This window comes from Grampus griseus (assembly GCF_964374135.1).
Source record: "Grampus griseus genome assembly, chromosome: 2".
Taxonomy (NCBI): Eukaryota; Metazoa; Chordata; class Mammalia; order Artiodactyla; family Delphinidae; genus Grampus; species Grampus griseus.
The window spans coordinates 42,226,728-42,515,085 of NC_139018.1; positions in this window are offsets into that span (position 1 = coordinate 42,226,728).

Consider the following 288,358-nt stretch of genomic DNA (forward strand, 5'->3'; position numbering starts at 1 on the left):
TTTAAAATGTTGATAGACACTTTAGCAGTGGGTTTCAAGACAAGAACTTTTTCTTCAAGGGAAATTATATACTGTGGATGAAAACTGTTGCCTGCCATATCGGTAAACAAAGGATGTTGCAGCCGTCAAGCCATCAGCCATTGTAGCCACCCCCAACCGTGCATCCTGAGGGGACTCAGGATGGAGAAAAGCAGGCTACTGGCCCTAGAGAGTTAAGGTGCATATCAAAGGAACGATTTCAGTGAGCCCAGACTCTTGCATCCTCCTATGCATAGAAAAGCTCTCTAGAATCATTTACTTGAGATGTCTGGTTTTCTTTCATTAACAGTAATCTTTTGATGGTCCCACTACCTGTTTTTTGTTGTGAAACTCCTATATATACCAGCTCCTCCCTTACCTCTTCAGGGCAGTCCCTCAGAGCTGTCTGACAGGCTGTCTTCTGGGCTTAAGTCCTCAGTCTTGCCTGCCAGATAAAACGTAATTCTCAACTTTTAGGTTCTGCATTTTTTTTTCAGTCGACAATACCAAAGACTATATAAAACAGATATAAGTAGAGCTGCTTTTGAAAAAGGATAGAGATCCAGAAGCCCTGCCCATTCCTTTCTCGGCTAAGGCAATCCCTGGGCATCTCCACAGAGCTCCTCAGGCTTCAGGAGCATAGCTTGAAAACACTGGCCTGAGATGCAATTTATCCCTTTCTTGGTGGCTCAGGCTTTGTAAGGCTGGCCCTCCCTGGGAGACTCCTTGATAGCTTCTCCTCACTCTCCCTGACATCTAGGTGGTGATCAGCAGGTTGTATAAGGCCAACCAGGTAGAATCCCCATGCTGCCTTCATTATTATTATTTACTTTTTTGAAATGTTTTAAATACATGTACTGAAAAGTCCATAAAAGGTAAACACGCAGCTTAATAAAACAGCATAATGCATATACAGACATAGCCGTTACCCCAATAAAGAAATAAAAGAGCACCCCAGACACACCCACCTCACTCCTCACCAAAGCGAATCACCGTACTGACATTTATAGTTATCATTCCCTTGTTTTTCTTTGTACTTTTACTCTAGCATATACTAGAGTACAAGTATACACTATACAATACACTATAGTTTCTTTTTCGCCTGTTTGGGAACTTCATATCAAAGGAATAATATAGTTTGTATTTTCTGTTCTTTGGTGCAATACTATTTTTGTGAAATCTGTACATGCTGGTGCATATGGCTGTAGTTTTTAAAAATTTTTATTCCTATGTTGCATTTAATTCTATGAATATACCACAATTTATTGATCCATTCCATTGTTGATGAGCGTTTGGTTGTTTTTCAGTTTAAGGCTATTATAAATAATGCTGCTAAGAACTTTCTTACACATATCTTCTGATTCCCATAGTCTTACATTTCCATTTCACATATTACTGGAGATAAAATTGCTGGGACATATGATATGAACCCGAGCTTTCCATTCTAGGTTGTTTTACTTATATAAACGAACAACTCTACTGCTTGGTTTTAAAGAGTATTTGTTCTGTAGACTACCTGATAACCATGTGTAATTGCAATCATCATTGTCTCAGATATCTTCCACAATATTTTATAAAATGTAGGATTGTATGGGGTTTCTTTTGGGGGTGATGAAAATATTTTAAAATTAAATAGTGGTTATGGTTACACAACTCGAAATACACTAAACCCCTCTGAATTGTACACTTTGAAGGGATGGATTTTGTGGCATGGGGATTATATTTCAATTAGGCTGTTATAAATAAACAAGTTAAAAAAACCAAATGACAATAAAAATTCAGGACTGTCACTGGCAGAAGCAGTGTAATGGGGGACTCTCCCTCCAACCATCCTACCAGGAATTATGTGCGAAGGGAGGGGACAGGCAAGGAGCAGGAGAATGGGATGGGGACGTAACGAAGGACAGAGGACAGTATGAAAGTGGTAGGTTTAGACGGGAGCTTAGGAAATATTATGGTAGCCTGATGTACTATTTGATTATGGGAAATGAGGACAAGGAAATGGAATAGAGTTGATGGAGTACTTTAAGCAATGACCATGTTTAAATACACATGATTTTCTGATCTGCACGTATCAGCTCTCCACATGCCAAAGAGTGTTAATATGTTCATGGAATACATGAGGGAAAGTGAGTTGCAGGGATGGAACTCAGGGTCACAGGGCTAATATATAGAGATAACAATAATAGTAACGTCCTAGCTAACACTAGTATTTCATATTTACTTTGTATTTATGGTAAGGTTTCAAATCCTGGCTATACCACTTACTATCTGTGTAACATTGAGCAAGTTACTGAGCTTTCATTGACCTTACTTTCTTCATCCAATAAGCTACCATTGTGCATTTCAGTTCCAGAAACGGTGTCACGGGAATTGCCTCTGTCTCCCCACTTTAAAGGAGGATGCACAGTAGCAGGTATGCCAGTTAGAAGGAGTGCACACTTGCCCTGCTGCCCACACACACCCCTGACATAACCACATAAATGAGGTAAGTCTGTTGGCACCAGACGGGAACATCCCGTGTGTCAAGGGAACACAGAAAACTGCCTTTCTGCTTGAAACTAGAGAAAGGGGAAAAATAATGTCTCAACAAATCATCCTGTCACACAAGCATCCTACTAACTGAAGAATTTTAAGCAGTATAACTACCAAAGCCCTTTGCTCAAATTGTGTGTGGTATTCTGTGCCTCTTAAGTTATGGAATGAGAAACAATTTTTTTAAATCTACAAATGATTCTTTGAAATAACATCTTTTTATTTACACACATGTATTTTTGGATAACGTGGGGAATAGCTCATTTTGGTTAACAAATACATAACACAACTTATACATCCGTTTTGTTCACTGAGAAGGTTTGGGGATATGTAAAGAGCCCAGAAAATTCCAACAGGCTGTTGTTATCAAATGAATCAGTACGGCTTCTTCAGCAGTTGAATATCACTCTCTATAACACTTTTCTTCTATAAATGAAGGCCTTGTTTTATAACTGGCCTGGATGCTTCTGATTTTATTGGAACTATACTAAGAAGCTGGTTTGCTGTGAATTCCTTCCTTGTGGCTGAATGTGCATGAATTCAACACAGCATCTGAGCCGACACTAGGTCTCACACCACCCACGTCCCAGGTGGAATTAAACGTCCTCGAGTAGGCTGCTTTGAAATTCTAGTTTTTAAAGCACGCTTTTCAGAGCAGCAAAGCACAAATGACTGTGTGTATATTTACTGCACTTTATGCATCCTGTGTATAAAAGCTGTATTGAACATTTATGAGGGTTCTCCTCTGAAAAACTGCAGATCATAATAGAAAGTATGTTTTTGCATTTTTACCAAAACCTCAGACTCCAACAGACGGAGGACTTGATGGAGCTAAGAAACAAAAAGAGGGAGCTGCTTACCACAACATATAGTGTTCCTGGCACAAACAGATCTGTTTCACTCACTCAGGCCTTGAGGCGCGGGAACAAAAGAACCCGAGCAGTTCCAGCACCCTTTGCCCACATGCGCCCAGGCCCTGCCCTTTTTCTCCACAGAGAGCAAGGGAGGGGAAGAAGTGAGGCAGGCAGTGCCCATGAGTTCTGAAAAACAGGGAAAAAGAGAGATGCTGGGAGCCCTTTTCATCTTTTCCCATGAAATATCTAGTACATTTTCCTTGACTTTCAAATTTTTAAATGGCTGTACATCGTTCAAACAGCAGAGGTCTAACGATAATGGCCTCCAAATGGTTGCATTAAGTAAGTTGACTTATTTCCAAGGTAATCTAGAAACAAACATTGACTGTGTTCATTGTTTGAAAAGTATTTAACTATGCCTGATTTCCTCCCAACTGCCTACATGTAGCAGTCAGGGGCCAACAAGGAAACCACTTTACCATTTTTTAATCAAGAGAAATCAATGCAGGGAATTGGGTACAAGGGTGACAGAAGAGCTGGAAGCCAGACAGGAGGTAGCATGGCAACCGGAGATGAACAATGGCAGAGAGAACCAAAGGCTGTTGTGGGGTTTTCAGAGTCCAGAGCCAAGGTCACAGGACAGTAGCTGGCACCTCAATGGACCTGTCGTGGCGGGAGTGGGGGGAAATGAGCCACAGGGGATATGCAGCCGTGCTGGAGAAACACCCAAAGCAGAGAGCAGTCCTGTGTTCTCCCTTCCGCCTGCAACCCCCAACGTCTCACCAGTTCTCACGTTGCCCAAAGCCAGAAGCCAGTGGACAGAGGAGGCTGGGAATCAGCCTATAGGCAGGGGCCAGCCCCACTGCCATAGAGAGCAGAGCAAGGGAAGAGAAATGAATCTGAGAAACTGAGATCACATCTTCCTTGACCCTTTCTCTGACTCCCCAAACTAAAGAAAACAATATATCTGAAATGAAATCTCTAGCTTATTGGATAATGGGAAAGACTAGGTGCTGAAGGCTGCGGCAACCGAAGAAACTCCGCCTTACCCTGACCTATGAGCTCAATACCACTCACCTAGGGTAGCATCAGTCTCTACATTGCTTCCAGCCGAGGCTCTAGGCAATAGGACCCATTGCAGACTCATACAGGGGAACAGTTGCCTTTTTCTTGATTTTCTTGACATTGTTTCAGTATTTTCTCATACATATTCACACAGAAATGATTATGCAGCATTTTATGAGCTGTCACAAGGGAAAATGGCTGTGGCATGAGTCCACGGCTGACAGGGTGCTCTTGCCACCTGTCATCCAGAGCTTTGAGGTGCAGGGAGAAAAAAAGGAGAGAAAATAAAATGTGAATGGGTGGTGAGTGACATCTCCTGACTTTTGGGGAAGTAACTAGAGTAGAGTCACCCTTCCCTTTCTTATTCTTTTCTTCTCTTTTTTTAAGGAGAAATAAATATATCTAAGAGAAACATTCTGGCTATCTAAGGGTGGGGAACAAGAGTAGTTAGAAGAAAACAGCTGGAATGTATCTGCAAAAGGAACGGACAAAAACGCTCTTTCTGTGCCATCAGTGAATCGCTGCTGTGAGAAAGCCAAAATAGCAACTTCTTTACCGCCAAAACAATTCTCCCTGAGGCCAGTTCCCAGCTTCCCATGCATATGCAGGACACTTCCCAGCTGTTTGGCAGTGCTGAGTGCTTCCTGACTGACCAGAGCCTCAGATCACAATGGAACCTGCCATGTCTAAGGGACCTTCACATCACATGCAATGGAAGGGCACAGGGGGTCTGGGCAAGTCCCATGGAGACAGGACACTACACTGGTCGGTGTGAATAAAGAGAGGAAACTATTGTCTTTAATATAAGTGACATTACTGGCATCTATCGAGCACTTTGTATATGCCAGGCTCTCTGTTACCTTGCTGAATCTTCACAAGAACCCTCTGTGGTCACCATTCTGATTTTCCCCATTTCACAGATGAGGACCCTGAGGCTCTGAGGGTGGGTTATTTGTCCAGTGTCACACAGCTAGTAAATGGAGATTTGAGACTCAAATCTAGGTCTGTCTCTCTCCTCAGACCCAAAGCTCTTCATCACTATGCTATTCTGTATATCAACTCTAACGGAAATTCAGTGGACAGTTTGTATGTTCAGTGCAAACAGTCACTGACCTCTTCACCCATGATTTATGCAAGAGATAGTAAAACAGAATTGTTACTTGTTTGTTCTCTCTGGGTAGTTTCTGAATGCAAATAGTCAGTGAATTCTTGCTATCTATTTAGTCTAAATGACTGAGTCATATGATATCTGCTGGTGTTCTAGAAGCTTGTATGTTCTGAATCTCTCCAGCTACCCAAACCCTAGAGAAGAAATGCTCTATTTCTGCAATTTTTCTTCCCACACCTTCTCAGCTGAAATCACCAAAGACTGGAATCTTTAGGCTCAGATCCTGGCCAGTTCAGGAGTGACTCCTAATTTCATCTTTAGAGAAAGTCACACATTGTAACAGTGTGTTGCCCAGGGTCCATCATACCTGTGATGAGTACTAGTCATTCGGGTGCCCACCCAGTCCTCCTCTTTTCCAGCCCATATACGTAGGCTTTGCTTTCATCTCTGTTGCATTGCTGGAGTCCAGCTAGCTCATCTCTACTGTGTAGACCCTCCTCCCTGGAAGTTGACCCTGTCCCTTGGATTCTCGCAACACTTATAGAAGTAAAACAGCATGGGATGACACACGCATCGCACATATACTGCCCACTTCCTTTCCTGCACCCACAGAGTTAGGGTGATCATTTGTTACCTAAACCAGGACCCTTTGGGAGTGAAAAGGAGGACCAAATTACATGAAGACGACAGGTATGAGCCCAGGCAGTCCCATAGGAGCATCTCTCATTGATCCTATGCTTCTCATCTGTGATCCCGGCAACCCCTCACAGATGAAAACTAATTGGCACTTTAGGACACTTACTTCTCACATTTCTGTGCATGCTACTTGTTTCATTTTTTTCTGCATAAAGTGGAGTGTTTACTCTGCAACTTCCCAGGCAAGGAGCAATTTACTTTAAAGAAAAGGAAGCTATTATCTCTGCTCACCAACAGATTATAATCTAGTTTTGAAGAAAAGACATCATGAAATAAAGAAACAAATGTATAAAATAAATGCACTTTATGAATGCAAGTATTCTGTCCCATAAATGAACTTCCCAGGGTGAGTGAGAAGACCAGGTAGCAATTTGCAAAGCAACTTAGGCTGGAATGTAAACATTCCGTTGTTTCACTAGGAGTTGACATAGAATATAGCCCAGATTTTAGATTCAAAAAGTCCTGGATTCGGAACTTCCCTGGTGGCGCAGTGGTTAAGAATCCACCTGCCAATGTGGGGGACGGGTTCGATCCCTGCTCTGGGAAGATCCCACATGCTGTGGAGCAACTAAGCCCATGTGCCACAACTACTGAGCCTGCACTCTAGAGCCTGTGAACCACAACTACTGAAGCCCACGTGCTTAGAGTCCGTGCTCCGCAACAAAAGAAGCCACTGCAATGAGAAACCCACATGCCACAACGAAGACGAAACACAGCCAAAAATAAATAAATTAAAAACTAAAAATAGTCCTGGATTTGAGTCCTGAAACTTCATTTTCTAGCTGTGTGAAAATAGTGGAGAGGAGTTGAGGAAGATGGCGGAAGAGTAAGACGCAGAGATCACCTTCCTCCCCACAGATACATCAGAAATACATCTACACGTGGAACTGCTCCTATAGAACACCCACTGAACGCTGGCAGAAGACCTCAGACCTCCCAAAAGGCAAGAAACTCCCCACGTACCTGAGTAGGGCAAAAGAAAAAAGAAAAAACAGAGACAAAAGAATAGGGACGGGACCTGCACCTCTGGGAGGGAGCTGTGAAGGAGGAAAGGTTTCCACACACTAGGAGCCCCTTCGCGGGCGGAGACTGTGGGTGGCGGAGGGGGGAAGCTTCGGAGCCGCGGAGGAGAGCACAGCAACAGGGATGCGGAGGGCAAAGCGCAGAGATTCCCGCACAGAGGATCGGTGCCGACCGGCAGTCACCAGCCGGAGAGGCTTGTCTGCTCACCCGCCGGGGCAGGCGGGAGCTGGGAGCTGAGGCTCGGGCTTCGGAAGACGCATCCCAGGGAGAGGACTGGGGTTGGCGGCGTGAACACAGCCTGAAGGGGTTAGTGCGCCACAGCTAGCCGGAAGGGAGTCCGGGAAAATGACTGGAGCTGCTGAAGAGGCAAGAGACTTTTTCTTGCCTCTTTGTTTCCCAGTGCACGGGGAGAGGGGATTAAGATCGCCGCTTAAATAAGACAGGTGTGAGCCGCGGCTATCAGCGTGGAGCCCAGAGACGGGTATGAGACGCTAAGGCTGCGGCTGCCGCCACCAAGAAGCCTGTGTGCTAGCACAGGTCACCATCCACACTGCCCCTCCCGGGAGCCTGTGCAGCCCGCCACAGGCAGGGTCCCATGATCCAGGGACAACCTACCTGGGAGAACGCACAGTGCGCCTCAGGCTGGTGCAACGTCACGCTGGCCTCTGCCGCCGCAGGGTCGCCGCGCACTCCGTGCCCCTCCCTCCCCCTGGCCTCGGTGAGCCAAAGCCCCCAAAGCAGCGGCTCCTTTAACCCCGTCCGGTCTGAGCGAAAAACAGACGCCCTCAGGCGACCTACACGCAAAGGTGGGGCCAAAGCCAAAGCTGAACGCTGGGAGCTGTGCTAAGGAAGAAGAGAAAGGGAAATTTCTCCCAGCAGCCTCAGAAGCAGCGGATTAAATCTCCACAATCAACTTGATGTACCATGCATCGGTGGAATACCTGAATAGTCAACAAATCATCCCAAATTGAGGAGGTGGACTTTGGGAGGAAAATATATTATTTTTTTCCCCTTTTCCTCTTTTTGTGACTCAGTATGGTTCCGTGTGAGATTTTGTCTGTATAGTTTTGCTTTCACCATTTGTCCTAGGGTTCTGTCTGTCCATTTATTTGTTTTTACTTTAAAAAAATTTTTTTTCTTAATTATTTTTTATTTTAATAACTTTTATTTTATTTTATTTTATCCTCTTTCTTTCTTTCTTTCTATTTTTTCTCCCTTTAATTCTGAGCCGTGTGGATGAAAGGCTCTTGGTGCTCCAGCCAGGAGTCAGTGCTGTGCCTCTGAGGTGGGAGAGCCAAATTCAGGACACTGGTCCACAAGAGACCTCCCAGCTCCACATAATATCAAATGGTGAAAATCTCCCAGAGATCTCGATCTCAACACCAACACCCAGCTTCACTCAACGACCAGCAAGCTACAGTGCTGGACACCCTATGCCAAACAACGAGCAAGACAGGAACACAACCTCACCCTGTAGCAGAGAGGCTGCCTAAAATCATAATAAGGCCACAGACACCCCAAAACACACCACCAGACGTGGACCTGTCCACCAGAAAGAAAAGATCCAGCCTCATCCACCAGAACACAGGCACTAGTCCCCTCCACCAGGAAGCCAATACAACCCACTGAACCAACCTTAGCTACTGGGGACAGACACCAAAACAAAGGGAACTACGAACCTGCAGCCTGCAAAAAGAAGACCCCAAACACAGTAAGATAAGCAAAATGAGAGACAGAAAAACACACAGCAGATAAAGGAGCAAGGTAAAAACCCAACAGACCTAACAAATGAAGAGGAAATAGGTAGTCTACCTGAAAAAGAATTCAGAATAATGACAGTAAAGATGATCCAAAATCTTGGAAATAGAATAGAGAAAATACAAGAAACATTTAACAAGGACCTAGAAGAATTAAAGAGGAAACAAGCAACAGTGAACAACACAATAAATGAAATTAAAAATACTACAGAAGGGATCAATAGCAGAATAACTGAGGCAAAAGAACGGATAAGTGACCTGGAAGATAAAATAGTGGAAATAACTACTGCAGAGCACAATAAAGAATAAAGAAAGAAAAGAACTGAGACAGTCTCAGAGACCTCTGGGACAACATTAAACACAACAACATTCAAATTATAGGGGTCCCAGAAGAAGAAGAGAAAAAGAAAGGAACCGAGAAAATATTTGAAGAGATTATAGTTGAAAACTTCCCTAATATGGGAAAGGAAATAGTTAATCAAGTCCAGGAAGCACAGAGAGTCCCATACAGGATAAATCCAAGGAGAAACATGCCAAGACACATATTAATCAAACTATCAAAAATTAAATACAAAGAAAATATATTAAAAGCAGCAAGGGAAAAATAACAAATAACACACAAGGGAATCCCCATAAGGTTAACAGCTGATCTTTCAGCAGAAACTCTGCAAGCCATTAGGGAGTGGCAAGACATATTTAAAATGATGAAGGAGAAAAACCTACAACCAAGATACCCAGCAAGGATCTCGTTCAGAATAGATGGAGAAACTAAAACCTTTACAGAGAAGCAAAAGCTGAGAGAGTTCAGCACCACCAAACCAGCTTTACAACAAATGCTAAAGGAACTTCTCTAGGCAAGAAACACAAGAGAAGGAAAAGACCTACAATAAGAAACCCAAAACAATTAAGAAAATGGGAATAGGAACATACATATCGATAATTACCTTAAATGTAAATGGATTAACTGCTCCCACCAAAAGACACAGACTGGCTGAATGGATACAAAAACAAGACCCATATATATGCTGTCTACAAGAGACCCACTTCAGACCTAGGGACACATACAGACTGAAAGTAAGGGGATGGAAAAAGATATTTCATGCAAATGGAAACCAAAAGAAAGCTGGAAGAGCAATTCTTATATCAGACAAAATAGACTTTAAAATAGACTATTACAAGAGACAAAGAAGGACACTATATAATGATCAAGGGATCGATCCAAGAAGAAGATATAACAATTGTAAATATTTATGCACCCAACATAGGAGCACCTCAATGCATAAGGCAAATACTAACAGCCATAAAAGGGGAAATCGACAGTAACACAGTCATAGTAGGGGATTTTAACACCCCACTTTCACCAATGGACAGGTCATCCAAAATGAAAATAAATAAGGAAACACAAGCTTTAAATGATACATTAAACAAGATGGACTTAATTGATATTTATAGGACACTTCATCCAAAAACAACAGAATACACATTTTTCTCAAGTGCTCATGGAACATTCTCCAGGATAGATCATATCTTGGGTCACAAATCAAGCTTTGGTAAATTTAAGAAAATTGAAATCGTATCAAGTATCTTCTCCGACCACAACGCTATGAGAGTAGATATCAATTACAGGAAAAGATCTGTAAAAAATACAAACACATGGAGGCTAAACAATACACTACTTAATAACCAAGTGATCACTGAAGAAATCAAAGAAGAAATCAAAAAATACCTAGAAACAAATGACAATGGAGACACGACGACCCAAAAGCTATGGGGATGCAGCAAAAACAGTTCTAAGAGGGAAGTTTATAGCAATACAGTCCTACCTTAAGAAACAGGAAATATCTCAAATAAACAACCTAACCTTGCAATGAAAGCAATTAGAGAAAGAAGAACAAAAAAACCCTAAAGTTAGCAGAAGGAAAGAAATCATAAAGATCAGAGCAGAAATAAATGAAATAGAAACAAAGAAAACAATGCAAGGATCAATAAAACTAAAAGCTGGTTCTTTGAGAAGATAAGCAAAATTGATAAACCATTAGCCAGACTCATCAAGAAAAAAAGGGAGAAGACTCAAATCAATAGAATTAGAAATGAAAAAGGAGAAGTAACAACTGACACTGCAGAAATACAAAGGATCATGAGGGATTACTACCAGCAACTCTATGCCAATAAAATGGACAACCTGGAAGAAATGGACAAATTTTTAGAAATGCACAACCTGCCGAGACCAAACCAGGAAGAAATAGAAAATATGAACAGACCAATCACAAGCACTGAAATTGAAACTGTGATTAAAAATCTTCCAACAAACAAAAGCCCAGGACCAGATGGCTTCACAGGTGAATTCTATCACACATTTAGAGAAGACCTAACACCTATCCGTCTCAAACTCTTCCAAAATATAGCAGAGGGAGGAACACTCCCAAACTCATTCTACGAGGCTACCATCACCCTGATACCAAAACAAGACAAAGATGTCACAAAGAAAGAAAACTACAGGCCAATATCACTGATGAACATAGATGCAAAAATCCTCAACAAAATACTAGGAAACAGAATCCAACAGCACATTAAAAGGATCATACACCATGATAAAGTGGGCTTTATTCCGGGAATGCAAGGATTCTTCAATATACGCAAATCAGTCAACGTGATACACTATATCAACAAATTGAAGGAGAAAAACCATATGATCATCTCAATAGATGCAGTGAAAGCTTTCAACAAAATTCAACATCAATTTATGATAAAAACCCTGCAGAATGTAGGCATACAGGGAACTTTCCTCAACATAATAAAGGCCATATATGAAAAACTCACAGCCAACATCGTCCTCAGTGGTGAAAAACTGAAAGCATTTCCACTAAGATCTGGAACAAGACAAGGTTGCCCACTCTCACCATTCTTATTCAACATAGTTTTGGAAGTTTTAGCCACAGCAATCAGAGAAGAAAAAGAAATAAAAGGAATCCAAATCGGGAAAGAAGAAGTAAAGCTGTCACTGTTTGCAGATGACATGATACTATACATACAGAATCCTAAAGATGCTACCAGAAAACTACTAGAGCTAATCAATGTACTTGGTAAAGTAGCAGGATACAAAATTAATGCACAAAATCTCTTGCATTCCTATACACTAATGATGAACAATCTGAAAGTGAAATTAAGAAAACACTCCCATTTACCATTGCAACAGAAAGAATAAAATATCTAGGAATAAGCCTACCTAAGGAGACAAAAGACCTGTATGCAGAAAATTATAAGACACTGATGAAAGAAATTAAAGATGATACAAATAGATGGAGAGATATACCATGTTCCTGGATTGTAAGAATCAACATTGTGAAAATGACTCTACTACCCAAAGCAATCTACAGATTCAATGCAATCCCTATCAAACTACCAATGGCATTTTTCACAGAACTAGAACAAAAAGTTTCACAATTTGTATGGAAACACAAAAGACTCCGAATAGCCAAAGCAATCTTGAGAACGAAAGATGGAGCTGGAGGAATCAGGCTCCCTGACTTCAGACTATACTACAAAGCTACAGTAATCAAGACAGTATGGTACTGGCACAAAAACAGAAATATAGATCAATGGAACAGGATAGAAAGCCCAGAGATAAACCCACACACATATGGTCACCTTAGCTTTGATAAAGGAGGCAAGAATGTATAGTGGAGAAAAGAAAGCCTCTTCAATAAGTGGTGCTGGGAAAACTGGACAGGTGTATGTAAAAGTATGAAATTAGAACACTCCCTAACACCAGACAGAAAAATAAACTCAAAATGGATTAAAGACCTAAATGTAAGGCCAGACACTATCAAACTGTTAGAGGAAAACATAGGCAGAACACTCTATGACATAAATCACAGCAAGATCCTTTTTGACCCACCTCCTAGAGAAATGGAAATAAAAACAAAAAGAAGCAAATGGGACCAATGAAAGTTAAAAGCTTTTTCACAGCAAAGGGAACCATAAACAAGACCAAAAGACAGCCCTGAGAATGGGAGAAAATATTTGCAAATGAAGCAACTGACAAAGGATTAATCTCCAAGATTTACAAGCAGCTCATGCAGGTCAATAACAAAAAAACAAAAAACCCAATCCAAAAAAGGGCAGAAGACCTAAATAGACATTTCTCCAAAGAAGATATACAAATTGCCAACAAACACATGAAAGAATGCTCAACATCACTAATCATTAGAGAAATGCAAATCAAAACTACAATGAGATATCATCTCACACCGGTCAGAATGGCCATCATAAAAAATGTACAAACAATAAATGTGGAGAGGGTGTGGAGAAAAGGGAACACTCTTGCACTGTTGGTGGGAATGTAAATTGATACAGCCACTGTGGAGAACAGTATGGAGGTTCCTTAAAAAACTACAAATAGAACTACCATATGACCCAGCAATCCCACTACTGGGCATATACCCTGAGAAAACCATAATTCAAAAAGAGTCATGTACCACAATGTTCATTGCAGCTCTATTTACAATAGCCAGGACATGGAAGCAACCTAAGTGTCCATCGACAGACGAATGGATAAAGAAGATGTGGCACATATATACAATGGAATATTACTCAGCCATAAAAAGAAAGGAAATTGAGATATTTGTAGTGAGGTGGATGGACCTAGAGTCTGTCATAACGGAGTGAAGTAAGTCACAAAGAGAAAAACAAATACCGTATGCTAATACATATATATGGAATCTAAGGGAAAAAAAAAAAAAAAAGAAATGGTCATGAAGAACCTAGGGGAAAATACGGGAATAAAGACACAGACCTACTAGAGAATGGACTTGAGGATATGGGGAGGGGGAAAGGTAAGCTGGGAGAAAGTGAGAGAGGGGCATGGACATATATACACTACCAAACGTAAAACAGATAGCTAGTGGGAAGCAGCCGCATAGCACAGGGAGATCAGTTCGGTGCTTTGTGACTGCCTTGAGGGGTGGGATAGGGAGGGTGGGAGGGAGGGAGATGGAAGAGGGAAGAGATATGGGAACATATGTATATGTATAACTGATTCACTTTGTTATAAAGCAGAAACTAACACACCATTGTAAAGCAATTATACTCCAATAAAGATGTTTAAAAAAAATAGTGGAGAACAGAAAATAAGTGGAGAGAAGGGTAGTCTTGTAGGACTGAGCCCTTAACCTGTGGAATATGGTGCTCTCTCTCCTCCAGGCTTTCCACAGGTGGAGAGTATTAGAATTGAGCTGACTTGCAGGACACCCAGCTGTGTCAGAGGATTGCTTGATGGTGTGGGGAAACCAACTCCCAACCCGCCCAGCCCCGTACACACTGGAATTTGGGTGGACAAATCATTGGCAATTGAACCTCACCAAGTGCCCCAATCAGCAGAATGGGAATTTGACAGGACTGTTTCCTAGAAAGACATTCTAGGTGGCCCTTAAAGGGCAATGTGGATTTTAAAGGGCAGAACAAAGTCCTCAGGGGAGGACTAAATTTCTCCAGATACTTTGCAACACATAACTCTATATAAAGCAGGTATTCTGTGAAAAGTAACTAGTTTAGCAAGATTCCTCTAAGCGTCACATTAGTACCTGGAGGCCAGCTTAATGTGAATTAAATTGCAATGAATATTTTCAAGCCAGACAAACTGTCTGCAAGATTATTGAGGACCCACAGAGTGCTGTAATGACCCAGAAGCAGAGGCCCAGAGGTACTGGTAAGGAGCTTGTGTAGAGCTGGTCTCTCGGGAAGATTCAGATGCAGGGTTAAAATTTTATGAAGAATTATGATTCTCAGTGATGAATCAAGAAAGCTAAAGCAAAAGTACTCAGCCAGAAATGAAAAAGGGTCTTAAAGACTTGACAACAGTGGCAATTCTGCCTGCCAATGCTGTGGAATAATTTATGAACCACACAGCAATTGAGTGGTTTAACAACAATTACCAGATAATGAAATGCATACTTGCAAATGTTACTATTTCTGCAATAATATAATGATATCAAATTAACAAATTCTACTTTACTCCTATTTCTGAGGGTTTGAGGAGACAATTAAATATGCATAGGTATAACCCCTACTTGTTGAAGGCCCCAATGATTCATAAGGACTTTATGAGTAAGAACCTTCTATATTTGGGAAAATGTAGATTCTACATGACTCAAGGATGGATTGGTCTGGTTTTTATACTTACCTAGTGTGGTAGGAAGAATAATGGCCCCCCAAAGATGTCCAGGTCCAAATCCCCAGGACCTGTAAATATGTTACCTTACGTGGCTAAAGGAACGTTGCAGATTTAATTAAAGACCTTGTGATGGGGAGATTATCTTGGATTATCTCAGTGGGCCCAATGTAATCACAAGAGTCCTTTAGAAGAGAGTCAGAGTCAGAGAAGGAGATGTGATGGCGACAGAAGCAGAGGTTGGAGTGATTGGAATAAGGGACCAAGAGCCAAGGAATGCAGATGGTTTTAGAAGTTGGAAAAAGGCAAGGAAATGGATTTTCCCCTAGAGTCTCAAGTAGGAACTCGATTCTTGCCAACTTCTTGATTTCATCCCAGTGAAACCCATTTTGGACTTTTGACCTCTAGAATTTACTAAAATAAATGTTTTAAGACACTAAAGCTGTGGTAATTTGTTACAGCAGCAATAGAAAACTAAGACACCTAATATCTTTCATTATTGTTTTCTTCATTTCTTTGCCTCATAAATTCAGAACCCAATAAGCCAAGTCCAATACTGAAGGAAAACTCAACAAAGCCAATTTAACAACGAAGGAGAAAGGTATCACATATATCCAAATAAAAGCAAGAGAAATATGGGATAATACTGTAAGCTTTATGCCATATTAGCCTAGAACCATCTTTTGTTAGTTGGTAATTCAATTTATTTAAATATTTTCAATGTCTCTTACAGATTATATTAAATCTAACTCAGCCCCCTAGCAAGGCTCTCGTCACAGAAATCTCTTCCACATATTTCATGGAAATCTGAATATTTTAAAGGCAATAAATTTTAAATGTTAGGTTTTCAAAAACTTATATTTAGATGTTGTGATAGATCCTTTTGGGGATTCTCCTCTAATTTCCCTGATAATTTCCACCTCTTTGGGAACTGCCCCTGATCCACAGGGCCTAAATTTAATCCTCCCTTCTAGCCAATGTGAATTGGAACAAGGAAGGGCCAAGAGGAACTCCTGGCCCAACCTAGGCCAATTATTTCCCCTGGGAATCTAGAATTTGAACTATGAGATTCAGAATCTGGGAATTGGAAACAGTTCCTTTAATGTCAAAAATGTAGAGAGAATGTCTCTGAGTTCCACAGCTGAACGTTAAGCCTCCCTAGGCCTTGTTGTTAAACTCGTCCTTGGATTCTGTAAGATACACGTGGCAAAACGATTGGTGTAAATGGCAGCAATTCTCACCCCTCTCTGGACCCACCCTCTTCCCAGTGTGATTTGTAGTTCCTCCAGTGATGGAATATGTTTCCCTATCCTTTGAATCTGGGATGACCTTCTGACCTGCACTGAACAATGGGATGTGGTCAAAATGATGTACAAGTTTCCACACTTCTTCTGTCTCTCTCTCCCTCTGTCTCTTTTTCCTGTTCTCTGCTTCCTATGGGAACAAGTTCAACAAGTTCAGTGTAGTCTTTAGGATAATCAGAGACATGTTACCCACTCACTGCCTTAGTCCCAGTGAAGAACCAAGTCAATCACCAGACATGTGAGTGAGGCATTGAGGCTATTCCGATCCTGCCAGCCCCTATTTGATCTGGCAGCCGATCACAAGTTTCTGAGCAAACCTAGCCAAGATCAGCCAAGCCTGGCCCAGATCAGTAGACACGTCCATCTGACTCATAGGCGCACAAGCAATAATACTTTCATGTTTTAAGTCAGAGTTTAGAGTAATTTTTCATGAAGTAATGTCTAATAGATATATCCTAATTTGTTTTGGTTTGGTTTGGTTTTTTTGCCTGTTCTCTTATTTATTTTAAGAAATATTCACTGAGTGTCTAATAAATACCAGATAAGTTCTTATGCTAAGAATATGAGATTACTGTGCTATTACTGTAAAGCAAAGTCCCCACTCTCGTTAAGCTAGCACTCTAGTGAGCATTGCGTGGGAGGTGAGGAGATGGACAATAAACAAGTCAGAGAGTAAAAATACAGCATAGTAAATGGAAAAGAATAAAGCAGGATTAGGAAAACAGGGAGTGTGGTATAAGGAGAAGAAACTGGTATCTTACAAAGAATGCAGAGGGAAGGCATCACTCCAAGATGACATTTGAGCAGAGACCTGGGTATAGTGAGTAAGTAAGCCATGCAAATATCTGGGGGAAAAAAAGCACTCCAGGTAGAGGGAACAGCAAATGCAAAGGCCCTGAGGAGGAGAGAGAAACAGGAGATTTGTGTTTCTGGAGCAGTGAGGTGAGGGAGAGAGGAGCCAGAGGAGAGGTCGGTGTGGTGGCCAAGGGTGAGGCCTTGGGAAGCTTGAGTGTAATGATAGGGACTTCGGCTTTTACTCTGAGCAAGACAGAAAACAATAAAGAGCTCTGATCCCAGTAGTTAAGTGAAAGGAATCACATTTTAGAATGTTCACCCTGACTACAGTGTGAATAAACCTTAGAGGGCTAAGTAGGGAGCCAGCTGCCTGATAACTAGAGGGACAGGCAATGGAAATGGGGGGAAAGAGGAACATTTAGAGAAATCAGGACTTTGTTTTTGGACATGCTAAGCTCAATCGTGTTTTTAGATAGCCTTAAGGATAACATCAGTTAGATAGTTGGCTGTATGAATATGGAGCTGCAGTCAGAGACATGAATTTAGGAGTCACTTGAGTATAGTTGGACTTGAAAGACTGTGAGTCTGAGAGAAATCCTTCAGGGAGCATAGATAGAAAGGAGAAGCAGCCCTGGGGCTACCCAGTGATTATATCCAGGAAGATAGGAACAGCCAGCAAAAGCTGAGAAGGGAGGCCAGCCAGGTACAAAGAGAACCAAGTGGGGTTTCTGCCAATAAGTTCCTTTCTTTCCTCTTCAACCTATAGCTTAAGCTGGCTTCTGTTTTTGTTTTTGTTTTTGTTTTTGTTTTTGCTGTATGCGGGCCTCTCACTGTTGTGGCCTCTCCCGTTGCGGAGCACAGGCTCTGGACGCGCAGGTTCAGCGGCCATGGCTCATGGGCCCAGCCGTCCCGCGGCATGTGGGATCTTCCCAGACCGGGGCACAAACCCGTGTCCCCTGCATCGGCAGGCGGACTCTCAACTACTGAGCCACCAGGGAAGCCCCTGGCTTCTGTTTTTTATGTAATGGGGTAATATACGGAGATTTCAAATGGAGGTTTTCCTTTCTGAAAATTATCTCTGTTGCCCCTCAGCTCTCCATGCACTGGATACAGGGCATTCAGGGCTGCACGGGGAGGGCAGAAACAGAGAAAAAGGCTTCCACTGACTTGCTGATTTTTTTTTTTTAAGTCATGGCAGGCATAAAACCAAAGCATTTTTTTATTTGTGAAAGCTAAGAGTATGAGAGAGAAGTGGTTTTGTTTTGATTTCTAAAAGGGCTGAGTGGAAGAGTGAGGCAGAGCCTGGGGTAGAGCACAGAGCCGGATTAACTGCAGTTTCTTGCCCCACAGGAGGGAGATCAGATCACTTCCTGGGCAGCAGGGAAGCTGGAGAGAGAAATCAGGAGCGTCTAGATGCTTGTGAGAAGCCTTTCCAGCCTGCTGTTCGACTGCATCTCTACCCGCACCCCTCAACCAGTGTGGAAAGCCCTGCTGGGCGCAGGGCAGACCAAGACCCCAAGCAGGTTTGAAAATCCTCTGCTAAAGGGCTTCGCTCCCCGCTTCCCATCCTGAGTGCTAAGGGGACTAACTCACAATGCATCTCACACTAATTCAGGAGAGTGACAACCGAGTGGTTCTGAATATTTAGGCAGAGAGAGCCTGGGCTAGTAGACACCTCCCATGGCCCCCTCTGAATTCTGCAAAGCCAGCACAAGGCACAGATAAGATTCAAATATTTTCTCATGCCCCAAGAGGGAATGTAGAAGGCGGCGGCAAGTTGAATGCCTGCAGTCCTTCCAAGGAGCCGCCAAGGCCATGGGCAAGGTCCCAAAGGTCTGGGGTGGAAAGCTCAAAAGCCTGGGCCAGATGGAAGCCTCAGCTGAGGCTCAGAGAAGCAGCAGTGGCAGTGAGAACCACAGGAGGCCACTGTGCATCGACCCTGTGGGTTACAGAGAAATTCAGTTATAGCTGAGCTGTGGTGATAAATTTTAAAGTGGTTACACTTATAGTGGAAATATCTCTGCTTAATCTAGACATCAGACTTATAGTTGAACATGCTGCACTGCTTAGGCAACAATTCTGTAAATTCTATGGAAAATATTTTGGTGACAGTTTTGTCACTAGTAATATGGGCAGTCCCCAACTGGTGGTTTGAAATTTATTCTACCATATAAATGGTGTTATAGATAGTGGTTAGTTTCACATATTAGCTCACTAAGCGTAGGTAATCCATCATATAATTGAGTTATGACAGTCTAGTTGGTGCCAGAGTAGCACAGTGAAAAGAGTGTTTGAAATCCCTAGCACCACCTACTCACAGTGGATCCTTAGCTCATACTTAGCTTTTCTGGGTCTCAGTTTCCTTATATGTAAAATGAGGGTAAGAATATCTTTCCTTGTAGGTTTGTTGTAAGAATTGGTAACAATTTCCACAAGACACCCAAATCTTCAGTGTAACAGATCTTGGCTAGGGGGTTAGAAAAAAAATCTGATTAAACAAATCTACTCTAAGCTATGGATGGCTCATGTTCCCTTAATCCTCACAGAAATATTTGTACTTTGAAGTGAGGAAGATTTCTAATCTAATTAAATATCTAAATAAAGGGATTTTCAGTCATTCTTTTGATAACAAAATCAACTAAAATTTCCAGTACTATGAGGAAAAATAGTTTGAAATGGTATGATTATCCTTTAAGCAAGGTGGATCTGCCTGTCCAAGCCAGCTGAGTGTCCTCTCTCTTAGGATTAGTTTGGGCTGCATATACTAGAAAATCCCTAAAATGCTTAAACGAGATAGACCTTAATCTGTCTTATACATATAAAAGGAATCTGGAAGTTAGCAATCCAGGACTAGTATAGTTACTTCACAAAATCATCAAAGTCCACAATTCATCTGTCATCCTTGAGAGTGGTTCTTGTCCTCACGGCCCAATATAACTGATATAGCACCAGCCATCACATCTACATTCTGGGAAGAATGATGAAAGACAGGGCAAAAAACCCAAACAAACCAAAAACCCCCAAAACCCAAAACAAAACCAAAAACTTCCTGGAAGCACCACATAATAATTTCACTCACATTTATTAGCTAAAATATAGTCACATGACCATATCTAGCTGCAAGGAAGGCTGAGAAACATCCTTTAACTGAGTCTTGCCTCCCAAATAAATTTAGGGTTCTATTACTAAGAAAGAAAGGAAGAATAGATGTTAAAAATAAGCAGCCAGCAGTCTTTACCACAGCACTAATGAGCCAGTTACTTAGCACTTGCCTCTCAGTTGCAATTTTTCCCTTTTGTACGCTGCTTTGTGATGCTGGGGATGGGACTTTGCAAACTATGTTCTGCTTTGCCAGGGGATTCTGGAGGGAGACTAGAAAAACTGAGGAGGAAGGATGCTGTTCCTGTGCATGTTACTCAGCTTTGCTTCTTCCCCCCGGCACTGGCAGTTCTTTCCAGGAGCAGCAGTTGATACCAGTTTGCAGTTTTTTTCAGCACTCATAGACCAGCCTCACTTCTCCTCACTTCAGACGTACCAACACCAGGCCAGCTGTCATCCCTGCTGTGGACTGAATTGTGTGCCTTCAAAAATCATAGGTTGATGCCATAACCCCTAATGTGACTGTATTTGGAGTTTGGGTTTTTAGGAGATAATTCAGGTTAAATGCGGTCATAAAGGTGGGGCCTTAATTTGAATCTCTCTCTCTCTCTCCAGTAGCACCCACCCCAGAAAAGGCCATGGAGCACATGGCAAGAAGGTGGCTATCTGCAAGCCAGGAAGAGAGCTCTCATCAGAAACCGACCATGCTGTCCCCTTGATCTTGAACTCCTGCCTGCCAAACATCATGGTCAAGTCATTGGTTGTTTTTCACGACAGCCTGAGCGGACTAACAACTCCCTCCTCAGAGGTCTGAGTTTTCAATCCCACAGGGCCCCTTCTCCCACCCCTTCCTTTAGCTCCTCCAGACTCAGGAGCAGTAGCTGTTTTCACCAGTTGCAAATTTTTGATAATTTATGTTCTATTTTTACCTTTTCAGCTCTTCAATATCTAGTCAATTCTTCATACTAAGGTTTTTTTTTTTTTTTTTGCGGTATGCGGGCCTCTCACTGTTGTGGCCTCTCCCGTTGCGGAGCACAGGCTCCGGACGCGCAGGCTCAGCGGCCATGGCTCACGGGCCTAGCAGCTCCACGGCATGTGGGATCTTCCCAGACCGGGGCACGAACCCGCGTCCCCTGCATCGGCAGGCAGACTCTCAACCACTGCGCCACCAGGGAAGCCCCATACTAAGGTTTTTTGTTTGGTTGGTTGGTTTTTTTGTTCTGTTTCTGTTAAAATAAGTGGTGGTGGTTTCTGACTGTTGACTAGACCTTGACTGGTACAATACAAACAGCTCTGGGATACTCCCAGTTGTGGCTACAGACACTTTAACAGAAGTGTCCACTGGTAGCACGTTTCCTACCTTTCCTCTACCCCCAAACACTCTACCAAACTCTACCTGCCTCTTCATACTTCTGCTCATTCCTGGTCGCCATTTTCACCTCCCAATGGTCCTGTACCTAGATTCTTCCTCCTTCTTCACCCAGCTGTATGATGTACCTGGGTTTTTGTTCCCTTCTCCATAGAACACAAATTCTCACATCCTTGCCTTAGAATTGGGCTGCACTGCTTCCCTAAATCTGGGCCCAGCATTCCGCGGTTTTCTGGATGGGATCATAATCTAAGACCAACTCCCTTAATCAAGCTATTGTTTTTTCAAAGTTTTAGAACTTTCACTTTTATAGCCTACAAGTTCTCGAAACAGTTCCAGTTTGTTCTCCTGATGGCAGCCAAGGGAATTCCACAGAGTAGGTGGGGCACTTATGTGAGAAAAATAATTACTTCGTTAGTGAGGCAGGCATTTTAGGCTGGGGGCAACCTGAAAAAACTTTGTACTTAGCTGTGCATTTAAAGAATAAATAAATTTCCAAGCAGGACCTCATCTTCACACATTTTCGGGTTGCTTTTGCATACTCAAGATTTGTTCATCTTTTTAATGCTATATTTGAGTTGTTTATGTGTTTTCATTTATTAGATGCACTGGAACAATAAAAACTTTTTGGAGAGTTTCTCTTTCCTTTCACAGCAGTATTCTTCTTTCCATCATCTCTGTTTCTCTCCTTAAGCTATCTGGTTTGGTTTAATAGACTTTCCTTTACCTATCACCATAGATCCCACAATCACTAAAAAATGCTAGGGAAAAATAAGAAGCACTCTCTTAAAGTGCCCCCTTATCAAGTTATCTTGTAGAAGATAATAACATTTTTAGGCCTATTCATGTCAAGAATCTTGTTTGCCTGAAGAATACTTCTTATAAACATGTTTTTATAGCCTTAGGCATGGGTGAGGAGGGAGGCTGGAGAACCATTCACTGATATAAATTCCCTTGCTTTCTCTGTGACTAAAGAAAATGAAAATCCTCACCTATGTTCTCATATGAAAAGCTAAGTTGCAGGAAGCAGACATTTTCAAAATACCTAGGAAGCCTCAGGACAAATAATGATCACATTGATTCAACACAGTGATCATTGCAGCCTCTGCCAGTTTCTGTGTTTCCATGCTCCTCGGGAAACCTGGCATTTACACCCATGGGGGCAGTACTTTTTTAAACCAAAGAACAAAACATACTATCAAATCAGTATAAATTTCCTCATATACACATCTGAGGACAATAGGGAAATAACAATAGACAGGCTGTCCCAGGAAATTGTAGTATGGCTGCTCTATCAACACCAGATGTTCAGAACATACCAGCCAAACCAACAGAGAATTTGTGGAAGCTTTGTCCTGTTTTAAATGCACAAGTGTTGGCACACTTCTATAAGGGGCTAGAGAGCAAATATCTTAGCCTTTGTGGGCCACATGGTCTCTCTTTCAACTACTGAACTCAGTTGTTGTACCATAAAACCAGTCATAGACAGTGTGTAAATGAACCAGCCTGACTGTGGTCCATACAGCATTTTTTTTTTTTTTTTTTTTTTTACAAAAGAGGCAGAGGGCCGTTTTGGCCCATGGATCATAGTTTGCCAACCCCTGTTCCAGGGTGTCCGGCGACACTCTTTTCTATAAAAAGAAACACGTCACCAAAAAAACTCTACTCTGCTTTCCTAGTATTCCACATAATAACCTACACATTATACCTGTAAAAACATATACAAAAATGTTGTCCTTTTTCTTTCAGCTTCCGGAAGTGAGGCAATGAACTTTTACTCCCATAGAAAAAGGCATTTAGTGCCATCCTGTCATTTCCTGTTTGCTAGGGCTGTATATCAAGGCAAGACATTGTAACTATCAGAATCATTTATGAGCAAGGCCTGGGTTCTAACTTAACCTCTTCCAAAAGGATAAGTGTAAGTACATTCCAGGCCATTACAAACGAAATAAGCCAGCTAGGACAGGTGAAGGCTAATGCCTTTAATGGTACTCTGGAAAATCAATCAGCCAAGACAAACAGAGAAGCCTGTCAGTGATATGTTGATGAACTGGTGGGTGGTGTATTAGAAAGAAAGGAAGTGGGTGAGGGGAATATGGGATGACATATATATGGGGAATGTGGGTGAGAGCAATAGAGGATGAAATTCCTTCCAGACCCTTGAGGCAAAGGTTCAAGTTCAGGGTTGAGGTTAATGGAGTTCATCGAAAAAGAGGCTTCATCTACTAGAGTCTAATGATCCAGTTCTTATGGGATTCTTCTTCTTTTTTTTTTTTCATTGTTTCTGATAAATCACCAAAGTTTTAAAAACCCAACCTTAAAAGAATTGTGCTTGAAGTCCTCAGCGTGGGGGAAAAAATATTAATAGCTAATATTTGAGTGTTTAACTGTGTTCCAGGTTTATATATTACCATATGTATTTATTATTATTATACCCAATTTATAGATGAGGAAACAGGCTCAAAATGGTTCAGCAAATGCCCAAAGACACATAAATATTAAGAGGCAGGGCCAGGGTTTGTAAGTGGGTCTGACTTGGAAGCCCACATTCTCAACTTTTACATTATACTAAGCTATTTTCTCTCCTCACTTCTTGTTGATAGTTAAATCTTCAGGTCATAAAGGATTTTGAAAGTAATTTTTGAATAGATGGTAAGTCTCATGTTTCAAAGACACCCAAGATCAAATTTTCCTCTCACTGAGTGGCTTGAAGTTCTCTTACTGAGAAGATGATGTATTAAATTTGGAAATTTTTACCCTGGGTCAGAAAAAGAAAAGAGAGGAAAGAAATGGTAAGAGCAAGAGTTTAGTAAGTTTAATATTTAGTTAATTTTTATTAAAATTTTATTTAATTAATATGTTTCTGTGAAGGTTTGGACAAAATATTTTAGGGCCAGCACATTGATGAAATTAGAAAACGCCAGTTTACATAAGGTGCATGATGTTGGAGAAGAAATTTCACTCAGTCAGATGCAAATAATGAACAATCTAAAAAGTAAATATGTGTGTGTGTATATATATGTATTTACAGATTTTTAAAGAGCATCCCCATCATTATACCCAGCTAGTCTCTTGAAGGAGCATTCATCTTCTTAATCTGGCATTATTCCTTCCTTTCTGCTACCTAATGCACCTTGCAAATTCTGTCATTAATATGGCAGAAAGAAATTCTGCCATTAATATGGAGGTTATATCACCTCATTCTTTGAGGTGGTTTTCATCTCTGACGGATATGTGCTGCTTCTTCCTTTTTATCATAGAATTTGACATATTTATGTAACACTAAACCTGAAGTCCACTAGTTTTTTCCCTGATTTGGTCTTTATTACTTTATCCCGTGGGTTTGGTCAGTGGACGCTCCCCTTTTCTTTCTACCCTCCCTCCCTCTCACTACGACATTACAAAGCTTGAGAGCAGGGAGAGGAGAGCCTCAGGAAGATGGTTTCTTACATACGAGTTACAACATGTAGGCTTTGTTATTTATTTATTTATTTATTTAAATACTTTTTTTGGCTGAAGAAAGTCAAATAAAGGAAGTCTGAGGAAAAACATCTCCCTCTGGGACCTCAGCTTCAGCTGTTTCTCCTTGTTTTAATGAAATCATTTTTGATTCTGAATTTTGTGCCTCCAGAAAACCTTCCAGAACCAAGCTGATTTTGAAATGTTAGGCATATTCCAGGACCCAAGACCCCAAGGAGTTAAACCGTCTGCCGATTATTCAGACCACCCACCTGTAGTAGATGCATGGTCTCTCCAAACTCCACCAAAATGCAAAAGCCCGCCTCTGACTATCTCTCCAAATAGTGCCCAGGAGGTTTGCTCCTCCTTAGGACTGCTGAGCTACACAGGAATTTTATTCCTCTGGCCCAGCGCCCCTCGCAGGTGGAGGGAAAGGGAAATTAAGACACAAATTGCATTGCTAGTGAATAAATGTTGGACCTAGAAGACGAGTTTGTCTAAAACTGGGGAAGGAAATTTTAGGCTTCACATACTTATGCATTGTGCTTCCATTCAAATGTTTCTTCTCCTTTTTTTTCAACACATAGGTTCCCATGAAAAGCATTCCTTTTTCAGTAGCATAATCAAATATGAAATAAGAAACTTCCCATGTTGAAATTACTTTCAGATCTGCTTTATGGGTCATGCAAGCAACACACTCATATTACTTCATATTCAAATCCATTTTTTTTGGCCCATTTTTTAAATAAAAACTTGATGCCCCATCTTATTCACTAAATGACTTCTGGCTGTGTCCAAAAGAGCAAATCCACTCTTAAACTTTGGCACTACTGGTGGCATTTAAAAGAATGAAGGCTGTGAAAATGTAGTAGGCGGAGTTCTAAGAATGGTCCCTAGAGAGCCTCACCTTTGTATAATTTCCTCCCCTGTGAATATGATGCGATATCACTCCTGTGATTATGTCACATTGCATGGCAAAAGGGCTTTTGCAGATGTAATTGTGTGACCTTAAAATAGAGATCACTTGGTGGACTAGGTCTAATTACATGATGCCTTTAAAGGCAGAGAATTTTCTCTGGCTGGTGACAGAAGAGGAAGTTAGAGAGGTTCCCAGCATAAGAGCGACTGGACATACCATCGCTCATGTGGAAATGGAGGGGCCACGTGATGAAGAATGGGTGCAGCCTCTAGAATATGAGAGTGGCCCCCAGCTGGCAGCCAGCAATGAACTAGATTCTCCAACAGCCCAAATGGCTTAGAAGCAGATTCTTCCCCCACAGCCTCCAGATAAGAACCCAGCCAACCCACAGGACTTCTAACCTACAAAACAGTGAGCTAATAAAATGGTGTTGTTTTTAGGTCACTAAGTTTGTGGTAATTTATTTTGCAACAGGAGAAAACTAACATAGAAGGGGATGAAGGGGATCTTGAAGGGGATGAAGAGCCCCAAAGGCATTCAGAGTTATAATGGAATCCCTGGAACAAGCATCCTTCTTACAAGAAGAGGAGACGCCTATAGCTGGGAATAATGTTTGGGCAGATGTATAAGTTCTGAGGTCATTCTTAATACGTTATTTTATAGCCTTGTTCATCTGCTGTTTTGGAATCTGCTCCTCGGAATCCACTCCTCCACTCCAAACCCACCCCAGGAGGAGGACAAAGAGACTGGTGAGCCTCCCTGACCCGGCCAGCATCACACAGTGGCAGCACATTGGGTGCATTTGTCCCTTCCTGTCCCATGAGTGTCCCTCCACCTTTCAGGAAGTGAGGGCTATGAGACTGCACTCTCTTGGATACCTGCTCTTGCCACACCATTAGTCAGTGCTGACTGGCTCCCTCAGCCCCACTAAACATGCTGCCCAACCACCTGTCAATGGACCCATTTTTTCTCCTCTGCCCAAAGAGGAGGAAAGGAGGGTGGTACAGAGAGGTCCTTACTAGACAACTGGCAGGTACTCCCAGGGGACGCTGAGATTTACAACCAGGGTTCCAAACAGAAAAACAGCAGAAGGAGCCAAAAAGTAGGAGTTAGCAAAATAAACAACTATAGGAGATGTTGGGAGAAAAGTAAATATATAGACTGGTCCAACTTCATTTTGTTGGGAAGAATCATACTGGCTTGGGACTTCCCTGGTAGTCCAGTGGTAAAGAATCTGCCTTACAATGCAGGGGACGCTGGTTTGATCCCTGGTCAGGGAACTAAGATCCCACATGCCATGGGGCAACTAAGCCCACGTGCTACAACTACTGATCTCACGTGCCTCGACTAGAGACCCTGCGTGCTGCAAACTACAGAGTCCATGCATCACAACTAGAGAAAGAAAACCCACACGCCACAATTAGAGAGAAGCCCACGCCCCTCAATGAAAGGTTCCACATGTCGCGGCTAAGACCTGACACAGCCAAAAGTAAAAAAATAAACTAAAAATAAATAAATAAATAAAATACTGGCTTGAGTCACTCTAAGAAACTATATACATACCTACTGGATCTGGCACTTTGATCCCATTTACTACTTTGAAATCTCATCCATTTGGATGTCAGTCTTTTCAGCCTGCGTTGATTTCCTTGCAGTGCTGTCGCTCTCCTAACTTTTTTTTTTTAACATCTTTACTGGAGTATAATTGCTTTACAATGGTGTGTTAGTTTCTGCTTTATAACAAAGTGAATCAGTTATACATATACATATGTTCCCATATCTCTTCCCTCTTGCATCTCCCTCCCTCCCACCCTCCCTATCCCACCCCTCCAGGCGGTCACAAAGCACCGAGTTGATCTCCCTGTGCTATGTGGCTGCTTCCCACTAGCTATCTACCTTACGTTTGGTAGTGTATATATGTCCATTCCTCTCTCTTGCCTTGTCACAGCTTACCCTTCCCCCTCCCCATATCCTTAAGTCCATTCTCTAGTAGGTCTGTGTCTTTATTCCTGTCTTACCCCTAGGTTCTTCATGACGTTTTTTTTTCTTGAATTCCATATATATGTGTTAGCATATGGTATTTGTCTTTCTCTTTCTGACTTACTTCACTCTGTATGACAAACTCTAGGTCCATCCACCTCACTACAAATAACTCAATTTCGTTTCTTTTTATGGCTGAGTAATATTCCATTGTATATATGTGCCACATCTTCTTTATCCATTCGTCTGTCGATGGACACTTAGGTTGCTTCCATATCCTGGCTATTGTAAATAGAGCTGCAATGAACATTGTGGTACATGACTCTTTTTGAATTACTGTTTTCTCAGGGTATATGCCCAGTAGTGGGATTCCTGGATCATATGGTAGTTCTATTTTTAGATTTTTAAGGAGCCTCCGTACTGTTCTTCATAGTGGCTGTACCAATTTACATTCCCACCAACACTGCAAGAGTGTTCCCTTTTCTCCACACCCTCTCCAGCATTCACTGTTTCTAGATTTTTTGATGATGGCCATTCTGACCGGTATGAGATGATATCTCATTGTAGTTTTGAGTTGCTTTTCTCTAATGATTAATGATGTTGAGCATTCTTTCATATGTCTGTCGGCAATCTGTATATCTTCTTTGGAGAAATGTCTATTTAGGTCTTCTGCCCTTTTTTGGATTGGGTTGGTTTTTTTTTGAATGTTGAGCTGCATGAGCTGCTTGTAAATGTTGGAGATTAATCCTTTGCCAATTGCTTCATTTGCAAATATTTTCTCCCATTCTGAGGGTTGTCTTTTCGTCTTGTTTATGGTTTCCTTTGCTATGCAAAAGCTTTTAAGTTTCATTAGGTCCCATTTGTTTATTTTTGTTTTTATTTCCCTAGGAGGTGGATCAAAAGAGATCTTGCTGTGATTTATGTCATGGAGTGTTCTGCCTATGTTTTCCTCTAAGAGTTTAATAGTGTCTGGCCTTACATTTAGGTCTTTAATTCCTTTTGAGTTTATTTTTGTGTATGGTGTTAGGGAGTGTTCTAATTTCATTCATTATATGTAGCTGCCCAGTTTTCCCAGCACCACTTATTGAAGAGACTGTCTTTTCTCCACTGTATATTCTTGCCTCCTTTATCAAAGCTAAGGTGACCATATGTGTGTGGGTTTATCTCTGGGCTTTCTATCCTGTTCCATTGATCAGTATTTCTGTTTTTGTGCCAGTACCATACTGTCTTGATTACTGTCGCTTTGTAGAATAGTCTGAAGTCAGGGAGCCTGATTCCTCCAGCTCCATTTTTCTTTCTCAAGATTGCTTTGGCTATTCGGGGTCTTTTGTGTTTCCATACAAATTGTGATTTTTTTTGTTCTAATTCTGTGAAAAATGCCATTGGTAGTTTGATAGGGATTGCATTGAATCTGTAGATTGCTTTGGGTAGTAGAGTCATTTTCACAATGTTGATTCTTCCAATCCAAGAACATGGTATATCTCTCCATCTATTTGTACCATTTTAATTTCTTTCATCAGTGTCTTATAATTTTCTGCATACAGGTCTTTTGTCTCCTTAGGTAGGTTTATTCCTAGATATTTTATTCTTTCTGTTGCAATGGTAAATGGGAGTGTTTTCTTAATTTCACTTTCAGATTTTTCATCATTAGTGTATAGGAATGCAAGAGATTTTGTGCATTAATTTTGTATCCTGCTACTTTACCAAATTCATTGATTAGCTCTAGTCATTTTCTGGTAGCATCTTTAGGATTCTCTATGTATAGTATCGTGTCATCTGCAAACAGTGACAGCTTTACTTCTTCTTTCCTGATTTGGATTCCTTTTATTTCCTTTTCTTCTCTGATTGCTGTGGCTAAAACTCCCAAAACTATGTTGAATAATAGTGGTGAGAGTGAGCAACCTTGTCTTGTTCCTGATTGTAGAGGAAATGCTTTCAGTTTTTCACCATTGAGGATGATGTTGGCTGTGGGTTTGTCATATATGGCCTTTATTATGTTGAGGAAAGTTCCCTCTATGCCTACTTTCTGGAGGGCTTTTATCATAAATGGGTGTTGAATTTTGTCGAAAGCTTTCTCTGCATCTATTGAGATGATCATATGGTTTTTCTCCTTCAGTTTGTTAATATGGTGTATTACATTGATTGATTTGCATATATGGAAGAATCCTTGATTCCTGGGATAAACCCCACTTGATCATGGTGTATGATCCTTTTAATGTGCTGTTGGATTCTGTTTGCTAGTATTTTGTTGAGGATTTTTGCATCTATATTCATCAGTGATATTGGCCTGTAGTTTTCTTTCTTTGTGACATCCTTGTCTGGTTTTGGTATCAGGATGATGGTGGCCTTGTAGAATGAGTTTGGGAGTGTTCCTCCCTCTGCTATATTTTGGAAGAGTTTGAGAAGGATAGGTGTTAGCTCTTCTCTAAATGTTTGATAGAATTCACCTGTGAAGCCATCTGGTCCTGGGCTTTTGTTTGTTGGAAGATTTTTAATCACAGTTTCAATTTCAGTGCTTGTGATTGGTCTGTTCATATTTTCTATTTCTTCCTCGTTCAGTCTCAGAAGGTTGTGCATTTTTAAGAATTTGTCCATTTCTTCCAGGTTGTCCATTTTATGGCATAGAGTTGCTTATAGTAATCTCTCATGATCCTTTGTATTTCTGCAGGGTCAGTTGTTACTTCTCCTTTTTCATTTCTAATTCTATTGATTTGAGTCTTCTCCCTTTTTTTCTTGATGAGTCTGGCTAATGGTTTATCAATTTTGTTTATCTTCTCAAAGAACCAGCTTTTAGTTTTATTGATCTTTGCTATCGTTTCCTTCATTTCTTTTTCATTTATTTCTGATCTGATCTTTATGATTTCTTTCCTCCTGCTAACTTTGAGGTTTTTTTGTTCTTCTTTCTCTAATTGCTTTAGGTATAATGTTAGGTTGTTTATTTGAGATGCTTCTTGTTTCTTGAGGTAGGATTGTATTGCTGAAAACTTCTCTCTTAGAAGTGCTTTTGCTGCATCCCATAGGTATTGGGTCATCGTATTTTCATTGTCATTTGTTTCTAGGTATTTTTTGATTTCCTCTTTAATTTCTTCAGTGATCACTTGGTTATTAAGTAGTGTATTGTTTAGCCTCCATGTGTTTGTATTTTTTACAGATTTTTTCCTGTAATTGATATCTAGTCTCATAGCATTGTGGTCGGAATAGATACTTGATACAATTTCAATTTTCTTAAATCTACCAGGTCTTGTACTGTGACCCAAGATATCATCTCTCCTTCTCGTAACTTCCTGAAACTTCTCCCTTAGCTTTCCTGACACCAGCCTCTCCTGCTTTTCCTACTATATCTCTGGTTTCTTCTTCTTCTCCTTCTCTCTTTAAAATTATGTGCCTCCACTCACCCTTAAAATTGGTGTGTCCCAATGACCCATCCTTGACCAGCTTCTCAGTCTCTCCATTCATCCTAGGTTATTTCATTCTTTCCTATGGCTTGGTTTCAACACCCACATAAGCTGATGATTTCTAAATGTCTATCTCTATTCCACTCCTATGTCTTGAGCTCTAGAGACACAGGATGTACATACAAGTATCTCCTGGACACTGCAATTTGGATGTTCCATGGGTACCTCTAACTCAACATGCCTGTTCCCCAAATCATTTTCTTCCTCCTCGATCACTTATATGGTTTAATAATAACATCATGCATCAAATGTTAACCATAAATCTACCTATTGTAGATGTCAAATTCTCATTCTCATGCCCTGATACCCAAGTTACTTAGGTTAATAATAAATAGTTAACATTTAATGAGGAACAGTCAACCAATTAGTCCTTAGCTTTAAGCAAAAGAAAATAAAGATAGCGAGAAAAGGAAAGACCAGTTTCAGGACATCATTAGTTGGTAGGGATGTAAGTGAATAGTGTTTCCTTGATCAAGCCTGTATATAGAAACAGAGCTTTAATGGGAAAACCTGCATTAGATGAGGCACAGTGTGGTATTGACAGGATAATCCTCTTCTAAAAATTATCTCAACCTAGTCATAGGAGCTCATGCTTCTCCCTTAACTACAAAAGCTTAGTCCTTTGATGATTCAAAGCCAGGATCCTGGCAGTTTTCTTACTTGAATGAGTAACTCCCCAATAGCTTTAGCTTCCTAGTGAGGGGCTGGCATTTTCTGGAACAAACAGCCCGTAGAGAGTGCTTCCTCCACTGCTTCAGATCCACTTGTGCTTATTTCTATCTTTCACACAAGCCAGGAAGATAATTTACACATACCTCTCGTTACTATTCCATTTAATTACAATATAATCCTACATATGCAAACGTGAAAACAGCAATCATATTTTATTCCAAGTTCTAATTGCACGTAGCAATCATGTGCTTTCACTAAATTATTTACATCAAGCATACATAGCGCCACAATTTCCAGCATGCCAAAAGACCCACCTGCAGCCTCCCACCCCCCTCAGAAAAGCCAGTTCAGGTTTCATACACTTGCTTTGCAGTTTCATACAGTGGTCCTCCCCCATAAACACACACACACACAGACATACACATACACACACACACTTCTACATCCCAAATCTGTGTCAGTTCAGCTCCTCTGTTGTGCTTTCCTTACCCACCAGCATCACAGATTTTGAGATGCTGAGTGTGCTTCCACCTCTCCCCTTCTTTCATTTGTGCATGGGGACATTCTCAGCTGGTCATTCTCCTTAACTATTTCCTGTTCCTCTAACATGGTCAATTTCTGTTCCTCACCGGTACAGCCTTTATTCATCTCTTTTCTTCTTCAGTTAACACCTTAAACTAGTCTTATCAGCATCAACCAACAGTTAATCTTTCTTATTTTTTAAACAACAACAAAAATACAGAATAAAAACGGGAAAAAGAATGTTCATTTCCCTGTGCTCATGCTGAAATTCATTTCTCACTCTAGGAATTGTGCATTCTTTGCCTTATTCCCTCTGAGCTCCCTTTCTACATCACATCATTGGAAACAAGCCTAGAAGTTAGTTAAGTCATGTATATAAAAATGAAAACTAGAGAAAGAAAACACGGGATAGTGAGGTGGTGAATTACTAAGGGCTGGTGACAGCAAACGTTTGAATTTTTGCTTCTGCTCTTCAAAGTTTTGTGCTATTGGGGACATTCCAAGCTAGGCCTCAAGCCATTACCAGAACAGTCATTTCAATAGGTTTTTCTTTTACTTTTTTCCAAAGATGTTATCAATCAAGCTTTCCCAAAGGCTCACGGGCTATTCGCAAAGCAAAAGGGAGCCTCAGTGTCTCAGATGCAGGATTACCATCTGCTGCAGGAAGCAGGAACAAAACCAAGAGCATTCGGCCTTGCACTGAGTCTCTATGCTTGAGAAAAAGCTTGAGAGAGCTCTGAGGACTTGAAAACAACCAGCATGACTTCATTTAAAAAAGAAATCCTGGAGCGTTCGAGAAACACGAAGACAAGCTCAGTACTGTGCAGCCAGAGGAGGTCACTCCTCTGGGACTAGTTCGCGGAATTGAGAGAAATGACTTTTGAGAAGTGGCTGTCTGCGTGAGAACAGTCAGGGACTTTCTTTTTTTTTTAGAGCTGAGTTGCATGTTCACTAGTCTTGAATACAGAGGTTGAATATAAAATGAAACAGAAAAAAATAAACATGTTTTCCAACTGTCTCCATGTGAACAGCTGCCTCTGCCTAGCCTGGGTGATGATTCTTGCCCTAAAGTTAGCAGAGAGATGGACTGTGTGTTTGTTGCACTTTTATTGGTGTTGCATTTTAGCCATTTTAGTTGTAAAAGGCTTTGAAGTTTAACAGGAAGGGCAACAAATTGTGGTCAAAGTTCGGGATTATAAACTCACTTCTACTATTCAACAAATGCATAAAGGCACACAGTCTCTCTTAGCCTCAGTTTCCTGATTTATAAAGTTAAAAATAACGATTTTGCTTCGAGGCCGATTCCTTACTGTTATTGAAGCCCTGGTTTAAATGTCACCTCCTCAGAGCGATATCCCATCGCAAGTGTCTCCTCCAACCACATAACCACTTTCTGTCACATCACCTGGCTCCAATTTCTTCCCCAAACTCTGCTTTTTGTTTGTTGCCTGTCTCCTCCAAATAGAATATAAGGACTCTGAGAGCAAGGACATTTGTCTTTGTTGATTCATTCAACACGTATTGCTTAGTGGCTTCTGGGTGCCAGATACTGTTCACTGGGATGGGGATGCATCAGTCAAGTAATGAGAGAAAGAGCCCATTTTCTGATAGAGAAGTCAGGCCTTGACAAATAAGTAAGAACATGCATTGCGTTCAGTGGTAACAGAGGCTTTGAAGAAGGATAAAGTAGGGTAAAGAAATAAAATGTATCATCAGGGTGGTGCAGTTTATATAGAGTCATCAGGGAAGGCCTCTCTGAGTAGATCACATTTGAAGAGAGACCTGGAGGAACTAAATGAGCAAGACCTGCAGATATCTGGTGTATTCCAGAAAGTGGAGTTCTTAGAGCAGAGGCCCCGCTTGGTTCCAAGAACAGCAAGGGCTGTGTGCCAGGAGCAGTAAGCGAGGGGCACACAGGGAGGAGACAGAAAGGGAGCCCAGCTCATGGCCGAACACGCCATTCGTGGTAAGGACTTTTGATTTTAAGTGAGATGCAAAGATGGGCTGGTTTGGGGTGAAGGAGTGACTTTGGTTTTCTGAGGCTCCCTATGCAGCTGCTTGGAGAGCAGATTGAAGAAGGGCTTGACTGGGAGCAATGTGAATGTGGAGGTTCTAGCAATGATCCAGAGAAGAAATAAAGATGCTTTGAATGGGTGGTACCATGGTAGGTGGTACCAATGGGTGGTAAATGGTGGTAGTGAGAAGGGCTTCAATTCCAGATATATATATTTTAAGGTAGAGGCCACAGGATTTCCTGACATTAAATGTGGAGATGGCGGGGATGGAGGAGAAGAGAGAGAAATCAAGAATGTCTCCCAGGTTTCGACCTAAACAACTGGAACTGAGATGGGGAGCTTACTGGAGGAGAAGCTTAACATGAGAAGGAGGGAGGCGAGGCTGAGGAGTTTGGTTTTAGACATACTAATTAATTTTGAGATACCTATTAGTGATCCAAGAGGAAATGTTGAATAAGTTAGATATACTGACTCTGAAGTTCAAGGGAAAGTATAGAGGCTGGAGATATAAATTTGGGCAACATGAGCAAACAGATAAAATTTAAAACCATCTCTTTCACCCTTGTATCTTTGGTGCCCAACACGATATGGATACTCAATAAGTATTTGTTGACTGAATGAATGAATGAATGGTATGAGGATCAAACAAGATAATGGGTATGAAAGTGTTTTTCAAACTATAAATCCCTCTGCAAAGAAAAGGTCACATGCAATATTATAGTATGATTACCTTACAAACAGAAAACCTTTGAATGAGCAATAAAGACTTAGCAAAATTACAACTAGAAATCTTGCCTCTAACAGAAACAAACTCCAGATGGCTTCTTTCCTCCTCCCCATTTTGATATCTAAAGTTGATACTGTCTCATACTGTAATTAAGGGCAGTAAAGAACCATAAAAAACTGAATGCTAGTGAAATACAGCAATATTTTTTCCAAATAATGGCTCTTCAAATTGTCAAAAAGATTTTCACAATTTTTCAAGCTGTTTCAGAAGGAGTGTTTCAAAAGGTAACTCTAAAGCTGTGAGTTTTATATGGACTTTCCCACACCAGATCACTCCGTAACTCTAAATTCAATTGTCGTTATTTTTACACTAAATAAAAATAGTCTTGACTTCCTTACATCACAGCCTGATATTTTCATTTAAAAAAAAAAGTTGCTTGGGCTTCCCTGGTGGTGCAGTGGTTGATGCAGGGGATACGGGCTCGTGCCCCGGTCCGGGAAGATCCCACATGCCGCGGAGCAGCTGGGCCTGTGAGCCATGGCTGCTGGGCCTGCGCGTCCGGAGCCTGTGCTCCGCAATGGGAGAGGCCACAAAGGTGAGAGGCCCGCATATCGCAAAAAAAAAAAAAGTTGCTAAATGAATCTTTTTGGGCAAAATATTGCTTTGGGGCTTAAGCAACCACCCTAGCAAAATTCTCTGGACTTCTTGAAAAACACATGATAGAAGTTAAAAGTTGCAAGTTATATTTCCTCTATTGCTTATGGAATTATAACAAGGTTAAGGGTTTTCTGTCTATAAAAGCTGAGTGCTGTGATATGAAGACAAAGTTTTTCCTGGAGCAAGAGAGAGGATAGGTAGGTAGATGAATGGATGTGTGGATGGGTGAACTTATTTACAAATGAACTTCTTTACAAAACAAAAATAGAGTCACAGATGTAGAAAACAAACTTATGGTTGGGGGGGAGGGATAAATTGGGAGATTGGGGTTGACATATACATACTACTATATATAAAATAGATAACTAATAAGAACCTACTGCATAGCACAGGGAACTCTACTCAATCCTCTGTAATAACCTATATGAGATAAGAATCTAAAAAAGAGTGGATATATGTATAACTGATTCACCTTGCTGTACAGCAGAAACCAACACAACATTGTAAATCAACTCTACTCCAATACAAATTAATTTTAAAAAATAAAAAAATGAAAGTTGCAAGTTATATTTCCTCTATTGCTTATGGAAATACAACAAGGTTAAGGGTTTTCTACCTATGAAAGCTGAGTGCTGTGATATGAAGACTTAAAGTTTTTCTTGGAGCAAGAGAGAGAATAGGTAGGTAGAGAAATGGATGAATGGATGGGTGGTTGGATGGGTATTGGATGGAGAGCAGTGAGGGTTGGGAGAAACGGAGGCAGGCAAACATGAAAGAGTGAAGAGGAAAATGAGATATTCTGACTTTTGACAAGAGTCCAAAATAATTCAATAGGGTAAAGATAGCCTTTTTAACAACTGACTGGTACAACCGATATCCCTATTGGAAAAACTAAACGTTAATGCTTACCTCACATGATACACAAAAATTAACTTGAAATGGATCATAGATGTAAGTGTACTAACTAAATCTATAAACTGTCTAGAAGAAAACATAGGAAAAAACTTTGATTTAGGTAAAGAGCTTTCAGGACACAAATAGCATGAACCATAAAAAGAAAAAAATTATATATTAAATTTCATCAAATTTTAAATATGTTTCTCTTTGAAAATCACTAGTAAGAAATTGAAAAGTCACACTTGAAGACTCGGAGAAAATACTTGCAAAACATATACCTGATAAAAGGTCTTCTGTTTAGAATACATAAAGAAATCTTACAACTCAAGGATTTTCAAAATAAGCAAAAGATTTGAACACACATTTCAGCAAAGATAATATAAGAATGACCCCCCCCAAAAAAGTATATGAGATGTTCAACATCATTAATAATCAAGCAAATGCAAATTAAAACCACAATGAAATTCTACTACATGCCCAATAAAATAGCTCAACGTTTTAAAAACCTGACAGTGACCTCTACTCTCTAGCTATAAGGAAGTAATGGGGACCAAACTGGAAACCAAATATCCATCAACTAGTGAATGGATAAACTGTGGCATATTCATACACATATACCTACGTATTACTCAGCTGTAACAACTGACAGACGCCAGAATGCAGATGAATCCTGAAGGCATTATGCTAAGTGAGCGAAGCCAAACACGAAAGACTCTTTTCCGCTTAATTCCACTTATATGATATTACTTATTTTTAAGGCAAAACTGTAGTGACATAAACAGGGCAATAGTTATCAGGAGTGGAGGGTATAGGAGGGGATTGCAAAAGGGCAAGACAGAAAATTTGGGGTGATAGAAATGTTCTATATCCTCAGTGTGATGTTGTCTGTATATATTTGTCAAAACTCATACAATTATACACTTAAAATTGGCAAATTTTATTATATGTTAATTATATCTCTATAAAACTGATGGGATTAAATATATCCATTTGATGGGGTTTAAAAATATTAGGCCTCAACAAGAAAGATTTAGTAAATTAGAAGGCAAATCAATAGAATTTATCTGAAGCACAAAGAGAATAAAGTTTTAAGAAATGAATAGAACCTCAATGACTTATGTGCCGATATCAAGCTATTTGACACAGATGTACTTAAAGCCTCAGAAGGAAAGAGTGAATACAGCAGATAAAAATATTTGAACAAATATTGGTCAAAAATATTCCAAATAGAATTTAAAACATTAATCAACAGATCTAATCAGCGTAGTGAACCTCAAACAGATAAATACAAAGAAAACTAAAACAAGGCGCACATAATCAAACTGCTGAAGCCGAAAGAAAAAAGCAGCCAGAGAAAAAAGGTGTATTTTATGCAGAGGAACAATATTAAGAATCAGAGACACAACATAGGCCCCAAAAATAAGACTTTCAAGTGCTAAAAACAAACAACAAAAAACCTGTCAAGCTAGATTTATTTATCCAATGGAAATATTCTTCAGAAATGAAGGCAAAATGAAGACATTTCCAGATAAATGAAAGCTGAGCCAACCCCCACTATAAGAAATTCTAAAAAAAGTTCTTCTGAGTGAACAGAAATCATACCAGCCTTATAGGAAGGCATATAACACACCAAAGACAGTAAATATGTGACTAGGTATAAAGACCATTTTCTTTAAAAGATAACTGTGTAAAGCAAAATGACAACAATGTAACACATGTAGAAGTTAAATATACAAAATCAATAGTACAAAGATGTCAGGGAAGGTAAATAGAATAGGTGAATATTGTAATTGCTAGAGCAACCACTAAAAAACGAAGACTACAAAAGTTGTATTTAAAAATCCAATAGAGGAGATACAATGAAATACTGAGTAATATTTTATTAATCTAAAATAAGGCTGGAAAGAAAGAATAAAGAATAGAGCAGACAAAAACCAAATAGATTTATACCCAACTGTATCAATGATTATATTACATGTAAATAGACTAAACACTCCAATTAAAAACAGAGCTTATCTTACTGCATAAAAGACCCCCAGATACATGCTGTTCATAAATAATGCACTTTAAATATAAAGACACAGAAAAACCCCAGAAAACACAAATTTCGGATATCAGGATGATAAAAGCGACATCTCTACAAATCCTGCTGATATTAAAAGGACTATGTTGGGACGTTCATATTGAAACCTTACAATCTAACATCATGTCCCACCTGGCTAAATGTTCATTCAGAATAATGACCAATAGTTACCATAAACTGTGGTTTGTGCTAAACAGTACAAGTGCATGCTTTTGGTCCTCCCACAACCCTGTAGTGTAGATATATTTTTGTTCGTATTTTGTAGATGAGGAAATCAAGGCTTACAGAAAGTAATTGACTTGGCCAAGGTCACACAGCTTGTTAGTAGCAGAACCACTTACTTACTGAATTCACATCTTGGGAATACTCCTAGTTTCATAACTGTCTCATTAGAATGAATCTAAATGAATATATTATATTTTAAAGGAAGAACAGTGTTTTTTTTTTTTCTTTCCTGAAACAATTTTATAGCCTGAAGGTCACGAAGGAAGAATGGAAAACCTACTCACTGAATCGCTGCCACTGTTGCCATGGAAACCTGAGAAGAGATTACATACACATCAGTTTTACAACTCCATCTTTTAATAGGTGCAGAACGTAACCACAGGCTGATGATCCCTCATGGAAAACTCCCTGAAAAATTCATTTAATCAAAAACCTCCAGCTTTTTTTCTAATACAAAAGTCCCAATTCACACAGTAAGCTGAACTTTGCCAGATGAGGCAGATAATGATTCTCTTTTTCTGAACTGCTGCCCATCTTCTGCCTGTTGAGAAGTGAACCAAGACAAAAAATATTTAAATAATACTGAAAAGCAAGAACAAGAGGCTACAATGCATAGGATGCGTCTGTCTTAAGAGCCAGATCAAGAGGTGCTGAGAGGGAGATGTGCGCAGTGATTTAAAGGAGTGGTAAATATCACTGAAATAAACAGGCAAACACATGAGTCTCTCCCTGACAGTGGAGGCAGCATCCTTCACCGGAAGCAAAATAAAGCACTCTTTGGCAGCACAGACCTATCCCTGTTGAGTACTTCTGTGATGCTGAGGTATAGACACTGTCAACTAAAAGTCAGCTGTTGCAGTAAGATGAAATTCTGAAATTGAATAAGACGTTAAGACTGTTTTAAAGAGTGATGTCCTTGCTTATCTAAATTTAGGCCCTTTAATATGCCTCTCTGCAAACTGATTTAAAAAGTCACAAAAGAAAACCAAAGCAAGAACAGTAGGTACAGAACAGTAAGACATGATTTACCTTTTGTGTGTGTGTGTGATATTTGATTCAGGCTCAGCCAGTAGAAATGATTTAGTAAATACCTTATTTAGGATTTGGTTTGGTTGCAAATGGCAGAAACCCCAAAGTCACAATGGCTTGAAAACATAGATTTTATTTCTGTCTCATTTAAAAGTCTTCAGAGATCATCTAGGGCTGCTACAACAGCTCCACAATCATCAGAGACCCAGGCTCCCTGCAGTTTGTCCTCCCACCATACTCAGCATGTGACTTCCGACTCATGCTCCAAGATGGCTGTTCCTACTGCAGCCCACATATTCACAACAGAGCCCACAGAAAGGAGAAAAGAATGAAGAGGGGCATTCCCTTCCCTTTTAAGGACACTGGGCCCTAGTTTCATACGCTTCCTATTTACATTCCATTGACCATGTCCCACGTGACTTGGTCTACCCCTGTGTGCCACAGACAAGCAGGACCTCACAAACCACCAAAGACGAAGGGGACAGTTGTTCTCTGCATAGTTCAGGGAACCACAGGAGTCAGGTTTGATTGATTCATTCATTTGTTCATATATTCATTCAAGACACAATTGTTAGTCATATGGTCTGTGTCAGGCTTTGTGTTAGATTCTAGACATAGGAAAGACAATATGACACATAAGTAAATAAGTCATTTCAACACAATGTGTCAGAAATCTCATAGAGGTAAAAAGTAGCAAACTTCTTGCATTTCAAGGAGAGTTTTTTAAATTTTATTTTATTTCATTTTTTATAGTTATCTATTTTATACATATTAGTGTGTATATGTCAATCCCAACCTCCCAATTCATGCCACCCCCTCCTTCCCCACCCCCCGCTTCCCCCCCTTGGTGTCCATATGTTTGTTCTCTACATCTGTGTCTCTATTTCTGCCTTGCAAACCGGTTCGTCTGTACCATTTTTCTAGATTCCACATACATGCGTTAATATACGATATTTTTTTTTCTCTTTCTGACTTACTTCACTCTGTATGACAGTCTCTAGATCCACCCGCGTCTCTACAAATGGCACAATTTCGTTCCTTTTTATGGCTGAGTAATATTCCACTGTATATATGCACCACATCTTCTTTATCCATTCGTCTGTCGATGGGCATTTAGATTGCTTCCATGACATGGCTATTGGAAATAGTGCTGCAATGAACATTGGGGTGCATGTGTCTTTTTCAATTATGGTTTTCTCTGGGTATACACCCAGTAGTGGAATTGCTGGGTCATATGGTAATTCTACTTTTTGTTTTTTAAGGAACCTCCATACTGTTCTCCATAGTGGCTGTATCAATTAACATTCCCACCAACAGTGCAAGAGGGTTCCGTTTTCTCCACACCCTCTCCAGCATTTGTTGTTTGTAGATTTTCTGACGATGCCTATTCTAACTGGTGTGCAGTGATACATCATCATAGTTTTGATTTGCATTTCTTTAATAATTAGTGATGTTGAGCAGCTTCTCATGTGCCTCTTGCCCATCTGTATGTCTTCTTTGGAGAAATGTCTATTTAGCTGTTCTGCCCATTTTTTGATTACTTTGTTTTTTTAATATTGAGCTGCATGAGCTGTTTATATATTTTGGAGATTAATCTTTTGTCCGTTGATTCATTTGCAAATATTTTCTCCCATTCTGAGGGCTGTCTTTTCATCTTGTTTACAGTTTCCTTAGCTGTGCAAAAGCTTTTAAGTTTCATTAGGTCCCATTTGTTTATTTTTGTTTGTATTTCCATTACTCTAGGAGGTGGGTCAAAAAAGATCTTGCTGTGATTTATGTCAAAGAGTGTTCTTCTTATGTTTTCCTCTAAGAGTTTTATAGTGTCCGTTCTTACATTTAGATCTTTCTGCTGTTTTCCAATGGAATGTCCTATAAATATCAATTAAATCTATCTGGTCTATTATGTCATTTAAAGCTTGTGTTTCCTTATAAATTTTCTGTTGGGTGATCTGTCCATTGGCGTAAGTGAGGTGTTAAAGTCCCCCACTATTATTGTGTTACTGTCAATTTCCTGTTTTATAGCTATTAGCATTTGCTTTATGTACTCAGGTGCTCCTGTGTTGGTGCATATATATTTATAATTATATAATTGTTATATCTTCTTCTTAGATTGATCCCTTGATCATTATGTAGTGTACTTCCTTGTCTCTTGTAACATTCTTTATTTTAAAGTCTATTTTATCTGAGTATTGCTACTCCAGCTTCTTTTTGATTTTCATGGAATATCTTTTCCCATCCCCTCACTTTCAGTCTGTATGTGTCCCTAGATCTGAAGTGGGTCTCTTGTAGACAGCATATACACGGTCTTGCTTTTGTATCCATTCAGCGAGCTTGTGTCTTTTGGTTGGAGCATTTAATCCATTCACATTTAAGGTAATTATCGATATGTATGTTCCTATTATCATTTTCTTAATTGTTTTGGGTTTGTTTTTGTAGGTCCTTTTCTTCTCTTGTGTTTCCCAATTAGAGAAGTTCTTTTAGCATTTGTTGTAGAGCTGGTTTGGTGGTGCTGAATTCTCTTAGCTTTTGCTTGTCTGTAAAGCTTTTGATTTCTCCATTGAATCTGAATGAGATCCTTGCCAGGTAGAGTAATCCTGGTTGTAGGTTCTTCCCTTTCACCACTTTAAATATATCATGCCACTCCCTTCTGGCTTGCAGAGTTTCTGCTGAGAAATCAGCTATTAACCTTATAGGAGTTCCTTTGTATGTTTTTTGGCGTTTTTCCCTTGTTGCTTTTAATAATTTTTCTTTGTCTTTAATTTTTTTTTTTTTTTTTTGGGTGGTACGTAGGCCTCTCACTGTTGTGGCCTCTCCCATTGCAGAGCACAGGGCTCTGGACGCGCAGGCTCAGCGGCCATGGCTCACGGGCCCAGCCGCTCCGCGGCATGTGGGATCTTCCCAGACCGGGGCACAAACCCTTGTCCCCTGCATCGGCAGGCGGACTCTCAACCACTGTGCCACCAGGAAAGCCCTTTGTCTTTAATTTTTGTCAATTTGATTACTATGTGTCTTGGCATGTTTTTCCTTGGGTTTATCCTGCCTGGGACTCTCTGTGCTTCCTGGACTTGGGTGGCTATTTCCTTTCCCATGTTAGGGAAGTTTTCGACTATAATCTCTTCAAATATTTTCTCGGGTCCTTTCTCTCCCAAGGAGAGTTTTTAAGAAAACTTTCACAGAGCAAATATCATGTAAGGTAAGTCTTCAAAAAAATATGACTTTGCCAACTATACTGGTGGAAATGATCAGGGAGGGGGATACGAAGGCAGGAGTCGTTAGAGAGTGTTGTAAAGTAGAAGAGGCATTCCAGGCAAGAGGAGCAGATGTACATGTGACAAAATATGGCAAAGTATGGCTTGCTAGGGAGCTCTGTGCAGTTGCACAGGACTGGGAATGGGAATGGGGAGTAGGAAGGGAGCCAGGGAGGAGTGGTAGATGACACTGAAATGTAGACAGGTTGGAGAGCTTGCACGTCATTCTGCTCTCAGTAGGAAGCCATGGGAGAGGTCTAGGAATGGGAGGATCACAATGAGTTTGTGTTTTGAACGATTAGTCTGGAGGGTGTGTGGAAATGTGGAAGATGAATGAACATAACTGAAAGCAGGAAAACTGTTCATTTTTCAAGCGTTTGCTGAGCATCAAGTCTGCACCAGACCCTATGGCAAATGCTAAGGATACCACATGGAGTGCCTCCGAAACAGGAATCTTCAAGGATCCACAGCAGAGGGAGAGACATGAACCAGTGTGTTAGCAGTACTCTGCAACTTGTGTGACCATAGGAAGGCAGAGGATGCCTAACCCTACTGGGATGGACAAAAAGCTGCAGAGAAAGTGAACTTTAGGTTTGTGAAAGCTGAATAGAAGTTTGACAGATGGTCAAGGGCTGCAAAGAGCATTCTGGCAGAGCATGTGGTGCCTACAAATATAAAGAGGCAGGAAGAAAAACTACAACTATTTCAATGGAGGGGTTTCAGGATACAAGTGTGAGGCTAGTGGAAAATGAGGCCCATATTTATTAGGACAGAGACACTATGCCCATGATTAGACCTGGTAAGAGGTTACTTTACAGTAAATGTCTAGGTAGGAGGAGATGAGAGCCTTATTTAGAGTGGGTGGAAGGGGAGGCAGTCACTGATTTCCTATTCGCTCCCCAATCCACCCAGCGCCCTTCCCCAGTCTGCTCGTCGCCCAGGAGTCTGAATTGCATGGTTGACATCAACCGGCTCTCTTGTAGTTGGGTTTGGCCACTAAGGAACAACAGAAGGAGATTAATGGTGAAGAGGACTTGAGAGAGTAAGGTCAATTCCTTACTGAGTAGGAATGTATTCTCTCTACCCAGGGTTGTCTGATCTCTACAGAGGCCTCATGCTTTTCCTCTCCCTCCTAATGCTCTCACTTTCTCTTCTTTTCCTGGTTTCCAGAACCACTTCCTGCCCTTCCCCACCATCTGGGCATGAGAGTAGTAACAACAACCCACTACCTACAGGGTATTAGACTATCCCTGTTGTTTCCCTACACTATGCCTTTGTAAATAGTCCCTTTATTAAATTCTCAAATTATACAATAGGTGTGCCAACTGTTGCCTGCCAGGAATCTGACTCATGTAATCACCACCCTCATTTAAACTCCATTTCTTCCCAACTCTGGTGACTTTTCTGTGTAATCTGTAGCTCCCAATTTTCCAGGAGGAATGATCAAACCCCCAAGTGGTTCATAGCTCTCACAGCTCTTGGTTAGTAGGTCAAAGTTCACAATCTGGTGTGCCCAGGTGAATTCAGATGAATAAAACTAAAATTTCTTGCTACTAACAAGTTTACAAATTAGTGGGGGAGATAAACTTGTACATAATTAACAGTAAAACCCACCTAACTAATCTTTGGCAAATTTCCTGGGCATGGCATAGTTTAAGCCAATAGTCTAGATTGAATTAAAATCATCATTTCCATGAGGAGATATTGGTCAAATGGTACAAACTTCCAGTTATAAGATTAACAAGTTCTGGGGATCTAATGTACAGCGTGGTGATTATGGCTAATAATATTGTATTACATACTTGAACATTGCTGAAAGAATATATCTTAAATGTCCTCACTATAAAAAAGAAATGGTAATCATGTTATAGGATAGAGATGTTACCTAATGCTATGGTGGTAATCATTTTGCAATATATAAATGTATCAAATAAACACTTGTACATCTTAAATTTACACAACGTTATATGTCAATTATATCTCAATAAAACCAGGGAGAAAAGACTGCCAAAAAAAATTTGTTTAAAATAAGGAAATGAAGACTCAGGGAAGCACTAGAACTTGTGCAAGTTCACACAGTTGGTCCACGTAGGAGGCAGAATTTGAGTTCAGTTCTAGATGTGTTGCCTTCCACTACCTGTTTTTTTAGAGCTATTCAAGAACAGTAGCAAATTCCTGTTTGTTCCACCCCATCTCTCTCCCATGCTAGAATTTCGTACTGCTCAATAAACATCTGTTAAATAATTTTTAAAACATCATCATTTCCAATTCCCAATTCCAGGGACAGAGAATCTGATTGTTCATCTGAAGCGAGTATTCAGTTCTAATCCAGTCAGGGTGGCTCACAGTACAAACATCGGTGCCTGCCATTCAGCTCTCTGGAGGGAGAGGATGTTTCCAGAGAAAGTGTACTGGTATAGAATGGGCAGACATCCCTAAAAGCATCTATCAGAGCAGATAGTAGACCCTATTAGTCTTTCTTTAAATGGATAATTTCCATAAGGCAGATTGTGATATGCCAAGAGAGACTGATTTAAAGTCTATTTTATCATAAGATATTTTAGTGTTATTTTTTTTTGAAGAGAAGGGATAATAACATATTTACAACTCAATTATATTTCTATTATTCTAGTTCTAGTCAAATTAGGTATTCCTTAGTTCCACAGTGATTTTTCACAGGGAGGAGTGTTGTCACACCTGCTACACAGCTGGGTACAAGGACTGCCTGCCTGCATGCTCCCAGCATGCTCTGGGGTTAGTTTCCATGCCAACCAGCCTAGGAGTGTTTCCACCCTATCTATCCGCTCCAGGACAGACATTAATAGAACAGACATATATGAGGAAGAGTAAGAGACAGGCTGAATAAGTGTATGCAATTATTTTTAAAGCACCGAGGTCCTAAATTATTCCTTATGCTAGTCCCCTTTATAACACAAGATAATAGGAGACAGATTATGATGTCTTTCATGCTAAGTGCTCAGAGCTCTTTCAAATATGCTATCACATTATCCTCAGAGCATCCCTAAGAGATAAGAAAGGTCTTATTTTGCAGGTTGGAAAACTAAGACACAGAATGGTAAAATGTCCGTCTTACACACACAGGATGAGGCAATTCTAGCATTAGAATAAAATCTAAGAATCCTACCTGTAAAATCTGCATTTTCACTTACTTTTCTGCTCCCGTGTCTCCATCAGTTTTAAGCTCCAGAGCAAATTGATTCAATACAATTTTGATTAAATATCATATTCATATTTTGTGTTAACGGTAAAAATAGCCAAGATAGTGGGGGTGGTTACTGGGGACGAAAATTGGACAAACTATTAAAGAAAAATGCAGGTGAATACAAAGATTGGGTAACAGGAAAAAAAATATAAATGTTTAAGTTAAAATATTTCACCTAAATTTTCTTTCAAGGAAAAGAAATGACTTGGCTTTGATGAGGTATATATGTGACTCAGAGAAACAATAATATGACATCAAATATGGCCAACATTATCAAGAGATACCTCAGAGAGTGAGAGGGAAACTCAAGAAGATGTGTCCAAAAAAAAAAAAAGAAAGAAAATGTTTTCAGCCTGTTTCATCTTTCCTAGAGATTCTGTTTGGCCTCAACAGCCTTAGGGAGAGGAGACCAGGAGAGCAACTTGGGAAGAGATAAAATCATGCCTCATGCCTTCCTGAGATGGAGGTTGAGGACACATTAAACCCTATTAAAGTGCTGACTCACCTCATCTCCCTACTCCACGCAAAAAGCTACAACCAAAAAAAACACGGCGGGCTTCCCTGGTGGCGCAGTGGTTGAGAGTTCGCTTGCCGATGCAGGGGACGTGGGTTCGTGCCCCGGTCCGGGAAGATCCCACATGCCGTGGAGCGGCTACGCCCGTGAGCCATGGCTGCTGAGCCTGCGCGTCCGGAGCCTGTGCTCCTCAACTGGAGAGGCCGCAACAGTGAGACGCCCGCGTACCGCAAAAAAAAAAAAAAGACGGCATTCTAGCCAGTGAATGCGGAAATGCCAGAATGTAATATTATGCCCCTGATGTTTGTCCAAAGCAATAACCAATCACTTGAAAAGCACTCCAACTGTTAACAGCCAGTGACATGCTAGTGTCAGGTACTTTCTGCACCCAGATATTTGGGTAACCAGAATACTTATTCTGGACTCATATACACACATATACGTATATACACATCTATATTTGTTTTTTCCCTCTTATTCCCTTATCATACAACATAAGATGTATCAGCTTTATATCTTAGTAGTTCAGTGTTAATTTTACATCATAGTATTTCAGTTACAGGATATCAAGGAGAAGAGTAACCATGACTCAAGGATTTACCTCGTCTTCTAGGGGAGGGATTAGTACATTTTCAGTTTGCAGGAGAGCTGTATTATGTTAGGTGGAATTATGACCTTGTTCTTGTCTTTATTTGGAGATTAAGTATGGTTTACAGAGATGTGTATGAGTGCCAAGTTGACAAGGGATGGACTTGTGATGATTAATTTTATGTGTTAAGATAACTGGGCCACCAAATGCCCAGATATCTGGTTAAATATTTCTGGCTGTGTTGGTGAGGGTATTTCTGGAAGAGACTAGCGTTTGAATTGGTGGACTGAGTAATGCAGATTGCCCTCCTCAATGTGGGTGGGCCTCATCCAGCCCACTGAGGGCCAGTGTGGAGGAGTGTTGGTCTCCCCTGACTTCTCAGGTTCTGGAAGCGCAACCTCACTCACATGACTACACCCTATGTCCTGCATCTTCTTGGCCTAGAACTCAGGAAATCCCACAGGAAACCTCTTTGCCCCTTTCCTGTATTTCCATTGCCTATTTGCCTGCGGCAACAAGCCCAGAGGACTCCCCACCCCATTCCATCCCAAGGCAGGGGAGCAGGGCTCTGGAGTGAGGCTTAAGAAGTTCAAATCCGGGCCCACAGCGAGCATTTCACTGACCAATAACACTTATAATGAGCGAACGTAGGCAGTGTTACTTCTCTCTGACCTTCAGTGTTCCTATCCATGAGCTATGAACATTAACAATACCAACTTCATAAGGCTATTGTGAGCATTAATGAGACAATCCACACCAAGTTTTGGTTTAGTGCCTAGAACATAGCTAGCACTCAATAACTCTTAGCTATTTATTAAAACAACTCCTGAGAAGTCTCTCGCTGAGGAACTGTGCCTTTGCTCATCAGACAGGCTTTTCTGTCACATTCAAAGAGGGTAAACACAGAGGAGGGCAAGAAAAACTAAAACTGGAAATGGTGAGGCTGTGAAAGTGGCCATTCAGGAGGGGCCAATTAAATAGTTGCCCAAAGCACCTATTAACTGTCTCCCTGGACAGAATGGAGTATAGTGTGCATAAAAGAGTTGAATGGGCACAGTTTAAGCTGTTTAGGGTGAATCTAAGAAGGGATGTATTAAGCATATTCATAAATATAAACAGACTTTGGAAAATATGCTTAATTAAGTGAAAGATATTTGCACTGAAAACTAGTCTTTTCCCAAGCTCATTAGAGTGGAAAGTCAATGATCCCTTAACAAATTTAGAGTGTTGCTTTTAGGGTGGAAGATTAGGAGCCCGAAACAACTCAATACATTCAGTAAATCTATGGCATGGCCAGATCTCAAGCAGAGCTAACGCTTCTCAGGTGATGACAAAGTAGATTCTGAAGGAGAATTCAAGAGACACGAGTGACATATTCAGAGTATTCCAAATGTATTTGCCAAAAAATGATTTATTCTTTGCTGCTTTCAGTATATTGCTCGGAGCAAGAATAATCTCTCAGTCTCTGGTTCGCTCTGATTTTCCTTTTAAACATGCTGCCTTTCATTTGCCGCACAAAGATATTTCTAATGTGCCATAAACACAGACACTCCTCATGGAGTATAATGATAAACTAGCTGTTACAAAGAGCTTAGAAGCCAGACAGAGTGTTCCTACGTATCTAACCCAAGTTATTTTCTGTGGCTTAACATATTTTCAATAGCAGTTCAACCACATGCTTAACTGTAACATAGGATTCCTTTCACCAGCTATGGAAAAAAATAATCAAAGAAACTATTGCTTCTGTAGAAGTTCTTGTATATGACTCCAGGGGAATTATTCTTTCCCTCATTCCAACATGCTTTATGAGGTTGCCCCAACCTGGCTGCCCTAAACCCCTGAAATGTACAACTCTGTGTGCACACAGTCATGGAGTTTGGAAGAGTCCCAAGAGCCTCGGAAAAACAAGAAAAATGCTTTAAAGCCCCAAGACCATTAATTATCCTGCAGAACAACTAAACAAGTGAAGGAGTTCCCTTCATGGTCTGCATTATCCCAGTCTCGTTCAAAGTACCATTTCCCCAAACTAACAGTCATCATTCATGAGACCCTCAGAATATCCTCTGCCCTTCCACCTGGATCAGCAAGCTTCTGAACAAGGAGACAGTGTGGGAAAATGTCAGCAGGGCCTGGACACAGGAAATGGCGTGCGTTCGCTTGTGGCTCAGCCTACTGCTGCCTCATTATGTGATTAAGAGTGGATTTAAGGCAGAATGAACTAGGTTTGAATTCCGGCTCCACCTATTATGAACTCTGAGAACTTGGGCGAGCTATTTAACTTTTCTGAGCCTCCATTCTTCATCTATCAATTAAGGATAATAATACACTGGTCTCTGAGTTTGGAGAAAATGAAATAATTTATGTAAAGAATTCAATAAGCGGTCAATACACATTAGCTGTTGTCATAGACTGCTACTTTGGAGATATGGTCTGACCTTCTTCCTCCAGAGCATTCCTTCATTCATTAAATGATTACTGATACATCTCAGGAAAGGAAGCCATCCACAGAGCCCCATCAGCCACTTGTGTGAGAGCCCTGAAGTGCAAACCACATACAACTTTCCAAATTTGAGGAAACTAGTGCAATTAAAGACACCCATCTCCTTCTATTCCCAGATTATTTTTTCTTGACCCCTAAGAATTATTCCACCAGACCGTTGGGCTCAGTCACATGAAAAACCAGCAAGAAAGTCAATCAGTAATTTATATAAGAAGATAGATTACCAATAAACACATTAAAAAGTTTAACCTCACTATTGATTAAAAGAATTAAAATTAACTCATGGTAGCATTATACCTAACCAAAATGCAAACAGTTTTCAATGCTAATATTCAACGTCGTCAGCAGCTGTATGAGAATGTAAGCTTCTGGAGAGTATTTTATTGATATGTATCAAGACTCCCCCCAAAAGTTTATATATTTTTGACCCAGTAATTCAACTTCTGCAAATTTACCCTAAGGAAATACTCAGAATGCAAACAAAAATGTATATATATAGGAATGTTCAAGGAAGTATTATTTTAACAGAAAAAAAATTTAAAAAGCATAAGTGCTCAATAGTAAGTAATTACATAAATTATAATAACTCAATAAAATACCATGCATCCATTAAAAACCATGTTTTCAAAGAATATTCAATGACATGGGAAAGCCCTTGCAATATAATGATATGTTTAAAAATTGGGTATAAAACTTCTAAACATGTAGAGAAAATTACTAAAAGGAAATACGGTAAAAATGTTAACAGTAAATATCTGTAATGAAGGAAGGAAGGAAAGTATTTTCTTTTGTATAATTTTTGTAGTCCAAATTTTCTGTTATAAGCATGCATTCCTTTCACAATCAGATTTTTGTTTGTGTGTGTCTGTGTGTGCCCTGGTTTCTCAAAGATTTGATTTCTGTGAATTTATTTACGTGTAAAGGGAGCCTTCCAAAGAAACAAATCCTCAATCCCAAAGAATAACCTCACTCTAAAATCATAGCACTGATGCTCTCTGGCAGGTAGAAGAGACACTTGTGATAGGCAGTCTCATCCTTCTTCACTTCAACCTGCTCAAATCACAGTGGGTAGGAGGGAAGCCTCACAGGTTGCCTTAGGCTCAAACGCTGATGGGAAAGTGACGAAGTAGCAGAGACCAAGCAGGCACAGCCGTCTCCATCAGAGACCAGGCTCTGGTCAGCAGGCTGTCCCTGAGTCAGCTGCAATAACAGTGATTTATTTCTGTACAATCAATAGGCTGCAGCTATGCGATTAATCCACATCACTGTGAAGGTGAAAGAGTCCACAGTCTGAGAATATTTTCAAACTAGCTTTTCCCGGGAATGGCCTGAACTCAAAAGAGAAGCATGGCAGAATAAGTATGGTTCTTTGAAATCATCCTTTGATTCACTATCCAGTCGTGACCCAGGATGTAAAAGACAAAAAGAGATACATATTGTGCTGGACTTCATGCCTTCTGAAGGCATGTTCTACCAATTTTGTGAAATTGTACTGTTCATTGCTATTATTTAATACTCACAAAGTATTCTATTGTTCTGGGGTATCTTGAGAAAAATCATTGGTAATTTTTCACATCACTCTGACGAGGAAGGTCAGTACTATTAGCATCATTATCCTCTGAAATATATAAGAACATTATGAAAGCTGATGTCACAGCAGTCACTGGCAAAGCCAAAATTAAATTTATTTTCTGGCTCCTTGATTAATATTTAGAAGTTTCACAGAATACAGAATTTTCCTACTAGAAGGGAAAAGAGGATTATTTATTTGTAGAATAAATAAGTTAGTTGTGATTTGCTCTGAGCAGCAAGGGAAAGGAGTGAACAGGTGTTTTATTTAATTTTTAAAATTAATTTCATGTATCTGTTTGGCAGAGTCAGACATTTTGAAGCTAGACAGTTGTGAACTTTGCAGGTTGTTCCCCACCTTTCCCCTCCTCTGGGCCCCATACCCAGAAGTGAGCTGATACACGATCTGAATTGAGGTGGCAGCTCTCCTGTGTAGAGCTGGGATCTGGAGGTCCCAGGGGAGGGGAAGGGGCTGGAGTGTAACAGAGGCATCTATTTGTCAGCAACCGCACCGACCCTCTCTGCTTAAGTCTTGAACAAGGTCATTATTCTCAGCCTGCAACACCCGAGTGCACAGCAGGCTCAGCTGACTGTGCGTGTTCCATTAGTATTCTGCGTGTTCCATTAGTATTCTGCACGTTCCATCGGCTAAATTTGCTATTGCATTTAGAACGCTTCTGATTGCATATTTTTTATATTCCCGGCCTCCTCAGAGAAATTAATGCCACTGTTAGCAATCTGACAGGCAGGCGAGCACTCAGTGATGCATTTGTCATCAAACTAAGGGGGAAAGTTATTAAAACACTTGGCTGTCAACCATGAACTCAGTCAGAACCATTTAAGTTATAAAAGTACTTTTACATGCAAGAGCCAAAAATAAATAAATAAATCAAGGAAGAATTGTGGAAAGAAAAAAAAAACAATGTTAATGAGTTAGAATTTACTAAAAAGACCGTCTTTCCTCTATAATTATGTCCAAATAAAAGCAAATGAATGCAGACATATTTTTCAGGCTACAAAATCATTTCTTTGGCTGTTGAAATTGATTTCTACTGAAGGCACACTCAGCATCACATACTTTGCAAACCTCAGAAATTACATGTTTTAAAGTATGTACCTTTAAAAAGATAATTAATATTTATATTTAATTATGCTTTTCTCAATATTTCTTAGATGTGATGGGCCAGAAGACATCTGAATTGCTACCTCACAAGAGAAGTAAATGAGGAGCATTGTTTCATGGGCTGTGAAAGGGATGTACAATTTGTACCCCTATCAGCAGAGCTACTAAAAAATGGAAATTTATGATTTTTGCCCCCCAGAAAAACCTCGTTAAGCTCCTTGAAGAAATGGAAACCTCATGAGCAGTAATCAAAGCATATGAAGCCTCCTGAGTGGTTAACAGAGGCCACTTCATCAGACAATTCCACTGGGGACAGAGTTGCCCAAGGACATGCTTCTCACAGAATGTGTTATGAGTTGAAATTCAGCTGCAGAGAGTGACTGAGCTAGAAAGCCTGAACAGTAGAATGTATCCACGAGAATCTTTCCTGAGGACATATTGGCCTTTCATCATTGTCAAATCCCCAGGAACCATAAGCCAACAAGAGGCAGATTGATGTGCTCTGTTCAGGGCAAATCCGTGGATAGAACACTGCAGACAGATGCAGTGGAAGGCCCTGCTCCTGGATGCCTGAGGTGCTGTACGTTACAGCTCCTCAACACAAGTCAGTGTGACTTAGAACCACAGTCTGTGCATGTGTCAGCTTGTCCTAAGCTTGCCTGCCCTGTTTCCACTAAGAAGCTTGCTCACACAAGAGCCTAGATGTTATTAGCCAGAGGAGGGATCCAATAGAAAACATACTAAAAGTACTTGGATTCTCAGGGCGTCCTGTAGGACCATGTATTAGTTTCCTAAGGCTGCTGTTACAAAGTACCATAAACCAGGTGGCTTAAAAAAAAACTTAAGCTTTAAAAAATTGTCTCACAGTTCTGGAGGCTACATGTCTGAAATCTAGGTGTTGGCAGGGTCATGCTCCTGAAATCTCTAAGAGAGAATCCTTCCTTGCCTCTTCTACCTTCTGGTATTTGCTGGCAATCCTTGGCATTCCTTGGTTTGGAGATACATGACTCCAATCTCTGCCTTCATGGGCACATGGCTTTCTTCTCCCTGTGTGTCTTTATCTTCACACAGTGTTTGCTTTTCTTATAAGGACACCAGTCATATGGGATTAGGGGTCATCTTAGTGACTTCATCTTAGCTTGATTACATCTGCTGAGACCCAATTTCCAAATAAAGTCACATTCACAGGTACCAGCAGTTAGGACTTCGACATATCTTTTAGGAGACACTATTCAACCCAAAACAGACCACTCTGGTTGAAGAATGCTGAAGCAATGCATCTAGATGAATAGGATACAAACAATGAGAGAACTGGTTGTAGAAGACAAAGGAAGAGATTGTTAGAAGAGTGTGGCCGAGAGAAGTGGATTGATCAAATTAAGACATTAAGTAAAATAAAGACTAAATATACTTGGATTAACAGTAGGTGGGTTTGTGTCTACAGAGTGGTGAAGGCTAGGATGATATTGCAATGGGTAACAGGGTGAGCAGCAAATATGGACGTAAAAACCACGAGGGTAGGTAAGTCTCTTAAGACATTTAGCTGTGCAGAGATAAGAGACAAGGAAACTATTGGAGCGAACACTGTGATGCTAAGCAGGGCCTTTGCTGTCAAGAATTTGGAAGCTCGTAACATTTACTGCTGCTTCTCTGTATTGAATGGCCACTGGTTCATACACCCGCCATGGATGAGGACACGGAACACTAGCACCTCCAGGCTGGGGGCAAAGATTGCATTTGGGAACATGTTGCTCCCTGCTTATAATGGGATGGGCAAGGTGTGTGAAGAGGTGGTCTGAATTGGGAGACACTTGCTAAACATGCTGCACTGAGGAGGGTGCTTTCCTCTATACATTCCTCTATACATGTATATATACATCATGAAAACTTACTCTTGGCAGCCTGATTTGGCTAAGACCACGACACCTGCTTACATCAAGAGCCCAATTCAAATATCAGTTATTGGTGCAGGAATAAATACACCCATGAGAAGAATGCAAAAAAGATCCAGAAATGTATCCACATATATGGAAATTAGATATATGACAGAGATGGCACTAGCCTCACCCCACCATGACGACATACAGAAAGACTAATTCTGCACCATCCCTTAGGACCTGCGGTTACCAATAGCAACACCACTGCTAATGATTTACCACTTGCAAAGAGAGAGTCTTTCGGTAAATCAAAAGAGTGAATTTGCACATTTTTGGTTTCTGTAAATTCCATCATGGTTTAATATTATTGTAGGATTCATTACCTTAACCTGTTACTACTCAGTGAATAAGTGATTTTCTTCCTTGTAAGATTCAGAATAAAAGCAGGGTACCTTGAAAAAAAAAAAAGAGCTCAATAAACTCTCTGGTGATTTGCAAGTCACCTGTGTCTACCTTTCCTTTACTACCTGTTAATCAGGGCTCTCCACAGAAACAGAACCAGTAGGAAATCTATGTACATAGAAGAGATTTATTTTAAGAATTGGTTCACAGGGTTATGGGGACTGGATTTGTGTTTGATTAAATAACTGGGGACTATAGCCTAGCTGAGTTGACACATGACACTAACCATCACATCCTCTTCCTAAGGACCTCTGAGAGGCCACGGCTTCTGAAAAGGCATACCAGTTCTGGTGACAGAAATCAGGTGTCTACTTTACAGGTGGAGGCTTGGATTTAGGCATTCACAGAGTACTATTTGCATAGAAAAATCTATATGGTAAATGGAGTTAGTTGCCGCAAAGGAAACTATTTAAGGCAATTGGTTTGCAGAATTATAGATGCATTCTTTTGCATTCTTTCTAAAAGCAAAATTTGAACCATGATGTGCTTTGCTCACTCGTGGTATAAAGACACCAGATCCAGCCTGTGGCAATTAGCTCATTATCTTATAGTAACACTACCTATTACTATCTGGAGGTGTCATTAACCTCCTTTCTCTTTAGCGGAGAATTTAATACAAGGCAGATTTGTCCTTCTTACCATTCAATGGAGCATTTAATTATCAAAGGATCAAAAGCATCTTGTTATAATGTTGCTGTGCAGTGCGGACTCAGAGGTAATTATGAAGGACAACTTAAGTGTAATTTCCTGAGAAAAAGGTTATCAACAAAAAGTTAGAGCACAGAGATGGCAGCTTCAGAACCATAACATGTCTATTTCCATATTCCTATCACAGAGAACTCTATTAAGGTAATTTACAATAGGAAAAGCAACCAAGCAAAGTAAGAGTGTTTTTCATATACATGTACTGAGCATTTGAAAGTGTCACCAAAGGTGCTCACTCAAGAATACCAAATACTGTAATTAACCTTTAACATTTTAGTTCAGGCCATGTATCAAAAGACGGTGGTAGGTGGTGAAACACACAGACACACAGACACACAGACACACAGACACACACACACGAGTGAGCTTCTCCAAACTCCAAACTCCCTCAATTAAATGATCCTTTATTCCGTAATCATATTCCTTCCACTCAGAGATGATTTTATTACAGCTTCTCCAGAGAAGATTTTTGTTTGAAATTGAAATGACATATATGCCCCTCGAAAGATAGAAAACTCACAGTTGAATATACAAAGGTGTCATTTATAACTCATCCTTCCGAGACAAAACCAGCTTGCCTTTGTATAAAACCTTGAAGTATTTGTGTAGTGACTAAAACAGTACAGACAGCCATTTAACATGAGTAATAGGAAAGAAATCCTGAAGCTGCCTTTCCTGTTTATATTTCCCATCTCCAACCTACATATATGATTAAAAGATGTCACTCAATTACATTTCAATTTTTCTGCCAGCGGCATTCATTACAAAATTTCAGCAACGTTCCTGGAAGGATAATTTATTGAATAGATGTTGAATTTACCATTAGACATTGACAAGCATCCAGGAGGACATTTTATTCTCTGTCAGAGATCATTTATTTCAGAACATTGTGTTTTTGATAAGTGGACTGTGTTTGGGTCTTTAGTGTATAACAGAGGGTATAGTAATTCCTTTTTACAGTGATTTAAATGCTTTTATTACTAGTTCCTATCAAGAAAAAAAAATGTGGGTATATTAGTGAAGGGGATTATTTTTTATTACATAAATATTTTATGATATCTATTTTCCATTTCTTTCCCTGACACTTTATTACCACCGACTCTTATTCATTCCATGCTTGATATAAATTAAATGCGAGATTTGGATGTGAGCGGCTGCAGGGCCTTGAGGGCATAGAATCTCTTCTCTAAGATTACAATTACTTAACTTCTCCTAGAGTTAATTTGCCTAACCACAGTCCCTGAGCTATCCAAGTAAGAGATAATTTGGAAACGTAGCAGCAGGCTTCAGATGTGATAACTCATAACCTCCCATTTACGCAGTTTGTGGGAACTCAAAGAGAGTTCATCAGGGGACGTTTTTTAAGGGACTTGTGAAACGGAATACAGCCAAATTCTCTATTGTTCCGAGGATCGGTCTCTCGTCTGGGGGCTTCATTACTTGCTGGCATCTCTGTGTGAGGTTAGCTTGGGCTCGGGAAGGTGGGGAAACTCATGCACACATGGTTCCTACTTGTCAGCGACTCTATGGTCATGGCAGATGAAACAGGCTCTGCTTCCCCTGGGATTGCACAGGCTCTCCCAGTCTTGGTTATCATCACAAGACTGATAGGGCTGTGATTATTTTCCAAGTTTCTCCCATAAGAAAAAGGATAAACAAAGGAGAAATGCTTAAATGAACAGGATACGATTCAGGAACAATGATGACAGAGGAATAGGGCAAAAGGAAATGACTCTGGAAGGATAGTCTAGGTTGGATGTCAGAGACTTATGAAGCTAAAGAAAGTGGATGTCTTCTTCAGGCCTCAGTTTCTTAAGTGGTTTGCAAACCTCTTTTTAAAGGGAACAATTATCCCTGATTCCCAGCGTTAACTTAAATCATGAGATATCAATATATATACATACACACACACATATAATATATATATACACACACATGTGTTTTATGTGTGTGTGTGTGTATATGCATATATGAAAACTTCCCACTTGTATGTGTCCTTCATGGTCTACTAAAGCTCTTGGTTCTACATAATCCTCATTCTGGGATCCAGGCTGAAGGAGGAATTCCTTTTGGGGATATTTCTGGGCTCATGCCAGAAAGAAAAAAGGGAGAGGGTCAGACATACAGTGGTTCTGAAAGCTTCCACTTGAAACTGGCATATATCACTTCCACTCACATCTTATCTGGCAAATCAAGGGGTACAGGAGGGTAGGAAGTATAATTTTTCCATAAGGAGGGACCCCATAGGGAGAGACAGAAAATATTTTTTTAAAACAAGAGAATTTACATGTGAAATAGAAAACTTGGCTTAAACACTTTTTGCTTAAAGATTTTATGTGAATCTAAAGCCATGACAATTAATTCCATAGGAAATGTACAAATTAATATTTATGTGTTGTGTTAAATGTTTTACTGACACGACAACACCACTCACTATGAGAAAATCATTACAAAGAGCTAAGGCTCTTCTTTCGGTTTGGCTTCATGGTGGTGGCTGTTCACGTCTGCGAGTTAGTGTGCGATATGACATGCAGTGACTACATTCTCCCCACACTTTCCTCTACTGAGCCACTGTTCAGAAAACCTGCCTTCAATTTGCTGTCACAGCATTTGGCCTTCATGTGGATCAAACTCATCTTTGCAAATTAAGTCTGTTCATTTTTCATTAACTCATGACACTTAAAGTTATACAACTTGGCGCCAGAAAGATCATAGAGATATCTGCAACACAGATGGAAATTTTATGACAGTGATATGATAGTCATTTGGATGATCCAGAATATACTTATATTATTTTTTTTAAGATTTTTTTCATTGACATTAAAACTCGAAATTCAAGGAAACTCGTAGACAACCGAAGCATGACCTCCCTATCCCCACAAGAATGTCACTCCAGAGGTCTGGGGACACTGCTCTAGATGAATGGGAGCCACTGAAGAATTCAATGCCATGGGTTTTTAAAATCGAATTTATTTTGCTTAAAGAACCAGTGGGCACCAGTTTGGAGGCATGACAATAGGCCAAGGAAGGAAAAGTGAAGACCTGAACATAAAGGTGGTCTGAATAAAATGAAATCATGGAAACTGTTTAACCCACCAACTAGGAATCTGGAGAGGAGAACTTTGAAGAAGCAGGAGGAGCTGAAGGGAGAAAAAAGCCAGCCTGATTTCTGGTAATGAAAACTTTCATGCCGATCTCCCAAAACAAGAGAAACTCATTGCTAATAAATATCTGCGTATGTGATTAATCACAAAAATTGGAAAGAACCCTGAACAGAGTTAAAAGTTCTGAGTTCTAGTTCCAGCTTTGCCACTCTCCAGCTATGTCATTCTGTGGAAAGAACCATCTGAGTTTACAAAGAGAAGATTCATAAGCGTCCTGCCTCTTTCAGAAGTTTTTTCGATAGCAATTTAAGAGGAAATACATGAAAGCAGTTTTTAATTCAGTACAGCAAATACTTATTAGGTATCTATTATATTTAGGGAGGAACTGGGTAATTTGTAAAGTGCTATACAAATATGTTATCATTTTGCGGCTGATATAAGTTTTCTCCCCCGTTCCTTCTTTCCCTGGAGCTTGGGCAACACAATAATAAAGTAATAGGATGGAAAGTTTTGTATGGACTCAAGCCTGAGCAGGAGTCAGACACGCTTTTAGTATAATGAGGCACAGAATATACGCTAGAACTTTTATATACAAGCAATCTGATTTTCCTTTACAGGGTCTGCTTTTTCCTGTTCCATCACATCCTTAGTACCGGGGCTTCCACTTGATCCTGTCAAACCTCGCAGCGGAGAATGACCACCTACGCCAAAGGCTGTGACAGAGGAGGATAAAGACGCTTCAAAGGAAGAGAAGTGGCCACAAGACCAAAGGACTGAGCTGAGGAAGCAGAAAAGGAATGAGGGGAAAGGTCGAAGGGGGGTGCTGTCTACTACTGAGGCATCTGGAGTCCATAAGCAGAGGCCCCAGACCTGTGGACAAAAAATACAGACAAGTCAGTGTGGCAAGGGACCCTCTGCACTGGTAGGATTACGTCGCTAGAACCTGAGGTGAAGAACTGCGTGAACATTCTTTAGGGGACTGGATGTGCGTTTGCTCAGTTGACAGAAGACTTAGCTCATTCCCTTCATGCCTCCCAATCACGAGCAGATGACTGGATTCTGACAGGAGCAAAGACCAGGAAGCAAATAAGTCACGAGGGATCAATCACTGGCTGACTAGTGAGATGTTCTTTGGACCCTCCCACTTCATCCCACCAAGAGAAAGAACACAGTGTCCACCTTACACTATTATTTCAATCCCATACCTCAGTGGGAGCATGGTAAACTAACCCCCAGGAAAGTTCAGAAAACCCTAAACATTGACGTAAGAACAAAATGCTTCTTGTGGGAAAGCAGGTCTTAGAATAGCATTATGATTTATCACTGTTTAATGAGCTTTATCTTCTATGTTTTGATTCCTGGCTTTTCTAAAGTTTTCTGAGACTTTTAAAAGTAAAATCTGTGTTCTTGGCTACTAAGCCTTGTTAAAGGAAGTATGAAAAGGAACTGTGGTTAAACTACTGGTCTTCCGGCTCACAGAGGGCAATTCAGCTACATACAAGGACACACTGTAGACTTAAAGTAAATCAGATTCAGCAGCTTTTTAAAGGTGGATTTGAAATCTGCAAGGGTAGCCAGGGAACTAAAACATTGGAGAATTCTGAGGCAGACTCAGAAATCATATTTATCAAAAACCTTATGTCACCTTACCCTTTCAGTCCAAAGGTCACATGATCTTATCCTCTAGCAAGAATGTTGCTCAACATCAGAAATGAAACACCAGTATGGTTATGCTACTTTGCAGGAGTTTTCCAAATATTATTATACAACATCGTTCCCTTGGAACAATGTTAAGACAATTCTTCCATTCCTTAGATAGACTACTTAAAGAGACCATTTTATTTGTCTCAATACCTTCCAAGACCGTGAGACACTTCCCCAAATTGCCTGGGTTCGAGTATTTCCTCCAGAAACCTAAGAGAACAAAGCTTCTGATTACTATCTGTAATGGCCCATGAGCACCTTGATCTCATGAATGCCTGACACCCCTATGAGGCAAGTCACTGGCAAATAGTTATTATCCTTTCTCTAAAAGGGAAGATTGAATTCAGAGAAGTTGGGTGTGTTGTCAAAATAACTGAGCAGTCATTGAATGAGATGTGAGCAGATCTAGTTGTTATGGTTCCCAGACTGGTATTTTATCTACTGGGATAAATCATGTCTCCATCATGGAACTACATTTTAAAAGATCAGATGCTGCCACAGTAAATGGAGGTAATTCTAAGAGTTATCAATCATAAAGTTGGAGGATTTTAAACAAACGAAAAACAGTTTAGATCCTGGAAGAACTATATAAAAAATCTAAGTGAATCCAATAAATTAAACTAGTGCGGGGCTGTTGACTAAATAATACGGTTCTCACTGTGAGGTGCATGTATATTTCACTTCATAATAATGTGTCCCTGAAGAACTTTATGGATATAATTATTTATTTATTTATTTATTTATATACTTTTGCGGTACGTGGGCCTCTCACTGCTGTGGCCTCTCCCGTTGCGGAGCACAGGCTCCGGACGCGCAGGCTCAGCAGCCATGGCTCACGGGCCCAGCTGCTCCGCGGCATGTGGGATCTTCCCGGACCGGGGCACGAACCCGTGTCCCCTGCCTCGGCAGGCGGACTCTCAACCACTGCGCCACCAGGGAAGCCCTATGGATATAATTTTTTAAATTTTATAAATCAAGTTTTATTTCAAATATCCAAGGAAAACTCACTACTGAAGGATGGAAGCCTGTGTAAATCTTTTGTACATGTGTAACCTTTTTGGCAATGAAAATAATCACTCTCTCATTTGGGGGTTGTATGGTCTCAAATTCAATATATTTGTGTTTCCTGATAGCAGGGCTTGCCCAAAGTTTGAATTAAGAGGAAAATATTATTTTGTGACAGTTCACTCTTGACAGCTGTATGAAGAGTTGAATATGTTCATGAAAGGCTTTTATTTGTACTGTAGGCAGTGGATGGGAGCAGCAATGGATCCCAAGGCAACATTCTTTTTTCCTCCTAAGTAAAATCTCATAAACATATTTTTAGACTATGCCCATCTGCTCCCATGGCCTTAAATTTTTACGCATGTCTTATATGCATGGGTTGGCGCTCAGAGAGTTATCTTTTTCACAGATATCTGTCTAATTGGTAGCAGCTGTTAATCAAGCACATTGTCACAAATCCCGTAGTGTAGCATTCATCCTAAAGGTCTGTGGTTTTTTTACATTTTGAAGGGAAGCCATATGCCTCAGGCAGCACGAAGTGGAGTAGCTTTCAAGTAATTATACCGAGTCAATATAATTTGGCCTGAAGTATCTGATTTGAATGTTTATGTTGATCAAACTCCCTGGGAGTCTGTCAGATTTTATCAACGCTTTGTGCAGTTCACACATAACCTAAGAGGAAATGTCCCTTTAGCGCTCTGGTTACAGGCCCTGGGAACAGAGGATTGAAAGGTGGCATGCTGTAAGTGGAAGCTTTGGATTCAGCAGACTGGGGCTTGAATCCATGCCCCCGAATCATTAATTCTTCACATTACTCAATCATCTTTAAGTGTCTGGATACATGTAACACTGTGCTAGACACTAGGATACCAAGGTGATTAAGGCAGAGTCCTGGCCTCAAAGGTTCCCCTCGACTGGGGGACACTTCAATCCCTAGGGCATGGCAAGACCAGGCTGATGGTCCAAGACACCCAGACTTACAGACCCCTATATCCTCCAAGCCTTCTACCCTGAAATCTCTGAGACAAGGTTAAAACTACAAGTTCACGGACTTCCCTGGTGGCACAGTGGTTAAGAATCTGCCTGCCAGTGCAGGGGACATGGGTTTGAGCCCTGGTCTGGGAAGATCCCACATGCCGCGGAGCAACGAAGCCCGTGCACCACAACTACTGAGCCTGTGCTCTAGAGCCTGCGAGCCACAACTACTGAGCCCACGTGCCACAGCTACTGAAGCCCCTGCGCCTAGAGCCCGTGCTCCTCAACAAGAGACGCCACCGCAATGAGAAGCCCACACACCACAACGAAGAGTAGCCCCCGCTCGCCGCAGCTAGAGAATGCCTGCGCACAGCAAAAAAGACCCAATGCAGCCATAAATACATAAATAAATTTTAAAACAAAAACAAAAAAACCTAGAAGTTCATGGAGCCAAGACACCCATCCTTTGGGTCCAGTGCCCACCTTCCAACAGGAGACTGTCAAGACCCATTCATGCTTCTCAGCCCTGTTCTTACAGTCAACTCCCAAAGTCTAAACCTCCTGCTCCTTTGATCTATTCTCCAAGCGCTACCTTCACCATAATAGTCTGTCCTTTTTTATCCTCAGATTAATAACCTGACCCCTTCCTCCCTTGAGCTCCCTGAGTCCCCACTCTATTATCAGACTGCTTCCTACCACCTCAACTTCCCCTACAAGGGCTTCCTCTTCTTCCGTGCATTGACTGAAAGCTGGCTCTCCTCAAGGATACCGACTCCCACATAGTCCTTAAGATAAGTCTCTTTATCCTCTCAAATACCTAAGTAGGCGGTGTACTTTTGCTCCCCAAAGCCATGCTCACCCTGTGGCAGACAGCATTTTCCAAAATAGCTATAGCAATATCTCCCACTCCTATAGTGTAACCTTGCCTCATAGAAAGGAACTCCCTCATCCTCAGCAAATGTACTTATATCTGCATCATCTTCCTTCCTTTTGATGAAGGAGGCATCCCTCCTTCTAAGGACAGCCCTTCTCCTTGTATCCAACCATTCTCTTCTCATTCCTGTATTTTCGGCTTGCCCCCTCTAATAGACCCTTCCAAATACCAATAGTATTTAAACAGTCTCGTGCTTTTCTCAACTTAAAAAAAAAAGGTTACTTGAATTGCCCTACCTCAAAGATAGCCTCCCTTCATAGCCATGTTTGTCAAGAGTTGTTTATCCTTGCTTTTTCCATTTCGTCACTTCCTTCCCACTCTTCAGACTGTCCTGATTGGTTTTTGTCCTATCACTGCACCAAAATAGCACTCACTGAGGTCAACATAGACCTCTATGGTGCTCATTTTAGTGGACATTTTTTAGTCTTTGTTATAAATGATGCCATAGCTAGAGGTATAGTTTTAGGAGTGAAAAATGGGACTAAGTATCATACAGGGAGAACCCTGAATACAGAGAAAAGGAGAGAGGGAGGGAGAGAGAGCAAGAGAGAGAACACTGAGAAAAGAACCTCTGAGAATGCTAATACATAAGAGGAAATAAGAGAAAGAAGTCTAAAGAAAAGGCTGAGAAGCCACTGTTATGAGATAAGAAGAGCCAGTAGAGACCAATATTATGAAAGCCAAAGGAGGCAAAGATTCCCAGTGGACAATAAAACCATGTGTTGTTGCTCATGTATATTCATGTAGTATTCATGTATGACCAAGGCTGAAAGTATCCACTGGATTTAGGAATTCGGAGGTCGATGTTGACCTAAGCACCATAGAATAGTGGGGCAAAAGCCTGATTAAAGAAAGTAGGAATGGAGACACTCTTTTAAGAAGCTTGTATATAAAAGAAAGAGATCAGGCAGCAACTAGAATTCTCTCTGTGCCTGTTTCCAATTCTGTTAAATCGAGATAGTAATAACTAGCTTGGAGATTTGTTGTGAGGACTAAATATGATGAGGGATAGAAGGTGTGTGGCATGTGGCATATGCTCTATAAATGACAGCCATTATTGTTAAAGGATGAACATGAGAAATTGAGTATATTTCTAGGCTGGCAGGAAGAAACTAATGGGGAGGGGTTGTAGATAATGTATATAAGAGAAAAATGACAAACAAAGGCCCTGAGACCAGACTAAACAAGATCAAGCAGCTAGGGGGAATAGCTGGCCTTGACCAAAAAGAAGGAAATCTCATGGTCCCAGATGGGAAGAAGGAGGGAGGTACAAATGTGGATATAGAAGGTTGTCTCTGGAGGGACAGGAGCTGTGAAATTGATGGAGTCCATGACTGAAAACCACGGTTTATCAGGGAAGTACGAGGGGACATGACCTGGTGATAGTAAATGTGTTGGGGCAAGATGAAGGGTCTGAGTAGTTGCCAAAAGGAACGGGAGACAGTGCTGACCAAAGACAGCTTAAGTAGATGACCATTGATGAGGGCCTCCCTGAAACTGGAAACCATAGATGTGCAGTGGCCCCCACTTGTCTAGCTGTGTGCTTTGCTCTCATTGGGCTGGGTTGATCTATGCATTGTCCATCTCCCATCACGAAAACATAAGCTCCCTGAGAGTAGGATTTGTGTTGATCTTGTTCACCACTATGTCCAGTGACTGGTGCAGAGTAGGTACTCAATAAATAGCTGTTAAAAGAATAAATTAAGGGGTATAGAAATGCAAAAGGAAAATCATAGAAGTTGCAAGAGTTATGGATGTATAGAATGGAAGAACTAGGATGGGTAAGAATTGAGGGAATATATAGAAAAATTATAGGAAGCACACGAGTGAATCAGAGTGCGGATTGGGAATGAAGTGAAGCCACAAGAAAACTGCTAAACTGAAACATCATGGCAGTATGTCACAAGGCCAGAAGATTTCGTAAGTCAAAAAGAAGATTCAGTGGAATAAGAGAGTTGCAAGATATCTGATTGGCTTTTAAAACTTCAAAGGTGGAGCTATTACTGGAGATGTGTCTAGAATGTGTCCAGGGAGTTGAAAAGGAATGGAGACAGAAGTCAGTGGGGCTAAAAGAACTGTGAGATCAGAGGAAAGTTTTAATTATTGTTCTATCTTTGGGACCATGAAAGAGATTGAAAAGAACTAGATATCTCTCTTCCCAGGGTCATTTGTGCCCTTCCATCTCCCTGGAAGGTAGGGGCTATATCATAATCATTTTAGAACAATGATTTGCACATGGATGGAACCTCATAGGCGTGAATGAAAGATAAGGAAGAATTGCCTACTTCCCTTCACTCGTACACACCATTAAGGCAGCACTGTAAATCAAAAACAATTTGATGAAAATCTGTCCAATTCGTGTTCCAAGTGATGCTAGCCAAGTGTTAAAGAAAACAGGAGATTAGCAATTAATTTAGCAGTAGAAATGATGTCAATGACAGATTGCTTCACGTATCAGTTCAATAATTTCTCCCTTTAAATGATTCTTTGTTAAACATGCAATAGATTCAAAATTTAAAGTTTTACAGAAATCTAATCAAGAAATCTAATGCATTAGATTTAGAAATCTAAAGCAACTTGGAATGCATTTTCTCAACAATCAAAGTTCCCGGTCAGTTGGTCAGCATGACTCATCCTCCTCTGTGGTTCAGTTTTCTCATATGCAATAATATATGGGATAATAACAGTCTCCTCCCTCTAGGATGTTTGAGTGATTAAATGAGATGATATTTATCTGTAAAGACTTGGCACATAGTAAAAATTTTACGAAATGAGAGCTATAGCTAGTTATCCATGAGAATGCAGCAAACCTCAGGCCTCCTACCCTAACTTCCTATACCCAGCCGTCCACAGAGGCAGCAGCTCAAAAGTAACTCTGGCTTCCACCTTAAGATGGAAGACAGAAAATATGCATTTTCCCCTCCCCCAATCCTACTGAATGACAGTTTAGTAGTATAAGAAGAAATTCTTTTATAAAACCTCCAAGAATGGGAAGAGTATTAGTCTGCTAGGGCTGCCATAACAAAGTATCACAGACTGGGTAGCTCAAACAATAGAAATTTATTTCCTCACATTTCTGGATGCTAGAAGTCCAAGATTAAAGTGTCAGCAGTGTAGCAATGCTGGTTTCATCTGAGAGCCTCTCTCCTTGGCTTATAGCTAAACTTCTAATCCCTGTGTCTTCACATGGCTATCCCTCTGTGTCTGTCAGTGTCTAAATTTCCTCTTCTTATAAAGACACCAGTCATAACATACTAGGGCCACCCTAATGACATCATTTAAGATCCTATCTCCAAATATAGTCAGGTTCTGAGGTACTGGGTGTTAGGACTGCAATACATGCATGAATTCTGGGGGAGGCACAATTTAGCCCATAAAAGGACTATGGGCATGAGGAAAGAAGAAAATCTAGATGAATTTTTGGAAAACAAAATACAATGGAAAACAACCGGTGGATAATCCAGAGTGAAGATAGGCATGGGTCAGAGACAGTGACTCCAGAGGATTCAGAGATAATTCATGGGGGAGGAAAAAGACAAAATCAAAGAAAAAGAAATATGGAAATCAAGGGAAAAATTTTTTTAAAGGAACACAGGAAGAAAACCAACCAGGACAGTCAATAGTGTTCTAACAGGAGTCCCTGAAGAAGAGGGCAATAAAAGTAGAAGGAGGGAATTATCAGAGAAACAACAGAAGAAACTTTTTCCAAAACACCAGTCTTCAAACTGACAAGATCAAATAGTACTAAACAGAATGGAAGAAAAAGGCTCACAGAACTCCAAAACATCAAGAATGAAGAGAAGATTATCCAGATTTTGAGAAATAAAAACCAAGTTACTTACAAAGGAAAGAGAATTGGGTTGACATGATACTTTCTATTAGCAACCTTGCAATTTAGAGAAAGATGGACCAAGGCCTCCAAAGTTCAGAAAGATAATGATCTTAAATCTAGAATTCTACATGGAGAAAAATTCTAATTGAGTGTAAAGGGAAAATACAGACTTTCAGACCTGTACATACTTACAGTGTCCCTCCATGAGTCTTTTCTTTAAAAAATAATTTTTAAAAGGTGAGGACGTGTTTGTGTGAAACAAAATAAAGAATAAAAAGAGTAGGCAGGGGCTTCCCTGGTGGCGCAGTGGTTGAGAGTCCGCCTGCCGATGCAGGGGGACACGGGTTCGTGCCCCGGTCCAGGAAGATCCCACATGCCGCGGAGCGGCTGGGCCCGTGAGCCATGACCACTGAGCCTGCGCGTCCGGAGCCTGTGCTCCACAACGGGAGAGGCCACAACAGTGAGAGGCCTGCGTACCACAAAAAAAAAAAAAAAAGAGTAGGCAGAGAGGAGTAGAGAACAGAGAATACTGTAGGAACACTGATTTCCAGATGTCAGCTACTTTAAAAGTGCAGACTAAATGTAACAAATCAAGATACAGATACCTAACTATATCATTTGAAATTATGAAAGTTGTCAATAGAATATCTGCAAATAAGAACACAAATAAAAATAGAATTGGGGGTGGGGTAGGATTACTCTTAGTGAGTGACAGTCCTCAATCCAAAACAGGCAGATAATAAAAGTAAATGTCTATTGTGGGGCATGATTCAGTTAACTTCCAAAAGGAAAAGACACAGAAACAGTCAGAAGAGGTTACCTTTGAACTTAGAGGTAAACAGGGAATGGGAGAGGGGCCATGGGTAGGTCAGCATGGGAAGACATTATATCCTCTGCACTATTTAAAATTTGATCTCCATGTAAGTGTTTTATAATGGTTAAAAAGGAAACTCTTCCCAAAGATTCCTAAGCCTCCAACATTGTCCTCTTAAACCACAGTTAAATCCATCTCCACTGGGCTTGGGGACAGTTCTTCAAACGGCTACATGTGCTCCACTAGGAAGAGATGTCATCAGTGGCAAACTTGTATGTTCTGCAGTTTATCTAATAAAGCCTTTTGCTAGCTAAACAATATTTCGTAGAATTTTGGTTGTAGTTCTATTCTCCACCCTATCCCCACTTTTTTTATTCACATCTTTTCTTTTTTCTGGTCACGTTGGTGTGAACTCACACCTTCTATGTAATCTAATTTCTTTTCATGAAGAACAATTATAAGCACCATTAGCCTGCAAAATACATCAAATCTATATCTTTCTAATAATAAACGAGTATGATAGTGTTTTTTTAAATGCTGTATTTCACATGTATGTATGCATAAATCTGTGAAATAACATAGCCACAATTTCCATTGTGAGGAAATTTCTCCATTGTAAGGAGAACTGAAGATTGGAATAACACTTTTATTCAGGACTCCAAATTGAATTGCCACTTCACCACTGTCAATTCATTTCCCTCTACTTGAGGTGGAGGGCAAAGGTTGAGCTTTCACAGTTCCCTTTGCTCACGTTTGTGCTAGTTCCTCTCGGTCATCTTGCCTAAGAATCTTACTTACGATCAGGGGCATTTTCCCACTTACCTACTGTAACATCATCAATAAACTTCAACCTCACAGTAAATAAACTGAGGTCTCTCAGTTTCTAATAACCTGAACGATGAACAAATGAGCTTTAGACAGAACCACTACAACATTCCTTGAACTTCATCTCATTGAGAAAATACATGAGCATACTATAAGACTTTTGCAGTGTTGACTTATTACATTAAATTTCTATTACAAATTACCACAAACTTAGAGTCTTAAAGAGGGCACATTTATTATCTCTAATTTACGTAGGTCAGAAGTTGGATACAGACCCTCACTAGATTAAAATTAAGGTGTTGGCAAGGTTGCATTCCTTTCTGCAGGCTCTAGAGGAAAATCCTTGCCTCTTCCAGCTTCTAGAGACTGCCTGCCTTTGTTGGTTTATGACTCCCTTCCTCCATCTTCAAAGCTAGCAATGGGGCTTCCCTGGTGGCACAGTGGTTGAGAGTCCGCCTGCCGGTGCAGGGGACACGGGTTCGTTCCCTGGTCCGGGAAGATCCCACATGCCGCAGAGCAGCTGCGCCCGTGAGCCACGGCCACTGAGCCTGTGCGTCTGGAGGCTGTGCTCCGCAACGGGAGAGGCCACACAGTGAGAGGCCCGCGTACCACAAAAAAAAAAAAAAAAAAAGCTAGCAATGGATGAGTCCTTCTCACACTGCCATCTCTCTGGTTCTTTGTAGCTGAGAAATAGTCTCCATTTTTAAGAACACATGTCATTAGATTAGGCCCACCTGGATAACCCAGAATGATTTCCCTTTAATCACATTGGCAAAGTCCCTTTTTGCCATGTACGATAACATAAGCCAAAGTTCCGGGGATTCGGGTGTGGATATCTTTGGGAGATTATTATTCTGCTGCCACACTTATGTATTGTCATCCTTTGATTTCCCCGGACAGATGATTCCCATGAATGAGAATGAAAGCGTGATCTTGATCTAGGACCAACATTTAAGTACTTCAAACCCTCTTACCAAAATTACATGCGGATAACCAGGGCTCTCAAAGAAGAAATCTACAATTCTAAATGGCATAAAAGAGAGTCACATTCCAAATCTTTTAACTCACCAACATAACTTAACAGAGTGTATACCTGACTGACTACATGATTCTCTGTTATAGCAGAGAAGAAACTAACCAGGCTCAGGTCAGGGACTCGGTACATTAAAGAGGTGGTAGGGATCAGGGAGGGGAAAGACTGGATTTTATATTATTTATTTTATTATTAAAACAACTTTTTTTTTTTTAACTAATCATAAAATTAACACATGCTCATTTTGGAAAATTTGGGAAATATATAAAGATGTATTTTTTTAAAAGAAAGTTGTAAATAATCTTCTCCTACATTCTCATTTAGGTTGAAATTCAATAGATAACAACTGATAGCAATTGTTGCTGTAGTACCATCACCATAATAACATCCCTAGATATCAAATTTTCTCTGCTAAGAATAAAGGTTATCTTCAGTTGATCCTCTCCTCTCCCAGATCTATTCCAAACTGTGGGCCACTTGAAGATCTAGCTTAGTATAGTATCTCAACACCCCCAGAATCAACTTGCCCCCAAAGTAAGCAGTTAGTAGGAATCTTGAAATGTGACAACATTGAGGCCTTTACAACAACAATAATAAACATTTATTGAATATTTCTAATGTGCCAGGTGCTAGCCTACATTTATTAAACCATTAACTTCCCACAGCCACCTATAGGGTCAGTGCTTTGCCGCCCCCATTTTACAAATGAGCATGCTGAGACAGTGAGAAATTAAGAGCCTTGCTCAGGTCACTCAGTTAGTGGACAGCAGTGCTAGGTCTTCAGACCCCTGCTCTCAACCTGGACTTAATTCTCCAGCATCCCTGGAGCCTGGGGATGCCTTGCCCTTTGTCTCCCATCAATGCAATAGGGGTCAGAACAGATAGATATTAGAAAAATTGCATCTACACTGAATTACAGAGAGATTTTTACTGATACTGAAATACCAATAGCAGTTAACAGTTTATGAGTCCTTATTGTGGGCCATATTCTGTGGAAGGTGCTTTATCTCATTTAATCCACACAACCACTTCATGAGGAGGAGCTGTTAGTGCCATTTTACAGAGAGCAAATTGAAGCTCAGAGAGATTAAGAAACTTGGCAATGGCCACACAGGGGCAGAGCCAGAATTCCACCCCAAATCTGTCAAACTCCCGAGGCTGCCCTTCTTGCTTATGCTTTTTACTTGATTCTGTGTTTGACTCAGTCTTGTTCTGTAATTTTATGGATATGGATAAAGATATAAAAGACACAGTGATTGCTTCAAGATTCAAAATGAAACCCAAAATTAAACATGACAGCCTGGAGTGACGCACAAAAGAAGAGAAGAGGGAATATCAAGTCATACACATGGAACCTCAAAGTAGCTCACCATGAGTTTATAGGAAGAGAAGCTGGAAGGCAGGAGGGCTACTGAAATATAAAGTCAACCTGAGACAAAGATGAGGTATGGCTGTAAGGTCCGTTGGCCCGCGTGAAAGGAGGCCCGGGGGGTAAGAGAAAACATCGACCAGTATGAGGTAGGAGAGGCATTGGGACATAACGACCTCACCCGTTCTGGGAATCAACAAGAGACTCTAACTTCCTGCCCAGAAAACAATGGGGCTGACGGGAAGGGAAAAAGGGCTTACGCCCCACAACAGACCAACCAACACCTGGCCCTGCTGTATCCTCACCAAATAAGGAATTACCCTGTATAGCAAACCATCCCCTTCTGCTTTTACCCCAATAAAAATTCCCCTCATCCAGTACTGGACGCGACTTCTCTGGCCCCTTTCTCTCGGACCAGTGAACCTCGCCCAGGAGCGCTCCCTAATAAAGCTCACTTGAAGCTTTCCTTTGTTTGTCGCAGTGCCCTTTTGTTAAGATCCGACCTTACAATGGCTGTAGAGGAAGGTGTGGGGAGGGACACAGTCCTATGCTGGGGAGCAAAACCAGAGATCTGAGAGCCCAGTAAGGCAGCAGAGCACTCTCCAAAACTTTGGGCACGAAGGGGCTAGAGTATGCGCTGCATCATATGAGAGACTCCAGGGAAACAGAGTTTAGCTGAGGGGGTGGGGAGGAAGATGATCAAGTAAGTAAACAAAACCCAGAGAGCACAGGGGAGCTGGCTTTAAATATCTGGAGGACCAGCTGTTGTGTGTAAGTGGAATTAACTCTGGGGAGATAACCTACTATTAACATACATATTTTAAAGAGATTTTAAAGGGGAGGCAAATTTGGTGGAGCAGGAGGAAGCTCCTGCAAACAAAGTTGGTCAAACTGGAGATTGTAGCTGTAAGTTTCCTCCTCACCTGGAGCATTCAGCAACAGGCTTCATGACCACCTGCCAGGAATGACGGAGGAGACAGTGAACATGTGGACTGGGTAGTGGATCAAAGGAGGACCATCTGCTCTAAGTTTATTTTTAACTACACTTTCTATGATTCCATGAAATGGACACCAGCAACTTTAGCTGGGAGGTAAGGGAAAGGAGCCAGGACAACAGACATGGGCAAACATGAAAGAGATAAGAATACTAAAGGTGGGAAGCTTCATTTCTATCAATCCTAGACTGCTACCCACGACTGGATTTGCTCAGAATTTTGTGTAATGGCATTCTTCTGAGAAAAGGAAGAATTCAGTGTTGCTTTCTCTTTCTCAGGAATTGCATTTCTGCCTAACAAATTGTCAGCCTGATGATTAGGTTGTAAATATGTTTCTACTTGTATTGTGAAGTAAAGGTACATTCTGATGGATGTCAGTAATGAAAGGAATATATTGGCCCCAAAACAACTCCAGGCTGTTGGGAGGAATGGAATCTCAGAAAATGTGGGTGGCCACTGCCGATTTGGAAAGAAATAAAACACCTTCAGAATCCTTGGGATCTGGCCTTTGGATAGCTGTCAAAATTATACCTTTGAAATGCAAGGACTCTATCAGGGTTTTAGTTTTGCTCGCTTTCAACCACTGCAACAAAAAAATTAAGACAATGCATTCCTGTATTGAAAGGCTATAATTTGCATAGTATTGTCTGGCACTTTTGATACTGCAATGACAGTAAAACCACATTCATGTGTAAATGTGGTTGCACACACACACACCCAGAATGCCTTCCACAATGGGGACACGTGTAGTTGTGTTCTGCCTAGTAAGTGACTACATGTTTCTAGGGTTTGTCTGGTTGGCAGTTCAGTCTCTATGCTTTGTTGAGTACACATTTCCTTTGTTCACCATGTGCCACATATTTCTGATTACAGTATGAAACATAGGCTGCAAAACAAAACAGAAATCCCTGCAAATGTTTATACCATATGACCTGAGGCCATGCTAAAGCATAGTTTTATTAAAATTTCCTCTGCCTTATTCTTTTGTGGTTTTAGGATCACAGCTTGCCACTAAGTAATTAACTCAGAAGTCCTTTTGTAATCTGTCCTCCTTTGTCTGGATCAGGAGAAATGAATTATATCCAGTATGGTTGTAATTGCAGCTAACTTGTATGTCAGAAAGCCTTTGCTGTGATCACACCTCATGGTAATTGACAAGTAAAAAGATGCCAATAAAAGTGGTACTCAGATTTCACGGCAATATCAATGCCCCCAACTAGGTTTACTGGCCATGAAATAAATGAGTACCTAGAGCTGTAGTGAAGATTAAATATAATATATATAAAGTACTTCTGTGCTTGGCACATAATAGACACTCAATAAAAGGTTTATTGTTAAAACCAACAACTGGGTTAGGTGTCCTTGTTTTACACGTTCATGGACTTCATCTCTATCACAGAGCTCATCACACTAATATGTTTTTCTGTTTACTTATCTGTCTCCCCAGGCAACTAGACTTCATGTCTTTATCCCAAGCACATAAATCAATGTAATTTGTTGAGTTACAAAATATAACTCAAGTGTTCTAACACTTGTCTCTGGACTTTTTTTTTTTTTTTTTTTTTTTGCGGTACGCGGGCCTCTCACTGTCGTGGCCTCTCCCGCTGCGGAGCACAGGCTCCGGACGCGCAGGCTCAGCGGCCATGGCTCACAGGCCCAGCCGCTCCGCGCATGTGGGATCTTCCCGGACCGGGGCACGAACCCATGTCCCCTGCATCGGCAGGTGGACTCTCAACCACTGCGCCACCAGGGAAGCCCTGCCTTTGGACTTTTAATCAGCTATGCCACTGCCATCAAACTCTATTGTCTTCCAAAAGATTAGCATTTTTCTTGATCACATTGTCTGGTCTTCTACTGGTGCAATCTAAACATAAACCAAAGTTTTCAAAATGTATTTGGATATAACTGAACTCTTGGATCTCTCACATATATTAATGAAGTAAAGATTCAAAGATCGATTATTCTGGAACTCACAGTACAGTTCTGCAATGTATGACGTATACTGTAGTTGCCCATGTATATTGAGACAACCATTACATCAAACCCCTGAACCAGAGAACAAAGACTATGAATGAGGGACTTCTTTCATGGTCAGGTCTGGAGAGACCTTGGAGACAAAATTCATAAATCCACAGAGACTGGAAAACAGCTTATAGGGAAACTAAGACCAAAGCCAGAGACTCCTTAACCTACTTCTAGTTACTATACATAACCCAGGGGCAATAAATAAATAAGTTTCTCTGTTAAAGTACCATTCTTAGGGTGTTAGAGAGCTCAAGTGTGTCTGGAAAAGCCTTGATGGCTCTACCATTTGCAAAGCCCACAACTCTTTCAGCTCTTCCCAAAAGCAATGTGGAAAGTAAGTGTCATTCAGAGAGGATGAAGGCTGCAGAGCTTTATTAGATGAAAATGCCAACTCTAATTTCCTGAAATACAAATAGAGAAGAGTAAAATCTCATTAAATGTGACAGATTCAGCATGCAATGGTGTCGAAGCAGGTGGGGGGAGGGGTGTGATCGGGGCCACAAAAGATCCTGGTTATGCCTATGAAACCCCAATTCCACTTAGCTCACGTGCCATTAAAGAACTCTAAATGAAAAATGTAGATTTTCTCCAAGTGTAAGAACTGAACCCAAATTCTTGGGCCACAGGTTTCTTACTGATATCAGATAAGAACAATCACTCTTTTTGATAATAATACCATGGCTTCCTTACTGCCACCCACAGCCCTGCCTTAGCAGAAAGACAAACTCGATCCAACATGCCCAGTACTATTACCCAAGTCCTGATTCACAAATAGAACTAGGCAGGAAGAATTTTAGTTGTTTGTGGACTAACACAAATGTAACATGAACATCAAAAACATTTCTAAGCTGAAAGTGCCCCTAACATTTTTTTTAAAAAATCAAAACACCTATACAATTTATATTCAGTTAGTCATGTGCTATTTGCCTGTCACAAAAAGGAGATTGTGTTCTCAAAATGTAATTTCCAGAGGATTACAAAGTGTGGCAAGATGCCAGTCACTGAGTCGTTTTCTCAGTAACCAGTAGCAGGCTCGAGATTTTTAATGGAAAATTCTGCTTCCAAAGGCCAGTCACCTACCCCACAGAAAAACATGCGACAGAGGATAAACCAACTCAGTAGATTAGTGAAGGCTGTCTAAAAGGGGTTGAAATTTGCCTGTGTATCAAAATCTTGATAATAATGTTCTTCCACATTCTTCTCACAGGATTGAGGGAACCCTCTACCTTTCTCTGGCCAAGTGGGGTTAGACCATAAAACTCAAACCATTAGGTGAGGCTGGTGGAGGTGGGAGGAGGGAGTAGAAATGTACTTTTGGAGCAATGTTTAGTTATTTACCCCTAAAGCAACAAACTGGCATCAGAGTATAATGATGATCAACAATTCTCAATCAATACCCTCTAGGGCTTCCCTGGTGATGCAGTGGTTGAGAGTCCGCCTGCCGATGCAGGGTACACGGGTTCGTGCCCTGGTCTGAGAAAATCCCACATGCCGCGGAGCGGCTGGGCCCGTGAGCCATGGCGGCTGAGCCTGCGCGTCCGGAGCCTGTGCTCCGCAACGGGAGAGGCCACAACAGTGAGAGGCCCATGTACCGCAATCAATCAATCAATCAATACCCTCTAGACCTTTTCTTCTCTTTTAAGCCATAGGTAACTCTCTGAGGAACTCATTTTTCAGTAGTATGTTAAAAAAAACAAAGATAGTAGGAAAGGTATGTGACCAAAAGCAATTAGAAGAGGAAGTCACAGATTTGGAACAGTGTCAAAAAATAGTTTGCTTTCAGAATTAACCAAATTGAAAATTAAGGAAAACACCAAAGATATATACATGGAAAAATTTTTACTCAAGCAGAAAGAATGAAGAGCAATAGATCTGTTCTTGAGAGGGCAGCTGTAGGATGGTTACGGGAGAGTATTAAAAAGAGAAGTTGATGAACATCTATCTTGCTTCTCTTTTATCTTTGAGAAGGATGATCTTGAAACAGAAAAGGATAGCATGAATAAGGATAGCTAGAGAAAAGAAGACCATGGCAGATGGGGGACATTTTAAGGGAATCCTTAACTCCAGTGAATATCTCCCTATGATTAGGAATGATCGCCCAACTCCAGTTAGTGACTTTGGAAGTACAGAGCATCCTAAGGTAGGTTCCCCAGAAGCAGATGCAAAGACCAGGATTTCAGTACAAGTGGTTTATTTGGGAGGTGACGCCAGAAAGCAAGAGCCAGGTAAGGAAGTAAGAAAGAGAGACAGAAAAGAGAAAGAAGATAATACTGATGGGTACTGAGCAGGCAATCTCTATAGGCGACTGGGGTTCCATTCTGCCAGTGAAAATGCCAAGTAGTCCTATCCAAGGTACAAGGAAGTTACGACATTTTCTCCAACTCTGCAAGTTCCTTCTGGGTCATTAACTCTCCACCATTCCAACCTTTCCCAACACTGCTTAAGAGGAAACCTAGGGTAGGCGAGTCATATGTGCTGTGGTAGGACTGACTCTATAGGCATGTCAGGAATGGTGAGATTTAGGGGGGTTAGCTCTACAACTAGTGGAGAGGAGGAAATAGGCAAGAAACTGGTGATAAAGCAACGTAGAACTGATTTTCAAAATGAAAAATTCTGTAACCAACCTTGGAGATCTTGACATGATTATAGGGGCAATAAACATACATCACAGGGATAGTTTGTAGTACCTAAAAGAAGCAGCAGAAGTGATGGGAACTCACTTTAACTTCGTATCTCTTTTTAAACAGGGTCACTAGATTGGGAAATGAGGGAAATATGAAATATATATATATAGTATATATATATACAATATATATATACAGATCTAGTTTATTTGGATAGCATGAAATTGACCAAGCTCAACCACAAGTTGGCATAAGCAAATGGCCGACTCAGCATCAGGTTGCACAACTTCAGAGAATGCAATTTGGAACCCCCCATAGTATTCTGGGAGAATGTTGCCCCCTGGAACAGAATATAGAATAGAATGTGACTACTACCTTCAGCAGTGGTGCAGACCACCGACAGAGAACACAAAAGGATATTCAACATCCAGAGAAGGCTTCCACCCCACCCCCTCTGAGAGGCTGACAAGTCTAGGGCAGGAGAGCCAAACAAGCTGACCAATGTTCTTCAAGTTTATGCAGCTCCTCTTGAAAACCCTTTAAGTGTACAAGACAGGTTGGATGCTCTTCAACGTAACAAAATGTATCTGACAAATACAACCTGTTTATGCCCATGGACACCCATGGATATTAATCTACAGAAAAAATCTTTATGGAATGCCAAAAGGCTCCTATCAAAATTTTTATTAATGACCTGAGCGTCTCTCTATTTATATTTTCTCTTTCTTTCATACACACACACACACACACACACACACACACAGTATACTCACTCACCTGAAGCTATGTGATATCATAATTGTGGATCAATACATTTGGGAATTGTGATAGATACTGAGGGTTAAGCTTCTCAATCTCCATTTCACCTTCCTTCGGGTTGAAGATGATGGAGAGCTGTAACAAACAAAACACCTCTTGTAACTAGGATTCTGGATGCAAATTGCATTCCAACAATTAGAGGATCTCGTGTGGAATTTGGAAGGTGGAAATGAGGCAGATCCCATTTTTCTGCCCCTTTTTGCTATTTCTATGCCATGAGAGGCTGTGGAGATGCAAGTTTTTCTGAAGCAGTGTTACAGCATCTCTATTAAGGTGTCAGGAGTTGCAATGGCAGCAGAGATGCTAGCATCTTCATTCCCGGATCACAGCTAGGACTCTGTGCTTTGAACTCATAACTTCAGAAGTGGCATTGGAGGTAGTAGCAAATCCGTTGGGTCAGTTGTGTATCGTTCATGGAGTAATTTCTGAAGATTCAGCTTAGAATCCATTCTTTCACTCCTTCCAATGATTTTCCAAGGCCCTAATTGTACGCATTAAATTCCTTCCTGCTGAAATACCTAGAGAAATTTCTATCTCCTGCATTGGATACTGACTGCCATAGAAGGGTTGATAAATATGTTGAATGATATAATTAGGGTGAAAGGCAAATATAACATGATACATTTGAATATGGATAAATGTAGAAGTTCAATACTTAGGTCCAAAAAGCAATTGCACATCCACAGGCTAGAGGAATTATAATTTAGCAGCTCCACCTAAGATAAAGTTTAGAGAAAGGCCACCAAAGATGCTACTATGGTATCCAGAAAAAACCAAAGTTATAGACATACTCTATTGGTCTATTCTGGTTAGACCACACTTATAGAATAGTGATTAATCCTAGGCATTGTGCTTTAGAAGGGATATAGCCAAAATGAAGATCCTTCAAGGAAGAGTAAATAGAATCAAGAAAGACCTGAATCTATGTCACAGGAACAATGTTTAAAAAACATGGGAGGGGCTTCCCTGGTGGCGCAGTGGTTGAGAATCTGCCTGCTAATGCAGGGGACACGGGTTCGAGCCCTGGTCTGGGAAGATCCCACATGCCACGGAGCGACTAGGACGGTGAGCCACAACTACTGAGCCTGCGCGTCTGGAGCCTGTGCTCCGCAATAAGAGAGGCCACAACAGTGAGAGGCCCGCACACCGTGATGAAGAGTGGCCCCCACTTGCCACAACTAGAGAAAGCCCTCGCATAGAAACGAAGACCCAACACAGCCAAAAATAAAAATAAATAAATTAAAAGGAAAAAAAAAAAAACATGGGAGAAGTGTACCTTGAAGACTAGGAGAGATTCAAGGTGGTGGACCATGATAGTCATCTTTAAATACTTACATGGTTTTCTTGTAGAAGATTCATTAGATTTGTTCTGTACATTTCAATGGTTTGGAACCAGGACCAATCGAAGGGAGAAAAAGGGAGGCCAAGATGGAAGCTCTTTAGTTAGAGATGTCAGAATATGGGAGGACTACTTTGGGAGGCAATAAATGTTCCAACAATAACCTGAAGACTCGCTTGATGGGGTGACTGTAGGACATGCTCAGGCACCAGACGAGTTGTTGCTCCAAGCAGGTAACCTTTGAAGCTAATTCCAAATCCAAGAATTTTTTTATAGCAAAATTTTTACAAGGCTAGTTGGATATTCCTAGAAAATTCATATATTATCCACTATTCTCATAGATACAAATAGCACACGCACACACACTCTGAACAGCTGTAGAAGGTAGACGAAGGAGCCCAGCATTTGGAATTAGATGGGGGGCCTCAAATCTTGGCTCCATGGCATGCTAGTTGGGTGACCTTGAGCAATTTAAGTGATTTCTGGTACTCTGTTTCCTTATTGATGAAGAATGATACCTATCACTTTGTTAGGAGATTCAGAAAATATATGCTCTAAAGCAGATAGATAGAATTATTACCAAAAAAAGTCATCTTCTAATACTTTTAAACTCTTTTCCTTAATTTTTAACTCTTCCAAAGTGCTAGATTGGAATGGATGAACAAAACTTTCATATCTATGCTAAATTGAGGTTCCCCCCCTCACATTTATAACTTTTCTATAGAGTAGGCAGTTGAGCACAACAGTTAATAGTAAAGCCTCATGAGTCCAGCTGATCTGGGTTTAAATCCTAGCTCAGCCTCTTCTAACCACTTGACTATAAACATCGTCTGTAAACAACTGGGAACTTCAGTTCTCTTATCTATAAAATGGGGCCAATAAAAATAGATTATAAGGTTTGGTCAGGATAGCATCAAATAATGCAAGTACAGCCATTTGCCCAGTGTCTACCTCACAGTGGATGCTTAATAGCCATTCTCTAATAATAATAACTATGGTAAATAATAGTGATGGTAAATAATAGTGATGGCAATGATGACGGCACAAGCTATAGGGAGCATCAAGCTAAAACATTAATGCTATTGACTTCATCTTTCAGTACTTTCATCCTGGATGTATTATATCGAAAGCATTCCTTGTTATGATGAGGTTAGTTAGATATTTACACTTTTTTTTAGAGTTACATCATACTTTATTCTGACTTCTAATTGCCTTCACTGTTCATGAAGGTGTCAAAGACATAGAGTCATAACTTAACCTAGCATGTCCATTGGCTACAGACCTATCTGGGTGGCCAGAATATCAGGGAGGCTAGGAAAACACTACTTCTTACTGGCAGCATTAACACAATAAACCTCCCAGGGGAATAATAAAAATGCAGTAGACAGCAGTCTTAATGAGGATATGCTCAGAGCACACTGAAATCTTACAATGTGCTCAGTGCCCTGTGGAATCCATAGGAATTTGATTTCACAACATTAGATTTCAGTTTCTTAAAATATTAGCAATACGATTTGCAATAGCTGTTTCCTATTTTAGTCGATGGCCTTATAAATTACAAGCGTTATTATGGCATTGTTTATAAATCAGAGATGTCACCACATTTCAGTTGCTGGCAGATGCAAATGAAGTTTGCCTTTGTTAATACAGCACATATCAAATTTTTCCTTAAGGCTTTTAATCAGAGTGTTACATATATCAGGACACATGAGAAGCCTATTTCTGCAGAACAATTTAAGCGGCAATGTCTACTCTATCATTATGACATTTAAATGAATCTGCATTTCTTTCACTCAAAAAAAAAAAAAGCCAAACTTCAACTATGCCGCATAGTTTTTTTTGTTTTTTTGGGTTTTTTTTTGCTGTACGCGGTCCTCTCACTGTTGTGGCCTCTCCCGTTGCGGAGCACAGGCTCCGGACGCGCAGACTCAGCAGCCATGGCTCACGGGCCCAGCCGCTCTGCGGCATGTGGGATTTTCCTGGACCGGGGCACGAACCCGCGTCCCCTACATCGCCAAGCGGACTCTCAACCACTGCGCCACCAGGGAAGCCCTGCCCCATAGTTTTCTCTTCACCAAATCCGAAAGCCCCCAATATTGGGATGGCCCTACTGACATTTAAATTAGAACAGCCAAGAAGAAGTATGAGAAATGTGTTAGTCACTTCAAGAACTCCCAGACGGATTCAGGAGAAGATGGCGGAAGAGTAGGACGAGGAGATCACCTTCTCCCCACAGATACATCAGAAATACATGTACACGTGGAACAGCTCCTATAGAACACCCACTGTATGCTGGCAGAAGACCTCAGACCTCCCAAAAGGCAAGAAACTCCCCACGTACCTGGGTAGGGCAAAAGAAAAAAATAAACAGAGACAAAAGGATAGGGACGGGACCTGCACCAGTGGGAGGGAGCTGTGAAGGAGGAAAGACTGCGGGTGGCAGAGGGGGGAACCTTTGGAGCCGCAGAGGAGAGCGCAGCAACAGGGGTGCGGAGGGCAAAGAGGAGAGATTCCCTCACAGAGGATCGGTGCCGACCTGCACTCACAAGCCCCAGAGGATTGTCTGCTCCCCCGCCGGGGCGGGCGGGGCTGGGAGCTGAGGCTCAGGCGGAGGTCGGAGCGCAGGGAGAGGACTGGGGTTGGCGGTGTGCACCCAGCCTGAAGGGGTTAGTGCGCCATGGCTAGCCGGGAGGGAGTCCAGGGAAAAGTCTGGACCTGGCAAAGAGGCAAGAGACTTTTTCATGCCTTTTTGTTACCTGGTGGGCTAGGAGAGGGGATGAAGAGCGCCGCTTAGAGGGTGGGGGGTGGGTGGACCCAAGAGGGAAGAGAGATGGGAACGTATGTATATGTATAACAGATTCACTTTGTAATAAAGCAGAAACTAACACACCATTGTAAAGCAATTATACTCCAATAAAGATGTTAAAAAAAAAAAAAAAAGAGCACCGCTTAAAGGAGCTCCAGACACGGGCGCGAGCCGCGACTATCAGCGCGGATCCCAGAGACGGTTATGAGACGCTAAGGCTGCTGCTGCCGCCACCAAGACCCTGTGTGCGAGCACAGGTCACTATACACACCTCCCCTCCCAGGAGCCTGTGCAGCCCGCCACTGCCAGGGTCCCGTGATCCAGGGACAACTTCCCCGGGAGAACGCACGGCGCGCCTCAGGCTGGTGCAACGTCACTCTGGCCTCTGCCGCCGCAGGCTCACCCAACATCCATACCCCTCCCTCCCCCCCGACCTGAGTGAGCCAGAGCCCCCAAATCAGCGTCTCCTTTAACCCCGTCCTGTCTGAGCGAAGAACAGACGCCCCTAGGCAACCTACACGCAGAGGCGGGGCCAAATTCAAAGCTGAACCCCAGGAACTGTGTGAACAAAGAAGAGAAAGGGAAATTTCTCCCAGCAGCCTCAGGAGCAGGGGATTAAATCTCCACAATCAACTTGATGTACCCTGCAGCTGTGGAATACCTGAATAGACAACAAATCATCCCAAATTGAGGAGGTGGACTTTGGGAGCAAGATAGATTATTTTCTCCACTTTTCCTCTTTTTGTGACTGTGTATGTGTATGCTTCTGTGTGAGAATTGGTCTGTATAGCTTTCCTTTCACCATTTGTCCTAGGGTTCTGTCCGTCCATTTTTTTTGTTTGTTTGTTTTTTGCTTTTTTTTTAACTTTAAGAAATTTTTTTCTTAATAATTATTCTTTATTTTAATTATTTCATTTTTTTTCTTTCTTTCTCCCTTTCTTTCTTTCTTTCTCTTCTTTCTCCCTTTTATTCTGAGCCGTGTGGATGAAAGGCTCTTGGTGCTCCAGCCAGGCATCAGGGCTGTGCCACTGAGGTGGGAGAGCCAATTTCAGGACACTGGTCCACAAGAGACCTCCCATCTCCACATAATATCAAACAGCGAAAATCTCCCAGGGATCTCCGTCTCAACGCCGACACCCAGCTTCACTCAACGACCAGCAAGCTACAGTGCTGGACACCCTATGACAAACAACCAGCAAGACAGGAACACAGACCCATCCATTAGCAGAGAGGCTGCCTAAAATCATAATAAGGCCACAGACACCCCAAAACACACCACCAGACGTGGACCTGCCCACCAGAAAGACAAGATCCAGCCTCATCCACCAGAACACAGGCACTAGTCCCCTCCACCAGAAAACCTACACAACTCACTGAACAAACCTTAGCCTCTGGGGCAGACACCAAAAACAATGCGAACTATGAACGTGCAGCCTGCGAAAAGGAGACCCCAAACACAGTAAGATAAGCAAAATGAAAAGACAGAAAAACACAGCAGATGAAGAAGCAAGGCAAAAACCCACCAGATCTAACAAATGAAGAGGAAATAGGCAGTCTATCAGAAAAAGAATTCAGAATAATGATAGTAAAGACGATCCAAAATCTTGGAAATAGAATAGACAAAATGCAAGAAACATTTAACAAGGACCTAGAAGAACTAAAGAGGAAACAAGCAATGATGAACAACACAAGAAGTGAAATTAAAAATATTCTAGAAGGGATCAATAGCAGAAAAACTGAGGCAGAAGAACGGATAAGTGACCTGGAAGATAAAATAGTGGAAATAACTACTGCAGAGCAGAATAAAGAAAAAACAATGAAAAGAACTGAGGACAGTCTCAGAGACCTCTGGGACAACATTAAACGCACCAACATTCGAATTATAGGGGTCCCAGAAGAAGAAGAGAAAAAGAAAGGGACTGAGAAAATATTTGAAGAGATTATAGTTGAAAACTTCCCTAATATGGGAAAGGAAATAGTTAATCAAGTCCAGGAAGCACAGAGAGACCCATACAGGATAAATCCAAGGAGAAACACACCAAGACACATATTAATCAAACTATCAAAAATTAAATACAAAGAAAACATATTAAAAGCAGCAAGGGAAAAACAACAAATAACAAATAACCCATAAGGTTAACATCTGATCTTTCAGCAGAAACTCTGCAAGCCAGAAGGGAGTGGCAGGACATACTTAAATTGATGAAGGAGAAAAACCTACAACCAAGATTACTCTACCCAGCAAGGATCTCATTCAGATTTCATGTAGAAATTAAAACCTTTACAGACAAGCAAAAGCTGAGAGAGTTCAACACCACCAAACCAGCTTTACAACAAATGCTAAAGGATCTTCTCTAGGCAAGAAACACAAGAGAAGGAAAAGACCTATAATAACAAACCCAAAACAATTAAGAAAATAGGAATAGGAACATACATATCGATAATTACCTTAAATGTAAATGGATTCAATGCTCCCACCAAAAGACACAGACTGGCTGAATGGATACAAAAATAAGACCCATATATATGCTGTCTACAAGAGACCCACTTCAGACCTAGAGACACATACAGAGTCAAAGTGAGGGGATGGAAAAAGATATTCCATGCAAATGGAAACCAAAAGAAAGCTGGAGTAGCAATTCTCATATCAGACAAAATAGACTTTAAAATAAAAACTATTAGAAGAGACAGAGAAGGACACTACATAATGATCAAGGGATCGATCCAAGAAGAAGATATAACAATTGTAAATATTTATGCAACATAGGAGCACCTCAATACATAAGGCAAATACTAACAGCCATAAAAGGGGAAATCGACAGTAACACATTCATAGTAGGGGACTGTAACACCCCACTTTCACCAATGGACAGATCATCCAAAATGAAAATAAATAAGGAAACACAAGCTTCAAATGATACATTAAACAAGCTGGACTTAATTGATATTTATAGGACATTCCATCCAAAAACAACAAAATACACATTTTTCTCAAGTGCACATGGAACATTCTCCAGGATAGTTCATATCTTGGGTCACAAATCAAGCCTTGGTAAATTTAAGAAAATTGAAATTGTATCAAGTACCTTTTCCGACCACAACGCTATGAGATTAGATATCAATTACAGGAAAAGATCTGTAAAAAATACAAACACATGGAGGCTAAACAATACACTACTTAATAATGCAGTGATCAGTGAAGAAATCAAAGAGGAAATCAAAAAATACCTAGAAACAAATGACAATGGAGACACGATGACCCAAAATCTATGGGATGGAGCAAAAGCAGTTCTAAGAGGGAAGTTTATAGCAAAACAATCCTACCTTAAGAAACAGGAAACATCTCGAATAAACAACCTAACCTTGCACCTAAAGCAGTTACAGAAAGAAGAACAAAAAACCCCAAAGTTAGCAGACGGAAAGAAATCATAAAGATCAGAGCAGAAATAAATGAAAAAGAAATGAAGGAAACGATAGCAAAGATCAATAAAACTAAAAGCTGGTTCTTTGAAAAGAGAAGCAAAATTGATAAACCATTAGCCAGACTCATCAAGAAAAAAAGGGAGAAGACTCAAATCAATAGAATTAGAAATGAAAAAGGAGAAGTAACAACTGACCCTGCAGAAATACAAAAGATCATGAGAGATTACTACAAGCAACTATACGCCAATAAAATGGACAACCTGGAAGAAATGGACAAATTCTTAGAAATGCACAACCTGCCGAGACTGAACCAGGAAGAAATAGAAAATATGAACAGACCAATCATAAGCTCTGAAATGGAAACTGTGATTAAAATTCTTGCAATAAACAAAAGCCCAGGACCAGATGGCTTCACAGGTGAATTCTATCAAACATTTAGAGAAGAGCTAACACCTATCCTTCTCAAACTCTTCCAAAATATAGCAGAGGGAGGAACACTCACAAACTCATTCTATGAGGCCAACATCACCCTGATACCAAAACCAGAAAAGGATGTCACAAAGAAAGAAAACTACAGGGCAATATCACTGATGAACATACATGCAAAAATCCTCAACAAATACTAGCAAACAGAATCCAACAACACATTAAAAGGATCATACACCATGATCAAGTGGGCTTTATTCCAGGAATGAAAGGATTCTTCAATATACGCAACTCAATCAGTGTGATACACCAGATTAACAAATTGAAGGAGAAAAACCATATGGTCATCTCAATAGGTGCAGAGAAAGCTTTTGACAAAATTCAACACCCATTTATGATAAAAACCCTCCAGAAAGTAGGCATAGAGGGAACTTTCCTCAACATAATAAAGGCCATATATGACAAACCCACAGCCAACATCGTCCTCAGTGGTGAAAAACTGAAAGCATTTCCACTAAGATCAGGAACAAGACAAGGTTGCCCACTCTTACCACTCTTATTCAACATAGTTTTGGAAGTTTTAGCCACAGCGATCAGAGAAGAAAAGGAAATAAAAGGAATCCAAATCAGAAAAGAAGAATAAAGCTGTCACTGTTTGCAGATGACATGATACTATACATAGAGAATCCTAAAGATGCTACCAGAAAACTACTAGAGCTAAACAATGAATTTGGTAAAGTAGCAGGATACAAAATTTATGCACAGAAATCTCTTGCATTCCTATACACTAAAGATGAAAAATCTGAAAGTGGAATCAAGAAAACACTCCCATTTACCATTGTAACAAAAAGAATAAAATGTCTAGGAATAAACCTACCTAAGGAGACAAATGACCTGTATGCAGAAAATTATACGACACTGATGAAAGAAATTAAAGATGATACAAATAGATGGAGAGCTATACCATGTTCTTGGACTGGACGAATCAACATTGTGAAAATGACTCTACTACCCAAAGCAATCTACAGATTCAATGCAATCCCTATCAAACTACCACTGGCATTTTTCACAGAGCTAGAACAAAAATGTCACAATTTGTATGGAAACACAAAAGACCCCGAAAAGCCAAAGCAATCTTGAGAATGAAAAACGGAGCTGGAGGAATCAGGCTCCCTGACTTCAGAGTATACTACAAAGCTACAGTAATCAAGACAGTATGTACTGGCACAAAAACAGAAATATAGACCAATGGAACAGGATAGAAAGCCCAGAGATAAACCCACACACATATGGTCACCTTAGCTTTGATAAAGGAGGCAGGAATGTACAGTGGAGGAAGGACAGCCTCTTCAATAAGTGGTTCTGGGATAATTGGACAGGTACATGTAAAAGTATGAGATTAGATCACTCCCTAACACAAAAATAAGCTCAAAATGGATTAAAGACCTAAATGTAAGGCCAGACACTATACAACTCTTAGAGGAAAACATAGGCAGAACACTCTATGACATAAATCACAGCAAGATCCTTTTTGACCCACCTCCTAGAGAAATGGAAATAAAAACAAAAATAAACAAATGGGACCTAATGAAACTTCAAAGCTTTTGCACAGCAAAGGAAACCATAAACAAGACCAAAAGACAACCCTCAGAATGGGAGAAAATATTTGCAAATGAAGCAACTGACAAAGGATTAATCTCCAAAATTTACAAGCAGCTCATGCAGCTCAATAACAAAAAAAAAAAAAACCCAATCCAAAAATGGGCAGTAGACCTAAATAGACATTTCTCCAAAGAAGATATACAGATAGCCAACAAACACATGAAAGAATGCTCAACATCATTAATCATTAGAGAAATGCAAATCAAAACTACAATGAGATATCATCTCACACCAGTCAGAATGTCCATGATCAAAAAATCTACAAACAATAAATGCTGGAGAGGGTGTGGAGAAAAGGGAACACTCTTGCACTGCTGGTGGGACTGTGAATTGGTACAGCCACTATGGAGAACAGTATGGAGGTTCCTTAAACAACTACAAATAGAACTACCATGTGTCCCAGCAATCCCACTACTGGGCATATACCATGAGAAAGCCATAATTCAAAAAGAGTCAAGTACCAAAATGTTCACTGCAGCTCTATTTACAATAGCCAGGAGATGGACACAACCTAAGTGTCCATCATCAGATGAATGGATAAAGAAGATGTGGCACATATATACAATGGAATATTACTCATCCATAAAAAGAAACGAAATTGAACTAACACATGTATATGGAATTTAAGAAAAAAAATGTCATGAAGAACCTAGGGGTAACACAGGAATAAAGACACAGACCTACTAGAGAATGGACTTGAGGATATGGGGAGGGGGAAGGGTAAGCTGTGACAAAATGAGAGAGTGGCATGGACATATATACACTACCAAACGTAAAATAGATAGCTAGTGGGAAGCAGCCGCATAGCACAGGGAGATCAGCTTGGTGCTTTGTGACCACCTAGAAGGGTGGGATAGGGAGGGTGGGAAGGAGGGAGACGCAAGAGGGAAGAGATATGGGGACATATGTCTATGTATAACTGATTCACTTTGTTATAAAGCAGAAACTAACACACCATTGTAAAGCAATTATAGAAATAATATATTTTCAATAAAGAAAAAAAAAAGAAAATCTGACAGAAGACCTCATTTAGCATAGGAGCAATGTCACATTTTTCAATAGCTTGTAAAGGAAATAATTGATATTGATAATAATGATCTTGGGTTATCAATATATCACAATAAATTATCTCCCAAGGATACACATACATTTATTAAAGATTACATATATATAATAAGAATAGTACATGTGTAATATTTAGAAATATAGCTAAAATAAGAAAAGTCTTAGCACTTTATAGGATAGTAATTTTTACCTGGAAATCTAGCATTTCCTGTTAATGTCAGATAAAATGTGTAATGCTAAACATTTTTTTTTCTAGATACAAAATTAAATAAGCCACAATGTTTAAAGTCTCTTACAAGTTGTTAGAATACCTAGTAGAGGAATGCAAACATGAGAAGGACTGAGAGATGTGTTGGTCTCAGGTGGTATTTCACTCATTCTCTCAATAAACAATAGCCAATGTACAAGGCCCCACCTTGGGTACTGTGGAGCTCACAAAGCTTGTACATGGTAGAAGTCTGTGTTCTCGTGGAAGTTAGCTGAAAAATGAGATGTTCCTTCAGAAGATAATTCAAGGTAGGATACAGCAGGTATCTTGGAGGAGGAAACAGCTGAGACCTACAGGGTATCGATAGAGAACCACTTGTGGGAAAAAGAGGAAGCCTCCATCTTGCATCTAATCAATTAATGATCCAAGAGCCCATCAGGCTGAGCCAATTCCTTCAAGAGGCGAATTTGTAACATTCCAGTGGGAACCTAGAGATGGTTCATCCTGAGACGTCCTCTCGTAGCAAAATTCTGCTCTCAAAATTTCCTTTCCTTATCACTAACACATGATTTCAATCTATTACCCCCCCATTCCCTGCTTCCTTTATCCCAATTATCTTGCCCATTTATCCCCAAATGTTGGTTCACAGATAATAGCTATAAACAGCTAAGACTTACAGATTACTCACTACGTGCCAAGCACTATTCTAAGTGCTCTACATAATATTAACTCATTTAATCCCCACAACAACACTGTGTAATAGGTACTATTATTATCCCCATTTTATAGAAGAGGAAACCAAGTCACAGAATGGCTAAATAACTGTCCCAGGTTCACACTGCTAGTAAATCATAGTAAGTAGACATTTTCACTATTGTATGTCAAACTGAAAAAAACTGAGGATAATGTAGTGACTTTGTGATAAATACATATAATTTAAAAATTTTAATTATATATAAAAATAAAATTGTACATGAAAGTGCACAATTTGAAGAACTATGCTGTGTTCTGAGATTAAGCTCAAATGTCTAAGATTTTCTGAAACGATAGTCAAAGGAAATTACACATTTTTTTAATTACACATTAAAAAAATTACCATTTTTCTAAAACAGGCCCATAAAATTCTGAATCCACTGAACTCTCCCTCCTGCTTTAGCAACAAACTCTGCCACTTGGTTTGTCCTCCCACAACCCCATCCCCATCCAGGCTCTACTTAAAGTCCTTTCCCCCACTGGTCTTTTCATGTTACCCTGTGAAAGGCCTGTTCTACCAGAACCATAATCCATGTTTCCCTCCACCCCTTATCATGGCTGAAACCCAACTCCCTTCAGTCAAGCCACGTCCTTGGGTGAGCACCCTTTATGCTTCCCAATGCATCTTCTCAAATGCTTGTTCTTCTGCTATCATTGGGGAGCCTCCCCTCCTCACCCATTTATCAGTCCTCATTGCCCTTCCATGATTACTTCTGGTGCCCTTTCTCACCTTCCTCAGTAACTTTACCACTGGTAGTTGTATACCTCCCCAACCCAAAGCTCTGCTATCTATCATCAGCGTCCAGGATGATGAACTTTATAACATCCAACCATTAAACAACCTTCTTCAATCCAGGGATATTTATTACCACTTAGCTTTGCTCAGCCTTAGCCATTGCTACATGCATACCACATGCTGAAGACAGAAGAAGGAAGAAGGGAAATCCATTGGATTTGGTAGTTAGCATTATCAGTAATGACCTTCCAGGGAGCAACTACAGTAAATATGTGGAAAGAGAACGCAGGCTTCGGAGAGTGGCAAGAGAGTGAAGGCCACCATCACTCAAAAAACTTCCTTGGAATACATTTAGTCTCATGGTCCCTCTTTTAAAATCCTATTCCTTTGACTACACTGACACTCACCTGGTTTTCCTCCTACATCTCTGATAGCTCATTCTCTGCTTCTTTTTAATACACAAAGCATTTCTTGAACCCCAGTTATGAATCAGGCAGTTTGCCAGGCACTGAGGATACAAAAGACATGATCCCTTCCCTCATGTTTTTCATGGTTTTGGAGCGATGATTGTTATGGATTCAATTCATTATGCCCAAGTGAAATGAATGAAATGCGAACACAGAAGAAGGAAATATTACCTCTATCCAAAGACAGGCAAGAGTGTCAAAGAAAGCTACCTAAAAAAGGTGACACCACCCTGGGTCTTGAAGAAGAGGCATGTCAGCAGTAGTAAATGGCTAGGGAGATGGCGGTACAGTACAAAAAAGAGTACAAAAAGCATAGTCTGTTTGGGTCTGGTGAGTAGTTTTGTGTGGTTTTAAGATGCTTGTGGGAAAGTGGCAAAAAATACTATCGGGAAGGTGAACGGGGACCAAACTGTGTAGGGTCTTAAAGAGGATGCCAATAGCTTAGATTTTACCTTGTAGTCCAAGAATAATTACTGAAGGATATTAAGTGAGATAGTGACACCATGAGAGCTATGTTTTAGATCAACAGCTCTGGAGATGGTGTGGAAGATGAATAGAAAAAAGAATAAAGAATACATCCCAGCTTGTGCAATGTTCTAGGACACAGAAAACCTAGGCCTATATTTCAGATTGATTTTCCTCGTAATCTGTCTAAATAAGAACTGTGGTAGTCGCCCTAATAATGGAGAGGAAAAATAATACAAGAGTCACCTAGAGGTACAATCAATGGGACTTCATGACCAATTAAATACAGAAATTTGGAGAGAAGGAAGAGTGAAGACTGATTTAAGCTTTTAAATCTAGGAGACTAGTTGAATAATTATATCCGTAGCCAAGAGTTAGAGGTGATTTTCTGAGTCTCCTTTCATCTCCTACTCCAAAAATTTTCTCTTTAGTCTTATTTTAATTTTCTAAACTCTTTTGCATGAAATTTTTATATCCTTCAATTGCTCAACTGCCATATGGATGATGCCCAAACGTTTTTTTGCAGCCAGTGTCCTGATGGGTTCCAGACATCCTTTTTCAATTTGTCTTTAGAGATCTCTAGCTGGTTATCTTACTATGATCACAAATTACCAGTCTGATGTGATACTATTCTCTCCTTACCTCCCAATCAAACCAGCTGGTCCTCCAGGCTTCTTTTTTCTGTGATTAATACCTTTCACCCAGTCACAAAACTCTCAATGATCCAATCCCACAGGGAGTTTGCTGCTAGATCATGTTGAGTATATCCCATTAACCCTCTCACCATCTCTCACCTCTATCCCCACCTCTCCATCCCTCTAGCAAGCTCTTTACTAAATAAATCCTTAATTTCATCTCACCTTCAGGACTCCCAGCAACACATGCTTGTAACACGTGCTTATGTCATTTCTTAAAGCCCAGTTTTACTCTGCCACTTCCAAGGGCAACAGTTTTCAGTGGGGTCCTGACAATGTTCCCAACCCAGTAATAGACATTTTCACATTTCATTGTCTTAAGATGCTCCCAGAGCAGCAAGAAAGGGGCAGTTCACCAAAGCATCAGTTGCAGCTCTCTTGGGCAAGAGCTACTTTGCTCTTAATTTGTTACTGCCTACAACACATAAGGCATGCCCAAGATTGTAAGATAATGCGTTTTCTAACCTTAGAAGACAAATAAACTGTCTCACAGTAATGTGAAATGTCTGTAATGTCTACTACTGCAACAAAACTTTCTATTTGAATAGATTTTCTTCTTAACTTCTAAAATGGTTCAACAGTGATGTCTCAGTACACATTAAATTCCATTTTTGAGGTTATGTTTTCTCCATGTGAGAAGAGATGAAAACTGTAGTAACTGGCAATCATAGGAAAACATTTGTAAACTAGAGGCAGTGGCTAGGTTATTTTCTCTAACACAGTCATACCAAGCTGTCAGTCTCACTGGCAGGCTTCTGAATTCACAACTAACTCCAGGTTTGCCCACCTTCCCAAAGGCAACATAGACCTTCCCTCTGCACCGCAGGCTGCAGTTTCACAGAGCTTCATGGTGAGTGAGATGCAGGTCACGAGTAGAAAGTAACTGGACTTTAACACAGGAAGCCCAAAGTGCCACTCTGGAGCGATAACCTCTTGTTATGTCCAAGTGTGCCTCTGAGTCTAATGGCATTATTTCCCCTTAAGGAAGCTCATCTAGTTTCCACCGAAAACCACATAGACCCAGGGGAGACAGGAAAGGAGACCCCTTTCCAGCTGCCTTAACAGCTCCATTCTCACTGGCTGCAGATTCAGGGATGAGAGAGTTCCCTGGGCTCAGAGCTGGTCAATCAAAATGGTGGTGAGCAGTCAGGAAGGGCCGAGACTCAACTGCTATGGTATAGAGAGACCAGCACAAATGGATTAACTGGGGCTCTGTCCAAAGAGGAAACATTTGAGAAAGACTTCGGGATGACAAGGTAGCACCTGTGTCTCAGTCTGCCTGCGTCCTGAGCCCAAAAGCAGAAGCAGTTAACTTCAGTGTTCCCAGAAAATAAGAGGTAACGCTAATGAGGCACCAGACTAGTGCGCAAGCCCCACAGGGATTTCTGCTTCTGCTCTCCAGCCACAGGTGTGATATAATAATAGGAAAGACTGGAAGATTCTGTTTAACTCACATTTTAGGGTCAATTCCAGTTTCATTTTTAGAGTGACTATTTTTTAACTACAAAAATAGTACATTTCATTGTAGGAAAGACAATAAATAAAAGATAAAAATTTTAAAAATCACTCATGATTTTAAGACTCAGAAATATCTCATTAATATTTTTGAGAATATTCTTCGAGTATATATGTATATGTGTGCATAAATATTTGCACATATAAGTATATATATATTTGTCTCCCTGTATTTTTCTCCATTATCCTAAAATGGAACCATGCTATACATATGATCTTGTAACCCTCTTTTTTTTTACTTAACAGTATACCAGAGACATTTTCCCATGTCATTAAAAATGCTCCAACATTGTTTTTAGTGAATGCTAAGTATTCAAAAACAAATTTTACTTACAAACATACTTGCATCAATCTAAGCTCTACTCTTGTTTGCCAGCCATTCACAGGACAGAACCAAGGGGCTGGTCAGGCATTACCACAGTCTGATGGACCCTGATATTTGGGGTAGCTACTGCTAAATACATCTTCATAATTCTATACTTTAGACAGTACTATTATCAAAGCATAAGGACATTAGAGATCTTTCATGTCAAGCAAGTAGTAATGATAATGTATAACTTTTTTGCAGCTATCATATGCCAGGCACTGTGCTAAGCAATTCCCATGCGTCATCTCATGTGATTTCATCAACACCCTTTAACATAGAACTGTTGCTTTCCTGACTTTTCCCATATGGAAACAGAGACTTAGAGAGTATGCAGCAGACCTAGGGCTCAACTCTAGTTAATCTAGAGAAGGGGACATTGTGTGTAATTCATCTCATGCTTTCCCAATAATAATTTCTACTCTCTAAGAAATGAAAGAGTGACCCATGCTGCCATTAGCTCCTTATTCCATCACACAATCACAATTTACTCAACAGTAAGTCATAAAGTGGGAGAAACTTGCATAATCCCTTACTTCTGTTAGTGAATGTGGTCTTTTATCTTGTGTTTTCAAGAAAACGATGAAAAAAAGTAAAATCCTTTGTTCCAAGTGACTTCCAGGATTTAAAAATTAGTCTCATGTGTAGATTTTGTGGTAGGATGATCTCCTTCACAACCTCACACTGCCTTTTAGTGAGAGAGCTACCTCTCATACCTGGCCCCAAGCTCAGGGGAGGCAGGCAGGGTCAGCCTCTGCAGGGTAGGTAATCTACAGACAGTGACTGGGTCCCATTTAACACTAGATAGTTTTTGCTTAAAGAATGATTTCTAGGTACTACAGAGAAATCTTACTTCTCTGAAATAAAAGTCACAACCTTAAATTTCTGAAAACATAACCCTTAACATTTGCTTCAATTATTATTTTTTCTTCTCCTGAAAGATACAGCATAAATTAGGACATAGATGATCAGATCAAGTAGCAGCCCTTAATCTGTAAATAATCTCTCTGTCTTCAATGGCAATCAGGAAAACAGTGGGAAACAGCCGGTTTAAGATGAAAGTGACAACCTATTAGCATTCAGAGAGAAATGATTTCTCTCATCACCTTTACTGGAAGATGCTGTTGCTGTGGCAACTGGTCCCCGCATTCATCCGGTATCCAATTGCTGAGATGACAAGGGAGCTGGTCAGGCTGAGAGAAGATCATTCACACTTTCCCTTTTAAGTGACAACCAATAAGATCTGTAAGGGAATTCCTTATAAAAATCCAGCATTATTGTTTGACTAAGCCTCCCTAACTTGGGTCTTTGGTTAAAACTTAAGAGTTCTTCAGTTTAACTGAACTGATAAACATTTAACTTCATGAACAATGATATGCCTTAGGGACATTTTAAATGTTCTTTATTCTGGGCATTGCTATGTAAAGTCTGTAGGGGGAGGGCGTGACATGTTCCTATGGAGTACAAGATGCTCTAGGCAGAGATATTCTGCAATTGGGCTTATGGCAGGTGTAGGGCCACAGCTGTCTTCTCACACCATGGCAGTCTTCAAGTGGAGGCTGAAATGCAGACCATGGGACTGTGTTTTACATTTTACCCCTCTGTCAGAAACTTAACTGTACTCTCAAGAAACCCTGGACTCTTCACTTAAATAACAGATGAGGGTACCCACGAACTTTGTGGTAACTGGCTTGCTACAGTGTCACCCATAGACTGCATTTCTCTCTTCGTCTGAAAACACAAATGGTTCTCATGGAGAAACAAGGTAGTACAGCTGAAATCATTTAATTTTATTTCCTGAAGGAATTGGCTCCTCTTGGGTGACCACCTCAGCTGATTTTGGAGCACTTCAATGTCATAATGTCCTTCATTACACCTGTGGTAAAAACAGAGGATCTACATTTGCCATCCTGCTTAAATAATAAATGCATAGCTTTTAAAAGTTTCATGTGAGGGCTTCCCTGGTGGCGCAGTGGTTGAGAGTCCGCCTGCCGATGCAGGGAACATGGGTTCATGCCTCGGTCTGGGAAGATCCCACATGCCGTGGAGCAGCTGGGCCCATGAGCCATGGCTGCTGAGCCTGCGCGTCTGGAGCCTGTGCTCCGCAACGGGAGAGGCCACAGCAGTGAGAGCCCCACGTACCACAAAAAAAAAAAAAAAGTTTCATGTGAGCTGGAAACCAAATGTTCTTCAGGGAACATCCTCATTCATAAACAAGCAACTTCCATTTGGGACTCTTGTTGCAGTAGACTTAACAGAGAAGAATGAAAAGGAAGTACACTTTCAAAATTATACGGTCCTCAAGTGCCCACTGACAGCAATTCCATTCCCAGGTGGTCATGTCCAGTCCCTCTCGACTCAAACATGACTTTTCTGGGACCTCACAACCAACATCCCTTGTCAGTTCTGTGCCCTAAACAGAAGCACGCTCTTGCCTTTGCCCATTTGTGAGGGAAGCTCCCACTAGCTACTTTGGAACCTTGGTAGGCAGAAGAGAGAGCAAGGAGCAGCATAAATAGGTCCCTTTGGGCACATAGCTATCAGCTAGGGAGCTTCCTACCTGTGATTTGTCACTTCATTGATGCAGAGTTCTCATGGGACAAACTGTGGCCCATACATACAAATAATTATAATAAAATAATTTTAATTATAGCTAATATTTGTTGTGCACATACCAAATATTATTTAAAATACAATTTGCCTGCATTGTCTCCTTTGTCTTTCCAGACACTACACCACTTAAGTAAATGTCATTATCGTCATCATTCTGAGGTTTAGAGAAGTTCAGTAACTTTTTCAAAATCATATGACATATAGGCAGAAAAACCCTGATCTTACTAAGGCCAAATAATAGATAATGTCACTTTTATCTAATCCCAATGCTTTTGGGATTTTTGTTATTTTTCAGAAGTCCTTAAGCACAATAGTAAATCCACTAGTCCCCATCTCTGGGTTAAGGTCACAATTATAATCAATTTACTCTGTAAGACCCGGCACAGTGTTTGATACAAGACTGGTGCTTGAGAAAGTTTTGCTGATTGGAAAAAAAGCTTTTGATTCAAGATTGAGAAAGGTTTCACTTTTTAAAGATGCATTGTACCACTGACACTGGCTGTTTCCAGAGCCTTTGGAACATGCCATCCTACATATTTCTTTTGCCTGAGTTCTATGCCTCCTTTCCTGACGTGCCACATACTGGTGCTTGTTTTCCTCTACTGGATTTGCAATTTTGAGAATTCCTTTTGTAACCGATGACACTGAAGAACCAATATTCATGTTGTCCGATTCTTTAAACCAACATGCACCAGCCCTGGGCAGTTTTAGAAGAAGAATAATTTGTTTTTTAAAATTAAATAAAATTATCATATTCAAAAGGAAAAACTATCTGATGCAGAAGTGGCAAAATTCCAACCTTTTGTAACAAGGCTTTGAGTAATTTCTACAGGCTTGCCCCACCTCATTTCATACCCTAGAGAGCAGAACAAGTGCCTGTTCACCATCTCACAGAGGCCTTCCTGCCCAGGGCTGCCGAGTTCCTCTCTGCTGACAGACACTCTAATGTACCAAACAACAGCAGAGCAAGCAGTGCCAAGGCAACTGATCACTGAGTACATAGGACAGAGCCAACTGATGTCACCTTTGGGGTTTTTATAGTTTTGATATTTAAGATACTAAAACCAAAAATTGTAGTTGGTTATGTAGAAAATTTGAAAATACAGATAAATTGAAAGAAAAATTAAAACATTTGTAATTCTACTCCACAAACACTTAGTGTACGATTTTCCAGAATTTTTCTATTTTTTTAAGAACAATGAATTATACTAAACCTACTGTTGTTATAAATCTAATATATTGGCCATAATATTCACCTTTGCTGTTATTTCAGTAGTTGTATGGTCCATCTTATATGATTAAATCATAATTTATTTAACCAAGTTCTCTGTTGTTAGATTTTGAGTTGCTCATGTAAATACTTTATTGACCATTCTTTTTTTTTTTTTTTGCGGTACGCGGGCCTCTCACTGTTGTGGCCTCTCCCATTGCGGAGCACAGGCTCCGGACGCGCAGGCTCAGTGGCCATGGCTCATGGGCCCAGCCACTCCGCGGCATGTGGGATCTTCCCGGTCCGGGGCACGAACCCATGTCCCCTGCATCGGCAGGCAGAACCCCAACCACTGCGCCACCAGGGAAGCCCTATTGACCGTTCTTGAATACAAATCTTCACATACTTGTTATTTACATAAGATAAATTCCTGCAAGTGAAATTGCCAGATCTAAGGGTATATAAGTTTTTAAGGCTTTTGATACATATTTTCAAAATGTTTTCCAGAAAATTTAAATCAATTTACCCTTTTACCAACAGTGATTCAAAGTATCTTTTCTTTTTTTAATCAAAATCTTACATATCCCAGAGTCACATATAAATGCTCTTTGGTAGCCTGCATCATTGCTTTGCTCTATTAACATCAGTAACCACAATTAGACAGTAAAAATGAGTTCTTGTGATAAATTGATGAAATATTCTGCCATTTTTTAAAGTGGATGGATGTGGAGTGCAACACACACTGCCGCATCACACTTTCCCCCAGGGGCTGTCCAGTCCCAGCACAGTCACGGAAGGGGGCTCCAAGCAGGGCCAGCCTGTCTGTCATCATTCGTCTCAGGACAGTGGACTTTTGTGGGTCAAGGTGAGTTACAGTCAAAGGTACCTTTCTGTTTTCAGAGGTCCTGTGAGCCAGGTTTATAGCAAGGGCCAGCCCAGGTTCATGGGAGTACCATGGAGGTTAGTAGATTCCTTCAGAGGCTATTTCAGACTCTTAGGAGAACACACCTTCCCTCAGCCCCTCAGAGGTCCTCTGAGCCAGAGGAAATTAGCTCAGGTTGATGTCCCCAGAGCCCTAGAGGGCCAGAGCAGCCCATCCCCGTTTTGCTGTCAAGGCCTTTCCTCATCAGCAGACGTTACTGGCTTTACACTAGATGGAGCTGATTCCCCTGATGGTGTATAAAGAAGCGATAACAGTTAAGAAGAGTCCCCATGCAAGCATACCTTCCTTAATAATTAAACTTCAAACTCGATTTTTGGGTGACAAAAAACTCACCTAATATTTCCATAGTGAATTACAAATTATATAACTTATCCTTATTCATTCATTCATTCATAAAATAATTATTCCATGCAATAGAGGATGTTATTAAGAGTATGGCCCTGGAATCAAACTGCTCGGGTTCAAATCCCAGATTCAGCTCTTATTGTGTGATCTTACAGAAGTTATTTTTCCTTTTGTACCTCAGTTTTCTCATGTGTAAAATGGAGATAGTATGTTACAGGATTTCCATGATGATTAAGTGATATATTTGTTTAATTTACTTACTTAGAACTTACTTATATAAAACAATATCTGGGACCCAAAGCCTCAATGAATGCAGGCTATTATCATTCCTTCTGTGTACTCAGGCACTGGTTGGAAACTGGAGAAACAAAGACACACATCCCTTGGCTTCCAAAGGCTCCTAATCTATAGGGGAGAATGTGTAAACAGATCATAAGGCAGTGTGCTGAGTGTGATACTGTAGAAGTGAAGAAGGTACAATGGCATCACGAAGATGGACATATTTAACTCGGCCTGAGGATGCTGGAGAAAGCTTAAATATTCAGTTTTCTGGGAGTCTGAATCTTTAGGGTAAGCTAGAATTTGTCAAGCAGAAAAGGAGAGGAAGAGCATTGGAGGCAGCAGATCGTACATGTGAACTCACGGAGAGGAGCAATGCAGGAGAGAATATCACAAAACTCATATGGGCTGTAGCGCAGGTTGGTAATGGGAGTGAGCGGAGCAGAGGCAGGGAAACAACATTAGAGATCAGTTCATGAAGTCCACCATATTTCATTCTACGAGTTCTAAATTTATCCTGTAAAGCCCCCCCTTTCTCTCAACCTCAAGCCCTAGGAGGATATGCCAAACGGTACTTCCAGCCTTAGAAGCATAGTTTACTCGACAACAGGTATGACGACTCACAGCATTATTTTCCTATTAAAATAAGCTCAGATATTGCGGGGTCAACCGTAAAATGTGCATAACTCTTCAAGGGATTTCAATGAAGTTTAGAACTTATAGTGGAATGCTTAGGACAGGACCTCTAAGGCCCCCAAAAGCAGGCAATTATGCGCCTCTGCCAGTCAGGCCCACCAGAGGAAAAAGGGGAACAGACAGCGTGTCTGTGAAAAGGAGAAGAAATTTGTGCCACGTGTCGTTCAAACACAGCGTCGCACAAGTATTAGGGAACCATGGAAGGATCTGAAGGAGGGAAGAGTTACAAGTAGATTTATCTTGGGAAGCATCACTCTGGCTTCAGTGTACCTCTAGTAGTAATAGGAGCTGTAGTAGTAGCAGTAGTAGTAACAACAGAGGCAAAAAGGCCAGTAAGAAGGCTATTTTCGTAACCTGAATCTAAAATATTAAGCTCCCCTTTTTGTTATTTTCAAACACTCTGTAGTGCTCTTGTATATACTATTTGGTACTTTATTCAGCCTCCTCAATAAACTATAAACCCCTTGAAAGAATAAGCTATATATGTTATTCACTGCTACATCCAGATGCCTAGTACTATACCTGGCATATTCCAGCTACTCAATAAATGGTTGCTAAACCAATGAACAAACAAATGAAACTAAATGAAATTGCTACAGAATTATTTTAATAGGCCTAATATATTTTCTCTGGAATAGGCTAAAAAAAAATATGTCTAGCTACTCTGATGATTTGAAGTTCCTTTCTATTCCTAGAATTTAAATTCATAAAAATGATACTTGTTGAGTTCACCCCAAGTTTATTAATATTATTTGTTGGTTCTAAATGTATTATCCTTTTTAGAGATGAGGGGCTGAGAAGCTCAGAGAGAGGTTAAGTACCTTGCCAGGGTTATATATTCCATAAGGGAGAAAGAACTTGAACCTGGGCCTGGCTAGCCCAAGCCCATTCTCTTACCCACTGTGCTAGGATTTAGGCTGGATGGGCCAACGAGGGAAAGCTTTGCGGAAGTCAGGACATTTAACCTGGTTCCTAACAGGAAGGTACATTTCCACACACTCGAGATAAAGGGTAGGAAATTCCAATTCCAGAAGGAAAACATGAGCAGAATCCGTGGTCCAAAGAATTCTTAGCACCCGAGGAGAAGAGTGAATCAACCAGCACGGCTCAGATACACAGAACTTGGAGAGAAAAGCAAGAGTTAAAGTGGGAAATCCAACTAGAAAAGTGGCTTAGAGCCAGATGTTGTCAGGCTAGTGCGGTCCAGGAGAGAAGCGAGCCCCTGCAGGTTTCTAAGCAGAGAGACGGCACAGCCTGAGCTAAATGATCTGCTTGAGGCCTGGGCTTTAAAGGTAGCCGTAGGAAAGCCAACTCCTTTGCTCATCAGTTTCCATACCTTTAAAAAAGCAGCATATATAATTCAGGTTCACTCATCAGCTTGTTAGGAAAGTAGTCTGGTTAATTATCACAACTTTACTGAAAACTAAGAGTGATCCAAAACGATAGCACTCATACTTATGACAGATTTTCCTTTCTCAACTTCATCAGCGGATTTAAAAAACAAAACTGCTCTTCTCTGCTGGCTTTCTCTGCTTCTGGCTTTTATGACTCTCATATTTACTTGAGGCCACGTCTTCTGCTAGTTCATGAAATCATACCCTGGATGGATGCATCACTGGTCCCCTCAACAGAAGACTAGAAAAAGATGCATCTGGACTTTTGGTTTCTATCCGACATTAGATTCATCTTGGCTCAGGGCTCACAATTTGTTGTGGATCTTGGGGGGAAAGTTGGAAGCCTGCTTCTGGTTCTCTAGGTCTTATGGAGTCAAGTGACATTTGATGGGGAGGTGTGGGGAGATATTTGTTTCCTTCCACCTTACTCCTCTCCCCCTTCTCCTTATGTTAGACATTCATAAAGTTTGCCTGGAAGGAGACTGCAAGCCCAAAATAGCATGCATTTGAGTGAGGTCTGGAACACAGAACCGCAGTGCAGGCAAATGGCAACCACCCCCAGCCCAGCCCTGAGGATTTCAACATTCACATTCCCGTGTCTGCACATATATGATGCAGTGATGTCCTAAACATCAAATGTAAGCTGTGGAAACAATAAGGAAAACACTCCTTGTGTATTCTAAAACATGCTAATTGAAACCAGACTTTGAATCCTCATTTCTTCTAAATCCAGGTGAAAGTTCCTTTCCCTTAGAAAGAAATGCATGTGAGCAAAGTGTTTCTCTTAGACTTGGAAAATATCGCTCAGAATCAGCTACATCTTGTCTGTTTGAATCCCCACATCCACAGATTTTCTTTCCCTCTTTCACGGTTTCTACATCCCTCACTGCACTGACTGCCCTGCCCCATTCCTACTCCCAGTTGTATGACCTGCAGGAACACACGAGGGTTATTTCCTCTGTGAGCTGGGCTTTTGATAATAGTAAACTGTTTAGGTTGGAGCTGTGGCCTGACTTTGTCAAAAGCCATATGGTGCTGAGACAAAACTGGGGAGAAGAGACACAGCCAAGATCTGCAAGATCTGTGACTAACCAAAGCTGTGAGTTTAATGAGGAAAGAAGAGATTAAGGGAGTTCTGGCTTTTTGGCAAAAACCCCAGTTGAACACAGGAATGCCCAGAGGCAAAAGCAACTCAACCTACGATAAATTAATAAAACTGCCTATTGATTCCAGCTTTGTTGTCAACACAGTAGACTGAAGCCACTTCTCAACTTCCAGGACATAAGTGCTCTCAGGCCTCCCAATTTTACACTTAGGCATACACCCAGACTCCAGGGATCACATAGGATGAATTGCTCTCCGGGTGTCTCTTTCTCAGCGGTGTACTAAACTTGAAGCATTTATAGCAACGTTCCCTTTTGTGAAAGAATTTTATACATTCTTCCTAAGAGAGTGACCACTGTTTCAGTAGGTTAGTCAATATAAAATTATATTATGAATAAAAAGAGCTATATAGCTTTCACTGGAAATAAATAGGAAAGGAAAATATTCTCTATTTTCCCTTAAAATTTTCCCATAAATGAAAAAGTAAAATATTATCTTCCACAAGTTAACATCCACAAAAGTCATTCATCCTCCTTGATCCAACCATCACACAGAAGAAAATATGCTTATTCAAATGGAATTGCTATTCAAAGATTCCTGACATGGAGCTAGTCATGTACTGTAACTTCAGAATATTCTATTTCTATCTTTTAAAAAATACTTTAATGACTCTGAAAGACAGAGAAAGTGAGAAAAACTAGTTGTACTTAAAAATAAGTAAGTGGATTGCATTTATATCAAGGCAAAGCAAATAGAGCCCTAATAGTTTTGAATGCCCCTAAATAAATCACTGCACTGGAAAGAATTAGAAATGGATAACTGCATACTGGGTAAGTTTATTACATGGGTTGTTACCTGTATAATAAAGTCAGGAAGCATGAACTGGCCTCCTACTTTGGTAAGGGTAGGGAGTTTAAAATAATTTACAGCAAATATGCCAATCTAAGACTCAAAGCAGTGGTAATACCAGCTAACACAGAGGGAGAGGGAGAGGAAAAGAGTGATCGCATAAGTACTTCTGGACAAGAGATCTAAACACCTGAGTGGGAATGTAGGCACTCCAGAAATAGCAGGAGAAAGGGCGACTGTGAAAGTTTAGGTGGGCTAAGTGTTGCTTTTTCCCCCTGATTCCCTCAGCTGTCTGGAAGGTATGCACGGTCAGCAGCAGATGGGCACTCTGAAGGAGAGATACTGGATAAAGCTGACAACCGAAGGAGGATGACAAAGGGAAGGAACAGAGAAGGGTAGAGTGGCTCAGGAAGAAGCCAAGCAGAATAGGCTAGTTGGTAGATTTTGTTTCCCATTGAGGCTTCAGCAGAAGACAAGAAAAGCCAAGCCATGTCAGTAACGGGAAGACAGCAGGAAGGCCTTCTGGGGGAGATTTGTGGTGTAGATCTACTCAACATCGATGACAGCAGCTCCCCAGAAAGAGATAGTGAGGTAGGAACTCCAGTTATGAATGGAATCAGGATGAACTCAAGGGGTGTCATTTGTAATCATGTAAATTCCAGGAAATAGAAGAGCTTCAAATCATCAACATAACTAGATTATTTAAAGCCTATTTCAGAGAAAAAGACTGAGTTTACAAAAATAATTTTTGTGGCAATTCTGCTTAGCAGCCCAAGGCTAAAGATCTCGTTCTTCAAAACTGATAATGAAAATAAGCAATCGGTGCTCAGGTAAAAGGACATTGTGAAGTTTTAACAGTTGTGGGGAAAGAAACAACACATTTGAAATGTATATATGGAGAATACACATGAGAAAAAAGTATTGCAAGAGGAGTGGGATTAAATCCTCATGAGGTACTTTTCAATTAGAAATGGGAAAAGTACGATGAGACAGCTAAAGGCATGATAGAAGGATGAATGGAAGATGGCTGCATGGATGGATGGGTAAGTAGGTCAACTGATTAATGGATAAATCCAAAAGAGAAAGCAATGTGCAGAAAAATCTATTTAGGTATATTAAGAGAATAAGTCCTAGTTTTGCATCCTGTTAAAATTGAACTTTATACAATCTTTGTAAGGACAAAACTAAAACATATTTATGCAAACGGTCCAATTCACATCAAAATGAGATGAGGCCTACACAGCTGGGCCACTTAAAGTGAATGAACAACTGAGCCAGCAACATCTGCCAAGATGAATTTAGAGAAGGCTCCAGAGGCTGTAAAAGGAGAAGGCAGAGAAGAGGCTTCCAGAAGAAAATGAGAAAAATAGAGGAGGTGAATTTAGCGTTTAGGAATGAGAGTAGAGGTACCAGAGAGTGAAACAGGTGGAATAATAAGAAACAAGTAAATGCAAGGGAAAAAACTAGCAGGAATTACAGAGTTCAGGAAACAAAAACGAGATGCAAGAATACGTATTGTGGAAGTGAGGATTTTTTTTTTTAGTTTTTATTTTATATTGGAGTACAGTTGACTGAAGACATGTCAGCATGTGGACCAGAGAAGGCACCGGCTGCCAGCCTCACTGTGCAGCCTTTGCATGTACTGATGTGCTGATCCACCCAGCTGCAGGGTCTGGCCTTCAGCCTTGCAGGTTCAATAGCACAAGGACTGAGTCCAGAGCCCCAGCTCACAGAGATACGTGAACCAGAATGTCGATGTATAGACACACAGGTACACTCTTCCCCACAGGCTGACTCCGGGGGTTGAGGGGGAGCAGATAACAACTGGAGACCACTTGGTGAAGATGGCACTGGCACAGGAGAAGTTCTGGAGCATAGAGATTAAAAGCCTAGACAACACACAAGGGTTTGACACTTGCTGGCGATGTGGCCTTAGGCATGTGACTTAATCTCTCAGTGTCTCAATTTTCTCATCTACAAAATGGGACATTCCAGTTGTCTATTCATATGTAACAAATCACTCCAAAGTTTAGCAGCTTAACACAAGTCTTAAAAGTGTCCTAAAAGTTCTACTAGGTACTGCCTTAGATGTCTCTGAAGTATCTTTTTTTGATGTGGATCATTTTTTTAAAGTCTTTATTGAATTTGTTACAATATTGCTTCTGTTTTATGTTTTGTTTTTTTGGCCGTGAGGCATGTGGGATCCTAGTTCCCCAACCAGGGATCGAACCCGCACCCCCTGCATTGGAAGTCAAAGTCTTAACCACTGGACTGCCAGGGAAGTCCCAGATGTCTCTGAAGTCTTAAAAAAGGATCTGATGATCCCATCCTGATTTGACCTTTGGCCTGAGGCTCTTTCTTAATTTGAGAATTGTATGCCACCTGGAAAAGCTAGGAGAGAAATAGCTTTGTCTTCAAATTCAGCAAGTCCTGCTTCTTTATATTTAATATTTCATTCTTTAGCTCCTCTATCTCCTCTCACTTTTTACCATAGACAGTGAGACAAAACCAGGCAGCACTTTTAATATTCTTCCTGAAAAATCTCCTTAGCTAGAAGCTTCCTTAGGTACATTTCCTATTTTCCACACTATTTCAGGCAACAATGCTACAAACTTTCCACCACTACATAACAAGGATACCCTCTCTTCCAGCTTCCAATAACATTTCCTTAATTTCCTTTCTGCTCTCACCAGAAGCTCCCTCCACGTCCTATGGGCTTCTGCTAACACTCGCCTAGAAGCCTAGGTACTACCTTCTACCCTCTGCCTGGTTTCAAACACGTTTTAGATTTTGATATACAGCACCCCACCTCCAGGTACCAAAATCATTTTGGTTTCTTATGAATCAACTTATAATTTACTCCATTAATAACTATGTCCTTATAAGGTTGTTGTAAAGATCAATTTACTTAATGTCTATAATGTGCTGATGGCACGTAATAAGAACTCTGCTACCTAAATGTTTGTAATGTGTGTTTGATGTAACGCTTGAGAATATCTGATAGCGCTGTAGAAGACAGAAAGACAATTGGGATGCATGATACATATATATATTAAGCATATACAGCTAACCCTTGAACAACACAGGGGTTATAGGGACTCCAACCCACCACAAAGTCAAGAATCTGCCTAAAACTCATTGTCAGCTCTCCATATACTTGGTTCCTCTATATCTGTGGTTCTGCATGCGAGGATTCGACCAATCATGGATCGTGTAGTACTGTTGCACTTATTGTTGAAAAAATCCGTGAATAAGTAGACCCACTCAGTTCAAACCTGTGTTGTTCAAGGGTCAACTGTATACATATATGTAAATTAGTAACCTGGATGATGTATTTAGACACAGAAAATGTAAGTTGAACATAATGAGTGTTCAGTATGCTTTACTTATATTTTCTTTTTTTTTTAACATCTTTATTGGAGTATAATTGCTTTACAATGGTGTGTTAGTTTCTGCTTTATAACAAAGTGAATCAGCTATACATACACATATATCCCCATATCTCCTTCCTCTTGCATCTTTTTCTTATATTTTCTAAATAAAAAGAAAAAATAGGATGGAAGGACCAAGTAACACTAATATTCATGATACATTAAAACATGAGATATATGAGACACTCAGTGTTCATGAGGGCTAATCTGACTAACCCACTGCTGACATCCATCCTGGCCCCTGGTGTCCTGTTTCCATAGCTGCTCAGTAGGCTAACTGACAAGCTACAGTTGTGTCTCTCCAATAAGACAGGTGCTTGTTGTTGAGCCCAGACACCTTCTGTCTGATTGGACATTCAAACCTCAACTCTGTTCCTTATAACCACACCATTAGTGAAGAAGGCTAATGTGGCAGAGAGGTAGACAGTCATGTGACCATTGTATAACTCGGGAATCTAGTAATGTGGTCTTCCCACCACCCTCACACACTATCTAAGTGTGTTAATCATCCCATTTCTTTCCCACTGCGTTGTGGGTTGAACTGTGTCCCGCCCCCACCCCCAAAATATCTAACCCCAGATACCTGTGAATGTGACCTTTCCTTGGAAATAGGGTCTTTGCATATGTAATCAAGTTAAAATTAAGATGGACCCTAAGTCTAATCAGTAATGTCCTTATAAAAAGGACACACAGATACACACACAGAGGGAGAACGTCATATGTTCTCCCGGGGGCGGAGATTAGAGTGACGCCTCTATAAGCCAAGGAAAACTAAGGATTGTCCGCAACCAACAGAAGCGAGGAAAAGGCAAGGAAGGATCCTCCTCTAGAGTCTTCAGAGGGAATAGGGCCCCGCCAACACCCTGATTTCAGACTTTTAGACTCCAGGAGTATGAAAGAATAAATGTCTGTTGTTTAAAGCCACCCAGTATATAGTGCTCTGTTATGGCAGCCCTAGGAAACTAAGATACCTTGCTTCTTGCTGTGAGTTTTAAATTGGTCTATAAAAACACATCAGGTTATTAGAGTGTCTTAATTTGGTCTGTGAGCCTCTCTGTTCTGTGATCCCTGGTAGAGCCATGTGGTAGTGAACGAGGGGCTGCCATTGCAGCAGGTTATTTCCCATATGCCAAGACAGATACAGCCATGCCTACCTTGGACAGTACTTGGTGGGGCACTGCCAGCTTCTGGCCCCTGGATTTTTCATGTTCAGTCCTCTAGGTGACTGGTTTTCAACTCTTAGCATCACCTGGAGAGCTTGTTTATTTATTTTTTATTATGACATAGTTGAGATATAACTTTGTGTACATTAAGGTGTACAATACATTGATTGGATACACTTGTTAGTTAACACCTCCTCACCTCACACAATTACCATTTCTTTTTTTGTGGTGAGAGCACATAAGATCTACTCGCTTAGCGGCTTTCAAGTATACAGTACAGTACTGTTAACTATAATCACTATGCTGTACATTAGATCCCCAGAACTTACTCATTTATAACTGGAAGTTCGTGCACTTTGACCAACATCACCTCATTTCCCCCCACTCCCAACCCCTGGTAACGAGTCTACTCTGCTTCTCTGAGTTTGGTTTTTTTAGATTTTGCATGTAACTGGGATCATACAGTATTTGTCTTTGTCTGTCTGACTTATCTTACTTAGCATATGCCTTCAAGTTTCATCCATGTTGTCACAAATGACAGGATTTCCTTTTTTCTCATGGCTGAATAATATTCCCTTGTCTATGTAGACCACATCTTCTTTATCCCTTCATCCACTGACAAATGTTTAGTCTGTTTCCATGTCTTGGCTATTGTGAATAATGCTACCGTGAACATGGGAGTGCAGCTATCTCTTCAAGATTGTGATATCATTTCAGTTGGTTACATGTCCAGAAGTGGGATTTCTGAATCACATGGTAGTTCTATTTATTTAGTTTTTGAGGAACCTCCACACTGCTTTCCATAGTGGCTGCACCACTTTATACTTCCACCAACAGTACACAAGTGTTTCCTTTTCTTGAGGAGCTTATTTAAGTGTATGTTTCCTCCCCCCAAACTCACACATACACATTAAGGTTCAGACTCAGTAGCGGTTACAGACATTCCTGGTGCTCGCCCATGTATCTGATTCCCCCCTCCTTCCTGGCAAAAGGGAGACCACACTTACTAACTCCTTTGGAATTGGGCAGGGCTACAGGCCTCGTTCTAGACCATGAATGTGGTCAAAAGTGACACGAGCCACTTATTTAGGCAAAGGCAGTGAGAAACCCGTGTATTTCTCCATTTGCTCCTCTTTCCCTGCTGCCACAAACGTAGAGTCTTTATTTGAGGTGGAGGGACCCAAGATTAAAGCAACCTAGAGAGGTGAGTCACTGAGTCGGGGAAGGCTGTTCTGAAGAGTTGCCAGACATGCCTCTGTGTTTGGGGGAGCAAGGACTGAACTTTTGTTATATTGAACCAGAAAAATTTGGTGGTTGTTTGTTATCACAGCAGAACCTATCCAGTCTGACTAGTAGATCTGAGGTGGGGTACAGAAATAAATACCTCAAGGTTTATTTTTTCTGTTTTGTAGGTCCACGGACCACATCTTGAGAAACATTCTCTTCCGCTAATCATTCACCATCTTCTACTCACAGTGTTTTTCCAGACCGAGAACAACACAGTCTAAGTGTTCTCTTAAAATCATGCTGCAAACCAGCTTTCCTTCACTTCCTTTCAGCTCATTTCCATACACATTTTGCTTGCTCTCCAAAGCAGGCATTCACGGTCTTTGTTTGTGCAAACTGTTTGAACATTTTGGTTAATTTCTTTTAATCTGATTATTATTTTATTAGGACTACAATACTGCTACTCCCAGATGGTAAAAAGAACATGCTCGCCAAGGAGGAAATGCAGAAGGAAATAAAGAAAGCATCCAGAAGAAGTAATAGAAGGTCCATGCAGGAAAAAATTATACCATCATAGAAAGAAAGAAGTAACTAGAAAAACTTGCTAAGAGTGTAGGTCTTACGTTAAGTGTTCTTATCACAGGATAATAATAATAATACATAGAGTGAGTGGAAGTGATGGATATGTTTGTAGCATAGACTGTCGGGATGGTTTTATGGGTGTATATTTGTCTCATCAAGTTGTATACACTAAACATGTGCAGCTTTTTGTATGCCAATCGTACCTCCATAAAGTGGGGGTTTTTTTTGAGTAAAATCAAACTTGGCAGGTGGAAGGTAAGACGCAAAGAATCAAAGAGGGGAAAAAAGGACAAAAAATAATGCAAAGAACAACCTAAAGTAACAAATTAAATCCAAGTTATGGAATGTAAATCCAGAAGGCCGTGAATAACACATAATCATGACAAGACTAATAACTGCAGCTCCCATTTATGGAGCACCTGCCAAAGCCAGGTACTGTACTATGCATTTTTATTTCATTTCCTCTCATCCTTACAAAGACCACAGGGTAAATTTTCTTACCACTGAGATGAGAAAAACAGGCCAAAAGACATTCAGTGTTTTATTAAGGGTCACATAGGATAGTAAATGGCAGAGCCCGGCATTATTCTAGTCAACATACAATGAGACTGGAGGGTAGGTTCCTTTCTTTTTTTCTCTTTTTTAAACATACAAACTGGAAGCTTAAAAGATGAGACTTGTGTGAGAATATGCATTGTCATGAGGATGAACTGGGAAGGGGAAGAGAGAAAAGTACTGACGTTTATTTCCTACATGTAACGCTAAGAGCGGCAGCAGCAAGAAGCAATTTCAAATGAGACTTTGGAAAAGGTGATGGTACTGGAAGTAAATCAAAGTGACTCAAAACTACAAATATTTAGAATCCCTCAATAAAAAGAAATAACTTCAAGTTTACTTATTTAGCGCACATGCTAATGGTCCCCCCAAAAGGCACTGCGCCAGGAACGCTTAAGAGCTAGGAAAGGGATAGAGCTACTTTCTTAATGATAAGGAAATAACTGAAAATAATTTATCAAAATGAGGGATATTTTACAGAGGTAGATGGCAGGAGATCAAATTTTCTTCAAACAAGAAGAAATAAATATGTAAGAGGAATTGTCAAGCTGATGAAAGGCCTTCTAGCTTTGGAAAGGATAAGAGAATGGCGGGACATGTTTAAAAAATGATACAAAGAAAACTCAAAGGAAGGAAGAAAGCCAAAGTCTTTCTAAAAACAAATAAATGCTCCCAGCTGTGGTAATGGCTAATGAAAGGCACGAAGAAAGGGGGAAAAGAATGGAAACTGAAGCCAAAAACAAATAAATGAACAAATGAGAAACGTTTGAGACAAAGTCAAGGTAACTGAGAGAAGAAAAGGAGATGAAGAAAGATTGAAATTCCTTCTAAGGAACATTTCAGTGTTCGAAAAGCAGAGAAAGTGGTGATGGCTTAAAAGAGAGGCAATAAGGGGCCAAAGTTAGCAGGCTGGGTTTAGAAGTTAGACACGTGGGGTTTTAGTCCCAACCTCGTGGCTTAAGCCAAATTGCTTTTCTTACTTTCTTTTTTTATGGAACTTTCTTAACCCCTCTGTGCCTCTGTTTCTTTTTATGTATAAAACTGGAAGAAAGGGAGATTTTTATACTTGTGTTACCTTCTCTAGCCTGGGCTGTTATGAGGAATAAAATGAGATGATAAGTATGAAGCTTTTAACGTAAGCCCTGCTCATTGGGAAGAGTCAAGAGATGTCCACGATGGTGATTAATTATTTATGATAACCTCAAAAGATAAACACAAGCAAATAGCACTGGAAGAGAAACTGCAGCTAGAACACAGGATGTCTTCGAGGAACGATTTCAAGGGCAAAGCAAAAATGCACATAAGGATGTGGACTAAGGGTTGCGAATCAATAAAAGTAAGGACAGCCCTCAATTTATTTAACAAATACAGCTCAAAAAGTGAGTTACCCTGTTGAACTGTTTTTGAAGGGAAAGGATGCCTGGGTCTAGCAGACTCACTGCTGGGTTCTCATAAGACAATTGAGAATGTCCAGGATCCTGCCTTCAGTGAAAAATGAGAGAAGACTGAAATGAGGGTCACAATGAAATAATGAAATAACAGCTACTGGAGGAAAGAGGAAACATAGGAACAATTTGAGGTCATATCCTAAATGCCATCAGTAAAGTGTAGTTAAATAAATTATGGTACATCGATACCCTGAGCAACTGCTAAAAAGAGTGTAATGCTTCTATATGGGCTGACTTGGAGAAGCCCTTTATATGGTGTCTAGCAATAAAGTGCAGGACATTGTGCATATTAAATTGCCCTATTTTATGAGAATACTTTATATGATTATATGCACATAAATGAACCAGGTACACAACAAAGAGTCTGGGAAATGAGGCCATGGTGTAGGAGGAATTTTTCCTTTTTTTATTATTTACTCAGAGGAAGGCAAAATGGCATACTGGTTTAAAACCCAGGGTCTGCAGGTCTAGCAATTAAGTAACCTTGGGCAAGTTACTTAACCCCTCTGTGCCTAGTTTATTCATCTGTAAATGAGGATGCTAGGGGGTTGGGTCAAGATGGTGGAGTAAGGACATGGAGCTCACCTCCTCCCACAAACACATAGAAAACACATCTACACGTGGAATAATTTTCACTTGAAACTAACTGGAAACTGGCAAATGGACTCCTGTACAACCAAGGCTGTAAGAAAGATACACAGATAATCAGGTAGGAAGGGAAGAAAAGCGACTGGGACAGGACCTGTGCCCCTGGGAGGATTCAGAGGAAAAGGAAGACTACCCGGGTGACACCTGCCCTGGGGAGTGACGATTCAAGCCACAGGTTGGACACTCCAGTCCTGGGGTCCTATGTAGGGGAGATGAGTCTCCTTGGCTGGTTGGAGGACCGCTGGGACTGATCAAAGGACTGTGGGAAGGCTGGACTCTGCTCATGAGGAGCACGCACATACAGGCTGGCCCATGAAACAGGGCAGAGAGAGGTCTGCTCTATGGTTGCCAGGTTTCCTGTGACCATCTCAATGTGTCCTGGCCTGAGCAGAGCAAGTACTCCAGCCTCACTCACTCCACTTCACAGAGCAGGACTGGATCTGGGGTGGCCAAGACACAGAAAAGGATTTGACCATGGGACACAAAGGTTAGCTGGTCTGAAGAGGGGAGCCTGGGGCTGTGGCAACCACTGTTGGTGCTTACTCAAGCAGCCGAGATCTCTGATGGCAGCTGCTACAAAACAGCTTACCCCCAATACACACCAAAAGACCACGCAGGACCCATCTGCCCTGAGGAGTGATTCCATAACAGGGAGGGCAGCAGAGGCTGAGGGACGAAGGGGACTTGCACCCAAGGCTGCATCAAAGTGGAGCCCTGGGCACCTGCACAGGCAGCACATCAGAACTCCGGCTGCAGGTGACACAAGCTGAGAGCCCACACGGGCCCCACTTGCTTCAGTACTCCCCGCCTCCAGAGCAAGGGTCCCAGTGATGCAGGAAGGTGGAAAAGCACACACTTAAAGGGAACAGAGTCAGCTCAGACCCAACCCTCAGAACTTCTGCTCCAGCAACATGGGATTAGATCTCACCCCCGATAGGGCAGGGATGGCCGCTGGACAGAAGGGAGGTCCTGCCTCACACCAGTGCCAGCTCTAGCCCCTCCATCTCCAGCTCCACCCTTTACCAAGGTGAAAGCTGCCAGCACACCCTGAGAAAAAAAGGTACTTGTGTCCACATCGCATACAGGTCTCTCACCAAAGATACCGGGCACTTGCAGTCTGTATAGGGACACTCCCACATAAGATCATCGCTTCAAGACTGCAATAGGTAACTGTTTCACCTAAATTCAGAGAGGCAGAAAAAGTTAAGAAAAATTAAAAGGCAGAGGAACTACTCTCAACTGAAAGAGTAAGAAACCCCTGAAAAAATAAATAATGAAACAGAAATTGAAAATTTACCAGATAAAGAACTCAAAGCATTGGTAATAAAAATGTTAATTGAACTAGGGAGAAGAATTGATGTATACAGTAAACACTTTAACAATGGACTTGAAAATATAAAAAAAGACGCAATCAGAAATGAAAAATTCAATAGCTGAAATAAGAAAACACACTAGAAGGAATGAATAGCAGACTAAGTGATATGGAGAATGCAGAAGTGATCTGGAAGCTAGAATAATGGAAATCACCCAATCAGAACAGCAAAATAAAAGATGAATTTTAAAAATGAAAACAATGTAAGAGGTCTGTGTGATAACATTAAGCATACCAACATTCACATTATGGGGTTTCCAGAAGGAGAAGAGAGAGATAAGAGGATTGAAAATGTATTTGAGGAAATTATGGTTGAAAACTTCCCAAACCTGAAAAAAGAAATGGATATCCAGGGACAGGAAGCACAGAGTGTCCCAAACAAGATGAACCCAAATAGACTCACACCAAGACATACCATAATTAAAATGGCAAAAGTTTAAGATAAAGAGAGATTCCTAAAGGTAGGAAGAGAAAAAAAAAGAGTTCAAATACAAGGGAATCCCCATAAGGCTATTAACTGATTTCTCTGCAGAAACTTTGCAGGCCATAAGGGAGTGGCATGATATATTCAAAGTGCTGAAAGGGAAAAACCTGCAACCTGGGGTACTCTACCCAGCAAGATTATCATTTAGAATATAAGGATAGACAAAGAACTTCTCAGATAAACAAAAACTAAAAGAGTTAATCAATAATAAATCTACCCTAAAAAAAATTAAAGGGTCTTTTCTAAGTGAAGAAAAGGGAAGAATCTATAGGAAAGAGAAAATCCCACTAGGATCAACCACTTAAATGAGCCAGTACAAAAATTAAAAGACAAAAAGTTGTAAAAACAACTATAACTATAATAAACAGTTAAGGGATAAGCATGAAGATATAAAATATGATATCAAAAACACAAAATGTTGAGGAGGGGAGTAAAAAAATGTAGATCTTTCAGAATGAGCTTGAATTTAAATGACTACCAGTTTACAACAAGTATATAGTTATAGGTTAACATATATGAACCCCATGGTAAGCACCAGTCAAAAACCTACAATAGATACACAAAAAATAAAAAGAAAGGAACACAAACATACTACTAAAGAAAATCATCAAACCACAAGGGAAGAAACAAAAAGAAGAAATGAACAGAGAAAAACTACAAAAACAATTGGAAACAAGTAATAAAATGACAATAAGTACATACCTATCAATAATTACTTTAAGTGTCCATGGACTAAGTGCTTCAATCAAAAGACATAAGATGACTGATTGGACAAAAACCAAGACCCCTCAATATGCTGCCTATAAGAGTCACTTCAGTGTTAAAGACACACACAGACTGAAAGTGAGGGAATGGAAAAAGATATTTCATGCAAATGGAAATGACAAGAGCGTGGGGGTAGCAATACTCATATCCGACAAAATAGACTTTAAAACAAAGTTTTAACAAGAGACAGAGGCATTATATAATGATAAAGGGATCAGTACAACAAGAAGATACTACCCTTATTAACATATATGCACCCAATACAGGAGCACCTAAATATAAAAACCTGAAAGCTCTATATATATAAAGCTAAAATATATAAATACTAAAAGACATAAAGGGGAAATTGACAATAATACAATAATAGTAGGGGACTTTAACACCACACTTACTTCTACAGACAGATCATCCAGATAAAAAAATAAGGCAACTGTGAATTAAATGATGCCATACACCAGATGGACTTAATAGATATCTACAGAACATTACACCCATAAACAGAAGGAAGGCAACAATAAAGATTAGAGAGGAAATAAATAAAATAGAGATTAAAAAAAAACAACAGAAAAGATCAATGAAACCAAGAGCTGTTTTTTTTAAAACATAAATAAGACTGATAAACTTTTAGCCAGGCTCACTAAGAAGAGAGGACCCAGATGAACAAAATAAGAAATAAAAGAGGAGAAATAACAAGCAATACCAAAGAGACACAAAAATAACAAGAAAATACTATGAGCAGTTATATGCCAACAAGTTGGACAATCTAGAAGAAATGGACAAATTTCTAGAAACATACAACCTGCCAAGACTGAATGAAGAAGAAACAGACAATATGAACAGATGAATCACTAGTGGTGAAATTGAACCTGTAAGAAAAAAAAAAAAAAATTCCCAGCAAACAAAATCCAGGACCAGATGGCTTCACAGGGGAATTCTACCAAATGCATAAGGAAGAACTAATACCTATCCTTCTCAAACTATTCCAAAAAATTCAAAAGGACAGTACACTGCCAAATTCATTCTACAAAGCCACCATCACCCTGATACCAAAGCCAGAAAATGCACTACCAAAATGGAAAATTACAGGCCAATATCTTTGATGAACATATATGCAAAAATCCTCAACAAAATATTAGTAAACTAAATCCAACAATATTTGAAAAGGATCAAACACCATGATCAAGTTGGATTTCTTCCAGCGACACGAGGATGATTCAACATTCACAAATCAATCAATGTGATACACCACATTAACAAAAGGAAGGATAACAATCACATGATCATCTCAATCGATGCAGAAAAAACAGCTGACAAATTCAACCCCAATTCATGATAAAAACTCTCATCAAAATTGGTATAGAGGGAACATATCTCAACATACTAAAGACCATTTATGACAAACTCACAGTTAACATTATACTCAACAGTGAAAAGCTGACAGCCTTTCCTCTAAATTCAGGAACAAGACAAGGATGCCGACTCTTGCCACTTCTATTTAACATAGTATTGGAAGTCCTAGCCACAGCAATCAAACAAGAAAAAGAAACAAAATGCATTCAGATTGGAAAGGAAGCAGTAAAACTGTCACTACTTGCACATGACATGATACTTTATACAGAAAATTCTAAAGTCTCTGCCCCAAAACCTTTAGAACTAATAAATGAATCTGGCAAAGTGGCAGGATACAAGATTAATATACAGAAATCTGCTGCATTTCTATACACTAATACAAACTATCAGAAGGAGAACGATTTCTTTTAATCCCTTTTAAAATCACATCAAAAAGAATAAAATACGTAGGAATAAACTTAACCAAGGAGGTGAAAAGACCTATCATCTGAAAACTAGAAAATACTGATGAAGGAAACTGAAGATGATATGAAGAATTAAGATATCCCATGTTCTTGGATTCAAAGAATTAATGTTGTTTAGATGGCCATACAAAGCAATCTACAGATTTAATGCAATTCCTATCAAAATACCCCTGATATTTTTCATAGAACTAAAACAAATAAATCTAAAATTCATATGGATCCACAAAAAAACCCAAATTGCCAAAGCAATCTTGAGAACAAAGAACAAAGCTGGAGGTATTACCCTCCCAGACTTCAGACTATACTACAGAGCTACAATAATCAAAACAGCATGATAGGGACTTCCCTGGTGGTGCAGTGGTTAAGAATCTGCCTGCCAATGCAGGGGACACAGGTTCAAGCCCTGGTCTGGGAAGATCCTACATGCTGTGGAGCAACTAAGCCTGTGAGCCACAACTACTGAGCCTGTGCTCTAGAGCCTGCAAGCCACAACTACTGAGCCCTCATGCTGCAACTATTGAAGACCGTGCACCTAGAGCCAGTGCTCCACAACAAGAGAAGCCACCACAATGAGAAGCCCGCGCACCGCAACGAAGAGTAGGCCCCACTTGCCTCAACTAGAGAAAAGCCCATGCACAGCAACGAGGATCCAATGCAGCCAAAAATAAAATAAATAAATAAATAAATTTATTTTTAAAAAACCATCATGATACTGGCACCAAAAAAAGACACACAGATCAATGGAACAGAATAGAGAGCCCAGAAATAAACTCATACACCTATGTTCAATTACCCTACAACAAAGGAGGAAAGACTATACAATGGAGAAAAGACAGTCTCTTTAACAAGTGGTGCTGAGAAAACTGGACAGCCACTTGTAATAAAACAATGAGATCAGAACATTCCATACAGCATATACAAAAATAAACTCAAAATGGATTAAAGACCTAAATGTAAGACCTAAAACCATAAAACTCATAGAAGAGAACATAGGCAGAACACTCTTTGACATAAATCATAGCAATATTTTTTTATCTGTCTCCTAAGGCAAACGAAATAAAAACAAAAATAAATAAATGGGACCTAATTAAACTTAAAAGCTTTTGCATAGCAAAGGAAACCATAGACAAAATGAAAAAACAACCTATAGAATGGAAGAAAATATTTGGAAATGATATGACCAACAAGGGTCTAATATCCAAAATATATAAACAGCTCATACAACTCAATATCAAAAAAAGAAACAACCCAATCAAACAATGGGCAGAAGGGACTTCCCTGGTGGTCCAGTAGTTAAGAGTCCATGCTCTCAGCTTACCTTCCGCCTCCCTGAGAAACTAACACACCATTGTAAAGCAATTATACTCCAATAAAGATGTTAAAAAAATAAAAAGAGTCCGTGCTGCCACTTTAGGGGGCATGGGTTCAGTCCCTGGTTGGGAAACTAAGATCCCGCATGCTGCTCGGCATGGCCAAAATAATAATAATAATATTTCCTTTAGATTTCTTTTTTAGATTTTCCATTTATCTCCTGAATACTCCCATCTAATTATATTCTGTACATTGTATACTAAAGAACAATGAAGGCTGAAATAGCTACATCTAAAAAAAAAAATGGGCAGAAGACCTGAAAAGACATTTTTCAGAGACACAAAGATGGATAACAGGTACAGGAAAAGATGCTCAACATCAGTAATTATTAGAGAAATGCAAATCAAAACAACGAGATATCATCTCACACCTTTCAGAATGGCCATGATCAAAATGTCTACAAATAATAAATGCTGGAGAGGGTCTGGAGAAAAGGGAATCCTTCTACACCAATGTAAATTGGTGCAGCCACTATGGAAAACAGCATGGAGGTTTCTCAAAAAACTAAAAATAAGAGTCACCATATAACCTAGCAATTCCACTATTGGGTATCTATCCAGAAAAAAAAAAAAGGAAACATTAATTTGAAAAGATACATGCACTCCAATCACTATCTACAATAGCAACTCATTTTCCCATCAACAGATGAATGGATAAAGAAGACGTAGTGTGTGTATGTATTATGTATGTGTATATATATACAATATAGTGTGTGTATATGTATATATACAATGGAATATTACTCAGCCATAAAAAAGAATGAAATTCTGACATTTGCAGCAACGTGGATGGACATAGAGAATATTATGCTTAGTGAAACAAGTCAGAGAAAGACAAATACTGTATGATATTACAGTGGAATCTAAAAAATAATACAAACAAATGCATACAGCAAAACAGAAACACAACTCACAGATATAGAAAACAATTGAGTGGTTACCAGAGGGGAGAGGGAAGGGGGGAGGGGTATGTTAGGGTTATGGGATTAAGAGATACAAATTACCGTGTATAAAATAGATAAGCAACAAGTATATATTGTATAGCACAGGGAATGATAGCCATTATAATAACCTGAAGCATAAACTGTAAAAATACTGAATTACTATGCTGTACACTTGAAACTAATGTAATATTGTAAATCGACTACACTTCAAGAAAAAGAAAAATAGAAATAGAATGAGGATGTTAGCCTGATAAGACTGTCCTGGGGATGAAATGAGATCATGAACATTTCATCCAAATAACACTCGGAACAGGGCCTAGCACCTAGAACTCTCCATCACAGTCAGAGGTTAGTGTCATTATTAGGCCCCTGTAATGTTTGCAGTCATTTTACCACAAGCATGAGTCACTTCTGTTAAGTCTTTAAAAGCCTAATGGGGATAACTTTTTTAAATTAATAAGATTATATAGACTGAATAAACATCAGTGGATGATAATGTATGGCCACAAAGATTTTGTCAAATGGAAAAACCTTTCTTAATTTCAATTAATGCATCTGTCTATCAAATCTATATAGACTATCTTAAAAAAATAAATGATCTCTTAATTCCCCCCCCCAAAAATTAATAAGATTACAAAAATGAAGAGGAGTTTTCTGGCCATCCTTTTTTTTTTTTAATTTAAGTATAGTTGAGGTACAATATTGTGTTAGTTTCAGGTGTACAATAGTGATTTGACATTTACATACATTATGTGATGATCACCATGATAAATCTGTAACCACCTGCCCCCATATAAAGTTATTACAATATTGACTATATGCCCTATGCTGTATATTACACCCCCGTGACTTATTTATAACTGGAGGTTTGTGCCTCTTAACCCCCTTCACCTATTTTGTCCATCCCTACATCTCTCTCCCCTTTGGCAACCACCCATTTGTTCTCTGTATCTATGAAAATGTTTTCATTTTGTTTTGTTTGCTCATTTGTTTTGTTTTCAGATTCCACATAAGTGGGATCCTATGATATTTGCCTTTATCTGATTTATTTCACTTAGCATAAAATGTTTGTTCCTCTAGGAGAGCTTCAGCAGGATTTTGCTAAGTTTTACTCAAAATCTTGTGAATGTTTTAATTGGCATTGTACTGAATTTATGGATGTATGAAGGGAGAACAGACAGCGTCATGCTGAGCCTTCATATCCAAGATCAAGGCATAAGTTTCTTCCTATGTTCTCAGTATAATTTAAATTTTCTCATTTATATGAGTCTGTACATTTCTTGTTATTTGTTCCAAAATTCCTTTTTTATTAATATTGTAAATGGAATTTTTTCTTCCATTATATTCTCTTACTTGATCTTGTTTATACATAGCAAAGCTATGAGGGGGATGAGTCCTACCAGACAGTAAAATGTATTATGGAACTAAGATAATTAAAAACAGTTTGGTGCTGAAGAGGAAATGAGAAGATCAAAGGAATACAGAAATAGACTCTAACTCACATGAGAATTTAGCATATTAAAATCAAAATGAAAAAATGAATTAATCTGTAAATTACAGCAGGAAAACTAGCTAACCATTTAGGAAGAGATAAATGCCTTCCTCAGCCATCGCCCCAAGTAAATCCAGTTTAATCAGAGATGTATTAACTGAAACCATAAAATCAGAATAATCAGTGATTTAAAAATAATAAACCTATGATAGGAATAGAAGAAAACATAGATCAATATATTCATAATCTTAGAATAAGAAATGCTTTCTAAGCAATATATATAAAGCCTAGACACCATAAAGGAAATTAAAATGTTTGTGTGGTTAAATTTACCCAAACACCTGTTTGGATAAAAATATATCATAAATAACATCAAATGACAACAAACTAGGAATATAAAAAGGGCCAATTTTCCAAAGAGTTCATACAAATCCATTAGGAAAAACATCTGACAACCCAATTGAAAAACAAAAATGAATGAAGGCAATCAGATCATGAACACAGTTGTTAGGAATTACTTTTAGTTTGGTGCTTTCAAGTTTCGACTTTAAAAATAATTTTATCCTGGTGTAGTTGTTGTCTAAACCTGATTTTCTTCCTTCCCATACCCTTCTGCTGGCAAGAACTCCATCTCATGTGCAGAAATGTTATCCCAACAGCTTTGTAATGTAATGTGTTCTGAATAATGTCTCTGCTGCAGCTCAGTAATTCTTTCTGAAACCTCTTAAGGTTCTTTGAATGTCCCCATTCTCTCTTCCATCACTTTTTTCTTTTGATAAGTATAGGCTGTCTCTGATAATTCTATGTACAGGGTTTTCCATTTCTTTTCTAGATCCTTGGCCTTCATATAACACTATGGCATATTTGTCACGATAAACTTTTCACATGTGACCCTGTTTTATATTGGAAATTTTTCTTCTTAGGAAACCAACACCTTCTTTCAGCATGAAAGCTTATGCTCCAATCATTGATTACACTGTGTCTTCTTAAAGATGAAACTCAAAAGCACAAAACTGTAAAACAATTTCTCAAATAAAATAATTCTCCCATTATTCTCTGTTCCCTGTGAAACATTCGCCTGATGTTCTGCCTCTTCTCTCAAAGGCTGAAGGTCTGGGTGCCTCTACACCAGCTACTCAGGAATCAATACATGGGAGCAGGTCAGCTGCTCTAGTGTTTAGTTATACGTAATTGTATTGAAAAGAAAACAACTAAATAAGAGAACTTTCCCTGCAGGGACCCTTTTATTTCCTGTAATTAAGGAAGTGATTTACCACACAAATACTAAGAAACTTGACACGGAAATAACTTAAGGACTGTTAATACTGACATCAGCCACCACTTTGGTAATGATACAAATGTAATTAAACATTGATACAGGGGCTTCCCTGGTGGCGCAGTGGTTGAGAGTCCGCCTGCTGATGCAGGGGACGCGGGTTCGTGCCCCGGTCCGGGAGGATCCCACATGCCGCGGAGCGGCTGGGCCCGTGAGCCATGGCCGCTGGGCCTGCGCGACTGGAGCCTGTGCTCCGCAACGGGAGAGGCCACAACAGTGAGAGGTCCACGTACCGCAAAAAAAAAAAAGAAAACATAGATACATATAACATGTCTGTATTCTGTGTACATGTCAGACAGTACACAAATATATGTTTTATAAATTTTATAAATGTAATTAGAAATATATATATATTGTATGAGGTAATAGTACATAAGGACAGATGTTATAACATCGAACACTCCTGGAACATTTAGTCTGTCATGGACACTGTTGAGCATTTTATAGATATAGTCTTACTTAATCTTCATAATTACTTTATTAGACTAGCATTGTTATGTCACCATTTGTAGTTGTTTAAAAGGGGACAAAATTCCTCAGCACTCTTTCCATTGAGGAGGTTGCAGCCGCTCCCTTGAACCTGGGCAAGCTCTGTGATTGCTTTGGCAAGTAGTTTGTGAGGGAAGTGATGCACTGCCAGTTTCCAGGCCCAAATCATGTGAGCTGCTCTTTCCCATAGCTTGTACACTCACTGTCAGAGCCTGAGGCCACCACTGTAACAAGCCCAGCTGCCCTGCGGGAGACACCTCCTGGAGAGGCTCTGAGCCCGTTGGGAGAGGGAAAGGGGCACAGCTCAAACCAGCCTTCCAGTCATCCCCAGGGAGGTGCCAGACTCTCAGGGAATTCTTCTCGGACCCTCTAGACCAGAGCAGCTGTCAGCTGAATACCACCAAATAACCCTGTCCATGCCACATGGAGCAGAAGAAGTACCAGTAGTATCCTGCCTAAATTTCTGACTCACAAAATCATGAGATTTAATACAACGGTCCTTGCTTTGTTATACTGTAATAGAGAACTAGAACTCTGTCTTCTAGGTGTAGAAGCAAAATCACATCAAAGTAACGTGTTCTGAATAACAGACCTGATTAATAGTGCAGCTGAGATTCCAACTCAAGCAGCCTGCCTCAAAAGCCTATAATCTTAGTCACTCTACTGAATTATTTTAAAATTATAATTAACTTTCAGAGATAGGGCATATATACCATCTTGATTCTTCTCCGCATCTACTCTAATTCTTATCTAATGAAGAATTTCTGCCAAAGGCATATATCCTTTCTTCATTCACAGTTATCTATTTGTGCCTATTTTCATATCCTTTTGAATTTTAAAATGTGATGAATTCCTCCAACAGATTTGCCTGTGTTTATTTTAAGACAGTAGGCTAGATGGTCCCCATTTCTCTTCTGCCTTTAGTATAGATCGTATCAGCTGTGCTGCTTTATAGCAAAAGAGCAGGCTCGTTCTGAGATTCAGGAAGTTGATTTCTATAGTATTAAATGTGGTTTAGTAATTTTCCAAGGAAACAGAGATTCTGGGGTCTTGGCAGTTCCCCTGATAAGCTATCATCCCATCTATTTTATATTAGTATGTATTGTTTACCGAAAAGGGGGCAGGAGTGGGACAAAGAGGAGTCTCGATACCAGCTTCTCGACAGCAAATAGACCTGTACCTGCAGCCTTTCTGGAGCCAAAAAGGTCAGGGGTCAAGGACCCAGAGATACTGATGAAATCAAGGGACTTCAGCTAATTAAACACTTGAGCAATATGCTCTGTGGTGTAGACACTATTGTTTTCGAGACAGAATAGATAACACCATGGGTGACATCAAGGAAAGCAGGTTCTCTGTGCAAGTGCAATCCTCTGGTTGTTAGACATTTTCACCATAAATATAGATAATCAACAAAGTCTAGACTATTTTATTTGACGTCACTTCCAAAACATTTTGATTTCAGCCTCCCAGAGCCTGAGCTCATTGAGAAAAAGAGCCCAGCAGGGATAGGCACAGAGTTATCAACATTTCCTAGAACTTAGAGCACACTTAGCACACAAGCACAAAACTCTCCTGAGTGCGCTAATTTAATAATTCTTGTTAAATTGGGCTTTCTGAGTTACACTCTAGAAATATCTAGCATAAAAGCATAGAATTAGAATTCTGAGACTTTAGAGATCACTCAGCCAAATGGTCCTGAAACAGTGACTTGTATCTTTCCCTCAGCTCCCAACACAAGTAGAATCACAGCGCAAAACAAATGGTTTACGTACCAGGTGCTGTTCGAAGCTCTTTACATGTATCCTCACAACCACTCTAGGAGGTGAATGTTACTACTCTCCTCATTTTATAGATGAGGAAACCAAGGCTTAGAAAGATTAAGAATCTGCCTAAGATTACACAGATAGGAAATGGGGGAGCCTGGAATTAAACCTCAGTGGACAGACTCTTGCACTATCCTCCCTCCTTAATTTAGAAACCAGAACATCTCCACTTATTCATGTGTATACATACGATTAAGAAATATATGATTGTTTTTTAAAACACTGTTTGAAAACCACTGTTTTAATTTAACCATTGCTTGTGAAGCAACAGAAGTGCCTCCGCGGTTTCCAGATCTGCCCAAGAAGGACTGAGGCTGTGCTGGGTGGGGAACCAGACCTCCTCCCTGGTTCACAGTCTAAGGTTTTTCTCAGTGTATTCAGTTGCCCATGAGTGACCATAAATTAGATGGAATATTTTTAATCTTCCCCCCCCCTCCTTTTTATCTCTCTCTATGAAAACATACCATTGGTGAGGAAAAAGAGTTTTGTTTTAACCTCCTCCCACTTCTAAAAAGGAAAAGACATGATGAGAATGTTACTGCCTTGAATTTAAGTCCATGACATTAGTACAACTAGTAAGGGGCCAGGAGGAATTGGGCCTCTGTAAATCTCTGTGCTTCCCACAGAACAACAGCAGAACTGCAGGTTTTCAGGGGATGAGGCTTGAAGCTGTCTTTCTTCCCCCTGCTACAGAGGGTCGGGGTCTTGGTGAGGACAGTTCAAAGGACAGACAATGTTTAATATGCATATAGCATAGTGGGTCAGAGTCTAGGCTCTGGATCCAGACAGAATTCAATCTTCCACAATTTGTGCGACCTTAGGCAAGTTACGTGGGCTTCCTAAGTGTTAGATTTCTCATTTGTAAAAGGTAGTTTAAAATAATAGCTTCAAACACATTGAATTCTTGTAAGGATTAAGTCAACAACTCCTCGTGCAACAGAAGGGTTTTAAAGAAATTTTTAAAACCGCAATATTTGCCATAAATAGAAACACATCATAAAGAAATAAAAGCAATCAAAACATGATAATGCTATTAAATTCTCACTGGAAACAGTTGCCTTCTTAAGACTCTGAGCCTGAGGTCTGCTCTCTCTTTTTATAAAGAAAATATTTTAAAAAGATGTTAAAGACATATTAGCACTAAACTAAGACTTCTCCCTTTCTTAGTAACTAAATAATAGTAGTAATAATTTTTTTTCTTGCAGAAAACAAAGCCAATCATACTTCTTTAATTGTTCCTTCCAAACTTACAGAGAAACTCCAGATTCTCCTAACTGGTTCAGCAGGCTTCCAGGGATAAATTTTTTTTTAAAATAAATTTATTTACTTACTTACTCACTTTTTTGGCTGCACTGGGTCTTCGTTGCTGTGCGTGGGCTGTCTCCAGTTGCGGCGAGCGGGGGCCACTCTTCACTGCAGTGGCGGGCCTCTCATTGCGGTGGCTTCTCTTGTTGCGGAGCAAGGGCTCTAGGCGTGCGGGCTTCAGTAGTTGTGGCACGTGGGCTCAGTAGTTGTGGCTCACAGGCTCTACAGTGCAGGCTCAGTAGTTGTAGCGCACAGGCTTAGTTGCTCCATGGCATGTGGGATCTTCCTGGACCAGGGCTCGAACCTGTGTCCCCTGCATTGGCAGGAGGATTCTTAACCACTGAGCCACCAGGGAAGCCCCCCGGGGATAAATTTTGATGGGGAAAATCACCTTAGTCGTCTTCAAAACAACAGAGCAAACCAGTGACTGCGAAGAGAAGAGAGAAATTAGAAATAAATTTTATGTGTAAGAATCAAAACTATACTAAATATCACATGATAACTGTAAACCCAACCCATAATAGACTGTTTAAGTCTAAAATTGTGAAATGAATGTTGCCTTGCAAGGCTCTCTGACTCTGCCAAAATCTTGGTTCAGCGTGCACAATGGGTACCTCCACAACCAGCCCTAATCTATCCCCAGAACCCTGGGCAGCTGACAAGAGCTTACCTAGATCTCAAGTTTAAACAGTTCCTTTTCCTATGACAACTCACAGATAAAAGAATTAGGTCTGCAGAAGGTAGCTCCCAGGCTTGATCCAAACAGGCATCAATCCTCCAGGGTTACACCAAGACTTCATAGGACTAGGTGATTGAAGACCAGTGCTACACCACACAAACAGAGGAAGCCCTGGGCAAAGACAGTAAAATACACATGCATGTATACACACCAGGTAAAATAACAATGAGGAAACTTTCCACCAAGGATACATAAACTACTCAAGGTATGCTCTGAAGTTTATAAGCCAGGCTGTAAAAGAGAGAAATTCCACACTTTTATTTTTTAAACTTTGGTCTTGGTAGAACATATATTCAGACTATGGTACCAAGTGCATACATCTGTGAAAAAGAAAAATAACACAGTTGACCAAAAAATGAGCATGGAATCCACTTTATCAGCAGTTTTAAACACAGCTCTTAAAATGATATCTAAATATAGGCTTTCTATGCCAAAGTGGAGACAGATGTGCTTTAATATAATATCCTGATGTTTGTCTATTTCCTGATGACCCTTAGACTTCTAAGGTGGGCTTCTATTTTCCCTTTCGAAACAGATGTTGGTAAATGTCTATATCAAAACGAACAATCCTGATCTACAGGGAATCCAACGAGTTTTTTTCTTCCTTCCTTTAAATTTGAATTAGCCAGATCCCATTCTTTGTAAGCAGCTATGACTAAAGACTATAATCGGAAAATAAAGTAAAAATACTACGATAATTCAGGATGAAAGCTTTAATGTCAAGCATCTAAAAGGCACAAACCTAAACAAAGTGCCAGAGGCAACTCAAGAAAAGTGTAATTTTTTCTTTTATTCCCCAAAACTGGATATTCAATAAATGCAATTTTATACAAAGACGTATAACTGTGCTAACCAAACATTGCCTAGCAAAAAGCCTATTAAAGCATTAATCAAGACGAATGCCTTGAAGCTAGCATATCACAGCTTGGCATAAGCATTGTTAGCCCCTACAGGTCACTAACATGGCAGTCTGTCTCTAAATTACTATTTCTTAAATGCTTGAAAACATTTTGGCTCTCTTCAATAGGCAATCATTTTCCTCTGGAACTTTGTTTATAGTCGTGTTAACAAGCTTTTATTTCCCCCAAACAACTTTTGCAAAAAAGCCAACTTCATGACCCTTGTACAAATATCACAAATTCTAATTACTCAACTACAAATCAAGATAATGTTGCTATAATGCCTTTATGATGTCTTCTTAGAAAATTGTTAATAAATCAAATCCTTTTCTTAAATGCAATCAGGACTCATTAAAAGAAATCTTGATCATTCCAAGAATTTTTGACCACACAGATCATTATCTTTTAGGAAACTTGTAATTTCAGACCTTTAGCAATGGATTATTTTTAGCAATGGATTATTTTTAAAAGGGCACCCAGTAATTTTGATTCATGAAGACATCATACATCTACTTGTTTCCTTTCAACGTAAGCTCTATGAATAGCAAAAAGTATTCAGAAAACGTCAAATATTAGAACATTAAAAAAGATAATCATGTATAAAATTCACTTTTTAAAATTATACTTTTGAAAAACTAAAGACTTTAGACGGTTAAACTGCTATTTCAGAAGGAGAAGCTATAGCTTGTTATTCCTAAAGGTTAATTTTATGCCCTTCAAAAAAATTTACTAAACCAAGAGCCATTCCCACTTAAATAAAATCTAGCCCTTTATTTAACCAGGGTTTTTGCACTTGTTTAAAAAAAAAAAAACGAAAAACTAATTCAGAAGTCAAAAGAAAGTGAAATTTTGATAAACAAGGAATATGATAGGAGGAAATAATCATCTTACAGGTAAAAGCAAATTTGGGGGCTCCTCAAAAAAATCAAACACAGAATTACCTCATGATCCAGCAATTCTACTTCTAAGTATATATCCCCCCCAAAAAACAGAAAGCAGGGACTCAAGCAGATATTTGTACTATACCAATATTCTTAGCAGCATTCTTCAAAAGTCAAAAGGTAGAAACGACCCAGATGTCCACTGACGGCTAAACAAAACGTGGTATATACATACAACGGCATATTATTCAACTTTTAAAAGGAAAGAAATTCTGACACATGTTACAACATAGATGAACCTTAAGGCATTATGCTGAACAAAATAAGCAGTCTCAAAGTGACAAACGTGATATGATTCCACTTCCATGAGGTATGCAGAGTACCTAGAGCAGTCAAATTCATAGATAGAAAGTAGAATGGTGGCTGCCAGGGGCTGGGGGGAGGAGGGACTGGGGCCTAATGCTTAGCAGGCATGGAGTTTCACTGTTGCAAGACGGAAAGAGTTCTGGAGATGGACGATGGTGGTGGCTGCCTAACCATGTGAAGTACTTAAAGCCACTGAACTGTACATCTAAAAATGGTTAAAAGGGTAAATGTTATGTTATATATATTTTACCACAGCAAAGAAAAATTTGTGACATTTTCAGCTGTGATGCTAATCAGTGACTTTTAAATTGGAGCTGGATTTCACGGAAACACAGATTCCCAAAAAGTGGTCAGCACAGTGTCACAGCAAAGTGTCAGACCTCAACAGACCTCCCCTGATGTCCAAGACACAAGTAGTACTACCTTGTGAAGCTGGACCATGCAACACAGGGAAGGCGTTAATTTTATATTTCATCCTAGTTTTTTCTTAGCAGAAGACAGTTCTACATATGGTTACTTCTTGGTAGTGAGTATTTGAATAAACTTAATGCACTCCCTGATTTTTTTTACTACATCACTGCCTAAGAAAAGGAAAGAAGGAAGGAAGGAGGGAAGGAAGGAAGCCCCTTTGGGGGAGAAAAAAATGAGGAGTTTAGAAAATCAAGGACTGAACATTCCTGATGGAAGTGAAAGTTTACTCAGAGGACAGTTTGATTTTAATAAAATGCTAGACATAATTGCCAGGTTAGGAAAGGGAACTTGCGTATACATTTGAGTAAGAGTCAAGAGACAAGATCATCTTGCACATTTAATTCCAAAAACTCAATTATAATTATTTAGTACTATGTGAGAATGTAAGCTTAATCAAGAGTCTTAAATTCTGTGAAAAAGAAAACTGCCAGGTCATTCTCATATGTAAGAGATGTGAGAAACTTAAGCTAAATATGGAGATAAAGTTGAAAATGTGACCTAATCACCTCAGATTAAGTATTAAGAGTGTTCCTCATAATATAATGTCAATTGATCAATACTGAATTTAAACTAATGGATAGAAAATAAGTTGAAAAACAGCATAGCACATAGAGAAAGGATTTTTAATATCCATGCTGAATGATTCGATATATAAGGACTGTGATTTTGCAAATTGTCTAGAGCTAATTGGATAAATTAAAAAAAAAATCTCTAGTCCAATAAAGTAATATGTAGTTGAACACAGGGAAAAGAAACTGCAGTAGATTCTGATTTTAAATCTCCAAGGATAGAGAGCAATGAGACTGACAATATAGACGGTGTAAGTCTCAACATGCTATATGAATGAACACATTAAACTATTCACAGCCCATCACTTGGCATCAGAAAGTCCCAAATTACATGAAGAGAAATTTTGAGCCAGTGAGCACAAAAACAAACCCAAAGAAAATCTGTACTTGGCTATTACATTAAGCCTCACATTGAAGAGAGCCACCTAAGAAACCCTAGCTTTCAGTAAGTATATTAGAAAAGAGGAATTGCAGAGAATATATACAATATGAGTGAGTACATGTATGAAATAAGTGACAACATTTTTTAGAAGCTTATATACTAGGTTCAGTCATTTTAAAATCTGTCTTTAAAAATAAAATTGAAGGGTAATTTGAAGTTTATTACACAGCAAAAAGTGGACAGTAATACAATATCTTCAGTTCCTAAAGTCCAAAAGAGAAAAAATCAGTGAAAAGAAATTGCTGTCTCTATATAGGCATCAATTTTAAAAGAATTATCTAATTTTTAAATTTGGTATGGAAATATATTAATGTTTGTGACTTGCAAATTTTTGATTAAATGGAACTGTGTGGCTCACATATTTTTTAAAAGCATAAGAAAAATGGAAATTATAACCTTCAAAATGTCCCAAATGCAATTGTTAATTTAAAACAATTACTCTGGGCTCCCCAGGTGGTGCAGTGTTTTAAGAATCCGCCTGCCAATGCAGGGGACACAGCTTCGAGCCCTGGTCCTGGAAGATTCCACATGCCACGGAGCAACTAAGCCTGTGAGCCACAACTACTGAGCCTGCGTGCCACAACTACTGAAGCCCGCATGCCTAGAGCCCATGCTCCATGACAAGAGAAGCCCCCCATCGCCGCAACTAGAGAAAAGCCCGTGCACAGCAACAAAGACCCAATGCAGCCAAAAATAAAAATAAATAAATTTACAGAAAAAAACCCTTAAACACAAAAGAGTAGGTATTAAATTAATTAATTAATTAATTAAAAAATAAAACACTTACTCTGAAGTAAAGTAATTTTAAAATCCCAAGCAATAGCAAAGCAATTCAAGCATTTATTAAAACAAATTGTTCCAGATAAAACAACATAGCTGCTCTTGGCAAAATTATAAAGTTTGTTTAGGAAATAATACAGAATTATATGGGGGAGGTCATTAGTAAAATTCTGATATAGAATTTAATAAATGAAAGAATAAATAAATAAATCTGATGCAAATTTAAATTAGCTTGGAAATAAACATTGTCAAATAAATTAAGTATTCGCTAAAATATTTTAAACAAAGGAAATTGATAAATGGCTCAGTATCCAATTGAGACAATATATTTGGCTGAAAATCTATTCTTTCTGGTATCAATAAAAATTTTATTAATGACTTGGAATAGAGAATGAGCATTAGGTTATTGATATTAGTAGAAGTTTTGTTTTGAATAGGGAAAGATACACAAAGATACACAAATACACAAAGATACACAAATACACAAAGATACACAAAGATCTGAAGGGATTGGCTCTAAAGCCAGAAAATGATAAGCTAGGGTCAGCTTAGAAAAATGCAAGCTACCATAGCATGAGAAAAAGAATTTGAAACTAATTTAATTCCATGAGAAAGCATGGGAATTGGTAATGCCAAAGAGACTCTACAGGGAATTAGAGAATAGTAAGTAACCACTTGAAGAATGGTAGGAAATAACAGCAGGCCAAAGTCCTCCAAGTGCCATGTCTATCTCCTACTCATGGCAGTCTGCCATAAGTGGATGGCAATGACTAGATCAGGTGAGCTTGACAGGCATTACCTAACTATACAGCCTCACCACTACCATCACAGATAGCAGGAAGAGAAACGGTGAAATATACAGGAGAACCTCGTGGTTGCTGAACCCTGCCTCACACCAACATCTGATTTTCTTGTTTTAATTGAGGACCCATAGAAATAGAAGTGAATTCTGTTTCTATTGATAATAATTCAGTGAGATGGGGTTGATGGAGCACCAGACTGGGGGTCAGCAAATCTTCCACTGACCAGCCTGCACTTCCGCCTTTGACAAAGAGGTTGAACTGTAACACTCCTAAGGTCCTTCCAGCACTAAGTCTACATGGTAGTTACTTCGGTCTTTAGAAAATAAGCTGCATTTAGAACAAAGAGTCTGTAGTAAGCTTGTAGAATATATTACTCTGATAGAAGAGGCTGAATATATAAGTGGATTCACGAGAAAAAAATTTAAGCCTTTGAGTTCTTATTAATAGTTAACACAAATTGAATGTTTCCTATTGCTAGGCACTGTGCTAAGTACTTTATGTGGATTAATTCATTTAATGCTTAGAAGAATTCTTCAGCATACGTATGATTATTATGTCCCCTTTACTGACAGTCCCACTGGGTCTCAGAGCGCTGTTAAATAACTTGCCCAGAGTTGCACAACTACTAAGTGGTAACATTCCTGGACAAAGTCTTCATCAGTCCTTGATAAACTAAGAAAAATAGGAAAATGGCATTCAATAAATACTCATTGAAGAAATAAAACGACAATGGGTACATACCTACAAGCACACTGTCTTTTGGGAGACAAAACAATGAGGAAAATGATATAATATCTGCTGAGCACTGCTGAATGCCAGGCACTTTACAAATACCCCATCTAATCCCCACAATAACACTCTGAGTTAGATAGTTATCCTCATTTTATAGGTGAATGAACAGAAGCCAGCCTTTCATTGCTGTGTCCCCACCTGGACAGCTATGCCCAGAAATGTGGCATTTGGGACTGGGTCTGGAGCAGAAGGGAGAAGAGACCCCAACCAGAAGAAGCCTATAAGGATGTGCTGCAGTATCCCAGGCCCTCAGGCTAAGTAACTAGGTATGTGGTTGACCTGGATCACTTTTTAGCTTTCAACTGCCTAGCACCTTCCTGTTTGCACCCCAATCTCCCTTTTGGGAGAACCCTCATTTTGGTGTGGTCCTGGTGAGAAGGGAAACTGCCACCTACTGCACCATGGATGTTAAAGAGGCCGGCCCTCCTCTCCCTCAGCCCTGTGCAGCCTTCTCTGGGAGGGAGCGGGTGCTCCTTGAGTTAGGCTGAGCCCAAGTGAATGTTTGCACCCATCTGAATCCTGAGCATGTGAGGAAAGGCCAAGGCGGTCGGGGGTCACACTCCTCACAGCTGTGCAGGTGGTATGCAGAGCAGCCTGTCCTGCAGGGGACCTGAGATGCTGACGTTCTGTTGCCTGTCTTGAGGAGACTAGTTGCTTCCCATTCTTCAAGCTGATTCTTCAGCTTCCCAATGATTTTGTGAGCCCAGAGATCTTTCTAACAAATTCCCTTTTGGTTTACAATAAACAGAGCTGGTTTCTGTTGCTTGCAACCAAGAATCCTAAATGGCACAGGGTGTGGGTAAAAAAGTAAAGGCATGCGTTCACAGAACATTTAAAATCCATTCTTGTCAGAGCACTTTCTCAAATGATAGCTTCTGTGCTCCAGCTTTCCAGATGCCGAAGGATCACTCCCTGATCTGTGACTGAACATGGGTACCAATTCACATCCTCATCCCCAAATTCCTCAAATCCCCCCTCTCAGCTCCACCAGCTTTAAAGCGAACGTTGTACAAAGCCACAGAATAATAATCAATTTATGCAGTTTGTGCTGTTTATGTCATTTTGACATTTGACCCCCTTAAAATGAAACCCTTTAGTGACAAGGTAGTTAAAAAAAAAAAAAGAATGCTTTAAATACTGTTGTGGATATTACATGTACTGATACAGAAGATAATGCTCTTTAAATCAGCTTCACAATTGTGTTGCATGAAAAATGACTGCTCATCACTGAGATGTCAGTAAGTTTCCCCTCTTTTTTCTATTATCTTCCTACACAGACACAGAAACACACACACTGACTCAAATACATTCATGTACAACTACACACCTTGTACTCTCTTTCACACAGATCTAAAGAGTATGGCAAATCCACCCCCTATGCTAACAGTAGATACTTTTCTCCCTAAACAGAAGAAAATCCATTCAAAGAGCTCCACATTCTGAGATTCCATTATCTGTGCATTGGAAGAAAAGCTTCCTTGGGCTATTCTGAATTTTCTTCATGTAGGTCTCCACCTAAGTTGAGAAGCTGGGTGAGAAGATCTCTGGGAGAAGATGAGGCCAGGACTCTGAGGCAGGTCATGAAGAGAGCGGACACCCCATCCACAGGTAAGGTGGTGCTATCCGAGTGCTTGCGACTGAGAGAGGAGAAAAGGGTGTGAAGAGCCCCAGGACGAAACCCAGGAAAGAAGCAATCTGCAGGAGAATGTTCCCTGAAAGCACATGGAATAAGAAATACAACACATTTCTTTCTGAAATTTATTATTCCTAAGAATGCTCCTTAGAGCATGAGCCCAGGAAGAGTTATAACTGGATTTTCTCTGACTGATTTTCCATGGATTCTAACATATATGCTTATATGAACAGAACGAAATAGCGTATTATTCTACAATGAACCAACCCATTAGAATAAAAAATAAATAAATAAAGCTTCTCTTAATTGCCTATTTGCACTAAGCACATTTTTTTCCCCTCATTTTGTCTGGCTGCAAGCCAGGCTCTTTGCAAACTACCTCACTAGCCTTCATTTTCATAGCATTTACAGCAAAGTATTGTATTGTAGGCCCCTTGAAAATCTAGTATAACCAAAGCCAATAGAAGGTTCTCCCGTCCTTTGGAAACCCAGGAAAAATTGGCTCAAATCTCCAGATTCTGTGGCCTAGGGCAGTCCAGATTCCACCCCCAAGATTTCCAACCTTAAGGGCCCAACTCTTGTGATGGTCTCCTGGCCTCCTGCTGCTGCAGGCTGGCTTTGTGCTGTGCTGCCTGTACATGAACTCCAGGCCCTCTCATCAGCATCAACCTCTTTACTGAAGGTGTTGGAAGGGGGATGGAGGAGACACTTCCATCTCAGAAATTCCAATGGAAATGTTGACATTACAGTTAAGTGTGCTGCAGCCCCTCCGTCTCTGGGGGCCCAAGGCCCTTCACCCCACACTCCCAGTCTGTTTTATGCACTCTTCCCCACCTGTCAGGCATCATTTCTCTTGCCTTCCTTGATGAAGCATTGGCACTCACCCGCTCCCCAGCCTTGCATCTCATCTTCTGCCTGTAATTGTTACTACCAATATCATGGCACCTTTTAGAGACAAAGAAAGTTACTCTGTGAAGAGGAATTCAGGTGCCAGCCATTAAGATTAAAAATTTTTGTTTCCCTTACTAGAGGGAAGAAATGAGGGTAAAAAAATATTACAAAGGGGAGGGAAGTTGACAGTAGGGAGTTGGGGAACTTCTGCTTGCCATTCCTTGAAATACACTCAAGGTGGCCTGGACTCAAAGGGTCTGATCGAGCAGGGCCTGAAAGGACTTTAAATGAGATGCAGACACTCAAGTTTCTCCCTGACTCAGAGTGACCAATCCACGGCCATAACCTTATGCCCAAAGGCCTGTGCTATGGACACTTTTTACTTTTTTAGGTGAGAAACAAGAGTCCCAGACCTTTTCCTCTGCCTATTTTAATCTTTGATTTTCTATGCAGTTCGACACAAGGTGTTGCTTTCCTAATACTGCAGACCCACTGCTGCAAATGTCAACATGGAGAACAATTCTGAAAAGTACCAGGCATTATGGAAAGGGTTTATCAGGAACTGTAAAGGTTGTAACTATCTTTTGAAAGAGAGAGAGAGAAACAGAGCGGCAGATAGAGACAGAGATGGAGAGACAAGGAAAGAAGGGGGAGAAAACACCTCAATAGAAGATAATGCCCTCAAAATAATAGCATCCAAGCTTCAAATAACAGTGCACTGCCTTCTAATTTCAATTTGACGTGTGCAGAATTCTTTCTCTTCCAATGCCAAATCCAGAATGAAACATGCAATAAAAATTACTGCCTGAAACATGGTGATAGCATTTAATCCTCTGGCAACACATTCGAAAGTCTTTCAGCTTTAAACCGAGGACTGCCACACTGCAGCTTTGCTCATGAAATTATTTATTCATGCCTCGGTTTATAAAGTCCTTTTTTATATGCTTTCTATCAGCTAACAATGGGCTGGAGCATTTATGTTCGCAGTCTGACAGAGTCCACATTATGAGGCTGGAAGTTCGATGCCTGGCACAGAATTGCTGCCTGGAGGGAGCCGTGTTGTCTGCTTGAGTGGTTTCAGCATCAGGAAGCTGGCAGGGACTGTGGCAGGTTGGGGTACCTCGATGACCAGAGGGACAGCGTGTAGGGGAAGGCAATGAGGGAGGAAGGCGATATTAGAGCACTTGGAAGCTTCTGGCAACTGAGTCCACACGTCTAGGGCGGCGTGTACAGAAGGGGAGAAGAGGACTCAAAGACTGCAGGATAAATCTCTCCATAAACTAATGTCAGTGATCATTAATTAGTAGCAATATGTGCAAACCAGGGCTGCCTTCCTTTTTGTGAAGGTGAAAAAGTTGAGGAGAGAATATTGATTTGCTGAGCAAATTAAAAGTAGAAGCAGATTACAAAGGAAAAGTTATATACTTAAGAGACCAAGCTGATTCAAAGCACTTTAATATGTATTTATGTACATGCAATTTATGTCTAAGGAAAGGTAAGCCTACAGTGGGGATAGAAGCTTATTAAGATCATTCTAAACCACTCATTAAAGCAGGACTACTAGTATATAATACTCGAGTAGGTTATCCCTTCCCTGACTTTTCTGACTTGGTCAATTCCTGCTATTAAGAATTTTTGTATTACCATATAACCTCTTTTCCTCAACATTTAACACAGTTAACAATTTTATTTAATTTTGTGTGTCTGTGTGTGTGTGTACTCCATGAGCACTCCACAAGGGCTTGTATTTTTTCCCTTCAGCTAGTACCTCCAGAGAGCCTAGCACTTCCAACTGAAAAAGGCTACGAATGCAATAAAATTAAATATCTTTTTAAAATATTTTAATTCAGACGTTCCACTAAATATTGGTTGTAACGAAATTACACTAAAAGGTGTAGCAAATCACCAAAATGATAATAAAAACTTATTGAAAGGACAAAATTATTCTGGTAAAATATTGACAATCATGGACAATGTTAAGATCCTTTTGCTTTTCATAATGGTAAAATAATTCAAAAAATAGTAAAGCTCAAAAATCTTTAACAGTATGGTTATATAAATGTAAATACCTTGCAGCATAATCCAATGAGCTAAGTTTCCACCAGAATTAAGACAGTCTTACATTTTTGGATCTTTATTGGCAAAGAAAATATATTGCTTTTCTCTCTCTTGACCTTTCTGGGGAAACAGATCACCTTTCCGCCCTCCAATACCTCCATACTCCTTCAGCGTGCTTGGCTTCAGCCCACGGCTTTCTTTCTGCTCTCTGAGCGCTCCAAGCCTCCTCCCACCTCGGAGGGTTCACACCTGCTGGCCCCAAATCTTTGCAGAGCTTGTGCCTTCTTTTCCTTCGGGCCACCCGGAGGGGCCTTTCCTGACGGTGCTAAGGATGCCTGTCCCCACTTACCCTCTAGCACGTACCTTGTTTCACTTGCTTATTGGCACTTATCCCTATCTAACGTTATCCAGTTTGTGGGCTCATTGGTTTGTAGGCTTATTTGGGGTCTCCCCCCGCCAAGAATGCAAGGGCCTTGAGAGTAGGGGACTATATCTGTCTTAACATGTTAATAGCCCCAATGCCTAGCATGGTGCCTGGTAATGTACTAGGTGCTTCATAAGTATTTGCTGAATGAATGAATGAATGAAGAGAAAAACAGACAAGGAAATAAGTGAACCATTTTTACTACATAATACCAAAAGAGTTTGATAACATATTCTTGGATGGGGTGAGATAATAGTGTATAAACTTGCTATTAAAGTGTCAGCTGGGCTGTCCAGCTGTACAGGCATCTAATCACTTAGGTCCGCATCATGTATTGTGTATTTCAGCGTGCACACGCTTTTCTTTATTTGGTTCCCACAACTATCCCATAAGTAGAAAGGGCAAGGACAGAGGCAGGATCACTTGTGTTTTTAACAGAGGAGGAAACTGAGCTCAGAAAGGTTAAATTATTTTCCCAAGTCATGCATGTAATAGGCAACAGGGCTGGGTCTCCAGCCCAGCCTTTGGTAGCTTTCTTGCTATACCATCAAATGTCTGTCTCTCGTTTCCAAACAAATCATTTGTCTATTTAGTTAATCTTTCAAGAAACCTAAATCAGGTACCTACTATTGATTGTGAAGGATTCTCTTAGGCACTATGCAGCAATACAGCTATGCAGATAACGATTTCTCTCTGGAGAATCAAAATGCATAAATGACTCACCAACCTGAAGATATTTCAGTCAAGCGCCTTATTATCAGGAAAACCTCAATGTTATACAGGTAGGAAAACCTTCCAGTTTGGATAATACTGGGATGGGCCTCCAGGAAAAATAACTTTGTAGATCTCCCTGGAAAGGTGGATGCGATTTCAATAGGAAAGAAGAAAAGAGAGGACATTCTAAGAAAAGGTTACAAAATGAAACAAGAAAATATTATGTTTTCAGAAATTAGTAAAGAGTTAATCAAAGGAAATGTTTGAACAGAGGGGAGACTTTGGAGGTAAGACTGGAATTAATATTAAATGACAATTGCTGTTTGGTGCTTTTAACATGCAGGAATGGGTTCTTTTGAGTCTTGTAAAATGCTAAGCCAGTTGCCATAGAAATACAGTAGTCATTATGCCATAGAGGAAGTCAGGCATCCCAGCTGGTGAAGGAGGGGGAGGGGGAAAGAAAATGGTATTCTGAGGCCCCCAAATTCAAATTAACAGAGGTCTGTGGCCAAATTTATTCATTTTTAGAGTTTGAAATTGTATGAATTAAATGCTTGGTATGAAATATCTATTTATGGTAGAATATTTTTTTGTACCCAGAGAATCTTAAGTTTCATGAAGGTAAAACGTGAGAGAAATATTTATATTTGCTTGGGAAAAAAAGGAATTATTTCCATGATTATTATTTAGTTAGCAAGATTCTACAGCTGTATATCTAAATAGATCTATAGAGATACAGAGATAAAGGACAGAAACACACACACACACACACACACACACACACACACACACACACACACACACACACACCACTGTGCTACCATTGTCACTGGTGTATGAAAAGACAATTTAGGCCCTGACAGCATTTTCCTCATATCTTGGGATACGTTCAAATTCACTCTTTACAATAGAATCTAACATTTTAATATCAAACGAGTTAATTTACGTTAGTGGAACATTTACAAGGTGATCTAAGAGATGGGTGGTGAGAGGTTTTTACATTAGAAATGTGGTTTTCATAGAGTGAGTAGGTGGGTCCCTGCATTTTCACAGACAATGCCATATTCGCATTACATTCCTTGGTGCTTTGCTAAATATCAACGACTGGGCTATTTTATTCTGGATGAAATTTTCTTATTATTGTGGTTGTCAGGAATGTAGACGATGGAATCAGAAGGAAATGAACTCAGATCCCAGCACTGCCACATATTGTGTGATCTGGGAAAATAATAATCACCTTTCTCACTGGTTGTCAGGATAAAATGAATTAAAATCCACGTACAGTGTTTTCGAACAATATCTCGCACATATTAGCCACTTAGTAATCATACATGTTAATAATAACAATAATTACCTTAAAAACAACAATGATGACCAATTTGAGTAAACAGTATGTTCGATTACCTTAAATACATTATTTTAATCTTCACAAAGACTGTGAGTTAGACAGTATTACCCCATTTAACAAAGTTAAAAAAAAAAACAACTGAGGCTTATAGGGATTCATAGACTTAGCAAAATTACTCCAACGGTAAATGGAGTAGCTGAGCTTGGACCCACACTTGACCTACTTTGTTGATTTTGTTTTTTGGTTTTTTACTCTGTTGTCACTATAATACCATGAAGTGCCTCAGGTGCCTCAGTAAGGCTTTCTTTCCTTTTGTCTGGAATAATGGCTCATAAATATTATGACATAAAAAAAAGCTCAAATGATGCACCATTTACTGAACAGAACATAAGAGATCTAACAAAGGAATTAAAGAAAAGAATACTGTACAAGATAAAGCTTGTGCAAGTAAGCGAACAAAGAGACAAAAATAATTCTTAGTTGGTGGACCATCTGACAGTCATTTATACCTGGCACTGGTATAAATAAATAGAAAACCGATCTCTGGCTGTATTATGGTTAAATTATTTGTGTACTACTATTATCATCACTCTATAAGCAAGATAGTCCCAATTTGACCAAGCCAAGATGAGTAAGTTACTCAATATTCATCACACGTGAGGGAAAAGACGTCTAGACTGATTTTAAAACATTACCAAATGCCAAAATGACAAACCTGAAAAATGTAACTGTTTCTTCTTGATTCTTTACAATAGAGAATCAAGACTATGTAATCTTCACTTCATTGCAATAAACTTTAGGTCACCTTTAAAACCTAAGGTGAATATTTTATGGGTGGCATAATTTATTCCAATAAAACTTCCTTTATTTACTATGTTATTCGGAGACTGATTAGGCAGGACCTCCCTGAGAGGCAGTGTGTCCTGGTGGTTAAGAAGATAGAGGGGTGGGATAGGGAGGGTGGGAGGGAGACGCAAGAGGGAGGGGATATGGGGATATATGTATATGTATAGTTGATTTACTTTGTTATAAAGTAAATTTACTTTGTTATAAATGGGTTCCCACCACATTTTTTTTTTTTTTTTTTTGCAGTACGCGGGCCTCTCACTGTTATGGCCTCTCCCGCTGCGGAGCACAGGCTCCGTACGCGCAGGCTCAGCGGCCATGGCCCACGGGCCCAGCCGCTCCGCGGCATGTGGGATCTTCCCGGACCGGGGCTCGAACCAGTGTCCCCTGCCTCGGCAGGCGGACTCTCAACCACTGTGCCACCAGGGAAGCCCCCCCACTGCATTTTTACCATTTACTAGCCATTAGATTGTACACATTAGCTAACTTTCTAAGCCTTCATTTTTTCATCTGTGTGGAAGTGATAATAAAACAATCTACCTCATGGAGTTATTATAAAGATTAGGAAAGATAATACGTGTGAAGCCCTTATTTCAGTGCCTGGCCAGAATAAGTCTTCAATAAATATTAGTGGTTGCTCTTTTTATTATGGAGAAGTAGAATGATACAGCAGGAGCATGTGAGATTTGGATTCAGACAGACTTTGGGTAGTACATACAAGGCATCATTCAATTACTACTTAACGGAACTAAGCAAATACATAACTATCTTCCAGGAAGAGCTCTTGGAGAGGTTGGATTCTTTACTGGAGGGGTTGTTAGAAGGGTAGCCAGGGTGGATCTTGGGGAGGGGAAATAGATTTTTTTTTTCAGGAAAGGCATGATAATGTACAAGTTGTCATTAATAAATCTTAATCCTAGCAAAGATATTCAATTTTTAAACAGGAATACAAAGTTCTCCCAAAAGTGACATAGACCAGAAAGCTGGCAGGAAAAAGAGATTTTTGATTCATACAGCTAATGTGTGCATTGAGAATCACATTCAGTTGTATGAATTGTTGATATGCTACGACATTCTCTACAATCCCAACAAGCCTAGAAAGAATACATGTCAAAAATTATAAAGGATTGGAGATTTTACTCTACTTGCAAGCTAACAAGTTAGCCGACTACAGCTTCATGGATGTTAGTGGAAGACACAAGACTCCTGGGTCAGAGATGAAGGACAGTCAATTACCCATAGCAGTAGCAGTAGCTAGAGCATTAGCCTTCATTTGTGCCAGTTCCTCAAGCCCCAATTCCCAATTCTGAGGCCACGTGAAGAGGGGCAGATAACGCCTGCATGTGTAATACGCTGCATCACAAGAGAGGAATCCTGAGCTGAGAGAATCTCTTTTAACGGGTAGAGAAAGTCTCTGCCCCTTTCTCTAGAGGCAGACGTAATCTTTATTATACTGGACAATAAGCATGGCTGTACTTTGCTCAAGAGGGAAGCACTATCTTTAGGCTTATCACCACCATTCTTGGAAAGATTGTCCAGAACAAAGGACAACCAGTGTCTCTGCTCACAAGACATACAGAAATGTGAGCCCCATGGAGAGTTGTTCCCCAATGATACAAGACAACGTATATAAAAGCTCCTCAAGTCGTCCCTGTTGGAAAAGAAAATGCCACTTAGAAAACTCTCTTTAAGATTGTGAAACCTATATATCCAGGCTTCATTTTCCCCACCCGAAGCTCCCGTTTTCTGAAGCTTGGCTGATCACGGTAGGAGCCAGCACCAACAATTTACTTAACGTCAGCTTTGCGGAGCCAGAACACACCCCTTCTGATCTGCCAGCTGGTGTGAGGCCGGATGCTCCGTGTCCTCACAGCTGCCTCGATTGTGTTCTTTGTAGTAGGTGAGTAATACCCTAGATAACGAAAAATGATAGGTAATTTCTTTCTCTTGAACCCTGTTCTCTACCGACACTCTGAAAAATCAGAAGACTTCTTATTTCGACCCACTCTACAGCTGCGCCATTGCTGTGGGAGGAAGTGTCCTGGTCCCGACGGGGCGTCTCCATGGGGAATCCTGGCTTCTATGGCTCCCAGGGGATGGCAGCAGGAACTCGGAAAAAAAGGCAGATCTCTAAACCCGCCCTGCAGCTCCTTCCTTGGAAGTGGAAGGTTGCCAGACAAAGATGGCCTATGGTTCTTTTTCAGGAATCCCCTTTTACCATTAGATCTCCCAGTCTTTCCCATCAGGAGTCATTCCTAGAAAAGCATCAGACATCAAACAAATTTTACCTTCGTGTGGCTCAATCTCTTGCTTGGGTGAGGTTGAGTGGGGGGAGACTTGAGTTTTAAGCCCATTCGTCTAATGAAGAAATAAGTCACTGTCTTCAATTACGAATAGTCACAGCAAACTCTTGCATAGCATTTTCCAGGCACCAGACACTGTTCTAAGGGCTTGGCATATAGTTACCCATCCAATCAAGGTTATTAACTTCATATTATAAATGAGGAACTTGAGGTACAGAGATATTATTTTTTTTACAGAGATATTATTAACTCCAAGGTCACACAAATAAGTGGCAGAGCTAGGATTTGAACCCAGGCAGTCTAATAGCAGAGTCTGGGCTTTTGACCACTAACCAAGAGAGCCTGTGGGATAAGAGAGTGTTACCCCCATAGTCAGCTGGCACCAGCCTATAGGTTGAACTCAAGTAGTGCTTATTGGTAAATTAATGGCTTTTTGATGTGTATAGTAGAGAACAAACTTGAGCTTACAATGGAAGAAAGTTAATTCCAGCTAAAAAAGAGAGATAACAACTGCTTTTCCAGTCCAGATATAAAGCAACAGAAGTCACCCATCAAAAGTGATTAGCACAAAGAGCCCTTAAAAATAAACCATTAATAAGGTAGAGCTGAGGTTCATTTTTTCAAGTATTTGGAACTACATTCCCTAAAACAATGACAAATTACATCTCCATCAAGCACATGGTAACTGAAGCCCTAAGCTCATAAATCATCATCAAGAGGCCAGAATGCCATATTGCACCTGGTTTGTTCCCTTCTGAAGGGACAGCTGCAGTGCACCCATCCTTCCTGCTTCCAAGACAGGACACCACTCATTCCTCAGAAATTATTTGAAAAGAGCTGTCCCAGATCAGGGGTCAGGGACAATCAGATGGTGCTGAAACTACATCATTTTGAAGCATCATAGCTACCAATTTCCTATTGTATGTCCTTATTTTCCTGTAATGACACTTTAAAAACCCTTCTTTGCCACATTTACACCTATGCTCATCAACACCCAGAGTTAAGAACTGACTCGAGGAAAGCTACTGAAGGCTGTATTTCTAATGCTTATGTAACCATGTCATATATGCAGTTGGCAACCCCCTCCAAGTGTTTACTGTCCAAAAAATTAGTTTCTGGTTCCATTTATCATTTGTGAACCATTCAGCATTTATTTGGCAGCAGATGGAATTTCATGATTGCCCAGATCCTGCTGCCACCTCCTACATTCACACACACACACACACACACACACACACACACACACACACACACTTAGAATCACAGAAATCAAAGGGGTCTTATAGATAATTCAGTTTACACTGCTTATTTTACAGATGAGAAAACTGAGGTCCAGAGATATTATGTCTAGTTAGTCATTGTATTAGTCCCCTTAGCTGCAAGCAACAGAATTTCATCTCAGACAAGTTTAATCAAAAACAATAATTACTATAGGGATATGAGGGCAGTGCCTCCAGGATCCCAAGGGCAAACACACTGGCAGCACAGAACCAAGTAGAACCAGGGATTCAAGCCCTGTCTGCAGCCTCAATTTCTCTTTCCTCCACTCCTGCTACTCCATGAGCTTTTCTCTCTTTCTCTCTCAACCTGCTTCCTTGACTTATGCAGATGAAGTTCAAAGATTCCAGTGAATAATCTCACTGACCCAGGCCAGTTCAGATGCCCATCCCCCAACCAGTCACCCACAGCCCAAGAACATGGTCATATTGTAATGTGACTGCTTTCACTGCAATAATGCTGTTGGGAGAAAATTCCCAGAAAATGGGTATGGGACAAAGTGTTCTGGGTGAATCTAGAATTTAAAACTCCTTACTCTTGGTTGTCTTTTCTGCTTCGGCTCTCATCCCATTACCTGTAGATTAATAATTTAAACATATGCAGAATCTGCAGAATCTAGAAAACTACTTCCTTGCCCTCTGAGGCCAACCCTCCGTTCCCAGTTTTCTATTGATCACCTCCTATTCTTAACGCCACAAACAGAAGCCAGCCCCTCCCTTCATACCCTACTTTTGCCCTCATATACTTTTTTTTTTAACATCTTTATTGGAGTATAATTGCTTTACAATGGTGTGTTAGTTTCTGCTTCATAACAAAGTAAATCAGCTATACATATACATATATCCCCATATCCCCTCCCTCTTGCGTCTCCCTCCCACCCTCCCTATCCCACCCCTCTAGGTGGTCACAGAGCACCTAGCTAATCTCCCTGTGCTATGCGGCTGCTTCCCACTAGCTAACTATTTTACATTTGGTAGTGTATATATGTCCATGCCACTCTCTCACTTCGTCCCATCTTACCCATCCCCCTCCCTGTGTCCTCAAGTCCATTCTCTACATCTGAATCTTTATTCTTGTCCTGTCCTGACCCTAGGTTCTTCAGAAACTTTTTTTTTTTTAGATTCCATATATATGTGTTAGCATATGGTATTTGCTTTTCTCTTTCTGACTTACTTCACTCTGTATGACAGACTCTAGGTCCATCCACCTCACTACTCATAACTCAATTTTGTTCCATTTTACGGCTGAGTAATATTCCATTGTATATATGTGCCACATCTTCTTTATTCATTCATCTGTCGATGGACATTTAGGTTGCTTCCGTGTCCTGGCTATTGTAAATAGAGCTGCAGTGAACACTGTGGTACATGACTCTTTTTGAATTATGGTTTTCTCAGGGTATATGCCCAGTAGTGTGCCCTTATATACTTTATACATCCTTCACTTATTCTCCTTGCCCCTTTCTCACCCTTAGCCTGTTTCTGTGCCCCACATCTCACCCCACCTTCTCTGATGATGAAATGGAAGTGACCATGACAGAGTGAGTGGGAGCTCTTTCTGACTCACCATCGCCATCCCCTCTCCTTCAACACCCACTCCTTCCTTCCCTCCCTTATGCTTCCCAGTCCTCTCTCATCTCTTTGCTCCTTTTTATTTTCTTTAATTGAGTTCTTCTCAGTCTTTCTCCATTTTCTTGCCACAATGACCCCTTCCCCCCACTGTACTTACTTTAGGGCTCCTCCCACCCTCTACCGCCACCCACCTCCGAGCCATGGCCTCCAGCATAGGATGCGCTGTGCATCCCAGGTCTTCACTCTCCCCCCTGTACTAACCCCACCCTTGCCTCAGTCAGGCCAACCTGAAAGTGGGTGCCTTCAAATGCTCTCTGGGACGAACAACAGTAACAAAAGGAAAATGGAACAGGAAGGTGTAAAGATTTATATATACAAATGTAATTCAGAAATGCAAATGTACGTGTATTCTTTAAAAATCAACAAATTTTTAAAGAAAATTCCAAATTTTCATGCCTTCCATAAAGATATTCAAAATATTAAAATTACATTGCCACTAGGAACCTATCTTTTTCCTTGAGAATTATGGGCATTTTTATGCTTTCCACCAAAAAAAAAAAAAATCTAGTAATTCTAATTCTCCAAGAGTTTCCTTTTTGAACAGGCTATATATTCCTTATAGATCAAAGCTATAGTCATGCTTCTCTACTTTCTTTAATCAATGTCTGAGTAGAAAAGAATTACTGTATTCAGAAGAAGCAGCAGTATGGCAGACGGCAGGAAATCTGGTGCCCTGCATCACATTCCAGATAAAAGTTCTGGTTCAGAGCAGACTGCACTATAAAATATCTCCCCATTTTAAAGTGGAGCTGATACATGAAAAACTTGGGTTCCCCAAGTAAATGAGTTCTTTGGTTGTTCTTCACCATACAAAGGTTTCACCAAAAAAATAATAATAATTCTTTACTTGTTTGCTACCCTTAAAAACTTAAAGCAGTGCTTCCCTGGTGGCGCAGTGGTTGAGAGTCTGCCTGCCGATGCAGGGGACACGGGTTCGTGCCCCGGTCTGGGAAGATCCCACATGCCGTGGAGCGGCTGGGCCCGTGAGCCATGGCTGCTGAGCCTGCACGTCCGGAGCCTGTGCTCCGCAACGGGAGAGGCCACAACAGTGAGAGGCCCGCGTCCCGAAAAAAAAAAAAAAAAAAAACTTAAAGCAGTAGTCAATTTATCATATATTTGTTTGTATACAACTTCTCTGGACTGGAACAGATCAAGTACACCTGGAAGCAAAGCATGAGTCAAGAAGCCCAAACCACTGATTCATATGAAAAACTAAGAGAAAATTGTTAGCTTCTTGGAAGAACATGCAAGCAAAGCCAGCCTTGTGAACAGTGGAATTTAAAGGTTGTTGTTTAAGAGCTGATCAATAGCAGATAAAGAGACCACGGTTTACCCAACCTCACAGGGTGGCTGAGAAAAAATGAAAAATGCTGGTTAAAGGGTTAGATTTTTATCAAGCCACCATCAGAAGATGGACAAGATGCTAGAGGTGACATAACTAGTTACGTCAGAAGGATGAAGCCCACGTACGACATACGAAAGAGCAGAAAGCTAGAAGGAGTCTGGGTCCATGAGGGCATCATGGACCTGAATTACCAGCTTAGAACTGCCAACCTCAAAAAAGGGGGTGTTGCTCAATATTTCCAGGCCCCCAAATATCAATCGCATTGCCTAGAGTTTCCAAGACATGTCAGTAAACACAATTCCTTAAATCCTTGGTTTTTAAGCTTTTTCACGTTATAAGACTCTTTAAGATTATGTTTTTAAGTTTCTGAAATACGCTCACCTACCAGAGATACACCAAATTTCACCTAATTTTTTTGAGGGGTAGGTCAGTACCCCCCTGCCTTAAGCTAAGGCCTTAATTATCACTTGGAAATTTAGCAAGGAACTGCCAGCCAGCTGAGAACAAAAATAGAACAGAAGGCAGGCCCAACCTCATGGTGTCAGATAAGAGGAAAGGGTCCCATGGATCAACAATTTCTCTACAATATGACAGACCACCCCCCCAATTTGGAAAGACTCCCATTCTTAAAGCTCTGAAAATTGTGATTTGGGGGTTGAAGGTAGCAGGAGTTGTCTTAGAAAAGAGCTGACACTACAAGTGAGTGCAGATGAACTCCCTGAGAATCCTTTAGAACAAAATCCTACCGTCTCGTTACGATTTCTTAAATTATACATTCTCAGACAATGAATATCCAAGATGTGGCCAAAGCTGTTTAGAAACACTTAGAGCATGTGAGCATAATTTCATACTGCGTTATAAGGGATTCCTATGAAATTACACGATGCATCTTTCTGAAACTCAAGGCAGTCCATCCTAAAACAGAAGTGCTCTGAAATGTATCAGCAAACTTTGATTCTTTTGGCTTTCTTATAACAAAGCCTTCAGAAATTAAGAATATTCTTTAAGACTACTTTAATCGGCCAAAACAGACAGTTCCCAATTTAAACAAGAGGAGTTTTGTCATTAAATGGCTAAGTAGCGAAGCACAGCATTCTTTTCATCACTTTCTTTTTCACCCAGTGTTTTTCTGTCTTAAAGATATTACATCTCCTAAACTTTCTCCAGTCTTTCTTATGACCCGGATCTTGTATCTTTGTATCACAGATGTTATTTGTACAAAGGGCAGTTCGTAAACAGCACTTGTTCTTTTAATAAAAGAATGTTTTACCAAAAAAAAAAAAAAAAAGCTACTTCTTGAAAATAAACTTCTTTATTAGCCAACAGGCTATTGGAAATCTGGTCAAATTTTAGAATTCGGCTCTATTTTAAGACAGAAATTATTCCTTTTCTTGCCTTTAGCTAAGATCAAGATGCAGGGTTCACCTGGGAAATCCAGAAGGCTCTCTTAAGGAATTTAACTCAGCCTTTCTGGCAAAGGACTTGGAATACATGGCGTAAGGATCTGACCACCCAAGACGGACCACCTAACACAAGTGTAAGAGAAGGGCAAAGGTGTATTGTCCATTCATTCAGGAATAATCTAATGAACTCAGACTCCCGCACAGGGATCATCATCCTGTTGGACAAATATGGTCCAATCCATTAGCATACACCTTCCAGTTTTGAGGACTCTAGTCCGATGTGCTAATAAGAAACCTCCAGCTGCCTGAGGACTGTTCCCCATCCGTGTATTTCCAGGAGCCCCCCAGGGTAACTCACATGCGAGGCTGGCTGCTGCTACTGCAGGAGGCCGAGCAGGCCTCTGCGGGTGGCCACGTGGCAGACCAGGCAGACGGAGGATTGCTGCTGCCCGCCGCTGCCCCGGGCCCTGCAGCCCTCCCGTGGAGGACAAGAGGCCGCCTCCCTTTGTGTTACACTTTGTTAGATGGGTCCCTAAGCCATAGATCACTGAGCTCCAATGTGCCACAGACTATCATGGCATGGTTTTTACTTACAGCTGTCTCTCTCCTCCGAGCCCAGAAGTGCCACAGGGGCTGGGCTATGATTCAAGACTCATACCAGCTCCAGGGCTAGACTCAGTCTTCCTCCTGCTCTCTGATGAGTAAACCTTTGATACAAAATCCTACCCACCCAAGGGCTGTTTCTCACAAGATCTCCTTAGCCCTCTGCAAACAGATGGTCATTGAGTTACACCACCTGCTGTGGGTGCAGCTAAGTCCCCCCTGAGTTTCTTGCTACTCAAAGCCCACCTAGTCAAAGCTCGGAACATTCCCTTGGAGGTGATCAGACACTACTGTCAAAAGAAAATCATCTTGATTGGGGCAACTAACACGTCCCACATCATAAAAAATAAGGAGAGTTTGATTCAGGAGACAGAAGATCACCCAGGGCAAGCAAATAAGGAAAGGCAAGGAAAACAGAAAAGGGAAAATGTAGGAAGGAAACAAAGCCGTGGGTTTGTGCTAGCACACGGCTTCCCAGTGATGTGGTTGACAAGGGTCAAAGCAGCTTTTCATTCCTGTGATGATAAGATGGTCATTCCCAGTTGGACCGGCCCCAGGCTCCACTCCAAAGCACTTTACACGAAGGTGCATAAATGTGATGTGACCTGCTTGTGACTGTAATCCAGGAAAGCCAGGAGAGGAATAATGACGGGACAAGGAAAATTCCTTACGCTACTTCCCCCTTTCAGACTCAAAGCCCCAGCTGTTTGATTTTGCTGATCCTAACAGGCCGCTGGGGGGCATTGAGGATGGCTGTAGCCTGCCAGCATTTGGACGTTTCTGCGGGTTTAATTATTCTCTGGTAATAACTTCTCCCTATTTCTATGAAGAACAGATGATCAACAATACAGCCCAGGGTCCTGTGTACTATGTAAGAGAAAGATACAGCTTTTTCCAAATATAGTTTATGAATGTCATATCCACATTCTGATGTACTCACTATAAAGCTGTAATATCAATAATAACAGTCTTTCCATTACAGATATTGGAATAAATGCTTTCCATGTGGAACTAGAGTAATTATTATCAATTATTTGGGTGAACCAGAATACCAGTGACAGCTCCAACAGCTGCATTCAGCTCTGGCTCAGTAACAAAACTCAGAAAGCTCCCCAGTGAGAAACAAGGCAGGGTTTGATGAATTTCACTCAGCTCTTCAGTTACAGATTATTAAAAGATGAATTATAAAATTGGCTCAATAATGGCCATGCACATTCTTTCTGGCCAGCATCATCCCCAAGGCTCTGATTGTCACAGAAGAATCTTTAAATCAGAGGACAATTCAGGTCTAACTCAAACAGACAGTGTTTGTAAAGCTGCCATGCACCATTAGCGCGTGCACTTCCCTGAGCCATGGTCCAATTACTCACCACAGACAGACACACACGGCTGCAAATGGGACAAAGACAACACGGAATGACATAAGGGTCTGAGCATTGCCTTTTTCTAGTCTCTGGATAGGCATCTAGGAGATGGAGACAAGTAGACAGTGCTTTCAGGCGATACTTAACCAGAAGCCCTGGACCGAGGGCAGAGTTCTACATGCTTTCTTAAGCAGACAAAAGGTTTTGACAGCGTGTTCTTGTGAATTCTAGATGGAACTCAGCAAAATATGCTGAATCTATTAGGATGTTGAGTATTTCCAGTACAACACACTAAGATTTCATTCCCTTTCAGATTTCCTGTTTTAGGGTTCTCCAGAGAAACAGAATCAATAGAATAGATAGATAGATGGACAGACAGACAGACAACTAGATAGAGCTATAGTTACAGCTACTGATATAGATACAGATACAGGGATGGATATGTATATATATATATATAGAGAGAGAGAGAGAGAGAGAGAGAGAGACAGAGAGACAGAGAGAGAGACAGAGAGAGAGATGATAAGAGTATACACATATACAGAGAGAGACTGAGAGAGAGAGAGAGATTTATTTTAAGGAATTGGCTCAGGAAATCATGGGGGCTGGAATGTCTCAAATCTGTAGAACAGGACAGCAGGCTGGAAATTCAGCGAAGAGTTGATGTTTCAGGCTTGAGTATGTAATCTGCAGGGCAGGCTGGCAGGCAGGAGATTTGTGCAGGGTTTCTACATTGCAGTCTTAACGCAAAGTCAACTGATTAGATGAGACCCACCCACACTATGGAGAGTAATCTGTTTTACTCAAAGTCAACTGATTGTAAATGTTCATCATATCTAAAAAATACCCTCATAGCAACATCTAGAATGATGTTTGACCAAACAACTGGGCACCAGAGACTAGCCAAGTTGACACATAAAATTAACTATCACATTATTTTTTCCCAAAATATAATGGCTGAAGATAGAATATTTATATTTTAAGGGTTCTCAGCATTCCACATATCTGGCTGAGGAAGCCTCACACCTACTGCCTCACACTCACATACAACAATCTCCAGGGCATGAAGACAGCTGCTGTCCTTCAGAATGGACCCTGGAAAGGTGTGTGTGTGTAGAACTTGAGTGATCAGGCTGCTGTCTGTTTCCCGTCATCCCCACTACCCAGATGGACCTTCCTCTAGCACACCTGGAGAGAAGGGAGCTTTGACTCACATCTCTGTCTACCTATCACTTGATCCTTTCATTGATTTCCAGGCTACCTTGGGCCTCCACTTGTGTTGCTCCTGGGAACCCACTGAAGGCTAGGAATACAGTTCTCCCCTTGACATGAGGCTGCCTCCACCAGGCTGGCCTGGACAGAGGGGGTCAGGAGAAGAACACTTCAGGGCTCCTTTCCTTAGTTCCTCACCTAAAATACCAGGTGGTGTGGATGCAACAGACCGCTGGGACTATGGGGATAGGTAGAGGATACCGCAACACAGGAATAAAAGTAATACTGTACACTAAGCACCACTGTTCAGTGTTTAAGGAAATTTACTAAGGTTAACCCTTCTTAGGGACTCTCCTTAGGATATAGCCCAATTCCACGTCTCAATCCCCTGTATTAAGGACCATCTTTCCCTTACCCCCTTGAGGGAGAGCTACTTCTTCAATCCTTCGCAGGGTGAATCTCCGTTCCCTCTCTAGAACCAATCTGATACCCTACGAAGGAAATTTGTGGGCCTCCACAGTCCCCAGCAATACCTTTCCAATCCTGGGATTATTCATCAAGGATGTGCTTTGGTCAATAATCCAGGTTGGGATTTGGTATTTCAAATATAGTTCCCTGTGGAGATCTCTCCACAGTGTGACAATGAAGGTAATATGCCCCCAGATTCTTCCTTCGGTCTTTTAGAATTTATAGATAACTTCCAGACAAAACATGCATGCATGATGCAGACATACACATCCCAAGAACAAAAATAATTCTATGAAGAAGTACAGTCCAAATCTATATGAACAAAGAAAAGTATTTTCTTCAAACAAACAAAAAATCTGCCAAGATTTTCCCTGCCCACAACAGAAAGATTATCTTATGTTCTTGTGCACAGTGATTTAGTTCCGCTTTTCATCATCTCCCTATTCCTAACGATTCCTGGGAACCCGGCTAGGCCTAAACATTGGAACATGTCATAAAGACTTTCCTAATAGCAGAATTCCTTGCCCCTGAGTCACACCCTAAGACAGTCCTTCCCAACTTTGATCATGGTACATAATAAACTCATGACATGATAAACTCATACGGTACCACGGGATAAACGGACTGGGGCAGTTTAGAGGCTGCTCCAGGCCCCAGATCTGGCTTTCTAGAGGGGAGAGAAGGCAGGGTCTTCTCTATAGATTAGGTATATACCTAATCTATATATAGCACCCCAAGGAGCCCCCAAACACCTGCTGGGACACTCTGCCCATACTGTGCTCATCTCCCTTGAGCCAGATTAAATTTTTAGGCAGAACTTCCTATCCCAGCATTGTTGGCAAGTGGCAGAACAACATAAAGAGATTCTTCCACCGCCAGCAATAAGGGCCCAAGGGCTGGGCTGAGAAGCTAGGCTGTGGTTTATTAGACACATCTGTAATAACTGGTCTTCAAAACTCCAAGGGAACCTATCTCTGACCTCACTTGTGACTATTCCCAAGTTAAGAAGCTGTGGTCTGAAAAAGCTAACTGGAGAGGTTGACGACACTTTTTATAGAGAAAAATCAAAGTTCTTACAACTTGGAAAATCTCCTTTTTTTCACCTAAAAAGGTGAAGAACAACAAGGACAGAACTGTAGGGAAAACTTCTTGAAAAATCCTGTTACCTTAGAGTATTTGTACCCACATCCTGGTTTGCTGACTGTCATTGAAAAATAAACACAGTGTCTTTCTTATGTTTCCACTGTATCCCAGTTCCTAGCAGAATGTTTGGCACATAGTAAATACTCAGTAAGTATTTATTAAACCAATGTACTCCACAAATTGCAGGAGGGGATAACGTTTAGTATATTCACCCAGAACTTAGGGAACTGAAATTGGTTCCACTTGTAAATTACAGTTTAAGATTATTAGCAGGAGGAGGCTTTCTTGAAATAAGATTTCAGACAGAAATCCATCTGTCAACTAATGATATAGATATTAAGAAATGAAAAGTCTCTAACAAAATTGCTAAGTCAGACCTCCTGTCTGTGTAAAGCAGCAGCTGACGTGCCATTATCTGTTTGCACTGTGGGCAAGAGCCCTTCAGTTCCTTCTGTTCTCCACCTCCAGAACCTGTTGAGAGCGCAGATACCGCCCAGCGCCCCCTCCATGAAGCAAACAGACCCTCATGCTGTTTAGAGTACATGACACCCTGCTGGTCAAATTCTTCTCTGAGCATTAAATACTTGTACACACACTCCCTATTTTCTTCGTGCAAGTCAATAGCAGAGGCACTGCAGATGGGTGAGTTAGAATAAACACAAGCACTGTTAAAAATTCATTCAAATAGCCTTCTTTTTGTTGTTGTTCTTAATAATCAGACAAGAATTGAGTTGAAGTTGATATCTTTAACATCTTTAACAAAAGAAGCTGTTTAAGCGAATACATAGTGTATATAAGTAAATATATTACTGAGATTATAGGAGACCACATTAATCCTACTTGTGAGAACTAAATTTTAAAATACTTTTATAGTGGTTGTTTGCACATAAAAGAATTTAGGCTCTTTAAAAACAAGTCATATACTTATTAAAGCATGCTAACTAGACTTCTCTATCAATGCTTTGTTGTATTCTATTTCCTTTAATGATGCACTAAAAAGTTCTAACTGAATTTGTTTTAATATTCCACAGTATTTCACTTTTATAGTAGTTTAACTTAGTAGTCTAAATTTGTGAAATTTTATTCTATGAAAATATTGAGGTAAATGAGCTTATGAACACAAATACTACTGCTTAACTGAATATATGGGATTTAAAAAAAAAATAAAATGCTTCCCCCACCAAAACATACAACCCTTTTACAAGCACCTATTCTCATCCTTTTACCTTGAATACGACCAACACTTCATCATGGAAGTAGTTGACTGAGTAACACAATGGCGAGAAGGCAAAATAAAGAAGATGTTCTTTCTCATTAACTATAGTCCAATATTTGTCTAGTTTATCAGCTGTTCACTTTGTGGAATTCAGATCCTAAATCACAAAATCACAGAAAAGAAAATGAGAGCCAGACCCTGCCTCTGTCAGCAGAGACAAATGGGTTTCTATCTTGGTCTTAGATTCCCTGGAAGATATTTTCTGTACTGTTACGTAACATTTATTTTACACATACTTAATAAACATCTTCCCTGTGCAAATTCATGCTTCTACTGTGCTTCTAAAAATGCTTCCCTTATTTGGTGACTTAAGTTGGAGGACACCTGATTAGCCTCCTTCGGAGTTACTCGTTTCTAAATTTACACTTTCAAGAAGCATTTATTGCGTCACTTGCTATATGCCAGGCACTTGGCCCAGAATGAAAATAAGGCAGTCCCTGGCTTCATGAACTCACAATCTAGTGAAGGAAACAGACATGTAAGAAATCAAGTTAATGCCACATTATCAGGGATACAACAGAGGTAGGTACAAAGGAGGACCAGCCAACTCTGTATGGGTGCTTAAGAAATGGAGCACCCTATGGAAAAAATAAAAAGTTCATCTGGTTCTCTGAAAGGTGAGGAGATAGTATCCAAAGGGAATGGGAGAGGAAGGCATTCCTGACAGCGGGAATGGCTGTGCATGACGAGGGGAAAACAGTGGGCAAATGATGCATAGGTCATTATCATCAGAAAACAATGGCATGGGGGTGGCGGGTAAATGTTGAAAAGCCAAACTAAAAACAAATTATGAATGATCCTGATCATTCTTGTAAAGGCTAGTAGCTTTTTGTCTGTTTTTAAGTCACAAAAAGCTTCAATAAATTGAAGTTCTCCCTAGAAAACACACATTTCATATACCATGTCTTCCCTGACCACATGCTCATGCCTTTGTTATTTCATGTCCAAACCTTCGAATTCAAAGATCAGAATCCCCGTTCAGAAAATTGAATATGAGCTGGAGAGTCCCAAAGGACTGGTTTCACAGCTGAGACTCTGCTTTTTCCTCTTTTCTCCAGTCCTAAATTTCCTACTATAGTCTGCCTTTCCCACATTTGTTAGCTCCTGCAGCTATGCTATGCAGAAGAGTTCAAATTTCGGAAGATCTCTTTCTTCTGAAAGATCTCTTTCTGCCCTTCCTTCTTTATTTTCAACTTTAGTTAGTAACAACCATGATGATCAGTATCTGTGATCGCTCTCCAGCACAGCCTAAGCTATCATATATTTACATAATTATATATATATTATATATTTTTTAATTTATTTTTATATTTATATTTATTTACATATTATATATTTACATAATTTAAGCTATCATTCTTAAATTATGTAAAGCCTTCCTCTTTCACGCCATCTACAATTAGCTTCTACAGGTAAAGATCGGCATGCTAAAATAGCTATAATTTTAACCTTTCTTTTTTTACCTCATTTTCCTATTTTTAATACTTTCCATTGTCCTATTCTGGATCTCAAGAATCTTAATACAGGGATATAAGATCAAGAGTTGATCAAGGCTGAAGGTAACGAGTAGATTAATTAGCAATTCCCACACTCAGTACACTATGCATGCATCCCACATCACACCATCCTTCCTAACCCCGGAGTTTGGTTGCTAATTTAAACATAACTTATGGCCCATGACGTTTCTTTCTAAACGTCCCAACCCATGATAAAAATATCAAACAGATAATTGTGTCTCCCTTGGGAGAACAACAAATCCTGAGGCCATATGTGCAAGTCAAGAAGTAGACATTCTCCATGGTTCCTACTCCTGCCTGGCCATATGCTGCTTCAAACATCTCAAAAAAATCTCCAGAAAATGCGCTAGCTGAAGCCCTGAAGACAGATAAGGCAAACTCAAGCCTGGAATAAATACGGATATTTGTCCAAATAAATCCTGCCCCTTCAGAGTGAAAAGGGTCCAGTGTAGTCAACTTGCCCCCAAGAGGCTTGCTGGTCTCAAATGATAGTCTCTGCTTCTGGCAGTTAGGCATGTGCTGAGGCAGTAGCTAGATCTACTGTGCTGAGTGGGAGTCCTTACTATTGAGCCCATGCATAGCCTCCAACCCTACCACCGTGACTGCTCTATTCACAGGCAAGCTGTTCCCATTGGGGCATATTCCTTCAACACTGCCTTTCAAGGCCACCCCTGTACGCACTATAGTGCAGATGAGATCCACTTTTCCCTTGCACAGTCTTTTTGAGTCAACCCATCTGTGAACCAAGCTTAGGACTGTTCCTTCTCTATCAGCTTGTCATTAGAGATTCCTCCTATAGACCTTAGGTGTAAACTGAGGGAGAGGTGCTTGATGGCCTGATAGGGAATTCAGAATCTGGGATGACGATTCAGAGTTACTCCAAGTTGAGGTGGGGACCAGATCTTTACATCCTTGCCCAGATCACTTTGGGACAGGAGCTGCTCTGGGAAGGACGTGTGGCATTGGATGAGGTGACTCTTCTTCAGCCAAAGGTAATTCCAGAGTTGACAGCCGGGAACTAACTGTGTGCCAACAGCGCTCCCAGCAACAGATGTGAGGGGGGACTTCGGAGGCGCACGACGCAGGATCCGCTACACAACCTGAGCTCAAATCCATACTCTACCAGTTTTTAGGTCTGTAATTTTTGTGTTGGTCCAGGTTCTCCACGAAGCAGATTCCAAGACAGGGTTAGACATACAAGAGATTTGTCAGGAGGGTAAGGCTGGCGTATTGAGTTTAACAGTGCTCGCCCCAGATGCACGTCCTTCCTGGCCTCAGAACGTGAACTTATTTGGAAATAGGGTTGTTGTGGAGGTAATTAGTTAAGATGAAGTCATACTAGAGTAGGGTGGGCCCTTAATCCTATGTGACTGGTGTTCTTACAAGAAGAGGGGCAGAGACATGTGCAGAGAGAATGCCATGTGACGACACAGACCCACAGAGAGGAGACGGTCATGTGACAACGGAAGCAGGGATTGGAGTTATGCAGCTGCAAGTCAAGAAACACCACAGACTGCTGGAAACGTCAGAAGCTAAGAGAAAGGCATGGAATAGATTCGACCCTAGAGTCTTCAGAGAGAATGTGGGCCTGCTGACACCTCCTTGCAGACTACTGGCCTCCGAAACCGTGAGAAAATAAATTTCTATTGTTTTGAGCTACCCAGTTGTGATGCCACAACACTACGTGGCACATACTATGGGCTTGATATAATTTAAGTTGTTTTTTAAAGCAATTATGACAGTGCCTGTCACATGGTATATGCTCATTAGAAGACAGTTGATAGTATTATTAAACTTTGACGAGTCAACATTTCTTAGCCAAAAGTACTTCCTGAGTACCTGTGTCTCCTATGCCTGCCATTTGTTCTCAACTTCCCATGGGGACCCAGAGATGTTGCAAAGCTTCACAGGGATAATAAGCCCAATGTTAAAGAAAACAATTAGTAGTTCTAGGTGGTATCATGTTTTTTTTTCTGAACAACAAGAACAAAAAGTTTTTTAACGGTCTCAAACAGAAACAAACAAAGGAGGATAAAACTCACAAGGGGAAAAAATGTACTTGGCAAAGGCAGCCTCATACCATCTCAGACCTAAATTCCAAAAGAATGATACCCCTCCAGGGAGCTCAATAGCCATCTAATGGAAGAGAGTGTTAACAAGAACAAAATCATTTTGCCCCTTTGCACAAACTTCCACCAGAACTACAGATGTCAGACATCATTTTGTACCAGGCATTAGTCAGCGGACCCCTGTTTACAAATTCTTGTTGCGAATTTGTTTTGCTTCCAGCCACAGCCATCCCTGGCTCAGGACTGAGAGAGCAGTAAACATTTCATTCTGTGAACTCTTTTCATTGATTTAAGGGTGAGGCTGACTAGAGAGGCTAATCGTGCAGCCCAAAGAACAGAAGCTTTGACTCCTCACGGAGAAAGCTCTGACTTTTTCACCCGGGGAACTCCAGATGACTTTCTCCTAGATTGCTGGCTAGAGAATGAAATGAGTCGCTACTAAGAAGAGAATAGTCAAACAAAAACTGCCTGTATGTACTCCTTGTGTCCCTGTGTCCAAAATTTGATGAGCGATTGATAAACAAGAAGACCTCACTGGTGGAAGGAGACGGCAGGACTCACTTTTCCTCACTAGATCAGAACTAATTAAATCAGCAAAATTTGAGGTAATTCCAAAATCACAGAGTATCACCATTGAAATGATGTTATGTTACTTATATTTCTCATGGAATTGTTTCTAGAAATGAAAAATGGATCCTCTCCGATACCTGTCCAAGAGAAAAAAATGACTATTAAGAAGCCTTGCGTTTAACAAGGATTTGATTAGGATTAGTGCTCTTTCCAATGGTGGCCTCCAGTTAGGTCCAGAATGTGGAGCATTTGCATTCATTGACAGAGACGAAAATGAACAACGGGAACAATGAAAAATAAAGAGAGAAGTTCCGAGGATGTCAAGGTCTATTTCATCATGACTAATGAGTTATAATTTCTATCCTCTCTTCTAGGGCATTAAAAAAAATAGGGCTTCTGCCAGATTTCAAAAAGACTTTTGACACAGTCCCTGCCCCCATCCCCAGGGGACAGGTGTGCTTTATTACCTACAGTCAGTTCCCCACACTTGATCGTCCCATTAGAGAATCGTAATTCTTTTGTTTTAAGTTCCAAGAATGAAATTGGGTTTCAGTGCAAAAAAAAAACCTGTCCCTATTATCTTCTCTTAATTTTCATCATACTTGAAGTAAGATCATTCATCCTCCTTACCTTTGCAGTACAATTTTAATTTAGAAATATCAGAGATTTGTAACCCTGTTACCTGAAAAATTATATGCCGGAAATGAGTCTTTATTTTTCTTGAACAGCACAGTTTTTGCAATTAACTCCACCCTTCCTTAGAGGCATATAAATGAACACAGCTCAAGACCAGGCTCCCTGACCATGTCAAACTTCTGGTCTCCCAGTGTTTGTGAATGTCACAGTCACATTACACTGAAAGTCAGGCCCTGAAAAACAATGCATAGAACTTGTGATATTCTACCTTTGTTTCATGAGAAGTATCAGAAGAAAATAACATACTGCATCAAAAACTTAGTTACGAGTAACCTAGGTATTAGACTCCAGACTTGATAGTTTGGCAAGTTTCAACCTCTTTTCCTTTTGATACCATGTAGAACTCAGCTATTTTTTAAGGGAATCCAGAAAAAATTGTTGTAATATAAATGGTTAAGAAAATTTCATCATAGGGCTTCCCTGATGGTCCAGTGGTTAAGAATCCACCTTCCAATGCAGGGGACGCAGGTTTGATCCCTGATCAGGGAACTAAGATCCCACATGCTGCGGGGCAACTAAGCAGGCATGCCCTAGAGCCCTCACGCCACAACTAGAGAGAAGCCCGTGCACTGCAACAAAGATCCTGCGTGCCGCAACTAAGACCCAATGCAGCCAAATAAATAAATAAATATTTAAAAAAAGAAACTTTCATCATAGTTTTCTTACAGATGGTTTATTTTAGTTATGTTCTCCAGGGCCCAGTAAGTTATAAATGCTATGAATGGCACAAAAGTAGAGCAAAATGCAACGTGAAAAAAGAATATTATCTCAGATCCTCTGTTCTCTTGTCACTTTCCACGTACTTCTGTTATGCACACATAGTATGATTTTATCTACATTATAGTCCCACTAAACTCAGCTCTCGGGGAACAGAGAATAAGCCTTGCTCTTCTTTGTTTTCCTAGGACCCAGCTCTTAGCAGGTATTCAAATATTTATCAAATAAATACGAATCAGGTAATTCACTTCCTTTGTTAGTTGCCAAACAGGACTAAAATTGAAAAACAAAATGAGTTGAATACACTTTTTCTTGTCTAGTAACAAGCTGAATAAAAACTATCTCAGGAAAATATCTAGACCAGCCCTTCACAACCAGGATTCCTCAAGAGAATTAAGCCCTACAGGAAATGATTTGAGTAACTACTTTCTTCCAAGGATAGCACATTCTAGGTGCACAGAAGAAGAGTTAATTCATTACATACTATAGGTGCCTTAGGGAATTCGGGCTTCATTCTGTCAAACTATGGTTGCGAAGGGCTGGTATTGACTGTTACTGCACCAATTTAAACTATGAATATTAAAAAGACTTAAATCAGTTTTCAGTCTGACCTTAGGAAGAATAATGTCACATATTGATTAGGCCAATCTGTTAATGAACTGGTAAAATGTTAAATGATTCAAAGCCCAGACACCCTAGAAAGCAGAGCCTTCTAACTCATTTAAGGTGCTGATACTTTGTTTGGGAGATAGAAGCCCAGGACAGGAAGGGAAAGAAGAAAATAAATCAAAGAACAAGGCACAGCAATTATGATGCAGTTTGCTACCTCCCATCCCCCCACTCATGACCCAGGAGGAGACCCAGCAGGTCACTTGGCAGGCAAGTTCACATGGCACATGGGACTTCTCTAGAAGGGCTGTACCCCAGAGCAGTCCATGGAAGATGGAATGGAGGCAGAATTTATCTTTCCAGCCCCTTTCATCTCCCAGTTCCCACTGATCGAGGCTCACCCCAGGGGGAGCTTACACCCACTCCCTTCTTGGTTGCATAATCCAGCGTTTCAGGAGTTCCTCAAGACTCCAGATCTCATGCCTGCAGTGCTATCATTCAACTCTAAAAATGAGGGGGCAACCAGTTGAGGGTGGGTTACCAACCAAGAGAGAAAGAAAGCAGTCATGAGAATCTAAGAAGCCACCTAATGTTCATGCCCTAGAGCAGCTTGATTAAACTTTCCTCAGGGTGAAGAGCTTAGAAACCACGTTTTACCTGGAGACCAAGGATTGCTAAGGCATATGTGAAGGGAGATCCCATTATAATAAGAAAGATTCTTCCAAGACTCTGTCTTGGGTTTGCATCTTCTAGGGAAATGGCTCCAGTCCAAGACACACACTCTCCTTTTACCTTATCTTGGAGAGGCCTGGGCACTAGTCTAAGCTACTATTTTAACATGTCTCCCAAAAGCTAAATTGCTGTTTCTGGATATAGGTTGAGGAGAGCACTTCAGTGAATTGTTTAGCTAGGTTTGTTTTTTATGTTGTTTTGTTTGTTTGTTTGTTTGTTTGCTAGGTTTGTTTTAAATAAACCTTATCCAGCTTACAATTTGCACAACTATTCAGTCAATTTGTGTTAAGACCTGGTGTCATCATTCTTTCACCTACATTTAGCCCCTTGGCTAACTCACCTACTATTGTTAATTAAGTATTTCAACTTGCCCTAACTCCAGGTAAACTAAGCCAGGTTAGAGTTAGTATTATCTAACTCTTAAAATGGGTAGATGACCACAACTCTCAATTGAATCATCTCCTAGGATCTTTTCTCTTACAATAAAATTGAACACCTAAGAACTGGAGCCTGCACAGATGTCTAGGAGCATTCACTTTTTTAGCAGAAACTATATTCATTGAATCTTTCTAGGCTTGGGTCCACTTTGGCAATTATGTACATCATTCATTAGCTACCTTGTGGAACAAATGCACCTGCAAATCCTGCCATTCATTTGAAAGGTTAAATGTCAAATCCACCCAAGTCAAATCTTCTACCCAGATCCAATCATACATGATGAGATGTTGGTAGTGATCATGGAATTTTGCCAAGGGTTGCAAGTGTTTGGGATTTACCAGCCAGTCTCCTTAATCTCTGCTTATAATATTAACAATCCCCAGAGCAATTACCCACCTTGGAAAATTTAGATTAAGTAAATACTTGTGTATCAAATCCATTAGGCTAAAAACTTCTAAGAACATTAAGTGTTTTCTAATTAAAGCCAAACAGACTGGAACAGTGCATTGAACCACAGCCTTGAGGAAGAGAAAGTCTGCTGGATCCCTTGCGTAAAGGAGTAACTCCATCCCTGAGTTCTCTCTCAGTGAAGCCATTTTTTTTGGCATCAGGCTCACTTTTGATCCATTAGCCTTCAACCATTTGAAGGGCTCATGACATCAACTGTGCACGTTTACAGTACTGAAGGTTTCTTTTTGTAGAACACTCAGCAATGTGGAGTCATTTATCAAAAGCAGCTGGCCTCCATCTACACCTTGATTTAGTCTGAACTGTGCCTAAGAGCTCTGCAATCACTATGGAGACTAACATTAAATTTCGACTGAAATCTCTGCTGGGATGAGTGATTGATAGCCAAAGCTTCCCCCCTTGACCCATTTTTTTCCCAGTAGCCTCTCCTTCTACAACAGTAAGTCTTTCTATTTGGCTCAACCGTTCTTAAAAGTTTGTGTCCATCTTAATAGAACAAAGAGTATTGTGATGAGATAAACAAGATACGGCCTTTAGTGCCAATCCTAGCTGGAAGGTCAACTACAACATGATAGATGCAGTTTCACAGACTATAGTAGAACTTGTAGGACTGAAGTCCAGCTGATATAAATGAGTACTGTCATACAGGTTGTCAAAATATTGAAATACTTGTATATTTCTTGGTAAGTAGTGCTGCCCCAAGCTTCCCACTGTACTCCCATGTCCCCAACACCCCAGCTCCCCTGGGCCCTCTCCCTGGATCTTTGATCCTCCCACAATCCAGTAACTGAAGGAGTAAACCTAGTCCAGTACTCCACGGCAGCATTAAAGCTGGCATCCACTCTGATGCATCTTGACCATCTGTGCCTGAGCTATACATACCAGTTGTTCAGTGATTTGAACAGCACACCTGAGAACATGTGTACTTAGAAGCAATGGCCATAAAACTGTGGGACCCTGAAGAATACTGAGAACAATTGATATGGCCATCCTAGGATAGATTTACTCTCCTTCTAAACATCTGTTGTTAATTTCTCTTGTCACTTAGCTAAACACCAGGGACTCTTTCCCTGCTGTCATTTTGGCCCAGTCCTTATTTTCATGGTGCCTATTGTGATTTCAATTACTTTCTCAAAGCAATACCTGTACTTTGAATATAGTTAAATAAGAACAAAGCCTTCTCTGAACTGATGCATTAGCTCAAAAAACTGCCAATCAAAATTTCTAAGACTTCTGGTAGGAATATTGAATATGGGCGAAAGAGAGGAGAGAGAAACTTGAAAGAGTAAGAATTTGAGTCCGAGGGCTTCCCTGGTGGCGCAGTGGTTGAGAGTCCGCCTGCCGATGCAGGGGACACGGGTTCGTGCCCCGGTCCGGGAAGATCCCACATGCCGCGGAGCGGCTGGGCCCGTGAGCCATGGCCGCTGAGCCTGCGTGTCCGGAGCCTGTGCTCCGCAACGGGAGAGGCCACAACAGTGAGAGGCCCGCGTACCGCAAAGAAAAAAAAAAGAATTTGAGTCTGAAAAAAGTTAAAAGTAATGTGAAAGAAAATCTGAAAATTCTCCCTCAAACTTAGGCTACAGAAAGAAGAAATAGAGAAAGCCAAGATGCGCCAGCCTTCTCGGTAATCCAAAAGGAGCAAACGCCTCCCAATTCCAGTAATGCGGATGGTAGAGCTCCCACGGCCCAACACATGGAGGTGGTTGTGCAGAGACACAGCTTCTCAACAGACATGAAAATCATAGTCATTGTCATCAAGGCCACTCAACGGCAAGATTTTAATAGAGTGCATTTTGAAATAAAATTAAAATAATCTGAGAATCTACAGACTGTTGTACTTCACAGACATAGCAGAGAGGGGCATGAAGAAGAATTGCTGAAATACACAGGCTCTTGGGAATTACAGCTCTACGGGAAAGAAATCAAAGGAATAACCACAAACTGTGTCATCATGAGCAGCCATCAGTTCGTTTAAACCACTGGGTACTCACCATGTGTACTCTGAGTACGCACTCTAACTGCGTCCTTAGAGAAAGATCGGAAGACACTTTCCTGACTGTGAAGATTTGGTCGGCAAACCAACTATACACCTACATAACAACAGAGTCGCTAAAAAGTATACACGATGGCCAATAGCCTACTACATAAAGCCTGCTTTTTGCTTTCGAGACATTCTAAAATCTAACTTGATGTGCTTTGCTGTGGTCCCTCAGGAAATGTGATGGACCTACATTCTATATCCTGCACTTCACAGAGTTTCCAAAGCAGTCATGTCATTTAAATATTGCCTTGAGGCTTGTTTTCCCTTTGCTTCTTCTCCCTATCCAGGTAAAGATTGGTTCTAGATGAGCACATTTAAAATCTGTCAAATGTTTCACTCCTAAATCATATTGCCAACAGTAGAATGACTCAGATATGATGCAAAGCATGATGTGATAATTATAACAATGGCAGCAACTAACAGTTATCACTCATTCAGCAAACATTTATGGAATGCCTCCTACATGCCAGGCTCTATTCTAGCCAATGAAGAAACAGCAGTGAAGTAGATCTGGCGTTTATACTCTAAGGTGGGGAAACAATAAAACGATTGAGTAGATAAATAAGAAGGCAGGTTAGATTGTAATACATCCTATGAAGTAATTACAGAGAAAGATGTGATAACGACAACATGTAGGGGAGGGAGATCCTCCAAGCTGGGGTAGTCTGGGAAGGCCTCTCTGTGGTGGTGACATTTGAGCTGAGACCTGGAGCCAGCAATGCAAAGAATTAGGCATGAAGCATTTCAGGCAAAGGCAGCAGCAAATCCAGAAGCCCTGAGATAGGAACAAGTTTTGCTCGTTCTAGAACAGCAAAGAGGCCAGTGCAGCTGGAGCACAGCAGAATGACGTGAGGTCAGGGATGTAGGCAGAAGCCAGATTACCTAGGGTCTTGATGGCCTTGGAAGGAACTTGAATTTTCTTCTTCATAGCATGGAAATAAGTCTTAAAGGATTTAAGCAGCAGTTCTGACTGTGGAGTGAAGGGATCCTCAGGAAGCAGGGCTGGAAGAGGAAGCCTAGTTAGGGATGATTGCTATAGGGAGATGGCAACGGAGATGGAGAGAAGTGGCTGAATTCAAAATTTTAGAGGCAGAATTGACAGAACCTACCGATGAACCAGTTACATGAACGGAATAGAACATACTTTATTGAGCCCTCATGCATGGTGGGAACTGTACTAAAAAACGTTTGCATCCACTATCACATTTAGTTTCCATAACTACAATCAGCCCATCTCAAAGATGAGAAAGCTTCAGGACAGAGAGGCAGAATAACTTACCCACGTTCAGTAGGCTAGGAAGTGGCAGAGCCAGTTTGTTTCCGGAGACCTCACTCCTAACCAAGATATTATACGATATAATTCTAGAAATATTAATATCCTAGAATATTCTGAAAGTAGAGTTAGTATTTTCCTGTTGGGCACATTGTCACTCTTTCTCGCCCTTTTCCAGAGTTTAATCCTACAAATTTCTAGCTAAAGAAAGGATTATTTTCAGTTATCCTATAATCTCATTCAGTTATGCTACCAAATATAAGTGATCTTTTAAACTGAGTTCTTAAAACAGCCATCTATTCTCTTAGCAGCTAAAGTCCACACTCACCTCCGTTTTCATTCTCCATACCTTCTCCAGATCAGTATTAACATTTTTTACTTTCTTACATCATGCACCCTCCTCAGAAGGACAACACTCAGTGAATGACTTACGTGTCACAGTCAACTTCAATGCCAGCCAAGCAGAAGTGGCTGGAATTTTTTTGACATCTATCAAGCAGCTGAACAGCTCACAATGTGTCCAGAGCCAGTGCTGGCTGTATCCTGGGAAGGTCTGCTCTCACCATCTACAACCCAAGCCACAGACTAGGTTCCACAGCTCAATCACCAGGACTCTGAAGGAAGGCCTGGATGAGCCCAAACCTAGCAAGGAATTTGAACCCTGGAGGAAGATGAACAAGCATGAACCTGGGTTCTCTATCATAGAGCCCAGACTGAGATGATTAATCCACACCCCCAAACTAAAAGTAATCAGGCAAAACTGAGTTGATCTTGGAGAGCACGCATCTCAAGAAAACCACTGAATTCTTTATCCTCAGTTTTTTGCAATAGTTATTAAGTGTTCCAATTCCCAGGACTAGTCCCTTCCCATTAAGCAGGAATAATATCTCAGGCTTTGTTATATTACTTTTCTCCAGTGGAGATTTAAGCACAGTCAGCAAAGTATTGGGATATGTCAGGTTGTACCATGATATATGGGAGATTTCAATCTGATAAGCTGTCACAGGGTCATAAGAATTTTCAAATTTTTGCTAATGTAGCCTTAGGACACAATACGTGAAGTAGAGTTTCACATTACTGCAAAATTTGCTTTTTTCCCCCTATTTAGTAATCTCAGGGGCCATTTTAACAAGAATTATACAGCCTGAGTCTTCTATAGTTTTGGAATATGTCATCTACTTTTCCCCAACAAAATAAATTACCAATTGGCCATCATATCCGTAAAACTAAACTTTTTGCAAATTCTATATCCCTGAAATACCTGTCTATCAAATAATTTCTACTCACAAGAGATATGAAATAATCAACTTCTTCTAAACTTTTTTCTTCCTTCCTTTTAAAATGAATTTCAATTTTTAGTCCCAAGGTTTAATTTCATTTAGTTGTGGTATTTGTATTTCACTAAATGAATCCGGAACCCCATAGATAAAAGGTATGTTTAAATATACATAACAACATAAGTATTTCCACAACCACTTGATTTTTCTCAGTCCCTTCTCTTCTCTCCCATATACTCCCACACAATTCCTTCACAAATCTCAATTTAATACTGGAAAGTTGATAATTTCTAACACGGAAGTATCCCTGAACATGAACAAACCAAATGCTATTTCAAAAGAAAACCCCACAAAGAAAGCAGCACACTGTGTAAGTAATTGAAGAATGACAATGAACATTCACATCCTCACATTCCCTAATCTACCTCAAAAAAGCAAATGACCTGAGTCTCTAAGATTATCTTTCTAATCGTGCAAACAGACATTCCATTGCATTCCACGCGGATGTCTTGGTCATCAATCGTTTCAGCATCTATTTATTCATTATTCCAGAATTATTCGTGTGCCTACTCTTTATGACCTTGTGAGACTTCATTCTCAAAATGGAGATAAGTGAACATCATTATCTTTCAAAAATTAGGTTTGTGAGGAATGTGCTGGGTCTGGCACGGAAGCACCAGATAAGAGCTAACAATAGATAACAATGTTGGCAACAATGGTGGGCAATGGCAATACAAAGACTAATATTATTTTATTAACACCAGTTGCTCAAAATCTAGCAGGGCAGACAGATGCATGGCTATAACAGGAGTACAAGTGGCACCATAAATACAGAAATGATATATCCTGAACTTTCCAGAATAACCCAAATTTTGAATATTTTGCCCTGTTGACAGACCTTGGGTTCCATACATGTCTCATTATCTTATTCATGAAATATGGTTTTTATAACTATAAAAAAAACACAGTTGAAACAAGAGAATATTGAAGAGGGATCAGAAATCCTTGCTTTTAACTAATGTCTAGTTTTGTGGAAGAGCCTTATGCACATGAAACAATTAAAAAGCAAGATCAAACAGCATGTAACTAAGCTCAACTTCTTAAACCAGACAGTAAGTGCTGGAAGGAGTATAAGGATTGAGAAGAGCTTTAAGGAGAAATTGGACTTTAATGGAGAAACTTGAGCTTGAGTTCATACAAAGAGACAACATTACAAGGAAGAGGATGACCATCATTACACTGAAGAAGACAGTACAGGTATAGGTCCAACTTCAGATTCTAAAATTGTTCCCTCAAAGATGAAAAAGCAAATGCATGGAGTACAGCGGGGGAAACACCTCTGCTGTGGATACAGTGATCAGGAGCAATGTCTTCAGGCAATATATTTATTTCCTAAAAGAGCCTGAGAAAAGAAATTCACTGGTCCCTGGGCAGCTAAGTGGAAACTGAAGGTATAAAAACATTTTATTTAGCTGCAAACGCCCTTGCATTTATTTAGTATTTCTACATTTGCGAAGCCCTTACTGTATGGTCTCACTTGAGTCTCATTGTGACTACAGCTAGTGACTGGGTGTAAAGCAAGCTTCCCTTCTGGCCCTGGGCTGTGTCTGCAATTCAGTGTTCACAGTCCTAAAACACTGGCTAAGTAATCCACATCTCTACCTTGCTGAATAAGAAAGCACTGCTAATGGAATTGGGCTCCTATGAAATGTAAGCTCTGCCTTGATTTAGCAAAGACATTTGACTAATGTTATATAATCATTGATTAATTGATTGGTTTCCTTCTTAAGTTTCGGATCTGATTTGATTTTTTTTTAAACATCTTTATTGGGGTATAATTGCTTTACAATGGTGTGTTAGCTTCTGCTTTATAACAAAGTGAATCAGTTATGCATATACATATGTTCCCATATCTCTTCCCTCTTGCGTCTCCCTCCCTCCCACCCTCCCTATCCCACCCCTCCAGGCGGTCACAAAGCACCGAGCTGATCTCCCTGTGCTATGTGGCTGCTTCCCACTAGCTATCTACCTTACATTTTGGTAGTGTATATATGTCCATGCCTCTCTCTTGCTTTGTCACAGCTCCCCCTTCCCCCTCCCCATATCCTCAAGTCCGTTCTCTAGTAGGTCTGTGTCTTTATTCCTGTCTTACATTTGAGACGATTTGAAAGCTAAATAAGATGCCTCACGTCACGAATCCCCTCATGTCATAAGTAGTAGGCATGTAACTGTGTTCCAGAAGTATCCAGAGGAAAAGAACTGCAAAGCATTAAGGGCTATTTATTGTCCAATAATATAAAATAGTAAAGGCTGTCTTTTGATTATGGAAATAGGAGTACTGTAATGGATGTAGCTCTACAAGAATATGTCCTCCCATTCCCACTTGTTCGAGAAGTAGAATGTTCCCCCTCTACAAGGTCTAGGAAATGTTTGGAAATGATGCATGTCAAGCAAATTTATAGTATCCCCAACCGCTCTTTAGCATTTTGGTCTATAGAGCTACTTCTGGCAAACCAAGAAGTCTGGCTTTAAATGAATTTAACAGAACCACGTAGACCCAACAGAGCCCTTCATGACCGTAATACTGTGCCTTTTCCAATCTGGCAGAGAATAATGTCTTGGATTTAAAGAACATCTTGACTCTGTAATCTCCGAGTACATTTACAGTTAAGGCTTTGACCCTTTTTGTAAATCCTTCTAACTATCTCATCATTGATTTTCAAAAAGGTAACTTAAATACTTATAGCCTAAGCAGTTTGCCCCAAATCAGCTGGGGATCCAAAATTTGACTAAAATAGTCATTGTAACCATAATAAGGAGCTCCTGGAATTTATAAAGTTAGGAAAAGTCCTCCTTAGAGAATGAAGCCAGTAAGAAGTACATGGAGTTTAGACAGTTGTAAAAGCAGACAGCCCTATGAAACAGCTTATAAGTATATTGTTCCTAAAACTGGGGAAACCAGCAAATACCCTCAGAAAGATAGCTGAAATGTTGTTGATAGAAAAGAAAACTCACTATACCTTATCTAGCATGGAGCAAGGATGGCTTTGGTGAAAGTTTTTAAAGGTGATGTAATGGTGCGAATATCTTCATATTTATCAAGCTCTCTTGAAGGAGAAACACCCCCAGTTCGAGGGAACCATGCCTTAGAAATGTCCACTCTTATTTCTATTATCTGTGACATTTAGGCCTTTTGCATGAAGGTACTTACCAGGCGAAGACCTCTAAAACTATGCATAATTACAAAGAATTATTCTGACAGATGTTGTTCATACCACTGTTTAATACATAGGGATTCTGGTTTACATGCCAATGCCTGGTGAGTTTCATTAACAAGATCTTGTCTCCTGTGTGCTGGTCATCTCTGTGTCACCGACAAGTGTCTGGACCTGTGAAGTTGAGGACCAGTGCATCATACATGATGCCCTCTCCAAGGTACTGATTCCCATGGGATCCTGCCTATGGCTGCCAGACAGCCTCTCTCAGGATCTGTTCTTACCTGTGACAGCTCAGATCCAGTGCTCTAGATCAGTGCTTCTCAAACTTTAATGTGCCTTCAAATCATCTGAGAATGCTTTTAAAGTGTAAACTACAATGGATGCTTAACAAGCCAAGCGCATACTTTTTTTTTTTTTTTGCGGTATGCGGGCCTCTCACTGTTGTGGCCTCTCCCGTTGTGGAGCACAGGCTCCGGACGCGCAGGCTCAGTGGTCATGGCTCACGGGTCCAGCCACTCTGCGGCATGTGGAATCTTCCCAGACCAGAGCACGAACCCGTGTCCCCTACATCGGCAGGCGGACTCTCAACCACTGCACCACCAGGGAAGCCCCAGATACATTACTTTTTGCTGCAGAGAATCTAAAATGTTTCAGTTTCCGTACCTGTGAAATAAGGGGGTTCAATGAGCTCTTGATGGTAGGTAGTTTTGTTCTCTTGAACCATTTATGAGGGATTGCTGTGGTAGTACTATCCTGGGAAGGAGTCTGAAGCTGTCTCAGGAAAGAGTGATTGATTAGTTATGTCTGCTATGTGTTTAGGATGGGAAAAAAATGGTAGATATGTCATGTTAAAAATGCTATATAGATAATCTTTGAACCTCCTAACTTCCCATAATTCTTGGACTTCATAGCAGTATTTTAGGTATCTTGGGAAAGAGAAAATTTTCTTTGAATAATGAAAGCAAGCCATCTAGAATCCCAATATTCAACATTTGTGAGTGTGTTTGTATATGTTTGTAGCAGAAACAGCTGTTAAGCCCAGACTTTTGAAAGTTCAGATTTTCTCTAGGGAAACTCCAAAAATAACACATACCTCTGGCTCGCTGCCTCTGCCAGAGTGGTACTACAGCTTTGTCTGTGTGATCAGGAGTGAAAGGGATGTGTCTATCACACTGCCAGAGTTTCCAAGAGCTGCTATAAAACAAATTCGTTAAATTTTAATGAGACATGGAGAAGATCCAGGTAAAACAGAGGAAGTTGTGAAAAGTTGGAGAGAAGTTCCTCTTTCCTTCTTAAATTCTTCTTGTCCTTATTCAACTCAATTTAATATACATTAAGATCCAGTAGAAACAAATCACAAATGTCTGATGTTAATGTCACATCCATTTGATGGGATGTTATCTAGCCATTAAAACTGTTTATGAAAAATCTGTAGTAACAATGTGGAATACTCTTATTCTAAGGTGGGAGAAAATGAGATGAAAATGTTCTCAACTGTTAAAATATATACTTGGGGAGGGGGAAAAATGGAATGCAAACAGCCTTAAAAGATCAGTTGTTGTTTTTCTTTTGTTTTTTTTTTTGGTTTTTTTCGCGATACGCGGGCCTCTCACTGTTGTGGCCTCTCCCGTTGTGGAGCACAGGCTCCGGACACGCAGGCTCAGCAGCCATGGCTCACGGGCCCAGCTGCTCCACGGCATGTGGGATCTTCCCAGACCAGGGCACAAACTCGTGTCCCCTGCACCGGCAGGCGGATTCTCAACCGCTGCGTCACCAGGGAAGCCCCAGTTGTTGTTTTTGAAGACTAAATCTACCCACACAACGTTTCTCAATTTTTCAAGTTTGCTACAATAAGTGTGAATCACTATGGTTTTTACAAAAGCCAATAAATTGTTTTAAAAAAAAACTTACTATGTTTGATCTAAAGGAATGTTTGCCTTGTTAATTATAGAAGCAATGCAACAATATTAAGGCTAACTGAATGATAAGCATATATTCACCTATAATATCATCACTTGGAGACATGTCCATTTTACTTTTAGTGTAGTATCATAAATATATTTTGAAGTTTGAAATTTTAAAAATTACACCTTCTAAGGGGAAAAATGTCTGTGCTTGAAGTGTTAGACTGTAAATCTCAAAGGAAGCTAGAAGTGATTGTAATTAAGAAAAGAGTTATGTTAATTCAAAACTCATTCATTTAAGTTTAGGACTTGGAAAAATAGAGCAAGGACTCTAATAATGGCCAGAAGACTATGCCCCCTTCTGACTGGAAAAGAACTGATACAAAAGGTTCACTGTGGGGTAATTCCATAAATGATTAAAATATCTTTTTTTTTTTCAGTTTTAGGGCAGCTACATGGAACAAAAAGCCAGCCTTTCCTGTGTGTAAAAAGACATCATGATAATAATGATAATATAAATAACAATTACCTAACATTTTTCCCATTCACAAAGCACTTCAGCTGATTTTAGCTTATTGTTCTCAACAACCCTGGGAGGTAGGTATGGTTATGCCCACTTTACAGATTCAGATACTGAATCTCAGAGATACTAATTGAGTAGCCCAAGATCACATAGTTAGAATCAGATTCAAATCTAAGTCCCTGGAATTCAAATTCTCAAGCATTTCTACTACTGCCACTGGTAGAAAACCAAATGTTTTGGGGAAAAAACCCACCCTGCCTATCAGAATGAAAAAGCTCACGTCATCAAGAGACTCCTGGTTAAAGCACAGTGATCCTCAGAGGAGTATATAGAGGCTTATCAGAATCATTTGGAGGGGCTGTTTCACATGGTACGCCAACACCCCAGATTTCTCTTATACCTTTCCTTGGGGCATCATGCTCCCTTCTCGCAGTGAGAATCACCCCTTCCTTGCACACCAGCATAACTGATGTGTGCTTTTGTGTCCTGGTACTGTGTTCTGTCTTTCATGTGTGTCGAGACAGGAAGGAATGAAAACTACTGTTTTTGCAGAAAAAAACTCTAGGGAATGTAAAGTTTAGTGTGGGCGAGAGTTATAAAGGCCTTAGAGCCATAGAGCCCGGACATGCTAAGAAAGGTTCAAAAATTGGTGGCTTTTCTTAAAGAAGAGTCAAAATGCACTAGAGGGATATACAGGGGACTGGTTCTTCTCCATTCGTGTACCACCCCAGGCCCATTCTCTGTTCTCTGGAAACGTAGATCCCCAGAGAACTGACACAGATATTATCTAGATTCCTTGGACTCTGGTGCTCTACAGCGTTTAGCTAATGGAAGGCAAAGGCTAAAGGAAGGAAGGTGGGAAAGGAGAGAGATGCTTGCTCCTTCCTGCTCAGCGCCACCCCCACGCCCCCCCCCCCCGCCCCGGTTCTGGCAGTGGCTCAGTCCCTCCCTGACTATGGCTCTTGTTAGGCAGCTCCTCTTCCACGGCCTGAGCTCTCAATGGATCCCAGAAATACTGTTGCTTCCCTCCACTCTTCAGTCCCTGGAAACAGTTTCTCATTGTTGCTTGTCCCTGGTTGCTTCAGCATTCCTTCTTGGTCTCCTTAATCCTGCCCAGAGCTCTGTAAATTGTCCACTTACTAAACTTTCTTCAAAATTTCAATTGAGTATGCCAAAGGCAGAGATATAGGCAGAGATTGATGTAAAAGTTCCTGGTGGGCTTCCCTGGTGGTGCAGTGGTTGGGAGTCCGCCTGCCGATGCAGGGGACGAGGGTTCGTGCCCCGGTCCGGGAAGATCCCACATGCAGCGGAGCGGCTGCACCTGTGAGCCATGGCTGCTGGGCCTGCGCATCGGAGCCTGTGCTCTGCAGCGGGAGAGGCCACAGCAGTGAGAGGCCCGTGTACCGCAGAAAAAAAAAAAGTTCCTGGTTATGCCTAGTTATGCATATATCTTTTAACCTTGCTCAAAACTATCTTTAAATGCTATGCTACTGTGATTAGTTGACATTAATGTATTGATATTTTACTAAAGAATATGTTTATATTTTGTAATATGTAATTTAACCCAAATGATCCCCAAGGTCCCATGTGGCTCAGTCTCAGCTGGGAGTTACATTCAAAGGACACACAAATCAGACTTCCTAACATTTGGACAATATTGTAGATATTGGCTGTAGGGTTTTTTTAATGTGTTATCCAGGAGTTTTATACAGGGTACCAACCAGAAAGTTTTCCAAAGTTGTATTTAGACCTTTGTCCGTATCCCCCAAATTCCAAGCCCAGTACAGCTACTAAACTTTTCCCTGTTCTCTCTCATTTCGAGATTGCCTCACAGTTCTGCTCTCTCTGTTAGCTTCCTCCACTTGCCTGTGAACACTTTCCTTGGCTTCCTGGCCAGGTGTGACCACCAGAACTGACCCGTTCCTGGCCTCCTGGCTGAAGAACCACGCATCACCCGATCCTTCCTCAATCCCCTGAGAAGGAAGCATGCAGTCTTCTGGGAATTTTTCTGGGTTTTTTTATTAATAAATTTCATGGACAATTTCTGATGAATAAAATTCTTCCTTTCACTTTGATGAGAAACATGTTATAAACTAAGGTACCCTCACCTTAGGGGAAAGCCTTGCCCTTTGGATCTTGATTCTGTAGCCTAAACCACACGAAGCCACCTGAATACAAACGTACTACACCCAGGAGGAAATGAATTACCTCCCTTAGAGAGAACATGAACACTAAAGACAGAGTGCACTTCTCACTAATGTGGGAAAAACACGTTGATGGATGGCATCATACTCAATGTTTATTTATATTTTAAAGAATAGTTTGTCTGCTAAGGAAAAACTCAAGATGTTTTCTTTTCCTTTCTAGAAAGAAAGAAGCAGACATAAACATTTTCTGAAGGCACAGAAAGTATCTCACTAAATCAAGAAAATATGGGAAGTCTGTGGCCAAATCTATAATGAAAGTGCAAAAAAAGGATATAAAAATCATTCATGTCTCTTTCTGTAAGAAATCCAGACTGCAAGTTATTAAGTCCTATACACTTACCTCAAAAATTCAGTTCTGTTGCACAGAATATGGAATAATTACATGAAGTTACAGGATTGACTCTAGCCAAGAATAATCTCATCAATTTTCAATATCACTGCCAGAGCACAAAGCAAAAACAAAGAAAAACTAAAGCAAAACCTGTGAATTGTACATACTTTTTCTCAAGTTTTCAGACCCTCTTCTAAGATACCCTAACACTGCTTGCCAAGTGTGAGCTCAACAACCAAGAGAGTGGAGACACAGATTAGAAGAGCAAGCTACAGGTGCCAAACACTTAGTAAGCCAGCCTCCTCCGGAATCACTCACACAGGGCCAACTGATAAGGAAAAATGCCTCCTTTTTAAGAATGAGTCAACATAAAATTCTGGCACATCTTCCTTTGTCTACTCAATGGCAGCAAGAGAATGTGTCTGAGAAAAGATGGACCATCAAGTTAGAGATCTCTACTGCTGTCTTAGTTCCATCTGGGCTACTATAACAAAATACCACACACTGAGCAGCTTATAAACAGTAAAAATTTATTGCTCACATTTCTGGGGACTGGAAGTCCAAGATCAGGATGCCAGCATGGTCAGGTGAAGACCCTCTTCTAGGTCACAGACCTCTTATGGTATCCTCACATGGCAAAAAGGGCTAGAGATCCCTACCCTCTGTGGGATCTCTTTTATAAGGTCACTAATCCTATTTATGAGGGCTCCACCCTCATGACCTAATCACCTCCCAAAGGTCCTGCCTTCTAACACCATCATGTTGGGCGTTAGGATTCCAACATGTGCATTTGGGTGGGACACAAACATTCAGACCATAGCAACTACTGTAATCCTGAATAATTCACAGAGAATTCACTTTATAAGTAAGTAGCTACACCAAGAGATTACCCACAATGACTCACTGTGCTAAGAATCTCCAGCAAAATGAACAGTGCACAGAGGAGACCTCTATGTCCAACATCTTCAGCATCTGTAAATACTTCTCATGTAGGAGAACCCTATAAATGGGAAAACCTTGCCCTTTTCAATTCCCCAAGGCTTTGAGGGAGGCATACAGGGAAAGGGGACTACTGAAAGTGATGGGGAGGCTTCCCTCGTGGTGCAGTGGTTAAGAATCCGCCTGTCAATGCAGGGTACATGGGTTCAAGCCCTGGTCCAGGAAGATCCCACATGCCGCGGAGCAACGAAGCCTGTGCGCCACAACTACTAAGCCTGTGCTCTAGAGCCCGCCAGCCACAACTACTGAAGCCCGTGTGCCTACAGCCCGTGATCTGCAACAAGAGAAGCCACGATGACAATGAGAAGCCCGTGCACCACAACAAAGAGTAGCCCCCACTCGCCGCAACTAGAGAAAGCCCACGCGCAGCAACGAAGACCCAGTGCAGCCAAAAATAAATAAATTTATATAAAAAAAAAAGTGATGGGGGTAGGGGAAAATATGGGTTGACAATAAGAGATCTTATCAGACTAAATGGGTCGCCATCACAGGTGGCACTCACCTTCCCATGGAGATGGAGCAGGGCTGAAGTGTCCTTCTTAATGGACCTTTGAATGACTTTCCAGCTAGAACCTTACATATGCATGAAAGCCCAGTGGGAGGAAGAGTAGGATGAGTGCTTAAAAGCTTGGTCTCTGGCCTCAGAAAATCCTAGGTTTGAATCCCAGCTCCCTCAATTGCATTTCATCCTGACCCTCCCTACTGCAGTAGAGTCTCAACCACAAAATGGAGTTGTTGTGAGGATTAAATGAAAAAACGTATAAAGTACTCAGCAAAGTGCCTGTAACAAGCACTCAACAGAATGGTAGCTCTAGCATCATAACTTACATATTCACTTAAAATTTTCTCTCTCCTTTTTTGTATTTGAAAGTTGCTCACCAGAACTTTTCTTAGGCTCTGAAAGAGTTGCTCCGGGAGAATCCTCTCCTCTCCTCTCTGGGGCTAGTTTACCATTGTTGGCTACAAAAGCAATGATTTGACACCCGCCCCCACTCTCTCCCTGAAACCACCTCCCCTTATGCTTCATATGAGAAGCCAAAGTCAGACCCAGCTGGAAAACTAGGTAAAATGTAAAAATCCATGAAGTCAGCTGTTTTCAATTATAAACATAATACAATGATTATACCCACAAACTCCTTTGTAGGGAGCAATAAACTGAAGGAGAAAATTGCATGTAAAAATATTACAACACGCAACATTAAGAATGAAATGTTATGCTCCACTTTTCCAAAAAAAAAAGCGGGGGGAGGGAATAAATACATACCCCAACCACGGGAATTGTGGCACAACTGAACTAGCATTAGCTGGAAAGGAATTCTGAGATGCCAGTGCACGGCTTGTTTGGAAAACTGAGCACCATCCTGCAAATCAGAACCAGCTGGAAGGTTCGATCTAAAACAGATCTGGCCATGGAAAGGGAAAATCTTAAACTACCCTAAACTGGCTTTGTCAGCCTGGCCTTGGATAAGCAGACGGAGGGTGCGCTCTTCAGTTTCAGCCTTTTTTTATTTTTCATTTTTCTAACTGGGTTAATTGTTCAGGGGTCTAGGTACTAGAGCTCTGCACAAAGTATCAGGCCTGTGGTCCTAGTTCCCCCACCTGTCCAGTTAGTTTGGCACTAACGAAAAGTGGCATTGCTCAGGTGGGAGCTCAGCTTTTGCATCAGGCTAAACGTGGGATTTAATCCTGGCTGTGTCATGTGGCCTTGGCATTGGTCAGCTTATTTCACTTTTCTGTTTCTAGGCTTCCTCATCTCTAAACATAGTGACGTTGTGAGGATTAAATGACTTAATACACATAAACTTAGTTCCTGGCACCTAGTAAGCACCCAATAAATGTTAATGATTATTATTATTCCAATTCTCTGCTCTTACTGATCTTATTATTGCAAAGTTTGTTTGTTTTTTTTAATTAATAAAGAACAATAGAAAAACGACAATGTTTGAGAGCTGGCCTCATCCAAAACTTCAGGACCTTTAATCTGAACATGGTCTCCCCACACATAAGCAGCCTCAGCTTCTAATGAATGAAGCTCCAAATGCCTCCGCAGATCCAGTATTTGTTCTACAAAGGCCAAAAGAGGGCTGAGTGTATATATGTATACGTATAGCTGATTCACTTTGTTATACAGCAGAAACTAACACACCATTGTAAACCAATTATACTCCAATAAAGATGTTAAAAAAAAAAAAAAAAAGAGGGCTGAGGTCAATGGTTCTTAGGGAATGAAAAGTTTCCTCCTTGTGTTCTCAAGAGTGCTGGCCAAACTTGTTTCAGAGAATTCTCCTTGCCCTTTGAACTTGGGGATGTTTTTAGACATTGCTGTATTCTAAAGTATCAGGGTGTGTGTTTCTTCATACCACAGTGCAAATGTAAAAATTTATTCACAGCCAAATTACAATCAGAAGCAACCAGTAGAAATTCAAGAATGTTCTCACAGACAAACTGCTCCATTTTCACTTCTTCTTTTTTTATGTAAAATTACCAGCACTCTTGGAATTTATGGAAGCAGTCAGCAAAATGTGTTATAAACACCTTCTTCAAAAAGGCCCCAGAGAGCCTGACTGCAAAATTTCTCACTCTGATAATCCTCTCCATGCCAGTTCTGCATAATTTTGGAGACACTCTGACATAGAAATTATTTTCCTTCCACCCATAAGCTCAGATGGTGGGCTAGCATGGAGATGTGCCTAGAATGTTTCTCATGGAATCTGTGTCAATTATTTTGAGGCTCTGGATAAATGTGACAACTATTTGATAAGCTTACAAAAAGCACTGGGGTGACGAGGGGGATATAAAATGACCCTTGTCTTCAAGAAACCTGTACTCTAATAGGAAAGAAATAATCCTCTCTTCCTACACAACCATTTAAACAAATTGCTAAACATACAAGGTTCGCTTCATGCTTATTCTCCTGAAAGCATCTCTGAATCTTATTCTCTTATTGGCTTATGAACTCTTTTTCCTTTGGCCACCATCTTTTGGCTTTGGTCTTTGTACCCTTTATGGAAGACACTGATTCTTATTCCTGTATTGTTCAGGCTTTACCAAGGTTCTAGAAGTGTCTGGTTCCAGGGTGTCACTGGGCGGGGCGGGGGGAGGTGGGGATGGAGTGTTTGCATATGTGGAGAATGGAGTGTTTGTTGAAGGATGAGCTCTTTTCCAGAAAGTGCTTCACTCTCCCTGAGGCCAGAGCTATCTTCAGTCTCAGGTTTGAGACATGCCAAGAAATAAGGAGAATCAACAGGTCAGTTCAGAGTCCTCGACCAATCCACAAGCTATCCCAAGCCCCTGAGTTCCCAAGGTGCCCTGAGGAGACTTTCTCACAATGGATCTGGCTTCGTAATATTTGGGTATGTGAGAAAAGTTAATGAGGAGATTCCCAGGTGCCTCATAACTCTCTTAAGAGCTCTCCTTGAGACATGGAGTCCTGGTTTTTTCTATATATGTGCCTCAGTGAAGATTCAAGTGGGCTGAGCTAAAGACAGGAAGAAAGGGGAAGGAGATAGGAAAGACAATGCTGTTAGTATCAGGACCTCAGGGTCTCTGAAGAGACTCCTGCTGAAAGGAGAGGCACAGAGATGGTGGGAAGGGGCACCCAGGGCATACCAGGGCTTGGCTGCCACTCCAATCACCAAGTCCCGCCTATGACTTTCTCCAGACTCCACTAGTTGGAACCAACTATGGAAATCATGGGAAGGTTCTGTTTCTAGAAAGAACATTCAGAAGGGCCTGACCGGGAAGGAGCAGGGCAGGAAGGCTAGAAGGTACATTAAGCACAACAGAAAGCCTTTGAGCAGATCTGTGCGGGAGCTGGGGCTGTCCCTCATGTGCCCTTCCTGCCCCGTACCTCACCTGCACCTGTACTTATGTGCTCAGTCTACCCCTCCCATGTCCTTTCTTTCAGACAATTCCTTTCCAATCTGTGAAAACTCTGCACTTGAAGGAGTGACGACAAATGTGAAAGAGGTTAAAACAGGAGCTGAAAGCATTCGCTTTGTTAAATGGACTACTGTCTTTTCACCATTCCCCCTCTCAACACTGACTGTTCACGAGGCAGATTTAATAATGATGCCAGTGTAAGCGTGGCTCAGAGAATTCAAGAGCCTCCTTTGCTCTGGAGAGGCCTTTTTCTATGACTCCATAGACATTGTTTTCCTCGTTCTATAGCTTGAAAGGGGAGCAGAGCTGCCCACAATACAACAGCAGAGAGGCCCAGGCTCTTGACACTAAGCCAACACCTCTGAGGAGTCTCTTTCATCACTGCCTCCAAGACTCAGTGCTACAAGATCATCCATCACCCCCTCTCCTCCCTTCCCTTCTGCTCCTCTGAATTCTCCAGCAGTGGCTCAGACAGGCGGTCTCTATCTCGAGCGCTCAACAAAATCAAGTCAGAAGTTAAGGTCACCCCAAGAGGGCTCACTGTGGAGGATTAGCAGTGGGAGATGGAAGACCCAGGTCTGACTTAAGTGAGTCAAGCTACAGTGATCTACAGAGCAGTGCTCCCAGATTAGGCCCATGTCCTTTTCTTATTTTCCCCTGGTTTTCCTGAGATATAATTGACAAATAAAATTGTAAGGTATTCAAAGTGTACACCATAATGATTTGATTTGATATACATAAACACTGAGAAAGGATTTCCACCATTAATTAACACATTCATCACCTCACGTATTTACCCTTTTTGTGTGTATGAGACCATTAAATTCCACTTTCTTAGCACAGTTCAATTACACAGTACAGTGTTATCAACTATCATGGTGACTACCATGCTGTACAGTAGATCCTCAGACCGTATGCATTTTATAACTGAGAGTTTGTACTTTTACCAACTTCTCCTTATTCCCCTTACCCCCCAGCCCCAGGCACTACTTTCTGTGAGTTCAACTCTTTCTGTTCTTCCTTTATATATGTGTGCCTCAATACTACCACTTGGAAAGCGCACAATTTGGAAGAGGGCTGGGTTTTGGGAATGAAAACTTGAACAGCACAAACACAAGAAACATCAGATACGGTTTTAAAAAAAAAATGTATGCCTCCAAGCCATACAAGAAAACATGCACACAGGAGTTTAGTTGCCTTGGGCACATAGTAAGAAAAAACATTTAAGAACAATTGGAAAAATCAGAGCCATACTTTTACGATTCTGGATTTTTAACCCCAGGACAATAATAGAAGGCTGTTTTCTGTGATTCCAATTTTGCATTACTTCCTGTTGGGCACTGTGTTCAAGACATTGTAAGTGAGAAAGAAAATTTTTGCAATGTCACATTGTTTAATGGAAAATCCCAATTAATTTGGTTGAAAATAGCTTCAGAATGACAGAAAGGTTATTTTCAAGTGACGTACCACTGTGTCTCAGTTCATAGAACAGGGATACCATTGCTGCTTTAAACACAAAATCTTATTTGGGACAAACATTTTTAAAAGGCTTTCAAAAGAAAGGAAGACTTTCTTGTCATTTCTAAGTCTATCCCTAAATAAATGCAAGTGGATCTCTTACAATATAAATAAATATCCACTTTATTCTTGAAGTTTCCTGGGAACTATAGGATCCACACACTAGGAAAACTAATGTTGTTAATTTGATGGCAGAGGTCTTAGTATATTCAGACTCCTGTGTATACGGAGCTGAGGAATGTTCTAGATACAACTGCTACTTAAGGAACCAAAGTCTTGGCTGGGCTGGAAAAAGAAAATGACTGGATGCTGTGGGGAGGGTGGGGAGAGTGGTAAGATAGACTAAGCATCTTCAACCACTGGGGAATAAGGACTATTATAATCACACTGTCTTTGGGCTTATATCACCTGTGCCCGGTTGGGAGAGAAGGTTATGACACAGGACTGTAGCAGAAGTGGTATGATACCCACTGTCACACACGAGGGCCTGTGCATGAAATGACACTCGTACTTCTGTACTCATATTTCACTTTGGACAAATTTCAGAAGCTTCAAGGGGGTGTGCACTGTGGCTTAATGTGACCACTACTAGTAGTGAGATGTATCTTTCCCATTCATTTTCCACTTAGAGTCCATGAATGATCAGTCACTCTCCCTTTGCCATCATCTGACAAATCTCCCAATGTTTTTTCCCATTCCAGATAAGTAACTGAACATGGTTGGAAAAAGTGCATAGCCACATTGACATTGAAAGGCATACACCATCTTTCTTCAAATTCTCAAGTGAGACCTTGGCTCAGCGGCAAATTTACCTTTTTTTTTTGGTCGATTTATTCTGCAACTCTTTTAGACAACTATTTCATTCCTTCTCCCCTCTCTTCAAATCTCCAGCACGCCTCATCCTCATTCTTAGCCCCTGACCTTGCTTCTCAGTTCACCAAGAAAATACAAGCAATCAAAAGAGGACTTGCACATACATGCTCCCACCATTTAGTCAACCATCCTACTTGAACCTGGGCCACATACTGCCTTCTTTCTTGTAATGAATAAGTCATCCATGCCCTAGCGATGGCCAAGCCCTCCACTTATGCACAGAATCCCACCCCCTCTCACCTGCTCAAGGACATGCCTCCTATAGTTATACCATCTCCCTCCTACTGCGTCAATTATTTTCTGCTCGACTGGGTCACCCCACTATCATACTAACACTCTTTTGTATCCACACTTTTAAAAAACATGTTCCATAGACCCCACATCCCTGCTCTAGCTATATCTCTCTGTCCCTTTTTTATAGCAAAACTACAACAAAGACTTGTACGTACTAGTTATGTCCACTTCTCCTGCAATTCCTTCTTGAATTCACACCAATATGTCATAAATTCACCCCAATCCACCAAGATTGCTTATGACAAGGTCTCCAATGACCTTCTAATGCCAAAAATAACACTCATTGCTAAGTCTTCATCTAACCTAATGCATCAGGAGTATCTGACTTAATTGATCTTTTCTTCTCCAAATACTATCCTCATCTCTGTTTCTAGGAAGGCTTCAGTAGTCACTCTTAGTCTCTTCTGATCTCTGAACATTGGAGGGCTTCAGACCTCATCATTAGGTCTCATATCTTCTCTATCTATACTCACTCTCTGGATGATTTCATTTGACACCCTGGCTTGAAAGATTCTCTATATGCTGTAGCTCCCAAATTTATATCTCCAACCCCAATATCTTACCTTAACACCAAGTTCATATTTCCAACCACGTACCCAACACTTTATATGTCAAAATAAATATAAGGTGTTTTTCCACTCAAAGCTGACTCTCTCTCAGTTGTTCCCATCTCGGTACATGACTTTTCCATTTTAACCAACTGCTAAAGCCAAAATCCCTGGAGTCATCCACTCTTCCTCTCACAGTCACATTCAATCCATCACCACATTCTGTGAACCCTTCCTCCTAAATATATTCAGAATTTGACCACCTCTCAGCACATCCACCATTACCATCCTATCACAAGCCACTATCATCCTTCCCCTTGACAACTGCCATGGCCTCCTAACTGGTCTCTCTTCTTCTACCCTTGTTCCTCACCCCTTGCAGTCTATTCTCCACATAGCAATCAAAGCACTTTTGTTAAACTAGAAGTCTGACCCTCTCACTCATCTGCTGGAACCCTTCAGTGCTTCCTGTCTCAAGCAGAGTAAGACTCAAGGTTGTTCCATGGCCTATAAGGTGCCTTGTGACCTGCCCCCACTACCTCCTGCTCTCCTCTCCCTCAGTCATTCTATTCCATCTCTATTGGTCTTCTTGCTGTTCCTTAAATATATCAAGCCTGACTGTACTCCTTTCAACTTGCTCTCTTTGCCTGGAATGCCCTTCCTTCAATATCCACATGGTTCACCCTCTCACTTCCTCCAAATCTCTGCTCCAATATCACCTTATCTATATTAAATAGCACTCACCTCCACCATTGCTCTACGTTCCCTTTTCTGGCTTTGCTCTCCTTTGCAGCACGTATCACGACCTGACTTGTACTGACTTGTTCATGGAGCATCTCTTTACCCTCACCAGATTATAAGCACTACGAGAGGAGGGACTGGATCCGTTTTGTTTATAGGTATATCTTACCACCTAGTGCAATGCTTAGTACCTAACAGACATTCAATTTTTTTTTTTTTTTTTTTTGGTACGTGGCCCTCTCACTGTTGTGGCCTCTCCCGTTGCAGAGCACAGGCTCCGGACGCGCAGGCTCAGCGGCCATGGCTCATGGGCCCAGCCGCTCCGCGGCATGTGGGATCCTCCCGGACCGGGGCACGAACCCATGTCACCTGCATCGGCAGGCGGACTCCCAACCACTGAGCCACCAGGGAAGCCCCAGACATTCAATTTAAGTGTTTGTCGAATGAATGAATGAATGAAATATTGAGACCTCCCCACCACTGAGATGAAAAAGACAAATAAAACCATTATGCTGTTATGAGTGGATGCACCACTGTTGTCACTTTCCATGAAAAGTCAGGTGACTATGTAGAATGTAGAAAAGGACAGCAATTTTCAAGATGCCGGGCCCTCTCCCCATCCTCCCCTGCCTTGAACCCAAAGGAAGAATTTAAAGGAGACTGAGGTTTCTGCAGTTCTCTGTGAGGAAAGCTGAGGCTGAAAACACTGCTCTGCTACTATTTGGGAGACCCTAAAGTACCTCCAGCTGGAAGCCTGGGAAGCACCTCTTACATTTATAGTGATAAATAGTGTACGTGTTTACACAGGTCAATAAACAATTCCATAATAATGCTCTAAATGACCACAATTTGGGATACTCGACAAAAGGACGCAGTTCATTAACAGGCTCAGTCATTCTGAGTCTCTCCAGAGGTGGCTCAGATTCCACAGGGCAGCTTGAGGTCAAAGGATCTGTGGCTTCCGGGGCCAGAGTCTTAACCCAAAGGGCCACTTCTGCCTCCTTCTGGGAGAGAGGAACCACAATAATAATTCTGGTCGATGATAATATCTTAAAGGGGCTATAAACCAAACAAACCGTATCCTAGGATTAAATCAACAAAACTACAGGAATGGGACGAGGGGAAATACTGACTCATAAACTCTGTGGAATAAAGATACATCTAACACTCAAAGCACGCTGGGACCTCAAGGCACTGGTTCTAGTTGAGAAAGGAAGTCACCAGAAAGAGCTAGAAGAGGCCCATTTAATCCTAAGTGACTATAGTCAGAAAAGGTTAAGGATATACCAAAGTCACATTCATGGTCTCAGAATCTGTAATGATTAACAAGTATGCCTCCCATACATTTCATATCACTTAGCATGTTTAGCAGATTACAAAGCAAAATAAAAGCCTTTTTTATTTTAGAGACACACACCTTGCCCCCTCCAGGAATGTCAAATGTATTGGCTAAGCAATGTTCAGCCTATGAGGAACTCTTCTATCCTGGTAAAATCAAATACCTATTTTCTTAATACAGATTTAATCAATTAATGCTCTACTAATCTAACTTTTCTAAAAATTTTCCTGTTTTTTAAAGACTGTCATATGCATCAGAGGCTACACGATATATTTAATCTAGTTGCTTAAACAGACTCCCTTCACATGTTCATTCTTTTCACACATTCACTAAGTGTAGTGTATGTGGTGGTGTGCCAGCCAGTTCCCCTTCAGAACCAAGGGGCTCATTCCCCGAACTGCCCAAAGTATTTTGGGTGCTGCACGCTCATAGCAAAATTCCTCTCCCAAAATTGCTCTAGGCACCACCTTAGGTCATGCCCCTTCCCAGGGCAGCCCACGTCTAATGACTGGTAGACACAGGGGAAAAAGGCCTGACTCCGTGTCAGTGAGAAACAAATCCACAGGACAAGCCCATGTCCAGAGCTCCTCACGGACAAGCTAAGGCTCCTGAAGTAACTATACTAAGCTCACTTCTCCTCTGTTCAATCTGCTCCCCTTCCTCCCTCCCTCCCAGGTGCTGTTCTCAGTGTCTGTTTCCCAGGGAACCTCACCTAAGAGATCCCAGGCTAACTTTTGCAGAACAAGATTAGTAAAGCAAGGTCCTGTCCCGTCTCAAGTAACTCATTGGCTAAAACACCAAAACAACCCTAAAACACAAGTGCTACAGAAAAATGGAAGTTGGAGCAAGTGACAGCACTTGTTTGCTGGCTCCACAGGGGCAGTGATGTTTGGACCCATTACGGATAGATGAGTTCAACTGATGGAAAATGTGGTGAGCAGAGCAACTGTCGTAGGCAGATGTAGTAGCATTTGCCAAGTCAAAAAGGAATGAAGGTAAGCCACGGGGCGGTAGGAAGGCCCCACAGGCTGGGCAAGGAGTCCAGTGGCCATTCCGGCCCATTCATCCACAAAAAGGTGAAAAGGCATTAAAAAGGATTGGAGGAGAAGGCGGAAGATGGCGGAAGAGTAAGACGCGGAGATCACCTTCCTCCCCACAGATACACCAGAAATACATCTACACGTGGAACAACTCCTACAGAACACCTACTGAAGGCTGGCAGAAGACCTCAGACCTCCCAAAAGGCAAGAAACTCCCCACGTACCTGGGTAGGGCAAAAGAAAAAACAGAGACAAAAGAATAGGGACGGCACCTGCACCAGTGGGAGGGAGCTGTGAAGGAGGAAAAGTTTCCACACTCTAGGAAGCCCCTTCGCGGGCGGAGACTGCGGGAGGCGGAGGGGGGAGCTTCGAGGCTGCGGAGGAGAGCACAGCAACGGGTGCGGAGGGCAAAGCGGGGAGATTCCCGCACAGAGGATCGGTGCCGACCGGCACTCACCAGCCCGAGAGGCTTGTCTGCTCACCTGCCGGGGCGGGCGGGGCTGCGAGCTGAGGCCGGAGCGCAGGGAGAGGACTGGGGTTGGCGGCTTGAACATAGCCTGAAGGGGTTAGTGCACCACAGCTAGCCGGGAGGGAGTCCGGGGAAAAGCCTGCACCTGCAGAAGAGGCAGGAGACTTTTCCTTCCCTCTCTGTTTCCTGGGGCGTGAGGAGAGGGGTTTAAGAACGCTGCTTAAAGGAACTCCAGAGACGGGCGCGAGCCGCGGCTAAAAGCGCGAACCCCAGAGACGGGCGCGAGCCGCGGCTGAAAGCACGGACCCCAGAGACGGGCGCGAGCCGCGGCTGAAAGCGCGGAATCCAGAGACGGGCGCGAGCCGCGGCTGAAAGCGTGGAATCCAGAGACGGGCGCGAGCCGCGGCTGAAAGCGCGGAATCCAGAGACGGGCGCAAGCCGCGGCTAAAAGCGCGGACCCCAGAGGCGGGCGGGAGGCGTTAAGGCTGCTGCTGCCGCCACCGAGGGGCCTGTGTGCGAGCACAGGTCACTCTCCACACCCCTCTTCCGCGGAGCCTGTGCAGCCCGCCACTGCCGGGTTCCCGGGATCCAGGGACAACTTCCCCGGGAGAGCGCACAGCGCGCCTCAGGCTGGTGCAAAGTCACGCCGGCCTTTGCCACCGCAGGCCCGCCCCGCACTCTGTGCCCCTCCGTCCCCGCCGGCCTGAGTGCGCCAGAGCCCCCAATCAGCGGCTCTTTTAACCCCATCCTGTCTGAGCAAAAAACAGACGCCCTCCAGCGATCTACACGCAGTGGCAGGGCCAAATCCAAAGCTTAGCCCTGGGAGCTGTGAGAACAAAGAAGAGAAAGGGAAATCTCTCCCAGCAGCCTCAGAAGCAGCGGATTAAAGCTCCACAATCAACTTGATGTACCCTGCATCTGTGGAATACCTGAATAGACAACCAATCATCCCAAATTAAGGAAGTGGACTTTAGGAGCAAGATCTATGATTTTTTCCCCTTTCCTCTTTTTGTGAATGTGTATGTGTATGCTTCTGTGTGAGATCTTGTCTGTATAGTCTTGCTTCCACCATTTGTCCTAGGGTTCTATCCGTCCATGTTTTTTTTTTAATTTTTTTCTTAATAATTAATTTTAATAACCTTATTATACTTTACCTTCGTTCTTTCTTTCCGTCCTTCCTTCCCTCCTTTAGACAACGAATCATCCCAAATTGAGGAGGTGGTCTCTGACAGCAAGATTTAGGATTCTTCCCCATTTACCTCTTTTAGTGAGGGTGTATGTGTATGCTTCTGTGTAAGATTTTGTCGGTATAGCTTTGCTTCCAACATTTGTCCTAAGGTTCTTTCCGTCCCTTTTTTTTTTTTTTCTAAATAAGAAGTTTTTAATTCAATAACTTTATTATACTTTATTTTATTTTTACTGTATCTTCTTTCTTTCTGTCTTTTTTCCTTCTTTCCCTCCTTCCTTCCTTCCTCCCTCCCTCCCTCCCTCCTTTCTTTCCTTCTTGCCTTCTTTCCTTCTTTGCTTCTTTCTTCTTTCTTCCTTCCTTCCTACCCTCCTTTCCTTCTTTCTTTCCTCATACTTCTACTAATTCCCTCTACTTTTTCTCCCTTTTATCCTGAGCCTGTGGATGAAAAGCTTTTGGTGCTCCAGCCAGGAGGCAGGGCTCCGCCTCTGAGGTAGGACAGCCAACTTCAGGACACTGATCAACAAGAGACCTCCCAGCTCCACATAATATCAAACGGCGAAAATCTCCCAGAGACCTCCATCTTAACGCCAGCACCCAGCTTCACTCAACGACCAGCAAGCCACAGTGCTGGAAAACCTATGCCAAACAACTAGCAAAACAGGAACACAACCCCACCCATTAGCAGAGAGGCTGCCCAAAATCATAATAAGGCCACAGACACCCCCAAACACAACACCAGACGTGAACCTGCCCACTAGAGAGACAAGATCCAGCCTCATCCACCACAACACAGGCACTAGCCCCCTCCACCAGGAAGCCTACACAACCCACTGAACCAACCTTAGCCACTGGAGACAGACATCAAAAACAGGAGGAACTACAAACCTGCAGCCTGCAAAATGGAGACCCCAAACACAGTAAGATAAGCAAAATGAGAAGACAGAAAAACACACAGCAGATAAAGGAGCAAGATAAAAATGCACCAGACCTAACAAATGAAGAGGAAATAGGCAGTCTACCTGAAAGAGAATTCAGAATAATGATAGTAAGGTTGATCCGAAATCTTGGAGATAGAATGGACAATAGATTGGACAAAATGCAAGAATCAGTTAACAAGGAACTAGAAGAACTAAAGATGAAACAAGCAACGATGAACAACACAATAAATGAAATTAAAAGTACTCTAGATGGGATCAATAGCAGAATAACTAAGGCAGAAGAACGGATAAGTGACCTGGAAGATAAAATAGCGGAAATAACTACTGCAGAGCAGAATAAAGAAAAAAGAATGAAAAGAACTGAGGACAGTCTCAGAGACCTCTGGGACAACATTAAACGCACCAACATTCGAATTATAGGGGTTCCAGAAGAAGAAGAGAAAAAGAAAGGGACTGAGAAAATATTTGAAGACATTATAGTTGAAAACTTCCCTAATATGGGAAAGGAAATAGTTAATCAAGTCCAGGAAGCACAGAGAGTCCCATACAAGATAAATACAAGGAGAAATACGCCAAGACACATATTAATCAAACTGTCAAAAATTAAATACAAAGAAAGCATATTAAAAGCAGCAAGGGAAAAACAACAAATAACACATAAGGGAATCCCCATAAGGTTAACAGCTGATCTCTCAGCAGAAACCCTACAAGCCAAGGGAGTGGCAGGACATACTGAAAGTGATGAAGGAGAAAAACATGCAGCCAAGACTACTCTACCCAGCAAGGATCTCATTCAGATTTGATGGAGAAATTAAAACCTTTACAGACAAGCAAAAGCTGAGAGAGTTCAGCACCACCAAACCAGCTTTACAACAAATGCTAAAGGATCTTCTCTAGGCAAGAAACACAAGAGAAGGAAAAGACCTACAATAACGAACCCAAAACAATTTAGAAAATGGGAATAGGAACATACATATCGATAATTACCTTAAATGTAAATGGACTAAATGCTCCCACCAAAAGACACAGATTAGCTGAATGGATACAAAAGCAAGACCCTTATATATGCTGTCTACAAGAGACCCACTTCAGACCTAGGGACACATACAGACTGAAAGTAAGGGGATGGAAAAAGATATTCCATGCAAATGGAAGCCAAAAGAAAGCTGGAGTAGCAATTCTCATATCAGACAAAATAGACTTTAAAATAAGGACTATTAAAAGAGACAAAGAAGGACACTACATAATGATCAAGGGATCGATCCAAGAAGAAGATATAACAATTGTAAATATTTATGCACCCAACATAGGAGCACCTCAATACATAAGGCAAATACTAACAGCCATAAAAGGGGAAATCGACAGTAACACATTCATAGTAGGGGACTTAAACACCCCACTTTCACCCATGGACAGATCATCCAAAATGAAAATAAATAAGGAAACACAAGCTTTAAATGATACATTAAACAAGATGGACTTAATTGATATTTATAGGACACTCCATCCAAAAACAACAGAATACACATTTTTCTCAAGTGCTCATGGAACATTCTCCAGGATAGATCATATCTTAGGTCACAAATCAAGCCTTGGTAAATTTAAGAAAATTGAAATTGTATCAAGTATCTTTTCTGACCACAATGCCATGAGACTAGATATCAATTACAGGAAAAGATCTGTAAAAAATACAAACACATGGAGGCTAAACAATACACTACTTAATAATGAAGAGATCACTGAAGAAATCAAAGAGGAAATCAAAAAATACCTAGAAACAAATGACAATGGAGACACAACGACCCAAAACCTGTGGGATGCAGCAAAAGCAGTTCTAAGGGGGAAGTTTATAGCAATACAAGCCCACCTTAAGAAGCAGGAAACATCTCGAATAAACAACCTAACCTTGCACCTCAAGCAATTAGAGAAAGAAGAACAAAAAAACCCCAAAGCTAGCAGAAGGAAAGAAATCATAAAAATCAGATCAGAAATAAATGAAAAAGAAATGAAGGAAACAATAGCAAAGATCAATAAAACTAAAAGCTGGTTCTTTGAGAAGATAAACAAAATAGATAAACCACTAGCCAGACTCATCAAGAAAAAAAGGGAGAAGACTCAAATCAATAGAATTAGAAATGCAAAAGGAGAGGTAACAACTGACACTGCAGAGATAAAAGAGATCATGAGAGATTACTACAAGCAACTCTGTGCCAATAAAATGGACAATCTGGAAGAAACGGACAAATTCTTAGAAATGCCCAACCTGCCAAGACTGAATCAGGAAGAAATAGAAAATATGAACAGACCAATCACAAGCACTGAAATTGAAACTGTGATTAAAAATCTTCCAACAAAGAAAAGCCCAGGACCAGATGGCTTCACAGGTGAATTCTATCAAACATTTAGAGAAGAGCTAACACCTATCCTTCTCAAACTCTTCCAAAATATAGCAGAGGGAGGACCACTCCCTAACTCCTTCTACGAGGCCACCATCACCTTGATACCAAAACCAGACAAGGATGTCACAAAGAAAGAAAACTACAGGCCAATATCACTGATGAACATAGATGCAAAAATCCTCAACAAAATACTAGCAAACAGAATCCAACAGCACATTAAAAGGATCATACACCATGATCAAGTGGGGTTTATTCCAGGAATGCAAGGATTCTTCAATATACGCAAATCTATCAACGTGATAAACCATATTAACAAATTGAAGGAGAAAAACCATATGATCATCTCAATAGATGCAGAGAAAGCTTTTGACAAAATTCAACACCCATTTATGATAAAAACCCTGCAGAAAGTAGGCATAGAGGGAACTTTCCTCAACATAATAAAGGCCATATATGACAAGCCCACAGCAAACATCATCCTCAATGGTGAAAAACTGAAAGCATTTCCACTAAGATCAGGAACAAGACAAGGTTGCCCACTCTCACCACTCTTATTCAACATTGTTTTGGAAGTTTTAGCCACAGCAATCAGAGAAGAAAAGGAAATAAAAGGAATCCAAATCGGAAAAGAAGAAGTAAAGCTGTCACTGTTTGCAGATGACATGATCCTATACATAGAGAACCCTAAAGATGCTACCAGAAAACTACTAGAGCTAATCAATGAATTTGGTAAAGTGGCAGGATACAAAATTAATGCACAGAAATCTCTGGCATTCCTATACACTAAGGATGAAAAATCGGAAAGTGAAATCAAGAAAACACTCCCATTTACCATTGCAACAAAAAGAATAAAATATCTAGGAATAAACCTACCTAAGGAGACAAAAGACCTGTATGCAGAAAATTATAAGACACTGATGAAAGAAATTAAAGATGATATAAATAGATGGAGAGATATACCATGTTCTTGGATTGGAAGAATCAACATTGTGAAAATGACTCTACTACCCAAAGCAATCTATAGATTCAATGCAATCCCTATCAAACTACCACTGGCATTTTTCACAGAACTAGAACAAAAAATTTCACAATTTGTATGGAAACACGAAAGACCCCGAATAGCCAAAGCAATCTTGAGAACGAAAGAAGGAACTGGAGGAATCAGGCTCCCTGACTTCAGACTATACTACAAAGCTACAGTCATCAAGACGGTATGGTACTGGCACAAAAACAGAAAGATAGATCAATGGAACAGGATAGAAAGCCCAGAGATAAACCCATGCACATATGGACACCTTATCTTTGATAAAGGTGGCAGTAATGTACAGTGGAGAAAGGACAGCCTCTTCAATAAGTGGTGCTGGGATAATTGGACAGGTACATGTAAAAGTATGAGATTAGATCACTCCCTAACACCATACACAAAAATAAGCTCAAAATGGATTAAAGAACTAAATGTAAGGCCAGAAACTATCAAACTGTTAGAGGAAAACATAGGCAGAACACTCTATGACATAAATCAAAGCAAGATCCTTTCTGACCCACCTCCTAGAGTAATGGAAATAAAAACAAAAATAAACAAATGGGACCTAATGAAACATCAAAGCTTTTGCACAGCAAAGGAAACCATAAACAAGACCAAAAGACAACCCTCAGAATGGGAGAAAATATTTGCAAATGAAGCAACCGACAAAGGATTAATCTCCAAAATTTACAAGCAGCTCATGCAGCTCAATAACAAGAAAACAAACAACCCAATCCAAAAATGGGCAGAAGACCTAAATAGACATTTCTCCAAAGAAGATATACAGACTGCCAACAAACACATGAAAGAATGCTCAACATCATTAATCATTAGAGAAATGCAAATCAAAACTACAATGAGATATCATCTCACACCAGTCAGAATGGCCATCATCAAAAAATCTACAAACAATAAATGCTGGAGAGGGTGTGGAGAAAAGGGAACACTCTTGCACTGCTGGTGGGAATGTGAATTGGTTCAGCCACTATGGAGAACAGTATGGAGGTTCCTTAAAAAACTACAAATAGAACTACCATATGACCCAGCAATCCCACTACTGGGCATATACCCTGAGAAAACCAAAATTCAAAAAGAGTCATGTACCAAAATGTTCATTGCAGCTCTATTTACAATAGCCCGGAGATGGAAACAACCTAAGTGCCCGTCATCGGATGAATGGATAAAGAAGATGTGGCACATATATACAATGGAATATTACTCAGCCATAAAAAGAAACGAAATTGAGCTATTTGTAATGAGGTGGATAGACCTAGAGTCTGTCATACAGAGTGAAGTAAGTCAGAAAGAAAAAGACAAATACCGTATGCTAACACATATATCTGGAATTTAAGAAAAAAATGTCATGAAGAACCTAGGGGTAAAGCAGGAATAAAGACGCAGACCTCTTAGAGAACGGACTTGAGGTTATGGGGAGGGGGAAGGGTGAGCTGTGACAGGGCGAGAGAGAGTCATGGGCATATACACACTAACAAACGCAGTAAGGTAGATAGCTAGTGGGAAGCAGCCGCATGGCACAGGGATATTGGCTCGGTGCTTTGTGACAGCCTGGAGGGGTGGGATGGGGAGGGTGGGAGGGAGGGAGACGCAACAGGGAAGACATATGGGAACATATGTTTATGTATGACTGATTCACTTTGTTATAAAGCAGAAACTAACACACCATTGTAAAGCAATTATACCCCAATAAAGATGTTAAAAAAAAAAAAAAAAGGAATGAAAGAACTTGGCTTGCTTCAAGTTACAGGAAGTCTGTCAGTGTGGCTGAAACACAGAGTGAGGCAATAGGGGAGATAGGAAGTGTCAGATCTGATGCTCAGAAAACAGGTAGAGGTCATCGTATTACTAAGGAACGATATAGAAATGAAAAGCTTGGATTCTGGTGTCAGACTGCCTGGGTTTGAATATCAGTTCCACAACGTACCATCTATGTGACCATACGTGAATTGCTTAACTCTCATTTTCCTCATCTTCATTGCTGATATATGCTAACCATCATCTGAGCCTTCAGAGAGTCAGAGTAGTAACATCAAAGATCACTGAGCACAGATCACCATAACAAATATAATAATGAAAAATATTTTGAAATATTGCAAGAATTACCAAAATGTGACACAAAGTAAGCAAATGCTGTTGGAAAAAATGATAGCAATAGACTTGCCCGATGCCTTCAACGTGTAAAACTTTTTTTTTTTAACAAACCTTCAATTTGTAAAACAACCACCACCACAAAATGGTATCTGTGAAGCACAATAAAACAAGGAATTCCTGCATGTGAGAGTTGAAGCCAAGAGCCTGGGATCTGAAGCATAGAGACTACAGACAGAGTAAGAAAAGGGCCTATCTAAAGGGTAGCTGAGCTGCAGCATCAAGAAAAACAGGGCAGAAACCAGGGCAGGCTGCTAGAAAAGCCAAAGAAGTCTGCAAGGACAGGTAGAGTACCATTCTGAATAATTCAGACCAAGAAAGAAGGAAGAGCTACAAAAGCTAAGTAAATGACACTCCAAGTGATGCCACAAAACATGAGGCGCAAACATTCCTAAAAACTTCTATGCTTGCTGACTTCATTCATTCAAAGCCCACATCCCCAAGATTCTATATCAAACCCTATTCCTAAAAATGCAACCCTTACCCTCTCTTCCTAAGATACACCTCCTTCCAAAAAACAAAAAAGTGTTATAATGGAAATTCGCATACCAAATGAGTATTAATAGACAGTGATAATAACAGTTTGAAAAACTATATATTTAACTCAGGATCACTTAAGGTAAGTACCTACATTCTCCAACCTACTTCTAGAAAACCTACTTCTAGAAAATGAAAATTAAAGTTGAAAACCAGGCTGATCCCTTGATTGATCAGGGATACTGATCAATCAAGTCTCATAATGAGACACTACTATACATTCACTAGAATGGCTAAAATTAAGACTGACAACACCAAATGTTGACAAGTATGTGGAGCAACCAGAACTCTCATATGTTGTTGGTGGAACGTAAAATGTTAAAATCTCTTTGGAAAAAAGTCTGGCAGTTTCTTATAAAATCAAATCTACACAATTCTAGATATTTATACAATGGAAATGAAACATATGTCCACAAGATGACTTGAATATTCATAGCAACTTTTAAAAATACCAGCCAACAACTGGAAACAGCCCAGGCCCCAAAACTGGAGAAGGGATGAACACACTGGAACATCCATACAATGTAAACCTACTCAGCAATAAGAAAGAACAAACTACTGATACAGATGACAACATGGAAGAACTTCAAAAACATGATGATGATGAAAGAGAACTTACACCAAGAGAACATAGTGTTTGTATATTTATACAAAGTTCTAGAACAGGCAAACCTAACATAAGGTGAGAAATAATCAGAACAGTAGCTGCTTCTGAGGGAGTAGAGGTATTGACTAGGCAGGGACATGAAGGAACTTTCTGGGTGACAACAATGTTTTATAATTTGATAGGGGTTTGGGTTACACAAATGCATGCATTTGTCAATTCAACAAACATAAACACGTGCATTTCATTGTAAGGTTTATATTAAGAGAAAAACTGCAAATGAACGTTGAACTCTAGTTACTAATATACATAATGAATTAGGAGGAAGTGTACAGATGTCTGCAATTTACTTTGAAATGTGTCAAAAATAAGATGGATTGATGGACTGACAGATGTATAGTATAGAAATATGTTAATGATAGAACATGGGTGTGGTTTACCAACGTTCACTGTGAAAATCTTTCTATTTTAATACACGTTTTGAAATTTTAATAACAAAACGTTGGAAAAGTGCTTTTATTTTAGGAGAGATCAATGCAAATCAAAGCAAGGAGAGTTCAGCCTCACAGCTGCCATGGCCTGTTTATCATGTTGGGTGGATGGGATGCTGATTGCAAAGTGAAGACCCTGGATGGAAGTATGAGAGCTGGAGGACAGCAGGGTGCATGGGGAGTGAGGGGGTATGAATACATCAGCACAAGGTTCCCCTTTCTTGTTTAATCAGATATTAGGCAGACCAAATAGAATCCAAGAGCTGAATATTCTGTATGAGACTGCATGGGCTTCCCCTCCAGCTTCAAACTTAGACCTAGCAGGCAGGCTATGTGCAACTAAAATAAATAAATTAGCCAGCAGGTCAGTGGGCCTCACTGCGGTCGTGGCCTTTGCGGGGCTGAGCAGTAAGTGGTCTACATACGCAGGGCAGAGGGGGCTGGGGGGGTCTTCCTCCTTCCTGTGGTACAGACAGGCAATGCCACTGCGAAAATAAACAAACGGATGGTGGTGGTGCGGTCCTGTTTGGCTAGTGCCTGGGCTGAGCCCCCTGCCCTCTGATCCCACGATGTTTGTGGAGCCCTGTGTTGCTGCCTAGCAACAGGGTCTATCAGTCTCTCCTAGGGCGGAGCAAGTGGACGCAGCTGTCTGTGGCTGATTTATAGGAGGAAGTCACCAGGAGTGCCCGGAGGCTCACAGCCCAATGTCTTCATCTCCACCCCCTCACCTGCCCCACCCCCAGTTCACAGCAGCCATGGGGACTCCCGGGGGAGAGCGATCAGTAAACGGGGTGGAAATGCCCCCCATAGAAGCCCCAGAAGGCTCCCCAGCTGGTCATCTTCTCTGCAGCTGATTGGATTTAGATCCCATTCTCCATGCGCACTTTCCATCCCTCTCAGTCCCTGGCTCCAGAAATGTTATTTCTAGGCTTCTTTGAGGGAGTGTACAAGGGTGGGGCGTGGGATGAAAATGGAATTCTTTTCTTCAGTTTATCAAAGTAGCACTCTTATACTTCTCTGTGCCTTCCTGAGATCAGCCCTGACTTTAAAGACACACATACACAAAGTGTCCACGTCTTCCCAAGAAGGGTGATCACATAGAAAGTACTTTCCATCCAGTTCTATGCAATGCTTGTCATAGCCTGTAGGTAGTATCAGCTCCAGGTAACTGACTGGGAAACTAACACACAGATAGGTTGAGTGGTCTTCATGGAGAATCACAGAAAGCAGTAGAGCTTTCTGTCTGACTGTAGGTCCCAATGCTGACAGAGGGATTACCCACCATTGGTCTGGGAGACACCATTTTTCACCTACGCTGTTTATTTGGTATCCATGTTAAAAGCCAGCAGAGTACATCCTCATTTTCATAAGCTCTCGGAGGTTTCCCTCTCAGGCTGAGATTGAAGAGCCAGTAGCGATAATACAGCAGGCTTTAGAGAAATACCTGTGAAACCAAGGGCCTATTCCCTTACTCATCCTGGCGTACTATTTTCTCAGATGTATCTTGGTCCATCAGCATCCTCAGAAAAGCAGAATGTGTATACACACACACAGACACACACACACACACACACACACACACACACACACACACACACGCCACCAGGACAACTCTAACGTACTGAAATATTATCCACCTGGGGGGTCTCCCATAAACTGCATTCTAGCTCCACAACCTAGATAAAGTTTTTAACATTCTCCTTGCTTTCCAATGTGCCCTCAAGGAGTACATGAAGGAGACCTCTCCGACGTTCCCACCACACACCACTCTCAAACGCCAGCAACCTCTTTGTCATCCTGCATGAACTATGCACCTTATCTGAAACACAGAGAAAGCCAGCAACGACCAACGAAAGAGATGGAAAGAACATCATTGTTTTACCTCCATGGCTTAAGCAGTGTTCTGATCACAGATGAAAAATAAAACTACTGATAACACTCGAGGCCATCATAGGCATGAACATAGCCCAAATGGTGAGTGAGCTGCAATGTTTCTCCAAGTTTTGCTCCCCACAAATCCCCTCACTATGTCCTTAATCACCACCCCCCCACTACTTTCACTCAAACCCCAAGACAAATCCAGACCAGGCCTGTCTAGGTCATGACCCTTGAGGGGCTAAGTAGTCCTCCAGCCCTTCCTTGAACACCAAATAAGGAAATTATATGTTTTAATCTTTAGATATATAATTTAGAGTCTTAATGTATAAGTTACTTCTTATCACCACCCTGCAAGGCAGATATTATGATCATTTTACAGATCAAGAACCTGAGGCCCAGAGATGTGAAGTAATACATCCAGTAGCTGGCGGTGCTGAGATTCACAACCAGGTCTGACTCTCTTCTAAACGGAGGCAATAACCCCAGTGCGATGCTGACATCCCTGAGGCTTGTCAGTGTCATGCTTTACCTCCTCCTAAAGGTTTCCTTTGCCCCGCTGCTGTGCTGCTGTATATGAGCGTTTGCTGGAGAGTGTGGGAGGAGCTGAAAGGACGGGCAGGTGATAAGCACGTCTCTGCAACAGACAGGGGCCAAGAGGTGAATGCTGGACTCGAGGGGATGGAAGAAGGAGGAATCTGTGAGTTAGCACAGATTTCTAGTGTGCTGGGCTGAGAGATGGTATCCCATCTCTTCACGAACACCACAAAGCAGTAAATCCCGACAAATAAGAACACTCTAAATGACAGCTGTGCCCTTCATCTGGCCCACAGGTGTACTTCCCTGGGTCTTTTAAGTGAATTAAATTTCAACATTTAAAAATGAGATTTCACATTAAAATTCTAATTTCCAGCTTCTCTTAAGAAAATAGAAGATTCGGCAAGACAGGACTCAGGTGGCCACATGCAGCTAAAGTGACAGGAACGGCTGCTGACCACTGCCCACATTCTCCAGTTTGCCAAAGTCACCACCACTCTCTAGTGTTTCCCAGACACTCAGCCCAGTTCACTCATTTACTGGTCCCAGGAGCTTTTGAATCCACAACCTCTGCATATATGCCCAGAGGCATATATTCATTCAACAAGCATTTTAGCCCCCTCTGCTAACAAGGCACAAGCTGCTATAAGGGATACAAGAAGTAGGATGTGGCTCTGCTTCCCAGAGTATATGGCCCAGGGGAGAGGTGAGTGAGCATGCCCTCTAGAACACCAGCTCCACAGGGCAGGGGCTATGCCTGTTTTGTTCACAGCTGTTGAAGTACCTGGCACACAGATGCCCAATATGTGTTGTAATGGAAGGAAGGAAGGAAAGAGAAAGGGAGGGAGGAATGCTGCTTCCGTCCCTTTTAGGACGTTAAGCAAAAGAAGAGAGCATGTTTGGCATACAGGGTAGCCAATGATTAATGCACAGAGAGGAAATTACACCAAGTGCTTTAGAAATACAGAGGAAGAATATTTTTATGTGGGTGACCAGGGAAGGCCTTTCAGAAGAGAAATGGCTTCTGGGTGTTTAGAAACATTCCTAATTATATAAACACTTTCCCCCTCTTTAGTAATCTGGATTGACTTATTAAGATGGCTTCACCTCAGGAAAGAAGTTCCAGGTCTAAACCCCATCCACTTTCCAGACACGCTGCCCTTGTCCAGACAGGCCCCGACCGGAAGGACTGGATCAGACCTCAGGCTGCCATTCCCGTGGGTCACAGGGGCAGCCAGGCCCCGAGCTACCGCAGTGCAGTCTGTGCCAAGAGCCCTGCTCTGGCCCCAGGGCTCGGGAGGCAGCAGCGGGGCCTGCCCTTATGTCAAAGTGGGGTTATGCAGGGGCTCCCAATAGGACATTGAAGTGCACCGATCCCAGACTTTGGATTGATCGGTGGGCAATTATCCTCTTTCTCCCTGAATCATTTGATGACTGATACGGACCTCTAGCCACCCTGCCCTCCTGCCTGGCCCGCTGCAGCTTTCTCTCATAGGGCCTCACTCCCTCTCCACAAGGTAGGAGAATGTCAATCTGTTCAATCTCTGAGATCCTGATTCAACTCCAACAACACACTGGGCTTTCCTGAGGCCTCCTGGTAAGAAGACACTACTTATCTCCATTAACCTCTGACCCAGCTAAGATGAAACAGCTCCCATCTGCAGGCCTGAGTGCCCTCATCCCTGAACTAAAGCTAATAAAGTGTGGAGTGGAGGCAGGGACCTGCAGCAGCCCCAGACCTGTGGCCCCCATCATCAAGGAATGGCTGCATCCTCCCTCCTGGGTATATACAGCCTGAAGCCTGTTAATAGATGACGCCTTGGGAACCCCTCCAGGTGGCCTTTGGATTAAGAACTACATCTGGAGGAAGCAGTGCCTCCTAGGAAGATGGAAAGGCTGTAAACCCTCAAAGACTGTCCATTTGATTTATGTGATGATAATGGGAGTGTTAATCTCCAAAGGCAAAGCCATTCATCCAAAATTCCAACCTCCTGGGTCCCCACACCTGACTTGATGAGAACAGCCACCCCTCAGTGGCTGCTCCCATGGGCCAGGCCTCTTACACGCAATATCCCACTTAATCCTCACCTCAAGTCAGAGAGCTATGTACTGTTGGGATGCTCAGTTTACACAGGAGGAAACAGAAGCTCAGAGAGATCAAGAGACCTGCCCAAAGTCATCAATAGTTGATGAGTTGTTCACTAGCATGAGTGGCCCAGCTGAGAGTGTTTACCTTGTGTGTCTGACTCCAAAGCCTACGCTTTTCAGCCCTGTTTCATACGCCCCCAACACTCACTCTGGGAGGTGTCTATTTAGAAAAACAATTCGGTTCACCCAGAGGCCACACATGATACTCCTCTTGGGTTTTTTCATTCAAATCTTAATTTACAGGGCAGCAGAACAGTAAATGCTGTATTATCTATCCTCTGAGAACTATGCTTCACTCAAGTTAATATTGAGTCCTACCATGGGCCAGGCCGTATTAATCACTGCAATACCAGCTCTAAATACTACAGGAGGCATCAGTAAGCATTAGACAGAGGAGAGTATGTTTGTATCTTTCCCTGGAATGTACAGATTTAAATTCCCAAAAGCAATAATTCTCTTTGAAAATGATAAGCAGTGATAAACGATACAAATTTAATTTAGATAAAGAGAAATCAACAGTTTTTTTTTAATGCTCTGCTGGTCAGTTCCGTATGCCAATCAATCAACTTGAAATGAAAACAAGCAGCTGATTCAGGTGGCAAGGCAGAAATCTGAGACCATGTAAGAAATCTTTGTAAAAGAGGGTTATTTGGTTTAATGCTGTGAGCAGCCCACGAAGAGTCCCTCAGGAGTAGACTGTGTCCAATTTGTTTTTATATTCCAAATGCCTGACACATAATGCATGCTGAATGAATGAGCCAAGGAATGAGTGATTGATTTTCAGGCTTTTCCATGCAGAGGCGTCTCCTGGGATATGCCACAGTTGAGGGTGCCAGAGCATCGCATCTAGCAATCTTAGATGCATTCACCAGGGAAAAGATAACCTTTGAGGACTTTCTTTGTAGCTGCCTAAGTACGTTGGTATGTGTTCTCTCATTTAATACAATGAGCCTGTGGAATCTATCTTGTTGTGCACATTTTACAATGAGGAAACTGCAGTTTAGAGAGTAAGTGACTTACCAAAACGCACGGAGGTAGAAAGCGGTGAAGCCCCCATCCAGACCCAGATGTCTGGGTCCTTAGTGCACCTCCTTTGCTCCACCACACTCTGACGGAGTCCACGTTTCCTTCTGAGATGGAGTGGGCAGCGTACCTCCAAGTCTGTGGAGGAAAGATACAAGGCAAATAACTTTGCAAAGGAGAGAACTATAATCACTTCAAATGAAAGTGAGGACATGGTATCTACACTGGACGTTCCTAGCCTCTGTTTTCAACATATCAAGGCAGCAGAGATTGGGCTGGGCACATCCCTGTTCCGCAGTATTCCCTTTAAATGCAAAACGTCTGGAAAAGGGGAGAAAAGACCCAGTTAACCTCCACACTCTCAGATTCTTGCCTCTAAAACCAGTGAGTACACTTTGCTGTACACCTGAAACTAACACAACATTGTAAATCAACTGTACTCCAATAAAAATTTTTTAAAAAGAAAAAATTTTTAAATGAATAAAACCAGCAAGTAAATCCCTCTATCATTCCACACACCAGCATCTCCACCAAAGACTACAGAGGAGAAATAAATGTAAAAATAAATTCAAAGTGGGCATTACTGCTGTTTGTAACCAATTATAGGTTTGTTTTCGTTTTTAAAGAAGTGAGGAGTATTAGGAGGGTACTGATGTGGAAAAAAGTTGAAAGGACTTTGTTTAAAAAGATGTTTGAAATTTTCTTAAAATTTTGATTAACTATACTATCTTTAGATTCCTTGTTCTAGCTAATCTAAATTGGCTATAAAATCAGGCAAATTTGAACTGTTAATCTTGTACATAAAGTACCAAAAATTGTATTGTGTGTACTTTATTGCCTGATGCCTGATTCACTGACTGCACAATTTGTTTGCAAAAATCTCTAAGGTCCAACACAAGTGGAGGTTTAATTTGGCCTATACTTGAGCTTTGCAGATAACTAAATTCTTCTGAAGTGGGGTGGGATAAAGGCCGGGGGCGGTGGGCACAGAGTACCAAAAAATCTGTCCATGTGCATAAATTTTTCTGAGCCTGGTGTGCTTTCTGAACCATTTCCTATACTTCCCAGGTGGAATAAGGGCTCATCTGAGAAGGAAACACAGACGTCATGACTCCTCACTGAAAGTCGACTCTTTCACCTTCTGCTCTCTGCTGCTCCTGCTGTGAACATATCCGCTGGATCAAAACTTGAGACACATGGTCTAGTCATGAAAAAAATGAAATTAAGACTGCTCCAGAAAATCTAGGACATATGTTCTCCAGAGCTGTAGCAACCCGGGACTGTGTACTCTGTAGGTGCCTAATAAATGTCTGCATTGAGGATCATAGCAGCATTCCAAAAGGCATTTTGAATTTTTTTCCTTTTCTTCAAAAGTCTTATCTGCAGCTAGGTTTTTTTCTACATCCTAAAATCTTTCAGCCCACCACCCAGATTATGCCAATTTGCTATGTGCCTTTGCCTGGTCCATTTCACTTAAGTGCTACAATTTTCTTTTTAAGATTAAGTCAATCTAAAACCAAAACCTGAGAGCTCTCACTTAAACGCTGGGAACTTTAAAATATGGCTAAAGATGTAATACATTTTTTCCACTTGAAAAATAAATAAGCAGTGTGATAAGTAAAGTGCTACTCCAAACATATCACAACAGTAGAACATTCCCAGTGAAGTATTAACTGTTGGTTTGTTTAGATAAGAAATACATCTAGTCAAAATCAAACTGCAATTACAGGACTTCAAAGCAAAATAATTGGGCTCAGCAATATTGGTTCTAATCTCACATCAAAAGCAGATGTATCGTAGTTGGCTTATGAAAAGAAAACAGTTCTTTTCAACCAATATGAAGCATGGGAAAACAAGGATAACATTTCTTGAAAACTTCAGAGAAATAATGTCACACTGTGAAACAGACATAGCATTTCAGAATTTTTTTTAATATAAGCTGTCTGGAGACATTACACTTCACGAAATAGGAACAGGTGTAAAATCCGAAGGGAAGCATTCATTTTCACTTTTAAGACTCAGAGACAAGCATATTAATGAGAGAAATTACCAAAGGGAGGATCTGTCCTGGACACGGGGATGGGGATACAGGAGAGAAACAGAAGTGAAAAAGGGTAAGATCCTAAAATTAACCCAACCAACCCAATTCTCTGGATTCAGAATAGACCAGTACTTCTCAGACTTTAATGGGAAACCTGTTATATGCAGATTCTAGTTCAGTAGGTCTGGGGCAGGGCCTAACAAGCTTCCAGATGGTGCTGATACTGTGGGCCACACTTTGAGCAGCCAGGGTGTAGAACTTTTGACCTCGGAATGCCATACATCCATCAATCCTTGCCAAAAGCCAGCAGCCTAGCCAGATAAAATGTGGCACAGTCTGCAGCCTTGAAGGGGGCGAGGGGTATTGTGATGTTACCTCCCTTAGGGTCAACACAACAATACAAAGCAAAACAAAACCAGACTCTCAATGGCAAAATTCAGTTCATTAGGAGCATACCATTAGAGAGATTTAGATAAAAGGCAACTGAAGCTGGGTGAAAAGTCTTCTGGGGCTTTCACCTGAAGCGTTTGATTTCCCCGGAAAGTTTGGTGAAGAGTCACATGGGGAAGGCACTCAAACCAGTTGGTGGCCAAAGTCATTACCAGCTCTGACTTGAAGAGATTGAAAAAAATCAATGTGCGTTGCATCACAAACAACTGACTTGGAGAGGGGTTCACCCTGTTTAGTGAAGATATGGGAATGAAATGAGGAAGTATAGAGTTCTTGTAGAACTCAAGGTGATGTGTTGACATGCCGGTACTTAACCTTCTATCAGTCTCATCTGTATAATGGAAAAAGTAATAGCATACTTTTCCAAGGATTACTGTGAAAATTAAAATGAGTTCTATGAAAGCAGTTGGAACAGTTCCTAACCCATAGCAAGCACTACATATGTATACGTTATTATTATTATTATTAGGCTTACATGACATTGGTTTGGGATATCCAGAAATCTAGTTTCAACAATAAAGGCTCATCAGCTATAAAAATGTATGTGGCCCTACTAGGAAAGTCATCCATTGAAAAAAGTCAGTTAATTTAAAACGGGACAATCACTCAGGAAGTAGATACTTTGCAGGAACAGACATTGATGACAGAAAAAAAACTCTTAGTACCTAATTGTGCACTTAATACAGAAATTTAAAAATGAAATTTCTATATGAAAGGAAGATATTAGGCCTAGATGACGTTAATGAAAAATAGATGATTTTTTTTCAACCTCTTATGGAGTCTATTACTATTACTCTAAGAACAATAAACAACAGCAATTTAAAAATCTATATTTTCCCAACAATCTGCAGCTAAAGCCCACACTAGCCAATGCCAGGAGTCAAAAAAAGAATATGGCTTTGCCATGGGATGGTTATGTTTGATTTCTCAAGAGAACAATTGTATCTCAATTAGGGAAAATGTCTTCCTCATCTTACTATAGAGAAGATTCTCACACTGTCAATGTGAGAAGATCATTATAAATCTGAGTTCCAAATTTCAGGAGCATCACTGGTCAAAATAATTACTTCTTGCCTCAAGGAGAATTCATTTCCAGTGAGGACTGGGGTCTGGAAAGTGAATATGTCATGAAAGAGAACTAAGCAGCGACAGGGAAATTTGGGAGACCCACTAAAATGTACCTCCATGAGGACAGGAGTTTTGTCTGGTTAGGTCACCACAGCCTCCACCACACCAGGATAATGAGTGAAGCAGTGAGCATGGCTGTGAAAATCTGACCACTGGACTTCACTTCTCTCACTGGCTAAACAGGGAGCTAGAACCAAACACAATCCTTCTCCAGTAAAATTCATTAACATCCTTCCTCTGTTAACATTCCAGGATTCTACGATGGCTGTTCTTTGTGGAAGCAACTTCACTAGATATATCTTCACAAAGCCTAAATAAATAAATACTAGTTAACTCTAGAGATTGGCTTCCTGTTCAGGATATAGGCAAGAGAAACTGTATGAGTCCCTGTTAGAACCACACTCCACAGACAAGAGATATTCAGGTCCGTTTTCAGGCTGAACAAGTAAGAGCCTCCTGTTTCCTGGACATTCTGTGTTAAGGTGTGCTTGAGTGTATGAAATGCTTGGCTGACTTTCTGAATGGGGCTGGACTTCCCAAAACCTTGAGCATCTTTTTCTCTAGACCAAAGAGACTGATCCCAAGTAAAAGGCATAATCCAAGGAATTTCCCAAAGAGCACTCCTCTGCTGAGCAGCAGAAGACAGCATCCCCAAATAGTCATGGGATGTCCTCATGCGTACATATCTCCTGCATCAGGTCCTAGGAAGACTTCCCCGACCTCTCTGACAAGTCACAACCTCATATCATAAACACTCATACCCAGTACCCCTCTCCTGCCCTTCATTTATCTGAAGGGAAATTTCACAATTTTGTAATTATTTGATTACACTAGACCTCAGCTCCATGGGCCCATGCACACATCTGCTATTGCTTACCACTGTCTCCCCAGAATTTAGCACAGGGTTTGGCACATACTAGATACCTAATAAATATTGAATGAATGGGGCTTCCCTGGTGGCGCAGTGGTTGAGAGTCCGCCTGCCGATGCAGGGAACACGGGTTCGTGCCCCTGTCCGGGAAGATCCCACATGCCGTGGAGCGGCTAGGCCCGTGAGCCATGGCCACTAAGCCTGCGCGTCCGGAGCCTGTGCTCCGCAACGGGACAGGCCACAACAGTGAGAGGCCCGCGTACTGCAAAAAAAAAAACCCCAAAAACCTTGGGTTTTCCACATACCAACTCTGTGACCTTGGAGAAAGTACTGAATTGCTCTGTAAAACAGGACTTATTCATAAGGTTGTTGGAAAAATAAAATGAGAATACATATAGAGGGCTTAACAAAGTGTGGGTCACATGGTAAGTGGTCAGAAAATGTGAACCCTTCGTAAATATCATTCATTGTGTCCTGAAATAGACTATGGCAGCAGGAAACACTTGAAAATGATGATTCTCAAATATTTTCAATCCTCTGACCGTTTCTACACCACCAGCTCATCACACCTGGATCTTGTTTCGGTTTTGACAATTCGGCAATTAAGTGAGGAGCATCTTGGACAAAACATCGTAAATTAAGTCATCAGCTTACACCAGAAAGAGAAACTGAGAAATTATAGGAGAAGGCATAAGACCCCAGCCAGGGGGCCACCTGTACGTCCCAGTCCGTAAGTACCACGCTGGAAGAACAGAGGGTGGTGATCTGATTGGGGGGTCAGGAGTGCACTTACCTTTACTTGGACTTTCTCAGCAGGCCTCAGGGCCCTCACACATAGATACTGCTCTCCTGATAAGGAGCCTCCCAGCATTGATTTGCCTTCCTTTCTGGGACAACATGACAGTTCAAACCAGAGTCAGTCATTATCAGCTGGAACACAGCAAGTTTGAGGGTGGCAAGATTAGTAAACTTCAAAAGGTTAGGAGGACTTGATAAGCCAAGGGCAGGGTTGGGAATATTTATTTAAAAGCTTACAGTGCCTGAAATATTCCATCTGAGCCCCTTCATCCCCCACCTTCCTTCCTCTTGACCTTTCTGTGACCTTCTCCCAGCTCTTGAAGTTTCTTGCTTTGGGTCAGCTGCATTTCCAACTGTAATACCATTTTTTGCCTAGTAAAGTTTCCAGAGACACAGCCCTCTCCTCCTCTCTTGGGGTCCCTGGAGGGTTTAAAAAAAGGAGATCAACATTTACATTGGTAAAATACACTCAGCTGTGAGGCGGGTTTAATCTTTTTTACAACCGTCCCCTGCAGCTGTGCTGTCTGCTTTACCCACCCCCCAACATTGGCCCTCTGCCTTCCTGGAAATAGCTTTCCCCAAAGAGCACTGGGACACACAATCCCAGCCTCACTAAATAGAGTTAAACGGAAATCTCAGACGTGCTGTAACCAGATGGGATAACTTCAGTGGGGTTTATGGATCCAGGAAAAGAGAGAAAGGAGGGACCGAAGGGGATCTCATGGAGATAAAGCCATACTGAATGAGCCTGTGCCCAGGGAGGGCACACAGAGCAAGGCACCCGGGTTAAGGAGAAGTTGGAAGGTCCTTTGCTGGGGGCCCTGGGGAGAGGAAATAGTCTTTCCTGACATTCCTTCCTGAAACAAGCAAAGTACGCTCCTACAGCCCTCCCCCCCTCCTCCTTTTAACTGATTTTTCCAGAATATGTGGTAAATAGAGGATGAATCAGCCCAAAGTTCCTGGGCAACAATTCAGGTCCAACTGGGCCCCCTTCACAAGAGGAAAGAAGAAAACAAGAACAAGGGGAAGAAACAGTTTGTTTAAGAAAAAATAAGTTCATTAAAAATACAACCTTAGGGCTTCCCTGGTGGCACAGTGGTTGAGAGTCCGCCTGCCGATATAGGGGACAGGGGTTCGTGCCCTGGTCCGGGAAGATCCCACATGCCGCGGAGCGGCTGGGCCCGTGAGCCATGGCCGCTGAGCCTGCGCTTCCGGAGCCTGTGTTCTGCAACGGGAGAGGCCACAACAGTGAGAGACCCGCGTACCGCAAAAAAAAAAAAATACAACCTTAAAGTCACCGAGAGGTCTACTTTAAATATGCTTTAGGAAAAAAGGAAACCTAGCATTACAAAAACAAAGTATCTTTCACAAAGCTTGGAGGTGGTCCTCATAATATCCAGAATAGAATCCCACATTATAATCATTCAAAACCCTTCATGCTCACCTTTAGATTCTGTGTTGTGACCTACATTCTCCTGTTAAAATAGTGAGGTGTGGTTTACTGCCTAACTCTTCAGGAGTCACAAAATGCAACAATGATTTAGGGAAGTACAGTGTGAAGATAGTGAGACAGGAAAGCAACAAAAAGATGGATAAAGGAGTGGTGGCAAATCCATACAATGTAAATTATAGCAGTTAAAATATTATGGAAAACATGTTTCAACATGGATAGATCCCCAAAACATAATGTTGAACAAACTAAGCAGAGTATGGGAACCATACAGTCTAATGTTATTTACAGAAAGTTTAAAAACATGCAAAATTTAGCTATACAGTCGTCCCTCTGTATCCTGGGGTTCTGCATCCATGGACTCAACCCACCACAGATCAAAAATATTCAAAAAAAAAATCCAGAAAGTTCCAAAACAAAACTTGAATTTGCTTTAAACTGGCAACTATTTACATAGCATTTACATTGTATTAGGTATTATAAGTAATCTAGAGATGATTTAAAGTACATAGGAGGATATGCCATAGGCTATATGCAAATATGAATACTACACCATTTTATATGACTTGAGTATCCTTGGATTTTGGTATCTGGGCAGGGCAGGGGGTGTGGTCCTAGAGCCAATCCCTCGTGGATACCGAGGGACAACTGTATACTGTTTATGGATAAATACATATGTTTATGGACACATATGTGAAGTATAAAATATGCAAAAAAGAAATGATGAATGCCAAATTCAGAGTAGTGGTTTCCTACTCTGGAAGAAGGAAGGGAAGGGAAGAAGGGAAGAAGGAAAGGGAAGGAATACTCAGGGTGCTTCTACTACTTTTGTTTTTCTTTCAAAAGTGATGTGAAACAGATATGGCAAAACAATAAAGACGAGAAGCTGTAATGAGTTAACAGTGTTTATTCATTACTACTTTTTAATGCTTTACTGCATGCTTAAAACATTCCATCTAAAAATGTTAAGAATTTCATACAGGAGTCTTCCTATGAAAGTCCAGTATACAACTTCGTATACCCACTGAATTCACACTTCCTTGAATATCTGGAAGGACCTCAGGCAGGGCCCCTGGGGTCCAAAAGATACCATCTCCATCCTGGGGCAGTCCTAACTAGCCTTTGGTGAGGAGTGTAGGGGTCAGCGGACTGCCTTTTCAAAGCTCTTGTGAAATCATTTCACCCAGAGGATTCACAAAAAAAGCAAGCATTGGGTATCTAAAAGCTTCCATCAGGAACTGTTAGGAGGAAATGGAATTTAACAAGCCTCCTTCAGACTAAACATGGATACTTGCAAGCCTGGTCTTTAATTGTCAATTCCACTACTGGGAGAGATGACATCTGGCTCTCACCCCAGCTCTGATGCTAGTGAACTATGTCATCTTGGGCAAGACCATTCACTTCTCCAAGCCTCATTTCCTTCATCTGCACCTAGAAGATCTCTAAAGTCTGAGCTTTAAGGGCCTATGGTTCTAATCTGAGAATTAAGAAGCCACAAACACCTCCCAACCATAATTCCTTCTAGGGGTGCTGGTGGTCCTGTACCCAGCCCCATCCCTGAACACACAACTCTGTCCCCCTCACAAGGTTTCTGTAGCTCAAACTCCCATCATTGGACACTCCTTCAGATTAAATGCCACATTATAATGAAAATGATACCTGGAACCATAATCACACCTCAACCTCAGCAATATACATTATCTCTTAATTCACATGAAACCACTTTTAACATAGATAAGAAAATTGAGGCTGAGAACATTTAAGCAATTTACTCAAGATAACACAATTCTTAAGGGGAAAACTCAAGCTTCAGAGTTAAATCTTTAAAATTGCAAGTTTAAATCCTTTCCATGACAAAGCAATTGACTGAGATTAGCCTTAACAGAAGCAGCAGAATCCTAAAATAAAACAAGAGTAAGAGGGCAGAGAGTAAAGTTAAGAGAGGAGAGGTCTTAGAGCTAGGTCTGCAGCCCAGGGGAAGATGAAAGGAGAGTGAAAGGGACAGGAAAATCCTGTCTTACTTTGTCATTTTGTACAAGGTCAGGTGTCTTCACCTTCATTACAGGTGGGCTGTAATATTGCAAAGATTGACAAGAGGCTGAAAACAAGAACCCGAGGTGTGCAAGACTGTTCTTACATACAGTTTTCCTCTCCAAATCTTCCTACCGTGGGCAAGCTGGAATGTAGCTGTTCAACCTGGAAGAGAGGATTTGTGTCAACTGACATGTGCAGTCCTTGGCACCATAAGTGATCAGTGAATGATAGTAATGATGGAAATGATGATGACAATGATGGTGAGCACTGAATCAAGAAATGACCTAAGGTCATTCCAAAACATCACATAGAAAACTGGCTCATGCAACCTGACAGGTGCACCACTGGGCTTTCATTATTCGTGATATTTTCAACAATTAAAACTGCTTTAACATGATCCAGTTTCTCTGTCCAACGTGCTAGGTTCAAAAGAGTTCGCTCAGCAAACACAATCTTCCCTGTCTCTTTTTCTAAAGGGATTTCTGAATGATCTGTGAGAGAAACAACAGGAAGTAAGCAGAGGGACCTTCTCCAAGTTTCATCCCACTAGTTTATCAACTTTACCTTAGAAAGTAAGAGAAGCAACTGTATTAACAGGTACTTCTACATAATAGGCAAATTAAATGAACACTTTAAACAGGAAAATAGAATTATTGTAGCCCTGCTGTCTCTTGTTAGGGACAGAAATTTGTCGTGTTACAAATGCCCTATTATAAGGCAAACATTTTCTTTTCTCCCACTGGGACTGTCCCTCACAAATGGAGTTGTCTTACCTTAGATTCCTTACAAAAATCTTGCAAATAACAAGGTGTTTTCTCAATTATTTTATTTTGAACTACAAAGTGCTGGGGACAGGGTGGGAAAGGCACCAAAGCCTTAAAACAACCTCAGTCCATGCTTGTTTGGGAACTTATAGATGTTGGTGTGCAATAAGTAAAAAAGAAAAGGAACGAAATTTAACCTAAATTTAGTCATTTATTCCCATAGGTCAAGATTTATATTTGTAACTACTGAATGTAGTTAAAAATAAACCAGCAAGCCTTTAAAAATAACTTTTAAAAATCTATATAGTAAGTGGTTACATTCTGGAAATCACAAATACATAATCTACATGACAATGAAACACCAACTACCTAGTATGAGCCAAATACAGAAGTACTTGTGTCTTGGCACAGTCGTTCTTGTGATCCCATTAAACAGGGATTCAAATGCGCTCTTTTTCAAACAACTGAGAAGTGAGAATGATGAGCTCTAGAAAGCTGTGTTAAGTCACTCAAATATAAGTCATGAAAAAAATACATATAAAGAGTTTGAACAAAATTGTTTTGGGACACTGGGAGTGGAAAAAGTACTATTTCTGTATTATTATTTTAGATACGCTATTTTAAATAGACATGGGTGCCAGTGTTAATAAATTAAATGTTATTTAATTTGACTAGCTCATCTATATTCACAAAAGGTATATAAAAAATGTTCAAATTGGCAAAACACTTATTTGGCTCTTAATTGTCTTTTATTCAGGAATATATGGTACGTAGTAGTTAAATACAACGGGGCTTCACTTAAAAAGCAAAGACAACTAAATCATTCATAGTCTTTGGGGGACGGGGGAAGACAGAGGCAGACCGAGTAGCCTAGAGGAGGAAACTTAAAAGCAACAGCCCATCTGTGAGTTCAGCACTGTGTCTGGGCTCTCAAGGCATCCTGGTTCCAGCATCCCCGCCTTAGGGACTCCCCTTTGGAACATGTTATGCAATACGATCTAGTTCCACCAATCTTGAACGTGGCTGGCTCTGAATTAAATCACCTTTCTCCCAAATCAGGCAAGTGACAAACTGTAGAGACCAAGGAGGCCTGTAGAGAACATTCTGTTGTGTTTTGTTTTGTTTCTAACATCACTGAAAGTCTAAAGAGGGGGTATCTAATAACCATCATAAGCTGGAGAAGCCAGAAGGATGAAAAGATAGGCTCCCAAAAATCTGACTCTATATGTCACACTAAATACTCCATTCTACACAAAATCATAGAATTGGAGCAAGAAGAAATCCTAGAAACTGTCTAGGAAACACTTCTTCCTCAAAGTAGAAAAATATCCCTTTACACATTTTGCTTGTGTTTGCAATAAGACATACTACTTTTAGGTCCCCAGAAAAGCTTATCAGACATTTATCCCCAGCCTAAGTGGAACCAAAACTCCTATTCCTATTCATGTTAAAATAAAATTAAGTTTAAAGCTCTTAATACTTGATAGATCTTTTCAAGAGAACCGTTAGCTTTGATTTACACAAAAGGTAGACACATTTTCACACTTTGTTGGCATCACCACCTCCATGAGAGACATCTGCAGCTCCCCCTTGACTCCATGTCATATGGTCACCATTAGAGGTCACACAATTGAAAATCCATTTCTAGGAAATAAGGAGGCTACTAAATCATGTAGGAGAGGAGAGCTATCAAGGCTGAGAACATCACCATGAAAGAACTGGGTCCCCTATAATCAAGTGGGTAGTGTGCTAACCTCAAGCTCAAATTTTTTTCCTTTTAGTTCTGTTTTATTTTTAAAACCACAAATATATGAATAGATCCTAAATAACATTCTGCATGAGATTCTAAAACTTAAAGAATTTCTAATTTTGCTATTTTAAGTGAATAATTTGTGTGTATGTGTGGGGGTGGGTGGGTGGGTATGATACTAGCAGCTGGAGATTTTCCATGTGATCAGAACTTTTTCAGTCCTTTCAACATATAAAAGGGCAGCAGAAGGTAAAGCCAGACTAGGGAACCACTAATCCAAAATTCCTGAAGACAGAGAAGGCAAGGAAACAAAGGATGAATGACTCTACACATAATCCACATTCCATCCCTTTGGGGTGATATTTAAACTTCGGTAAACATTGTAGATAAAACTCAAAATACGCTGGGCAATATTCAGAGCAATAGATGCGTATGGAAACCTGAAGTACTGATTTTTAATGAAACAATCTGGTTAATATGAGATGCTATAAAGGTGGAGAAAACATACTGAGACTTCTCAAAGGGTGCTGAGAGCAGGGTAAGTGAATCAAGAGGGGTGCCTAGAAAAGAACAGGTTGAGGAGAGAAGGATGGGGGCAATTAATTTAGTCAGTGAAAGAGACTGAAGCTTGGGGAAAGAATGGTGTATCTAAGGAGTGATTCCAAATGGTTTGGAATTCCAGAATCCCAGGCATTAAGCAATTAATTTTCAAGTGGAAATCAGTTTTGACTTGAATTCATGAGTTGTTTCTGAAATGTCTCTAAGAAATGTATTCTCCTCAAGGATCAGGGAATCCATACCATGAATGAAGTCATGAAGTCAGGGGAGGGGGAGGTTAGGTCACAAAACTCCATCACCATGAGACGTCTCCATATAGCATTGTGGGGCTTTGGCTCTTGCCCTGGGAATCCTCATACTATGGAAAAGTGGGTTTTTCATTGTAAATATCTGGTTGGTGAATAATGCACTAATGTGGCACCAGCTTTGTTCTTATTCACTGGGAAAAGAAACAGCAAAGAACAGAAAATTGATCAATGAGATTCAATTTAAGCTCTAAGGAAAGTGTGATCCAAAATTTCCTGTGGCAAGAGCATTCTCATTCTTCATTTCTGGGCTGGTCAAATCACAAAAGCTGCAGTGTTGCCTTGATTTAGATGAAAGGAATCTATCTGCTTCTTCTGCCATGCTCTGTGCACCATGAGGTCAGTTCCAGCTCATCTTTGAAAACTGTTAATATTAATTCCTATTGAGCACTAAAAAGTTCTGTTTTGTTTTCTGTTTCTTGCTTTTCACTTTTGGAGTCAAGTATTTTTCCTTGCTTGATAGAGAAAGGGAAAAATGGTGCTCCCGAGTTAGAGGAATAAAAAAATTTGGACTTCCCTCGTAGTGCAGTGCTAAAGAATCTGCCTGCCAATGCAGGGGACACAGGTTCGATCCCTGGTCCGGGAAGATCCCACATGCTGTGGAGCAACTAAGCCCGTGCGCCACAACTACTGAGCCTGTGCTCTAGAGCCCGAGAGCCACAACTACTGAGCCCACACGCCACAAGTACTGAAGCCCGCGCACCCTAGAGCCCACGCACCACAACTACTGAAGCCCACACACTCTAAGGCCCGCGTGCGGCAAATACTGAGCCCGTGAGCTGCAACTACTGAAGCCCACACACCTAGAGCCCGTGCTCCGCAACGAGAGAAGGGCCCTCTCGTTGCAACGAGAGAAAGCCCACGCACAACAACAAAGACCCAACGAAGCCAAAAATAAATAAATTAAATAAAATAAATTTTAAAATCTGTCATTTTTTTTCTAATTACTTCATGTGTTATTGAATCACCATTCCTTAATGTTTTACATTTTCTTCATAGTTTAACCTCTGCCTCAAATCTTCATCTCAGCTCACATCTAGGGATAGAAAGGAAAAATTAAATGCATGGGCTTGGAAGTCAGGTAAACCTCTGTTCAAATCTACATTCTGCAACTCACTAGCTATGCAACCTACAGCAGGTTAAATAACTTTTCTGAAAGTAATAGTATCTACTTCACATGGTGGTTATGATTAAAATGAGGGGGAAAATACAAAGCATTTAGCACAATGCCTAGCACACAAGAAATATTCAATAAATGGTATTTAAAAACATTCTTCCTATCTTTTCATAGTCACCAGATTGGCAACAATTTTAAAGTTTGACAATACCAAGTGTTAAGAAGGCTGTATAGCAACAGGACCTCTCATACCTGACTGCAGGGAATGTGTAGCAGATTAAAGTTGGGGTCCACAGATTATTGTTATTTAATATACTTGTCCCCAAAGGTACGGAGGATCTGTGTTCCCTCCCTTTGCTTCTGGGCAGGCTCTGTGACTCTTCTGACAAAGGCATGTGGCAGAAATGATATTATACAAGCTTCTAGGTCTAGGCTTTCAGAGACTGGCAGGTGCCACTTCCAGATTCTTGGAACATTTGTTCTTGGAACCCTGATCTACCATTTAAGAAGCCAGACTGTCCTGAGGCCACTATTCTGTAAGAACCCAACCCATATGGAAAGGCCCTGGAGGATGAGATATCATGTGAAGGAAGAGACCAAAGAACACCACGATGTAGATATATGAATATCTACGTATAGATATATGAAAGCAGCCACCCTAGGAGAGGATCCTCCAGCTCCAGCTGCCTCCGTTGATACCATGCGGATTAGACACAAATGACTCAGCCAAGCTCTTCCCAAAGTCTTGACCGACAAAATCATGAGCAAAATAATATGGTTGTTTTAAGCACTGACCCTGGAGTAGTTTGTTATGCAACATTCGTAATTGCAACAGAATGAAATTTATACAATCACTTTGGAAAACCACTCGGCATCACTTTGTACAGGGAAAGAAACATACACCGATGACCCAATGATTCCACTTCCACAGTGGAAGCTCCACACAAAGTTGCTAAAGCAGTTAAAATGAATGAACTATATCTCCATACAGCCACCTAGATGACTCTCAGAACTTAATATCAAAAAACAGATAGGAGTGGGCGGCCTGGCCAGAGAGGGTGGGGCTTATTAAAGTGCGTGTCAGAGCCAAAAAAAAAAAAAAAACAGAAAGGAGACAGGAGAAGATGGCAGAAGAGTAGGACGCGGAGATCACCCTCCTCCCCACAGATACGTCAGAAATACATCTACACTTGGAACAGCTCCTACAGAACACCTACTGAACTTTGGCAGAAGACCTCAGACCTCCCAAAAGGCAAGAAACTCCCCCACGTACCTGGGTGGGCAAAAGAAAAAAGAAAAAACAGAGACAAAAGAATAGGGACGGGGGCTTCCCTGGTGGCGCAGTGGTTGAGGGTCTGCCTGCCGATGCAGGGGCCGCGGGTTCGTGCCCCGGTCCGGGAGGATCCCACATGCCGCGGAGCGGCTTGGTCCGTGAGCCATGGACGCTGGGCCTGCGCGTCCGGAGCCTGTGCTCCGCGACGGGAGACGCCGCAGCGGTGAGAGGCCCGCGTACCGCAAAAATTAATTAATTAATTAATTTAAAAAATAAAATAAAAGAATACGGACGGGACCTGCACCAGTGGGAGGGAGCTGTGAAGGAGGAAATGTTTCCACACAGTAGAAGCCCCTTCGTGGGCAGAGACTGCGGGTGGCGGAGGGGGGAAGCTTCAGAGCCACGGAGGAGAGCGCAGCAACGGGGGTGGGGAGGGCAAAGAGATTCCCGCACAGAGGATCGGTGCTGCCCTGCACTCACCAGCCCGAGAGGCTTGTCTGATCACCAACCTGAGAGGCTTGTCTGCCCACCCACCGGGACGGGCGGGGGCTGGGAGCTGAGGCTCGGGTTTCGGTCGGATCCCAGGGAGAGGACTGGGGCTGGCGGCGTGAACACAGCCTGAAGGGCTAGGCGGGAGGGAGTCCGGGAAAAAGTCTGGAGCTGCCGAAAAGGCAAGAGACTTTTTCTTCCCTCTTTGTTTCCTGGTGCGCCAGGAGAGGGGATTAAGAGCGCTGCTTAAAGGAGCTCCAGAGATGGGCGCGAGCCGCGGCTAAAAGTGCGGACTCCAGAGACGGGCATGAGACGCTAAGGCTGCTGCGGCCACCAAGAAGCCTGTGTGCGAGCACAGGTCACTCTCCACACCTCCCCTCCCGGGAGCCTGTGCAGCCCGCCACTGCCAGGGTCCCGTGATCCAGGGACAACTTACCCGGGAGAACGCACGGTGTGCCTCAGGTTGGTGCAACGTCACTCCGGCCTCTGCCGCCACAGTCTCGCCTCGCACTCCGTACCCCTCCCTCCTTCGAGCCTGAGTGAGCCAGAGACCCCGAATCAGCGGCTCCTTTAACCCCGTACTGTATGAGCGAAGAACAGACTCCCTCCAGCGACCTACACGCAGAGGCGGGGCCAAATCCAAAGCTAAACCCCGCCACCTGTGAGAACAAAGAAGAGAAAAGGAAATCTTCCCCAGCAGCCTCAGAAGCAGCGGATTAAAGCTCCACAATCAACTTGATGTACCCTGCAGCTGTGGAATACCTGAATAGACAATGAATCATCCCAAATTGAGGAGGTGGACTTTGGGAGCAAGATAGATTATTTTTTCCCCTTTTCCTCCTTTTGTGAGTGTGTATGTGTATGCTTCTGTGTGAGATTTGTCTGTAAAGCTTTGCTTTCACCATTTGCCCTAGGGTTCTGTCCGTCCGTATTTTTGTGTTTTTTTGTTTTTTTTTTACTTTTAAAAAATTTCTTAATAACTATTTCTTATTTTAATAACTTTATTTTATCTTATTTTATTTTATTCTCTTTCTTTCTGTCTTCCTTTCTTCTTTCCTTCCTTTCTTTCTTTCTTTCTATACTTTCTCCCTTTTATTCTGAGCTGTGTGGAGGACAGTCTCTTGGTGCTCCAGCCAGGCATCAGGGCTGTGCCACTGAGCTGGGAGAGCCAACTTCAGGACACTGGTCCACAAGAGACCTCCCAGCTCCATGTAATATCAAACGGTGAAAACTTCCCAGAGATCTCCATCTTAACACCAGCACCCAGATTCACTCAACGACCAGCAAGCTACAGTGCTGGACACCCTATGCCAAACAAATAGCAAGACAGGAACACAGACACATCCATTAGCAGAGAGGCTGCCTAAAATCATAATAAGGCCACAGACACCCCAAAACACACCACCAGACGTGGACCTGCTCACCAGAAAGACAAGACCCAGCCTCATCCACCATAACACAGGCACTAGTCCCCTCCACCAGGAAACCTACACAACACACTGACCCAACCTTAGCCACTGGGGACAGACACCAAAAACAATGGGAATTATGAACCTTCAGCCTGCGAAAACGAGACCCCAAACACAGTAAGATAAGCAAAATGACAAGACAGAGAAACATGCAGCAGATGAAGGATCAAGATAAAAACCCACCAGACCTAACAAATGAAGAGGAAATAGGCAGTCTACCTGAAAAAGAATTCAGAATAATGATAGCAAAGATGATCCAAAATCTTGGAAACAGAATAGACAAAATGCAAGAAACATTTAACAAGGACCTAGGAGAATTAAAGAGGAAACAAGCAATGATGAACAACACAATAAATGAAATTAAAAATACTCTAGAAGGAATCAATAGTAGAATACCTGAGGTAGAAGAACGGATAAGTGACCTGGAAGATAAAATAGTGGAAATAACTACTGCAGAGCAGAATAAAGAATAAAGAATGAAAAGAACTGAGGACAGTCTCAGAGACCTCTGGGACAACATTAAACACAACAACATTCGAATTATAGGGGTCCCAGAAGAAGAAGAGAAAAAGAAAGGGACTGAGAAAATATTTGAAGAGATTATAGTTGAAAACTTCCCTCATATGGGAAAGGAAATAGTTAATCAAGTCCAGGAAGCACAGAGAGTCCCATACAGGATAAATCCAAGGAGAAACATGCCAACACACATATTAATCAAACTATCAAAAATTAAATACAAAGAAAACATATTAAAAGCAGCAAGGGAAAAACAACAAATAACACACAAGGGAATCCCCATAAGGTTAACAGCTGATCTTTCAGCAGAAACACTGCAAGCCAGAAGGGAGTGGCAGGACATATTTAAAGTGATGAAGGAGAAAAAACTACAACCAAGATTACTCTACCCAGCAAGGATCTCATTCAGATTTGATGGAGAAATTAAAACCTTTACAGGCAAGCAAAAGCTGAGAGAGTTCAGCACCACCAAACCAACTTTACAACAAATGCTAAAGGGACTTCTCTAGGAAAGGAACACAAGAGAAGGAAAAGACCTACAATAACAAACCCAAAACAATTAAGAAAATGGGAATAGGAACATACATATCGATAATTACCTTAAATGTAAATGGAATAAATGCTCCCACCAAAAGACACAGACTGGCTGAATGGATACAAAAACAAGACCCGTATATATGCTGTCTACAAGAGACCCACTTCAGACCTAGGGACACATACAGACTGAAAGTGAGGGGATGGAAAAAGATATTCCATGCAAGTGGAAATCAAAAGAAAGCTGGAGTAGCAATACTCATATCAGACAAAATAGACTTTAAAATAAAGACTATTACAAGAGACAAAGAAGGACACTACATAATGATCAAGGGATCGATCCAAGAAGAAGATATAACAATTGTAAATATTTATGCACCCAACATAGGAGCACCTCAATACATAAGGCAAATACTAACAGCCATAAAAGGGGAAATCGACAGTAACACAATCATAGTAGGGGACTTTAACACCCCGCTTTCACCAATGGACAGATCATCCAAAATGAGAATAAATAAGGAAACACAAGCTTTAAATGATACATTAAACAAGATGGACTTAATTGATATTTATAGGACATTCCACACCAAAACAGCAGATTACACTTTCTCCTCAAGTGCTCATGGAACATTCTCCAGGATAGATCATATCTTGGGTCACAAATCAAGCCTTGGTAAATTTAAGAAAGTTGAAATCGTATCAAGTAACAACACTATGAGACTAGATATCAATTACAGGAAAAAAATCTGTAAAAAATACAAACACATGGAGGCTAAACAATACACTACTTAATAACGAAGTGATCATTGAAGAAATCAAAGAGGAAATCAAAAAATACCTAGAAACAAATGACAATGGAGACACGACGACCCAAAACCTATGGGATGCAGCAAAAACAGTTCTAAAAGGGAAGTTGATAGCAATACAATCCTACCATAAGAAACAGGAAACATCTCAAATAAACAACATAACCTTGCACCTAAAGCAATTAGAGAAAAAAGAACAAAAAAACCCAATGTTAGCAGAAGGAAAGAAATCATAAAGATCAGAGCAGAAATAAATGAAATAGAAACAAAGAAAACAATAGCAAAGATCAATAAAACTAAAAGCTTGTTCTTTGAGAAGATAAGCAAAATTACAACAAGCAACTCTATGCCAATAAAATGGACAACCTGGAAGAAATGGACAAATTCTTAGAAATGCCCAACCTGCCGATTCTGAACCAGGAAGAAATAGAAAATATGAACAGACCAAGCACAAGCACTGAAATTGAAACTGTGATTAAAACTCTTCCAACAAACAAAAGCCCAGGACCAGATGGCTTCACAGGCGAATTCTATCAAACACTTAGAGAAGAGCTAACACCTATCCTTCTCAAACTCTTCCAAAATATAGCAGAGGGAGGAACACTCCCAAACTCATTCTACCAGGCCACCATCACCCTGATACCAAAACCAGGCAAAGATGTCACAAAGAAAGAAAACTACAGACCACTATCACTGATGAACATACATGCAAAAATCCTCAACAAAATACTAGCAAACAGAATCCAACAGCACATTAAAAGGATCATACATCATGATCAAGTGGGCTTTATTCCAGGAATGCAAGGGTTCTTCAATATACGCAAATCAATCAATGTGATACACCATATTAACAAACTGAAGGAGAAAAACCATATGATCATCTCAATAGATGCAGAGAAAGCTTTCGACAAAATTCAACACCCATTTATGATAAAAACCTTGCAGAAAGTAGGCATAGAGGGAACTTTCCGCAACATAATAAAGGCCATATATGACAAACCCACAGCCAACATCGTCCTCAATGGTGAAAAACTGAAAGCATTTCCACTAAGATCAGGAACAAGACAAGGTTGCCCACTCTCACCACTCTTATTCAACATAGTTTTGGAAGTTTTAGCCACAGCAATCAGAGAAGAAAAAGAAATAAAAGGAAACCAAATCGGAAAAGAAGTAAAGCTGTCACTCTTTGCAGATGACATGATACTCTACATAGAGAATCCTAAAGATGCTACCAGAAAACTACTAGAGCTAATCAATGTACTTGGTAAAGTAGTAGGATACAAAATTAATGCACAGATATCTCTGGCATTCTTATACACTAGTGACGAAAAATCTGAAAGTGAAATTAAGAAAACACTCCCATTTACCATTGCAACAAAAAGAATAAAATATCTAGGAATAAACCTACCTAAGGAGACAAAAGACCTACATGCAGAAAATTATAAGACACTGATGAAAGAAATTAAAGATGATACAAATAGATGGAGAGATATACCGTGTTCTTGGATTGGAAGAATCAACATTGTGAAAATGACTCTACTACCCAAAGCAATCTACAGATTCAATGCAATCCCTATCAAACTACCACTGGGATTTTTCACAGAAGTAGAACAAAAAGTTTCACAATTTGTATGGAAACACCCAAGACCACGAATAGCCAAAGCAATCTTGAGAATGAAAAATGGAGCTGGAGGAATCAGGCTCCCTGACTTCAGACTATACTACAAAGCTACAGTCATCAAGACGGTATGGTACTGGCACAAAAACAGAAACATAGATCAATGGAACAGGATAGAAAGCCCAGAGATAAACCCACGCACATATGATCACCTTATCTTTGATTAAGTAGGCAAGAATATACAGTGGAGACAAGACAGCATCTTCAATAAGTGGTGCTGGGAAAACTGAACAGGTACATGTAAAAGTATCACACTAGAACACTCCCTAACACCATACACAAAGCTAAACTCAAAATGGATTAAAGACCTAAAGGTAAGGCCAGAAACTATCAAACTCTTAGAGGAAAACATAAGCAGAACACTCTATGACATAAATCACAGCAAGATCCTTTTTGACTCACCTCCTAGAGAAATGGAAATAATTGCACAGCAAAGGAAACCATAAACAAGACCAAAAGATAAGACTCAGAATGGGAGAAAATATTTGCAAATGAAGCAACTGACAAAGGATTAGTCTCCAAGATTTACATGCAACTCAATAACAAAAAACAAACAACCCAATCCAAAAATGGGCGGAAGACCTAAACAGATATTTCTCCAAAGAAGATATACAGATTGCCAACAAACACATGAAAGAATGCTCAACATCATTAATCATTAGAGAAATACAAATCAAAACTACAATGAGATATCATCTTATACTGGTCAGAATGGCCATCATCAAAAAATCTAGAAACCATAAATGCTGGAGAGGATGTGGAGAAAAGGGAACACTCTTGCACTGTTGGTGGGAATGTAAATTGATACAGCCACTGTGGAGAACAGTATGGAGGTTCCTTAAAAAACTACAAATAGAACTACCATACGACCCAGCAATCCCACTACTGGGCATATACCCTGAGAAAACCATAATTCAAAAAGAGTCATGTACCAAAATGTTCATTGCAGCTCTATTTACAATAGCCAGGACATGGAAGCAACCTAAGTGTCCATCAACAGATGAATGGATGATAAAGAAGATGTGGCACATATATACAATGGAATATTACTCAGCCATAAAAAGAAACGAAATTGAGTTATTTGTAGTGAGGTGGATGGACCTAGAGTCTGTCATACAGAGTGAAGTAAGTCAGAAGGAGAAAAACAAAAACTGTATGCTAACACATATATATGGGATATAAGAAAAAAAATGATCATGAAGAACCTAGGGGTAAGACGGGAATAAAGACGCAGACCTACTAGAGCATGGACTTGAGGATATGGGGAGGGGGAAGGGTAAGCTGTGACAAAGTGAGAGAGTGGCATGGACATATATACACTACCAAACGTAAAATAGATAGCTAGTGGGAAGCAGCCGCATAGCACAGGGAGATCAGCTTGGTGCTTTGTGACCACCTAGAGGGGTGGGATAGGGAGGGTGGGAGGGAGGGAGATGCAAGAGGGAAGAGATATGGGAACATATGTATATGTATAACTGATTCACTTTGTTATAAAGCAGAAACTAATATGCCATTGTAAAGCAATTATACTCCAATAAATATATTAAATATATATATATAATATTGAGAGAATAAGCCATGTAATGGAAGAAAATATAAAGTATAATTCCATTTATACAGAGGTCAAGAAGAAAATGAAATAACAACCCTGTATACATATATGTACATATGTATGATAAAAAAATTTAAGCAAAGGATTGAATAACATAAAATTCAGAATAGTGGTTAACTCTGGGGGAGGGCTTTGGATGTGGTCAGGAGGGGTGCCCACACATTTCAAAGATATTAGTGATGTTTTATTGCATAAGTTAAGTGGAGGTGGGAGGAGGGGTGATTTATTATTATTTTTTAAGCCAGAGGTTGGAAAACTTTTTCTGTAAAGGGCGAGATAGTATTTTAGGGCCACATAAAATCTTTCTTGTATCTTCTTCTTTTGTTTTTTTCACAACACTTTAAAAATGTAAAAACCACTCTTAGCTCATGGGACCTACCATAAGAGGCCATGGGCAAAATTTGGTCCACAAACTGTAGTTTGCCAACCCCTGCTTTAAACTGTTTATGTGTGTTATACTGTCTTTTGTGTACAGATAATATTTCTCTCCCACCCCCAACAAAAAAAGAAAAGAATGAAACAGGAGGGCTGTGTGGTGGCCACAAGTTATTATTATTTATTATCTGCTATCTCTTTACAGAGAAAATATACATGTTCTTCGTAACCCAGATCAAAACCCCATCCATTAAGCCCCCAGTCTGTTGACAGTTCCTCTGTACCGTTGCAGCTTAAAAAAAGAAACTCCACTTCTTTTCTAAAGGGGAAAAGGTAATTAAATGCACCATTATTCTTGCCTACAGTAGATTTTGAGCAGATTCTAGACAACAAAGTCAAAACAGTAGTAGCAGTTCAGACTGTTGCTTGGGCAGGAAGGTAGGGAAATCATAGATAAAATTCCAATTTGGTCAAATTACGATCACTAAATACCATCATCCAAGAAGTGTCTGCTCTTAATTCAAAGCTAACATTTCCTGGGCCTCACCATGTGCCAGGCACTGATCTCACACTGTATGTGTAATTTCATTTTATTTCTCACAATAATCCTTTGTGGTAGATACTATTATGAACCTCATTTTACCAGAGTGGAAACTGAGGCACTGAGAAATTAAGTCACTTGCTCAAGGTCACATAGCTAGAAAGTAACGGAGCTTGTATCCGTATCCAGGAGGTTGGATCCTGGTCCCACACTCAGCCACAACACTACTCTAATTGTTAAATACATTTGTCTCCCCACCATACATGAAGTTGTATTTTTATCCCAATTCTACAGATAACGAATGTGTGCTTGCACCTGGCCTTGATCCAAGAAGCTTGGCTGGAGGCTGGGACTGAAGCTAATGCTACTTGTTTGGTGAGACCGTGTTTTGGCTTATTTAAGGAGCATTTTACAAGTCTCAGCTTGTCAGTAATGGGCAAAGAGCTGCTAAGAAAAAACAGGTAAAATGAGAGGTCAGACTTGTAACCACATGTCTCCACAGTGACAGGCTTCAATTCTTCATCAGGGCCGTATGAAAAATAATTATGCTCCATCTTGGGCCCAGTGTTGGTGCTTGAGGGGAGTGAACAGGGCATGGAGGTTATTGCTGAGATAAAGAGGAAAGCTTAGGAGCTATGAATGGAAAAATAACCAATCTTAATTCGACCAGAACCAAAATGTGGAATGGTCATTAGCACTTATTCAACAAACATTTTTAAGCACCCAAACTATGCCAAGACTCAGGGCAGATGCTGGGATACAATGACAAACATGCCACAGTCCCCCCCGCCCCCAAGGGTTTGGAATATCTCCCCCTGGGTCCTCAGTGGAATGTGGTTTTTAAAGAGCACAAATGGATAGAGGCAGGAGAATGGCGGAGGTATGACATCTCTAGGAGCCACTCCGCTGGCCATACTAACACCTCTCACCCTTGCAGCTAGGGCAGAAGGCAGAACCACACCCAGCTCTGATGAACTTTCCCTGTGGGATTTCTCTTTTGGCAAGAGTTTACAACAATTGCCTTTTCTCCTGAGGCCTGGGGTAGGGATGAGGTTGGCCCGAGGAAGGAAGGTAGTTGTCAAAAAACAGACCCAGAGGTGCAGTTTTATGGCCTGTGAGTGATTCAGAAGTTTTCCTTTGGTACTTCAAGCTCAGGTCACATAGGAATAGCACATCTGCTCTAAATCATGATTCCTTTCCTCCGTCTACACCCAGCTGGGCAAACCCTTCAAATGATAATGATCCAGAAAGAGGGCTGAGTTTGTTTTTATTTTTGCTGTATGGATTTTGTGGAGAAAGTGAGAAAAGAAAGTCACGCAAAAGGCCAACCCCAGAGAGATTACCAAAAACATTTTATTCAAGACTCCCTTCCCCCACCAAGTTTTTCTGTGCTGGGGAAACTTATTTCTGTACTGGAGAAATCTGGGGACCATGAGCCTCAAAGAAGACCCTGATGAAAGGACCTCTGTATAAACAGCAGGCCCAACAGTCACTGGGTAGAGATGTCCCAGGGAGGAGGTGTCACCCAAGGCACTGAAGCTGCTGGCTTGTACGTACTGATGTTATTAACACTAGCATGCTAATTTGGGCGCCAGCTGCCAGCCGCTAGCCCCTCCTCTCCCCAGCTGCTCTGCACCGTGAAGAGCCTAAATATCACTCAATGTGGCACCATCCAGAGGAGGCACATGCAGTGGTAAGAAATCTCTCCCTCTTCCTTAGTGGTAGCAGAAATTATCCCCCAAGTGAGTAGCCCAAACTGGCCAGAAACCCTCGATAAAGACTGCTCCCATTTTAACACAGAGCCCCGTTTCAAGACAAGGCCCCTGATGCAGAATCCCACCCAGGCCTGTCCACCCATTCGGGCTTAGAACCCCCTTTCAAGCAGTCAGTACAATGATTGTCTGCTCGGGGAAAGACATTATGGTATCTGTGGCTACGACACTTCAACCAGGTGTCAGATTCATTTGGGGAGTTTATAATGCAGATGCTAGGCCAGACCCCAGACCTATCAAACCAGAATTTCCAAGAGTGAGGACCAAGAATGTGTATGCATCAAAGCCCCCCAGGTTGAGAGCAACAGCTGAGGACCTATTCAAGAACATTTGTGGTACCTTCTCATACTCCTTGAAGTCTGTTTCTCAAGGGTTTAATAGCTCAAAGGATCTGAAACTAATTCACATTCAGGGCTGAATGAGCAATAAGGCTAAAACATACAGGTTCCTGCATTTTAAGTGGACTCTGCCCTAAAGAAATAACTTTCTAAGAGGGGCAACTCAGGTCCAGTTACAGGCTTCTGATAAGAAAACAGATGTAGCACATAACATCCAAGATATAGCTCAATCTTCCCAATTTCAAATATCTTATTCCATAGAGCCCAAAAGCATTCACATATTAAAAGCTATAGGCCCCAACGTGGGATATGGAAAGTATGATTACCATGCCCATAAAGTGCCCTCTATTTACTAAAGTCCCATCAGTCCTTTTTACTATGATCAAGACCACAGCAAAACAACAAAACAAAACCAGAAACAGTGGAATTTAGAAATGACTGACTTTTTTTTTCAAATGAGGAATCAATCATGAATCGGGTACTGAAATGTGAAAACTAATACAGATTAATTCTTCCAGATGACCCTATGAAACGGGTTAAAAACTTCAGATTAGTAGAGACTGTGGCTGGGGGAAACTAGGAGGAGTAGGAAATATTTGGGGGCATTAATAAAAGCAAATATGAGCCAGAAAAACTGAAGGTGCAGACAGGAGGATTGGCGGGAATGGTGATTCCTGCAGAAGGTCTTCCTAGAGTTCCTACACATTCTCCACTGCCAATGTCATGGACAGAATCACAAGATACGGATACTCATCCCTCCAATATCTAGTTTGAGCTTTGCTAAAACCTGCCATGTGGGCAAAGCTACAGAGCTCTGGACAACTGGGGACTTGCGAGAGGGGCCCATTGATTAGCAGTTCGCTCAGAAACCACAAAGATGTCGTGTGTTCTCTTCCAGTGCCTGGGTTCACGGTGGGGAGAGTAGGAGGCTCATAACAGAAACGAAGGGCCAGAAAATGGAGATGTGATGCATTACAGCCTCTTTAGCAAGATTTCCACAAAACAACTAGATCTGATTAGGAATAATTAAAATTCTCCCATTCCCTTGTGTAGGAAGACAGGGAAAGTTCTGTATAAACTGGGAAGAGGCCAAAGTGACTAGAAGGCTTGAGAGGCCTGGGAAGAAAGAAACAGGAGAAGATGAGATAAAATAAACCAGAGGGAAAGAAAGGTAGAGACCAACATTTAATATAAGTAAGACATTCGTTCAACAAATATTTATTGAACACCTTCTTTCATTCTTAAATTCCAAATTCCTCATTTGAAGCAGTCCAAATGCTGAGCGATCCAAAGCATGGTCTTCAATATACTCTCCAGTATTACTGTTAATTTCGCTAGAGCTTCCCCATTAACATACCCCGTTTCCTATCCATGATTATTCCCATTTCCATGGTTTTGCTCATTTTGCCTGAAATGCTCTCTGCTTTTCCTTTCACCAGTTCAAATCCTAACCATTCTCCAAAATCCAGCTGAAGCTACACCTCCCCCATGAACACTGGCCTCATGTCTTCATGCCACTCTTTGCGATATCTCATTGAGTGTATATTACATCCCACACAAACACTTGATATTTTTTGTCTTGAATTGTTCTCCTGTTTCTGATTGGAATGACAAAGAGCTCAGAGAAGCTGATTAATTAGGTGGAGATTTGAATTAGAATGAGGAACTCATTTTCCTATGACAATAATTATATATCATTTATTTGGATACATTTTACTATATTAATAGTCAACTGAGATTCTAATTGCTATTATAACATTTTATGGGAAACGTATTTTTAGTTCCCAACGACCAGTTTACAAATAACCTTTGAGAACAAAACATGTTTGTAAATTGGATATTGCTTCTGTGAGGCAAAAGTGAAAAGAATGATTAAAGAAGTGTAGAATACGAAACATGTAAGGAACAGAGGAACAACTGCTTTGGAAGAAAATTGCAAGACAGGGATTTTTTTTTAAATTTGCAATGAAAATATAAAGCTTCCTGGCCTCCTGGCTCCTACAGATAGGCAGTCACAGCTGGTTTTAAGAATTTCTACCTCCTCTTCTACACTTGACTCTTCAACAGTTTAAGATCTCTCATTAAATCTATTTTTGTTGATTCAGTCAGCTCCAGCAGGGTATTCTGTTAAACAGCAACATTTAATAGAAAAACAGTAACTAGTAACATAGGTAAGAACCTCCTTGTAAAACGTGTGATGACCTTTTCTCAGAAGACACAGAGTAGGGCCCCTTCTTTCCGTTTTCCTAGCTCCCCTCGGGACTCTTGGGGTTTGTGGAACGTGTTCAGCAAAGATTCTGAAAGTACCCGGCCACTGCTGGCCAAATCTGCTGTCTATCAGCAACACTTTCACTCCTGCCTTTTGCTTGGAACCATGTTTTCTAGGGTTGCCTGTAACTGAGCCTAGACCTTGCCAGGAACACTCCTTGATTCATGGCATTTGGCTGGAAGTATGAATAAAATCCAAATGAGTGTGGGCCATACTCTGAGCTTGAAATAAACTATTCAGAATAGTTACGTGTTTACCAAGGTTTTTATTAAAATACCACACCCCTTCATATATTCAGCTTATAAGAAGCCAATTTTTTTCCTCAAGACACAGCACGTGCTTTAACATGAGAGGCGTTACTTCCTATTGTTTAGAAGGAACAACTGTGCTCATAATTTAATGGACGTGTTTTATGGAATGAGATAAAGTATTCCTGACTTGAATTAAAAAACATAATGAAGCAGGTCTTTTGTGGTTTGAGTAACAGCTTGGTGATGAGCAGGGTGGGGCGCAGCTGTCAGCTGCAAAGGCTGTAGCTCTTGGGCCTAGCATTTGGTAGCTCAAAGGTAAACATGAAGGATTCTACTCCATCAGTTAGTACCGGGACCCTGTTCCTTCTAACAATAGCAAACCACTCAGAGGAACCTTTGCAAGCCAGGCTTGCAGTTAAGGTTAAAATACTAGCTTATCCCCTACCCAGATACATCACTTTGGGCAAGGTACTTCACTTTTCTAAGCCTTGGTTTCCTCATCTGTAAACTGGCCACAATAATAATATTTTCCTTGTAAGAGTTTTATGAGAGTTTAATTAGGTTGTGCCTGGAAGATGGAGTGACTAGAATGAAGACGGGGAGCCTGGCGTGGTGCTGGCTGTTTCTTGGGGATACTATTGGCATTAAGCACAGAGAAAATTAGTCATCTACATTATTCCATTTGCAAGTCACACAGCTTGTAATTTCAGCCCCCCCAACCCTAAACGCTAACAAAATATGGGTAGAAGCGCCATCATTTATTACAGTTTTCAGGCTGATTTTCTATGTCCTCTATGCTCTGAGGAGGCTCACATATACTGCAGAACAAGTCCCAAATAAGTGTGAACAGAATACTGTCCAAATTGATAACTGTCTTAGCTCATTGTTTTCTTCTGGATTCTCTATTAGCTGCCAGAAGAAATGAAAGCAAGGAGGGAGGGTGGGAAGAAGAGACAGGGAAGGGAGGAAGGCATGGGAGGAGGAAGAGGGCATGGAAGACGGAGGAGGAAACCTTAAGGCAGTTCCTTGACCTGGCTCTAGGATGTTCTCAGAACAGACCATGTAGAAACTCTTAAATCTTACAGCTGGAAAAATCAGTAGTCTCATTTTAGTTCCTTTGTTTCCAAGCAGAACTATGTCTGACCCTAACACTTCAAAACCAATGGGTGGTCTGTCTCAGACTTTAAGGATCCCTGGAAAGAGTGAAAGCCAGCAACCACATTTCCCCTACTAAATCAAACTCCATTCCAACCCAGCAGCTCTAAGTCTCAACTTATTTATGCATACCTTTATTTCAAATTTCCATGGGCCACTGAAAGATGTCTACTGTATGGGAGGAAAACATAAAGAAAAGTAAGAAAGTTTGTTCCTTTGATTTGACATAAAATATACAGATCATTGGCCATGGGCCCTTAGAACTTTGAAAGAAAAGAGAGAGAGAGAGAGAGAGACAGAAAGTGCTAAAACATTGGTGTTTCTCATGGGGGCCCCAGGAGATGGAAGATAACTATCAAGAAGAGAAAAGTAGCCCCACCTAGGATAAAGGAGGCCCTGATATTCCCCTTACAAACATTTCCTAACAATTCCACAAGCAAAAAGGAAGACAAATCTGCCATTTCCCCCATGTTATTTTGTCCCTGGAAGACTGTGAAACAGCAGCAGTGAGAGTCTCTGAAGTCTTGGTGAGAGCAGTTGATAAATCTGTGAGTGGCCCTGTGAGTTGAAAGTAGGAAGCTTCACTACATGGTAAGAGCAGTCAACTGTGGTAATGGCATTTGCAGAAGCCCTTGCTTCTAACTCCACCCATTTCACAATTCTAACACTCATTTTGTCAGAACTTCAGTGATAGATGCTTTACTGATCTCTCTCCATCCAAATCAGTCCTCACCAACTCCAGAAGACACTGGCTTTGGTCCAAAGGTAAACAACTCTCTGACTCAAACCCTGAAAACATCTGTCTGACAAGACCTCTTTGAAAATGTTGCCAAATTTTCCACATTGCCTTATTTGCCCACCACCACATGCCACTGAGCACTCGCCCTCAAGATTATTCACAATGCTCATGAGATCTCGGAAAGAACAGATCTGTTGCATGTATGTGAAGAAACTATACTTGTTCCTAACAAAGAAATAAAAACTCCTGAAGACCAACTGGCATTATTTTTTAAAGGTGAACATTTTTATACCCTGCAGCAGCATTCCATTCCTACATATGTACCCAAGAGAAACACACACATATATATCAGGAGAGAACGTTCATAGCATTGAACAGTGTAATACTGCAAAACTGGAAATAACCAAATACCTATCAACAGTAGGATGAATAAATAAATGGCAATATATCAACATAATGAAATGTTATACAGCACAGAAAATAAACTACAGCTACACTGAACAACACAGAAGGCCAGTGTCTTTGTCCCCACAGTGAGCCACAGCCACTCCCCACCTCTGCAGGAGACCCTCCAACACTAGCAGAAGAGAAGCCGTGCTCTGAGAAGACTTCCACAGTGGAAATGGATACACCTTGGGCTCTGGCTCCTGTTTCTGAACTTCTCACAGACTGGTGCATGAGTGCACTTGGCATTGCCCTTGTTGATCAGGCTGGGCTACAATAACATTCCCGACATTTTCACTGGGACCACACCCGCACCACTGTCAGAACTCTTTATCTTGAAACTAGGGGCTGTGGTCGTAGTCTTTGCATCTTCTCTGCAGCTTGGCACCAGAGACAGCAGAAGCAAGAACTACAATCCTGCAGCCTGTGGAACAAAAACCACATTCACAGAAAGATAGGCAAGATGAAAAGGCAGAGGGCTATGTACCAGATGAAGGAACAAGATAAAACCCCAGAAAAACAACTAAATGAAGTGGAGATAGGCAACCTTCCAGAAAAAGAATTCAGAATAATGAAAGTGAAGATGATCCAGGACCTCAGAAAAAGAATGTAGGCAAAGATCAAGAAGATGCAAAAAAGGTTTAACAAAGACCTAGAAGAATTAAAGAACAAACAAACAGAGATGAACAATACAGTAACTGAAATGAAAACTACACTAGAAGGAATCAATAGCACAATAACTGAGGCAGAAGAATGGATAAGTGACCTGGAAGACAGAATGGTGGAATTCACTGCTGCAGAACAGAATAAAGCAAAAAGAATGAAAAGAAATGAAGACAGCCTAAGAGACATCAGAGACAACATTAAATGCAACAACATTCACATTATAGGGGTCCCAGAAGGAGAAGAAAGAGGGAAAGGACCCGAGAAAATATTTGAAGAGATTATAGTCGAAAACTTCCCTAACATGGGGAAGGAAATAGCCACCCAAGCACAGGAAGCGCAGCAAGTCCCATACAGGATAAACCCAAGGAGAAACACGCTGAGACACACAGTAATCAAGTTGGCAAAAATTAAAGACAAAGAAAAATTATTGAAAGCAGCAAGGGAAAAATGACAAATAACACACAAGGGAACTCCCATAAGGTTAACAGCTGATTTCTCAGCAGAAAATCTACAAGCCAGAAGAGAGTGCCATGATATACTTAAAGTGGTGAAAGGGAAGAACCTACAACCAAGATTACTCTACCCGGCAAGGATCTCATTCAGATTCGATGGAGAAATCAAAAGCTTTACAGACAAGCAAAAGCTAAGAGAATTCAGCACCACGAAACCAGCTCTACAACAAATGCTAAAAGAACTTCTCTAATTGGGAAACACAAGAGAAGAAAAGGACCTAAAAAAAAACCCCAAAACAATTAAGAAAATGATCACAGGAACATACATATCGATAATTACATTAAACGTGAATGAATTAAATGCTCCAACCAAAAGACATTGGTTTGCTGAATGGATACAAAAACAGGACCCATATATATGCTGTCTACAAGAGACTCACTTCAGACCTAGGGACACATACAGACTGAAAGTGAGGGGATGGAAAAATATATTCCATGCAAATGGAAATCAAAAGATAGCTGGAGTAGCTGGGCTTCCCTGGTGGCGCAGTGGTTGAGAGTCCGCCTGCCAATGCAGGGGACAGGGGTTCGTGCCCTGGCCTGGGAAGATCCCACATGCCGCGGAGCAGCTGCGCCCGTGAGCCATGGCCGCTGAGCCTGCGCGTCCGGAGCCTGTTGCTCTGCAACGGGAGAGGCCACAACAGTGAGAGGCCTCCGTATTGCAAAAAAAAAAAAACAAAACCTGGAGTCGCAATACTCATATCAGATAAAATAGACTTTAAAATAAAGAATATTACAAGACACAAGGAAGGACACTACATAATGATCAAAGGATCATTCCAAGAAGAAGATGTAACAATGATAAATATATATGCACCCAACATAGGAGCACCTCAATACATAAGGCAACTGGTAACAGCTATAAAAGAGGAAATCGACAGTAACACAATAATAGTGGGGGACTTTAACACCTCACTTACACCAATGGACAGATTATCCAAAGTGAAAATAAATAAGGAAACAGAAGCTTTAAATGACACAACAGACCAGATAGATTTAATTGATATTTATAGGACATTCCATCCATAAACAGCAGATTACACTTTCTTCTCAAGTGCACATGGAACATTCTCCAGGATAGATCACATCTTGGGTCACAAATCAAGCCTCAGTAAATTTAAGAAAATTGAAATCATATCAAGCATCTTTTCTGACCACAAGACTATGAGATTAGAAATGAATTACAGGGAATAAAACTTAAAAAACACAAACACATGGAGACTAAATAATACGTTACTAAATAACCAAGAGATCACTGCAGAAATCAAAGAGGAAATCAAAAAATACCTAGAGACAAATGACAATGAAAACACGACAATCCAAAACCTATGGGATGCAACAAAAACAGTTCTAAGAGGGAAGTTTACAGCTATACAAGCCTACCTCAAGAAACAAGAAAAATCTCAAATAAAGAATCTAACCTTACACCTAAAGGAACTAGAGAAAGAAGAACAAACAAAACCCAAAGTTAGCAGAAGGAAAGAAATCATAAAGGTCAGAGCAGAAATAAATGAAATAGAAACAAAGAAAACAATAGCAACGATCAATGAAACTAAAAGCTGGTTCTTTGAGAAGATAAACAAAATTGATAAGCCATTAGCCAGACTCATCAAGAAAAAGAGGGAGAGGACTCTAATCAATAAAATTAGAAATGAAAAAGGAGAAGTTACAACAGACACTGCAGAAATACAAAGCATCCTAAGAGACTACTACAAGCAGCTCTATGCCAATAAAATGGACAAACTGGAAGAAATGGACAAATTCTTAGAATGGTAAAACCTTCCAAGACTGAACCAGGAAGAAATAGAAAATATGAACAGACCAATCACAAGTAATGAAATTGAAACTGTGATTAAAAATCTTCCAACAAACAAAAGTTCAGGACCAGATGGCTTCACAGGTGAATTCTACCAAACATTTAGAGAAGAGCTAACACCCATCCTTCTCAAACTCTTCCCAAAAATTGCAGAGGAAGGTACACTCCCAAACTCATTCTATGAGGCCACCATCACCCTGATACCAAAACCAGACAAAGATACTACAAAAAAAGAAAATTACTGACCAATATCACTGATGAATATAGATGCAAAAATCCTCAACAAAATACTAGCAAACAGAATCCAACAGCACATTAAAAGGATCACACACCATGATCAAGTGGGATTTATCCCAGGTATGCAAGGATTCTTCAATATACTCAAATTAATCAATGTGATACACCATATTAACAAATGGAAGGATAAAAACCATATGATCATATCAATAGATGCAGAGAAAGCTTTTAACAAAATTCAACACCCATTTATGATCAAAACTCTCCAGAAAGTAGGCATAGAGGGAACCTACCTCAACATAATAAAGGCCATATACGACAAACCCACAGCAAACATCATTCTCAAAGGTGAAAAACTGAAAGCATTTCCTCTAAGATCAGGGGAAAGACAAGGATGTCCACTCTCACCACTATTATTCAACCTAGTTTTGGAAGTCCTAGCCACGGAAATCAGAGAAGGAAAAGTAATAAAAGGAATACAAATTGGAAAAGAAGAAGTAAAACTGTCACTGTTTGCAGATGACATCATACTGTACATAGAGAATCTTAAAAATGCCACCAGAAAACTTCTAGAGCTAATCAATGAATTTGGTAAAGTTGCAGGATACAAAATGAATGCACAGAAATCTTTTGCATTCCTACACACTAATGATGAAAAATCTGAAAGAGAAATTAAGGAAACACTCCCATTTATCACTGCAACAAAAAGAATAAAATACCTAGGAATAAACCTACCTAGAGAGACCAAAGACCTTTATGCAGAAAACTATAAGACACTGATGAAAGAAATTAAAGATGATACCAACAGATGGAGAGATATACCATGTTCTTGGACTGGAAGAATCAATATTGTGAAAATGACTCTACTACCCAAAGCAATCTACAGATTCAATGCAATCCCTATGAAACTACCACTGGCATTTTTTACAGAACTAGAACAAAAAATCTTAAAATTTGTATGGAGACACACAAGACCACGAATAGCAAAAGCAGTCTTGAGGGAAAAAAACAGCTAGAGGAATCAGACTCCCTGACTTCAGACTATACTACAAAGCTACAGTAATCAAGACAATATGGTACTGGCACAAAAACAGAAACATAGATCAATGGAACAAGATAGAAAGCCCAGAGATAAACCCACACACCTATGGTCAACTAATCTATGACAAAGGAGACAAGGATATACAATGGAGAAAAGACAGTCTCTTCAATAAGTGGTGCTGGGAAAACTGGACAGCTACATGTAAAAGAATGAAATTAGAAAACTCCCTAACACCATACACAAAAATAAACTCAAAATGGATTTGAGACCTAAATGTAAGACCGGACACTATAAAACTCTTAGAGGAAAACATAGGCAGAACGCTCTATGACATAAATCACAGCAAGATCCTTTTTGACTCACCTCCTGGAGTAATGGAATTATTAACAAAAATAAACAAATGGGACCTAATGAAACTTAAAAGCTTTTGCACAGCAAAGGAAACCATAAACAAGACGAAAAGACAACCCTCAGAATGGGAGAAAATATTTGCAAATGAATCAACAGACAAAGGATTCATCTCCAAAATATATAAACAGCTCTACAGCTCAATATTAAAGAAACAAACAACCCAATCCAAAAATGGGCAGAAGCCCTAAATAGATATTTCTCCAAAGAAGACATACAGATGGCCAAGAAACACATGAAAAGCTGCTCAACATCACTAATTATTAGAGAAATGCAAATCAAAACTACAATGAGGTATCACCTCACACCGGTTAGAATGGGCATCATCAGAAAATCTACAAACAACAAATGGGGGAGAGGGTGTGGAGAAAAGGGAACCCTCTTTCACTGTTGGTGGGAATGTAAATTGATACAGCCACTATGGAGAACAGTATGGAGGTTCCTTAAAAAACCAAAAATAGAATTACCATATGATCCAGTAATCCCACTACTGGGCATATACCCAGAGAAAACCATAATTCAAAAAGACACATGCACCCCAATGTTCATTGCAGCACTATTTACAATAGCCAGGTCATGGAAGCAACCTAAATGCCCATCGACAGATGAATGGATAAAGAAGTTGTGGTACATATATACACTGGAATATTACTCAGCCATAAAAAGGAACGAAATTGGGTCCTTTGTTGAGACGTGGATGGATCTAGAGACTGTCATACAGAGTGAAGTAAGTCAGAAAGAGAAAAACAAATATCGTATATTAATGCATGTATATGGAACCTAGAAAAATGGTACAGATGAACCGGTTTGCAGGGCAGAAGTTGAGACACAGATGTAGAGAACAAATGTATGGACACCAAGGGGGGAAAGCCGTGGGGTTGTGGGGATGGTGGTGTGATGAATTGGGCGATTGGGATTGACATGTGTACACTGATGTGTATAAAATTGATGACTAATAAGAAGCTGCTGTATAAAAAAATAAATAACATAAAATTCAAACAAAACGAAGACAAAAATTTTAGCATCATTATGTTGAATGAAGAGGGTAAATTCCAGAAGACTTCATGTAGTATGCTGCCCTTCATATGAAGTTTAAAAATTAATTAATAAAACTAAATAAAAATTTTTCATAAACCAAAAACCAAAAAATCAAGTGAGTAAGAAATGCCTTCAGGAACAGGGGGAAAATACTGAATAAGGAAGAGTAGTTGATGTAAGTTTTTGATTATGTTCTTGTTCTGGCATGGGTGAGGGTTTTAATAGGAGTTCATGTTATCATATAATTGATTTTTTATAAGGGGTCATGCATACACAAGTGTTCATAATACATCAAATAAAAAATAAACAGGACTTCCCTGGTGGTGCAGTGGTTAAGAATCTGCCTGCCAGTGCAGGGGACATGGGTTCAAGCCCTCGTCCAGGAAGATCCCACATGCCACGGAGCAACTAACCCCTGTGCCACAACTACTGAGCCTGTGCTCTAGAGCCTGCAAGCCACAACTACTGAGTGCATGTGCCACAACTACTGAAGCCCACAAGCCTAGAGCCCGTGCTCTGCCACAACAGAAGCCACCACAATGAGAAGCCTGAGCACCACAACGAAGAGTAGCCCCTGCTCGCCACAACTAGAGGAAGCCCGCACGCAACAACAAAGACCCAGTGCAGCCAAAAATTCATTCATTCATTCACTAGTTTAAAAAACTAAGCAATAGTTACTCCACAAGTATTCACTGAGGCTTTGCATTGAATATAAATCTAACAATAGCATCTTTGGAGCAGTAGGAGAGATTAAAAACCCCTGAAGGTTGCTTCCTCACTGTTTCTCTCCCTGGCATGTGCAGCATTTATCCTTCACGATAAAATCAAACTACTGTTCAGGATAATATTTCATACAGAGGAAAAAAAGTCCCAATAGTTCATGATCTCTTATTCAGCTGCAATTTTGTCAATGACAATCTTGTCAGCCTCCAACGCAGCAAAGTGGAAGACTGGTCTCTATCATTATGATGTTAATTTTGCTGGTCTTGGGCAATGCTGAAGCAAATTTAACAGAACGTGATTGTGACTCCATAAACCCCAGACTCCTTGCGTGTTGCAACAAATAAAATAAGTTTCTGTATCTGCCTTCTGAGCCATTGTGGCTACCCAAGATCCAAGGAGGTCTGCTCGTGGTTGGCCTGCTTTCCAAAACCCAGCAGAGTAAGAGCAAGGGGAGCTAACCCAAAAGGGAGCCAGGTGGCGGCTGTGAAGTTCCTTCTCTGAAGAAGGCTTGCCTGGCCCCAAGTCATCCAGAGTCTCCCTTCTGCTCACTCTTATCTCAGAGGTTAGTCAGCAAAGTCATGATTGCCCTTATAGTTGAATGGAGAGAATCGGTTAGGAAGAAATAGTTCTGTTTCATTGAGCATTTTCAAATCACTCTAGGAAAACTAAACTTATCGTTACTAAAATAATTGCCTGATTTAGTACTGTTTAGTCTGCTGTCTGCTGTGTGAAAAATGACCTACTGAACTGACTGTATTTCTTATACTATTTTAGTGCCAAAGTAGAAATTCTTGCATTCTTTCCCCCTCTATGTTGAATATAATTAGTCTATGCCATTTAGTAGCCAACTTTTTATTCAGAAACCTGAGATCTTCTCTCAGTTAAGCCCCATGTGAATAATATGAGCACCACCATTAGTTATCCAGCCAGTGGCGACGCTTGCTAGTTTGGAGCAAAGAAGCCCTGCTGGGAAAGTGAGTTTCCGGAAGTCTGTGATTCATAAGAAATGGGCACAGATCCAGGTTGCCTAGACCTAAGAACTCCTTCCTCTGCCTTCATTTCATCTGCAAAACAAGGACATTCCTATGTGCTACCTACTCATCAAAATGCTATGAGCATAATGAGCTGCTGGGGCTATCATTTTCTTGGACAAAAGCCACTATAATGCAATGACAACTGACTCCTTGAATTCCATTTGCAAAGTCAGATGACACATTTGTAACCTCAGTGTGAACTACATAAGTCCTTGTCATTTATTATGCATAGAACACATTTCAAGCCACTTCTCTGCAGAAGCCAAATGCAGCCGGTCAGACTACAGGCACACCTCATTTTATTGTGCTTTGTTATATTGTGCTTAGCAGATACTACATTTTTTACAAGTTGAAGGTTTGTGGCAATCCTGCATCAAGCAAGTCTACTGGTGCCATTTTGCCAATACCATTTGCTCACTTCATGTCTCTGTGTCTCATTTTGGTAATTCTCGTGATATTTCAAACTTTGTAATTATTTTTATATTTGTTATGGTGATCTTGATCAGCCATCTTTGACGTTACTACAGTCATTGTTTTGGGGTGCCACAAACTGGCCCATATAAGACAGCAAACTTAACCCATTAACGTGGTATAATGCTGAGATGGGCTGAAATCTAGGCCTTTTGCTCCAAACAGTAGCTAAGTTGTGAACGCAAAAGAAAAGTTCTTGAAGGAAATTAAAAGTGCTACTCCAGTGAACACACAAATAATAAGACAGTAAAACAGCCTCACTGCTGATATGAAGAAAGTTTTAGTGGTCTGGATAAAAGATCAAACCAGCCACAATATTCCCTTAAGCCAAAGCAGAATCCAGCTTCAATTCTAACTCTCTTCAGTTCTATCAAGAGTGAGAGAGGTGAGGAAGCTGCAGAAGAAAAGTCTGAAGCTAGCAGAGCTTGGTTCACGAGGTTTAAGAGAAGAAGCCGTCTCCATAACATAGAAGCGCAAGGTGAAGCAGCAAGTGCTCCTGTAGAAGCTGCAGCAAGTTATCCAGGGGCTCTAGTTAAGATCATTAATGAAGGCGACTACACTAAATAACAGATTTTCAATGTAGACAAAACAGCCTTCTATTGGAAGAAGACGTCATTCAGAACCTTCATAGCTGGAGAGGAGAAGCCAATGACTGGCTTCAAAGCTTTAAAGGACAGGCTGACTCTTGCTAGGGGCTAATGCAGCTGGTGACTTTAAGCTGCATACAATGCTCATTTACCAATGTGAAAATCTTAAGGCCTTTAAGAATTACGCCAAATCTACTCTACCTGTGCTTTATAAAGGAAACAGCAAAGCCTGAATGACAGCAAATCTGTTTACAACATGGTTTACTGACTAATTTAAGCCCTGTGTTTAGACCTACTGCTCAGAAATTCCTTTTAAAATACTACTGTTCATCCCACTACTGGGCTTATACGCTAAGAAAAACATAATTCAAAAAGAGTCATGTACCACAGTGTTCATTGCAGCTCTGTTTACAATAGCCAGGACATGGAAGCAACCTAAGTGTCCATCAACAGATGAATGGATAAAGAAGACGTGGCACATTTATACAATGGAATATTACTCAGCCATAAAAAGAAACGAAATTGAGTTATTTGTAGTGAGGTGGATGGACCTAGAGTCTGTCATACAGAGTGAAGTAAGTCAGAAAGAGAAAAACGAATACTGTATGCTAACACATAAATATGGAATCTAAAAAAAAAATGGTTATGAAGAACCTAGGGACAGGACAAGAATAAAGACGCAGATGTAGAGAATGGACTTGAGGACACAGGGTGGGGAAAAGGGTAAGCTGGGATGAAGTGAGAGAGTGGCATGGACATATATACACTACCAAATGTAAAATAGCTAGTGGGAAGCAGCCGCATAGCACAGGGAGATCAGCTCGGTGCTTTTTGACCACCTAGAGGGGTGGGATAGGGAGGATGGGAGGGAGACGCAAGAGGGAGGAGATATGGGGATATATGTATATGTATAGCTGATTCATTTTGTTATAAAGCAGAAACTAACACACCATTGTAAAGCAATTATACTCCAATAAAGATGTTAAACAAAAAAAAGTAAGAAATAAAACACTACTCCTCACTGACAGTGCACCTGGTCACCCAAGAGCTCTGGTGGAGATGAACAACAAGATTAATGTTTTCATCCCTGATAACACAACATCCATTCTGCAGCCCATGAATCAAGGAGTAATTCTGCCTTTCAAGTCTTATTATTTAAGAAATATATTTTGTAAGGGTATAGCTGCCATAGCTAGTGATTCCTCTGATGGATCTGAGCAAAGTAAATTGAAAGCCTTCTGGAAAGGCTACACCATTCTAGACGCCATTAAGAACACTTATGATTTATGGAAGAGGTCAAAATACCAACATTAACAGGAGTTTGGAAGAAGTTAATTCCAAGCTTCATGGATGACTTTGAGGGGTTCAAGACTTCAGTGGAGGAAGTCACTACAGGCGTGCTGGAAATAGTGAGAGAACTAGAATTAGAAATGGAGCCTGAAGATGGGACTGAATTGCTGCAATCTCATGATGAAACTGGAACAATGAGGAGTTGCTCTTTATAGATGAGCAAAGAAAGTGGTTTCTTGAGATGGAATCTACTCCAGGTGAAGATGCTGTGAAAATTGTTGAAATGACAACAAAGGGTTTAGAATATTACACAAACTTAGCTGATGAGAAAGAAGCAGCAAGGTTTGAGGGACTGACTCATTTTGAAAGTTCTACTGTGGGTAAAATGTTAACAAACAGTATTGCATACTACAGAACAATCATTTGTGAAAGGAAGAGTCAATCAACGTGGCGAACTTCATTGCTGTCTTATTTTAAGACATTGTCACACCCTCCCCAGTCTTCAGCAGCCACCACCCTGAACAATCAGCAGCCATCAGTATTGAGACAAGACCCTCCACCCGCAGAAAGATTAGGACTCGCTGAAGGCTCAGATGATGGTTAGCAGTTTTTAGCAATAAAGCTTTTGTGTGTGTGTGTGTGTGGTACGCGGGCCTCTCACTGTTGTGGCCTCTCCCGTTGCGGAGCACAGGCTCCGGACGCGCAGGCTCAGCGGCCATGGCTCACAGGCCTAGCCGCTCCGCGGCATGTGGGATCCTCCCGGACCGGGGCACGAACCCGCGTCCCCTGCATCGGCAGGCGGACTCTCAACCACTGCACCACCAGGGAAGCCCTAAAGCATTTTTTAATTAAGGTATGTATATTGTGTTTTTTAGACATATGCTTATTAAACACTTAATAGACTACAGTATAGTATAAACATAACTTTTATATGCACTGGGAAACCAAAAAAATTTGTGACTTGCTTTATTGCAATGTTTGCTTTATTGCAGTGGTCTGGAACCAAACCCACAACATCTCTGAGGTATGCCTGTATATTCTTGGCTCTGAGACATGGAAAGTTCTTACCCATCTTTCTGAGATCTCTCCTTCTGAGAGATCCATTCAGAGGCACAGTGGCCCTCTATTTTGGATTGATATCTTGTTATAAATACCCAGATACGTCTGAGACTTCTGAGTAGTTCTCACTATCCCTATTCCAGGAGAGGAGGTGAATAACTGTACAAATGAATCCTCTGGATTGTATGGCATAACTTCAGAGAGAAGTAGAGACAGACACAGAGAGAGATTTCCAAGAAGATCCCTAATGACAAATCCCAAACAAGGGACTTCACCAGAATAGCCTCAGAAACTGGCTAGATTCAAAATTTCAGCTGAGCTGTCTTAACTTTGCCTGGGCCTCGCTTAAAACCAGTGGTGAGGCCACGCTAAGGCAGCAGTGCCCTGGGCACGAAGGGTGAGGCAATGGCACAATTATGCCAGGGGGAGAGGTCTTGACACAGGCTTGGGTGCCTTAGGACAAGGCAGGTGTGTGATCATCCTGGGGCCTCTTTACTGTCTCTGGGGATGGGGTGAGAGGGGCAAGCCTGCCCTTCAGCTCTGTCCTCTCCATCGTAGCATCCTTCCTCCCATCCAGGGTTCCCCATAGTCTCTCCTTATCCAACAAGACCCCCTTCTACCCCAAAGGACATTCGGCTCACCCACTATACAAGAACCTCCTCTTTCCTTCGCCAAAACTGCTACCCCTGCTCAAAGGAAAAAAGGGCAAGGGGACATGAGAGTTTTCACTGGGGGCCATTTTTATTTGTTCTGCCACTACATAAACCACTATTTCTTACCAGGAAAAGAAACACTCTCGTGTCTTATGGACACGAGGGATCGGTAAGCTACAGACCCGTAAATGGAGTTCTCTGTTTCTCTTCCAAAGCAGTACCCAAGACACAAGCTCCACTCGGAGATGCAGTGCACCTCCCACCCGACCCTCAAAACCTCGAGGGTGCCAAAATCAGCTCCGGGTGACACAAGCAAGAGCTGTCCTCAGGCTTGTCTCCCTAAAATCTGGAGGTTGAAGAGAAGATAATCTGAAGGTATCTTCTGCCTTCTAAACGTAAAGGATTGATGGCTTGGAGTTTTGCTCATTCACCACCCACCAAGCAGGCTTTCCAAAAGCCCCATAAGCAAGCAGGAGTGGAATGCAGCTGAAAGAGAACAAATTAATCAAGTCTAGCAGGAACCTGCTTGAGTAATGGATCAACAAGTTTTCCAGAAGTTCATCAGACTGGTACAATCAATACAACTGCCCAAACAGAAAGCCACCGCGGTACTGATAATATTTTCTGAGACAAGACGTCTGGGAGCTCATTTTGGTTTTGACCCTTTACTGAATTGCCTCTTGGTTACCACAGTTTTTTATGGCTCCATTTAAACGTAAATCAGTCACACTGGATGCTAGTCACAACTCAGCCTATGTTCCCGAGCAGGCTGAGTGCCTGACACCGTTGTGCAGATAAAACTAAACCCTGAGACCTACTCCCTTGGCCCTACTTGGAGCGTGGAGAAAATCAGACCTCTTTTTTTTTTTTTCTTGATGCCTCCCATAAGCAATTCCATATATTCCCTTAAGCCCTAAATGTCATGTAGGATATTAAATGGAATTGTTTCTGAAATGTAAACATCTATTTCTCAATTCTCTGTTCAAATCAAGCTTTTGATGATGAGCAAGATGACACCAGGCCGACTCTGTTGGCCTTCAGATCAGCAGATGAGACTCTACCTTGATATATTAACCCCCCGGAGTTAGTGGTGCGTTTACCCAGCCTTTGAGGGCTGAAGGGCATTTCACCCTAAGTTTTGAAGGCAATGGTAAAAAATTTGAAAGGGAACGGACAGCATTTCCTCTGTGCACATTAAGACATTAATAAATATACAGTGAAATGGATTATTTTACAAATATACAGTCTCCCTGTCTGGCATGACACAGACAAGTGGAAATATTTCTGCCCCGTGTAAATCCCTTATTTCCTTTCCTGAAAATACCCAGTGGCATACCAGCTGTGACCCCTCCTCGGATGTGCGTGTATATTTCAATTGCATGTTGGTGGTATTAAGAATCGAAGCACCCCTAAACCCACCTCACAGGAAACCAGTCCATAGCTGCTAATATTAGATTACATTCTAATTATTTAGTCTACATCCCTCTTCACACCATGATTCCAAGACCAACAGATCAGGGTTTTCACTGAATACTAATGCCCCATTCCTCAGTATTCTAGAGCTGCATTTGGCGTCTCCCTGGACAGAGAGATCAATCACAGGACCAAATGGAAAACCACACTTTGCTCCATATCACATTAGCATGTCTTTTCCTATTTCGGTCACAAAGTCATTTCCCAGTTGTCCCACATGAATAGCCCTTTTACCACTTACCAATATGGATGAAGCCCAAACTACCTACTTTATGCAAAACAGTATAAAAATAAATAAATAAGTAATAAAAGCAGGCGAACCAACCACCTCTGCCCTTTTTCTTTGTAAAATCAGCTGTTTCCTAGAGAATGGACTTGAGGATATGGGAAGGGGGAAGGGTAAGCTGTGACAAAGCGAGAGAGAGGCATGGACATATATACACTAACAAATGTAAGGTAGATAGCTAGTGGGAAGCAGCCGCATAGCACAGGGAGATCAGCTCAGTGCTTTGTGACTGCCTGGAGGGGTGGGATAGGGAGGGTGGGAGGGAGGGAGACGCAAGAGGGAGACGCAAGCCCTAGGCTGGGATATGGGAACATATGTATATATATAACTGATTCATTTTGTTGTAAAGCAGAAACTAACACACCATTGTAAAGCATTTATACTCCAATAAAGATGTTAAAAAAAAAAAATCAGCTGTTTCTGTAGCTTTACCCTATCTTCTAGAATTTACTGCCAGCCTACCCACATCAGGACCAAACAGAAAACTTCCCATGGAAACAAGAAACTGAAGTTTAAGATGCAAGGGAAATGCCTCTCAGGAAGGCAACGAAACAACAAATAACCCAGGAAAACAGCAACCGCCTACCTGTCTTCCCCCTAGAAAAGTGTTACAGGGAATTTTCTGATGGCAGAGCAGCCGCCCGAGCTAGCGTGGGAGCTCAGCGAGCAGGACAACCCAGATGAACTACGGGAAAGAAGGGTGGCTAAGGCGCCATAGGACATGGTTATTTGAGTATTTTTTAAAAATTACCTGCAATCAGAGGCTCATGCTCAGATTCTGGTTGGGGCTCTTAAAGTACTGGTTTTGCTACCTGGAAGGTAAACACTCTGGCAGAACAGTGAAGACACCTGGCAAATAGTTTGTATCTAACTGTGAGCTTGAGCTTCCCATTCACCACTACACTTCATTCAGTTAAGCACTCAGTGAGGATTTACTGATAGCAACAGCTAACCTTTATCGAACCCCTATAGTATCCCAGATCCTCTTCTAAGCACTTTACAACATTATTTCTAATAATTATCAAACAACCCCCTAAGGTAGTTAGCACCTACTTGTGATGGCTAATTTTGTCACTGGCAAAGCCCATTAACAAGTCCCGGGAAATAAAAATAGAAGCTGGGTAATAAAATCAAGTTGAACCTTTTTTTTTTTTCTTTTCCTTTGTGCTTCCTCTAGTTTCATTTGCTGATAGGGTGCTGCATGCAGAGGCCTTGCCCCCAGCACTTCAGACCACAGTTCCTGGTGCGAAACGACTGTAGGGACATCTCAGCCCTGGGAGCCGTGTGCAGAGGCTGTGCAGGACCCTCAATTCAAGATGACCGCAGCAGGCCGGGTGCAGAGATGCTGCGCCGGCACTGCCATCTGGAGCCTGAGCAGCGCGCATGTGCCTGCCCAGTGAGAACTCCGCCCCCTCCCGCCCCCACCTCACTGTAAGACCCCCCCTATAAAGCAACCCTGGCCATGGCCTTTCTTTCTGTGCTCTAGAGTGCAGCTCAGAACTCTTCATTCTTTGATCAAAAAATAAAGCTTTCTTGTGACCTCCTGGAGGGGTGGGATAGGGAGGGTGGGAGGGAGGGAGACGCAAGAGGGAAGAGATATGGGAACATATGTATATGTATAACTGATTCACTTTGTTATAAAGCAGAAACTAACACACCATTGTAAAGCAATTATACCCCAAGAAAGATGTTTAAAAACAAACAAAAAAAAAAAAATAAAGCTTTCTGTTGCTTCTGAACGGAACTCAGCCTCATTCTATTGGCAGGAACCACACCAGCATAAGGACACTTGTTAGGGCCTGACTTGAAAGGGTCAGTAACAATTTTATGCGTTAGCTTGATGACCCATAGGGAGCTCAGATTAGTTATTTCTGGGTGTGTCTGTGAGAGTGTTTCTGGATGAGACTCACATTTGAATTGGTGGACTCAGTAGACTGCCCTCCGCAATGTGGGTGGGCGTCATCCAGTCCCCTGAGGGACTAAACAAAACAAAAAGTGGGGAAGGAGGAATTTGCCCCTTTTTTCCCACCTCTCTGGCTAAACTGGAACATATCTTATCCAGCCCTTGGACTGGGATTTACACCATCAGCTCCACTGGTTCTCAGGCTTTCAAACTTGGACTGAATTACACCACTGGCTTTCTTAGATCTCCAGTTTGCCGACAGCAGGTCGCAGGGCTTCTCAGCCTTCATGATCACGTGAGCCAATCCCTCAGACTAAATCTCCATATATATGTATATCCTGCAGGTTCTGTTTCTCTGGAGAACTCCGAGGAATACACTACGATAAAGAACACTGTGGCTCAAGTGCAATCAATGAACTTGCCCAGACTTACAGCGAGTAGGTGGCAGAGGCAGGATTTGAGCCAGGCTGTGTGACTCCAAAGCCCATCCATGCTCTTTCCAAGGCACCAAGAAATATCCACAACAGTAAAGTACGCTGGGTTCACTGGAATTTCCAGTGAACTGGAATTCAGTTATTAGCCTGGAATTTCCAGGCTAATAAGAAATGAGGCAAGCTAAAAGTTAAAATCTGGATAAAATGTAAAGTTTACTCCTTTCAGTAAAATGGAAAGTCAGACTCAGAATTAGCAGCTGTTAAAACACTTATCATGAAGTATCCCTGCCTTAGCTCACAAAAGTCAACAATCTAGAGATTAAAGTGCAAGTACATTTATCTCCAGAATTTAACATAGAAGACAGTAGAATAAGCTTCTAAATGTTTTAAGCCCTGGGTTGGGACTAGGGAGACCTGGGTTCTACTCCTAGATCAGTTGTTAAGTAATTGTGTATGTCCCTAAGCAAGTTGCTTTTCTGCCCTGGTCTCAGTTCTTGCCTGCAAAAGGAAGGGATTTGATTCTACGAGATGTCTAAGTTCCCATACTGATCTAAGGCTAACATTTTTCACAACTGATACTAATTCACCTCATGATGTTCTCGAGAGGTATGATCCATTTTGCAGAGATTCAGAAGTAGAGATTCAGAAAAGTTAGGTGCCTTACTCAGCACTTGATCACAGAGCTGAGGACTAATGTCTCTTTCTCCTGCATTGCCAGACCCTCCTTCTTCCCCATCCTGCCTTGGGATACTTCATTGACATTGGCTGAGGTGGAACCGAAGGGAACCAGAATGCTCCTCTCTGCCCCTAATGCTGACCACGATCCCTCACTATCTACTGTCATGCGGCTGGAGAAGCCACCATGTCCCTAACTCACCCCATGCTGGCAATCATCCCTTCATGTTGGGGGCGGAGGGGTTGTGATTTAGTTCCCATCTATTTGTGTGGATGTAATTAACAGTAGACTCACCCAGTCAGTCATCTGGACCCCAAAAAGGGTCTGTTGTTGAGAGTCAGTGCTTCCCCTACCTGTTTACTGACACCTCAACACAACCTCACAGTCTCCCCTTTGGCCACTTGCCTCCCACTCTTTCCAGTCACCTGGGCACAAAACCAAACCATGCTGTTCTTCTGTACAAAGATGTCATTCAGTGAAAATTCAAAATACAAGCTTACCATGTTACATAAAGGCTTTTTAAGCCAGCCTTATGCAAAATCACTTGGGTTTGGCTATCTCTCTCTACACATCACACACTCATACCTGCCTGCCAACTCCAGAGAAATCTAGTTTTCTCTTCATCCAAATTTTCAGCAGTGTGCATTTTTGTTTATATATATTTATTTTTAGCTGCGTTGAGTCTTCATTGCTGCACTTGGGCTTTCTCTAGTTGCAGCGAGCAGGGGCTACTCTTTGTTGCGGTGCATGGGCTTCTCATTGCGTTGCCTTCCCTTTGCTGCAGAGCACGGGCTCTAGGCGCGTGGGCTTCAGTAGTTGTGGCACACAGGCTCAGCAGTTGTGGCTTGCGGGTTCTACAGTGCAGGCTCAGTAGTTGTGGCACACAGGCTTAGTTGCTCCACAGCATGTGGGATCTTCCCCGACCAGAGCGCGAACCCATGTCCCCTGCATTGTCAGGGAGATTCTTAACCACTGCGCCACCAGGGAAGTCCCTGGCAGTGTGCATTTTAAGAGCTCTTTTACCCTTGTTTATTTCTTCTTTCATCACCTCAAGGTATTTCATTCCTAAGTACCTTGTTTTTCCACTCCATATTTTCTCACTCTTATTTTCTAGTTATGTTCATTCCTTCCTCTGCCTTTATTATTTTCCTTTCCTCTGGCAAAAAACAGAGGAAAAAAAAAAAAACTTCCTATTTTAGTACTCTAAAGAGTGCTACATTGTTTGTCCTTTCTCTCTTTATCTGCATTTTACATCATTGGCCCTGAAGACAGAGGACTCCTTCTGCCATCTTGGGATTTAGCAAGAATATTTATTAAGCACTCACTAACACACCTGCCTATATTAGGTGCTCTGTGCATGCTTTCTCATTAAATCCTCACAACCACCACATGAAATAGCTCTTTCCCTAAAACAGTGCCTCTCAGACTTTAATGTGCATGTAAATCACCCAATTATCTTGGATTATGATTTGAAGGTTTTGGACAAGACCTGAGAATCTGCATTTCTTGCAAGCTCCTGGGTGACGCTGAAGATGCATGTCTGTGGACCACATTGCAGGTTGGGCAGAACTTTTATGTGAGAGACTGATGTGAAAATTCTGCTTACCATGAGCATTTTGGTCCCTAGTGTTAAGCACTACCCTCTTCCCACCATCCTCTCCTAAAATTAAACGTATCTTCAAAGAAGATGTCTTCAAGGAAGATGTCTGCCCCCCTTACCACAAGCATGAGGGTGAGACACAGACTCTGCCATCTTGGAACTCACTGAATTTCTTGGAACTCAAAGAGCATTTATAGAGTGCCTACTGGCATGAGTGTATTGCCAGGTACTCTATATATATACACTTTTTCATTAAATGCTCACGACCACCTTTTGAAGTAGTTATCACTCGGTTTTACAGATGAACAGAACTGGGGCTCATGGAAATTGGTTAACTTTTCCCAAGGTAAGTACCAGTTTTCATAAATAGGATTCAATCCACCACTTCCCGCTACAAGCTTAGGTCTCTATTATCATACAAGCTACCAAAACACTGGGAAAAAATATAGAAGCCCACTAGAGGTCCAGAGATAGAGAGGAGCTTCTGACTTTGATGAAACTTGAAAAAAAAAAGAAGCATGTGTGGCTCAGAAGAGAATGAATCTGTTTATGTTACTCATGGCTTTGGATGCAAAAGGAGAAAAAGAATCTCCAGGAACACAGGTTAGAGGAGTGTCTGTGTGGTGTGTAGTAAAACCTTTCTGTGGCACTGTTATTTGGTGCACCTTTGATCTTTTTTTTTACTAGGTTGGATTCCTTGAGAGCAGAGAGACTTTCTCTGAGACCAGCCTGTCTCTGAAGGAGGAACAGTGTTCAGTCCCCGTGGTTGATTTCATCCTTTCCCACCTCGTCCTAGCCTCCTGAACCCTGGGTACCAAAAATTACCCTAAGTATGATTATATCAGCTTCTCCCCCACTGTTGGGTCCATCTTCTCTGTCTTCTAATAAACTCTAGTTATTCAATTTTTTGAATGTAGCAATTTTGTAGTCCTATCTCCTTTTCCTTTCCTCCGTGTCCCATTTCCTTCACCACCAGTTCCCTGAGAGAAGTGTCTTCACTCCCTGACTTTCCAACTGAAGTACTCATTGTTTTAAGTCCTTGTAACCTGACTTCAGTCATCACTGTTCTCCTAAAACTATTTCCCTCCATGGTCACCTGGAGCCACATAATTGTCTTTTCTCTCTGACTGCTTTATCTCATGCCTGATCCTTCTCAATTCTGTGGTACTATTTAATACTGTTGCCCACCTGCTTCGTGTGGAAAAGCTCCCTCTGACTTTCAAAATGCAGCAGTGCCTCATTCTGTTCCAACCTTTCTGGTTTTTCTCTAACTTTCTTGAAGATTCTTTCTCCTCCTCTCACCCCTAAATGTGGGTGGCCTCTGACTCTTATCATTGCTCCATTTCTATTTCCCCGACACACCCTCCTTTGATGATTTCCTCCCCTGCTGTTTCTTCAGTTATCATATTTTGGGTAGATAACTTCTTGTCTGTAGACTCACATTTCCATCTGGCAATGGAACATTTCCACCTACCATTTTCTAAGCAGCAATACTACCTCAAACTAATACAGTCTTTCCCCTGATTTTTCAATTTCTATTAAGGGTATCACTATTTTCCCATTCATCTAGAGTTTATTTGTGTCATCTCACCATCCTTATGCCTTAAGATCTAAGAGATTGCTAAATACTACAGATTCTCCGCAAGTTTTCTCACATTCTCGTCCCTTTTTATTTCTACTACTACCATCATAGCTCAAATCCTTGGTGGACATTTAACCTGCTCCCTCTTTTCCATTCTCTCTACCATGCTTCAATAATTTCCCAGTGTCTTCCTTCCTCCATTTCCTCCCAGCTCCCATCTTTCCAAAGTCTTTTTCGCCAGATAAATCTTCTAAAGACAGAGGTCTGGTCATGTCACTCCCTAAAACCTCCAGTTCCTAACTGCCCAAATAATGAAGTCCATTCGTTATTTATACAACCACCACACTAGACTGCTCCCTATTCCACAACCATCCAACATGCTTATCTTCTTCTGAGTCTCTACTCAGGGTTTCTCTGTCTGAAATGTCCTCCCCAACATCAAACTCAGTTCCTTGTTTTCCACACTCATCAGGAGCAATCTGTTTTCTCCATGCTTTGAGCCTACAGAATCAGTACTTAAGCATCTTTAATAGTTTGTTCCTCAACTTAGTTATAATAATTTGTATAATAACTTGTAATAAACTGTGTGTACCTACCTTAGAATATGGAAACAAAGATAAGTGTGAATCCAAATAGCTATGATCGAAGAAGTCCCATGATGACCAAAACATCTCAATTTTTTCTTCATTAGTGACCACAGAGTCAGAAGTCCATGAATGTGTGTGTAGAGGAACAGAAGGGAATCACATGAGCTTTTATTGACAACAATAGTAAAATATTACTTGTTAACTAATCAAAAATATTTAACCTTGGCAATATCAATACTCTGAAAGCAGCTCCTAAGGCAGCTCCATCAGCTTTGCCTAAACAGAAGCACAGAGGGGTCTTATGCTAATATTAATGAGTTTCAATCAAATCTGCATTTAAGAGACTAACTAGAAATTCTCAAATCAGACCATTCAGCAGAATCCCCAGGGGATTTATGAAGAACTCAGAATCCCAGTCCTCTGAATTAGAGAGTCTAATTCAGAAAGCCCAGGGTAGGACATAAAAATCTAGTTTTAATCATCATCCCAGGCGTCTGATGGAGGGAAAAAAATATACCACTGCTTCTCAAACTTTAATGTGCATTGGAATTATTTGGGAATCTTGTTAAAGTGCAGATTCTAAATCAGTAGGTCTCGAGGAAAGGAGGGCAGGCTGAGAGTCCACATTGCTGACGAGTTCCTAGATCACGCCTATAATGCTATTCCGTGGACCGCATTTTGAATAGCAAGGGGTCTTAAACAATCTGGAAAATCACTCAGTATTTTCAGTGTGGGACCAACTCAACTCCTATATCATGTTTCCGATGCTACTGTTGTGGTGCTGGTTCAATTTCATTACTTCCAGTTTGCATCATGAAACCAGGCTGATGGAAGCATTTCCTAAAGTTCGGTTACATTTTCAGATCATTTAAAATTCACATACTCATTTCCAAAATTCCAGAGATATTTTTCTTATGGTGGACAGAATTGGAATTCAACTCAAGCATTTCCTCTTTTAATTAAGATATCCTAAAGGGATGCTTGATTATTCAGATATACCCTGAGCTTTATATTCCAGTAAACAACTGCAGAAATTTAAAGTAGAATTCACATGGCTCAAAAATTTATGACACTGGTCTGAAAATGGGGTTTTATCTCTATTAAATAGTCATGTAGTTCTTCAAACTTTGTGATTCTGGGGAGCTCAGAGCAGTTCAGCATTGGAAAATGAGTGTCGTAACCAGTTACCTGTGCTGTATGAGTGTGAATACCTACACTTTCTTAACCATATCAGAAAGTCTTGGGGTTTTTTCCCTCTGCAGTTTCAAGTAGAATATGTTCAGATGTCTTCTCTCATCAGTAAGGAAGTACAATCTTGTGAGTCTCTGGAATCCAGTAAAGTGGGTCTCTCAGAGCCCCTTAATCCCCAAAAGCCCTTGATCTAAGAAAGCAACTCAATAAATCCCATCTTTCCAGCAAGTTTCCATGACCTAGCTATCTGCCTACAGAGAAATAAACTAAGTTTCTATACCCTGAACCAACCAATTTCTTCCCAACCTCTCATAACCTGGCAAGCATTAAGAGCACAAATGAGAAGAACATTCACAACTCATCATTTCTTCCATCACATCATACAAAAATCTATAGAGTTCTCAGCACAGACTCTACCAACAAATGATGCAATGCAATGAGCACCCACTCACCTTCTCATATGATCTGAGCAAAACGCTGATGTCTTCTTTCTCCTCACATTGCAGGTGCCCCATATGTGACCACTTACTAAAAGACTAATTACATTTCTTACTGGTGACTGTAAACTATATACTTATACTGTAAGCTATATACTTAGCTAGTTATTTTACATTTTGGTAGTATATATTAGTCCATGCCACTCTCTCTTAGGCTCTTCTGATTCATGTTGGTTAATTTTATAAAAGCATTTTTACTAAATATTTCCAACACACTACATCCTGTTGTTCAGAAGACGATATTTTAGAAGACCCAAATCATGGTTTTTATTAGGTCACTGTCTAACACCTTCTATCTCATATACTGTAAGCGTCTCCCAGAGAATAAATGGCATTTTCCTCTGATGGGGTATATTTTTCTAAAAGCTCCACCATGGATAAAACCATTATCCATCCCAAAGATATAGTAGATTCTAATTCATTTCCTCAATTATTTGACAAGAACATCCATTCTTTCTTATTCTGGTAACAGTACTGCATTTTTTTTTCAGAAGATTACTTCTCCTGAATTCTTCGTTGTTGTTGTGCTGAAAGTCTCTTGACATGAACCAAGCCAGCTCATTGGAAGTAATAATCTAAACTTGGGGAAAGTAGGAAGGTGGGACTCTTTTTCCATTAGGTTGCTAAGAGTAAGATGTAAGCCAGGAGCAGCTAGCTGGTGGCCATCTTGGCACCCACAGGAATAGCCCATCTGAGAGCAGAACTAACACAGAAGAAAGAAGCGTAGTATCAGATTTAGATAATATCATATGAGCACCCGGTTACAAATACCAACATATGCCTTTTTCATTTAAGTTAACTTGAGCTGGGTTTCTGTCAGTCATAACTGAAAATGTCCTGGCTGATACAGGACTTCAGAAATGACAGTGATAATAATAGCTAACCCTTACCCAACACTTACCATATGCCAGGCACTGTTGTAGGTGCTTTCTGTATATTAACTCATATAATCTTCACAAACTTATGCAGTAGGTGCTGTTACTCTCATTATCTCCATTTTACAAATGAGGAAACTGAGATAAAAAGCTTCCTCAAGGCCACCCAGCTAACAAGTGATGATATCAGGATTCAAACACAAGCATCCTAACTCCAGAGTCTGTGCTATGAATGAGGGCTGCTCAAAGAGTGGCCCAAAGACTAGTTCCAGTCCATAAACTATTAACTGTCTGCGAGCAGAAATTGAAAGTACGTACGCGTATAGAAACCTTTATAGTAAGCTCACATTGCTGCAACATTCTGTATTTATGAGTATTTGTCCATGATGGATTGGGAATTTTTTTAAATGTACCCTTCACCACAGAGTTTGAGGAGCATCATTTAGCTTGCAGGGTAAGCACTGTGATTTAGATATAAATCACAACCTTTCTTCAAATGCTCTTAAGTTTCTATAAATAATGTTGGTGTCACTTGGCGATCCTGAAATATATTACTTCTTAACTCAATTCCAATGTTTCAAAATAGAGTTATTTGAGGTATTTTTAATTCTCATGGCTCTGGATTAGAATGTGTTCCTGAGTTCTCAGTGGACCTTTTGAAATGCTCATGTATTGAGTTAAAGCTACAGAGCACTAAAGAGCTTGACAATGAAACTTGCCCTAAACAGAGAGTAAAGACAAAGGGAATTGCAATCCCAGCCAAGGGAGAAGTCAGAATGTCAGTACTAGGAAAGGAGTGATACCAGAAAGTTGGAAGACGGGCTACAAGTGGAGGAGACATCTAGAACAAAGCACAGAAGTAAGCTGGGACCCTGCAGAGCTTTCCTATGCATCCTACTTTGAGAAATATACTCCCCTCCTGTGCCCTGGCACAAAGAAACTGTGCCTAGGACATAAGCTTAGTCTGAAAAAAATAAGTCTTTCTTGAACAGACACTTCACAAATGGACAATAAGCCCACGGGAAAAAATGACATTGTTAGTCATCAGGGAAATGCAAAAAAAGTCCACAATGAGATATCCCTACACACCACAAGAATGGCTAAAATTAAGAAGAAAAGCAGCAAATGTTGGTAAGGATATTGAACAACTGGAACTGTCATACACGGCTGGCAGGAATGGGAAAGGAGATGGCATTTTCTTATAGAGTTAAAATGTGCCTACGCTGTGACCCAGCAATTCCACTCCTACTTAGTGACCCAAGAGAATTGAAGACATATGTTCACACTAGGACTTATACACGAATGCTCATATCCCTGAAGTGCGAATGAACCAAATAACAGTTAGCAGGAGAATGAATCAACAAATTGTGATGTATTTCCACCAAAAAATACTATTTGGCAATAAAAATGAACAGACTACTATACTTGCAACAATAGGGATGAATCTCACAGACATAATACTAAGTGAATGAAACTGGTCACAAAGGGTACATACTGCATGATTTTATTTACATGAAATTCTAAAATAGGCAAAAGACATCTAAGGTGAAAAGTATTAGAACAGTGGTTGCATCTTGGAAGAGGGTGATGGGCAGGAGAATTGCATGCAAAGAGACATAAAGAAAATTTCTTGGGAGATGGAAATGTTCTATACCATGACAGGGATGTGAGTTACAGGAGGGTATCAAGTGGAAGGTATGGGGAGTGGATAAAAGTACAGATGAAGCAAGAATGGCAGAATATTGATCATTGTTGAAGCTGGATAATGGGTACATATCATTATATTAATGGTTACTTTGTATCTATTTGGAATTTTCCCTTTTTATTTTTACTTTTTTTAGAAAACATCTTTATTGGAGTATAATTGCTTCACAATGGTGTGTTAGTTTCTCCTTTATAACAAAGTGAATCAGCTATACATATACATACATCGCCATATCTCCTCCCTCTTGTGACTCCCTCACCGACTCCCTATCCTACCCCACTAGGTGGTCACAAAGGACAGAGCTGATCTCCCTGTGCTATGCGGCTGCTTCCCACTAGCTAGCTGTTTTACATTTGGTAGTATATATTAGTCCACGCCACTCTCTCACTGCGTCCCAGCTTACCCTTCCCCCAACCCCGTGTCCTCAAGTCCATTCTCTACCTCTGCGGCTTTATTCTTGTCCTGCCCCTAGGTTCTTCATGATCATTTTTTTTTTTTTTTAGATTCCATATATATGTGTTCGCATATGGTATTTGTTTTTCTCTTTCTGACTTCTTTCACTCTGTATGACAGACTCTAGGCCCATCCACCTCACTACAAATAACTCAATTTCGTTTCTTGTTATGGCTGAGTAATATTCCATTGTATATATGTGCCACATCTTCTTTATCCATTCATCTATTGATGGCCACTGAGGTTGCTTCCATGTCCTGGCTATTGTAAACAGAGCTGCAATGAACATTGTGGTACGTGACTCTTTTTGAATTATGTTTTTCTCAGGGTATATGCCCAGTAGTGGGATTGCTGGGTCATATGGTAGTTATATTTTTAGTTTTTTAAGGAACCTCCATACTGTTCTCCATAGTGGCTGTATCAATTTACATTCCCACCAACAGTGTAAGAGGGTTCCCTTTCCTCCACACCCTCTCCAGCATTTATTGTTGCAGATTTTTTAATGATGGCCATTGACTGGTGTGAGGTGATACCTCACTGTAGTTTTGATTTGCATTTCTCTAATGATTAGTGATGTTGAGCATCCTTTCATGTGTTTGTTGGCAGTCTGTATATCTTCTTTGGAGAAATTTCTATTTAGGTCTTCTGCCCATTTTTGGATTGGGTTGTTTGTTTTTTGATATTGAGCTGCATGAGCTGCTTATAAATTTTGGAGATTAACTCTTTGTCAGTTGCTTCATTTGCAAATATTTTCTCCCATTCTGAGGGCTGTCTTTTCATCTTGTTTATGGTTTTCTTTGCTGTGCAAAAGCTTTTAAGTTTCATTAGGTCCCATTTGTTTACTTTTGTTTTTATTTCCATTTCTCTAGGAGGTGGGTCAAAAAGGATCTTGCTGTGATTTATGTCATAGAGTGTTCTATGTTTTCCTCTAAGAGTTTTATAGTGTCTGGCCTTACATTTAGGTCTTTAATCCATTTTGAGTTTATTTTTGTGTATGGTGTTAGGGAGTGTTCTGATTTCATTGTTTTATATGTAGCTGCCCAGTTTTCCCAGCACCACTTATTGAAGAGGCTGTCTTTTCTCCATTGTATATTCTTGCCTCCTTTATCAAAAATAAGGTGACCATATGTGCGTGGGTTTATCTCTGGGTTTTCTGTCCTGTTCCAATGATCTATGTTTCTGTTTTTGTGCCAGTACCATACTGTCTTGCTTACTGTAGCTTTGTAGTATAGTGTGAAGTCTGGGAGCCTGATTCCTCCAGCTCTGTTTTTCTTTCTCAAGAAATTCGGGGTCTTTTGTGTTTCATATAAATTCGGGGCTATTCGGGGTCTTTTGTGTTTCATATAAATTGTGAAATTTTTTGTTCTAGTTCTGTGAAAAATGCCATTGGTAGTTTGATAGGGATTCCACTGAATCTGTACATTGCTTTGGGTAGTATAGTCATTTTCACAATGTTGAGTCTTCCAATCCAAGAACATGGTATATCTCTCCATCTGTTGGTATCATCTTTAATTTCTTTCATCAGTGTCTTATAGTTTTCTGCATACAGGTCTTTGGTCTCCCTAGGTAGGTTTATTCCTAGGTATTTTATTCTTTTTGTTGCAATGGTAAATGGGAGTGTTTCCTTAATTTCTCTTTCAGATTTTTCATCATTAGTGTATAGGAATGACAAATGGTAAAAGCAAAGCTATACAGACAAAATCACACAAAGAAGCATGCACATACACACTCACAAAAAGAGAAAAAGGAAAAAAATGTATATATCGTTGCTCCCAAAGTCCACTGCCTCAATTTGGGATGATTCGTTGTCTATTCAGGTATTCCACAGATGCAGGGTACATCAAGTTGATTGTGGAGATTTAATCCGCTGCTCCTGGGGCTGCTGGGAGAGATTTCCCTTTCTCTTCTTTGTTTGCACAGCTCCTGGGGTTCAGCTTTGGATTTGGACCCGCCTCTGCGTGTAGGTCGCCTGAGGGCGTCTGTTCTTCGCTCAGACAGGACGGGGTTAAAGGAGCCGCTGATTCGGGGGCTCTGGCTCACTCAGGCCGGGGGTGGTGGGGGGGTGGGGGTTGGGGGGAGGGAGGGGTACGGATGCGGGGCAAGCCTGCAGGCCGCAGAGGCCAGCATGACGTTGCACCAGCCTGAGGCACGCCGTGTGTTCTCCCGGGGAAGTTGTCCCTGGATCACGGGACCCTGGCAGTGCACAGGCTCCCGGGAGGGAAGGTGTGGAGAGTGACCTATGCTCGCACAAAGGCTTCTTTGTGGCGGCAGCAGCAGCCTTAGCGTCTCATGCCCGTCTCTGGGGTCCGCGCTGATAGCTGCGGCTCGCGCCCATCTCTGGAGCTTGTTTAGGCGGTGCTCTGAATCCCCTGTCCTCGCGCACCCGGAAACAATGGTATGTTGCCTCTTTGGCAGCTCCAGACATTTTCCCGGACTCCCTCCCGGCTAGCCGTGGCGCACTAGCCCCCTTCAGGCTGTGTTCACGCAGCCAACCCCAGTCCTCTCCCTGGGATCCGACCTCCGAAGCCCGAGCCTCAGCTCCCAGTCCCCGCCCACCCCGGCGGGTGAGCAGACAAACCTCTCGGGCTGGTCGACTCCCACCCTCTGTGCGGGAATCTCTCCACTGTGCCCTCCGCACCCCTGTTGCTGCGCTCTCCTCTGTGACCCCAAATCTTCCCCCCTCTGCCCCCCACAGTCTCCACCCGCGAAGGGGCTTCTACTGTGTGGAAACCTTTCCTCCTTCACGGCTCCCTCCCACTGGTGCAGGTCCCATCCCTATTCTTTTGTCTCTGTTTTTTCTTTTGCCCTACCCAGGTACGTGGGGAGTTTCTTGCCTTTTGGGAGGTCTGAGGTCTTCTGCCAGCATTCAGCAGGTGTTCTGTAGGAGTTGTTCCACATGTAGATGTATTTCTGATGTAATTGTGGGGAGAAAGGCTATCTCCATGTCTCACTCCTCCGCCATCTTGAAGGTCTCTGGAATTTTACCTTTAAAAAAAATTTTTTTATAATAAAAAGCTGGAAAATCAATAAATAAAAGTCTCTTGACATTTAGTCAGTGTTATCAGGAGTTTCATAAAAAATTTCTCCAGAAAAACTGCACTTAGGAACCAACTGCCATTGTAAGAACAAGTACCACCAACTAGATGCCTCCTGAGTGTAAGGCAGAAGTGTCACAACTGAGAATACAGAGGGTGCGTTTTCTCTGGACATACACCGTCCACCATTGTTGTGTCTAATAACTTAAAAAGTGCGTGACCAGAAAAAAGCAGTTCTCATTGATTTGCACACAACTGATAGTTGCTTTATGCAAGACAGAGCACAACTCAACTTCAGAGATAAGTTCCTGGGTACAAGGCAAGGGGTTACGAAATAAAAGCCTTTTTTAATTTCAGCTTCTCCTTACAGCTTATTATTTTACTGTAAATGCCAAAGGGTGACTTTTAAACCAAGCTGTTTAAGATTTAAATTGGGTAAATTAAAATTTTTATGCATGTCACTTAGGTAGTACTAGAAAATACTTCGAAGTCTAACAACAAAGGAAAGAATGAATACATTGTCATATAGCATATTCTGCAAATGTATAGTTTATAAAGAATGACAACACGTGGTAAAATGTTTATGCTATATCAAGTGAAAAAGAGCACACATTTACTTATAATACCAATTCTTATATATATGCACATTTGCAGAGGAAAAAAAAACTCAAGAAAATAATGACTGTTAACCTCATATTGGTATATTACTGGATGGTGATATAATGAGTTTTAAATTCTTTTTCTTATGTTTTTCTATATTTTCCAGTTTTCTATAAAATTCCTTTTATGACAGAAAAGCAAAACCAAAAAGTCACCTTTAAGAGCGGTATACTTCTTGTTATAAATCAAATTCTTACTCAGCAACAGTACGAAAAACCAAATTGATCATTTTGTATTATCTAGGTTTTCTGAGGAAGAACAATGGTGCCTGGTGAACTAGTGCTATAACAGCTTGCTTAGTAATGCTCCTCTTTCCCCAAGTGCTTTTAAAATTTGTTCAAAATACCCACTTTGCTTATTTGGGTATGGGGAAGAATAAGGATGGCAAGGCAACAATCATTTTTCATGCTACTGCAAACGTCTTTCATTCCAAATCCCCTCAACAGTTCCATTCCTCCAGTGATTCCAGCAATGCGCCCTCCCTCAGCCAGGGCACTGAGGCATAGAGACCCTGGTCGACAGGCCAAGCCATCTGCGTTGAGTCTCAGTGCAGGGCAGACAAGAACATAAACTCGACTTAGTTTTCTGCCACTGAATGCAAGGGACCTATATGGCTGCCTGAGTATAGAAAACACTAGCTGGCCTTCTCTACCTAACTTCCCAGAACCTCCAACCAGAGAAAAATGAATATACTGACATTGTCATCTTGGAGAATGCCATGTAGAGTTCAGCTGGTGGGAACAATTTAGTCACAAAGCCTGTACTAAAATTTCTGTGGAGAAGAATTGGCTATCTCACCAAGGCCCACCTCTGGACCCCATTATGATGAATTCAGCAGGCTTTTCTTAATAGGTTTCTGCTTGGTTGGTTGGTTGGTTGGTTGGTTTTATTCAGTGGGGGGTCATGCTGTCACTTTGTGGCTATCGCTGTTCAGTTTTAAAACATAAAGTACTTTCTTTATCCATACAGAAGACCAGTTGGCCTACAAGGCCATGCCCTAGAGTGGTGCTGTTCAATATGCAAGCCACTACCCACATGGCACTATGGAGCATTTGAAATGTAGCTAGACCAAACTGAGATGTGCTGTAAGTGTAAAATTCACATCGAATTTTGAAGACCTAGTACAAAAGAAAAAATAATATAAAATAGCTCGTTAATCATTTTAATAGTGATTGCATGCTGAAATGATAATATTTTGGATATATTGGGTTAAATAAAATGCATTGTTAAAATTAATTTTACCTGTTTCTTTTTACTTTTTTAGTGTGGCTGCTAGAAAATTTTAAATTACATATGCCATGAACATTTTATTTCTGTTGGAGAGTGCTGGTTTAAAAAAGGAAGATGTGGCACATATATACAATGGAAAATTACTCAGCCATTAAAAAGAATGAAATAATGCCATTTGCAGCAATGGACCTAGAGATTGTCATACTGAATGAAGTAACTCAGACAGAGAAAGAGAAATATCATATGGTATCCCTTATAAGTGGAATCTAAAAAGAAATGATACAAATGAACTTACTTACAAAACAGAAACATACAGACTTAGAGAAGGAACTTATGGTTACCGGGGGGAGGGTGGGGGGAAGGAATAGTGAGGGGATTTGGGATTGACATATACACACTGCTATATTTAAAATGGATAACCAGTAAGGACCTACTGTATAGCACAGGGAACTCTGCTCAATATTATGTAACAACCTAAATGGGAAAAGAATTTGCAAAAGAATAGATGTATATGTATAACTGAATTACTTTGCTGTACACCTGAAAGTATCACAACATTGTTCATCAACTATACTCCAATATAAAATAAAAAGTTAAAAAATAATAAATTTTAGGGGGCTTCCCTGGTGGCACAGTGGTTGGGAATCTGCCTGCTAATGCAGGGGACACGGGTTCAAGCCCTGGTCTGGGAGGATCCCACATGCCACGGAGCAACTAGGCCCGTGAGCCACAACTACTGAGCCTGCGCGTCTGGAGCCTGTGCTCCGCAACAGAAGAGGCTGCGATAGTGAGAGGCCCGCGCACCACGATGAAAAGTGGCCCCCGCTTGCCACAACTAGAGAAAGCCCTCGCACAGAAACGAAGACCCAACACAGCAAAAATAAATAAATAAATAAAACTCCTACCCCCAACATCTAAAAATAATAATAATAAAAATTTTAAAAATGATTAGTGTTCATTAAATAAGTACCTGTGAATACCCACTCTGGAGCATCTTACATAGAAATGTCCATGTGAGAAAGAGGTTTATCCTAAATGGAGTGCTGTATGTCAGCACGTCTGCCCTTATGTTTTTCAGTCTGGGGTTCCTATGTGACCCCACTTTTCATCTTCTCTGTCCACGAAGATTTAATACATACAGCATGTCTCCGCCTCCAGCTGTCCCCAGGGCTGCCCATTGTTATCCCTGTTCTGCTGCTCTTGCAGGCTCCCTGCTCATGTCTGTTGGAGCAGTCAATCCAGGAAACAAAGTGCCACGAGAGGGACTGTAGGAAAACATTTCTGAGTACTCTAGTGAAGGGGCAAATGCTCTTGGTCCTCCAAAGTATGCTTCTCCCAGCTGGTACCCTGGTGACTTTTCAAAGATTTTTGAGGGAAGAAAAATTGTTAGCCAAAAGACACAAATAGCAAACTTGCTGGTTCTGAGACAAAGAGGCTGCATAGACCCCCTAGAGAATAGAGCCCCTGATCCCACCTGGATGGGTAAAGCCCATGGTTAGGCCACTAAGCCTTCCCCTCTGGCTAAATGGCTAATTATTTCTGATAACAGTGGTCTCTACTAATGCCTCACCTGCCCTACAGCAGAGCAGATCTATCAAGTGAGGAGGGTAGTAATTACTGGTGATACTTGCAAACACTCATTAATTAAGCTCCCGGGTCCTTAGGAGACAGATATGAGATACAAGGGGATCAACACACAACAATGCCGAAAGGAAGCTATAGCCATTTGAAAAGCAAAGTATGGTGACTGTTAATTTATAAAAGTAAAGTCAAAGAGTGTTGTGTTAAAAGTAAGACTCTAATACTTTACAGTTACACGTCTTCTGAAGTCTAAGAATTGTTTCTTGCCTTTTTTTCTCTCCTGTTAGCTATTATGACTACAGCTGAGAACTCTGTCTCCAAGAACGTGCTAATACATTTTCTGCCTCTGAATCTCCTTCCAGGCATCAATTTCTTATAGACGAGGGCTGTGTCATCTGCTATATTCCCTATAGTTCCTTGCATAATGGCAGGTACAGGGAATGTACATAATACATACAGATAGTTTGGTTACTTTTGTCTTCTGCTATACTGGTGACCTTCTCTTCATAGATGAATATCTTCAATATTTCACTAGGCCAAAGTTTCTTGAGCCAAACAGATCATCAGGTATGGTTAATATAATGAAATTTAAAGGCCTCCTGTAAACACTTCATGAATATTATATGTGCTACGATAAACAGTGAGACTTCTTGTTCTCAGGAAAGACTTCTGATGCTATTGAGGTTTCACTATAGAATTTATTCTATATTCTATAGGCTAAGGAAATATTACAGGGGAGAATGCAGACAATGTGAATTCAACTGTGAAATCACCTGGTTGACTACTCCAAGACTCTCAGAAACACTCTTTTTTCCTTTATGAAAGAAAATTTATAGAGTCATGATAGACAGAATGGTGGAGTGTTTCCTTTTTAAGACACAACTGGGGTTTAATTTTGAAGAGAAAAAAACAGATTTCAAAAGACAGACCCTGTTGGAAAATCACCAATTGGCCAGAGATAAAAATGTCTGTAACGGTTTAATTTTTCTCACTCCAGCTGGGAATTTTGTTGTTTTTTCTTTTTATATTTTCTGAATGTACTCAATACTTCTCCTAAAATAAAATCCCAAATTCTACTCCTGGATAATCTGAAAAAGAGACTCCTTTGATCTTCACAGTTGTTTTGACTTTTAAGAAAAAAAGACAAGAAAATTTCAAAATAGTAAATCCCATATATATATATAGTAAATTCCTTCTTAAACAGTATTCCAAGAATCAGCAGCTAATTTTTTAAAAAATCTCACAAGAGAAAATTTGTTAGGAATAAAATTTTAAATATAGACATATAAACTCTGTATCATATAAAAACTTTTTTTCATAGGGGCATCTTAAGAGGATTTACTCTCAATATGAGTGTGGAGTCCACTAAATCACTGCATACAAGATTCATGCCATCATTTTTTTTTTGCCTTAACTAACAAATAATCAAAAAGCACTTTATTTGTTGAAGTTTTAAAAATATATTTATCTTTTGAAATGAAAGCCCACACAGGCATGCACACACAAAAATACACAGTTCTGTACATTATCAAAAGAACAGTGGCATACTTATTGCCATGGTCTAATGTTTAATGACTTACATCCCATCTGCATCTTCAAATCCACATGCATTACAAAAATTCCAAGAAACCTCATCATAAAGATTCTATTACTGCATGGTTCCCACTATAAAACAGAACAGCACTTTGTAGTATTATAGCAGTTTTCACGTAAGAATAGAAATACTCTTATGATTCCTTTGTTTTCTTCCAGATACCCATAGAGGAAGGTCAATGATATATTCATCTTATTGAAACTCTTGTCCAGGAAAACATAAAACCAACAGAAAAGAGTGCTACAGTGAGCAAATTGAGGTGGGGCACTATTTTCTCAAGTTATTAAAACTTTTCCAAATTTTTTGATTGATTGAAAATGTAAAGTTCTAATTCCATCTTAACATTATTATCAGTGAATTATTTCTTATCCCCACCATTCTACTTTCAGCCAAAAGACACTCCTCACCCCAACTATTCTACCTGACCCTACATGGTCACTGAAAATATAAAATATAGAAACCTGGATGCTTCTCTTGTAGGACTGGGAGTATCCTCAGCTTACCCAAAGCTTGAGTGTCTTGGGGCAACTTGAAAGGCATCAGACAGCTTAAATGCCTGGGCCACAACAGGGTCCCCAAATGAGAGTAAGGACAAGATGTTACTCCAACCAAATACCCTGATAAGTGTTTGTCCTTAACATATGGAGCATTTTTGAAAAGAAAACAAGAGGAGAGAAGAGAAGAGGAGAGGGAGTGCTCTCTTCGGCAGCACATATACTAAAATTGGAACAATACAGAGAAGATTAGCATGGCCCCTGTGCAAGGACGACACGCAAATTCGTGAAGTGTTCCATATTTCTGAGGTATCACCTCACACCAGTTAGAATGGGCATCATCAGAAAATCTACAAACAGCAAATGCTGGAGAAGGTGTGGAGAAAAGGGAACACTCTTGCACTGTTTGTGGGAAATGTAAATTGATACAGCCACTATGGAGAACAGTATGGAGGTTCCTTAAAAAAGTAAAAATTACCACATGATCCAGCAATCCCACTACTGGGCATATACCCAGAGAAAACCATAATTCAAAAAGACACATGCACCCCAATGTTCATTGCAGCACTATTTACAATAGCCAGGTCATGGAAGCAACCTAAATGCCCATCGACAGATGAATGGATAAAGAAGTTGTATACATATATACATATGTATATGTATATACATATGTGTATGTGTACATATATGTATACATATGTATATGTATATACATATGTATACACATATGTATACATATATACAACGGAATATTACTTGGCCATAAAAAGGAACGAAATTGGGTCATTTGTAGAGACGTGGATGGATCTAGAGACAGTCATACAGAGCAAAGTAAGTCAAAAAGAGAAAAACAAATATCGTATATTAACGCATGTATGTGGAACCTACAAAAATGGTACAGATGAACCGGTTTGCAGGACAGAAATTGAGACACAGATGTAGAGAACAAATGTATGGACACCAAGGGGGGAAAGCCGCAGGGGGGTGGTGGGGGTGGTGTGATGAATTGGGCGATTGGGATTGACATGTATACACTGCTGTGGATAAAATGGATGACTAATAAGAACCTGCTGTATAAAAAAATAAATAAAATTAAAGAGGAAAAAAAAAAAGAGGAGAGGAAAGTGGAGGGGAACCAAGAGAAAAGAAGGGAAGAGAGGAGAGGAGAGAATAGGAGAGATAAAGTTATAAAGTGAACCCCTGTCCCAATATGGACACATTTTTAGCAGCCATCCAGCAGAAGGGACATATTTTGGTCATTGCTAATCCTTAAAAATATCAGGCTCAGCTCCTCTGTGACTTAGAGCAAAGTGTGTATGCCTAGAAACTAATCCTTTTCCACTTTAACTTCTTTTGTGAGCTTACCAAGCAATTATTCTGTAATTTACCCAGCACAATAATTCTATAGCCCACCAAGAAGAGACTAAGAAGGAAACAAATAATGTGTGTGTGTAAAGAAACTACATGTAAAATATACATCCTATCCTTTTTTAATTTTCTGGGTAAAATTTATGAACAGCTGGTATCTCTGAGGATAAACCATTTTGTGTTTGTAATATAAATATTCATTGATCTGGATGGGTATTTTCGGTGACCATATTAATAAAATACAAAATTTTTAAATCTTTGAGTTACATTTTTTTTCCAGAAAACAAACCCATATATCTCTACATCATTCTTACTGCCATTTCTTCTACCTGCTACAAAATGGTCAGGAAAGGGCACCCAGCCCAGTCTCAAGAAGGATGTTAAAAATGAGGGGGGGGCGGGGTGAAATACAGTGTAGGATCTCAAGGTCTGAGGCCAGGGATTCACTGGGCATTAGGACAAAGCATTGTATTTCCAATGGCCTCGATTTCTTCCTCTCAAGATGATAACTAAAACCCATATATGCTTTATTTCATTTGAAGCAAGAATAAACTTAATAAATTGTGGGAGAATATTTGGGGGGGTGTGGGACACAGATAGAATAAGAGAGACAAAAACAGCAATGTATACCACAAACATGCTTTCAGGAGGAAGCTGGTGGTCTGCCAGCCACATTTTGAGAAACATTGTCAACAGTGACTATTTTTTTCAGTTCATTCAACCTCTTTACACTTATTTTTATCATTGCTTCTTTAAAAAAAAGTTTTGTCAGTAAAGGTGCTCCACACGTGAGAAAATCAAGAAAATGTTCCCAAATCCCTTCTGAAAACTTTAAATAAACATTCCTGATGTTCTCTTTGTGGTTACCTCACCCTTGCATTCAACAGAGAAAAGCATCAATAATGCTTCAAGCATTTGCTGGGCAATGGGGTCTTAGAGGTGAAAAGGCAGACTTCCAGGGCCCTATGGTCTAATGGGAAGTGATAAATAAGTAAAAAAGTAGTTTAAACACAATGGGGTAAATATAATGCATGTAACTGGAGTCACATTCAACTTTCATATAGTAACTGCTTAGCAGAGCCAAAGACAAAGTTGAGCCAGGGCTCCATCTATTTTGAGATGGTAGAAAATCAAGAAGATATTGCTGTCCTTTCCGAGACCATAATTCCTCTTCCTAGTGGAAACCGTGAAAATATAAGCCACTCACACCCTGATTTCTCAGTTCAGGAATTTTAATCCAAAAGCCATAAAATGAGGCAATTGCTATGCGGCCAAGTAAAAGCCTAAAAGAATATCTGAGTGTCTTCTGACCTAGATCTCAGGAGCATGGTGATCCTTTGTGCGGTTAACTTTTCTCATGTGACAGGTCTTTACCATACCTGCTCTTGGATCTGGTACCTACCAAGATACCTGGGTTCTGTAAGGTAACCCAAGGATAAGTAGAAGAATAAACCCTTTTAATGGAATAACAAGGGGAATTGTTAGCAGAAACCTAACATTAGCAATCCAGTTACTTAAATTTTCTATCCTAAGATTATCTTCAAAGAGAATGCTTCCCAGCCCTCCTCTTCATTTAGGACCCAAAGCCCCCACTTCATTCCTGCTCCCACCCCCAGGAAAGCAAAGAATGTCAGACAACACTCCCCTGAAGCTAGACACAAAACTAGACAGAAAAGGTGGGAGGAAAGGAAGAATAAAGAAGCAGAGCACTAAGGAGCTGTAAGGCAAGGAAAGAGGCAGAGAGACTATCCGGGAGAGGGGACAAAAGAGAGTCTTAGTTACCCATATGGTTGACCACATGACATGTCCCAAGCACTTAAGACTAAGGATAAGTTGAATTTTCTAATTCCCACCACCCTGAAAATTTGGAAGTAAGTAGAATATATCACTTGGATCTGAAATAGTCCATTTGAAATGTTTCTAGATTCCACGTGTGTGTTTGACTAACGGTGGACTCTTTGTTATTAACTATAGTACCTCTTTCTTCCAGAATAAGGAACATCAACTCCAGTGATATCTAATAGTCTTTGGCCAGTTCCTTAATCCAAGGGAATTTTGAAATAACATACTATCAAACTATCAAACAGAGCTCCTGGGGACATCTGGAGCAAATCCAGTGTTGGACAAGGGCCATCAGGGCCCTGGTGAGCATCACCATGGATCACTAGGCTGTCATTCTTAAACTGACCTATTAAGTTAGCCCTTGGTCTCTAGGTTGCCACCTTAGGAAATTATATTGCTTTGGTTTCACCTAAATTCTAAATAGTCAAGGACTCCCCTTGTGAAAGTTGTGAAAATGCCTATGCTCATGATCAATTTCCATGGGAACCATGATTAAGGCAGGTCAAGTCTAGGTTCATCTGACTCCTGACTCCATATTCTTTGAAAATATAAACAGGAGGGCAATATCTTCCCTGGTCCTCACTACTCTGAGTGGCGGGGGTAGAAACCTCCATTCTTCTTCCTTTCTCAACTCAATCCTTCCTTTTCTTTGTATCTGAATAGAGGTAAAGACCCAGAGGTAATTCCATCTTCCCGCATTTAGTATAGAAACCACCTCTATCCTTGCCCTACGTCCTTCTACTTTTGCCTTCTCCAGTTTTTATCCATTCTTCCTCCAGGCATACAATGCTATGCCAGATATGTAATATGCTCAGTCAATAACATTGAAGGAAGACCTTGGTAGCTGATTTCCATGCCTCCCTTAGACAGGAAAGCCCTAGATTCTCCACCTTCACCCAGGCAGTAGGTTTTAGTCAAATCTCCACAGTAGGACAAGGGCAAGATATGAGGATATATAAGATGCTATGAAATAGAGATAAATAACTGAGGTATCAGTTGGGATTATTTGTGTTACAGGTGACAGAAAACCCAAACTCAACTGGCTTAAGCAAAAGAGAAAAAAAGGGGTATTTTATGGGGTCACAGAACTGAGGGGTTAATATTGGATCTTGCCTGCTGAGGGGCTTGGTTCAGTCACAAACAATGTCTCTCTGGGCTCCTCCTTCCAGCTTTTCTTCCTCTAGATAAGCTCCAATTCTGACTCCATGGGATGCTTTCTAGCCACTGCAGGTTCATAGCTTCACAACCTCTAGTTCAATAACAAGAAACTCTGCTTCCCCAACAGCTCAAACAGCAGGACCAGAATTGAATTTCATTTGACTTTGATTGGCCCACTTTTGATCACATGATCATGCCTGAAAATGGCTGTGGCCAAGGGGATGGACTACACAGATTGATTCAGCCTCAGTCCCATGCTCCACTCCCTGAGGCCCAGGGATGACATCAGTCTCACTTGAAGCACATGGACTGAAATGGAAAAGGGGTGCCATCAAAGTAAAACTGTGCCCCCAAAAAGGGTGTGCAGGTGCTGAACAGCAAAGTAAATGAGCATTCATTATGCTTCTCTACCTCTGCAGGGATGCTCAAGAAATGCTTCACAGAGGAGACTGGAAGAGACTTTGGAACCAAATTATGAAGGATAAGTAGGACTTTGGTAGGCCAGAGAAGGCTGGGATGAGTGTGGACAGGTTATCCAAAGCTAGGAGAACACCATGCACTAATGCAGTGGACAGAGAAAAAGGTCATGATTTTTTTCCAGGGAATTCTAGTTAGCTTCATACAAATGTGCCTGTGGCAGCAGGGGGATAACTGAAGCAATTAAGCAGGCTAATCACATTGGGCTTTATATACCATACACAGGAATTTACATTTTTTTATCCTTTACAAAGAGATGGGGAGCATTGAGACAGATACCTTAAGCAAGCATTTGCTTTCTTGAGCTGGATGGAAGGTGTGTTGGATGGGTGAGACAAGGGCTGTGAAAGTGGGACGGAATCTCAGTCAGAAACATCTCATATACAGTAAGTCCCCTCCACACGAACCTTCAAGTTGCGAACTTCCAAAGATGCGAACGTGCGTTCGCATGTCCAATCATGTAAGTTAGTTCACATGTCTGGCGTACATTGTCACGTGCGTGCATCCTCTACAAGTGGTTGTGCTTTTGTGTACTTTACTGTACAGTACTGTATAGAGTACGATAGTACAGAATCTTTGTTTCAAGCCCAGGATGTCCGAAAGCAAGCATAAAAGCAGTGGTGATGTGGCTGGTACTGCTAAGAAGCGCCAAGTGATAACGATGGAAACAAAAGTGAAAATAATTGAGAGAGCGGAGCAAGGCCATTACCGGTAATGAGATTTGGAGGAAACTTTGCCCGCAGTTTGTTCATGATTTTTGTGGATTTGAAAAGGTGGATGAGGAGTCCAAAGAGGTCTTTAGCAACTTAGTGACACTCAGCTAGAAGCTGGAGCTAGATCTGCAAGAGGACGACTTCATTGGACTCCTTGCTGTGCAACACGAGGACCTTACTAATGAAGACCTGATGGAATTGGAGGCCCAAAGAAAGAACGAAAAGGGACAAGAGGAAGAAAAAGTAACTGAAGAACTGAAGAGATTCACAACACAGGAAATGGCCAGGGGATTTTCTTTATTTGAGGAGGCACTGTTAGTTTTTGAGGCAAAAGACCCGAACATAGAACGGTACACGAAAGTTGCAGCAGCCATTCAGAATGCAATCCAGTGCTACCATGTCATCTATGATGAGAAAAAAGGAGCTACTACCCAGACACCACTGGATCGTTTTTTCAAGAGGGTAGCTAGAATTGAATCCAGCCAGGAACCAGAACCTGTGCCATAACGTCAGGCGCGAGTGAAATTGCAGCTTGCTCTCCATCTCCTATTGCTGATGATCCTTCAGCTCTACCGTCTCCCACCTCCTCTCCCTCCTCCAGTCAGTAACTCTTCTTGCCTCTTCACTCGATGCCAGCCCCTGTATGCCAGCTGTTGTACCGTACTACTGTACTTTTCAAGGTACTGTACTGTAAGACTAAAAATGTTTTCTTTATTTTTCGTGTTTGTTTTTAATGCATTATTTGTGTGAAAAGTATTATAAACATATTACAGTACAGTACTATATAGCTGATTATGTTAGTTGGACACCCAGGCTAACTTTGTTGGACTTACGAACAAATTGGACTTACAAACTCGTTTGTATGTTGGGGACTCACTGTAAACTGAACCAAGGTTATTGGTTATGGAGTTTAAGACGGGGGCGGGGGGCGCTAATTAAAAAAAGAAGGAAATCCTGCCATTTGCAACAACATGGATGGACCTTGACGGTATTATGCTGAGATAAGTCAGACAGAGAAAGACAAATACTGTATGAGTTCACTTGTGTGGAATCTAAGAAAACAAGCTCATAGAAACAGAACTGATTGGTCATTGCCAGAGGTGGGGAGTGGGGAGGGGGTTGGGTGAAATGGTGAAGGTGGTCAAAAGGTACCAACTTCCAGGTATAAGGTAAACAAGTCCTAGGGATGTAATGTGCAGCATGGTGACTATAGTTGACAATACTATACTGGATATTCGAAAGTTGCTGAGAGAGTAGATTTTCAAAGTTCCTCACAAGAAGAAAGAAATGTGCAACTACGTGTGGTGATGGATGTTAACTGAACTTATTGTGGTGATCATTTCACAATAGATGCATGTATCAAATCATTGTGTTGTCCACCTTAAACTAATACAGTGTTACATGTCAATTATACCTCCATAAAACTTGAAAAAAAAAAAAAAAAGGTGAGACTAGACTCAATAAATATCTAAGTGGTGGAAATGAAGGGCCTGATGGCCGGCTGGACGTGGGACATGCAGGAGAAAGAGAGTTCCTGCTCAGTTTTCTGGCTTGGAGGACCGCATAAAATGGAATACAGATTCACTAAGACACTGAATTCATGAAGACTGGCCATTACGTTACCATTAAGTCTTCGATCTGACTTTTCAATTCAGCTTTTTCATAAAAATACGTATCAGTGATTATAGTTGCCTTTCAATATTTATAGGGAGTTTTACGTGACTAACCATTTCATTCACAAATATGTCCCACAGCTCTCCCCAACCCACATCGCATCTGTTCTACGGGGGTTATTTATAATGCAGCTGGTTTAGTAGTTGGGATCATCATGCTAGTCTATCACAACACAAAACAACTCCTCTCCACCATCTCCGCTCCGTTTGATCTCCAGCTCAGTAAAGTGGCATACTGAGGAAAAGTCCTGAATTCTAGTCCATAAATAACATAGCTAAGGTCATTCTTGAAGCAATGAAATTCTCATGGTGACATTTTACCTCTGAAAAGTGAACTTTTAGTGGTGACAGAGTCCATCTGAAACAACCCTGGTATTTATTTATGTGTTTTTATGTTTGTGAAAGTATCCCTGCAGGATATCCTCTTTAAGCTTCGCAGCTGTTGATAATGGGTCCCTGCCCAAGTGTGGATTTATTTTACAAACACATTTATCATCTATCAAACATATTGGCTGGCAAAGGTTTTGTATATTCCGTGGCTTGTGACATTCTTACTCCTAACTATTCTGAAACCGCTGAAACACTCTCCTATTGTTCTGGCTCACCCTTTAAGAAGGAACTGAAAGGCTGACTTTGTCTGGGAGGTGATAGGATTAAAGTGCATGTATGCTGAATCCACAGTGTGTAGGGAGCATGAAGCAGTTTTCTAGATGAATCAGCTGATTCTTTGTGCTTTACAAGCCAGTGGAGGCATGAGTTAATGAAAATGTAAGAAAATAGCTCATCTAACCAACACAAAAGAAAGGAAAACAACGGAGAAAAATGAGACTACATGACAGACGTATCATCTTCCGGGGCAAGAAATTAGCTCGCTCACTCCAGAACCTAAACTAGGAGCTGTGTTTCCAAGGAGATGGGCAGACTCATGCTAGAGTTCTAAGTCAAGGAGGAAGCTGGCCAGAGCATTACAAGAGTCCCTGTATTTAAGTCTGCCCATAAGGAGAGGCCAGGGAATGGGACTCGGGATGTCAGAATGTTCCCGGCAGCATCTTTCTGGACCAAAAGCCCGGCTGAAACTGGATCTAGTTCCAAATTGGACAGAACTTACTCTGGCTCAGAATATCATGGCCTGAGCCAGATCAGAACCAACCCGAACCGTAAGTGCGTAGGAAAGGCTGCTAGACTCATACTGCTGGCGTTCGTTCCTTAGCTAACCACTCACTCCAGCTGGACAGGAAACCGTGGGTTGGAACTTTGCTGTTACTTTTGACTTTTTTCCCTTCTGGAAGCATGAGAAGCTCTCCATTTCTTCCAAAACAGAAGAAGATCCATGCTCCCTACTTAATTTCTTCTGGGTTTCACTGATCTCTTCTTTCTCCTGTTTCATGATACTTGCCTATCACTCCTTCACTTATTTTCCCATCTCCTTTGTTGTGTTCCTTTTCTGTTCTTTTTGTCTTTTTCAAGTTCTACATTTTCTCCCTTCTCTATCCAATTCACTCCTTTCAGGACTTTCTTTCATTTGAGGTATTAACGTTTTTACTCCTAGAAAGTTAAGTCAACCTGAAAAGTTACAACATTCAGACAGAATTGGTAAGCAAAATTGAGAAATCCATCAGATAGAACAGATAGAACTCCTTAAAATCTAATTCAGATATTATCAAGAAATTGTATTGGCATAAATTACACAGTTTCACAAAACTACAACCAGATTTTCTCTTTCACGTTCGTATTTCTTCAATACTTTCATCAGCAAAGTATGCCAAGTCAACAGCTCTATATTCCAAAAGCAGAAGGTGTTCATGCACTGGCAGGGTCCCACTAACCCATCCCTTTGTTATTTGAGGCATATCACCAAGCCTCTTAACAACCTTCTGCCAAGCCCGAAAATCCCACCTTAGTATCAATAATTGATAAGATAACAAAGTAGGGAAGTGTCTCCGGAGCTTAGTGGGAACACTGTTTCCTCCAAACTGTGTGTAACTATTATCTAACCAAATTAGATAGTTGATGTTTGGGGCCCAGAAAAGATGAGTTACAAGATAGGTATCTTTCAAATGCTGGAGGAAGGGGGTTGGGGGAGGGGGAGGGGGGTATCAGACAGGACTCTTCTGGTTGCAGGTGACAGAAATCCAATTTGAACTAGCAGAATTGAAAGGGGGATTCATTAGACCATGAAATCCAAGGAAAAGTTTAAGGACCAAACTGAGAGAAAGGCAAGGATCCAGCTTTGCTTAAGAGCACTTGCAACCAGAAAGCACTTACTTCCTGGTTCCATCTCTCATTTCTGCTTCTCTCTACATAGCAGCACCATTTCTCACTGCACATTGGTCTCCTCTGCATGGCAAGAAATAAGACCTCAAGAGCTCTCCTGAGCTTTACCACCCACCACTGGAACCTCCAGAGAGGGACCGACTTTCTTCTTCATTCAAGTTTTTTAAAATTACAGGGAAGGATTCTGATTGGCCCAGACTCAGTCAATGCCAACTCTGGGCTAATCAGCTATGGCCATGAGGGCCACAGTATACATTCATAAAAGATGACAGCCTTCACTGGAACCCCATGGTGAGTAAGGGGAGGAGACGTTCTCAAAAAATTCAAGGGAGGAGGGTAATTCTCAGACATAAAAAATGTGTTAGACAAACAGAAAAAGGACTGCCCACTACGCACACACCCCAAGTGACAGGGAGAGCAATAAACAGTGATCAGAGAGACCAGACCAGGAGGGCCTTGGGGGACTGACAATGCATATCAGAGGTGGAAAGGCAGGGAGCAAGATGTGCCTTTGGGGCTTCCCTGGTGGCGCAGTGGTTGAGAATCTTCCTGCCAATGCAAGGGACACGGGTTCGAGCCCTGGTCTGGGAAGATCCCACATGCCGCGGAGCAACTAGGCCCGTGAGCCACAACTACTGAGCCTGCGCGTCTGGAGCCTGTGCTCTGCAACAAGAGAGGCCGCGATAGTGAGACACCTGTGCACCGCGATGAAGAGTGGCCCCCACTTGCCGCAACTAGAGTAAGCCCTCACACAGAAATGAAGATCCAACACAGCAAAAATAAATAAATAAATAAATAATTAAGACCACATATTAAAAAATAAGTAAATAAATAAAATCTTTTTAAAAAAAAAAAAGATGTGCCTTTGTTGCAATTTTATAAAGCACTAGTCCTATCCCCAAAGGTTACTGGATCCAAAACAGTAGACATATAGAGCCCTGGAGCTTCCACACTACAAAGTTTGAATAGTTTAAATAACATCTTCTCTTCTACGTGAAATAATAGAAAATACATATATATTGGTCTCTGACCCCAGTTCTTGGAACAGAGCTCCTGAATCCTTAAAATGTCCTAAATGATAAGAGCCCTAGGAGCATCTTTTGTTCTAATACTTGGTTTTGGCCCTGGTTCCTTACACAGAGCTCTTAAAGCCCTTGGAATTTCCTGGGTAATAGGAATGTCTTTTGTTCCAACAAGGTGACTCTCGGTGGGCTCCTGAATGGAAGCTGGTTGCCAGAGAGACCAAACTATGGTTAGAAGCTTGGAACTTTCAGCCCCACCACACCCCACCTCCATTTTCCAGAGAGGGGAGAGGGCTGGAAATTGAGTTAATGACCCATTAATTAAGCCTATGTGATGAAGCTTCCGTAAAAATCCCCAAAGTACAGTGTTCAGAGAGGTTCTGGGTTGATGAACACATCCACGTATAGGGAGGGTGGCACAATCCAACTCCACGGGGACAGAAGCTCCTACACTAGGGATCTTTCCAGATCTCGCCCTATGTACCTCTTTATCTATATCCTTTATTATATAATAAACTGATAAACATCAGTAAGTGTTTCCCTGAGTTCTGTGAGATTTTCTAGTTAATGAATGAATCCAAGAAGGAAGTCATAGGAACCTCCCATTTGTGGCCAAGTCACATAGAAATTGCAGGTAACCTAGGAACCTACTACTACTTGCGATTGGTGTCTGAAGTAGGGGGACAGTCTCTTGTGACTGAGCCCTTAACCTGTGGGATCTAACTCCAGTTAGTGTCAGAATTGAACTGAATTGTAGGACACCCAGCTGGTGTCACAGAGAATTGCTTGGGGGGAGAAAAATACACATCTGGTGTCAGAAGTGGAGTGAGCATGTTACTAGTACGGGAATAAAGGAGAAACACACAGAAGTGTTTTTCTATCACACCTAAGAATCTTAAAGGGCTTCCCTGGTGGTGCAGTGGTTGAGAGTCCGCCTGCCGATGCTGGGGACGCAGGTTCGTGCGCCGGTCCGGGAGGATCCCACATGCTGCGGAGCAGCTGGGCCCGTGAGCCATGGTCGCTGAGCCTGCACGTCCGGAGCCTGTGCTCCGCAACGGGAGAGGCCACAGCAGTGAAAGGCCCGTGTACCGCAAAAAATAAAAAAAGAAAGAATCTTAGATACCCTTAGCCAAGCAAGATCACAAAATATTATACCAGGAGACCCAAATTCATGTAGCAGCCCGTTAAGGAGAAGCACCTCCATCTCTAAGATGAAACCAAAATATGGGGGCTATTGGACAAATGCCTTCTTAAAAGTGGGGATAAACCACAGACATGTCAGAAACTTTCAAAACCCTGCTCACCTACTAACCAGCTTGCTTTCAGGGGAATTAAAGCTGAAGTAGTTTCCATGATTCTAGAAAATTGTTTTAGTAGCATAATACCGTGAAAGACTTGGAACTACTGAAAGGATAAAATTGAGAATGTATGTAAAAGAACCTTGAATACATATGAGAATGTTTCGCTATTACTATTTTGTTAAGAAGTACCTGCGCTCCTAAGCTATTGTTTTTTCGGAGTACTGTCTACCTGCCTTGCAGGAGTTAAGCTATAGCCGGTATTAAGTTCCCCTCTGTGGCAGAGTGGGGAAGACATTTGTCAGGTTATTTCTATGAGGAATTGTGCTTGAGGTTATCATGCAGTCAAATAAACTTTTTTTCTTATGGAATACATGGAAAGGGGTCCAGAGGACTGGAGGGGCCCTGTTTTTCATTGAACAAAGTGATTTTGTTCTGAGGTTAAGTCCGTATGACCCAAAGTACAGGCTGGTATGCAAAGAGTCATGCATTGATTTAAACAATAATAAATTGTGGTCCAAAATGCAGGGGAAAATCTGTTCCCTCACGGACACTGAAGACCATACAATTTCACCCCTGTGATTTCAAAATAAACCTTGCACTTGTTAAGTTTGGGATTTGTAGCAAATACTAGGAACTTTTAAAACGGATACTTAATCCAGTCCAGTCAGTTTTGATGCTTATGAAACAACTCTTAGAACTCCAAATGGTTAGGTAAATAAGTAGAACATAAATCATTATAAGTAGCCAATAAAATTCAGAACTGAAGGGTCAAATAATAAATTTTTTTTTCTTTGAGGTACGCGGGCCTCTCACTGTTGTGGCCTCTCCCGCTGCTGAGCACAGGCTCCGGACGCGCAGGCTCAGCGGCCATGGCTCACAGGCCCAGCCACTCCGCGGCATGTGGGATCCTCCCGGACCGGGGCACAAACCTGTGTCCCCAGCATCGGCAGGCGGACTCTCAACCACTGCGCCACCAGGGAAGCCCAAATAATAAATTTTTAAATCATAAAATCTGACAAATACAATATGGTGACTTGAGTCGATGTTATCCAGGACTCAGGGAACTTTTAGCAAGAAAATTTAGGAATAGGCTCATCCTTGCAAAACCCAGGGAACCCAAGGAGGCAGGTGTGCTTTTTAGGAGGTAAGAATGAGTCAAGACTGTGTCTGGCACATGGAAGCTATTCAGGAATTATTTATTGAATTAACTAATCGCTATGGAGTGGCTAAGTTGGTAGAACAGGTAAGATCATTACTAACTTCTACCGGTAAGAAGGGGAAATTCAGTACCATTCACTCCTAGTTGGCAAGTTACCAACATGGGCTCTGGGGATGCCAAGCTACGTACACCATGGTCCTTGCTTTCCAGCCCACAGTAGATCAGGGGGCTCTGTCAGTTCACTGTCTTCTCACTGCTATTCTCCCTATACCAGGTGAAGCAGCCTTGGAGATTAGGACCAATGCGACTGCCCAAGTGGGCTCTTCTCACTAAGCCCCACGTGCCCCCAAAGATATCTCCTTGAGGGCTTTCATGATGTCTGATATTTCCATCAGTGGAGTCACCCTCAAATGAGTTCCTGGATATTCAGGGAGTGACACCCCCAGAGAAGGTTATCTGTGCCAGCCTGCTTATCCTAGAAGACACCTTGAAGCGCTCTCATTAAATGATCACAGCAACAACAACTCACTAACGACAAAACTAGTTCCTTACATTTCTCTGGAGCTTCACAGTCGGACAGTGTGGTACTATTAGTGATGGTCTGAGACAGAAGCTAGAAACTTTTTCCCTAAGTGTGCCTCACGCTGCTCTTGGCCCCTCAAAAGCCTCTCCCTCCCCAGATGCACAGTTCCTGATCTAGCTCAATGCCCACCCCGCTCTTCAGCCTTCCGTGTCTCCCCCAGGCTCGACTGTAGGCTCTTCCCTCTGTGATCCTGTTGTAGTTCACGCCTCTCTCACAGCCGTCGAGCACATTCTGCCATGTTTATAATTAGCTGGGCTGTCTGTCTCCGCAGTTAGTTCTGAGACTCAGAGGGAAGAAGTTTTTGCCTTAGTCATTTTGTATCATCTCAGCACAGTAAATACTCAGATGTTCACCGGATTAAACTAATTCCAAAATGAGCATTTTTAAATCCAACTTTTCCCCAATTTCATGTGTGTGTGGAGACACATTTCTATATAAAATGTAAAGTGAATCACTGTAAACATTAAAAAACAAAAAAGGAAATTGAGCAGCTCTTATTGAACAAGAGGTATAGGGGTAGAGCTGGTAAAGATTCAACCAGTCTGTTGTCAACCAATCTGCAGGTGGCTATTCGACCAATCTGTTTTCTGCTCCACATCTCACCTTGGCCGTCAGAGATAACTGGTGCTTCCAGTTCTTTAGCCTTTCTAGGGTTCCACAGCACAAGCTGGGGTGCTTCTGGTTGGTTTTCCCTCTGCTCATGTAGGATTTCAGTGTTCTACACTCTGCTAGGTTAGTTCTTGCTCATCCAACTGCTTCTTTCTTCCAGAGTTTATGGACCTCTCTCATCTGGTGATGTTGCTTTCACTGGTAATCTTTGCTCTCTGGGTTTATCTCTTTTTTAATTCCTAATAAACTTCTCCTTTTAATGAAGTTTCATTTAATGAAGAAGTGGCTATAAACACAAGTATACATGCTGCTGTAATTGACCAGACTTCCCTGAACTAATTATTTTGAAATGTAAATTTATAAGTTGGTATTAATAAAACAAATACCATTAATACAAACATTTTAAGGAAAATAGTCTAATAAGATTTTTTAAATAATTTTGTGTAACTTCCCCTTGATACCAGAAAAGTACAAGCTGAAAAGAAAATAAAACCCCCTTTAAACTCATAGAAAAAGGATAGTGAAAAACTATAAGAAAAAGGTAGTCTTATTCTGCAACTTCTAGATTCACTCTCACTCCATGTTTATGAATGCTGTTCTGTGTGAAGAATCCATTTCTGAATAGGAAGGTTCGTGAACAGACACATTTTAACTATAACTTTGTCTTGTAATAAGAAATAGGCCACCCTGAACAGAATATCATCCTCTACTCACCTCAAACAAGAAATGTAAATGAAACAGAGAACCATTGTAATAAGCAGGATGGCTCAAGTGTAAATGGGGGCCCGTGAACTAAATAACAAAGAAAACATGAGTCCTGGGAAAGAGAGATAAACACGAAATCTGGAGACCCCAGAGCTAGTGCTTTCTGCCAACAACCAGCTATGTCAATGTTAGCATTGTCTCTTAGCTTCTCCATGCAGCAGTTTTCTCTTGTGAAAAATGATGAGGTCTGACCTTATCATTTGCCTGAATTTTCAAGCCAGCCTGACCCTCCTATGCCCCAGGCACCTGCAAACTGTAAGGCACATATACGCCCACTCTTTGGAGCAATGGTCCAGGATCCTACTTACTCTCTTCCAGCTCCTTCTTGGTCCCCCTCTTGGTTCCTTCTGCGGCCTCCCTCTTGCCCACCTTGGTTAGGTGGTTCACTTTGCTGTCCTGACTCTTGACTCTCCTAAAAGGATGAGGACTTTGGCTCACTCTCTACTCTGAGCCCTGATTGCTCCACAGACTTCCCAGCTTTGCTCATCTCATTCACTTACAAGGGGGGAAGGAGGAGGATTCAGTCACTTTTGAGTCCTCTTTCAGTTCCAGAATCCTACAATTCATCAGCATAACAAAGCCTGAACAAATAAAGTTTCTTTGGCCAAAATAAATCTCAGCTATGTTTGACCAGCATGAAGAATGGCAGGTTCATCTTCAGTAAGAAGATGAGGATTCTTAGGTCTTAAATGCACAAGGAAGTCTTATTTTAGAAGGAAATCTCCTCCTCTGTTACTGTTTTCCTGGTTAAAACAAGTCAGTGTCGCTGTCTAGGAAATTCTTCATAGGCACTCGGGTTTCAATGACTTCTGTACTGGAGGGAAGCTGATGCCAAATGGAGAAATAATCTCGAAAGATCTTAGCATCAGGCACAAAGCTGCCCTTGCCACACATTTCTTGGAATGAAGCCACATTTATCAAGCTTCATTTCTTGTAAATGTTTATTGACATGGAGCCTTTGACAGGAGTCAACCTGGCTGATAGCTTTTTCCTGTTAAATCTCAAGTTGTTTTCACTGCTGAGAGCCCTTAATGACAAAAATGAGGAAGTTGTGTCTGCAGCAAGAGACAGATATCTTGGGCTTGGTTTCACCTTGTCCCACTTGGCCTCCCCTCAATAAAGAGGGGCAATCCTGCCAATATCTATCTGATGAGAAATGATTCACAAACTCAGAGGAAATTAGGGCATTTAAGAGTTTTATTATTAGGTTCTAAGAGAGAGGAACTAACATTTATTGAGCATCTACTAAGGGCCAGGCACTATTTCAAGAACTTGAAATTTATCTCTTTAATTAAAATTATCTCTGATTCTCATGAGAATCTTATGAGACGGGTAATACTATCCCTACTTCATGGATGAAAGACCCTACCTCAGGAGTGTAAGTTGGTGCAGCCACTATGGAAAACAGTATGGGGGTTCCTCAAAAAATTAAAAATATAATTACCATATGATCCAGCAATCCCACCCTGGGCATATATTCAGACAAAACTATAATTCAAAAAGATACATGCACCCCTATGTTCACAGCAGCACTATTCACAACAGCCAAGACATGGAAACAACCTAAATGTCCACCGAAAGATGAATGGATAAAGAAGATGTGGTACATTTATACAATGTAATACTACTCAGCCATAAAAAAAATGAAATAATGCCATTTGCAGCAACATGGACACAGCTAGAGGTTATCATACTAAATGAAGTCAGAAAGAGAAAGACAAATACTATATGATATCACTGATATGTGGAATCTAAAATATGACACAAACGAACCTATCTACGAAATAGAAACAGACTCACAGACATAGAGAACAGACTTGTAATTGCCAAGGGGGAGGGGACGTGGGGGAGGGAAGGATTGGGAGATGGACTGGGAGTTTGGGGTTAGTAGATACAAACTACTACATATAGAATAGATAAATAACAAGGTCCTACTGTATAGCACAGGGAACTATATCCAATCTCCTGGGATAAACCATAATGGAAAAGAATATAAAACAGAATGTATACATGTGTATAACTGAGTCACTTTGCTGTACAGCAGAAATTAACACAATAGTGTAAATCAACTATACTTCAATAAAAAATAAATTTTAAAAATATAAAATAATTATATATATATATATATATATAAAATAACTTAAAAAAAAAAGAAAGAACCCATCCCAGAAATGTACATAAGTAGTTCAAATTCAAAAATGGTGGGGAGCTAGGATATTATCCCAAGTCTATAAACTGGATTTTATGTAGCTCTGGTGTTTGCTGTAGACCTTCAACTTCAATTCAATGAAGGGTAATGTGCACATGGAAAAATACATCATAGAATCATATAATTTTACACCTTGAAGAAACATGTTATAGATGAGGAAACAGAACCACAGAGATTAAATGACTTGCCCAAATAACATGGTTCGAGCTGTGCAAATTGTGAAAATTTTTCTTGATTGAAGTACTAGGGATTAAGATGCATGCCTTTTGTAGTTAACTGGGTAAGAGATATCCTAAATCAGCACAAACTGTTCTGTTTGCTTTCAAATAACCAAGACTGTAGAAGTTCCAAGTGGAAATTTCTAAGATAACCCAAGGATGCAAAGTGGTATGGACTTTGAGAAAGCTTTCCTATCAAATCAAAGGCCTCCAAAGCATAACTGTTTTTTAACTCAGAGTCAAAATGTGACAGAGCAAGTCCATCTGCAACTAGAAGTAGCATTGTAGTCTGCTTTTTCAAAACTAGGAAATCACTCAACAGTGGGTCAAGGGGTTAGCAGAAATGGTGGGAAACAAGACAGGAAGGAGAAAAAGGGGAGGAGAAATAGAAAAGATGCATCCACCTAGAAACTAAGAAACAAACAAAATCAATTCCACACATTTCTCCATCAGTATAGGAATGATTTGCCATACGAGCTCACATATATTCACATTTCTTAACCATGGGTCAGAGACTCAAATAGAAATTCTCTCTGCCCAGAGATAGTTCAGTCTTAATCGTCAAGCAGCTAGCCAATCTCAGTTATATTTCACAGTCAAAAGCAGACATTTAATAGACTTCTCTTCCCAAAATGCAAATGTTCTAATGTAGCTAAAGATCAACTACAATTTTAAAAAGCTTAAGAAGAACATTTATGTACTGGCTTTTATGAGCTTAAACTCCAAGGTCCAGAGTTATGTAAATAACAATACTCAGGAAAGGAAACGTATCTTGTGAATTTGGGCTTTTGCAAAGCTTGGATACAAATAGTGCCTGAAAGAGGAATAAACATGATTCATAAGGGTTGTCTCATGTGGTTAATCCTTCCAGGCAGTGAAGGACTGGATTCTCCACAGATGTTTTTACAAACTTTTTCTCTTAGAGCATCCAAGGAAGTGTAACTATTATTAAGCATCTGATTGAGCTGTCTGTCTACTAACCCTGGAGGACTAAGGGCAAAAGCTGCAGTTGAAAGATGATGAAGCAACTTGAAAACTGTCAAGGAACAGTGTTTGGTGCACTTGATTTGTATGCAATCAACTGATTGGAATACAACTTTTATTGTAAACGAACTGAAGCCTAAAAGATAAGCCATCCCATGCTTGTTTGTGATGCTTCAAACACTAATGTTATCTCTCTCGGGTTTAAGTTAATCTACTTAACAGATCCTCACTTGGATGGGAACTGAAGAGACCAGCAAATGGAAAGGAAAAATCACACAAGATAGACTAACACCGTTAGTCCATGGCGTTACACAAGTTTTCTCAAAAATGTCTGGTTACATTGTGCAACAGGCTTCACCCCTTTGACCAATATGTGCTGACGCATTCCTAGTGATTAGTAACTGGCTTCCTCAAAAGCCTTGATTCCATTTGCACTGAATAGAAGGCAAATCACCCCCTCTTGATGGTCAGGGGATCATTTGGGACTTGTCAGAAGATCCAGACAGGCTGGTCTCAGCCATTCCCCTCCCAGGAAGTGCTATTAGGATGACTAATGCAGAAAGTGGTGGGAACGTCAAACGCTCTCCATTTAAAAAGTTGCACAAAGCCCAAGCAAGATAACACTGTGAAAACATTAACTATTTATTTTTGAAAAACCTTACTTGCTGTTGTCTTACCTAGAAATAGAATCTTCCTCATTCAGACAAAAGTAATAACAATAATAATTCCATCCATAGCGAGCAGCCAACTCGGGTCTCATTTGCCTCCTTCGCTTTCATGGAAGATTTGGAAGGACATTAAGAAAAGGTTTTTGGTTGTTTGGGGGTTTTGTTTGTTTGCTTGTTTAACTTAAGGTCTTTAATATTTATTTTTAAAGTTATTTATTTTATTTTAAAAGTTATTGTTTATCCCAGGTTTTCTCAACCTCAGCCCTACTGACATCTAGGGCTGTATAATTCTTTGTAGTGGAGGCTGTTCTGTACATTGTGGTATGTTTAGCAGCATCCCTGGCCTCACCTTCTAGATATCGGTAGCACCACCTCCCACTCCCTCCCCAACAGAGTTGTGACAAATAAAAATGTCTCAACACTGCCAGTGTCTCCACATTGAGAACCACTGAAGGTAAAATCTTGGCTCAAGGAATCCTGTTTCACATTAGTATGCTCTGCAACAAAGTTATAGAGCCATCAAACCAGGCAATGGAGGCAGTGAGGAGACAGCAGCCGCCACTGCTACCCAGGAATCCAGGATGATCTCGAGATACTTAACTACATCTGCAAAGATGCTTTGCCCAGATAAGGTAGCATTCACAGTTTCCAGGGATTTGGACGTGGACATTTCTTTTGGGGGGGGGGTCACCATCAAACTCACTATACCTAGATTGCCTGCCTCATTTATCCTCTCTGCTCCAAAAAGTAAAAATCCTCATTCATTTAAGCCACTGTTTTCCAGGCTTCTGTAACTCACAGCCAAATACATTTCCTCACTAATAGATTGCTTGACTCGGTGAGGACGTTAGGAAGATTTCAGCGGTGGATCTTGATCATTAGTTTAAACTACCTGGGTTCTGAATCTCGGTGTCGGCACTTTTGCACAGATCAAGATCCACTTTAGAACCCCAGCTCACATCTCAACCTGTGGACCCCAGAGTATCAGTATTACCTGGAATGTTTATTTAAAACTCTGGGTTTTTGCCCTCAAAATGGGTTTGCTGTCTCAAAATCTCTGGGAATTTACATCTTTAACATGTCCCCTTGAAGGTTTTTATGTCCCCTACTTTTTTTTTTAATTATTATTAATTTTTTTTGCGGTACGCGGGCCTCTCGCTGTGGTGGCCTCTCCCGTTGCGGAGCACAGGCTCCAGACGCGCAGGCTTAGCGGCCATGGCTCACGTGCCCAGCCGCTCCGCGGCACGTGGTATCTTCCCGGACCGGGGCACGAACCCGCGTCCCCTGCATCTGCAGGCGGACTCTCAACCACTGTGCCACCAGGGAAGCCCTATCCCCTACGTTTTGAGAACGCTGCTGCCCTTCCTGTTTCTTACAATGCTTCTCTGCATACTGACTCCAGATTGAACGATTAGTCTTTATCACTTAGGGTGGTTGTCTGCCTCAGATTTTGTTGATTTTGTAGTTAAACCTGTTTATGCTCCATTGATTAAACAAAATCTGTGTTTCCCTAGCAATAAAAAAAAATTATCTTTCTTATATTGAGTCTTTCCAGATTTCAAAAGCTACCTGATAACCTCGTCTACACTGTTAATGTGGACGCTTTGTAAAACTGTGGCTTTTTTTTTTTAGCTACAAAGTGCACAGCCCAACCATGTTATAACATCAGAGCAGAGGGGGGAAAGGCAGCATGCAACATATGATAGGATTTCTGTTTCTACAGAGGGGCACCATGCATCGCAGAGTACTTGAAAAACAGAACTTCCCTCAGTCAGATTCATGACTCCATTGGAATTAATCAAATCCCTGGTTTGTGAAGGAGTTTATTGTACATTCTTTTGTCCCTAGCGTCTTTGATTTTTGCTTTTCAGCTTCCCCCCCACCCCCCGGAGAGCAGGATGCATGCCATTTGGGATCAGGTGACAATTCCAAAGTGTGGCTGCAGACCATCCCATCACTAGTTATAAGTCCTTCCTTAAGCCCCTGCAATTCTGCCGTTCACCAAGTGTGAAAGGAGGCCTCGTCCCCTTCAGCATGTACAGATAAGGGGGGGGGGGAAGCAATTATCGGAGGAGTCAGGCTCTGAGCTGGGTTTTGAACTTCTCAAGCTTCAGCCAATACAGGAGTCAGAGGTTGAGCTCTGAATCCCCGGGCTTCCCACTCAGAATTCAGACTGCCAGTGATGGAGAGAAGAAGCATGAAACTGAAGTCGAGGGGCTACACGCACTGCAAACCGTCTGCACAGAAAAGGCCTCGTGCCAAGGAGACGCTGATGTGAATCACATTAAAGGTCAAAGAAAAGGATTGTTTTATTTCCTAGAAACCGAATCACCAGAACCACACCCACCTCAAATTCCTTCCAAATCCCCTAAACTCAGCTAGAATCCAGCCCCTGATGGGGGGAGGGGACGGTGAGATTCCTCTGGCTTTAGAAGTGTGCTGTGACACATTAACCGCTTCCCTGCTGAGAACCTTTGCTGTCTCCAGAGCCCAACCAGTGTGTGCTGCTCAAGGCCCCCAAGTGAACATCCGAACGTTTGTTTCCCGATGTGTGCTGGGATTGTTCCTCTGCCAGGCCTCCCCGCCCATCAGGGACCCGCAAACCTACAGCAGAGAAACCACCACACCCACTGACGTTTCCAGCATTGGCACACATTGAGAGAACTGGAGGCCGCCTTCCGTGGGGCTACACGGAGGCTCCTCCTCTGGGTGTCTGGTTTCTTTTTAGAGGGCATGGAGGGGCTTAACCGGCTTTGGTCTCCCCAGGCCGCCTAAGCATGCTTAGAAAATGCTGCCAGAGAAACAAAGCTCCATTCCTTTCCTAGTTATGTTGGGCTCTGCATTGAGGCTCTTTCAGCTCTAAAACTGGACACATTTATCTGTCAAAACCCTTTTCAGAAGCCAACAAATGCCATCTTGGTCAGTGATTTCTTCCTACTCTGAATCCCCGTAGCATCTCACACCTATATCATCTATATGGCCTTTTGTGGAGGCTTCCTGGCTTGGTCTCTAGGTTTATATGTCTTATCTCCCTCTCTGTTCTAAGTTCCTAGAAGGCATGTGGTATGATCTTAAACACAGTTAATGACTCATACAAGTCAGTAACAAAAGAATAAACAACCCGATCAGAAGATGGGCAGAAGACCTAAACAGACATTTCTCCAAACAAGATATACAGACGGCCAAGAGGCACATGAAAAGATGCTCAACATCACTAATTATTAGAGAAACGCATATCAAAACTACAATGAGATACCAACTCATACAGGAATGGCCATCACCAAAAACTCTACAAATAATAAATGCAGGAGAAGGTGTGGAGAAAAGGGAACCCTCCTACACTGTTGGTGGAAATGTAAATTGGTTCAGCCACTATGGAACACAGTTACAGAGGTTCCTTTAAAAACTATAAATAGAGTTGCCATATGATCTAGCAATCCCACTCCTGGGCATATATCCGGAGAAAACTCTAATTCAAAAAGATACATGCACCCCAATATTCATAGCAGCACTATTTACAATGGCTAAGACATGGAAGCAACCTAAATGTTCATTGACAGAGGAGTGGATAAAGAAGATGTGAGTGTGTGTGTGTGTATATATATATATATATATATATATATATATATATATATATATATATATATATAAATATACAACAGACTACTACTCAGCCCTAAAAAAGAAAATGCCATGTGCAGCAACATGAATGGACCTAGAGATCATCATACTAAGTGAAGTAAGTCAGAAAGAGAAAGACAAATACAGGATATGATATCACTCGTATGTGGAATCTAAAATATGATACAAATGAACTTATTCACAAAACAGACTCACAGACATAGAAGACAAACTTGTAGTTACCAAAAGGGAAAAGGGTGGGGGGGAGGGATAAATTAGGAGTTTGAGATTAGCAGATACAAGCTACTATATATAAAATAGATAAACAACAATGTCTTCCTGTATAGCACAGAGAACTATATTCAATACCCTGTAATAAACCATAATGGAAAAGAATATGAAATATATATATATAGTATAATACATATATATATGTGTGTATGTATAACTGAATCACTTTGCTGTACACCAGAAGCTCACACACATTGTAAATCAACTATACTTCAGTAGAAATAAATAAGTAAATAAATAACATAATTAATAAATCATCTTTAAATAATTAATGAAATCTTAAAGCAACGCATGTTTTCTATTTGGAGACTAGAAGAAGGAGTTGTTATTGTCTGAGAGATGAGCGGATCAATTTTATATTATACTTTAGGCCAAAGCAGATGACCAAAAATACCCCTAACTGAGTCAGTCAGAGACACAATGGCTGCCCCTGTCTGCTACCCATATTCAGAAACAAACCTTGGTATCTAGGTCTCATGAGAACATGGGCTGTCACTGTAACCAACACCAAACTTCTAATATTAGGAAAGAATAATCAACGGCACTGAAGTAACTTTACAATGTTTAGCAACAGCATACGTGATGGGAGATCTGGCATCCATGCAATTGCCTCCCTATTCAGAGGCAGAAAATGAGGAATAATAGGAAAATATTGGTTAAATAACTAAGGATAATAGAATCTTGGAATAAAAT